The following is a 288358-nucleotide window of genomic DNA, read 5'->3' as shown; positions in this document are numbered from 1 at the left end:
GATGGATTATAGATCCATTTTTAGGAGACATTCAGATACTGTGAAAATAAGATCCTCTTTGGGTTAGGATAGGAAACTTGACCTAGGAAGCCTAGAAGGGGAATCACTGCCCGTGATAGTTGCAGTTCCCTGATCACTGTCGTCACCTTCCCACCAGCAGGAGAAAGGGTGTTGGGGGAGGGGAGAGAAGAAAGGGGGAGGGGCTGAGGTTAGCACCGACCCCCCCACATAGCTGGGCTTGACTTCAGCAGCTCACAGAGGAAAAAGAAGTACAGTTAGAAAGCCAGCATCACCCATGCTCTGCCGATGCCATTCTGTAGTGAGCCGAGTACACTGCACTTTTCTCCACCAAAACCATTTGACAGGACAATAAAGACTGAGAATTCAAAAGCAGAGGCTCTCAGGAGACTAAACATGCCACTGAGATGAGTCAAGGGTGGTCATTAGTAGCCACGGAGAGACACGAGGTGGGTTTGGAAAAGACTTAAGGGGGATGAGAAGGTCTCTTGCAAGGCAGGGACTGCCGCCGGGTGGGCAGAGGCCGCGGCTCCGGTCAGCGGGGAGGCTGTAATTCTGCAGACGGTGGGGCCTGACCTCCAGCCGGGAGGAGGAGCCACTCCTGGCGTGGGCACGTTTGTGCTGAGGGAGGCTTTTAAAGAAACTCTTTGGACAATGTTCATCTCAGGCCATTCGGAGGGAGATGGATGAGGGTCTGAAGTGAGGCAGACTAATGTGAAGAATCACTGTTTTCACTGCTGGGAAGGAGGGGGCAGAAGCTGTCACAGTCTTGCAAGCACAGCCTCTTCTCAGAAGTGAGCTCTCAGCCTTGACGTCTGCTCCCAAACGCCTTGTGCTGCGAAATGATGCTAGTAAGGCACCCACCCTCGCCACTCATCCCACCCCTGGGAGACATGGTGCTCCAGAATATCTTTTCACTTCCAGGTCCGCTGGGCACAGGGCCTTGCACCCTGGTCCCAACCCCTTTGATTAGAAAGAACCAGCTTACCTATCAGTGCTCAAGTCCCTCCCTCCACTGCTAAACCTCTTCGTACAGACTTTTGCCAGTAGAGCGGGTTGGTGCGTGACGTTTACTGGGTGGGTATCTATTTTTATTTTGGCATTTGCCTTTTGGACTTCATCCTTTAAATTTTTTTCTTGACATCATTTTGATGGTGCACCTCCCCCAAATAAAATAGGTCAAGCAAAGCAGACTTGGCGCCTTGTCCCTGGACCAAGGAAAATACAAAAAGAAAGAAAATACATTCATATTCAGTTCTGGATTTTGAGATTCCTAAGCCCAAGGTTTGAGCAATAGATTTGACAGAATCTTTAGCCCCATAGGCCTCTGCCCTCAGCCCATCACCAGCCAGGGAAAGGGGCCAACAGAGCTGCCTGCATGGGAGACAGGGAGAATCGATAGAAGAGAAAGCTGGCTGAAGAGTTGAAGCCCTTGTCCCTCTTGTTAGATGGAGACCAAAGGGTGTGAGATTGAGTGTGCACACCTATGCATGTTGAGGGCTGTAAGGTCTTGGCTCTTAACAGCAGCCTGTGGATTGCACAAGGCCGAGGCCAGTGGAAGACCAGATCTGCCTCAGCAGATACCAATGGGGACAGAGGCTGATGGTCAGAGCAAAGTGGGTGTCCATCACCAGAGATTCCACCATGAACAGAAGGCAGTGGGGGACGAAGAGCATCTTCCCCATGGACATGGGGAACACTCCCTCCTTCGCATCCCCCTGACCACAAGAGTGCAGACGTGGCTTGAGGGACTGATATGACCGGAAACCTTAAGAGAAAACTTCAAGTAGCTGAGCTTCCTTAACTGGCCTAAAATTCTGCCAAAATTGAAATGGAAGCTTGAGAAAAGAGCAGTTGAGTAGAAGGGAATGGTTACTGTTTTTACACATATGTGGCTTCTGAAGTATTATACCCAGTAGGCCAACTTGATTCCACCAACCATGAACTTAAAATTTACTTTAAGCTCAAGATTTCAGCTCACTGTTTGGAGAGAATCCAGTTGGATGCCTCATCCACTTCTACTTCCTTCTCAATCCTTCCCCACAGAGCTGATCGCAACAGGTGATGGCTTCTTCTGGATGCACTCATTTTCCCCGTGAACTCATCGAACGTGATTCAAACATGACTGTAAATATTCATGATACAGATAAAGACCCATCCAAAGGGGACTAACATTTATTAACACTCTCTGTGATGACATTGTCCTAAGAACATGATGGGTGCTGTCGCACTCCGTTCAGTCCCCACCAGTCTCCTGTGATGTGGCTGCTAATACTGTCCACTTACAGAGGAGAAAACAGTGTGTGGGTGGTCTACCCAAGGATGCATGACTTGCGCTGAACTGTCTGGCCAAATAAATTCGGAATATAAGGTTCACAGGGAACCTCAAAATCAGAAGGTAGAAAACGCTGGCTTTAAACAAATTTAATTCTTGACCACCAATTTGCCTCTGCTTCGGTTTCCTCCTCTGAATACACAGCCTTAAAAGTGCTTTGGCGAGGGTGGAGAGCTTATGATGGGTATGTGAGTAACCGACATTGAAGGGAGCAGGGACCACGACAATCAGTCCTGGACCACCGTTCTCTGTGGAACTGAGAAGAAAGTCCACGTGGCTTGTTCCCTGGCGTTGGCAGCATCCGTGGCAGTCCCAGGTGGCATTGAAGTCTGGAGCGCTGCACTGGCCCTGCCGGTGTGCCCAGCCTAGCTCACCTGAGCCCTTTGGAGTGTGGAGAGGCAGCATAGCACAGCAGCTAAACACATGGGCCCCGGAGTCAGGCAGCCCGGCCCATGTTCTGGGTTTGTCCTGGGCAAGTCAGTCAGCCTTTCTGAGCCTCATTTTCTTTATTTGCAAAGCAGAGATAACAGCTGTATCTACTTCAGGGCGTTGTGACAGTGAGCGAGCGAGTAACATGCAGAAGGTATTTAGGACAGAGGCTGGCACATGCTTAGTGCCCTGAAGACATCAGCTATTGTTATTAAGTGGTCTTAAGACCAGCCGACAGGATCCACCAGCCAGAAGCTGGGAAAGTTTCCCTAAGTAACGGAGTCAGCGTCTAACTCACAAACGAGTTTCTCTGTTATTCTATAATGTCTAGTCATGTAAGAAGGTCCCTTGAATAAAATGGGACCTCTAATGCCACCTCGTTTGACATCTGTAGAAATTGGGAATGGCAAAACATCTTCTGCTCTGACAATGCCTGTGAGGTTCATTCAACAGGTTTCAGAGAACTAAGGCCCTTTTTTAGGCAATCAATCTGACCTCCAGGATAATAGAGTCAAGCCCAGGAAGTGGTACCATCTACCTGCACAAGGAAAGGAGGCAGCCAAGGAGGTGGGGCTCCTACTACCTGCCAGACATGGATGCCCCACACCCCCTCCTGACACCGCTGTGTGAGGTATCATTGTCTTCATCTGTCTAACAAGGAAATGGAAACCCCAGAGGAGTTTAGTCACTCCCAAGGCCAGGGGGTGTGTGGAAGAATGTTCCAGGAGGAGGGGCCGCTTGTGCAAAGGCCCTGAGGTAAGGGTGTGCATGGCTTATTGGAGCCCAGTACACGCAGAGCCCAGTAGGTAGAGGAGAGAGCCAGAGTGTCCGTATCAGGCAGAGCTTTGTGGGCTCCAGCAATGTTTTAACTTTGACTCTGAATGAGATGGGGCTATCAGAAGGTTTGAACATAGCAGCAATTCAGCATGACTTGCTCGCCACTGTATCAGTGACATCTGGGATAAAGATACCAAGAAACTGGTCTTACTATGCTCTCGATCAAATCTTATAGAACAGTTGGCCTCAAAAACTACCAGCAAAAATATTACATAGAGTAAGAACACCAAAAATATACAGTGAAAAGAGTTATGTCCAAATTGTACTAGTAGTGCCATTTTTCTTTACAGCCCTGAACTGCTCCGATTTAAAAAGTACTTGTTTCATATACACAGATCCAAAGAGCTCAAAATTTGCACCAGATTTTCTATGCCCGTGGCATGTGAGCAGCTATAGGTGTTTTCACTATCTTTATTCCTGTCTATTTTTAAATCTTACTTTATGCAATTATCACAAAGGTTGTCTACATTATTGAAGTATATAGTTCTGTGTGTGTGTGTGTGTGTGTGTGTGTATACAGAAATCCTAAGGGTATAGCTCGATGAAATTTCTCAAAGGGAGCATCCTCTACAACCAGAACCAGATGGAGAAACACATCCCCAGAACTTGCCTTATAGTGTCTTCCGATTGCCAGTCTGCCCCCACCAAGGGTAACTTCTTTCTTGCCTTCCACCTCCATGGACCAGTCTGGCCTTATTTTTTAAGCTTCATCAAGCAGTCGATGAGGTATGTCCTCTCTCCTGTCTGGCTTCTGTGTGACGTCATGCTTGTGAAATTCATCTGGGTGGTGGGAGTGGCGGTTCGTTCTTGCTGTGTCCTTGTGTGGATGGACCATAATGGTCTCTCCATTCTGCTCTTAGTGGCTCTTTGAGGCCCTTCCAGATTCTTAACAGATGTTTCCTGGGAAACACAGTACACATTGTGAAGTGACATCATGAGGTATATAAGCTTCGGTTTTGAAGTAGGTTTAAGGGAACCACTCTGGCTGGCTGTGTGAAGAACAGACTCAAAGATGGCAAGGGGCAAGGGCGGACACAAAGAAACCAGTGGGAGGGTGTAAGGGATAGTCTGAGAGACGTGAGTGTGGCTTGGACCAGGGAAGCCATCTGGGTGGTGGAAAGTGGTTGGGGTCTGGATGTATTTTGAAGGTCCCTCGCTAGAGAGCTGTGGTCTTGCTGGTGGTCACTAGCCTGGCACTGCTTTGTCACTTCAGGAGAGCTGCTGTGTCGGGGGGGGGGGGGTACAGAAAAGCATTTCCTGGCATCGCCTTGCTGGCTCTCTGGGCTGTAATGCATGTGTAAGTCCCTCTCCTGAGCTGGTAGCCACAATAACTACTAACACCACCACCTGGGTGTGGGCCTAACGGGAAATCTCAGAAAGCTCTGGATGGCCAGTGGTCGAAGATAAAACGAGATTAGAGAGTAGCTTTTTAAATGGTTTTCTTCCAAGAGATCCCACTGCTCTCAGTGAGGTGACTGCCATAAAGTTTCAAAGATTTATTTAAAGGTTATTTGCTCATATCTGAAAGGAACTGACTTACAACTTTGTCCACATGTAGCTCGTTTTCCAAACAGTTTTTAAGCAACCCCCAAAATTCGCTGTTGTCTAACATGCCTGACCCTCTCTCTGTAAGGCTCCAGGAATTCCCTCCTTCACTTCCTCCTTCACACGGACTAACGTCTCACTTTGCCAGCTTGATGGCTGAGTTTCCAATTCCCTTTTCTCGTTCCTCACTGGCACGGATTCTTGTGAGGAACGCAGAGTGCCTGCGGGCATCCGGCGCGAAAACAGAGGGACCATCCCGCCAAGCTCCCCCACCTCCACCCTGCGTCCAGGCACTGGTTCCTTCTCTCCACCTCCGATGTTATGAGAAAGTGTCCCTCTCTCTGTGCAGAGTCTCATTTTCACATCACTTTCTTATGAATTTGAGAGCTTACACTTGATTTTGTTTTTCTACCCCCAATAACCTTCTGTCTTTTTTCTATGTTAACAGAACCCTTTCTAACTCATACAAAATTTTCCTTTCACATATTACAAGATCTCTTTTCCTTCCTAGAAAACAGGGTTACAAGCACCTGCTTAACTCAATCAATAAACAAAAGGATTATCAAGAATCCTTCAAATAAATAGCCTATACCTCTTGACTGCCAACGCCAGTGACATCTTTGAACTAAATCTAATAGAGAGAGGCTGGAGTGACTGATTCCTGTGTGTGTGTGTTTTTCTTTCTTGCGATAAGATGAAACTTGAGCCTGCAGACAACGCTGTCATTGATTTTTAGTCTTTTATCCTCCATGAAAGAAGCCCCCTTGTTCCAGCTTTAGCAAAAGAGCAAATAGCTTTTGCTTCTATTTCAAGTCCTGCACGCTCTCTCCCTCCCCCGTCCTTGGATTAGAGGACTGCGTGGTCCTCAGTGACGCAGGATATGTCAAGAGAGGCCTCTGAACCGCCTCCTCCACTGGGCCCCTTGTAACCTGTTGGAACCTGGAGTGGCTGCCATCGGTAAGAACGCTCGGGGCTTCTGCTGGGAGCAGGCTTAATGCAAAAGGCCCTTGAAGAGCAGTGAAGTGTGGCAGCTAATAGGATTTAAACACATATACAAGATGCGCCAAAAGATGGGGAAATGTTCAATTACTAAAGACCAATGGCATGAGCTTCCGACTAATGAGCTCACAGCACACCCAGTGGAACCATTGGAAGAGGAGCCCGGTGGGGTGGCGAGGGGAGGGTTAGCCTGCAAGTAGACTTTTTATGCCTGTCTGCATCTGATAAACCACCCCTTCTCTCCAGACCTGCCTAGGACTCTGGCTCCTCCCTGGGAATCCTTGCAAGGGAGAAGCTAATGTTTCCCCTTGACCCTCGAGAGCCTCCAAGTGGTGGGCCAAGCTGCCTGCCTTCTCTGTCCTCTCACACCAGGGTCCTCCATTATCGAGATGACTGCTGGCACCTGCTAAGAAGTCAGGACTGTACCCAGGGTTGTAGAGAGGAGAAAAACACGGCTTTAAGCTTTGTATGATTTAATGGGGGGGGGGGGGTTTGCAGTGGAGGAGTGGGGACCGCTGTCTGCAATGCAGAGAGAGCTAAATGCTGAGAGCAAACATCCGAGTGCCCCCCTCCCACCCACAGCTCGGAGTGAGTCACGCGAGACGTCAGTCATAGGAGGTCCACAACAGGTCTGCTGTTACACCCATTTTATAGACGTGAACACTGAGCTGTCGAATCTTAAGGAATTGCTCAAGGTTGCAGCCTCATCTACAGGAGTCCAGAGCCGGGCCAGAGCTCTCACCAGTGCAGACCCGGAGGGAGCAGGATGGGTTTTTGAGGGCACCCTGGCAGCTTTCCAGCTGACCTTCCCAGGCATCTGGGCGGAGAGCAGGTCTGGAGGAGAAGCAGGGTTTAATTTATCTGGGGAGGAGAACAGTCATTTCCAACAAAAATGCAACATGGCCCACAGACACAAGGCTGATCTGGGACTTGGCCGATCTGACGCCAGTCACCCATGGGGATCATGACTGGGGTTGGGGTGGGAGACAGGACAATAGATGAGGCCAGAACGAGGTGCCCATGGGTCCTGGTGGATGCGATTGTCCCAGCATGACTCTCATGGGCCTCTTTGCTCAGAAGTGTCCCAGTTTAGATGCTCAATTACATGGTCCCCTTGGGCCAGAAAAAGAGGCAAGGAGGGGCTTCTTGCTCAGGAATAAGACTTTTCACCCCACAAGTGCCAGCGTTTATAAGGCAGGCTCTGACAGCAGATGGAAGTTTTCGGAAATTTATCCTGGTAGCATGGGGGAGGGGTTGGAGAAGAATGAGGGAGGAGGTCATGGCCCAGGTCCAGGATGTGGGCCTGAGCCCAGGCAGTGGCTGTGACAATGACAGGAGGGGGGCAGACTCTTGACCAGAGGTGCCCAGGAGGTTAATTGCCGCGTCTCTGGAGCTTTTCACTGAAGCCTAGGGGATGGGGGAGGCTGGGGACGCCCTTCACACTTAGGAGGCACAGAGCAAATATTTGCTTTTCGAACTCTTGAACCAGAGTTTCCAGGGCGCTTCCTGCAGGCAGAAGGAAACGTGGGGCAGCCCATGGGAAAGGAGCAGGACTTGGAAGGTAGTTTTGGGAGTAACCAAAGGAGAGCCGGATTCTGAAATGGAAGGGATGCATGAAGCGGCCAGGGAGCAGGGGGCAGGGACAGAGGCCAGGGCCAGGCCCTGGGGAAAGCCATCAGAGAAGAGTGAGGGGGCAAGAGCAGCTCGGGGGCAAGAGCAGCTCGAGGGCAGGGAGACGGGGCGCAGTCTGCAGTGTAGGCGCCAGCTACTGTCTCCGGAGAGCAGAGGCAGGAGGTGGGAGTGGAAACCTGGAGACAGTGGGATGGAAACTTCCTTCAGGGTCTGAAAAGGATTGAGGCTGGTGAAGCCAGAGCCGGGGATCCAGAGCACGATCCCTGAGGATGGGGCGTCACCCCCCCCACACACCCTTCACCCCACTTCCCTGGCCTTTGCTCTGACTGTGTCTGATGCCCGGCCCACCCTCCACCTATCTCACTACTCATCTCACTCTAGACCCTCCTCTTCTCATATTTTCTCACCACACACAGAGAATCAATCAGCAAATCCTGTCTCTACCACCCCAGGTGCCCCAAATCCAAATCAGATGACCACTCCTCGAGCTCCCGCCATCACCTGCCTGTTCCAAGCCACCCTACCCGACCCCATCACCACCCCACCAGCCCTCTGCTCCCTTCTCCTCACCACATCCAGGGTGAGCCTTTTAAGATGTAGGTGGCATCATGTCCTCCTCTGGCTCAAAACCCTCTGACCCCCTCCAGCCAACTTAAAATCTAACGTGCTTGCTAGAATTGAAGGCTTCAGCTCTGATGCCATCCCCCCTCACTCTCCAGCCAAGTGTTCCCGAAATCCTCCCTGCAGCACCTGCCTCTGGCCTCTGCGCCGTGTCCCTTGGTCTGGAACAGTCTCCCCTGGAGATTCACATGCCCCACTTCCCCCATTCACTCGCTGTGCAAATGTCACTTCCCACGCCTTCCCTGACCACCAGTCTAAAAATGCATCCCCACTGCTCTCTTTCTGTCCCTTATCCTGCTCTATTTTTCTTCATAACAGTTATAACTTCCCGTTACATTTTTTTCCCATTTTACTGACATAATCTACATACAGTAAAAGTCACCAGTTCTAATGTATAGTTCTCTGAGTGTTGACAAAAACATACAGTCTTATAATCACCACCAAAATCAAGATATAGAACAGTTTTGTCACTCCCCAAATTCACTCATACCCCCTTGGAGTCAACCCCTCCACGTCTTGTCCTTAACAATCAGTTTTCTGTCCTTACAGTTTTGCCTTTTCTAGACTATCACACAAAAGTCAGATAGTATGTGGTGTTTTGGGTCTGTCTTCCTTCACTTAGCAGAATGCACTTGGGGTTCATGCATGATGTTGGATACGGTAGCTCATTCCTTTTTTATTACTGCGTAGTATTCCACCATGTGGATGACCCAGTTTGTTTATCCATTCCCTGTTGAGGATATTTGGGTTGGTTTTAGTTCTGAGTGAATGTGATGACAGCTGCTACTTGTGATCAAGTCCTTGTGAACACACGAGGTCTCATTTTTCTTGGGTAAATACCTAGCAGTAGGATTATGGGCTGTATGGTAAGTGCATGTGTAACTATAAGAATCTGGCAACCCTCTTCCAGAGTGGCCGTGCCATTTTACACTCCCACCAGCAACAGGTGACAGCTGCAGTTGCTCTTTGTCCTCGTCAGCACTTGGAGTTGTCAGTTTTGGGGTTTGTTTTTGCCTTTTGTTTTGCCATTTTAACCAGTGTACAGTGGTATCTCATCATGGTCCTGCCATTACATATTAATCTGTGAGAGACTAAATATACAAATGGACAGTGATCAGAAAACATATGACAACAGAACTCTGGCCCACCACCTCTGCAGCAGCCAGCCCAGAATGGCCCAGGTTGGTCAGTGAGTGCCAGCTCCCTCTAATTTCCCCACCCTCCTTCCAACTCAGGATCTACGTGAGAAAGCCAGTTACGCTCCCGAAACAAACACATAGGGGGCCCTGCAGCTGTTCACCCGACTCCAGCTTCCCTAGGCCGGCAGCCTCCGGTCAAGGCACACCTGGAGCCTTCCCCTTACGTCCACCCTGAAGGTGTCCCTCTTCCCTGCCTGCCTGTGACTCTCTGCCTAACATGGGTGACAAGGGCCAACCTGCTTTTGCAGGCTCCGTGTAAATAGCCCCTGTTTGGGGTGGTCTTTGTTTGATTCACTGCCTTCTCCTATCAGGAAAGAGTCTCTGTGCCCCTCTGTATCCTCACTGCCTGGAGCAGCACCTGGCATGCTAACAGATGCTCCAAAGATGCTTGTTGACGGACTTCCGGAAACTCCAGGCCTCCGTTTGCGCCCTTGGCACATTTCCCTTTAGTGGGGACAGAAACTGTAGCCCAGGAAGTTGCCTGAGCAGTGGGTCCTGGGGGTCTGGCAGGTCCTCTGGCCTCTGCTGGGGAGGATGGGGGGTGCCCAGCTCTGCTCCCTCTCTAAACTGACCCCGACCGTCTCCTGGTTGGCGGCTTCCCTGCCCCGTCTGAGCAGCCTCCCTCCACTTCCACAAAGAGAATCTCGAAGGATTTGGGCCAGTTCAGGAGGTGCAGAGAGAAGGCCTTCCAGTTCTTTCTAAGGATTTTTGTCTGCTGTGGAAGAATGGGGAGCCCGGGAAAGAAAACCTAGCAGAGGCTCTTTCGGAAGCAGCCAGGATCTTCTCTACTTTTGGAAACCGCCTTGTGGGAAGGGAGGCCTGTTAGACTAAACATCTTGCTGTCCCAAATTGCTCCAATTTTGGAAATGCTCCTCAGGCTACATCTCTCCCTGGGAAAAGGGATTTATAAACCCTTAGTCTGAAGCAGCTCTGCGTGCATCTCAGTTCAAGGGCTTTCCAAAGGCCCTTCTGGAAGTCAACTCTGTTGCAGTAGCAAGAAAGCAGATGCCCTGGATGTGGGTGGGTTGGGGCTCAGCCCTGGTGTCCTTGGGGTCCAGCCTCAGGAAGGCTGATCAGGGGACAGGATTAGTGCTACAGGGGGACCTCAGAGCCCTGGAGGTGCCCACATTAAATCAAGTAATAAAAACAACAGAATACAACTTCCAATGACTGCATCTCCACATGTGAGGGTTTTTTTGTTTTGTTTTGTTTTTGGTTTTTTTTTTTTTGTTTTTATTTATTTATTTGTCACTATGGTGTCAGATTTTATTTCTTAAAAATGTCTAATTGTTGCTTAGTCAGAAGTTGTTTGAAACACCTGGGTTTCAACTCAGATTAAGTATTTAAAATGACCTGCAAAGGCAGATTTGAAGACACTGCTTACCAGGGCTCTGATCCTGTTGTCATGTGATCTGTTTCACCTTCCATCTGTTGGACAATCAGCTGCCTGGTGCTATGGTTAAGAATGAGTCAGTAGGTGATGCAGGGAGAGAGGGGGACTCCATCCTCACCCTGAGCTTTGTCCCCATAAGATGCCTCAGCTCAAGGAGACCTGTCTGGGGCGCCTGTGGAAGGGACTGTGGGTTTGGGCTCTCGACTTCCTGGCAGTGGGTGAGGCAGCAAATCTTTACATGTCCCCCGTTGGTACCCACAGTGGGACTCACGGGGTTTGGGCTCCATAGCTCGGGCAGCCCTCGACAAACAGGAGCATTTATTACTACACACACCAACTGGGCGATTCAGACACACGAAGACAGGTTGAAGCTGGGAAAGGACTGGGGAGAACTGCGAGGTTTGAAGCAACTACACCTATTGCCTGAGACTCTTGGTTGTGTTTTGGGAGGGAGAGTTTTGTGTAAGATTTGTTGTGTTTCTATTCAGTTAGGTTGCAATTTAAGTAATAATTTTTCCCTGGCAACTCTGTGTGTAGGGCACACTGCTGGTTTATTTCCGGGGGAGAAACAAGGACTGTCAAGTTATTGACGATGAAGGAATGGATGGTTGAATTGATGGACATTGAATTGCTGGAGGGCACGGGTGTCAGGCCAGGGGACATCACCTTTTCCCTTTTTATCTGCCCAGCAAAGACTTCTTGTGAAACATCTTAACAGACCAGGAAACAGGCTCACTCAGGATTACTGAGCGGCAAAGATGGAGCTGAAAGGGCTCTTGGGAGCGTGAGTTCCTGGACTGGGGTAGAACCAGCAACTTCATTAGAGACCTTGGTGATGCTCATTCCCCGCTGCCTGCACGTCTAGGGAAGAAGCCCGCGCACAGCTGGGATGCTGCAAGCGGGAGGGGGAGGCTATGCAGATGAAGGGTTCCCACACCGCCTTTCCTTCCTTCTGAGTTTTCCCCCCTGGAGCATCCAAATAATATTCTGATCCCTGACACCCTCCATCTCCTGCATCGGTAATGACCGGCCTCCTGGGCCCGCCGCTGCATCTCTCCTGCATTTCCCTGACCCAGCACTTTTCCTCCGTGCGTTATTTTCCCCCAGATTTTCAAATTCCCTGTGGACGGTAATCAGACAGCAAGCCGCGCACACTTGGCAAGTTTTGAGGTTTAATAAAAAATCATGTTTATTCCTGGGAAGACTTTTTTACTTTCCCCATGAATTCTCCTAACAAATGCAATTTTTACTTGACTTGGACTTTTTCTTGAGTTTGGTTTCTTAAAGCTGACTCTGTTTCCAGGTCCGCTCTGCTCTCATGAGCCAGGAGCCTGCACTGTGGCTCCGGCCCCGACAGTCCCAGTGCTGGGGAAGACTTGTGTGAGCCCCCTTCTGCGTTTTTGCTCCTAGTGTGTCCAAAGTGATTTAGCATATCAATGGTAAAGGGGAAAAGAAAGAAGAAATGATCCCAGCCTTTGTGAGGATGGAAGAGGCACTCTAACATTATGAGCAATAAAACAATGGTACCTTGTGTCTGAGTCAACAGCTGTGGGGGCGGCACGGTGTCTGACGTGTCTCTGGACCCCAGTTCTGTCCTGGGGGCCACCTTGGCAGAGGCCACTCTATGATGCTATGATGTGGATGCGGGGAAGATGAAGTTCACCGAGGATGGGTGGCCCGTCAACCCAGCCCCTCCCCGTCCACATCACAGCAAGTAGTGGAACTTGGTTTCTTTCTTCGCTCCCTGTCTTATCTCCCAGCATTGGAGGGGACCTGAGTGTCAGTGAGGTAGTGGGAAAAAAGTGACAATTAAGAAGAAGTATCAAGGAGTAAATATCTTGGATTACCTCAGTTTGCACATCTGGACAATGGAAGAATTAGACTAGATCATTGTCTGGCAGAATACCTTAAAGAGCTTTTTAACCCCACGCCTGTCCGGTCCTGACCTCAGCTTTGAGTCTCCGAGGATGGGGCAGCCTGTGCATTTTAATGTGTGTTTCTTGGTTCAGACCAGCTGGTGAAAATGATGACCATCAGGATCCCTGCCCGTTCAGACCCTCGGTCAGCGCACCTCTCCTGCCCGAGAATGTAAACCCCCACAAGATTGTTTCTTTCTTTCCAGAGGCGGGCATTTTTCTCATCAACATACAGTAGGCACTCAGGGAACATCTGTGGACTGAAATAGATGAAATTACCTTCCCAAGTCTCATTTTCTTATTTCTGCTGCTTATGAAAACACAGTGGTGGAAAGGAACAAACAAACCTCTAAACTGTGTGGATTTGATCCATTTATAACACAAAGTTAATCTAGCCTAAGTTAATCACCCTGAAGCTATTAGCCACTCGGAATCTCTCTCCAATGGGACAAGAGGTCATGTATTTACAATGTGTGGGTTTTATGAATAATTGTATCCTCTTCCATGCTGAGCTTGTGTTTTCTTGATTCAAAAATCCATGACTTTTCCCCCGACCTGATCTGAGGCTACTGTTCACACTTGGAAACGTTTCAGCCCCTGCTTTAATACCACTGGCTTTTTTGACCTTTCATCTTAGCTTTTCTACTTATGCCCCTGGATGTGGTAGAAAAATCCAGAGTGTGTGTCCAGCAAATGATTCCAGGGGGGCCTGGCTCGTGCGCTCACTGACTGCATTTTCTAGTGCTTTCCTGTTTTAAATGCTCCTAAACAAGCAGCCAGCAGCACTGGTCATTAGGGGAGCCCTGGACGCTGAGCCGGTGCAGCAGCCCAATTACTGGGGCACGTCCAGCAAGCAGGATTTTCACGGTGGGTCAGGGCCGTCGGGGCTTCAAGTGGAATTGGTGCTCAGGCAGCTAAGAATTTGTTTTAGGCTTAATTGGCCCGAGGCTGGCACATGGGCCCAGCTTTGTCCCCTAAAGCGATGCACATGGCACTGCAGACGGAGAGGGGATGAGCTGCTTCAGCAAAGCCCTTTACAAGAGGTCATGAAGCCTCGGTGTGTGCCCCATCAAAGGCAGGTCCCCGCCGCCACCTGCCTACAGCTCACCTCTCCATGCTGGGTAGCGTGGCACGCTGTACACCGGAAACGACAAAAAGCACTTTTCTTTTTAATTCTCGGCTCCAACCAAATGCTTTCTCATGATGTTATTCTCCCAGAAATCAGCCTCCAGACTAAAGCATGTGTACACAAACCTTCCTTGCCAGTCAGCCCTCCCTTTACTACTTTTCGGAAAATAAGTGACTGTTTTCCCCAGCTGGCTGCCGGGTTAGAGGGTGTAAGAAGAGCTGGATGGGAAATCAGGTGAGAGGCTGCAGCCCTGGCTCTGCTCCAGGGTACCATGTGACCTTGGAGTTGACATTTCACCTCTCCCAGCCTCAGTTTACCCATAGGAAAGATGGAAATACTAACACCTACCCCGTCTGTCTTACTGGTAACTACAATAATCGTGTGAAACAACCCCGAGACAGCGAAATTATCCAATTGCATGGTGTCGCTAATTTCATTACTTGAACAGGTTCCTCCCCCTCTCCCTTAGGATCTGTGTGGCTTTTTTCCCCCTCTTTGGGATCTGCATGGACTATTTCTCATCCACCACAGAAAGTGTCTTCAGAGCTGGTGTCTTTGGCAGCAGAAGTGCAGCTCACCTTCCTCATCCGTCACCCTTTGTCACGCTTTCTAAAGAAGATCTCTGCAGTTCATGTGTCAATTTGTGGGGGCAACTATCCATCAAGGTGGAACCTGGGTCATTCATCCTTACACCTGGCAGCTGCCGCAGACACAAAGCAGACTCTGCCCTGAAGGGCTGAGAAGTGACAGGAACAGCTCCTCTGAGAGGGAGCCACAGCACCCTATGACTCGTGATGCGTGCATCTGGGGCAGAAATTTCAAAGAGAGGAGGTGTGCTTGAGATGACTGCCACCAAAACCCCCCAGTCCTGGGTCATGTCTCTCTTGCCCACATCTAATACTCAAGAAGGAAGGAATGGTCTCAGGAGATGCTGGTCCCCTTTCCAGATATCTTGATGTTGACTCTATGATTATTATTCAGTACACAGAGTGTATGGGAAGCCCAGGTGAAGCTTTTGTGACCGCTCACACTTTGAGGAGTTAGACATCATTTGTGCAGTGAATGTTCGAGCGTGCTCTCTGCTCCAGGAGTACAATGGTGAACAAGACAGATGGAGCCTTTGTTCCCAGGATCTGACAGTCCAGGGGGAGGACAGGATGACAGGGGACAGGCAGTCACTGCATAATGTGACACGAAGACCTACAGGGGCTCCAGGAGCATCTGGGGAGGCAACTAATCTGGGCATGGAGACTCAGGGAAGCTGCTTAAATGATAACCAGGTTGGGTGGGAGGGCTGTGGGGTAGAGGAGGGGTTGGGGCAGTGGGAGAACAGGTGTAAGGCCCAAGGTGGAGGGAAGGCAGCACTGGAGCAGTGGTCCTCAAACAGCATCACAAGCATCACCTGGGAACTTGTTAGAAATGCAAAGCCTTATGCCCCAGCCTGAGAGAATCAGAAACTCTGGGGGTGGGGTCCAGAGTCTGTTTTAGCAGGTTCTCAGGTGATCCTGTTGCACAGCCTAGTCTCAGGGTCACTGTGTTAGAGGAACTGTAGGTCCAGAGTTTAGCCCAGTTGAGCATCTTTCCTTCTGATAAAGATATTAACCCTGTCTTTGCCACTGGGGCGGGGTCACTCCCGAATCCTAGGCTCTCTTCCCTGCTCTGATGGACTGTGGTGTTTTGTCCACATCTTCGGGTTAAGGGAAGGGGGACTCAACCTTCTGACCTTCATGTTCCCCTCCCCCCAAAGAACTCCAGGGAGAAATAGACACATCCACCATTTCAGTCGGAGATTTCGTCAGCCGTCTCTCAATAACTGAAAGAAGAAGAAAAAACAGAAAATCAATAAGAATATAAAAGACTTGAACTATGCTATTACCCAACTTGACCTCGTGGACTTTTATGAAACATTCTACCCCCAAACAGGAAAATACACATTCTTTTCAAGTATGCACAGAACCTTTACCAAGGCAGACTATATTTTGGGTTACAAAATAAGTCTCAATAAATGCAAAAGGATTCAAGTCACACCAAATACTTCTCTGACCACAGTGGAAATAAATTAGAAATCAATTACAGAACAATATCTGGAAAAACCCCAAATATTTGAAAACTAAATAATACAATCCAAATATCATATGGCCAAAGAAGAAATCAAAAAGGAATTAAAAAATACTTTGAACTGAATGAAAAGGAAAACACAGTGTATCAAAATCTGTGGCATGCAGCAAAAGCGATATTTGAAGGGCATTTTTTCATGAAACACCTGTCTACAGGTGTTTAGACGAAAAGTCTAAAATGAGTGACCTTTGTTTCCACCTTAAGAAACTAGCAAAAGAAAAGCAAATGATACCAAAAATAAGCAAAAGAAATGAAATAAAGACCAAAGTGAAAATCAATGAGGTAGGAAACAAACAAAACAGAAAGACCAGAGTGAAGCCAAAATCTAGTTCTTTGAGAACATCAGTAAAATAAATAAGCCTCCAGCCACGTTAATCAGGAAAAGAGAAAGAGAGAAAAGACACCAATTACAAATATCAGGAATGAGAGAGGTAATTTTACCACAAATTCAGTAGAAATCACAAGAATAATACAGGTATACTATGAACAAACTTATGCCAATATATATAACATCTTTATGCCAATAGATGTAATACCTTAGATGGATGGACAAACTCCTTAAAAGACAAAACTACAAAAGCTTACTCAAGAAGAACTAACCCTATAGCTTTAAATAAATTGAATTTATTTAAATTTTAAATAAATTAGAACATTCCATAAAACAAAACCAAACTCCAGACCCAGATGGCTTCACTGGTAATTTATAACTGAACGTTTAAGGAATAAATGATATCAATTCTACACGAACTCTTCCAGATAATAGGATAGAATATTTCCCAGATCTTTCTCTGAGACCAGCATTACTCGGATACCAAAACTAGACAAACATTGCAAGGAAACTACAAACCAATATCCCTTATAATTTATAAAAATTCTTTAAAATATTTTAGCAAATAGAATTAAACAATATATCAAAAGAAAAACGCACCATAACAAGTCAGGCTTATACTAGGAATACAAGATTGGTTTAACATTCAAAAAAATCAATTGATTTATTTCACAGTAACAGACTGAAAAAGAAAAACTATATAATCCTCTCTTCTGATTTGTGCTTCTGACCACCAACCATCATTCAGAGGTTCCCATGTCCCCTTCGTCAGGTCTGATTAACATGTTAGAGTGCTCACGGACTCAGAGAAATATTATACTAACCCGATCAGCAGTTTATTATAAAAGGCTATAACTCAGGAATAGCCAGATGGAAGAGCTGCATAGGGCAAGGCAAGTTGGAGGGGCTTGGAGGTTCCATGCCCTCTCCGGGAGTATCACTCTTCCAGCACCTCCATGTGATCACCAACCTGGAAGCTCTCCAACCCTCTCTTTTTGGGTTTTTATAGAGGCCTCATTACCTAGGCATTGTTTAAATCATTGGCCATTTGTAACTGAACTCAATCTCCAGCCCCTCATCTCTCCCATCCAGAGATCTGGATGAGATGTGACGTTCCAACCCCTTAATCACATGGTTGGCTCCTCTGGCAATCAGACCCTTCCTTCGGTTAGACCTAGGGCTTTCCAAAAGTCACCTCATTAGTATAACAAAAGACACCTCTATGGCTCTCTTAGGAAATTCCAAGGGTTTTAGGAATTCTGTACCAGAAAAGGAGAGGAAGGTCCAACATGTATTTCATATTATCCATCACAATATCACAGTGATTGACATTGTATTAAACAGTGGCAGACTGATTATTTTGTAGCCAACACCTGAACAAGGCAAAGACGACTGTTCTCATCACATCTACTCAAAACTGGGAGATTCTAGCCAGTGCAATAATGCAAGAAAAAAATATAAAAGACATCCAGATGGGAAATAAAGAAATGAAACTCTCTTTACTCAGTCAACATAATTGTCTGTGTAAGAAATCTACCAAAACAAAACCAAATCAAAAACCTGTAAGAACTAGTAAGTTACTATAGCAAGGTTGGAGGAGGCAAAATCAATTATATTTTTAATTGCCAGAAACAAACAACTGAAAATTGAAACAAAAATATCATCAAAGAATATTGATCTAACCAAGAGATGCGCAAGACCTGTACACTGAAAATCCAGACCTTGCTAAGAGAAATTAAAGAAATCCTAGGTAAAAGGAGAGGTATATTTTGTTTAAAGATCAAAAGACTAGATATTGTTAAAATGTCAGTTCTTCCCAAGTTGAATGCAGATTCAATGCAATGTGATATACACATACCATAGACTATTATACAGCCTTAAAAAGAAAGGAAATTCTGACATGCTGCAACAGAGACGAGCCAGAGGACGTTATGTTAAGTGAAATAAGCCAGTCACACACACACAAAACAAATACCGTATGATTCCTAGTACCTAGAGTAGTCAAACTGAAAGTGGAATGGTTGGTTGCCAGGGGCTGGGAGGAAGGTGGGGGGGATGGGATGTTATATTTAATGGATGGAGCCATTCAGTTTTACAAGATGAAAAAGTTCTGGAGATGAATAGTGATAATGTTTGCACAGCAGTGTGAATGTACTTAACGCCACTGAGCTGTATACTTAAAATAGTTAAGATGGTGCATTTTATGTTATTTATATTTTATCACAGTGTTTTAAAAAAGACACAAAGAAAGTTTTGGAGGTCACAGGTATGTTCATTATCTTAAGTATGGTGATGGTTTCATGGGTGTATACAAATGTCAAAATATCATATTGTACACTTTAAACATATACGGTGTATTATATGTCAAGTATACCTCAACAAAAGTGTTTCGAAAATTTAATAAAAAGAATTGCACAAATAATGTAAAGATGTAGATTCTAATGAAGTCTGCATGTATTTTTTTTAAGTGTTTGAAAAGTGATCTTAAAGTTCACCTGGAGGAGTCAACACATGGGCACATCCATCCTACCTTGTTGTGCTTTGTGTATGTGTCATTCTTGTTCCCACGAAGAAGCCCCAGCACAACCTTCTATCAGGTGCAAATCATCCACTCATTCATCCTGTCTTTTGCTTACAGGGGAGATCCCACCACAGGCCAAGCACTTGTCAAGTCAGATGACGGCGCTCAGAGAAGAACACCGGGTTGGGGGGGTTCTGGCTCCCAGGCTGGAGGGAGACAATCAGAAAACCATCCTATAAGATGCTCGTGGGGAAACAGGGTGAGAACGCCTTCTGGGCCACGGAGGACTATTTGTGGTCATATGTCAGTTGAATCTTGGGAAATGTATCACTGTCAAAGGACAAGAGGTGAGGGAAGGACTTTTCAGAGACACAGACCAAAGTGTGCAGGTGGGGCTGCACGGGGCACTGGGCGAGAGGCCTTGTGTTGTCTTCCCAGGGCTGCTGTGACAAGCACCACAACTGTTAGCCCAGCAGGCTAGCGCCTCACAGATCTGGAGGCTAGAAGTCCCAAATCAAGGTGTCAGCAGGGTCATACTCCCTCTGAAGGCTCTAGGGGAGGACGCTTCCATGTCCGTTCTAGCTTCTGTGGTTGCCAGCAGTCCTTGGCCTTCCTTGGCAGCGCAGCTCTCAGTGTCGGTCCCCTCCTTCACATGGCTGTCATCCCTTGGTATGGGCCTTTGTCTCCACATGGCCTTTTTGTGAGAACGCCAGTTGTTGGATTAGGGCCCACTCGAATCCAGTGTGACTTCAGTCTTAATGAATTACTTCTACAGAGACTCTATTTCCGAATAAGGTCCAAGGCATCCGGCACATCTGGCCCAGGGGAGTCATAAGGAGGTAAACACTTTTTCTGAAGACTTTATTTTAACCTTCATCCCAAAGGTGGTTTTGCATGTGTTGGCCTCAAGTAATAACCATCCCCATTTCGAAAAGCCCTCTTCCCCTTCCCTTGCTCCTGCCCCCCAGAATCCACAAGCCAAGAGACTCCACTCAGTGCATTGTCTAGATGGAGAGCAGCTCCCATGACCCAGAGCAGCAGGGACTGATGACCATGCTCTGGAGCAGGACTGTGTATGTGTGCTCCCCATCACAGGTGTCATTCTTCTGCAGACAAGGAGAGAGCAAAAATTTACAACAAGGAAGTTAATGGCCAACAACAAGGTCCTACCGTAGAGCACAGGGAACTATATTCAATAGCTTGTAACAATCTATATATGAAAAAGAATATATATATGTATAACTGAATCACTACGCTGCACACCAGATTCTAACGCAGCATTGTAAGTCAAGTGTACCTCAAAAATGTTTTTTTTTAATTTAAAAAAAAGAAAGTGAATGGCCAAGGTCATGTTATTCCCACCACCCACCCCCACCACATACACACACACAGAGGCTGCCGGAGCTCAGCAAGCTCACAGATGGAGCCCACTTAAGGAAAATGGCACCTCTTAAAAGCCAGTATGGCATCCGCGTTAATTGCCAATGCAGGAGGAGTGGGCATTACACAGCAGAAAGGACCCGTGGCCTCTCGACTCTGAATGAAAGCCGCTTTGGGTCCATCCTGCTCCACTCAGCTGCAGACACATGCCGAAGAGGAAAGTGATCCCGGGGGCGGGCATTCAGCATCGGGTCCTCCGGCCTGATTCGCTCTGTCCATTGCTGCCTGACCCCGGTGGCCCAGTTGCAGTGCACAGCCTCGTTTGTCTGCTCACCCAGCTGTCTTGTTTCAGAAACAACTCCTGAGGGAGTTCACGGTGGGAAAATGAACTTGGTGCATGCACTTCTAATAGGTGTGGTGTCTGCTGCCTGCAGATACACAGACTGCATTGTGGCTAGCTGGGTTTTCTCCCAGTGAGACAGAGATTAATTACAGGAGGCAAGTGGAGACTCCCATTCATGACTTTGGGACCACGCAGTAGTAAAGACAGAGACAAATTAGGAGCGCCTGCATCCATGGTGCCTGTCCAAGGAGGACCCAACAGATGGGCTTCAAATGCATATACTTCAGAGGATTGCTTCTTCCTTCATGGCAGCAAAAGCTTTCTAAGGCGGGTATCCGGATGCAGAACAATACCGTCCGCCATCTGCATTTCAGAATCAATGCAGACATGCAGATGATGGCTTAGGGACTGAAAGAGAAGTTTGAGTAACTATCTCATGGAAGTCACTGTAAATCATTGCTCTTGAAGGCCGGCTCATCAGTCAATGCAGCAACTGTTACTGACAGGCAGCTTTCTTACATTTGGTACGAAAGTGTAGCCCAGAGACCCCACTCCCTTTGAATTCTCTTCAGCCCATTAAGCTACTCCCAGCGACTGGGAAATAGTGACCTTGAAAGGGGAAAATGATGAGGCAAATAAAAGATCTGCACTGAACTTGTCAAAGGTGGGGCAGTGGGACAATGTTGTGGCAGTGTCTTTCTGAGAGAAGTTTCCTCCCTGAGAGATGTGTGTGTGTTGGCAAAACGCAACTCCTTTCCAAGGCATCTGTCTCTAAACATGGTTGGGACTGTTAGGATTGCCTTGAGGTTCCTGTTCTCTCCGACTCCCACAGCAAGATGATGGTGGGGCCAAAGGGCTGAGCTCATCCCCTGCCTCCGCCCTGGTCGGGGGCTTAGCTCCTATGAGCCACAAGAGCCAAGTCCAGCTATCTGGCCCTTGGGAAGGCAGATCCAGCCATTCTCCAGGGAGGAAGGCTTCTACAGAAAGACTAGGTGGGGTGAGGTAGAGTGATGGGGGGTGAGTGGGAAAGTGGAAACCAGCTAGTCTTTGATACACGTTCTCCCCGTTAGATCTTAAATTCTCCATCCGGCTTGTTAGTCACTGTTTCCCCAGCACCAAGAGCAGAGGCTAGCCCACAGCAGGTTGTTGCATAAACATTCTTGCAATTCTCCCCAAAGTCTTTCCACAGAGGGTTGGTTCTTAAAACTTCGCACTCATTTCATGGAAATTCCTGCCAACCTATTGGATTGGAATCTGAAGGAGGGGTTGGGATGGGGCTAAAATCTGCATTTACACAAGATCCAAGCCCCACAGCATGGTCTGCATTGCACAGGATCTTGAAGGAGGGACTTTGCTTCTGGAATTTGAATGTAACAAGACACTAGGGAGCAAGGACCTTCACAGGGTCTTGCTAGCATAGCATCTTGTTCTTGGTTTTGATCTGTCTCATCCATAAGCCGGTCAGTCGTTATTTACTCATTAAAACAGACAGTTAGAAGGAAGGGAGGCATTAGGCTGTCTCTCTGTCTTGTACTGTGAATAAGCTTTTGTATATTCTATTTTTGACTGCAATTGAAATTAATTAAAGACAGGATGTCCTGTTCGATTATAGAAGCCCTCCGAATGCGAGCCCTTGCATGAAACATTGATTCCACACAGCGCTATGCTCAGGCCAGCTCACCTGGCCTATGGTGCACATCTCTCCCCAACTCCCTGTTCAGAGAAGTCATCTTGGAAGCTTGAAATTAAATCTGGAGGGAGCCCACTGACTCTGGGCTGGCCAGTCATAGCTAATCTGAAGATGCAAAATCTTACTTTTAAATTCCAGTGAGTGTGAAAGAAGGAATGAGGGCACACCATGACCAGAACAAGGGCTAAAAGCACAACCAGATGTGTCCCTACGGGATGCTACACTGGGAGAGCCAATGTAACCCTCTGTACTGTACTGCAGGGCCATCTGGGCACCCCTTCCTTGCACCTTCCTGCCTACAGTGGTCCTCTCCTCTGACCCCTCCCACACGTGTCTTCTTGTTTATCCTGCTGATCAGTAACACCAACCAACATGCATTTCCTGAACTCTCAGGAGCCTATCTTTGTGCCTGGCACCAGGGGGCCTGCATAGGTATTTGAGGCTCTGCCCCTAAAGAAATTAGGATGGAAGGGGGGCTGTGGAAATAGAGCTAGAACCCGTGAACAAATTCATGAACAGTGAAGTGGTGGGGACTTCAGAGCGCCTCTGGGCTCCTGCAGATAGCTGCGCCTCCCTCCTTACGCCGCAGCCCCATTGCATTCAAACAACAGATCATACCTGCTCACATCTGTCCCCTTTGCCCCGCTCCTGGGCTCCCCACAGGGCAGTGTTCTGTGGTCTTTATAGCCATGCTGTACGTGGCCGTTTCCAGCTGATACCTGGCACCCAACAAGCAACGATGGATGGAGAATGAGTGGATGGACTTGAACCCGAAGAATGAGTAGGATTCAAAGTCAGGGGGTTTGTTGAGATTCCAGGCAGTGGAGTAGCATAAACAAAACATCAGGAAAAGACTGAAATAAGGGCCCTGAAGCCCACCTGAGGGTGGAAGTGCCCACTGTGGGGTAAAAGAGACTGAGATTGAAGGGGAAAGTGAAATGCAGGTGAGATTGGACCTAGCTGAGTAGGTCAGAGATTTTCTAATTACACTCTTCCGAGGAGCCCCACGGCACTGCGGAGGAGCTCCTGGAGCTCTGTAAATAATTTAAATTTAATTTTCCAAATTGCATATTTTAAACAGTGATACAATTGCATCGGCACACACTAATTTGCTTTACGCTAAATTTTAACACCTTGTTGACCTCCAGTGGGTTGACTAATGCTACCTGATCAATTCTCTGCATAAAACTCTAGCCACAGCTGTTTAGTTGAAGACTATTCTGAGATTGCAGCATGTGCTATAAAGCTGCAAATTGTGTCAGTTTTACTGATGTGAATCAAGATTCTTTCCATTTTCTGCAACTTAAGTCACACACAGAAATAAATTACATACTGAGGCTGATACGAGATTACCGTTTTCTTCCATAAACCCAGATTTCAATTTTTTATGTTCCTCAAAACAGCTTCATTATTCTCATTGACTGACTTCATTGTATTCACAAATGTATTCATCATTTGGACTTATGAAATAAATTTGTATTAATCTTGCAGGATACCTACGCAGAAAAGCAGATCCTAACATTTAAAAAAATCTTATTAAGCAGAGGCTAAAAAAAACAGCCAAGAAAACCCAACATGCCTTTTAAAAAGCCAAAGCCAATCATCTTGTAAGAAGCGGTATTGTCAAAACTTTCCTTAGGGGTAAATGGTTTCTTTGCTTTGGGAAAAACACCCAACAGGGGCCTTTAATTATGGAAATGTAGAGATATTTGAGATTCAAGGCAGAGCTTTAAGATGCTAAAAGCTGCTGTGGGAGTGGGGAGGGAGGTTAGCTGGGGTTGAGGGACAGGAGCAAAGGTGATGGGTTGAATTCTGTCCCCCCAAAAGGACAGGTTGGATCCCTAACCTACAGTGATTCAGAATGTGACCTAATTTGGAGAGAGAGTCTTGGCAGAGGTAATCAAGTTAAGATGAGGTTATTAAGGCAGGCCCCAATCCAAGATGACTCGTGTCCTTATTAAAAAACGGAAATTACGGACACAGAGACAGACACCCACACAGGGAGAATGCCACCTGAAGACTGTTACATCATCACAAGCCAGGGAGCTACCAGAAGCCAGGGGAAATGCCTGGAACAGATTGTTCTCTAAGAGTCTTCAGGGGGACCATGGCCCTGCCACGCCTTGACCTCAGACTTCTAGGCTCCAGAACTGTGAGCGAATAAATTTCTATTGTTTAAGCCACTCGGCTTGTGGTGCTTGTCATGGTGGCCCTCGGAACCTGCACAGTAGCGTAGGGCCGCTCTTGGAGAGGGTGATGGAGTTGAGCCCCGGCGAATAAAAGGAGAGAGAGATTCAGAACCTGTGGGGACACTCTGAGGAACATAGCACAAGCCTGATATTTCGGTTCCCAATTCCATCATATACTGGGATTCAACACGAAGCTGTTTGAAAAAGGAAATCTGATATTAAAAAGAATTCCTATGGTAGACCACGGGGCAATTGTGAGCTTGGGGTGGCAAAACAAAAGGGGTACTTTAGGAAATCCAGTTGTTGATATTACCCAATGTCGTTTAACAGCTGCAGACCCCCCGGGGCACTGGGAGGCAGTCCAGGGAGCTCAGAGTCTCCCAACCCAGGCCAGGGTGAAGGTACCTCCCATCACTTGGGACCTGCCCTTGCTCAGAGCAAAAAACTGCCTAGAAATGCGATTGGACTCCGAGGAGGGAGCTCTCGGGAGCCAAGGGTTATCATCTGGGGTCAAGTCTGAACACTTTCTGAGTCCTGAGGCCACGGCACACTCACTGGCGAGGGGATGGAAGGTGGTGAGCAGGCAGGACCTCTGCTCCGGGCTACTGAGGCTTTTCTATGCCAGCTTCTCTCAAGCTGCTGATCTGGGCAAGGGGAAGCTTTGCTGCTCTGTCGTTGTCTCTTCTCTTTAATCTATAAATTGAGAGGGGAGGGGCAAGGATGGTGGAGCATCTGGTCTGAAGAGGTAGGTTGCTCAAATGGACTTCTGAAGACCCGCCCCCAAGCATCTGGGTCCCCCTGAGCCTCCACCGTGGTTCAGAGAGTCCCCCTTTAACAACTTCACCCACTCTCAGATATGACGTCACCTGCCTCCTTGTCAGTGCTACTGGCCGGGAAGATGGTCATTTGATACCCTATTGGCATCAATACACCTGCCATGCAGCCTGGACATTGTTGACAGGCACCAGACTTGGTCATTCTTACTCTTTTCAATAAAGCCTATTATATGTATAATTCATTGTGATTTCAGGTTTATACTTTGTAAAGCTTTACATTAAAATTCACAAACAAATACCCTTTATCATATCTGATGTCCCAAAATCTGGTTCAAAAAACATCTGGTCTGTGCTAGACTTGTGGCCGGAGCACTGGAAGTCAGACACAAAAGACGTGAGAGAAAGTTGGTCATAATACCTGCTTCATTGCCAAACAGGGTGTTTGTGAAGCTCAAACAAACCCTGTGCGATTTCCAAAGTGCCTTGCATATGAAAGGTTTGCTGTCTGGCAGGCAAGCAACAGGGTAAATGGTCTGCACACCCTTATAATGAGTTGAGTTTACCGTGGTTGCTTGGCTCGGTTTGAGCATTTGATTGTTTCGCGTCGCCTGGTCTTTGTAGTTAGTTGCTGGTGAGACACTATTGCTTGTTCAGAACTTGTATAAACTCAAGAGACTCGCAAAGAAGGAAAGTGATGCTTAAGCTGCCACATATGGACCAGGATGCGTGCCTACCTGGTGGCCGACCAGGGTTGCTCAGAGCAGCAGACCATGGAACGGGATTGGAGGGTCTTCCTGACCCCAAACATCTCACCCACAGACCTGTGCGAGAGCCAGAATTCCCATTAATGTGCTGAGCTTTGGGGTGAATTAATAGGTTGTTATGTTTGTAGAGAGTGTTCACCCCACTGAAGGCAATTACATTTTCTTGTATCTGGGGTAGCTGCTGAATTGGTCCTTCAACCTACACTGCCAAGGACACAACCGAGTGTGGGGCTGGATGAGTCTTGGTGAAAGGAGAGAAGATGGCAAGGGCCCCCCAACACAAACAAGGGCCCCCCAACACGAGCTGGGTTTCAATTAGATGCCAGTTGTTTCACGGGTAAAGAGAAAAGCCTTGAACTCTCTTTCCTTTAAGTCCCTTCCCCTCTCCAGCTTTATTTTTTCTTCTTTAATAGAATTTCCATGGTTCTTTAAATTACATTTTGTTTGTTTCTTGGGGGGAGGGTAATTAGGTTATTTATTTATTTATTTATTTATTTATTTATTTATTTATTTATTTATTTATTTATTTTTGATGGATGTACTGGGGATTGAACCCAGGACCCTGTGCATGCTAAGCACACACTCAACCACTGAGCTCTCCCTTCACCCCTCAATTTCCATCGTTCTTTAACGCTACCGTCAGCTAGTCTGAAAGTTTCTTGCAGGCATGGAGGGCAGACTTTCCCGGCGTGGATATACTTCCCCCGGTAAGACCCAGCTGGGGGTGAAGCACATTTGGGGAACTTTGTAAGTCCCTGCTGGTTGACTTGTTGCGGGGGGTGGGCTTTACCTTGTCTCAATGCAGCCAGGATCACAAAGGAAGAAGGTCCACACTCCCTCGGCCACACTTCCCTGGGCAGACGTGTTAATGACAGTCACGGTGATCAGCGTTTATTGAATGCTCTCGATGTATCTGGGCTTGTGCCGACTTACAACTCCCAGAGCCCCGCTGTCCTGCATGTCTGACTATTGAGCTCTAGAAATGTGGCCAGTCTGAGCTGAATGGGCTGTAGGCATACCAGATTTAAAGGACTTAGTGTGACAAAAAGGGTATAAAATATCTCATTAACAACATTAATACCATTTCATGTTGGTTGTGTATATTGATTGTGTTGAAAAGCTACTATTTCAGATCTGCTGGTTTCCATAAAATATAGTTAAAATTAATTCCACCTGTCTTCTTTCTACCTGTTTTAAAGTCGCTACCAGAACATTTTGAATCACATCCATGCCTTGCATCTCTGGCTCTCAGTATATTTCTGCTGGACAGCACTGCCTCAGAGCCACAATCACGGGCGCCATTATTCGTATGTTAGAGGTGAGGACAGTAGGACTCAGAGAGGTTAATAAATGACTCGAGGTCACATGGGCAGTAATTGAAGGGGCTGGGATTTGACCCCAGGTCTGTCTGGCTCTAAACACTCCATACGTGACCATTTCATTTTACTGTCTCCCAAATTTATAACTCACTTAAGTGTGTTTGGATTCTCAACAAGAGACTAAAGCCCACCCATGGGCTAACGGAATAGGGGGTGTTTATGTGTTTTGCACACCAGTGTCACCTATAATGAAAGTCTCATCACTCTTTGGACCAGCCTAACCTGGGAACCCTTGGCGTTCAAGTTCAACCACTGAGCCCCAGCCTGCACACTCTCCATCACCCTGGCCACCCCAGGAACATGGCTTGTTCAGTGTCATGTTTTAGGAGCAGGGCATATGGTCCTCACTCTCTGCGGGTTTGTTGATTGATGAAGGAGTGAGCAGAGTGAATTTTGCTCTGATATAATCTTGAGGTCAGACAGAGGTCAGAATGACAACTGTCTTGGGCACACAGAACGACAAAGCCAGGGACACACTCTGACTTGTGAATCTCATCCAGACCTTCCAACCTGTCACTCTGCTCTACCGGCCTTTAATAAAAGGCATTTCCTTCTCCCCGACAGTGAGAAGAGTAATATTATGTATCTGTGGTTTGGGATCTGACAGGAAATTAGTAATTTACCCAGGGAGGCTGGGCTGGGGGAGGGGAGGAAGAACCGGAGCAGCACCTGGAATTCATGAGCTTTTTCTAGATGTGTTTTCAAGAACACCTTTAGTTCAAGAAGAGGCAAAAACAAAGCAGCCATTAAAGACAGAGCTTTTCTTTCCCATCTCAAAAAGTATCCAAACTCAGTGGGGTTGTACCAGTGTCACAAAAGAAATTAGGTTTTTCCTTTTCCCTACAAGAACAAATGTTTGTAAGTGTGTCATTTGCTGGGTCTCACGGTAAGGAACATAAATAAACGGTTTTGCTTTGCTTTCCACCCAGAGCGAAAGCAAGTGAAAATTGTGAGCATGTGTGTTTTGGGGTTTGGGGCCTGGGGAATTAGCTTAAAAAAAGATTAAAAAAAAAAAAAAGAAAAAAATGTTCTGCCTTTCCCCTTTTGTCTGCCTGGCTAAAAACCCAATTAAAACTTTCCTGTCCATTTGTGAGGCTGCTGACAGCAGGTTCCATGTCACTGAACTTTGGCTGCTGTCCTGTTCCCAGAAAAACAATGTGAGATTTCTAAACTGGCCTCGGTGTTAATCAGGGCCACGGGGGATGAAGCTGTACAGATTGCTGCGAGCTCTGATCCAGTATGTTCATTCATTTATCTTGCTTTTCCCCAACATGTTTGCTGTCAGCTGTAGAGCTAAACACTGAGGCCTTCTGAGGGGGTTAACTTCTGCCGAAGCTGAGAAAATAGCTTTCGGAGCCCCTTATCACCAAATCAATCTATCTGGTAAACCCCTGAAACTAAAATAATATGTTTTCGCACATTCTCTTCTGGTGTCTGACGGCCCTGAGAAGTTATTTTTTTCAATTTAGTTTAATTTGTCTCTCTCTCTCTCTTTTTTTATTTTTGCAAATTGAGTTTTGATTTCCCCTGTTCATTATTCAAAACTCCTTTGGAGGCAAAGTTCGTAAGAGCCTCCTGTGCATTTTGCTGGGTTTTAACCCAATGCTGCCCTGCCCCTGGCCCCCCTCTGGTCCTGTGCGCTGACTGGGAAAGAGCGAAGCCAAGTGTACCTGGAAGCTGTCCCTGGGGGGCACTTCTGGGTATCTCCCTGGCCGTAGGAACCTGTCACCTGGCAGTCTGTGCCTTTGGACTCTCAAGGGAGGGAGGGTGACCTAAGTCAGAGCTATCCACTGAAAAATAACGTGAGCCACATATGAAATAATACATTTTTTAATAACTGCATGGAAAAAGTAAAAATGAACTAGGTGAAATTATTTTTATTAATATCTTTTATTTAACTCGATATTCTAAGTACTATTTCAACATGGAATAAATATAAATGAATTATTAATGAGCTATTTGACATTCTATTTTTAGTGCAAAATCCTAAATTTTAGGCTGGGAAAACCAGCGTAGCTGACACAGCACAGCTCCGTTCAGCCTGGCCACGTCTCCGGTGCTCAGCAGCCACCTGTGGCTGGCGGAACCACAACGGGAAGCTTGGGTTTCTTTAAGAGGCTCCGCTCTTAGTGTAAGGAGGATTGTGCCGAGTCTGCATGGGGAGTAGCCACAACGTCCCTGCACCGAATGACGAGAAGAAATGAATGGCTGATGGCGGATGGGGGCTGGAATTTCCAAGAAAATTTCCCAGAGGAGGCAGGACACAGATGTCATGATGTCAAGGACAGAAGAACCTATAAGCTGGGCTGAGAGCATCGGCATCTCCAGAGGAAGAGAAACTAAGACGGGATGTTTCCCTTCCTTCTTCTGAGTCAACTACCCCAGTGGCCCAGGGGTTCAGGGTCGGGGGGCAGCCTCTCCACTCAGGGTGATGCAGAGGACCTGGCCCACATGGCAACGGCCCTGAGAGGCACTCCCTGTGTGCAGCGCAGCAGGGAGGGACAAGCAGGGGCTCCCATGCCAGCCATCCTGGCTTTGCCTCTTAGCAGCTGTGGGCCTTGGGCAGACAGATTAACCTCTCTGAGTCTGTTTACTCATTTGGAAGATGAGAACAGCAGTAGCACCTGCCTCACAGGGCAAGCGACAGGACTCAGTGAAGTTCTTGGCGCAGGGCCTGGAACCCCTGCGTGGTAGTTCTTCGTGATTCAGAAAAGTGAAAAGGTCAAGTGTGGGTTTCTGTTACAAGCAGCGTCAGCAGGTACAGGGTGTGTCTGGTCACGGGTCATGGGTTTTCAAGACCTGAATGGTGGGAAAGAGAAGGAGGCCGGGTTAGGGGCGCCTCTGTGGCTCCCCGTTGGCTGTTTGCACGTCCTAACGTTCCACCTGGTACGGTAACCGGAGGCTCAGCTTTCTTTTTTCCTTTTAGACTGGGACATTCTGTACCCATACCACGTTTCTGATCACTTAAGTTCTGATCGGTGCCCTTTGTCATACTGCCCTCTTCAAAAATTGACAGCCAAGCTAGAGGAAATGTATTTCCTCTTTTCAGAAGGGGAAGAGGGTGGGGGATGATCATTATGGTTTAATCAGTGGATGTGTGTATGTGTGTGTGCATGTGTGTGTTTGTGTGTGTGTATGTGTGTGTGTATTGTCCACAATACCCATGTTCCCTCCGTATTGCTTTGAATTCATTTTCTGCTCATCTGTGTGGTCTAGGATCGCATTGCAAGCCTGATCTGGCCTCGGGTCTCCATCTGCAACATCACCAACTCGCAGCCCTGGGGACAGAGAAGGACTGGAGCAGGTCCCCTCTCCTCTGGGTCTTCCATGGCTTAGCCCCTGCCCTCAGGACTGTGGCCCAATGTCCCTGAGGCAGGTTTGGCAAAACCCCTCAAAGCCAGAGTCCTTTTCTCCAGAGCTGTAAGCCAAAAGGCCCTTACCACTCCATGGCCAGGTCCCTGTAACCTTCATTGTCATTGTCATTGCCACCATTTAATAAGCTTTTATTATGTGCCTAGCAGTTAAACGCATTTTCTCTAACCCTCAGAATGGTTGTACAAGGTGGGGACAGTTAAGCCGTTTACCCACGTCTCTGACACAGGACCAACTCACTATCCTCTGGGACCACTTGCTTCTAAGCCTTTGAGTTACACTTATCCTGAGAGAAATAAAGCTTTGTTAAGACACAGTTCTGTCGGGGAATTGACTGCACCCATGCTTTTATCTGCTCTGGGCGCTAAAATTTTGACTGCAAAGCCAGGCAGGGTCTGCTTGGTTCAGATACTTATCTGTAAAGGCACGTCGAAATGTTCTTTCACTGGGGGACTTTATAAACACAGCCAACATATTAGTTGAGAACCACTGAAAACACAGCGTGGAGGGAAAACAGTATACATCTTACCACAGTCAACTAGGATATTTATACAATTACTATTCTTAGGGTTTCTTCATCTTATTATTGATGATTATTGTTCTTGTTGGGATTTAGTAAGGTTCTGATTCATTTCTAGTTCTTTTTTTAACCAAAGAACTAATCAATCTTTCAATAAAAGTGGCTAAACGAGAGGAGAGAGTTCATGGCCCAAGACTGAGAGGGCTTTCCAGGCACTATCCAGCTGATCAGATCCTCTGTGTGTGCATCACCCTGTCCTTACATTTACCCACCTGGCACTCAGATTTTTCTTCATCACACTAGGTATCTTTCTGTCAGTCTGGGCTTTTGGATTTGCTCACATGTAAGCCCAGACTTATCAAGCCTGTTGCCCAAAAGACTGTGTTTTCCTCCAAACACCCACCAGAACGCCGCTGCCTGCTTTTCTCAGCACCCCGGGCACAGCCTCCCCTGCTTCTGGGCTGCTGCACAACTCGACCTGAGTGCTCTTGGGCTGCATTTTCCTTTCCATGCTGAGCGATGCCATGATTGGTGAGGTAGGTTAAACCACATTTGGGGTTTAAACTGAAAAGGAAATCTCCCATTGGGCAAAAACATGAAGACCGTACGTGACACTAGTCAAGATACTTCCTCCTAGATATAGACGCTCAGGGGAGTCTTCCCATCTTAACATTTCATGCTCATTTGCACATCGTAGTGGTCACTGTGGGTGGAAGAGTGAGCCTATGGCCTCACTTGTTGTCATCTGATCACTGTGCAGCTGTACCATAACCATACTCTGATTATGGATTATGGGTAAGGCCTTGGAAGAGCTGGAGGTGGTGGGAAGGGAGTGGTACAAATTGTTTTGGTCAAGAGTTCACAGTCTAGAAGGGGAGAAGGAGCCTGGGCAAACCCAGAGGACACCGTTTCTCCAAGAGCAGAGTTTCACTGAGCACCAGAGTAAGCACTGAGGTGAAGTCGTCTAGGAGGTGAGCCGGGGGAAAGCACTGTTGCCTGGACTAGTAGTAAAACTTTGGAGAAAGTAGGATGAGGACTGGACCTGGCGTGATGGGTTGGCTTTGATAAGTAGAGCAGAGCAGGGAAGGGCAGTCAGAAGAAAGGGATAAGGAAAGGGTGAAAACCTTCAGTGACATAACCCAGTCTAAAGAGACTGGTCTGGCTGGTAAAAAGGGTTCACAGTGGGGACAAGGAGGAGAAATAGTCGGGAGGAAAGACCAGTGACCATCAGATTATCTAGGCCTATGCTGTCCACTAAGATTGTCAGGAGTCACGTGTGGCTACTTATATTTAACTCTAAATTAATTAAAATAGAATAAATTAAAAATTAATTTCCTTACTTGCATTAGGTGACATTGCAAGTGCTCGGTAGTCACTTTTGTCAAGTGGCTACTGTATTGGACAGTAATTATAGAACATACATTTCCATGACTACAGAAAGTTGGAACAGAATCCTAGGGTACTGAATGCCATGCTAAAGAATATGGACTTTTTCATGAAGGCACCGGAACCATTTAGGGTATTTAAGCAGTTACGTGAGGGTAAAATAGCTTAATTTTTAAAATAATCTTGTGTTGAAGATTTTATTTAACTCAGTCATTAATGAGGGAAGCAGTAAGATGTAACAACTGGTTCAGTAATTTAATTTTTTTTAATTGAGGTGAAATTTACCATAACATAAAATTAACCATTTTAAAATTAGTCTCTTAATTTCTAGCTGTGGTTGGGAAAGAGTTTTTTCAATATGAATCTGATGGCCATATGAAGGATGTGCCCATAGGGCAAGAGATAGGAGAAAGTGAAGCCAGTTGGAGGTCTGGGCAGGGTACCAGGTCTGAGGAGCTGAGGCTTGTGCCAGGGATGCAGGAGTGGAGCGAGGTGGGGGAGAAGGAGGCAGCAATAGTATGGGCAGAGCTGGTCAGATTACTGACTGGGAAAACAGATGCGCATTAACAGTACAAAATTCCTGAGAAGTGGAGAAGTTACTGGCTTGGAGGAGCAGATCAATTCAGATCGGCTCTTACTCTGAACTGATGGAGAGCCCTCCAAGGAATGGCGTCTGCAAAGTATTGAAGGCGGAGTTGTAGAGGGAACAACAGTTGTGTGGGGGGAAGATGCCTTGATGTAGAGAAGGGCAGAAGGGCGAAGCCTGAGCATTGAGGAACATCCACAGAAAGGGACGTTCTACGGAAGAAGAGGAGCAGCTGGTTAAGTAGGAGTCAGGGAGGAGTGCTTGGTTCATTCAGCAAATATTCATTGAGTGCCCACTGTATGCACACCATCGTGCTGATGCTGAGAATATGACGATGACCACGATGCTCAAATAGCTCCCAGACTTGTGGGACATATGGTCCAGTGAGGGAAGAAGACAGAATTTCAGAAACAGGGAAGCGGTCATTAAGGAAAACTGCCAAGAAGTCACAGAGGAAAGGGAGCCCTGAGTGAAGCTTTCAGGTTCGGCAAGAAGCAGCTGTTGCCAGAGGCTTGGAGAGACAGCAATCGCAGGCGATCAAGAGAGCAGAAGCCAGATTGCAGAAGACTGAGGAGTGACTGGCAGGTGAGGAAGTGGAAACAGCAGCCGTCACCACCACTTCAGCTTATCAGTGAGAGGGAGACGAGAAAACCGATCCCTAGAGGGGATATCTGAGCAGAGAATTTTCCTGGGGCTTTTTTGCTGTGCTTTTCCAAGGGCAGATGAGAAGAAGCTGGTGAGGCGCAAGCTGGGGAAATCACCAGAGGGGGTGCTGAGAGTGGGAGTCAGTCTCCTCCGGAGCTGCGAAAGGCTGAATGTGATGTCACTCTAGTGTGCAGGTGACACTTTGTTGTTGTTGTTTTGAATTAACTCTTCTTGAATGAAAAAGCTATGCATGTTCATGGGGGGAAAAAGAAATAGAGAATGAAGCAGTGTCTCTCCCACCCCTCCCAGAGGTAACTGGGTATTATTACTTTACGTAGCTTTCTAGATACTGTATCCGTGTGCAACTACAGGCGTGTCCGGGTTTGTGTATATCATCCCAGCCCCACTCCCTTTGTAATGTATACAATAAGGAAGGGGCACACACTGTCTTCTTGCTTTTTCCCCTTTTACAAGTAAAGTTTGGAGATCATTTTCTATCAATACATAGAGAGAAAGCCATCTAATTATTTTTAGTAGCTACAATTTCTTAAACGTGCTATAGTTTTTGGTACCAGCTTCCAATTCACAGGCACTTAGGCTGTTTCTGCTGTTTTGCTATTACACACAACATTGCAGGGAAAATCTTATACTAATATATTTTTTTCCTTTTTTATTGGGATAAAATATATATAATATAAAATTGACCATTTTAACCATTTTTTCAATGTACAGTTCAGTGATATTAAGTACACTCATATTATTGTGCAAATATCATCACCATCCATCTCCAGAATTTTTTAATCTTGTAAAACCAAAATTCTATACCCAATCAAACAATAATTTCCTGTCCTCTGCCCTGGCCCTGCCACCCACACCCCGTGCCTCCTCCTATCCCCAGGCAACCACCATTCTACTTTCTGTCTCTACATATTTAACTGCTTTAGGTACCACATGTAAGTGGAATCATACAGTATTTGTACTTTTGTGACTGGCTTATTTCACTTAGCATAACATCCTCAAGTCTCATCCGCAAGTATAATATCCAGTAATATTCCATTATATGTATCTACCACATTTTGTTTATCCATTCATCTACCAATGAGCGGTTGTATTGTTTCCACCTTTTGGCTTGTGTGAGTAATGAACATGGATATACAAATATCTGAGTCCTTGTTTTTCATTCTTTTAGGTAAATACCCAGAAAGGGAATGGCTGGATCATACAGTAACTCTATGTTTAGTTTCTTGAAGAACTGCCATATTATTTTCCAGTGACTGTACCATTTTTCATTGTCATCAGCAATGAACAAGGGTTCTAATTTCTCCATATCCTTGCCAACACTTGTTATTTTCTATTTTTGTTTTGTTTTTGATTTTTCATAATGGCTAACCTAATGGGAATCAAGTGGTATCTTATTATAGTTGTGATTTGGATTTTCCTAATGTTTAGTGATGTGAAACATTTTTTCATGTGCTAATTGGCTACCTTATATCCTCTTTTGATAAGTATCTATCAAGTCCTTTGCCCATTTTTTAACTAGGTTATTTGTATACTAACATATACAACACATACACCATATTTTATAGATATTTATAAGATAAATTCATGTCTATAGAGTTGCCAGATTAAAAGGTAGATGCATGTGAATTTTTATACATATTGCCAAGTTGCTGTCCAAAGAGGTGGTGCGGATTGAATGTAGTGGTGGTATGTGTACATTCTCAAGAATTTAATATGAGTAGAATCCTATGGTAATACCCTTGATTTTCTGTCTTCTTTTGCTCAGTGTAACTATTTTGAGATTCATCTATGTTGTGTGTATCAATAGTTCATTCCAATGCATAGATATACCACACTTTGATGGACATTGTGTTTATTTCCAATTTGGGGCTATTACAAATAAAGCTGCTGCAAACATTAATTTACAGGTCTTTACATAAACACATGCTTCCCTTTCTCTTTACTGAACACCTAAGAGTGGAATGACTGAGTCATATGGTAGCTGTACAATTAAACTTTAAAGAAACTATCAAACTATTCTTCAAGGTGGTTGTGCTATTTTACATTCCCAAGAGCAGCATGTGAGAGTTCCAGTTGCTTCACATCCTGGCCAGTACTTGCTTTGGTCAGGCTTTGTAATTTTTAATCATTCCAATTAGCATATACTGGCATATCAATGTGGTTTTAATTTATGTTTCCTAATGACTAATAATGTTGAGCATCTTTCCATGAGCTTATTTGCCATCTGTGCATATTCTCTGATGAAGTAGCTTGCTTGTATTCTTCTTATTATTTTTTAAAATATTTTTCTTGAAGTATAGTCAGTTTACAATGTTTTGTCAATTTCTGGTGTACAGCAGAATACTTAAGTCACATAGAAACATAACTGTATTTATTTTCATATTCTTTTCAACCATAAGTTACTACAAGATATTGAATGTAGTTCCCTGTGCTATACAGTATGAATTTGTTGTTTATCTATTTTATATATATTAATTAGTATCTGCAAATCTCAAACTCCCAATTTATCCCTTCCCACCCTTTTCTCAGCCCTGGTAACCAAAAGTTTGTTTTCTATGTCTGTAAGTCTATTTCTGTTTTGTAAATAAGTTTGTCTATTTTTTTTTTTTTAGATTCCACATATAAGTGGTATCATATGATATTTTTCTTTCTGTTTCTGGCTTACTTCACTTAGAATGACATCCTCCAGGTCCATCCACATTGCTGCAAATGGCATTATTTTATTTTTTATGGCTGAGTAGTATTCCATTGTATAGATATACCACAACTTCTCTATCCAGTCATCTGTCAATGGACATTTAGGTTGTTTGCATGTCTTGGCTATTGTATTCTTACTGCTGAGTTGTCAGAGTTTTTCATATAATCTATCTACAAGTCCTTTTTAGGATATACATTTTGCAAATATTCTCTCCCATACTGTGGCATCCATTTTTGTATTCATAATAGTGCCTTTTAACTACAGTTTAGATTCCATAAAGCCCAAATTGTTGATTTCGTTTCTTTTGTAGTTTATACTTTTTATGCCCTATTTAAGATATCTCTGTAAAATCCAAGATTGCTTCAATATTTTCCCCATCTTTTCCTTTAAAAGTTTTATAATCTTAACATTCACATTTAACATTAACATTTACATTCAGGTTTATGATCCATTCTGAATTATGATTATATGAGGTAAAGTTTGAGGTACTTTTTCTTTTTTCAATCCAGTTATTCTTTTTAGCTTTATTTAGTTATTTATATTGCTTATCCAGTTATTGCAGTGTGATTTCTTTATAATATTATATGATTTTAATAGAATTGCTTTGGCACTTTGTCATAATCAAAAAAAGACCCAAGTAAGCCTTTTGCTGGGCTCCATTCTATTACATTGATCTACATGTCTGCCTTACTCCAATGCCATGCTGTCGAAATCACCGTAACTCTATAATGTCATGAAACTATTTAGTGCAAGCCCCCCAAATTTGTTCTTCTTGTTCAAATTTGTTTTGGCTTTTCTAGGTCCTTTGCATTTTCATACACGTTTTAGAAATAGCTTGTCAATTGTGGAAAAAAACCAAAAGTGCTGGGATTTTGATTGGGATTGTGTTGTGTTAAACCCATAGATCCATTTGATGAGAAATGACAGTTGCCTTTCCAAGCTTATTTCCTCAACTTCAAAAGTGGAAAAACAGTTGTGAAGCCAGGAAATGTGAGATGAAGAGCTGACCTAGCTTCTCATCTTCATTTCTGGAAGACATTTTTGCTGGCTGTAGAATTCTGGGTTGAGAGCCTAAAACCTCCCCTGCCCTCCAAAATAAAAACAAACCAAAAAACCCAAAAGCCTTAACCAATATCTCACCACTATTTTCTGCCTTGCCTTACTTTTTAAGATTTTTCTTTTTGTAACTTGTTTCAAACAACCTGATTATGATGTATCTTGATGTAGTTTATATATATATTTCTTGTACTTGAGTTTCCTTGAGGTGTTTTGATCTGGATGAATTTATAGTTTTCACCAAATTTGGGGAAAAAATGGCTATTATTTAAAAAATATTTTATTTGCCCCCTCTTCTCCACCCAGAGGACTTAATGTTGTCCCTCAGATCACTGTTTTTTGTTTTGTGTTCATTTTAGTCTTTTTTTTTCCCTCTCTGTGCTTCATTTTTGGTATTTTTTTTAATTGCTGTCTTGAAGTTCAATTTTCTTTTGTATTGTTTTATGTGCTGTTAATACTGTTGAGTGTATTTTCCACATCATTGTAATTTTCATCTCTAGAAGCTTGGTTTGAGTCTTTTTAAAATATCTTCCATGTCTCTCCTTGTCATGGAATATAGTTACCGATATTTTAAGAGACTTAACTACTAATTCTAGCATCTGTGTCCTTTTTTTGGTCTGTTTCTATTATTGATTTTTCTCTCCTTTATGGGTTGTTTCTTCCTAGTTTTTTCCATGCCTGGTGATTTTTGATTAGATGCTAAACATTGTGAATTTTACACTGTTTGGTGCCAGATGTGTTGTGATCCTTCCACAGCATTCTAGTGTTTACCCTCTGTGGCACCCATCATGGTGATAACTGCTTGTTTGATGGCCATGGCTAGCCCTGCTGCACAGCGAGGGATTCCAAGGGAGCAGAAATCAGGTACATCATGTCCCTGCTGATTCCCCAGCAGCTTATCATAGTGCCTCGTATATTGCAGATACTCAGCAAGTATTTGTCAAATGGACAAATTCATGAATGGATCAATGAATAGAAGAAAAAAGCAACAGGCAGATGCCCTTGTGTTTCAGTTTTCCATTGTGTGTAACAAATAACCCCTAAACTCAGGGACTTATAATGACAACCATTTTATTACATCTCAGAGTTCTGCAGGTTGAGTGGGTTCAACTGGAAGTTCTTCTGCTGGTCTTCCTTGAGTGTCTCAGGTGGTTGCAAGAAAAGGGGCTGGAGTCGTGTGGAGGCTCACTGGGATGCTGGGATGGCTGGGCGCCTCTCCCTCTCCATGTAGTCTCAGGACCTCTTTTTGTGTGTAGTCTCTCCATGTAGTCTCAGGACCTCTTTTTGTGTGTAGTCTCTTTGTGTGTGTAGCAGGGTAACCAAATTTTGTGTGTGGTGATTCAGTTTCCCACAAACATACATGTTCCAGTAGGAAGGACTCAGTCCCCTTAAAGGTTAGGTTCAGAAATGGTTCATTGCCACTTCCACAGCCTTCTGCTAGTTAAACAGCCACTGGACCAGCCCAGATGCAGGTGAGGAAATTGAATTTCACCTTTGGATGCAGGACTTTAAATGCACCTAGTCCGTGACAAGGTCCTAAGGTCACATGTCCTTTTCTTCCAAAGGACTTGTCTGACTTAGATTTAGCTACAACCTCAGTGGGGAGGCCAGGAGGGCTTCCTGGTCTCATGTCTTTCTCCTCTGGGACCCTTACCTGCTGGAGGAATGTCCTCAGAGATAGCTTCAGATCTAAATGTAGAATTCCAGGTCAACATACCAAACCGGTCCTGACAGTCTCCAGCATTCAAAATGGAGTGCACGTTTGCTGCAAACCCGGAGACAATGGCTAATTTTCACACTGTCACCTTCTTTTTTTTTTTTTTCTTCCCATGCCACTACTTTTAGAACTCCTAATATTTGGGACTAATTTTATTTTTTCTTTCTTTTTGGAACTCTCATTTGGCTTGTGAACTTGCCTTGGGTCTGAAATAGTTTTAATTTTTGTCAAAATTGACCTCTTCTTCTTGACTAGTGTTTGCTTCTTAAATTCTAGCATGATTTGGATAGTTGGTTAATTGGAAAAAAAAAAAAGTGGTAAGTATATGTCTTCTAGGATTGGAAGAGTCTTGGAAAGTCTTTCCTTAGTTCTTTGCCAAATCTTAATTCAGGGAAAAATAAAACCCCAATGAAAACCTCAGTAGGTTTTTTTTTTCTAACACTGTAATCACCCAGAGGGCAGGAAGAAAAGCCACAACGTTCTGTTTTTACCGCACCTCCTCCCACAGGCGTTTAAGAACTTGAGACATGCTTGTCAGAGCTGATGTTAAACAGAAACTTGACAGCCTCCAGGAGTTTTGATTCTTTGTTTTCATTTCCTCATTGGCCGCCCCTGAAGATCACAGTCCCCTCAGAGCCAGATGTTATGACGATCCTGACCCACTGCCTTTCTCTCTGAGGTCACCGGAAGTTCAACTGGGCAGACTAGAAAAATCACACATTTCCAAGTTTTAGATTCCACGGTTGTATTTCTCTACCTGGAACTTTGGAATTGATGTATCAGCAATGGAAAATGCATGTTTATTTTCCACCAGAAGAAGAGAGAAGAGCTACTTGCTCCCCTGCACTGATTTACACACCATCAGTCGAGCCCTCTTCCCTGGGGATTATCTGATGAATAAATTAGCCTTCTATAAATATATGTTGCAAGCACTTGTACCATTCAGAACCATTATTATGATGCATCAAAGCAAATCTATAAATGGGACTACTATATCAAGGAGGGAAGAATCAAGACATAAGAATTTAGCCATATTTTCGAGCAGATCCTTAACTTCAGTTTGGTACCCATGTTATTTGGACCTTACCAATGTCCTTGGAAAACACAGCAGCCCCATACCTGGCCACCTTCCCATTTTCTTGACCTTTTTGCTTGGGATACAACACATTGCGAATGATGTCTGATATTTTCTGCTAGATAATGCTTTGGGCTATTTTTTAAACCAAGCACTTAAGCTGATAAGAAGCATATTTTTCCCATCTGTATTTCCAACATATTGCCAGAGGTTCTGGGCTACAGATATGTTTTTGAGTAACTAGAATACTGAATCGAGGCAATGGATCATAAGTTTAAGGCAACAAGGCTCTCTCTTCACTATCCAATAAAAAAGGTCACTAGACAACGAGAAAGAAATGGAATGATGGGAGATAGAGAGTTTTAATAATGCCATCATCAGAAAGATCAGTCAAGCTTTTCTTCTTCTTCCTGGACCTGAGAAGATAAAGTCCTCATCAGAGCACAGGAAACATGCCTATTTTCCATCCCAAGGATGTGTCATTCTGGGGAATTGATCACAGCAGTTCCTGCTCTAATCTCCTGAAAATTCATCAGACTTGTCTCTCCTGGGTTTGGGGCTTGAATCATTGCCCTGAGGGGGTACAGGGAAGCACTCATTTATTGGCCTTTTTTTGTGCTTTTTAAAAGAAATAGGAGCCGCTTAATCTTTCTCAGGCAGGCTGAGCTTTCTTTCAGGTTTGAAAGCTTTACTTCTACTCTTGCCATTGGTGGAGGCAGGAGCAGAAGAGGGTGAAGTGCCCACTCCTTCAGTGGCTACTTAGGTGGAGGGGTGCTGTGGAAATTAGAGGCTGGAAAACCTTCTCACCTCACTTCGTCCAAACCCAAGCTGAAGCCTTTGCTCTGGTGTGTGGCCAGGTGGCTAGGCTTCCCGGGAGAGCAGGAGGGGCCAGTCGGTTAGGGACGGAAGGATAAAGCTGGGAGGTAACGTTCTGTCTCTCTACCTTTCTCTCTTTGAGGAACCATTATCACCCCGCCTCACAAGCTAGAAATTCTGAACCTTGGCCTTGTTTTCTCAGAAGAAGTTGACAAAAGGAAGAGTTGATTTGTATTTTCATTTTTAATAAATTCAGCAACGGTGCCAAGTGATGTTAATTGTGAATTACCTCTTATAGTGCAGCTGCTGCTGGTAGAGGGTTCTGCTGATCGAATAGACAAATCACTTTCTCCTATAAAAACTTCCTAGCTCTCCAGTGGCTCAGTTTCTCCTGTTGTTCAAGCATTGTTTTAGAGGCAGTCGGCCATAGTACAGTGTCTCGGGAAGGGAGCTCCTGTTTTGGGTTTAACTGGCATCTGTGACTCTGCTAAATTTTTTCGAACTTTTTTTTTTTCTCTCTCTCCTACTGCTTCTAAGCTTTATGTGATGTTTTATTTAATATGGCATGCAAGATATTGGTCTTCAGTCCAAATTGCAATTTCACATCAAAACTGATTCTCCTGACAACTGGATGTGGATGGTCCATTTCTGAAGTTTACATGCTGCCCTGATTCTTGGGGGGAGAATGGAAAAGTTCACCCAGCCTGAGACTTTGTCCCCAATAAAAAACAGATTTTTCTTCCCCTCAACCAATGTGATGTAATTTACTAGTCTCCTTCAAGTGCTCTGGTGCAATAAGGGATCATGTCAAAACACGGCAGCCATTTTCCAAGAGGCGGGTCCATCAGCACTTTCTACACTGGCGTGCATCTCTAACATTAACAGGAATCTGGGGTTACTGAAGCAATTATCTGTGAATTTTTGAGTTCCTCCCTTCACAAGGTCTGGGCACTGCCTGGCCTTCTGTCTCTTTGTGGAAAGTACAGCTTGATCACAAGCTTTTATAGACTGGTCTTGTTAATGACGGTTGGGCCAAAGCCACTGAAAGAAAAACTTGAAACTCATGTGCTGGGATATCTTTTTGGCTCTAGCGTCCTCGACAGTGTATTCAAATGGTTGCCAATGAAAAATAAGATGGCAATTTACGCAGTACATTAATAATTGTTCTTAAGCTTGAAATGAACAGAGACGCTCTGACTCTCTACGGGAACGCTATAGGGTTGCATTCAGCTCTCTCTGAAGGATGACCCCAATTAGCCTTCCTGTTTTATCTCCCACTGTTCCTGTTTGTTGGTTAATTTATTTGGTCTGGGCAACCGGTGCTCACTGAGTATCTTCTACGTGCCAGGCACTGTGCTTGTGCTACATAAACCTGGCCCCCTTTTCCCAACCTGTCAGAATCCTGCCATCCTTCAAGGTCAAGGAACATTTCCACTTCTTCTTATAGCTTCGCAGAGGCTCCCAGGCCACAGGGATCGCTCCTGTCTCCTTTGCATTCTCCCTTGGTTTACTTTGCACTATTCTTTCTTGTTCCCTTAAGTAATTCTTCCAGAAATATGTGTCCTGAGTCACCAAGGGTCATATTTCCTCCTTGAAGCCTGGGATTGCTTTTCAGTGTTTCTCCCTTAACCCCACAGCTCACAGGAGGTGTTCAGTGTGTGTTTGAGTGAGTGAGTGGTCATGGGTCCCACTGTCCTACCTCCTCTAACCCCAGCTCTCTTGTCCTTCCCTGATGTTCCTCCAAGCACACTGCTGCTCAGAGGCTTGGAGCTCACTGTTCCCGCTGCCTGGAGCACTTCAACTCCCTTGCGTGTGTGACTTCCTCTGTCACTTCCTTCAGGTCTTTGCTCAGTGTCTCCTCATTAGCGAGGACTTCCCTGACCACTTTGTATGAAATATAACCTGCCTCCACCCCAACTTGTCTTCATTCCTTTTTACCACTAACCACTGGCCATATTCTTTGCTCATTGTCGATCTGTTGCTCTCAATAGAATATAAGCTTCTTGGCTTCATAGAGTTTCTTTTTCTTTTATTTTCTTTCTTTTTTTTCTTTTTTTCACTGCTCTATCTGAGGTATCCAGAGCAGGGTCTGGTTCAAGGGAGGTGCTCGTATATTTATGAAGTTAATGAATGGAAAAGCATATTTTTCAAGGCCATTCTGCCCCTGGGGCGAGTCCCTCCTGAAGGATTCATACGGCACAGCCGCAGTTGTCAGCACCACCCTCAGGAGCCCAACTTCAGTTGGATTTGAACTAGCCAGGATTGACAGGCTGAGCGGTGGGGTTCACCACCCTGCCAGTGTCCCAGGTGTGGTCTACTTTTGTGCCTCCTGGTAAAGTAACCTCTCTCCTCCCGGATTTCCTTGGCAAAATGAGAATCTATACTGTTGTAAAGAAGAAGTGTGATATTGCGGCAAAGTTGCTAGCACGAGTGAGCACTTGGACAACGTCTGTTATTGCGGAAGCAGATAGGATGTCTCTGGTCAGCTCTCCTTAAATGTTAGCCACCAGAAAGGCAGTGTAGACAGTGAAGTTGGTGTGGGCTCCATGAATGTCTTTAATTCATGAGTTTTTGAGAATGCAGATGTCAGCACTGTTCCAGTCCTGAAACTCTGCTCTGAACGGGAGTGGGCTTTCAATGACAGACCTATAGGCTATAGTCAGCCGCTCTGATAAGACTCACCAGGGTCATAAACTTGGCTGTGCCCTTCCCTGAAGCCCATCCTTCTGGTTGCCCCACAAAGCCCAGCCTCCAAGTGAGGATGGCGGCTCTGGGTTTGCCATTGTTTGGTGCTGGTCTGACATGGAGATAATGGAAGAAAAGACAGAAGAAAATGGGAGAGAATTCTAATGTCCAACCTGGGTAAATCTTGAGCTGATGGTTTTGGGGAGTCCCTCCTAAGCTGTTTAAACTACACAGACTGACTTTTTTTTTAAGTGTTCCTTTTATGCCTTTGTTCAAGCCAGGGAGGAGCTAAGAGTGTCTAGTGTTTCATGTGATGGCTTTCTGTCTTGTCCAAATAGTAAGCACAAGTGTGTTTCCTGCAACCTCACTTAACAGGTTTATTATACCCTGAAAACACACCCAGGACCTTTGGTCCAGCAGCTTCCCCACGTGATGTCAGAGACTTGTCATTGACCAGCATCAGTGCCAAAGCAGAACTAACTCGTAGCCCACGGCCTGCCCATCTCAAATCGCGGGGTCTCTCTTCTCCCTGTGCATATTTTTCTTACTACCTAAGTTTAGTATTTGATTAATTCTCATACTCTAAATAAAAGAGGACCAGAGTTCTCTTTCTGTTACCTGTCATTAGGATGCCTAAGAGTAATTTTCCTTCGGTGATCCCAAATATTCTTCAAAGACTAATTTGACCTTGAGAAGAAGAGTCGTTTTCATAGGCAATTTGACAGTAGATTTGAAAAATCACCTCTGTGCGTCCTAACAGGCGCTCTCTTTGGGAAAAGCTGAGAAATGATGTGTGGACTCTCTTCAATCATGTTTTCTCAAAAGGCATATCTGATGCTGAAGTGATGGAGCCTCAGAGAGAAGATCAAGTTGAAAGAAAGACAGACAGACAGACAGACAGACAGGAAGAAAGAAAGGGAGATCTAAAGGTGTTTCATTTTCCTGATAAAGTTGAGACATGGTAGTCAGACTTTTTTTCTGCCATGCTCTCACCGGCATTATATTTCGCCACCAGAAATTTGAATAAAAAGAAAGAAAACAATTACCTATCAGTTTCTTGCAAGCATTACTCTTTATTGACAACACCGCCATGTTGTTCTTGAAAATGGTTGATCAGCCAAAGCCACACCCTTCAGGATGGGGGTGGACAATTGATTGAAGAGGTGACGCTTCAGCAGTCTCCTGGCTCAGGTGGTCTGGACTTGGACTTGAGAATTTCCACATTTCAGAGCACCTGACGAGGGGAGAGCACTGAGCGATAGGACGTTTGAGGCATTTATAACATCTGTGATGATTACCAGGGCAGGTCTGGACCTAGGTTCACACCCAGATTCTTCCACGTACAAGGGGTTAGTTCTCTGTGTCTCAGTTTCTGCATCTTTAAAATGGGAATAATGATCTTGCCCTCAGGAGGGATGGATGCCAGGACAAGATAATTCAGGTCAAGGACCTAGAGCAGGGCCTGCCCCAGTACAACTCAGATGTCGCTGCTGCAGGTCCCAGTGTTTCTCTGACAGATTGAGTCTCTGGATCCGGGAGGGCAGGATTCCTGGAAGCAGGGCTTGGGAAAGTTTTAAGGCATAGAATTCAAAGACTCAACACATTGTTTCAATTCTGCTTTTCCCACTTCTCTGCCAAAATCAAGGTCTGGATTGTAATTTTGAAGACCGTGTGTTGACAACCTTGGGAATGGAAATGGGTGTTTTTTTAAAGCCTGCTAGAGACGACTAACAGATCTGAATTCAGTTTGAGTGTTGGACACGTGCAATCTAAACAGCCTCCCGACATCCCAGGCCCCTCTCCCAGTGAAAGGAGGCTGGACTTCTGTCCCATCTGTCTGAGGAGAGACAAAGTCTTGCAGCAGTGGTTCCCAAACTTCAGTCATTTTCCCACCACGTTCGTGCCTCCTGCCCTATCTAAGTAATACCTGTCCTATAATTTACTTACTTTTATTTCTTACATTCAATTAAATATGCTGACTTTTGTTACTTTGCCTCATCCTGAGTAATCCTACCTCTGAAATTGCATTTGGGTGTGCTAATGGGATTTTTAATAATACACAGGAACGTCACTACATAGCGATCAAAATGAAATCCACAACCGTCTCACCTAAAATGCTTTTGTCCACCAGCTTTGATGCACAAAACACCCTTTGGGGGGATATGGCCCTTAAAGTCTGGTGGGAGAGTAAGTTTCTAAGGAAGGAGGGTTTATTTTAGGCAGAGCTGTGACCAAAGTCCCCTGGAAAACTGTGGCCCTGGGCCCTCAATGGTTTTGCTCTACTGTCGCCCAGAGCCAAGGACTCCAGAAGGACAGACTCGGAGGAGCCATTTTCCGCCGGTGATGAGGGAGTATGTCTCAGACAGCTGTCACTGAACAATTCATCTTCAGAATGAGATCTCAATTACTGAACATGTGTTCTCATGAGCAAGACCCTGGTCTCGGCATCCAGAGCTGCTATTAGACACAAATAATATATATTTTTTCCATTCATAATTATCTCCCCTTAATGCAGTCTCGATGATTATGATGTATGTTGTAACTGGGTGATTCCTCGCTGTTGGAATTGTTAACATATTGTGAAAATATGCACAAAATCATTCTTTCCGAGCTGACTTTTGCTGTTAAAATTAGAAAGACCAATATGAGTTTGAACAGCGTGAATAGGACGAGTAGGTGATCAATTCTGGTGCCTGGGAAAGCAAGTGCCTCTCTGGAGCCAGGATTTCTTACCTTTGCATCTTATATCTTCTTGTACTTATGGTAATAAAGACAATAAAGTAAAGTGAAAGGAGGTGGAGGCTGAGAGGGACTCATGGAATATTTTAGTATAAAATGATTTGATTTTAATATCTTTCTATTTGTATTAACAGATAGACAATAGCCATTAGAAATTTGACACAAATAAAATGCACTTCGTTTTTCAAGGAGTTTTGAAGTGAATTTTTAATTCTAGTATCTCCTGATAGGCTGCTCATCCAGAAGAGATAAAAAGTATTGAAAATTAGAAGAAAAATCCAGATAATACACATTTAAAAAAAATTTGTCTCTAAAATTAAACAGACATCTATTGGAACTGACAAAGACCCAGCCCGTTTATTCAGATCTGAAACTTGGCAATGGTGTTCCCAAAGAGACTAACAAATCTTTTGATTTTTAATAACAATTACGATTTTCGTTTTAACAATCACAACTGAAGGAGAAATACTTTCTCGCTCCTTTAGGAAAATAACCGCTTTCCCATTCTTTCTCCGTCCCCTTTGAGAATCTCATTGGCTTCCTACCCAGGATTGGTTTGCTTTCTGCCACTGTTCCATGGGCATTTTGTTCCATGAAACAGGTCAGTTACTCACAGAAGCTGAAGTTAATGTTATTTTCTGCTTTTCATCCCAGAAATATTCCATGACCTGTAAGTCCCAGAACTGAGGTCCAAAACACTCCCCAGCCCCACCTTGTCTTTTTCCCTTGACCTCACTAAGACCTTCCCTTACTCTGGGTCACAGCAATGCCATCCTCCCTGCAGGGGCTCCAGAGTTTGTAGGAGAGCACCTTGTCCAGGGGGTCTAATGGGTTTGACATCTAGAAACCAGAAGCCCTCTTTGTTTTGAAACACCAACCCTTTTCCTTGTTTTGAATCACAGGTAGAGATTTGTTACAGATCAGCAAAGAGCTGTCTTTCCCTCCTGCCTCAAAGGAGTATTTCAAAACGTGAGTATTTTCCTCATACTCAGCACTAATGAGAAGTGGAGGATCATAGGGAGAGAGGAAGTTGCTAGAAGCACATATGAGAAAAAATTAATGTCATCCCAAAGCAGACCACCTGGATAGAAGGCACATCTCCTGCACAAAATGAGGGATGAGAGAGACAATTCTAAATGAAAGGTTCAGTCTTCCATTTAGATCTGCATTAAGCACAGAGTGATTTTTTTTTTTTTTGCCATGTTCTGTTCCACTATGGACAGCTTGCAAAGATAACATGAGGTTTTGCTTAACACCAGAATGTCCATGGATATTTATTTCCACAGCGTCTGGGTTCAGGGTCTAGATCTCTCTGTGGGAAAGGAGCTACCAAAATCCCAGCTACAACATTCTCTTCGGATGACTTTTTAAATTGTACGTAAAAGTTTATTGTTTAAAATTGCACAGAGTGCTTTAAGGAAGCATGGTTCCAAAGTTAGGATAACCTGATAATAAACATTTGTAAAATAGCACGTAATGTTATAAGGAAACATACCTTTGAAGTTAAAATAGCCTGGTTATAAACATCTGTCTCTGTGTTTCGTCAGAAATCTCTGGAGTTTCAAATTTTAGGGAGTTAGAGAAGTGAAGGGCTGGAACGTTCTCAGGAGAGCCTTGGTCAGGTTGATGGGTAAGCCATCTTTGCTCAAGCACTCGCCTTGGTGGGGGACTGAGCAGAGGCTGCATATATGGTTTTACTTGCTGTCCTGACCATTCCAATGGATTAAATGTATTTCAAATAGATAAACTAGAAGATGGGGCTTTAAATATGCAGAACAACAGAGCAGGAAGTCCATATGGCAGGGAATAAAGATACACACACTTCTGAAAACTTAAAAGGCTGTCATCTGCTAAGCCTGCCCGTAATAGCCACTCTCAAAGATAATTGCCACCCATGTGTCCTTGATGAAAAGTGCACCATGCTGCCCAGGAAATTGGCTTAAACGGCAACAAGAAAGATGCAGATTAGCTCAGGCAGGACTTCCTGTCTGAGCAGCCCTGGACTATGAGAGTGAGGGTCTGGGAGTGGACTCTGAGACGGGCTTGTACATTCTCAGACTTCCGTCCCATCTCCTTTTCTTTGGACCGTGAACTTCTCCCTGAGCTGTAGACAGGTTGTAACTGCCTCCAGCACAATTGGACAAGTGGGAAAATGAATTTTTAAGGGACTTAGCTTGTGTCCTCATTTCCCATGGGTACAGCTGTGATGGATTCTGATGGAATCAAGCTACAGAGGAGAACCGAGACTGGCTTGTTGATCCTGGGCACTGCTCTGGGTGCCACATGGCCGTCCTCAGCAGCTTATCATCTGGCCAAGGAAGCAAGGAGGCCACGAGCACCCAGCAACCTTACCTGCCGGCAGAGCTACAGGGAAGTGAGGAAGGGGAAAGAGCGGGCAATGGAGACCATCCCAGAGATGGTTTCACCCACAGAGTAGGTCAACTTCAAAATGAGTAGGCAGGGGACCAAGGAGAGGCTCGGGCAGTGGGACAGTGGGTGAACAGCCAGAACTGAATTCATGAGTTCCCTATCCATGCCTGCAGGGCTGGGGGCTGGGGACAGAAAAAGTCAAAGAGGGATGCAGCCCAGGCGTGAGAGCGCACATCCTGAGCACGGTGGGACCTGCAGCTGGCACGCAGACCCCCAGGATTTACCAGGGACCTCAGTGATTTGCATTCTACTCCAAGTCAAAGCTTTGGAGTCCTAAGTGTTTTCTTGAACCTCCTGAAACTGTGAAAGTCAAGAACGTGCTGTCCACCGATGGGTCTGCAATTCTGTACCCAGTTAACACACCATTCAACCTATCGTGGGATCCCTTGCACCTATGGACGGACAGACCAAATGCTGGGGACTTCAGTTGATGCCTCAGAGCCCATGTCTATGGGGTCACTTCTGATTCTAGAGCATTTTCATCCTGGGAGCAGCTTATAGGCCAGAGAAGGGCAGCTGCGGCCAGGAAGGAGTGGCCAGCACTGGAACTGGCAGATCTGGAGAAGCACAGTGGTGTGTCCTCCTCTCATGAACCACATGGGCTTTTCTTGCTGCCTGTCCCTTGGTGCCTGCCCATGTCTTCAGTGGAGGGTGGTGCTGGGGACAGCCCTGGGATCTACCCCCCCTGGCCCCGCTTCCTTTCAGAGCCCCCCACACCCAGGCAGGGGATGCAGATAGAATCTGGGCAAGACTCCCACCAGCCAGGCACCAGGATTCAGGGTCCCACACACGCCTCGGTCTGCATGCTGAGCGCAGTACATCTGGGCCATCCCGGTGGTGCCCTTGAGCTGCCTACTTTGCACTCCTGCTTCAGAGACCAGAGTCTAAGAGAGAATTATAAACACTCTTTTTCTGTGGATTCTAGGTTATTTTGCTATTTGGGGTAATAATTCTCATTATGCTTTGTGGTCCTTTTTAATAAAAATGACATTCCCCTTATCTTTAAAGGGTGAAATCTCTGTCTAATGTTTGACCCACACTCTCCTTGGAGAGTTATAAAAATTAGATTATATAACCTCACATTTCCCACTAATGAACATGGTGATGCTTCTGCCCAATGAGAGGGAGACGAGAGATGGGGATTTATGCTTTAATAATCCCACTTAGATGTGTGTGTGCGGCTGTGGGCAGCCGGCCACCGATGGGCGCAGCAGGCACTGTGCCTTTCCTGGCCAGCAGGGCAATATTTTTAAGGCAGTAAATCTCTCTCAGGGTGAGGGCTTCTTATACTGTATCAGGGGACGGCTCTGGCAGTGGCTTAGTGTATGAAATCGCTCTGAAAATAAGACTATTCTTATCATCTAGGAAAATACTACTTAGAACTGTTGTTCTTTGGGTCTTAATGTGTAGATGCTTCACTGTGCCCTCACGGCTACCAGGCATGATGCTGGTTACATTTATGCCTTTTTTCCCTTTACTCTTCATGATTTTCCGATCAGGTAGGGATTGTGAATGTCCCTGCTTCACACTGTGACCTTTCTGAGGGCAGGGACCATGTCTTCATTTCATTATCCTCAGTGTCTGGGGCAGTTCATCATGTGTGGTTAGTCAATGTTGCTGAAGAATGAATGAGAACACTGTGATGGTTAATCTTATGTGTCCACTTGGCTAGGCCACACAGTACTGAGATATTTGAGATATTTAATAAAACATTATTCTAGATGTTTCTGCGAAGGTATTGTTCGGATGAGACTAACATTTATATTTAGACTTTGAATAAAGCAGATGATCCCCCACAATGTCGGTGGGCCCTGTCCAATCAGTTGAAGGTCTTAGTAGAAAAAGCCTGATCTTTCCAAACAAAAGAATTTCTGCCAGCAGATTGCCTTTGGACTAGAACTTCAATCCTTCCCTGGGCCTCTGGCCTGCTGGCCTATCCTGAAGATGTTGAATTTGCCAAGCCTCTGCAATCATGTGGGCCAATTCTTTAGAATAAATTGCTTAGATAGATAGATAGATAGATAGATAGATAGATAGATAGATAGATATCTGTCCAGATCTATTATCTCTCTATCTCTATCTCTGTCCTTGTCTCTACCTCTAGTTCTAAATCTCCTGTTGGTAATGTTTCTATGGAGAACATCAACTAATACAAGACCCAACTGATTTTCAAACATGAACCTCATGAGAAGTCCTTAGGGAGTTTTCAAAAGTACTGATTTCCTGAGTCCCCTAACCTGATATTCTGATTTAATTGGTCAGAGTGTAGACAGAAAATCAGTATTTTTGAAAAGCCCCCCAGGTAGCCATCAGGGAAATGGAAATCAAACCACAATGAGATACTTCACACCCACTAGGATGGCCATAATCAAAAAGATAGATAATAACCAGTGTTTTTGAAGATGTGGAAAAATTGAAACCTTTATCCATGGCTGGTGGGAAAGTAAAATGTGCAAGCACCTTGGAAAACAGCCCGAAACAATCTGAAAGTTTCAAAATGTAGAATTACCATATGACCCAGCAATTCCACTGCTAAGTTTAAACCCAAGGGAAATGAAAATATATATTCACATAAAAATTTGTACATGAGTTTTCATAGCAGCACATAGACAATAGCCAAATGTAGAAACAACACAAATGCCCATCAACCAATTGAGTGGATAAATGAAATGTGGTATATCCATACAGTGGACTATTATTTGGCAATAAAAAGTAATGAAGTATTGATATATGCTACCACACAAATGACCTTTGAAAACATTATGCTAAGTATAAGAAGCCAGACACAAAGGGCTCACGTTGCATAATTCCACTTACGTGAAATGCCCAGAAGAGGAAAATCTGTAGTGGCAGAAAGTAGATTAGTGGTTGCAGAGGGCTGGGAGGGGAGACTAGGGAAACATGGGGAGTGACTGTTAATGGATATGGGGGGTCTCTTTAGTGTGATGAAAACATTCTAAAATCAATTATGGTGTTGGTTGCATAACACTGTGAGTATAACAAAACCACTGAATTATACATTAAATGAGTCAATTGTATAGTGTGTGAGTTATGTCTCAACCTTCTTAAAAAAGTTCCCCAGGGGATTCTCCTGTGGCCTACATTTGAGAAACACCTGCTACTTGAAGTGCAGTCTACAGGGGTAGCCCTGGCCTCACCTGGAGTTTCTCAGGAGTACAGAACCTTAGGCCCCACCCTGAGCTCGCTGGATCAGTCTGCATTTTGACAGGTGCCAGTGGCTTCCTGTGCACACTCAAGTTTGAGCAACAGCTGCTGGAATAGACCTTCCCAAGCCTCAGGAGTCACCTGCTGCCATGGTCCACTTTGAGAGCCTCATGCTGGTGCTCCCTGGATACGCTGGGAAGCTTCTCAGAGAGACAAAGTCATCGGGCCAGCTTCCCTGGAGTATGCTTTGCAGGAAATGTGTGTCTTGTACTTGGGGAATTGCCATCTACAAAAAGTGACGACCATCCTGCCAGTTTTCAAGTCCTGGGCAGATGAAGCGTGAGAGAGCAGAAGGGGAAGGCAGAGAAGGAGACCCCCGGGGCCCACCTGCTCTCCCTTCTTCACGAGTGAGGGGCACTAATGCTCGGATTTAGAGGCCAGCCTTCCTTGGGGCTCTTGAGAGGGAGGAGTTCTTTGGAAATCAGCTGCTCTGTAAATCATGTATCCACTTGAGGGGGGTCCTTCAGGGGCAAGAACCACACCTGATGTGCCCCCTGACCCCGGCCCTCAGCGGATGCCCAGTGAGTATTCGAATGCTGAAAATGACAGCTGACCTTCCAGGGGGCCATTTTCTCTGTGCCAGGCCCTGGGCTGAGCATGTGCCCTCAGCCTTCCCGCTCACTCCTCACCTCAGCCCCAGAGGTGGAGGGAGAGCCATCTTCAGATCCATGTGTCAGATGAAGAAAACAGAAGCTCAGAGTAACTCCTCCAGTGCCACTCAGCTCATATCTGCCAGGGCCAGGATTCAAATCCAGCCTGACTCCAGTGGATGGGTGGCTCTCTGGTTCATTTGGCTGAGTTGGGTCCCTTGGGGTCTGGGAGTGGTATGGTGTTATGATGCAGCAAGGCCTCATAGGGCTGGCAGTCCACAGGGAATTCGGGGGAGCTGGGAGGCTGAGGCTGGTCCCCAGCGAAGGTTGGCTAATTCCACCCTCCATATGCCTAGCCCGCAGCAGCCACTGACTGGGGACAAATGAGAGACCTAAGTGGTCTTTCCACCTGCTCGCCAGGGCTATTCCTGTTCTCCACCTCTTCCTGTAACTCCTGACTGACCTGACCTGCCATCCACCTTAAATCATAAATACATTGCAACCTTAACTCCATTAGGATTCTTTCTTGGAATTCTTGTTGGAACACTGAACCCCTGATAAGAGAGGCCAGTGGCAACAGATGGCACTTCAAAGAGCACCTGCAAAGGGCAGACCTCTTTCCTGATCTTGCTGATTGTTAGTAGCACATTTCCATTTCACTAATTGCAGGAAAAGTGTCCCCGAGTGAGTGGTTGGCAGTGTCCCCGTCTCTCTGCAGCCTCCGCTTAGTAAAGACATTCCGCAGGCCCACTGCCCAGGGTTTCCTTCTGATCTGAGCCTGTGGCCAGGGGGCCAGGTCTGAGTTAGCCACATCTGCCACATCTGGGAAGCCCACCGAGCCCCCTCTGGGCACCTTATCCATATCGTCCACTGTTTCCTGTGCCAAGTTCCCTTATTTCCGGAGCATTACAGACCAGCACGAGAGCTGGTTTTGTGCATCTTGGAGAGGCTCTCAGGTCCTCCAAGTCCATCCAGTTGGAAGAAAATCACCCTCTGATGCTGGAGTTTTCCCTCCCCCTGCTCTTTCCTGCACCTTGGCAGTGCCGACAGCGCAGGGCCGGGTCCCCAGGGCCTCAGTCTGACTGACCTGCTTGCCTCCAGCCTGGCTGGTGCTTCCTTGCCACCGCTGTGCTTACACACTTCCCAGCCTGGGTCCCACTAACCACATCAAACAGCTGTTGCTGTGCTACAGTCCACTCCCACAGTTGTAAATGCAAACAACCACTTCGTCCAGATCTTCCTCGACTTACGATGGGGTCACCTCCATCGGATAAACCCTTCGTAAACTGAAATTATCATGTCAAAAATGCCTTTAATGCACTTAACCTACCAAACATCATGACTTAGCCTTCCTGACCTTAAATATGCTCAGAACATTTACATGAGCCCACAGTTGGGCAAAATTCTCTAACACAAAGCCTATTTTATAATGAAGTGTTGACTATGTGTAACTTATTAAATACTGTGCTGAAAGTGAAAAACACAGTGGTTGTCTGGGTCCGGAATGGTTTATAAGGGTGTTGGATGTTTACCCTCATGATTGTATGGCTGGCTGGGAGCTGTGGCTTCTGCCCAGCATCACGAGAGAGCATCATATGGAATATTACTAGCCCAGGAAAATTTTAAATTCAAAATTTGGTTTCTACTGATCCTGTATTGCTTTCACACCATGTAAAGTCGAAAAATCCCAAGTCAAACCATAGTAAGTCAGGAATCAGCTGTATATGAGTCCTAGTTCCAGTGGTTGATACTTTGGGCTGATCTGAACAGTATGGTTGTTCTGGTCTTGGGTGGACTCCTGCCTGCAGTGAGTGGGGCTCTCCAGCTGGTCACCTGCTGGTGGTTCATCTCTGAGGACTACTTGGTTCTGCTCTGACCCCACTGCCACCTCCCTCATACGCCCCCAGGCCAAGTGCTCAGGATCTCAGATGGAGGTTAAGCAGGCTTTTTCCTTAAGTCCCTGAAAATGGTGCAGATTCTGAAGACCCGGGTTTGCAGCCTGGGACTATATTTAGCCCACTACCACCAGCCTGCTCTGCTCTGGCTGCACTGGCCATTCGGTTTCTTGAGCAACCCGAAGCTTGGTTCTCAGCCTCAAGCTAGCTGGGATGCCTTTCTCCAGAGCTTCCTATCACTCAGAAATGCCACCCCCTCGGGAAGTCCTACAAGCCAGGGTAGTCCTCTAGTTTCTCTATCACTGCTCCTTATTTTAAGATTCTACATAGCACTTATCATAATCTTATTTCTCTCTCTCTTTTTTTTTTTGTTTATTCATGTATCTGTTTCATTGCATCCTTACCATTTCCCCCACTCTGCCATTGGAATGTCAGTATCAAGATGACAGGGACTTTTTCTGGTTCATTACTTATTCCTAGTGCCTAGAATTTGATTAGTATTGCAGGTACTTAATAAGTATCTTTTGGGTGGGTAGATGGATAGATGGATGGGTTGATGGATGGGTGGATGGGTGAATGATGGATAAATGATGAATGGATAGATAGCTGGCTGGATGGATGGATAGATGGAGAGAGAATCCAAAGTATTTGTTACAGGGCAGGGATAGGCTCTTCTCTTTGGAATCAGGACAAGGGGATGCACATTTTCTTACTTAAAAAAATCACTCTTATTGCAACACTGTGATCGGTTCTACTTCCAAATAACACACATTGTCCCTAGGAATTCATTTGACTCCAAGGTCCACGTGGCCTGTTGCACAAGAGTCATGTATAATCCTCTTAATTCTAAAATATGCAAAAAATAATAACCCCAGCTCCATTTGCTAGAATCACCATTGCTGCCTTCCTGGCCAGGCTTACGTTATCATGGGACTGCATATGGACAGAAAAAAGCATTTCTAGAACTATCACCTAAATTCCTCCAGGACAACAGGGAGAGGACGGAAGATTCAGTCCACCTAATCTCAGAATATGTGAAATGCAAGAAGGGGGATGGTCATTGTGTTACTAATATGGCTGCCTCCTGTGAAATAACTTTTTATAAAATGTAGTAGGACAATTGCTGGCGGGCAGCTCTCTCCATTACTGTTAACCAACCCTGCTTTACCGTCTACCACCTTATAATTCAGAGGATGAACTGGAAATACTTGTTTTATTCTCATTTTAATCTTTGCTGTAGCTATGTTAGCCAGAGCGTAAGAGGCGGTTAAGAGACAGAGAAGGACTTGACCACATGCCTTTACACATGGTGGTTCCCCGTTCCTGGTACAGAAACGTCTATTACTAAGCTTCTTCTGTCATAGCTTCTTCACCAGTGGCTTGCGGATGAGCTCAGACCAGTTCTCTCTGCTGTTTCCCAGAAAAACTGCATCCCCTCAGCTTGTGTCTGCTTTCACAAGAATTTCCAAGTAGCCTAAAGAACATCAACAAACATACCACAAAAATGTGCCAAGGTTCTGTTGACAAACAAAGCAAAAATCAGAAGTGGCTATTAGGATCTCATTCAAACTGAGAGCTCATCAAGTATTTTTCATTCTCTCAAAGAACCTGGTTGAAATTAACCCCCGTGGGAAGGCTGAGTTTGGCGGTCAGATCTGGTCATGAGAGAGCTTTCTGGGGCATAGTTAACTGACGTGACCCCGTTGTGAGGGCTGTATTAACCCAGATCCTGAAGGATACCTGGAAGGCTCATTCACTGCTTTTCAAACCAAAGTCCAGTTACCGCTTTAGAACCGGTGGGAGCTAAGTAATGCTGCCTTTCGTTGTGGAATTGGTCAAAAAGCTAAAACTGTATAAATGTCCGTAAGGTTTCCAGTTCCCGGAGCCCATCAAGAACTGTGGCTTCCGTCCTTTTTAACATCTTTACCAGCCTCACAGGCGATCCAGCTTATTGTTTCTCTCATTATTTTTTTTTAACAAAAGGCGAAATTGTTCTCCTTCTCTTTTTACTATGAAATATTTCATAGGTTCAGAAGAGGTTGTAAACATGTACGTAAAGTTTAAAAAATTATGAAAACCATCAGAGTGCCACCACCCAGGTCAAGAATCTTACCTGTGCCTTAGTGCGTCTGTTCACATCCCTGTCCCTCCCTACCCCAGGGGGAAGCACTATCTGGATGTTTGCGTTAACTATTCTCTTTGAACCTTTATATCAATGGCATCACTGGAATCCTGATACATATGTTACTCTGGGACTTGCTCCCTACAGTTAGAATGGTTTTTGATGTTCATCTGTGTTGATGCACGTAGCTGTAGTTCTTTCGTTTACATCACTGTGTAGTCTTCCATTGCTCGAATATACGACAACTTATTTATTTCACTGTTTAAGGGCATTTGGGTTATTCCCACCTTTTATAGCTTTGTTTTGCTAGCGTGAACAATGTTGCTATGACTATTCTTTTATCTGTCTCTAGACAGACATATGCAAGTCTGTCTCTAGGGCAGCCCTTTCCGACCAAAATATAACAGAGTCACAAATGGAATCCATGTTTGTAATTTTACATGGCCTGGTAGCTGCATTACAAAAGTAAAAAGATGAAATTAATTTTAATAATACACCTAATTTAACCCAGTATATCTAAAATATTATCATTTCAATAAATAGCTGATATAAAATTATTAATAATATTCTACATTATCTCTTCCCCATACTTTGTCTTTGAAATCTGGTGAGTAATTCCTAATTACAGCACATCTTAATTCAGGCTAAAGCCCATTCCAATGGCTCAGCTGCCATAGGAGTGGGTAGTGGCTTCTAAATCAGATAACACTCTCTTACGATACATGCATAAAAGTAGATCTAATTATTTGTTGTCTACAGGAGACACATTTTAGATTCAAAGATACGAAGATACTGAAAGTAAATGGAAAAGAGATATGCAAACAGCAGCTAAAAGGAGAGCCGGGTTGCTATACTAGTATCAGACAAAGTAGACTTCAAAATGAAAAGTGGTACTAGTGATAAGGAGGAACATTTTATAACGTAGGAAGTCCATCCATCAAGAAGATATAGTTTGACTTTGGAGGACAATGCCAACTGTTTTCCAAAGTCACCATATTCCCTCCACGGATATGTAAGTTTCCCATGGAGTACATCCTTGGGAAGGCTGAGTACTGCCCGACTCTCACATACTTGCCTGTCTGGTGGTTTGTAGTGGTATTTCCCTGGGGTTTTAATGTGACTTTCCCTGATCATTAATCAAGTAAATCATCCTCTCATATGTTTGTGGGCCATAGCTATGGAAGGTTTCTCCCATATTTTTCTGTTGGATTCCTTGTCTTTTTATTACATTTTTGTAGGAATCCTTCTTACATTCTGTGTACTATTTCTCTGTCAGTTAAGGAGGAGTCCTTCTCTTGCTGCTTTCAAGACTTTTTCTTTGTAATATTAGTCTTTCAGGATTTGGTCTATGATGTATCTGTCTGTGGATGTCTTTCCATTTATCATGCTTGAGGTAGTTATGTTTCTTGGATGTGTAGATTCATGTTTTTCATCCAATTTGGATTTTTTTTCAGCCATTCATTCCTTGAATACTTTTTCTGCTTCTTTCTCGCTCTTCTGATACTCCCATTATGTGTAAGTTAGTGAGCTAAATGGTACCCCACATTTCTCTGAGGTTCTACTCAGTTCTCTTCTTTCTTTCTTCTCTCTATTGTGAAGGTTGTCTAATCTCTATCACTCTATCTTTTTTATTATTATTATTGAAGTACAGTCAGTTACAATGTGTCAATTTCTGGTGCAGAGCACAATGTCCCAGTCATGCATATACATACACATATTCGTTTTCATACTCTTTTTCATTAAAGATTACTATAAGTTATTGAATATAGTTCCCTGTGCTATACAGAAAAAAACTTGTTTTTTCAAATCTATTTTTATATATAGTGGCTAACATTTGCAAATTTCAAACTCCTAAATTTATCCCTTCCCATCCCTTTTCCCCATAACCATAAAGATTGTTTGCTTTGTCTGCAAGTCTGTTTCTGTTTTGTAGATGAGTTCATAGTGTCCTTTATCTCTACAATGGAATACTACTCAGCCATAGAAAAGAATAAAATAATGCCATATGCAGCAACATGGATGGACCTGGAGATCGTCATTCTAAGTGAAGTAAGCCAGAAAGAGAAAGAAAAATACCATATGATATCACTCATATGTGGAATCTATCACTCTGTCTTGAAGTCTCCTAATTCTTTTTTCTTTCAGTTCAATTCTACTGTTGAGCCCTTCTAATGAATTTCTAATTTTGGTTATTGAATTTTCAACTCCAGAATTTGCATTTGGTTCTTCTTTATAAATTGCTATTTCTTTGTTGATATTCTCTATTTGATGCAACATGGTCATCCTTACTTCCTTAAGTGTGGTTTCCTTTAGTTTTGTGAACATATTTATAATGGTTCTTTTGAAACTTTTCCTCCGTTATATCTGACATCTGGTCACTTTCATGGGTAGTTTCTGTTGCTTAATCTTTTTTTACACTAGATATATGGACCATTCTTTCCTGTATCTTTGTATGTCTCATAAATTTTGTTAGAAAGTAGACATTTCCACTAACATATTATAGCCACTCTGGTTATCACCCCTCCCTTGGACTCGTTACTGTTATGTGCTTCTTTTTTTGTTTAGTGATTGGCTGGGTTATTTTAGTAACTCATTCATCCCTTACCTTCTCTCCCCAAAAGTGTGAAGCTGCCAGTGTTACTTGTCAGAGGGCACAGCTTTGAGTAAGCCCACAACCACCCAAGGACGACAGTTGGTTTTTTTTCTGACTGTCGGTCTCTCTCCATGACCATACTTAGCTTTTACATTCCACTCATTGTCATCTGATTGTTCTAGTTTTCCAACATTGCCCTGAGGGCGTAAATTGCCAAATTCAATCAAATCCAGTCTCCTATAAAGAGATACTTCCCAGAGTCCTTATTTTAGATTTGTTCCAACCCTAAGAGGGCTCCTCCCAGATGTCTCTTCCCCTGATTCTTTCCAGCAAACTAACTGGTCTACAGTTTAGCCTGTATGTCCAAGGAATCCACCAATCTCCTCCCACAGCTTCCACTGTCTTTGAGTATGCTCTTAGGCTTGAGCTTCTCAACACTCCTTTGCAAGTGAAGCCAGTCACTCTGGAAATAGATTAGGAGTTCTGTTTTGTGACCTGCGTCTCCACCCTCCCCCCCCAACTACCTCGGGAAAGTCTCTGAGCTACAGTTGTGGAGCTGCGTGTGGGGACAATGGTGTGATTCTCTCTGAATGAAAACCCTACTGTCAGGAGCTGAGCACTTGGTGGGGAGCCAGAGTGCAGTCAGCAGACTCAGAACATCTCAGATGCTGCTCCTGATGTGGAACCACCACCTTGTGCCTTGACCAAGGTAAAGATTTCATCCATTGAGAAGAGAAAGCCCCCACCTCTTAGTTGCACTAGTTAAATTGATTTCCAATTTAATTATATTATAGAAGGAACATGCTTTGTATGATAACAGTTATTTAGAGTTTTTGAGACTTGCCTTATGGCTAGAATGATCATACAATTCAGTGTACACACAGGGAAAATTTTGTCTGAAATAAATGCTAAACCAAATAGATGTTAAGACAAGAAGTATAAACTTGTACTGAACTAGAAACCAGAATGCGTGTTACCCTATTTATGGCTGAGTATGTGATGAAATTTTTAACTGTTTAATGTGCATTTGAAAAAAATAAGTTTTATGCATTTATCTGGTGCTGTCTTCTGCACATGTCCATTAGACCAGACTAATCATTTTCAAAAACACTTTATTCCTACTGAATTTTTGCCTGATTAATCTGTCTGTTGCTGAAAGAGGTGTCAAAATCATATTAGTCCAAGTGATTATAAATATGTCTGTTCATCTTTATGGTCTGTCAATGCTTGTATCACGTTTTGAAGATACAATGTCTACAAATTTAAAATCTGTGTAGGTTTCTTTATGTTTTACTTCTGTCATTTTTAAGATATTAATCTCTAGTAATGATTTTTTTTCTCAAAATCTTTTTTATCTGCCCCTAATGTGACTACATCAACCTTCTTCCAGTAGAAAGTTGGTTAGAATTTAACCCTCAAGACATTACTATTATTATTCATAGTATTATTATCATCATCATCATCATGTTGGACAATCAATGTTTCAGTTTAAAGACATTCTTCCCTCTATTCCTCCGTTAATCTCAGACCTTCCATGTATAAAAGTTTGAAGAATACAGACAGTATAATGAAACCTAATGTACTCTGGCTTTTTAAATATTTACTCTTTCTCTTTGGTGTATTAAAGTTTCATATGTGTGTATTTCTTTTTATGCGGATTTTGGTGGGGAGGTTCATTCTGATTTATTTCTTTTACCTCTTCAAATATTACTTTTGCTCCATCCCTTTCAACTCTAATTCTGGAGCTTGATGTAGACTCAGAATTCTCAACATTAGCACTATTGCCACAACTCTTCGTTGTCCAAGACCGTCCAAAATATTGTAGGCTGTTTACCTGCATCCGTGGCCTCCAGCTCTGAGATGCTGGGAACACATGCCCTCTGCCCTCTGCCAGTTGTTACAACTGAGAATGTCTCCTGGACGACAGAACTGCCCCCGGTTGAGAACCACTGACTAAAACGTATATTAAACCTTTCACTCTCTCTTTCCTATTTCTTAATATCTCGTTCATATATTCTAAATCTTTGTTATTTCTGGACTGTAATTTGGATAATTTCTTCACTACTTCTCTCTTCAGCTATATCTTCTTAGTCATTTTTTAATAGTTTATCTCTGCTGATATTCAATGTTATCTTTTATTTCTGTAAACAGCATTGTCTTATATTTTGTCTCTAACAACGTCAGTATGCAGAATCATTGTTACTGGTGTTTGTTTTTGCTAATTCTTACTTTTGTGCCCTCATTTCCTTGTGTGCGCAGCAAGTGAGTTGTTCACTTTCCTGGGAACTTTATATGCGGAAATTCTTCATCTGGGGAATGAAGGCGACTTTCTTTAGAGAGGATTTAACTTAGCTTCTGCTCGATGTCTGAAACCACCACTAATCTAGGCCCACTTACATTGGTGGTTTGAGGATTTTCGGATTCCAGGTCACGTGAGTTCTGGCCGCAGACCTGAGTGAGGACAACCTGGGGCTGTCAGTTCCCAGGGACTCTTTGTTCCGAAGTTCAAGGCAATGTTTCCAGTAACCCCACTATAGTAAGGAGGTAGCGGAGTTACTTCTAATTCAGCCTCACACTGAATACTCGGCCCATGGGATCCGAGTTTTATTAGTTAGGGTCTCCTGTTCGACTGCCTTCCTCCCAGGTGGACCCTGCACTTTGTCTTCGGTGCCCTGTGAAGCTGTGAACACCTAAGCTCAGTATCCCTAGCCCTGCAAATGCCCCCAGGGTGAATGAAGGCTGTTCAGTTTTCTGCTTACATCTTGGGTCCACGTCTTGGCTTTGTTTTTTGCCTTTGTGGTTCTTCTTTTCTTGCCAGCTCATCAGTGAACTTCAGAACGAGATTACAATTTTTTTGCCAGATTTTTAGCTATTTTCAGTGGGAAAATTGGTCAAGGGACCTAGTTTGTTATTTCACTGGCAATGAAGATCAAGTTCCCTTTTTTCCTTCCCCTATTTACAGACCAATTAGTTTACTGGGCATCTCGCTTGTAACTATACCGGTTTTACCCACGATGTCCAGCTAGCCTGAATTTCTTAAGTCAGTGTTTTACAGGAGATGCAGATGGAAAAAAAGTCATGAGCGCTACTAGATGGCTGTTTTCACAGACCTTTCCCTCCCTGTTGACTCTCTGGCTGCAACCAATTACAGGCCAACATGTGTGAACGTGACAGAGTTCTGTTATTGGAGCTTGCCCAGAACGTGCACTGGGATACCGCTGAGCAAATCACTGTCTCTGTCCAAATGGTTGCTGGACTGATCAGTTAATCATTTCCAGCTTCGAGGCAACAATTTCTGGCATCCACATCTTTTTGACTTGTTCCTCCGTGATTGGATGTGACTTTTTTATATGAGCTTGGAATGTGCCCACCTGCAATGAAGAACAGAAAAATATGCCAGGGAGTTAGTTTGCTGTGACTGCCTGGGAGTGGCGAGTAACGCTAATGAGCACCAGGATGATGACATGTGGGGTTTACTCTGTACCGTTTCCCCAAACTTGGGGTTTACCTGGATTAATCAGCCCAGATGATCTCATCTCATTAATACCATGAACAACTGGCCCTGATATTTAATTATTGCCAGGATCAAAACTGATTAAGAACTGCTGGATGGCTAAACAGCCGCCTCAGTGACTTACCCCATTCACTCATCTTGGCATCAATTTTGGCAACTAGCTGATGTAGGCGGGTGGGGCCATCAGCACTGCATCCTATAGATCTTTCAATGGTGTATTTTTATGAATGAAGTAAGTGTTTATTTTACCTATTGCAAAAACATTCTAAGATAAAATTATTACAGTTATGCTGTATGTCATGAAACTTTTAGGCACCGATCCCTATATGTCTGTAATAGATGCTCTGGGCTGTGCGCTATGGAAAATTTTGGCTCTGTCTGCAAGTACATCTTGCATTATCTCCAAGAGGAGGTGGAGTGGCTTCCTCCTCTACAGTTCAGAACGTCAATGTGCAGCCTGTCCATTCTGGACACCAGTGATTTCCAAACTCTGCGTGAAACAATCTCAAAAAATTTGGCAAGGATACTACAAATAACTGTTTTTGTCCTGAAGCACTCGAGAGTACGTTGCTGAATTGCAGATCACCGGATCACTGTTTCTGTTTCTGAGCTGGCTCTATCTGTCTTCAAGTCATTCATCAGTTTGGCCTCCTGCGTGGGTAAAGATTGAGGGAAGCTTAACCATGGAAAGACCAGATGACACCAGTCTTGCCAGGAATGAGGGAGATGACCGCATCTGTGAGGAACACAGGCAGCAGCTCCTGCCGGCTGGGGTTTGGCTCTCACACTATTCTCTGCAAACCTGGATCAGGCTCCAGATGGGCATCTGAAGGGCAGGGGTCCCGTGGCCCTGCCTGTGAGGTCTGAGACTTGTTAGTGAAGAACTCAACCAAAAATTCGGGTAAGACTCATGGCTTCACACTGATGTATGCGATGGTTAAGGGGAAAGAAACCTCTCCTAGGTGAGTGATCCAGTGCATTGAAGTACTTGGCGGTAACAGGAAACCCCTTGCCCATTTTCTGCGAGATTTTGTATCCCTTCCCAGGACTTCTGTTTTCCAGACACTCTCCACCTATTCTTGTGTTGTAACAGCCTGCCTCCCCTGCGGGAGGGGTGACCCCAAGCTGGGGTAGGCTCTGGGAAGAGCCTGAATGGCCCAGCCTTGTTGTTGTAAATTTGCATAACTGTCCAGTTTATATTGTGTAACTGACGCTGCTCTATCTTTTGGTATTAAATTCTTAAGATGGTTCGAGGCTTAGCCATGTCACCGTGGGTAAAGAGGAAAGAACCTGCGCTTTGGAATCTCACCTCCCAATGTGCTTGCTTAGCGGTGAGAGGCATTTATTAGCCTCAGCTGTAAAATGGGAGACATAATCACATCTTCCTTATGGGCTGCCCTGAGGAGTCAATGAGACGATACGTGAAGTGCTTCGCCTGACACACTGGTGGGTGCTGCGTGAGGGTGGCTGAGATGCTGATGTGGCACTTGAACTCAGCGAGCCTTTTCTATCAAGTGGGCGGGGCAACAGTACAGAGCTCCCACGGTGGTTACCGTCCCTGGCACTGAGGTCCTTCTCAGCCTCACTCTGAGCTGAACTGGTTGGCTACATCGCCTTCTAGAGGAATCACTGGCCACAGATGATTACAAAATAATTATCAAGTCTCCCACCTCCTAACTCCCAGCTCGTCTCCTGACCTCCAGAAGGACTTTCCCACCAACACTCTGCCGGCAGGTTAAACGCCCTGGCCCCAACATCCAACATAAGCTCACCCCTCACCTCTGCCTGGTCCCGTTCCTGGAAGCATCTCTGAACCCACACTTGCATCCTTTGCCCCTTTCCTTGTTTTCCCCAAGCCAGGGCCTTTCAAACACCTTGTTACATGGCAGTATCCCCACAGCTGATACACAAGTGAGAATGGGGAGTGTGGCGTGGAGGGAAGCAGGCTGAGAGCCCTACTTAGTCCCCTCCCACTCAGCTCTGACACTCATGCCAAAGCCTCCAGGCAGCGGTTTGAAAGCCACTGCCCTGGACAGCTGCAACTGCCTTCCAAAGGGCTCCCTGGCTCTGCCCCCATCCCCTGCTGCATGGCACTGTCACTGAAGAAATCGTCGTTACCCTCTGGCTGTGTTCTTCCCCTGCCTGAACTGTCTACTGTGAATAGAGCCCACTTCTGAGCTTGGCATTGCTGGCTGTGTGATGCTGGACCAGTTACCTAGTCTCTCTGTGTCTCAGTCTCCACACCTGTAAAATGGGGTTGTGGTGAGGTCAGATCCAATTATGCGCATAAAACACTCAGCTCTGTGCCTGGTACATTAAAAATAAGTGTTCAGGACATCTTAGATGATGATATATTTGCTATTTACATACATACCATGCCTTTCTTATTCAACTGTAAATTTAACCTAGAAAATGTATCATCTAGTGCTTAACCTGGGGCCTCACGTAAGAATTTGCTCAGTGAGAATTTCGGCTCCCTGTATAGTTTGGTGGAATTGTAGTTTAGGGCTTCTAAATCATTATTTCTCAAAGTGTGGGTCAGATACCACTCATGTCAGAAAAATCCTGAGTGTATGCAGATGCTTAGACCATATTTCAGACTTACTGGGGGCAGGGCCCAGGAATCTGCATTTCAACACAATCATCTAAGGATTCTTCTGTGTCCTGCAGAGAACCCCCGGTGTTGGGGTTGAATCCTTGCCCCTGATTCTATCCCAGGCTCACAGAACCTCTCTCAGCTTTGAGAGAGTAATTCTTTGGTCTCATCCCTATCAATCTATCTATATCAACATTTAATTTAATTTCAAAATCCTCCTTCTGCCCCATACTGTCATACTGTCATCAGCCCCACGCCAGAAATATTGACTTCAGCACACACACACACAATTCTTGCAAAGTTATTTCTCCTCTGGTTTAAGCCAAGATATTATTTTGGGGGGATTGTGTCTTTCTGAGTGGTTAGGTCCCACTGTTTCACGTTCACTAATAACAGCAAAAGGCTCTTCATTTTTCATTCATTTACCTTCATGGTAAAGGCTTATTTTGGTTCCACGGAGGTAACTAATTAATTACTTAACGTTCTTTTTGCATTTTTACCAACATTAGGCCAAATTTACGTCGCAGAACAAGCCATCCATACAGCTTGTGTCATAATTACTGTTTTGCAATTTCACACCAGCAAAAATTTATTAAAACTTCACGACTCATTAATAGTAAGTGATCATAATCGCTTAATAGAAAAGGAAACTCTGCTAATGATGGCGGCTTTGATGAACATATTTGACCTTAAGTCATGAAGTCAAGTGAAATTAATATCGCTGAGTGTTGAGCATAAGGGTTTTAACAGTGTGCATCATTCCAATCATCATAAAAGGCAAATAAACTGGTTTTGAGTTTGACTAGATTTGAAGGCCTTTCAACGCTTCACAACAAATTAAGGGAACATCAATGGACTTTCCTACGCGACGGCGATTAAGTGACAGGAAGTGAGTAGACGCAGAAGTGGCTCTTTTCTATCAAGTGCTGGTGCGATGTCCACCAAGTGGCTGGTAAACCTGGAGACACATCACGAGGGTAGAAACCTGTCTCAAGAGAATCTAACATAGGGTGGGAAGGGACTCAGCTGTCATTTGATGAGTTCACCCTCTCCTAGCAGGAGATATGGAGGGGGCGGTATATGAGGCATTGCAACCCAGAAGAATCTCAATCCCAACTGACAAGAAGCAGCTGTCTTTTTGGATGTCACAGACTCTGTTGTGTGTCTCAGATGCAGACCTGAGGGAATGGCCTCTCTAGAGTGAACGAGGCTCTCTCCTGCCTCGGTGAAGTCTGCATCCTCCAGGCCCAGGACAGAGGGAAGAAAGAAAAGTACCTACAATCCAAGAGGGCAGGGATTATATTTCTTTGTTTCCTAAAGACAGTGCCCACCACAGGGCAGGCCTCCGGTGAATGTGTTAAGGGCAGAAAGGAAGGCGCCCGGGGAAATAGTTCATACATCCTTTCAAGAACAAGCCCATGTGGGCTCAGATCCCCACTGCCTGCCTGGCCTGGGTCCCAGTGTTGCCTTCATGTTGGACTGTCATTTTGGTCTGTCATTGTCAATGGCAATCAAGTGCCACTGATGACGGTCAAATCATCAGTTTCTGTTGTCATTATCTTTATGGCAGGAGCCATTGCCTGTCTGGGAACCTGATGGAAACCCCCTGAGGTAGATTCTATTATTTACCCCACTTGACAACCAAGGAAGCCAAGGCTTAGAGAAGGCAAGAACTTTATTTCTAGAGTCTGTAACCTTCAGCACCCATCGGGGATACAAGAGGAGACTGTCCTCTCTTTTAGGGGGTGTTGAAAGCCTGGCTGAGGAGGGGAGGTTCATGTACACAAAACTAAGAGGCAATGCAAGGTCACATATGAGCACAGGAGGAGGAGGTGGCTGTGAGGACTGTGGAAGCCCCAAAGATGGAAGATTCCTTGTAAGTTGGGGTGGCTGGGAAGGCCTCCCGGGGAGCTGCAGGCTGGGTAGGAGGCAGCAGCAGGTGAAGCTGGGAGGTGGACAGGTAGACGGCAGTGAGCAGGTTGCTTATTTGGGCACAAGGGGAAAGCAGGAGAGAAAGTCAAGAGGTAGTTGGGGCCAGAGCCTGGTGACAGTGGAGCTTAGGAGAAACTGTCCAGGTTGCACCAGGCACAGCTGGAGGCTGAAGGGACAGGGGCTGGGGTGGAGGTAGCAGGAACGGGAAGGAAGGATGGACGCAGGAGAAGACACAGCCCTGCCGGCCAGTTGGGCAGGGAAACGGCAGGGAAGGAGAGGAAGAGTCACCGAGAGCACTGGGGTTGGAGGCCGGCCACTGGCGGGGTGTGCAGGACACCCCCTGCCCCCGCAACAAGAGCAGTTCTGATCTCTTCCTCTCCCCACTCTGGGACCCTGCGGCTCCCTCTGCCTCGGGGCCACCATTCACCCGGCTGCTTGAGCCCAACCTGGGAGCTACCCCTGTTCACCTTTCACCTCCAAGCACCGAGTCCCATCACTTCCACCTCCCAAATCCTGCCACTCATCTCACCCCCTGGAACCTGCCCCACCCTTTCTTGCTTGGTCCCTTGTACCAGCCCTGATAGACTTCTTGGCCCCTTTGCTGCTGTGTGCGTATGGGGAGCCCTCCTGCCTGCAGCACTGTGACCTCCCACAGGGGCACAGGGTCCCTGTCCCCTCTCCAGCCTCCCTTGTCTCTCTCCCCAGTCCCTCCGCAGCAGCCTCTCTGGGCTGATTTTTCTTTCTTCCACGCATCACGTTCATTCCCGTCTCCAGGGCTGACACCCTGTCTGGATCGCTCCTTCACCCCTTCCAGTGCCTTCTTAACATTGAGGCTTTGCACCTGTGGACATCTCCTCACAGAGAGGTCCTCTGATCATCCCGACGGAAGCCGCTTCCTCGGCCCTTTCATCACCGCACCCTATTTATTTCACAGGACTGACCACCTTGCATGTTTTCAGTGCTTTACACACTGCAAGCCCCCTGCCTGAATTAGCTCACATCATCCTCAGAATCAGCAAGTAGTGTAAGTGCCATAGTCATCCTTATTTTACAGACGAAGAGGCCACGGTCACACTTTATTTACCATCATACGTGCTCCTCCCATGACTTGTGAGCATCTCCAGGAGGGATGCTTGGCACAGGGGAGGCACTGGCATATGTTAGGAAAGCCAGCGGGTCAGGTGAGCTGAGGGACGAGGATCTCCTTTGTGGGCAGGCTGGTTCGAGGAGGGGGCTGGTTCTTCCCTGGAAGCGGGGGGGCATCAGAAGGCAGGCCTGGGTCAGCACTCCAGGTGGCAACTGAAGCCAGGCAGTGCACAGGCTCTCAAAGGAAGCAGGACCACAAGAAAAAGCAGAGGAGCAGAGGCCGAACCCTCCCAGGCAGGGGAGCTGCTTGGGAAGGTACACAGGCAGTGTTTGGAGTCAGAACTCATCAAATGTCACCATTTCACTCATTGCCTAAAGGACAGTTCTGTTTCACGGTCAAGAAATCTCAAATTAAGAAAAAAAAATCCAAACGCATACATTGGTTTTTCATATTACAAGAAAATTACTAACTTAAAATTTCAGGCTTCCTGGAAGAGCTAATCCCTCTGTGGCTTTGAAAAATGATGTGATTTGCAGGAAGCATCTTCTGGAGCCAGGTGGTTGCGGCTGCAGGATGACACCCAGGTTATAAGGCAGACCCTCAAGTTGAGCTGCCTGGGTTTGAAGGCTGGGGTCCCCCTCAACCTGTCTCCCTCTGCTGGGATCTTCCTACTTCTCAGTGACCTGATGAGACTTTGCCAAGTTACCTAACCCGAGTTCTCATTGGCAACACTGGGACAGTGGCACCCACCTCACGGGGCTGCTGTGAAGAAGAGTAATCACTCCTTGAATGCAGGGTGCAGGGAAAGCCGGGTCTTGCCTGTGAAGTGTGAAACAGCAAGGAGCCAGCTGGGACCAAACTAGAAACGGACTTGCTGGCGCTGCCCTCGTCACCCCTGCCCCCGCACCTTGGACTTGGTGTGCAGCTTTGAGGCCTTTTAGTGAGGTCGCCACCATCCCCAGCAAGGAAGCCACCATTCTCTGCCTCCTCTGTTTGTCAGTCAACCACGGCTGAGGCTTATGATCAAGTGAACGGCACAGAGCAGGATCGCCTAGCAGACTGGCGCTAAGTACCTGGAGTTGGCTGTCCCTAGATCGCAGAAGGGCTTACTCAAAGAACACATAATACTCTCTAAAAACTGCCTTAAAAAAAAAGTTTCTAGATGTGCTTGGCAAAAGCTGATAGTCAATTAAAATAAGTTTGCAATTCCCAAGCAGGTGGGAAGATCCCAGCAAAGGGAGACAGGAAGCTAAGGAGAAGGTCACACGGTGGCGGAGGGGGTAGGGGCTGGAGTGAGAGCTGCCGGGCTGCAGGGGCTCCTCTGCCACTCACCAGACAAGGGCCTTTCTAGGGCCTCTACTTCTGCATCCATAGAATGGGGACGATCAACCATCTCCCCACCCGCCAGCGGGAGAACTGAAGGAGAACGTAGGTGAAGGAGTTTGGCAAACTGTCAAGCACTTGCAAGTTAAGGAGACGCTATGTGACTACTCTAGGGATCCTCCAGGGGCAGAAGTGTTTTGAAAGAATTAAAACAAAGGGCTTTGTATCGGAGTGCGGTCGCTCTCCTGTTCTGATGCTGGTACCCACCGATGGACGGCGGGATGGGGTCAGGGATTCATTTTCAATTGCCTGGAAGGGAAGCAAACTTAAATGAGGAACACGCATCTCAGGAACCACCTTTTTCTTCTCACCTGTTGTCCATTTTCTTCTCGATTTGGGTAACATGTTCTGAAGATCCTGTCCTGGAGTTGGAATGAAATCCTTGCAAATCAAGGACTAAAACGCACTTTCTATCACCGGCCTTGGTCTGTCCAATTTGGAAGCAGATGCCCCAGTCTTGGAATAAGACGAAAGCAAAAGTCCTTGAGGTGAGGGCTGCTGAAGCCACATACTCTGTCCCCCCACCATTTTCCAGTTGTGGGGCAGAAGTGGGGAGAGGTCAACATTTAGGGCGAGATAGGTTTGAAGAATGAAATGATTTTCCTGAGCGGGCCACCCAGCCAGGTCTCTGCTTCCTGCCCTCACCACCTCCCCCATGGCAAGACCCCATTGTCTGGGGTCACTGTCATTGTACTGAAGACAGAGGAGGCTCCAGGAGTGATGGCTGGTGGGAGAGGGGTCTGAGGAGGGCAACTGGGCTCCCCTGGAAGTCAGAGCTGGCTCAAAAGTGCTTCCAAAGAGGCACAATAACAGGCCAGCCCTGTTTAGCTGGGCACAGACTGTGGGTAAATTAGATCTTTGGAACGATGAGGCAGGCTTTTGTCACTTGGTGTTAACTGTGTATGTTGCAACTACTTTAATTGGTTTCATGTCTAAAATGAGGGACCAAGATGGAAGTGTGACTCTCAGGGGAGCGGTCCTGGTACTCAGATGGTTCGTCATATTTCTTTTTTAATCTGCTGTGCTTTTCCTTAAGGCAAGGGAGGTAATGTAATTATCTTTTGAAGACAAACGCATGCTGCAATATGCCAGTTTGGGCTGCTCTCATAACATGGCCCCAAGTGTGGGTGGAAGGAAATGAAGTGGGGATGCGGGTGGGTCTGGGAGCGTTTCTGCTCAGAAGCCAGGAGACATTTCCCTGCAAGGGCAGAGGAGAGTTTAAATGGGCAAGGGCATTGAAAAACTGAATTCCAGTCCTGTTCTGCCTCCCTTGGCTGTGTGACTTTGCATCAGTCACTTGCCCTCTCTGAGCCTCAGTCACTTTAATGGCAAAATTAAATTAATACGACCTTGGAGCTGCTGTAAGGACTGAAGGAGATCATGTGCACAGAGTCCCTGCATCCTGGTGCTGGGGGACACATGGTGAGCACCCAAAGCTATCAGCTGTTGTTCCCAGGCCAGGAGCTTTCTGACGGCATTAACACAGGGTGGGGCTAACCCTTAACATTCCCACCACCAAAAGAACTGACCCAGCCTCCCCTTGGGGTGGGTGGGCCCTGAGTAGAGAAGACTCAGCCTGCGTGGCCAGCCACAGAGTGAGGAGTTATTTTAAAATCCTCCTATGCACACAGTGTGCACAGAGCCTGTGAGGTACCTCTTCCCCAAACTGTGGCAATTAATCTCTAAACAGGTCCTGCAGGGCAGACACGAACTGCCTCCCGGGCTCTGCGGGGCTTTGCTGGATGTGGTAGGGAACTCGAGTCCCGGGTGTGCTCGGAGCCACTGCTGCATCTGCTTCGGTCCTCCAAAGAGCAGGGGCTGAAATCTGAGCTGGGTTCCTGCCACCTGTACAGCTCAGCTTCCTTTACTTTTTGTTTTTTTAAAAAAAATCAGTAAAAATAACATACAGACGTGGTAAAAATGGTGTATCTAGGTAATATCCATCCATCCATCTGTTCATCATCTATGTATCCATCCATCCACCCATCATCTATATGTAACATCTGTCTTCTACATAGCATCTATCTGCATCATCTATGCTTTTTTAAATGCACACAAGTAAGACTGCATCTCTATTGTTCTCTACCTTGCCTTTTTCATTTAATATACCATAAACCACTTTCCATTTCGATGGATGTACATCTACTTTTTTAAATAGTTGGGCATAATATCCTCTCACCTAGATGCACCATGAGTTCCTGTTAATGGACATTCAAGTTGTTTCAAGTATTTTGCTATTGAAAACTACACTGCAACGAAAATCCTATTGCATGGACCTTGGCACACAGGGTAAATTCCTTGCAGTGGACCTGTTGGCTCAAAGGGGACGTGGATTTTAAATTATGATACATAGTGTCAAACAGTTTTCTAAAAAGAGATTTTTTTACGGACCCACTCAAAGGTTTCTCAGGCTGAATGCTCACTTGATCTTTGAAACATAGGGAATTCCTTGTCTACCAGCCTGGATGGGAGACGTCTTCACGAGGCTGAACCCCAGCAGCGCAGCCGGCACTGCCAGGCTAAGTGACTTTTATGGATACTCCTGCTCGTATCTTTCACATCACTGTGTTTCCGTTTATGCTTTATTTATATCACCCAACACAAGCAGTCTTGTATCTTGTTTCTGTCACAGTTTTTATTCACTTTCTTGGCATTTCTCTCAGGGTTTTATTAGTCATTTCTTGTTCCAGCTCCTAAAATTTCTATCACCTGCATCCCGGGGATTTGGTTGTATTCAGGACATGATTAGAATAGTAAGGGACCGCGGGAGGAAACTCGAGGTCCCCAGAGTGCTGCTCCCTCCCCTTTTCGGTTTGGTGATTCAGGGGATGTCACAGAGTCCTGCCCTTCCCTGCGGACCAGCTCACTGCCAGCTGCTGGCGTGGGGAACATTATTTCCCTGAAACCGAACGTGGAGATTTCTGCTTGGGCTGCCCTGAGCAATGCGGAGCCAGGTGAGATGCTGGGATCTGGGGTTTTGTTAGACCTTTAATGAAATACCAGGCCCAGCTCCACAGGCTCACAAACTTTGTATCCAAACTGGAGTCTTGGCAGAAAACTCAGTTATTTGAAGGCAGCCCAGAAAGCAAGGGAGTAAGAAAACCCAGTTGAACGAAAAATCGCAAAGAGCAAAAATGTGTCCTGCGGAATGTCAAGTGAAACACAGGCTTCTGTCCCACACAAACAGCACGATCTTCTTGAAGGTTAGTGGACTGCAATTGTCAGACTGAAACAAACAACAAGGGTCAAGTTGATCACCATTGTTTTGGGTTTGAATATTTGCCTTAAAAAAATCCTGCTGGTGATAAGGTGCCGGTGAGGATAACTTCCCCAGGGAAACAGGGGAGTCCTGTTTTGAGGAACCACGATCATTAAAAAGATAAAATCCAGCCTCATGTGATACAGTGTTCTTCTTTGCCAGGCACCAAGCTAGATGTTGGAAATAAGAAATAGGCCCACGCCGTCTTTCCTTTTTTATCAAAATGCTTACTTATTTTAAGTTTATACAAATAATTCAATACATATATGATGGTAACTAGACAATCCACCAACCTTATCCTCTCATTATAAAACTGCATGCTGAATACAGTTCCCTGTGCTATACTGCAGGTCCTTGCTGTTTGTCTATTTTATATATAGTAATATGTATCTGTTAATCACAAACACCTAATTTATCCCTCCCCTGCCCTTTCCCCTTTGGTAACCATAGTTTGTTATATTCAATTTCTTGTTATACCATATAATGGAAAGGAATCTGAAAAGAAAAAAATATATATGTAGGTATATGTGTAACTGAATTTCTCTGCTGTGCACTGGAAACTAACATTATAAATCAACCACAATTGAATAAAAAATAAAACTAAAAAAACCAAACTGGATGTTGAAGACATGAAATAAATATCAAACACAGCCCTAATTAGAACCTGGTTCCTTTTGGTACCACGTATGTGAGCTGTTAGTTTGGGTCTAAAACAGTGACTTCAACAAGGGGGACTAAACTGCCTCCCAGAGATTTGACGATGTCTTCGGAGGAGGAGAGAAGTTGCTACTGGAATCCAGTGGGTGGGGACCCGGGATGCTGTTCATCCTCCCACAGTGCTCAGGACCAGACGCCCCTCAATGTCTTGACACTGGGGATTTCTGTGTGTTTGTAGACTGAGAGATTATTTCCAATGAATTAAGAAAAACACACCAAAATAATCATTTGTTTGTTTTTTAAAAAAGAAAACGGTGTTTATTAGGATATTCTGGGGTGGGGGAGATAGCCAAAGAGACTACGTATGTACACTCTGTAATGCTTGAGCAATATGCTAACAGAAAACTCAAACGTCACAAAACCACTTCCAAAGTCCAAAGAGCAAAACGCGTACTTCTGCGCACGGACAGTCTTCCAGGGCTGACGGCGATCAAGCCCGTTGCAAAGCAGCTGTGTGAGGAAGCCGTGTGGGGACGACCCCGTGAGGGTGTCCAGGCTCCTCAGGAAAGCAGATACACCAGGCGATGAAATAAACGTGTGACCTTTTACACGTGGAAAACTCAGGAAAAACACAAAACAAAATGGACCCGAAGGAAAGTCACTCATCCACATCCTTTCCTATCGAGGCTTCAGTGGGGCTCACTCTACCCCTCACCCTGGCTCTGAAGAGGCTTGGGATCATACCCCCTCTCCCAGGAAAGAATTCTAAAACTAACCCCCCAAACCAGCATCCTTATCTCTTCCACTTGTATTGTTAACTTGCATGAAATAGAACGAACATAAACCGAGACGTACCCTCGGGTTAGGAGTAAAAAATGCAACGCCATCCAAAAGATACAACAAAACAATCCTACATCCTCTCTCTCCCATGGCTTCGCAGCGGGAGCTGGATTAAACAAGAGAAAATAATTTCAATATCAAGGGAAAATACGAGAGGATGAGAAAACTCTTTAAAGCAAACTCTGGTAAAAAGTGTTTCTCTACCTCCCTTGGGGGAGAGAAGGGAGAAAAAGAGAAAAGACAGATAATGAGGAGAACGGGAAGGCCCTGGATCTCAGGCTTCTGAAACCATTTCTTCAACCCTCTCAGGACAGTCAGCTCTTTCTGAATCCAGAAAAGCACGTCAGAAATGTCTGATTACTCTAAGACCACAGCCAAATAAGGCAGGGCGATCTGCGATCTGGTTCTACAGTTTCCATGCTCTTCCACCCCCCCCCCCCCATTTCAGAACTGCCTTCGGCTAAAGCTAAAAAATAAAAAACCAAATTCCAGATGAAGCACGCTTTGCATGCCAGGAAGATAACGCTGGATCAGACAGCCCTGCAGCCCGTGTGGCACAGAAAGAGGGTCAGTGCCACTGTGCCAGGGAAGACCCAGAGCACCCTGACCTGGACCCGCGCAGACGCCCTGTGGGCCCTGTGACAGGTGACAGACTTTCACCGACTTCTAACAGCCCTGCGTTTCCTATGCCCGGGGCCGCCACTGGGGGTTCCAGTTCCTCTTCCTACTTTACTTCAGTTGTAAGCTCTGTGCTACGTTTGGCAGACAGCTCTGGGGTCTTCTGCTCCCACCAGCCCCATGGCTGGTAGCGAGCGGATGGCTGAGACGGTCCACGGGCATGAGTACCTGGCCTTGCTCACAGCCCTCCGATGCTCAGAGGGGTGACCCCACTGGGTTCTCTGGAGGCCTTTCAGGCTGAAGGTGGGTAGCTTCATAATGGGTGGGCTGGCTGGGTTATCTGCATGTGGACTGGGACTTACCTCTCAGAGACTGAGTCTGAAAAACAGCATCACGGACTATTTATAAAGAGAATTTAGATTCTCCCAAGGATATCAAAGTGAAGGGTTCTGCCAATCTGGAAAAGATGGCTGCTCCTCTAAGCTGCCGTCAGCTGCTTCAGCTCCAAATGACACTTCACTCAGGTGCAGTAGATGTTCTGTAAATGTGCTGCATTGTTAAGCACCTGAGTTTGCTCCTCAGGATGTTGGCAGAGGCTGTACCCCTGGGGTTCGGGGTCAGGTAGAGTGGTCCATCCTTCTTGCCAGCATCCTGCACTTGAGGCAGATTAGACTATCAGCAGACTCACTGGCTAATCTCCCAGGATCCTGTACTTTCTGGTGAGTATGGTGAGCCTCATGGGACTGGCTGGTCATGCTTTGTTCTTCTAGGGACAAATGCTAGTTTTTCGTCTTTCAGCAGAGAACACAGCAGACAGATCAAAAGCTGCTTTGAGTCTACCGTTCTCTTTGACCCTTTCTTCCAGGTCACCTTCAATAACCTCAGGAGGATACCTTCGGCGTCATATGTAACTAACAGCTCAGTGCTGCAAGGCGATGCAAATGGACCAGTTCTTGCTACTATATTACAGAATGAAACCCTTCAATGCCCTGAAGTTTTTCATTCATCCAGCACTGTTTAAGTTCCCACTAGGGGTCGTGCTTTCTGCTAGGGAAGCTTCCAGGGTGAGTGGAAGAGATGTTAAAAAAAGAAAGAAGAAGGGGAGAGTACAGTTCAATGGTAGAGGGCATGCCTAGCGTGCATGAGGTCCTGGGTTCAATCCCCAGTACCGCCTCTAAAAAAATAAATAGATCTCATTACCTGCTCCCCACATAAAAAGAAAAAAAAAGTAAAAAAAAAAAAAAAAAAAAAGAAGGAAGGGCCCGATGGTCTCCGGCCAGTCTTGGGGTACTTCTGGGCAAAACGAAAACAGGGGATTGCTAAGAAAGCCCAGCCAGGGATGAAAAGAAGAAAAATCAGAGAAAACCTTCTATTGATGCTGGTACTGGGTTTGGCAGCTGCCCTTGAGCAAAAATAAACTCCCCATGGCAGTGGGACAGGAAGCTGATATTGGCACCTGCCAGAGGCAGACAGCCGAAGTCGCAGCTGCGCTGGTCAAATGAGCCTGGAGACCCTGGGGGGCTGGGGCCTCGGTGACTGTTAGCAGGCTATGGTTCTCTGCAGGCAGTTTATTGAAACAACCCCTCTGGGCTGGATCTCAGAACAATCAGAAGTGCAGGTGGTACATCCCATTGAGCAACCCGTGCTGTCTCCGGAAGGGAGGAGGAGCCCGTCGGAGAGCCCTGGAACAACAAAGGGATGCCTGGCGAAGATGCAGCAACGAGACAATCCCAGGGCTAAGAAGAGGGAGCTCAGGGGAGGGCTGGATGGATGAACTTTCTACTCCGGGATTAGCATCATCTTCAGATCGCCTGGCTCCTCAGAGAGACTTCTCTGTCTTCAAAAAGCCAGGGTTACGTGTCAAACAGGCATCCGATAGAATGAGAATTAATTTGAGTAGGACTAAATTTAGAATGATTGGGATGAAGGATTGATGGGAAGAGACTCTGTGAAATTCTTGGGCAATAAGTAACGAGGGTGGGAACTGGGGTTATCAATAATCAGTATGACAGAGAATGGAATCAGCCAATATCTTAAGATAATTATCCTTGGGAAATGACGTGTCCCACTGAATACATCCCAGGATGGAGGCAGCGGCAAAGCCCACAGATTTCAGGCCTCTGCAGTGTGAATGGATTTCCGAAGAACAATCCTCTTGATCAAAGTCAAGAGGTATCAGATCTACACATGAGATGCTTTTCTTAGTGATGAGAGAAAAACATAGCTTCTAAGGGTATCTAACCCAATTCCCAACTGTTCTGTTGTTTTAGAATTTCTTAAAAAAAAAATTCCTTCCTCTGTCATCCAGCTACTAGCTCTGGCTTGCTTCCTGCAAAGGCACCGATACTTCAAGGAACTCTGGCTGTTCTGTCGGGACAAGATTCCTATTTGGATCAGACCACATGATCCACTCCCCTCTAGCGTGCAGCCTCCTGTGGCACCTTGACTTTGTTTCCTCTCTCCAAACCCCTCAAGCTCCGTGCAGATGGGCCCTTTGGCCAAGACTGTGCTCGGGCCATTGGTAATTCACTCTTGCCCCTTGTCATTGCTTTCTGGCCTTTCTTGAGACAGTGGGTCTCACTCGGTTTCATTTGTTCTAGCAAAGAGCAGGAGCAACACAGATCACAGGGGTATGAATCCAAGAGGGCAAGAACAGCAGTGAAAGAGAATGACAAAATGTGCATTTATTTAAGCCGTCATTTTCTGGCCCACAGTTTATTGACTTGAATAAGTGGTGCATGTCTGACTCCATGAATGAAAACTTATTTTCCCCAAGACAGCTCCTCCGAGGCCACAATTTGGTAAATAATAACAGAAAAGCATTTTTGCTGTATTCTAAGAAAAGAACTTGCTAATTATATCGACTCCCGCTGCTCTTACATCTCTCTTCTCCCCGCACTTAGCACTGATTCACAAATGCTTCTGCTCTCCCACTCACGCAGCTCAGCAGATGGAGTGTTTGGGAGTGTCTGATCTAGAGGGCAAAGAGCAGGCGGGAAATGGGGCTGGAGGCGGCCCATCCTCGGAGCATGTGCAAGATAGGAGCGTTCTTCGTACGGACCAGATCAAAGGCCACAGCAGCCCTGGAACAGCCCTGGCCTACATCTGATGATCTGATGAGCTTGAAGACACAGCTTCTAAAAACATTTCTTAATACAGGATAAAGAATTGTTTAAAAAAAATTTTTAATGGAAACCACACTCTTAGTACACTTTGCATACAGTTGGCTGTCCTTTGTGAAAAATAACCTACGTAACTAAAGACTTACGCTTTTTCTACTAGAGGCTTGAGAAAAACCCAAATGTGGAAAAATAAATATTCAGATGGCGTTCTGAATTCCCTCTCTTTATTGTGCCCTTCTTCCTTCATGTGCTCTGTTAAAAAGACACTCAGACACCTCTCGGTCAAAGATAGTCAACATCAAGGTGGGCTGAATGTGCTTCTAATCAGTTTGGCAATCTTGCCATTTTTTTTTTTCCCTCTGAAATGAGTCGGGCATGGCTATTCTTGATCTGGGAGCCATGGACTCCATGGACATAAGTTCCTGTTTTTGTTTTGGCAAAACCAACTATAACCAAACCTCAGCAGGCAGCCGCGGTGTTTTGGTGTCACTCTCAATGCAGGGTCTGAAGGACAGGAAGCAGTGAACCATTTTTGCTTTTAGCACTGCAAGAGGAAGGCAAATAGGCAAAAGATTGAAGTCACCTGCCTGCTTCAGTACTGGGACGAATGACGGTGTTTCTGGGCCACCACGTCAAAGTGAGATCACCCCCGAATGGCAGAAACATTTGCTTAGCATAATTTTATAAGGATCTCCCTAATGAGCTGTCACTGAACTTCCCTCCCCCGTTTATTTAATCAGTAATTTATTTTCCAACTGACGATCTGGTCTAAGATGCTTCTATCCCTGAAGAAAAATGAGATCGTTGTTGGTGAACGATGAGGCTTTTCAAAATTTGATTTATGTGTTGCACATCCATGCGGTCTTCACCGAAGGCTACCCTTGTTAGCTCGGATAATTCCCATTTCCTCTTTGGTCATCTGAAACTAATTAGAGCTGCTGTTTATTGCAGAAGTAATCAATAGCTTTCTACAGTAGATTACATAGAATCAGACCTATATGCAATTAGTCCAATGTAGATAACACAGAGATACCTTAATTAAAACCAAATATACTCTGTACGAGATATGCTCTCAGGGATGATTGGAATTCCAAGTATTTCGACACATTCAGTGTGTTTATTCAAAGTAAGAGTCTTTACGAAACCTTTTGCTCATCAAACCTGTTTGATGAATTTCCGTTGAAAACATTTTGAAGTGAAAAAACTCGGTACTTAGTATTATACATTTATGTTTATTAACATTTGGATATAAATGTACTTCAAACACCAATAGAGCTAAAAGACTATGCCTTCATCTTAAATTTAATAGATTTCCCACCCTAGCAATTGGATTAATTCTTACAAGGCAAACATCCATGGGCAAAGAGAATTGGGATGAGATGTGAACACTGGGTTTCCTCCTCCATCCCCTCTACTGATGTGGGAAGAAGCTAATGCTTTGAGCACTCTGTTAAGGTGGGAATCTCCTCGTCTCTGTTCAGTTTGAGAGAAACATGGCTACTACCAGGACTTGATCCTTGTAGACTTCGAATCTCACCATTTCAACCAGACCTCCATTTCAAAAGTGCCCTCCTGGGTCCATTCATTTAAGGAAGATGCGATGGAAGATGACGTGCAGTTAACAAGCTGGATGCCTTATATCCAAAGTCCTGCTCTATTCGGTGTATCTGTGCCAACCGACTCATCTCCACAGACCTAATGGTGACTCTCTTGATCCACAAACCTTCCTCCTTTTTTCGCAGAGTCAGTCACAGTCTATCATGGAGGACACAGAACACACTGCAAGCAGAGTCCCAGTGACCTTCAGACCAAACTGCTCTACACAGCAGCCAAGCCATCACGGCTGGGAGTCAAGACAATCCTTAGGAAGAGAACTATGTACCCTGGCATGGATCTGCTTCAGAAGGGATGGCAGGACGCCCTGTTCTCCCATCCCAGTCACAGCCGCCTTTGTCAGGTAACGTGAAAACCAAGATACTGGTTTGTGTCAACTGGCAAGGGTGCCATTAGACGGTGCAGAAATTTACAAGTGGCCACTGGCTTCCTCACGGGTATGCACACTTGCCTTTCAAGAAATGATAAAAGACAAGGCCTGGCTGCTCCGTTTCCTCCTGCCTGTCCACAGTAACGTGATGCAGAGCTTTCTGCTGAAGCATGAGGCTCCTCAGAGTCTGCTTTTGAAGAGCTGTATTCGTGAAGTTAATTTCAGAGTGAACACTTCTTACAAGAGGAAAACAAGCTCCATGTATTTTGTATTAAACCACCAGTAAAAAAATGAAGACAATATCATTACTTTCAAAATATAGAAAGCCAATAGTTGAAATCATTTAGTAGTAAAATTTTTTTTCTACATATAACCTCATACGTGTAAAGAATATTAGAGCGATGCTTCGGCTACATTTGACTCTTATTAGTTTAAGGGCTTCTCACTCAGTAAGGCTCAGGAGAATGTCTCAGTGATCAAGGTTCCGTGAAGTCTCGCGCCCACTCTCACTCTCTGTTTTGACTAGAAGACACACTACATTTGGATGTGACAGGTGTTTTTGGTTTTGGAGGAGAGTGCAGAACTGTTTACAGTACATAAACATTAGCGCGGAAAATGCTAGTACAGATAGAAAGGTGAACATTGGTACAAGCTTGTTTGCACAAAAGTCCATCAAGATTGGATGAGAATCTTCTCTTTGTGACCAAAAAAGGCTTGGCATCCATGTACCGACGGCTGCAGTCGTGTCATCAGAAATCAAAGTTACTACATGAGCTATGGAAGATTCTTTAGAAACTCCTTCTCTAGCTAGCAAAGTCCAGAGTTCAGTTGTTAAAACCCTCATCCTCATCATCCTCTTGAAAAACATGGTCCCAGCTAGCTTTACAACCAAATTAACAAACTGCCCCTTTATAATACAGCATGCCCCAAAGCCTTTTGAGTCTGGAATGTTGCTCTGCATCGGGGATCCCATATAAGCCCTAAGGATCACAAGAAGCTTTCTTAAAAAAAAAAAAAAAAAAAAAAGAGAGAGAGAGACAGAAAGAAAAAGAAAGAAACAAGTTCCAGTTGGATGAAACTGTTTTAGCAATGTCTCAACTGAGCTCCTAAAACTGGAATTTCAGATATACAAGAGGACAGGAAACAGATAACTTGGTGTTTGTCTTTTTTACATGTCCGTATTGTTTTTTTTTAAATGCAGCTACAACGTTTCTGCCAAAGATAAAGATAATAGGGTGGACAGGGCAGTTACCACCAGGGCCAGCAGTGGGCTCAGACCGCAGCGTGGAGGAGCAGCCATTGATTTTGTGGTTATGTGGCTGGAAGCACCAGCGAGACCATCCTTTTCGTAATCACGCTGTAAGAAAGAATGTTTTCATTAGCACCCCTTGCATGTGTCTGTTCCATCATGGCATAATTTTAACCACACTCTTTCTCCTACCCCCACCCCCAACTAGCTAGATCACTCACCAAAGCTGACCCAAGATTTTACCCTGAGACTTCAACCTGCTGGCTTGTAGTTTTTACAAGAAGGAATCATGAATCTGGGTGACACAACCTGGATACTTTAGATGAACTGTGTGGCCAATGCTGCTTCTTGTTTCTCTATTAGGGAGAATTAAAACCCACTTGGGGGAAGAGATTTGAGCCCAGGTGTCCCCAGCATTCTTCACTCCCGCACCCAAGGTCACCCAGCAGCTGTGCCAATGGAACCAGTCTCCTTCCGGGAACAACTGCCTGAGAAGGAACGCTCGCCATGTCTCTGCATCATAAAGGGGGAGCAGGAAGAATCATCTCAGAAAACGCCTGGGCTTGTACGCTTTCATGGCATGTAGAGTTGGGTCACGAATCGCACTGGAGGCTGGCAGGGCAGGCAGTGGCCTTTCCCTCCAACGGCTGGCTCAACTCTAGACTTTACAGATGAAGGCCCTCGCCCTGCTCGTCAGTCACAGGGTCCCACCCAGAACCCAGGCTCCTGGACTCCCAGTCAGCACAGTGGTCCCTCTCCCAGATCAATTCCTTCATCCCCATCCCCAGCACCCACTCAATTCCTTAAGGCCACATCCTGCCACAGTGAGCTAGGGCTGTGACACAATCATCCACCCTCTCACTCGTAAATCGGGAAGGGTGGCTCGGCCAGCTTTGGCTACTTTCGGTTGCTGTGGAGGTCAGGGGAGCAGTAGATGGAGGACATCGCGTAAGCAGCAAGCGTTGTTCCGTACCTTCTCTGTGCCGGATGAATCTACTGACTGTGATGGCAGAGATTCTCGTGGCACTGGGACAATTGTATCTGTGCTGGTCCAGTTCTGAGATGAGGATCCCAGGACCCAAACTTGGTTCTCACTTTGTGCACTAAAGATCTGAAGACTACACCTTGCTCAAAGGTCACAGGGATATCGAGAGTGACTCAGATTTTTTCTGGACCTGAAATCTTGCTGTCTTTGAGCCCCTCACATCATATCCTGTCCCTGGGGCCCAAAGGCTATTTTGGGGCCCAAAGGCTCTGTTTGTATAAATGCACCAAGACTCAAAAAGAAACAACTTACATCAGAAAGACAGAGGTGTGTACTGCCCGACATATTGGATTTCAGCTTCTGTGCCTGGGAAGAGACAAACACACACACAAAATCACTCATACATAATATGGAAGAGTAATTACTGATGATCTATTAATCAACTGTCTAGGGCAGTGCCATTGACAGAAATATTTGAGCTACTACTATGTACATAAATTCAGATTTTTCTAGTAAATCACACAAATAAAGAGATAACAGGTGAAAAAAAATTTTAATAACCTATTTTCTTTAATGCCATATATTGCCATTCCAACATGGAATCAATATAAAAAGTGAGTAATGAGATAATCTACGTTCCTTTATTTTCATACGAAGTCCTCGAAATTGGGGTGTTTGATGGAGTACATCTCAATCTGGACCTGCCCCATTTCAAAGCCACTGCTCTGGCTGGTAGGGGCAGCCCAAGATCAGGTTATAAAGGACAAAGTTTTGGAGTCATTTACATTTTGAACTCATTCATAGTTCCGAACGTTAATGCTTCTTAGGTAGTGCCTTCTAGGTAAAAATGTTACCATTAAAAAAAAAAATCTTCATTTATTAGTAATACAGAGGCAGGGCATCCTGAACTTGTGTGTTTGTTTATTTGTTTATTAGTTGTTCCAATCCACCAGCACGCACCAGACTATTTTCCAATGCTGAGCACAGGGTGATAGGACAAAAAGCATGCGGTGCCTGGGCTCACGGGGCTGCCCTCTAGTGGGTAAACCACCCAGGGATTGGGGGCTAAGGCACAGGGCTGGTCCCCTCTAGGAATCATGAAGGGCATGACAGCTCCCAGGTCCACCAATCTTCAAATTGCTTCCAGGGCGGTTACAAGTTCCTGAGCTATGAGGCCTCTAAGTCCCCTGTTTCCTCACAACTGGAGCACGTCTCCTCTGGGCTTCGACCTGAGAGTTGAGTTGGAGGAAAGATTCCATTGCTCAAATAATGACAACAAAGACTGCTAACCCAATACAGCTTTCTTGTTCTGTAAAGAAAAGCAAATGAGAGTACAGAGACTTCAAGTGACTTATCCGAGGTCGCACGGTGATTTACTTGGAGGGTCAGGATTTAGACAGGTCTCTAAAACTCCTTTCCCGCTGTCCAGGGTTTCTCCAGGCAATCCTGGCAATCCTGGCATCCCTGGCTCTTCATGCTCTACCCGCCCCCAAAGTCCACACGAAGAATCCCCCCCGTAACCTCCACCCCCTGAAAAGAGGAGCCCTTCAGCAGCAAAAGACAGAGAGCTCGTTTACCAACAAGACAACCCTGGCTAAACATCACACTTGAATCTGTAAGTATTTGGGCCGCCAGCTCTGTGGGAAGGCGCTGGCAGCCTGCCTGCTGCAGGAAGACTTCTGCAACTTGCTGAAGACATGCTAGGCTGAAATGACAGCATGTTCACCCAAGGAGTAATTTATTGACCATAATGCTACTTCGGAGGCATCATAATCTTTACCTGTATTTGCATATGCCAGCTGTGAATATGAAATAGAAACCTTTAAACAGGCATCAAGAAAAAGACACTGTGAAGCATCCCCAGGCTGTTCAAAGGTCACTAAATGTTATGTGTAAGAAGATCAGAGGGCAAATCAGAAGAGGCATTGAGCCTTACTCAGAAGCCTACTTATAATCTATATTAATAGCAACTCTGGCCCACTGCACTGTCACCTGCAGAGAAGAATATGTAGAACTTTACCCGTTTTATTTCTGTTCAAGATTGGAATTGTGCCCAGACACCAAAATGGCCCTAAAACATCACATTCTGTCTTTTCTAGGCCACGATCTACAAAAGACATAAACCCTCGCTAAGGGTCTTTGCATAACTAAGAAGTTCGCTGACATGTGCAGAGAAGGCAGCCTGGCTACTAGCATAGGACACATTATGCCTTCAAGTTGTTCCTGTGTTGTGGTCACAACTAAGCTGCACCTTCGTGTCCCAGACTACAGGGATCTGAGGGCCGAGTGGGCCTCCTGCCTCCTTTGTTCTATGTGACTAGCGCCAACCGGCAGGGTTTTACCATCCTGTGCACCATCGGAGGGGCTCACTAGCTACACGTCTCAGTCATTTTGGGAACCCGTTGAAGTACTAATAAAATGTCCATCTGTTCCATGGTTAGAAAGGGGCTTCCACCAATGCGCTAGAAAAGATCTCTACCTTAACTGACTTTCTTAAGTGGGCTCTGCCTCTGTGTAGGTAGAGTTCTGGTCCTCACTGGTCACGGAGAGTTCAACTCTGCACAGGATTATAGTCGTACAACAGGGAAGACGTGTCCGGGTCAGAATTCCCAGGCTCTCGCCTTTGCTCTGAGAATGGCTGGGATGACTGCTCAATCACACAGGAAATGCCACTGAGACCAGCGCCGAGTCTGTGACGGCTCCGGGCTCTTCTTCCCCCGAAGCAGGCATCTTGCTGGCCTCTCCCTAAAGCAAATGGTCAGCCTCTGGCCTTATGTCCCTGGAGCCCCACGGGCTCCCCTAAAGCTGGGGGCAGCAGCTCCAAGCACATCTGGCCTTGAGGACCATTCTGGATGAACTGCTGAGTGAGGGCGACCATGTGCCGCCGGGGCCTCTGCAAATGCTCTGAGAAAACGCCTTGTCTCCTGTCAAACAGCTGCCCAACCCACAGAAGCACTCGGCACTCCAGAGGCTTAGCAGTGCATGCACCCAGGCCCTGAGATTCTCTGCTCACGTGGTGTATTAACTTTCCACCGAGCCTCCCACTGAGAGGTCTGGGGGGCTGGGGAAGCCCCTGGACTGCAGAGACGGAGGGGAGCGGCCCCGAGTTCCACCTGAACCTCGCACGAACCACAGTAAGGTCTGTGAGTGTGATCAAAAGCAACGAGCAGATGTTAGCAGTTGTTGGAAGGGCAGGCAGCACGTGGGTAAAAGAACTGAAGGGCTGCACATAGATAGGAGATCTTTTAAAATCCCACACCAACCCCGGGGTGCATATTACGAGATGAGGGCCAGGAGGTCTGCTGTTTGGACTGAAAGGCACCAGCTGGTTGTCTGGTGCCTCTAAAGTTGGTAAGCTGCAGACAGAGGGGCAGAGCCTGGGAATCCAGGCCTGCGTGGGTCTAGCTGGTAGCATGTCTGTAAGTCCTGTATGCAGTGTGAACACCTCCAGTGACCACTGAGGGTCAGAAATCTAGCTATGCCAATCCAGAGCCCACTTTTAGAAGCCTGAGAGACCTGCTGGTTCTACATTTTAAAGGCTTTTATCCTGAGCGTTTGTGAAAACACCGTCAAGCTATCACTGTCTTGCTAGTCAGGTATGATAAATGCAAGCATATAAAATTACAGGGCGTCCCCCACTTCATCTCCTGCAAAGAGCATTTACATATTTTAAGCATTGTCTCAGTTGATGAAAATTGGGATGGTCCCAGGAAAATTAAAAACAAACAAACAAACAAACAAACAACTTCTGGGATCTTGCAAGGTATAAGTTAGAAACTGGAAAAGCACCTTGTATCACTGAGCCCCAAACCAGTAAAACCAAGCGTGTAATCATGGAACAAGTCCTGTTGGCAAGCCCTCCAGCCCTGCTCATTCACAGAATAGGCAGGGGCCCAACACAGGGTGTGGCCAGCCCAGACCTACCTAGACACCAATCCTTACAGCTTGCAGCTTTAAATATGATATCCCATAAAAAAGGGAGGGATAAAGAAGAAGAGAAGAAAATGGATTTCACTTTTTCTAAAAGTCCACTTTCACCGTTGTTGCAACATGCCGGAAAATAAACTATTTAATCTCTTCTATGAAAGAGGATTTCATAACAGCTAATTCATAGTTATGTGGTTATAGGGGAAGCTACCCAACTCAGAGTCAAGAAACACCACCAGGAAAACCCAGTCCCACGAGGTTTTCATCCTGAGAAGGTGAAGAGGATACTGGAGAAGCCCGTCCCCAAACCAGTAGCTTTGTTACCATTCTGGAAAACCAGGGAACCTGCTCTTTAGACCCTTCAAAAGCCTTGTCCCCCAGCAGTATTATAAAACTGTCACTGGCAGTAATTCCCAGGTCCAGGCTCGTCACGTAGTAGAATTTCCACGGCACTGTAATTGCGAGGCCAGACCTCGCCAGTCCCTGGCACTAGAGGGTTAATAAATGCATTAGATGCTGTTAACCTCTGTTACCTGGAGTCGGACTGATGACTCTCCTGCTTCCTAGCCCTGTGATTGGCATTTGGAAAGCCTGCCTGGTGCCCGAGGCTCTCCTGTACAGGACGCCCAGGCACACACATAGTCATAGCTCTCGGTCAACCCCACTCATCCGGCACCGCATGCACACATGAGCTCTGCCCACAGTGGGCTCTCCCCGAGCCTCAGGTCAGGTCAGGCTTTGGAGCTGCATGCTTGTTGTTTATGGGACTGATGACTTAATAGTGCTCCCACCCGGAGCCTGGCCTTTGCCGCCCCAGGACTCCATTTCTGTAGAGAAGCCAGTGTTTCATCTCGGGTTTCTAGGCAGCTGTCAGCCAGCAGGGCATGGAACATTTCTCTACTCTCCTCCATGTAAAAGAAAAGCCAGTTTCTGCTCTACCTCCAGAAAATAAAACCAGAGGAAGTTGCTCTATCCAATAGCAACAGATTGTCCAGGCTGCAGCCAAATGGTCATAATTAATGATGCTTCTGGTTCTTTTCTCCCTTGCTTTACTGATGAGAGAGATTTGCTATATTAAGAACCTGTTTGCTTAATGACAGAATACAAGCAATAAACAGAGAAATACACAGACTGTAAAATGCAATCAACTTTGCTCTCCAGCACTCAGTAAGTACCAAGCTGCATCCATCACACTTGTCAATACCAGTTTATTAGCATACGAGTCTCTTCTGTAGCACAAATTGGACCTTTGCTAGGGAACACCGTCGCATGAGTTGTTTCTGAAATAGTCCAGAACTCAAAGCCATTTCTCAATTTAAATCTCCGCATCTTACCTTTTCTTGTAAGAAAACATAAGATGGGTGTGTACCTAATTTGAAGGCTAACTGAGCAAAGTAATCATTTATTACGTTTTCATTTTTCACATTGCATTGTCATAAAATAGATTCACCTGACTACAGACTTTTCTGGGTAGAATTTACTATATAACAATTCTATTGTGCACTTGATACATATTTGCCCAAATTAATTTCTACACACACAAATAAAAAGACAGAAAAAAAGAAGGTGCCTGCTTAGTGAATCCAAGCTAAGTAATGGTGGTGTGTCCAGTGCGCTGTAGTCTTACACTCTTCAGCTTTTTGGATTTTTCCTGGTGGATCTAGGAGAGCCAGGGGAGGTTTTATTTCTGGTCTGGTCACAAGCATTTAGTCAGTCTTTCTAAAATCCCTGTCACTGTCTATTTTGAAATTCACCTTCCTGGTGTTTTTTGCTTTTCCTACGAACTTGTTAACAACCTCTTGCAACCACCGGTCTGAATAATGTGTAGTCAAGTCGGCAGCAGAAAACAAGTGGCCACATAAATAAGGTCTCTGCTCTGAGCCACTGGGCCTGGCCGTTCGTCTTTCAGAGCCGTGCTCAGCAGGACGCGCACTTCTTCCACGCTGATTTCTGCCAGCCCCATGGGTCCAGGCACAGGCTGGGGAGGGGCCGAGGGGCTATGAGGAGAGCAAGAGTGAGACTGGGGGAGTTGGAGATAATTCACAGGCAGGTTTTCTGCCACGTCTCTTCTACTTGCTTCCTCCAAGACAGTGTGTCTGCATGTTGCCTGAATGTCAGCCAAAAGGTTTTCATTACATTAAGCTCTATGAAGGCCTCATAAAGACATTTCACTCAGCACAGGTTTAGGAAGGCCCACCGGGTGCCAAGTTTAGTTAGTCTGGCAGCCTTCTGGCAGGCTGAGCCTGGTCACGAGAAGGGGATGGGGAAAGGTTTGGAGGCCTGAAATCATGCCTCTTTACCCAAGGAAGAGTAGGCTCAGATCCTAGTTGGCTGTTTTGACGAGGCCTCTAACAGCTGGAGTTCAGTGAACTGAAATGAGGTCAGATTGTGTGTGTGTGTGCATGTGTGTGTGCGTGCGGTGCTGGTGGTGGTGAGATTGGATGATTTCACTTAACGTAACGTCTTCCAGATTCATTCATGTTGTTGCATATTACATGGGTTCTTTCTTTTTTAAGGCTGAATAATATTCCATTGGATGCACTGTATCAAACATTTTAATTTAAAATTTGAGTATCACTCTCTGACTGATTTTCAGATACATGACCAAGGTCACTTTCTTTACAAAAGTTTTTTAAAGAAACAGTTTGCTGATTGGAATTCCCTGACTTACATGTTCTGCATGACCTATGCCTACGATTCACAATCTACAATTTCCAGTTTTCATTTCTTTAAAACAGGAGTGACAATTGCTTGATACCCACTGGCGAATCTCAGTGCAGAATCTTTCTACATTTTTACAATTTTTCTCAGTCTTTTACAGTTATCTTGCCCACACCTAATCCAAAGTTCTTTTTTTATAAGGAATTTCCCTTTTCTAATGTATATTTAACTTAGTTTTCATTGAAACAAATGGGCTTTCTTTTATGTTCCTATTTCAGTCGTTCATGTAATATTTAATTCAATTATGTAAGCAAAATACCAAATACAGCAGCACCCAAAGATTGAAGACAAACGCACCTGAATCTTTTAAGCCTGTGTCTCCACTGGAGAGAGCAAGGGGCCAGGCGAGCAGGAGAGAGCCTGCTGGTTTGGGGCATTCAGCCTGCCTTGGGCATCTGATGTTTACAGGGGAATGGCGGAGAGGCTGACTTCTTGGTGAGTTGGCTAAATGACAGTCAAGAGACCGCCTACTATGATTTAGAACTTGCTCCTGGTCCCGGCTTGATTGATATGGTATGATAAAAAGAACACAAGTCCTGGCTTTTCAACTGTGATTATAATGACCCCCACCCTACTCCCCACCTCACAGAGTTGTGAGAAGCAAACGTCATACTCGGGGAGGAAGCCCTTTTAAAATCCGAGTTGCTGTTGATGAGCTCTTAGCCTCTCTGTGGTCCCGATGCTGGGTGTTCTTGGATTCAAGCAAGGGTGGGAAAGATGCAAAAACTTAATAAGCAAGCTTGGCTTGTGAACGTGATATTGAATAGAACTGGCTGGTGATCTTCTGTGTTTCCTTGGATTTAAAAATGAATACAATGAAAGAGATACAGGCCTGTAAGCTACATCAACAGTTCTCCACTAGCTCAGCAGTCCCCCGGGCTTGCCTGTCCGTCTCCCACACACCGTAAAAGGATGTCCGCAGCTCTGCTCCTGTAACTCAACACTAATGGCAGGCTGGCAGGGAGCTCTGTGTGCAAACACTGTCTACGGCAGGGGGCTCAACCCGGCACTCAGGCTGGCCTTTCTTCTTTCCCTAACTTCACAAGATCATCTTACACTATTTTGCTTTTCCCCAAGTTGGGGCAAATACTGGTTGCCAGCTCCATCGGAGAACTGTGTGTTTTTGTTCATGGTTAACTTGCCTGGTGAGAAAAATATTCAGACATGAAGCAATTACGAGCTGCATTTGAGAAAATTATGCCCAATTACCAATAAGATTATGGCAAACAATGTGTGAAAGATGTTTTGGTTTGGGGTTGGGGAAGTGTTTGGTAGAGCAAACACTCAGTGATCCTGCTGTAAAGGTAGCCAGGGGGACGGCCCCAAGAGGGAACATTTGTTTTCGCAAAATGTGCATTTGGAAATGCAAGTGTGCAGAGAGCAGCGGTCTCCGACGAGAAGTGCATGAGGCCGATCTCATCAGACACGCGTCCTCATCACCATCAGATAATATTTATTAAGCCTCTCATTCTCCTGTGCATTTATGTGCAGCTGAGTGCAGCCCAGTAATGGCTCGGTGACTTATGGTGGTAACTAAGGTTTGATGTAAAACGCCAGGTCTGGAGACAGCACAGACCCGGGCCTTTTGTTCATTCCCTGCTTGAGAAGATGGAGCACTCATGGTGCTGCAAAAAACGAGGGGGAAGCGAAAAATTTGAAAACTTCTAAAAACACCGTGCTTTTAGTAGACAGAGGAAAATATTCTGGGAAATAGAGGAAAACCAAGGTAGACCAACAGTGACAGTGACTGGGATGTGACTGTTACTAACAGCCTCCATTGATAACAACTCCGTCCACGTTTTACTCAATACTCCCATGGACTCAAATGATTTTCTGAGGGGGGCACTCCTCTCGTGTGCAGATCAGGAGACAGGTTCAGAGAGGCTGAGACTTGCCCAAGTCTCCACAGCTCAGAGTGGCTGTGCTGAGATTTGAATCCCTTTGACTTCGGTCTCTTCTAAAACCCATGCATACCGCCTCTGCGCCAGACACGGGACACGTTATCTTCCATGGTCCTCAGATCAACCCTTAGAAGTAGCTCCCGTTACTCTGCTGGCACCTGAGGGAGGTTCTGCGCGGGGCAGTAGTAAGCCCGGGGTCACACAGCCCACGCAGACAGGGCCCACAGGGACAGAGCCCCCCGAGGCAGCCTGCAGTCAACCCAGGGGCTGCTGAGGGGTCAGAGGTCAAGCCGGGCCAGGCAGTCTTTGCCTCCCTCCCACCCTGAGAGGCGGGCACCCCTCATGTCACACCTGAAGTCCCCGCAGTCAAGGGGCAGGCACTCTGGGGAAAACACCTGTGTATCTTCTCACTACCCAATGTCCTCGGCTTCCTCTCTAGATGGTCTGGTCCATGATGTGACTCCTCTGGGACTCAAATATGAGGGGCAGAGGGGAGGGGAGCCCTTGCTGGAACCTCACCCCCAAGAGAACCAGAGCCATTTTCCGCCCACAAGTGAGTTTAAGTGCGAGGCCGAGACTATTATTCAGGGAGGCGTGGCTGGTTAGAGTCCTAAGGATAGAGGTCAGGAGGGGATACGAGAAATTGGATTTATTTATAGTATGTGATCTAAGTGTGCTCAGAGGTATTCTCATAGGTTACCCAGAACAACAGAGCATATTTATAGCCAAGATGGTGCAGACGTCCTGTTCCTTTTTATTAAGCATGTTTATTACCCAGCAATTGGGTTAAGCAATTGTCCAACTGCTGAATTACTATCCCTCTGGTGGGCCAGCTCACTGCCCTCTGGACCACAGGAGCAGGTGGCCTAATGGCTTTTCCTGGGAGGCACTGAGGGGGCCTAGTCTTCCCATTCCCGTCGTTAAGTGATTATTCTCAGTTTGGGAGAAAAGTGGCAAAAAAAAAAAATGTTTAGGAGGAGACGTCATAAATGGGTGATCATAAAGAACTGCTTCCACTTCAGCCACTTCCGCAGGGCACACATCCAGTGTGAGGCCCAGGTTCATGCCCCACGTGAATCTGGGGGTAAAAGCCAACAAATGGCCCCTCCGTACAGGCTCCTTCTGTCCCGTGGTCAGCACAGAACAAGCAGGGGAGAAAGGAATGATAGAACAGCCACTGTGCTGGAGGCCCAGTTATTATGTTGGAAGAATTTTAATTTGTCTAATTATCACAGCCCTCCTAGGTGGTAGTGCTCATTACTCCCAAATTACAGATGATGAATCCAAGGATTAAGGAGATTAAACTGCTCTCCATTGTAGTCCAAAGGAGGGCTTGATTTTTTTGTAGCGAGAAATCTGGCCCTTCAATATTTTCTACTCTTAAGCACCACAGTCCCTTTTTCTTAAAAAAGCAACTTTGAGAAATAACCACGCCACTGCTGGCCCATTGTCTGCATGATCCCTTGTCAAGCACCGGCACAGTCAATGTTTGAGTTACATTATCTGAAGGTGAGCTTGGTTTTGGAGTAAAATAAATGATGGTGTTGCCTCGATTCTCCATAGGATCTCAGAGTCACTAAGTGTTCCCCACCATTGCGTTATAAGGCAGAGGGTGCCATCCTCTGGGGCAGGGACCACATGAGGACAACAGCTGAAGCCTGGAGCCAATGCTTGTCCCTGGGCAGCAGGAATGCCTTCCCGCTGTGGCTCTGCTGCTGAGATGACCATGACCTGGCAAAAGACACCCAAACGCCGCTGGGATGGAAAGTCAGTAGCATTTGGAAAGCTGTACCCAAGCAACACCAGATTTCCACTAGAAATTCTCTGGAGCTGACAAAGAAGGGTGAGGCAACTAGAGCGCTGATGGGAGACAGGAAAGCAGGGAAGCTCGTATCATTTCAGGGTCATGCAAGAGAGGGGTTGCACCACCTGCAGGTGATTTCTCCCCTGCATCCTTCTCAGGCAGGCAGTTCTGAGTCAGCCTTCCCTCCCATGCCATCCATGTAACACACACAGCTGTTGAAAACAAAGAGAAGAAACGGGTTGTGAGCCCCAAGTCCCTGGACTGCACCTCCAAGGGGATGGAGTCCAGCGACATGGGAATTCCACTGACTGCCATTCCTCTGTATCAGAAACAGGGCTCTGAGCCACAGCTGGTCCACCTGAGCAGCACACTGCGCCCAAGCATCCTAGGACAGCATTCCCGGGGTATGCGCGACGTGCTCCATGGTAAGTAACCGTGTTTGTGTACCTGGCCCAGGGCCTCCTCTTTCACTACCTGTAGCTGTCTGACAACGTACCCAGGAAAATCCCAGAAATACAACACGAGCTTTAATTCCAAGGACAACGTGACATAAAGCCTCCCCGATGCAATATGCTAACGCTGTTATTATGCATAATGATAGTATACAATTATAGGATAATGTAGGGCTCCCCATTTACCACTTAATTCACAGAATGGCGAAGTGAGGGTTATCTGGAGGCATGGATAACAGACTTTATTAGAGTTAAGAGCTGGGGTTGAAGCAGTGAGATCAAAGGGCCATCTGGAAAAAAAAAAAACAAAACCTTCTCAAGAGAAAACCAATTCACTCCCTGTTCCTGAGGAAGCTCTTCTGGCCTAGCTGGTGTTCACCTGGTGGTGGCACTAGGTGCTTCTAACCAGAGAAGATTAGGGATAAAAGAGGAAAAAAAGAAGAGAAATTATAACTCGGAGATACTCTGTGTGCTTAATTTGCAAGGCTTTGTGGTTGAGAAAAAGAGATGCCGCGATCTGCCTTTGCTGAAAAGGTGACATCTGGGTTCATTAAAGGTGTACAATAGATTTTGATAAAGGCTATTTTTCTAAGTCATTAAATCGGCTTTCAGGAACTTTACATGCTCCTTCATTTGAACAATTATTAAATGATAAAATGGAATTGCACACTTGCTAAAACCGTAATCTGAAATTTTACGGCCAGCTATAAAATGCTGTATTATTAAACTAGACTGAAGATGCTCAAGCCCATTACAACTTTTTAAATGAATTATAAAACCCTTTACTGCTGATAAAATAATCTTAAATTACAGCATTGTGTATTCTAACAATATGTTGAACCAAAGTTTGCTACAATGCAAATATGCCAGTCACAAAGAAATCATTATTTGAATTACGTTTGCAGAAGCCAGAAATCTGATAGCATCTGATTCAGCAAGGCAGACAACACCTGATGTTTGCAGGCTGGGCGGGACAGCTGTCCCCTGAGAGCAGTGCCTTTCCCCACATTCCTTAGACCACAGAACCAGCCAACAGTCAGAGCTTCTCATGTTCCAAGGCAGTACAAGCAACACTCAGCAGGGCCCTGGGGATGGAGCAAATGCTGATGGTAACAGCAACCTTTTCCCTTTAAGGTCACCCCATCGGTGAGATTTTTTTTAACGTCAAATGTATTGTTGCTGAGTACCTGCCACTGACCTGCACGCTCTGGGCTGAATTGTGTCCCTCAAAAATTCAGATGTTGAAGTCCTAAACCTTTAGCACTTCAGGATGTCCCTAGGGGTCACATACGTGACTATGGAGGGGGACAAGGTCTTTAAAGAGGTGCTTAAGTTAACACGAGGTCATTAGGGCAGGCCCTCATCCAGTCTGCCTGGTGTCCTTATACGAAGAGGAAGTTTGGACACACAGAGAGACACCAGGGTGTGCACACACAGGGGAAAGGCCACGTGAGGACACAGTGAGAAGGTGGCCGTCCGCAAGCCAAGAAGAGAGGCCTCAGGAGAAGCCAAACCTGCTGACACCTTGACCTTGGACTTCCAGCCTCCAAAACTGAAGTACACTTCTCTTGTTTAAGCCATCCCGTCTGTGGTGCGCTGTGATGGCAGCCCCAGCAAACTAGCACAGCCTATGACACTGCACTCTGTGACACAGGGCGACACGCACACGTACCTACTAGGAGGCGTGGCCTCCAAGACGAAATCCCTATTTTTTGGGCACCAGTAGGGTTTGAATACCCAGCTGAAAATGCATTCTGGCACACTGGACCATGTGGCAGCCTTAACAGAGCAACACCCAATCGTGAGCCCTGAATTCAAGCACTCTCCTGGATGGAGGGCTTTGAAAACACTCTATAAGCACTTATTTCAAAAAGTGTTTTTACAACAGTCTATTTCCTCCCAGGGCTAACGTGGGTGGATTCTGGGATGCAGCTTCCCTCTGAGCTCATCTGCTGGCACCTAAAGCCGGGAAGATTAAGTCCTAGGAGGCCACTGGCAACCTCTCCACGCTGCAAGTAGCCGGGCCCACCACACAGGGCCCCGGGCCACTTGGCAGTCTGGTCCGGAGCTCTGCCGGGAGGCCGCCAGGGGAGCCCAGAAGCAGCCTGGGTGGGGGGCCCTGCAGCTTCCCACTGCTGCTAGGGGAAGACCCCCCCAGCTCATTTCTCCTGGAGTGGGGACATAAACTCTCTCTAAGCAGGAGAGCATTATGCAAGGGAAATGCTAGATGTAGCCAAGATCTGGAATTTTTTTCTATGAGACAAAAACAACAGTGGGTGCTCAGAAACATTGTGTAACACAGTGATGATGGAAACCTCACAAAAACCGTAAACCAAGTAGCACAAATAACATGCGGCACCGAGACCGTTTTCTTAAACAAAAGGCCGAGGAAATGGCAACCAGAAGTCAGAGTCGTTGACATCCTGCACATGTGCTGAGGGCTTGGTGTTGACCCGCCTGGCACTGGCCTCACGGTCCAGTTGATCCCAGCCCCTCCTAAAACTCCCCCATCCTCAAAGTCCATGTGTGAGAAACCCAACCGTGGTTAGGTAGAAGCACTTCCGTCCACTCTGATTGTCTGGCAAGAGCCTCCTCCGACACGTCACCTGCAGGGCACTCATTCCAGGCACTGGGCAGGTGAGCCCATCACTCAGAGAAGGGTGAGGCCGTGAGGCCCTGCGGTCTCCTGCAGGTCCCCTGGTGATGGGAACCAGGTCGAGAGCCACAGTCAACATCACCAATGATTCTCTCCCCAGGCCTCATTCTGAGAGGGGTGTTTCCTTGGGAAAACTTGTTCAAACGTCCCAGACTAAGCATTCGGTGGTCACCAGAGCCCCTTTTCATTGCTCTTGCTGGCACGACTTGAGCAAGATTTGGTCCAATGCAGCAGTCTGCTCCTCCATCTCCTAAGCTCCTTACCACGTAAGCAGAAGGAGACCTGAAAAGACTCTCTGAAGCGCCCCCATTCCCACGTTAGGAGAAAGGAAAGGGGGTTTTGAGGCACCCCCGTTTCCTGGGCAGTGGTGCTCAACCAGGGGCGGTTCTGTCCCGTGGGTACATGTGGCTATGTGTGGGGACATCTTTGGTTGTTATAACTGGGGGCAGGGGCCAGTGGCATCTAGAGGACAGGGGCCAGGGTGCTGCTCAACATCCCACTGAGGCACGGGGCAGCCCCCAAAGCAGACTCACCGGGCCAAAAGGCCAACAGGGCCGAGATGGAGCAAGCCTGACCTGGGGAACGGTTCAGTTCATAGCATAGCAAGAGGTCACTAAACAACTTTTACTGAAGTTTCCAAAATTGTGCACAGTGTGCAGCCCAGCTTCAGCAAAGAATGCCAGGGAAGCAAGTGACTTCCCCTGGAGAAGCATCCACTGAACTCTTTTTAAAAACCATCACTCTGACAAGACCTCATCTTTCCTCACCTGCTCTACAGGTGCACAGCCCCAGAGGCCGCCCACAGAGCAATGCACAGCTCAGCCTGGCCCCTTGCTGCACTTCTCTGTCACTGAAGATGGGACAAAGGGGCCAGGGATACCCAAGTGCCAAAAGCCCCTTGAAGCTCACAGCTAGACGAAAACTTCCTTTGCGTCACCTCTGAGCTGGGCACTGCCCTGAGAATGCCTGATGTGCAGGACCACATTTGATCCTCATCACACCCAATGAGGCCTTCCTACTGTCATCCTCATTTCACAGATGAGAAGACTGAGGCAGAGAGGATCAGTAACTTGCCCCAGGTTTCATGGCACTGGTAAGTGGGGAAGTAAGGCCATGCTCAAAATTTCAACTCCAGCTTCCTTATGAAAAGTTTCACAGTTATGTCCCTAGAATTAAAATTAAAGTTCTGCTAACTTTTGTTCCTGGTTCCTGGGAGATAACTTCTAAAGCCCTGGAAGTTCATGAATGACAGGAGTGCCTTGGTCATGATTTTGGCTAAGATTATGGTTATGGTTATCGTTAGACCAATCATGGGTCAAGGGGTTGGGGCTTTGAGCCACGTGAGGTCAACCTTCTGACCTCCAGGGAGCAGAGACAAAGGGAAGATTGCATTCAGTCGCATGCCCAGTGGCTGAATCAACCATGCCTCTGTAATGAAACCTCAGTAGCAACTCGGGTCACGGAGGCTTGGTGGAGCCTCCTGGTGGATGAACACTGATGTGCTGGGAAGGTGGCACCCCTGATTCCACAGGAATTCCACAAGTAGAGGGCAAGGAAGCTCTCCATTGGAGACCCTCCCAGACCTCAGCCTAAGTATTACCTCCTTTGGCTCATCCTGATTCATATCCTTTACAATAAACCTGTAAATACAGTGCTTTTCTGAGATCTGAGCCATTCTAGTGAATTGAAACTGAGGGGGTCATGGGAACACCTGACTTTGTATCCAGTGGGTCAGAAGAGCAGGTGGCCTGGGGAGTCCGGAGGTACGGCTGGCATCTGAAGGGGGACAGTCTCGTTGGGGACAGTGCCCTCCACCTGCAGCGTCTGTGCTCACTCAAGGGGCTGGCGTCAGAACGGAGCTTTTCTGCAGGACACCAGTTGGTGTCAGAATAGGCGTCATTACCTTCCTTTATGCTGGTTTATGAACCAGTCTGGCACCTCCATCTGCCAGATGCTCAACCAGAATTTCGGGACTGGTTGACTCTCTATTGAATGAATAACATTCACTACCAGAAACAAAAAGGTAAGTGGTCTGATTTAGGTATTACAGTGCAGCCAGTTAAAATGCACAGAGGGGAACAAGCCGTTGTCCGATTTCTCCTCTCCTGATCAAGCCTCTGTGTCTCAGGTCTATTGTCCGAAAAATGGGAATAATATAGCTCTGACTTCATGAGGTTACTGTCAGAATTAAATTAGTTTATACATGTATATATACACACATACATACATGTGTGTGTGTCTATATATACATATATAATGTGCTTAGGACAATACTTGATCCATGGGAACTACTACATGCATATTTATTAAAACAAAACCATAAAAAGCAGAGGTGATGCAAGTTACCAAAGCAAATCGTTCTGGGATCCATCATATGATTAAGATTGCTTGTAATGTTTCCCAAAGTGAGGTTGGGGACCAGTGGTGTATAGGACACTATTTAGGTGGCACACAAACTTTTTTTTATTGTTTCAATTTTAAAATGTATACAGTGATTTCAATAGAGAGAGAACTATTGCATTCATTCACACGTTTCACAAATGTTAGGAACAGCATATCCAGATACTGAGTTTAAAGATAAATACTAAGCTAATAAGAGCACTGATGGAATGCAGATCTGGGAAAGACTGCAAACTCCTGGTCTCTGAGGCTAAGAGGCAGAGCTGGTTCTCAAACACCATCTTTTCTGCAAATAAGAGTGTTTCCTGTTTACAGTGTGTCACCTCTTCCCAGTGTCAGCACTAGTTAAAGAGACGCGGCAATGGCCTCCGGCAGACGGTCCTACTCCGGCACCCGGCTGGACCGAGATCTGACAACTGTCATGGCTCCAAGTTCACAGCCCCAAGAATCTGATTGTTAGGATGACCTCTGAAGGGACGCCTGGTGCAGAGATGGAGCCTGAAACAGCTCCATCTCTGGTCCCTTCTTCACTGACTTTTGATTTCCCTTCCTCCTTGGCCAGGTGTCTGCAGAATACCCCACCCTTTTCCCCTCCTTCCTTGGGACTTTCTACAGTAACCATATCTTAGAACCAGCAGAATGTCATTCGGTTCAAACCCTTCCTACAAATTAAGGAAGCAAAACCTAAAGAGCTCCGTCTTTTTCCCTCCATGTTCCACCAACCCCTGGGAACAGCTTTCCTGTAAGTCCCAGCGTCCAGAGTTAAAGCTCTAACACGTGCCATCAATCATAAGAACAGTGGTGGCCGCTTCCAAGTGCGGAGGGTTGGCCAGTGGTGCTGGGCCCTCTGCACGCTGGCACTGGTTCCTTAATCTTCACAGCAAACATGAGGTGGGTGATGGTTTACAGGAAAACTTCAGAGATGGTAAGAAACATGCCCCAGGACACAAAGCAGTAGGAAGTGAGCTGGGATCCTCACTCAAGTCCTGCGGACTCCAAAGCTCATGCTCTTCCCAGCACAGCCGCTCCTAGGCTGTCAACCACAGGTCGAAAAGAAAGCACTAAAGAGGTGCCACCGGGGGGCTCCACCCGCTGGCAGGGGTGGCTTTAGTACGGGGGTGAGAAATAAACACCTGTCTCCCTCTCCTTCCAGCCTCCTGCCCTCCCACCAGTCAGCCTGTGCAAAATCTCACCACCCTGGCCCTGCTCTCAAGAGCCTCTTCTCCAGTGGAAGATTAACGGGACGCCAAAGCACCCCATTGCTCTGCTAGCATAAATTGCAAGAAAAACATTTAGAATATTGATTAAGTGCTTCATGCTAGAAGATTTAAATTTACCTCCTGTATTTCCAGGATTAGCTGACATAATGGGGTCAGTCTGCTGGCACAAATGATTTACGGAACACCCATTGGCAGCTTTCCTTTTAAAACTCAACACTTAAAATTTTCACTTGGTCACAGCCAGTGGAGTCCTGAGTATGTAGCAGTTCGGATAATCGCCTTCCTGCCACATTGAGGCTTTGGCGCTTGGGTCCTGGGAAGAGCTTCACAACAATTTCCGGTCTGGTCTGGTCCCATCCAGTACAGATGGACTTTATTTAGGGCTGATGAGATACTGGGGCAGTGGAGGGGAAGGGTAGGCTGTTCTTACAGGATGGAAGGTCTTGTTTCAGATAAAGATTTTTGCAATACTCTAATATTCAATGTTCTAGTGCAATATTCAAATATTCTAATATGTCAGAGTTGAACAGATTACAAGCAGGTGTCAAAGATACTCAAATCACACCTGCCCTCTGCCCCTCCCTGCAACCTGTAAACACTGTGCTACAACATGCCAGTGCCCAGCCTGTTGCTATAAGCGTCAAAACTCTGCTCGGCCAGGAGAACGAACTGTATTGAGGCTTTCCTGAAAGACCAGGGAGGTGCAGAGCTAGACTGAAATCCAGTGAATCTAGGTTCTCTGCTCCAAGAAAGATGCCCACGTCAAGGCCTTTGCCCCCATGGCCCATAGAGGGCCGGCACTGTCCCAGCTGTGGGACCTTCAGGGCTGGCACAGTCTGACTGCCAAGGAAGGCGACCCACTTGTTGAGGGGGGAAGGGGACAGCTAGCCTTTGCACTGCTGGCTTCAGCAGTACGCATTCTTGCAAAAGCTATTCATTTGGACCCTGCTCATATCTCTTTTATGATGGAGAAAGCTGTTTTGTTAAATTCCCTTCTAGAATGTTGTCTTAAAAGTCCCGTTAGGACGAGGGGAGGAGACTTAAACTTGAGAGCTACAATTGCTGTACCTCCATCTCTCGCTCATGGCCATATTTTATTTGGTTCACGAAAAAACTGATCATGGATGCGGCTAGCCCTGTTTCCCAGAGCCTCCCCAGAATGGCCCACAACTGCCCTGCTTCCATCCTGCCAGCCCCGGCTCTGCGTGCGTGCCCGGGATCTATCCTCCCAATCACGCATCACATCCCTTTCCTGGGAAAGGGGCAGAAGCAGTGAGATTTCCTCAGGGGTCCTCAGGCCTAATCCCAACTGTATTCCCCAGTTTCAATACCTCTGTTTGACCATGGAAATCAAGGGCTTATAAAGGCCACTTTAAGAGGTCTTCTCTTTAAGCCACCTGAGTTAATAAGGCCAAATGGAGATTTTTCCAACACCTACACCTCCCAAAGATATTTCCTTTAAACAAGTTCAGTCCATTTGGTTTAAATATCCTGAGCTTTTTCCAGCTATCAGACCACTCAAGTGCACAGAAGATGAAATAATTGGTAGAATTTTGAATGTTTCTTTGTTTTTCATGTGACCGCTTTGTATGAGTCAAAGGGACATGCCGACAACAGCACAGCCCTTGTCACACTTGTTACTAATATGCCCGCCAATTAATCCTGACATGGGAGCTTGGCTGGTTACCCAAAACTGGCTTTTTTATCACCTCAGGGGGTTAGCTCTTGGATGTTTCTATGACATTTTATACTAATCAATCAACTTTCCTCTTTTTAAAGCTGAGCCTTTCACAAGAACTGCAAATGAGTCCTATACGCCCCACACTCAAGGCCACCCATTTCCCCAAACAGAACTGTGTTTGGTTTGTTGATAATTACACTTTGAAGCCGACTTTTGAAAATGTTTATTCTTATGTCTTCCCTTCCAAGGGGGAAATCTATCTCAAATGTTAAGACAGAAACCCAAGTCCCTGAGAGTTTTCTCATATTATTGTATATTTAAAAATATTACAAGAGGGTGCTTCTCGAGGGAAGTGAACTTTAGAGCTGCCAAAGATAGTTGACTTTCTCCAAATCTGTTACCAATGGATCCCAAGCTGGTTTAAGTCAGTGCTATTCTGAGTAATGACACATGCGGCTGGGACAAACGCCATTCTAAGATATTTCTAGGACCCCCCCTGGCAAATGGTAATTTATCTGAAGACAGCCAGGCTGGCGAAGGAAGGACAGATGGGAAGAATTCGTCTCCTGGGAGCCCCACGCTGAAGCAGGAGTCCTAAATCAACGCCAGGGACCACGTTCTCACGGGCTGAGGCCGTCTCATCACTCACACATCTCCCCCTAATCCTCTGGTTCACAATGATTCTTTCAGCCATTCTTAATATAGGTCATCACGCTGCAAAAAGTTTTACTGGCGAACTTTCCGTCTTTCCCCTGTGCCCCGTCTCACGGAATTTCCGCAGGAAGAGCCCCAGCCTGAAGCACGAGCTTTCTGCTTTCCCCATCATTCCATCGCTACCTTCAGGAAATTCTGGGACATACAACTCTCTTAAAATCTCCTCCCTTTCTCTTTTTCTCTTTCCCCCTCAGCTTTATTGAGGTATGACTGACAAATAAAAATTGTATTTTTCTGAGGCGTACAATGTGATGTTTTGATACACGTATACGTTGTGACAGGTTTACCTCAATCAAGCTAATTAACACGTTCGTCACCTCACATAGGACCGTGTTTGGGGGGACGGGGGTCAGAACAACTCAGCTGTACTCTCTTGGCAATACTGTAGTGTGTACTTGAAATTTGCCAACTGTAGTCACCGTGCTGTGTATCAGAGCTCCAGGTCTCATTCATCCGGCATATCTGAAATTGTGTACCCTGTGACTAGTATCTCCCCATTTCCCTACCCCCCAGCCCCTGGTGACCACCATTTTTGTCTCTGCTTTAAAGACTTCAACTTTTTTAGATTCCACATATAAATGAGATCATGAATCTGGAGGACATTATGCTAAGCGAAATAAGCCAGACACAGAAAGACAAATACTGCATGACCTCCTTTTCTATTTTTTCCCTCTTCCTCTTTGTCTATGCCTAATTCAAAGAGCCCAGGTTGTCCAAGGTCATGAAGCAAGGCAAAGAGCACACTGGCCTCCGAGTCAGAAACCCTAGCCCCTCCAGAGAACTACTGTGTGATCTCAGGTACGTCACTGGCCTGCCTCTGCCTCAGCTGCCTCATATGTAAGAGAGAGGGGTGTCTAGCATACTCGACTCATGGTCTGCTGGGAGGACTAAAGGGCACAATGCACGGGAAAGATGTTTTGCAAAACAAAACACACTCTACACCTGTTAGTGCTGACTCCCACCGAAGTCCCTTCTGTAACACCTCACCCCAAGCAAGACACAGCACCACCATCCCTCTCTTGCGAAGGGACCAAGTGGCCAATTGACTTGGGATTAAGATACCTATCGCACGTGATGTTCTGGAACATTCGCTCTGTCCCAGGCACTAAGCATTACTCCACTTAATCCTCTCGATCTAGCAGCTAGGTGGCCCTTGCATTTTATAGAGGAGGAGGCAGTCTTGGAGAGGCCATGATGCTGGTGAGGACAAGAGCCAGGCTCTGCACACAGGCTTGGCTGCAGGACCCATGCCTTCACCTGCACCGCACAGGTACAAAAACGGGCTCAAATGGGTAGCTGGCTTAGGAAGTGAGGTGAAGTTTTATGGAATCCTTAAGGGCTCCCTGGAAGTAAAATGCTGCTGCTCCAAGATACGTGGACTCTGCGCGTCACAGGGAAGAGAGGTGTGGCCACCCCCTCTTTCCCTGGTGCTCCCACACCTCCATTTCTCCCTCTGCTGAGAAGTTAAATGGCAGCGCTGAGATAAGTATCATGCTTTAATTTTACTTTGCCCCTCCATTTATGAGGCAGAGTTCTTGTCCCTAACACAGGGGAAGAAAAGGCTGTTTCTTGGGAATAGACCTCATGTGCCCCTTGATGATGCCAGGGCAACGCTGCAGTGGTACAGAGTGCCCCTTACAGGGAGGGGTGTCTGGGCAGCTCTTGTTGGAGGCAAATATTGTGTGGCTGAGCCAAGCTCTGCACCCCAGGATGCAGAAGTCAGGTGATCTGGTGGGGCAGGGGCAGCGAGGTGGGGAGAACACCTCCTCATGGCTGACAGGCTCCCCTCCCGTTGGGGAAACGCATCTCACGGAGTTTCCGTGAAGATTGTTCTTCTGAGATGGCATCTATTAACTTAATCTGACCTTCCAAAAATGTTGACAAGCTGCATCATGCCCACAATTTGTAAGTTCACTGCGGACAGATTTTGGTTTTTTTGAATGCCCATCTCCATGAAGTTTCCAAAACACAGAAGGAACTTAATAAATAGGCTGAACACTGCCTCTGCTGCCATGCTTTGTGCATCTCAGACAAGTGCAGACAAAAGCCTGGTTTTGCTGCAGCTGGAGCTCGCCTTTTCTTGCGGTCAGGAACCACCTCTGACCCACTGTCATCACCTCATCATAACAGGGTCCTACCCTCATCTGGCCACCTGTCTCTACTGATGCTGGAGTCTGAGTGGACCTGACAAGAACAGGTATGTCTGGACACAGGAGAAAGCAGCACCCAGAGATGAAGAGACTGCTCTGTCTCCCTCCAGATCTACTCTGTGCAGGTCACTTCTCCCTGAACCTCGGGGCTCTGCTGCAGGATGGGGCAGTTAGCTGCCAAAGTATTCCCCACGCCTCCTCCCAGTTCTGCATTTTCTACACGGGGCTTTGGAGATGGGAAGTGCTCAGGAAATGCTCTGGAAGCATGAGGAACATCTGGTTGACCTTAGGCTGGTGGCTTCCCTACCTGTATTCTCCTTAGTGTTGTGTGTGTGAGTGCGTCTGCAGGTGTTGGTGGAGACCCAGGAGGAAGAGGAGAGGGACCAAAGCCCAGCTGAATGGCAGGAAGGATATTCTAAGATGAAGAGGGGAAGCTGCAGGTGAGAAGACAGCAAGCAAATCAGAAGTGGAAAAATTGTCCCAATACTTTCTAGGGAACAGACTGGGTTGTGAGTCAAGGAGGTATTTAGCAAAGAAGGCTTCCGACAAGCGTTCTGGTGAGGCTGAACCTTGGCGGGGCCAGGGGTGGGGGAAGAGAGGATGTATTCCAGTGACAAATGTGTAGTGACAGCATGGTGCATGGCACATGTCCCCTCCCCTAATACGGCTGGAGGCGGAAGTCACCACATGGTCACCACTGCCCCCTAAATACAGGAAGAACCATGAAAAAAACACAGGACTCACAATTCCCGGGACTGGCTCTGTGACTCACTAGCTCCGTCAAGAGAGTTACCTGGATGAGCCCCCACGTCCGCCAGTGAGACAACAAGGCTAACAGCACCGCAGCAACAATACAGTAGCAGCGCCCCTCCCGCAGCCGTCAGGAGGGTGCCCGCCAAGGAGATAAAGTGTGTGCAAATGCTTGGTGAACAGAGGAATACGTTCCCAAATAGCTGAATACTCATTAACGACGAAAAAAATATCAAGAAAAAGGCAGAATAAACACTCTGCTTTGACTCAAGTCAGGAAACCACCATTAGAGTGTCACTGCAGATCCGGATGAACCCCAGAGAAGTCGCTGGGCCTTGCTCACTGGTCTCTATTCACACGAGGGGTTTTCAGCCCAGCTCCTCTCCCACAGAGGAGCTTCCTGAAGAACGATCCTGGATGGGACTCTACGTTTGCATTAACGCTGCGCAAGTAACACTGTCTCTGGTTTATCTTTAGACAGAGCCGAATACTCCACACTGAGTCTAAGGGGCAGTGATGGTGACAGAGCAAGAGCTCCTTCGTTTCCCACAAGCTGCTGTTTTGTAGAGAACACCGAGTCAGCGTAAGAAATAAATAAAGAGCCAATTTGACCCCACCACCCCACAAACAGAAAGCTAAAGGATTTCTCTGCTCAGCCCCCTCATTTTACAGGTGAAGACACCGAGGCCGAAGCCCTGCCCCTTGTAAACGGTAGAGTCGGTTCCCGAGCTCATCTTCCTCTCCACCCTACGGCACATCACCACCTCCATCTCGCATGTTTAAAATGCACTTTTAAGATTCAAACCTGAGCAGCATTCTATCATTCACCATCCATCTCTAAATGCATTTCAGAAAATGAATCTGTGCCGCCCGCCCGCCCCCCCCCCCCGCCAAGAAGTGAGTGCCCACAGGGACTTCGGCCCCTGCTCTTCTTACCTGTAAATTTGCACAAGGCGGTAAAACATGAGTGGGGATTTCATTCTCAGACCCCGCTGGCCCCAGGGGCTTGTTCTTGACCCGGAAGGCTGTGGTGGTGGTGGCAGTGGTGGTCTGAGCTGGGAGGGCTGGCTGCCATACCGTCACATCCGAGCCATTGCCAAAGGCTTGAATTGCATTTTCTGCAGTAAAACAGGAGGAAATCCAATTTCAAAGTCAAGCAGCAAATGTAACAGACAGGATACATGAAGCCAAAGAGGCACACTAGAAACTCTGATGAGTGCACTGGACTTCTCTGAACAGAACCCATCCATCCATCCTCCCTACATGTGCTGAGAGCCAGCCATGGGTCAGATGCTCAAAAATCAATTCACTCATTAAACACTGAGCTGGACACTCAGCTATGCTCTAAGTGCAACAAATATTTATTGTGTCCCTATTCGTGTACCAGGTGCTGAGCAAGATCCTTGCCCTGAAACACTCATCAGTCGATCCTTTTGAAACCCAGCCTCAGACCTGTTATTTGGGATCATAATCACTGTTCCATCTTCCAGGAAAATGCTTGGGCTTTGTCAAAATCCTATACTAAAAGCAAACTAATTAGTGGGTTTTTTTTTAAGCACCACATCTCTAATTACGAGACGGGGGTGACTCAGGGGCATGATACTCATTTGGCAGGCAGTAGAATAAAAAGCAAAACAATATGATTCACTACCACGAGCACCTACTATGAACCCAGCATTGCTCAAAGTACCAATGCAATCAGTTTCTTTAAAAGAAAGAAAAAAAAATCTATCCCAAACCTCATCAATAATAAATAGTGAAAATTTAAGTAAGATTATTTTTTCTCTTTCTGCTTCCAGTCTTCCAAACAAAATCTGCATAATTAGGACGGAGTAGCCCTGCTTAAATTAAAAGTTTAAAATGTAAAACTTTAAAAGCTTATTACAATTTCATGGGATTAGATTGTTTTTATGGCAAGAATAAATTGGTTGTGTGTTGTTCCCTTCCCCCAAATGAATAAAAAACAGTTTTTAATCAGGTCCTCAGGGATTTGGCCTGGATTTAGGATTTTTTTTTATTTCATATTCATTGTATAGGAAATCAAACTCCTCCATTTGGGACCTGAATGTGCAAATTGTTAACGTATGACTCTTAGCTGGCATTTTTTGATACACAAGACAGAATAATTTAAGCCTAATCTTCCTCTTAGAAGTGACATTTTGTTCTAAAATTGTTATCCTTCAAGTTCAGCAAATTGGAAGCTTGTTTTCTAAAACTTTACATTTTCCAGGCTGTAAGAAACAGCTTCAAATTAGTATCAGTGCTTCTTAGGCTCCCAGCCATGTTACATGGCTTAACGGGCAGGTGGAAGGTAAAGAAAGAGGTATTTGCGGGACTAGTTTCCTTAAGTGCCCCAGGACAACAAGAGCAAAACAACAAAACCCTCCTTTTCCTTGTGAAGAATGGCAGATTCAGGAGACTGCTGCCATGTGTTGACACTACCTGTGATTTCCAGCCTGTCTGCCTTGCTACTTGGGGAGACTTTGCGCATTTGCTCATTCATTCATTCAAAAGTCCGGGGAACATCCACTAAGCCTCAGGCACTGCTCTGTGCTGGGGATGGATCATCAGTGGACCGCAAAGAAACAATAACAGACAAAAGTCCCTGCCCTCATGGAAGCCACATTCTGGTTGAGGAGGCAAATAAGTAAAATATGTAACACATTAGGTAGTGAGAAATGCTTGCAGACAAACTAAGCAGGGGTGGGGTTCAGGGAACACTGCGGGTGGGAACAAAGAAATACAGCTTAAATGAAGTTGGCCAAGGGGCACAGGGTGACATCTGAAGAAAGACCTGAGTGACGGTAACTGGCATCTCCTCTCCATCTCCAGATCATTCTCCGCTCTTCCCCTCACCTCTGCCATGCATTCTGGCTTAAAAGTAACTGTTTCCCTCCCAATTACCAGAAGGAAACCATAGGTTGGAGTCGTGCTCATGTTAGGGGAATCGGAGAGCTTTGGTTAACCTGAAAGGAGCAGAACTGGGTTATTGCATTTGGGTTGGAATCGACGAATTCCAGTTCCTTCTTCTCAGGGGCCTGTTGCAAGAGACTGAATTTACAGCCCTGTGTCTTTGGTAGGCTGGCTCCTTCTAATCAAAGTATAAATGGAATGACTAAGAAAAATTCTGGCTGGCTTTGGTCCCTGTCGAAGACCAAGTGCACTTATTTTTATTGAAAAGTCATTAGCAATAAGATACCATTATCCCCCGTCATCAAAATATTATTAAGCATGGACAACTTTCATTTCCCTTAGAGGCAGTGGTTTCCCAGCCCAAGTGAGTATAATCTTTCCTCACACTGACCTCTATTGTCATTGCTTTATCTTCATTAAAACTTGTATTCTGCCAGAAGAGTGTGCAGAATGTGAAAAAGAGGAGATGATATAGATATATATATATAACATATATATATATAAAATACATATATATAGATATATTTTAGTAAGGACCAAACAAGAGGCTTAAGGTATAGTTCCCTGGTGTGCCCAGTGTCTTTGCAAATGTACTTCAGGCTAGTTTTATGGGTTTAAAATTTCTCTTACGTGTCCAAAAGCTTGTTTTAGTTTTAAGATGATCAAAGCATTTGGTTACAGCTTTCCTACTCAAGTACCTACTGAACAAATCTCTTAGGTTTGTCTTCTCAACAAAAGGAACAATTGAAAAAGTTTTAGAAATAACACTTAAAAACTCTTCCATGTGCACGTGGTGAACAGTTAGCTAATTCTTTAAAAATTGGTCAGCGCATCATGGAGAAATTGTCACCTGAGGACACAGTGCTTAGGAGGGTGGCTACGACGTCCTAGAATCCTGGTCCACCCCTCCCACTGGAAAGTCATACCTGGTCCCTGACGCCCAGGTGTATGTTCTTGTCCAGTAGGCCCTTCAGTATCAGGCATGAAACAAAAGCCCCTCGGGACTCAGGGGGCTGTAGAAGGAACTACAGCTTTGGATTCTGTCTCTGGCACGGGTGCTCTATGTGAAATGGAGACGATAATAATTTTCTAGGACTCTTGTGCAGGTTACATTCAATGAATGTATACACTCCCTCCAGAGTGAGTTTACACTCCCTATGGAGTGTTTGCACACACAGAAGGTGCCCCATAAATTAACGGTGGCTGCCACAAAATGTGAGTGAGGTATCCAAGCATCTCAGCTGGTTCAACACCTGGAAAGTGCACGTCCTGGATAAAAGGGAGACCCAGCACAGAGCTTTCGGAGTTCATCTGATCGTGCCCATCATTCACCCCCGTACATTTCTCTCTATCCTTCTCCCTTTGGGAAACATGTTTCTAAATTGCCTAAAGGACTCTACAGTAATAACCAATACTGTTTCCAAGCAGAGTCCCCCACCTCCAACCCCATCTCCAGAGATAATCTGCATCCTCGAAGCTCCGGGCTGCATTGCCAGCCAATCCCAACTCAAGAACTGTTGCTTCTCCTCAGAGCCAAGCCCGAACATCCAGGGGACTATTGACGTTTAACATTCTCGTTTTTCTCAGGGAGCCCTCGGAGGCCTACCCCCATCTAATCTGTCTGAGCTTCTCCCACTGTCTATTCCGCCCAGGTTTTAAGAGCCTTTGGAACTGACTCGGCGCTGGTTGCCAAGATCAAAATTTCATCTGTGGGTAGAAGTGTTCTTTCCCACATAATGTGCTCTCAGTGGTTTCACTCTCTCCCTCTCTCGGGCTCTAGACGCACTGTCTTGGCAGCACCCAGTTCATGGCTTGCTCTGTCCCTGCTGAGTGATGCAGCAGGGCCAAAAGGAGCCGGATTCACCATCCGCCATCAGGGAAAGAGAGACAGAGAGACGGAGGAGGCAGATGCAAGAAACGTGAAGGTACAGCTTGAAGTTAGAGGGGAAGACATGTTTGTATATTTGTTGCCTATTTTTTCCAAACTCACTGAGACATGTGTTGTCCTTGAAGAAATTCAGGAATTTCAAACACTCCTCCAGGTCGTTTCCACTGTTGCTGCAGTCACACCATGGGGCCACGCTGAGGCTACTGGAGTCTATGTAGTTGGGGGTCATGACTGTACCTACAAGAGTAAAAACAAGGCAGGCATTTTAATCTTGTGTGATGATATAAACTTTTCTACAGCCTAGAAAGAAACAAATGTTCTTCTGACAGCGGATGCACCGTGGCTAATTACAAACATTGTGTTTGCTGAGTGGGAAATTATGTTAAGCAATGCATTTTCTTGGCAATTTCTCTTGAGCACATAAAATAATTTACACATTTACTTAAAAAATTCGAACAGAACTCCTTGGGCTGCACTTAGGGTATTTTTCTCTGCACAAATGGTATGCATGTCGTGGAGGAGGAGAGAATTAACTTGGAATGCATGAGTTGCCAAATCCCTTGCATTTTCTTGAAAATGTCATTAATCTTTATAAATAGATAGAGCTGGTTTTACATATCTTAAAAATCCTTTCAGGACTTTGAAATCCACTTCCCTCGGAAGCAAATGGCTCCTTCAGAGGAACACAGGGAAGCTGAGAAGCTCTCCTTATAGGTTACGCAGCATCCTGAATGTATATGAAGAGGCCTCTGCTCACCAGACTCTCAACTGATTTACATAAAGTCTTCCACGTTGTGACGAAATCGGAAACAAACAGTGGAAATTCTCTAAGCCCATGGCTCCTAGAGTATTGTCTCAGTGGTCCTCAAAAGTCCTCAGAGAAATGCTGGGTGGTCTCTCTTGCCTACATCTTCCTGTATTCATTGTTTTCCTGATGCGTTCTGTCCTGGCACAGATAAACAATGCATGTATACTTAATAGGACCCAAATGTCTTCTCCTGGGCGGTTCACACCAGGCAATGCCTTTTCATGCCAAGAAGCCTTCTGTTTTTATATATTTTATGGAAGTAAGAAGTAATAGGCAGTCCAGTGAGCCACGGGATATATTTGGTTCAGAAACAGAAAAAAAAATTATTTTTAAGCTCTTCTGGGTCAAGGGTATATCTTCTTTGCCCTACATCCCTTGCTGACTTGAACTACATCGTGTCCCATTATACCTTGAGATGAAAACATTAACCCACAGCAGAAAGCAGCTTTTAACTTTGGGCGAGAAGGGAGCGGGCACCCCTCAAACACTGAGTGAGACGGTTAGAGTATGTGCACCAAGCACCCATGGTATGCCTGGCGCCATAATGGATCCCTGCCATTTGGAAGAAGTAGGAACAAGCTTGGTTCTGAGAGAAGCTAGAACCCAATGACCAGTGTAGAGGGAAAGATCTGGACCCAAGAGAGAAATAAACTTTGGTCCATTGAATGCACTGTCTCGACCAGCTGGTCCCTTAAATGATGAGGATTTCATCCTCCTCAGGTATGTAACAGTTTGCCAAGCCAGGAGTGCCTGGGAGCTCTGTGCCTTCGCCCCTCGTAGAGGATTTAATGAGCATGTGCGCCTGGAAGGTACGGACTTAAGGTGTTAGCAGTGATTACATCCGGGAGTGGGGCAGAAGATCCTTAACATTGTCTCCTCTGGGTTTCTCTGTATTTTTTTTTTTAATTCTTTACAATGAGCACACCTTAATTACTTCCATTATTTCTTAATCTGAAATTCCACAGTTGATAAGTAATCCTTACTAGAGACTACTTAAGAAGAGGAGAGAGTGAATGCAAATTTAGAGTCCTGACTGCAGGAAGATGAGCTCATGGGACACACCGTAAGAACAGTGAAAGGTACTACCTGGTGAAAGGTACTACCCAAGGGAGCACTAGAATCCTTGCAGACAGCGTTGGGAGGAGTGTGCAGGCACCTGCAGTGTCCCTGCATTAAGTATCCTTGGTTTTTCCCAGTGGTTCTTGCTGAAGATGCTCCAGTGACAAAGAATTTGGTCCGTGCTGTCGCTCTTGGTGGGACGTTATTCCTGCTTGGTGACTTATGTGATGCTGGCAGGAGCTCACACCCTGGCTGAGCCATCACGCTTCTGCCAACCATGATTTCGCTCATCCTTCCACAGCCTTCACTCTGTGTTCCTTCTCTAACATCAGTCATGAGAGAGCCCTGCCACCAAGGCTCCTGCAGTGCCCGGAACCGGCAGTTCCTCCTTCCCTCCTGCCTGGCCCGTTTATCCCTTGGCATGAATCTGCCTCACTCTGTCCCTCTTCCAACTCACTGGTGCCTCGTTTAACTGCATGGTTCTCCTGAATGCCATGAACTTGCTTCTTCTATGGTCTCAGGTCTTGGAAGACAGAAAATATTCCTTCCAGTCTGTTCTCAGGGGGAAAAAATTTACCCAGACCCCTTCGTACCCACCAGGAGCTGAATTATCAAAAATAATGGCAAACAGGAATCCCATTTCTGGGAAACAGCCCTTTTGATTTCCCCAGATTGAATGACTTCCAAGTTCCCTTTCTCCAAAGTTCCCTAATTCAATTAACTTGGTTTGACTCACTCTCCTCTTCCCCCACGCTTTTCCCCCTACTTCTGTGCCATGTGGTCGGTTCTCTAACTGAGGTGCTTCCCAAGTCTCCACACTTGCTGCTTTCTTGCTCCTTAATAATCCCTGCTTCCTGCCTCTGTGCATCCATTAGCTTTTTTTTTTTTTCCTTTTTTTACCAGCAAGTCCTAAAGGGCCCAACATCAAAACACCAGCACAGAGGGCTACTAGGAGCTTTTTACATCCACAGAGAGCAGCGGGCTACAATGGAAGGAGTCTGACTTTTCTCCCTTCCGCATTCTCTCCCCAGTCTTACCAATAAGCCCCGAGTAGGCGAGGAGGCAGTCGGCGTAGTTCTCCTTCAGACAGCTGCTGACAGACCTTGACTCTGGTTGGCAGTTGGTGAAAAAATCTGCCAGGCGGGATCTGCAACAGGAAAAAAGGGCGTGGGGGATGTGCTTTAAAATATCCTAAGCTTGTGGACAGACACTTTTTTTTTCCTTTATTCTTTTGTTGATAGGCTTTTTTCCACACAGACAAAATACAGAAAACGTGAACTCAAAGTGTTAGCATCCTCTCTTACACAACCCCCCCCCAAACCGTCCCTGCACCCACCTGTGTCTGCTTCTTCACAGAGAAGTCTTCAGGGCCTATAACTGGAGAAATCAAGATGCTTTGAAGTTTCCATTCAATATTTATTTCTGACTAGACTTATTTGCATCTTTAGGAAATATGGTTCTGCACGCACTCACCGGAGATCCACACTGGGAAAATATTTACTTTATACAGAAACATGTCCCTGGCATCAAAATAAGATCCTACAGCCCATCTGCTCCCGTAATTCCTAGTGGCTTTAAAAATATGTGTATCTGTCTTATAAGTCATGTCTCATCCACCACCCCGGCTTGGGCAGTGTGTGTGTGGGGGCAGTAATTTATTCCAGCCCAGTGATACTGAGGAGCTCGCCTTCCCAGAACCGAAGGGAAGGAATGGCAGGAGGACAGGGTGATGCTGGTTCTGGGTGCGGTTTCTTTGTCTGACTGGGTGTAGCGGGTCCCCTGGTCAACAAGCAGCATCTGCCTGCGATTCTGGAAGCCTCCAGGGGCCAATGCAGTCCACCCAGAAGCCCTGGATGGTGGTGGAGTTGCAGAGACCCGGAAGTGGAGATGGGCCACAGACAACGCTGGTCTGGGGAGGAAAAGGGCTCTTTGTGGCCAACTGGCTATTTTTTTTTAATCTGAAGAGGATATTGTTGGAGAAATCCTGAATGAGCGCTGGGCCACCTCTGAGGTCATCATCCAACAGAGCAGACAACAGTTCTGTTTCTGTGTGAGGAACACAACGGACTTCAAGAGCACTGAGATAATCTGGCAATCGTGGGAGACAACGAATGGTTGTCTCAGCTTTCTCCTTTTTTGCTTACTCGGGTTGGCAGCCAACATACCCAGGCTTGTTTTCACTTCTTTCCACCCAGGAAACTGTATTTACCGAGCATACTTAGTGATACAAACAAGCTTGCGTTGGTGGGACAGAGCAAGGGAGGACGGACGTGTGCAGATCACAGAGGTGTATGAAGGGCCTGCAGGAAGCACATTCTGTGTCCCTTTCCTGCAACTTTAACTGGAAGGGGATTAAAAGGCCTGATGAAATTATCTAAGTTCACAGCGCACTGCAAAGGCTGCATAGTGTTCTTGCAGGATGGGGCGCTCTTGGAACCCTTGTGAACAAGGCGTGTCTGCACCTGCCTGTCTGTGCCGATCTGCACACTCCGTATGTCGAGTGCCTGGTTCCATCACTGTGACTCCCGGGGGCAGGTGCTGGAGCTCGGCTTTATTTTCTTTGCACAGCACCTGACACTCCTCAGACAGTCCCTTTACAACGCTTCCCAAGCAGGGACATGTGCTGAAGCTAAGTGGCTCGGCCAAATCCTCTAAATGAGGCTTGTGGGTGCGCCTGGATCTCTCCCACGGTCCAGCCTCGCTGCTGTTTTCTGACTCTAATTGAACACACTGAAGGGCATAAAACCTGGTCATTTTCTGTAGCCTGGTTAAAGGACTTATTTTTCAGAGGAAATCCCCAAAGGTGACCCAGGCTTACTCAACTGGCACCAACGGCATCCAGCTTGGATTGAGTGTTAATTTCAGAAGAATTTTCCTGGTCATGAAAGTTAATGATCTAGTGGCACCGGGCTTCTAACTCTGCAAAAGCCAACTGTGGTGCAGGCAGCTGGGGCTCCAGGTCTGCACGCAACCTGATCAGCTCTCTGACCCGGCAGCCCCGCGCTCCCGGCCGTCCCCTAGAGATGGACGAAAGGTCGTGCTATCTCCGAGTCTCCTGTTACTCGCAGTCTCTCGAGCAGACTATTAACTGAACAGCACCGTGATGCGGATTACTATCCTCCAGCACGAGGCTAATGCCACCAGACTCATTTTGCTTAACAACCTCAGAATTGACTCACAATTGGACTCTGGAATGGAAGCCTAATTGAGTCAGTCTGCTGCAGAGAACATAACCCTGATTGGGAGGATAAAACTAGATATACTGCTCTGAGCATCATCCCGGACAGGCTGGTTTTTTGAGACAAGACTGTCAGCACAGATTCCACTCCTAAGACAGAATCAGCCAGCGGATGGAAACAGTTTCAAAATGACCGTGAGCACATGCATCACGACGACACTAACATTTCCCGGGTTCCTTCACCTTTGACCCACCTCCACCAGACATTTATACTTGGAGATAGGATAGCCACTTTATAGGATTCACATTTCCCAGACAGAAAAACCGAAGCAAGAAGAAGTTTATGCAGCAGCGTGCGGGAGCCAGCTCGTTATGGGTGGCTGGGGACATTTTCAGGAATTTCGCGAGTCGGTTAACATCACAGTGGTAGCTTGAAAGCGGCCTTGGTGGGAGTTTTTACACAATGATAATCGGCAAGCACTACAAATCAGGGCCTTGTGCTGTTCTTGGAGAGCTGGTTGTTAAATATTTACTGGCACAACACTCTTTAAAAACCAGCATGATGTAGTCAGTCCCAATGTGTCTTCTCTTGGCACTTCCTGGACAGCCTTCCCCTCCCATCCCCAACCACCTTTGTCTCAAATGAAATGTGAAATAATGTAGTAAATTAACCCCCAGTCCTCAGTATCTTCCAAAGAAAGAAAACAGACCTCCCCAAAGATCCTCCCATCCCAACAACAGTCCTCTGTCCTCTGAAGTCTCTTAAAGCAATGTGTGCAAATGATTACGTGAATTGACAAAGGAGCTGACTTCTTGTCCGTTCCATTGACTGATGATGAATCAGTTCCCTGTCCCTGAACTCAAATAACCTGCCCCCTAGAAGCCCAGAGAAACAAAAGCTTACAGTGCAACAGTGGCTAGTTTTTGATAAAAGGTAAAAAAGGCTGCTAATAAAAATGACACCTAACGTGGATGAAGTATTTAGTATATGCTAAGTATGTCTTCATGTACTTTACATTTTTTTCTGACGACTCTCATAAGGTAGGGACCATTATTTTATTATCCAAATTTTACAGAGGAGGAAACCACAGCTTAGCAAATTTAGACCAGAGTGAAATAGTGAGTAGGAGAGCCAGGATTTAAAACCACACATTCTGATTCTAAACTTAAGCTTTTAAGAACAGAAGCTGATTTCAGAGCAGGTGTAATACTGAGACTGAGACTTGAAGGAAGGGTAGGATCCTGCAGGTAAATGTGGAAGAGGGTACTCCAGGCAGAAGAGGGTACTCCAGGCACACCCACAAGCATATGATAAAGTAACCACGTTCATAATAATCTCAGGGTAACAATCACGGGGTGTTTGTACCTGCCAAGCATGGATCTAAGTGTCTGACACGGATTCACATATTTAATTCTCACAACAACCTTGGTAGGTGATACTAGCATCCCCATTCCACAGATGAAGACACTGAGGCAAACAGAGGTTAAGTAATTCCTCCCAGGCTGTAGAGCACTGTGGTGAAGCTGGTACAGGACCACATTCGGCGGGACTCCAAAGCCTGAGAACATCCTCAACCACCACACCTAACACACACATCATCCATAAAATTGTTAGTCGTTCACTTGAGATGGCCGGGCCAAAGGATGCAAATGGTGAGTGACAGGAGATCGTGCTGGCAAGATCACGAAGGACCTCGAATGACCTAAGGGTTTGGATTTTACTGTAAAAGCAGTGGGAGCCACTGAAGGATTTTTGACAGAGAAGTAACGCGATCAGATCTGCAGAGCAGGAAGACTCTTGGGTCTCCCAGTTGTTAAGCAAAGATTTGCTTCGGACCTGTTCTGTGCCCTCCCTGTTCTAGCCACGATGAGAAGAGCCAGAAACGGGCCAAAGGCAGGAGGGACAGTTATGCGGGAGGCTGCAGCCAGCGGAGGTACAGAAGAGAAGAGGGCCAGAAAGGGAGGAGGGGAGGAGGATGGCTGAGCGGAGGGAAGGCTGGGATGGAAGTCAAGATTGCAGAAAGGAGGGGGCAGAATCTGGCGTGAGCAGCTCAGTAGACAGTGGTGCCACGCAGCATGGCGGGGACACAGAAGAGGACAGAGCTGCAAGGAAGAGAGTGAGGTGGGTTGTGGCTGTGCTGAGTTCACGGTGCCAGGGGAGCCAAGTGTCTAGCGGGTTGTGTGCACCCCAGATCTTCATCTGTCCGGTGGCCAACCAGAGTGTGAGCGCCTGCAGTCCTGCCGGCCCCCGCATCCCAGGACCGCCCCCCCCGCACATGCCCTCCTTCCCACCCTGGGTTAAGAATCACGCTGTAACCTGTGTCAATGGCTTCCTTCCCCAGCCCAGGCTGCAGTGATCCAAACAAGAAGGCTTACATGTCCTGTGTGGGATTAGCAAAGAAATTCCACAATTGGATTTCTTCTGGAGACCAGAAATCTCCATGACGACAGCAGTGATGAACCTGATTGTTTTCTCTCAGAGAAAATGAAAAGAAAATGAATAGGCACTAATGTAGAAACGTATCTCCCTCAGAAAGAGAAATTTCCCGCCCTTAAAGAGGAGGAAAATGCCGGCAAATGCCAAGCTGGCCTCAGGAAATCTGCTGAAGAGAAAACAGTGGTTTGTGCAGAAGATCTCGTATGAAAGGAAGCATGCTGCTAACTGGAAATAGAAAAATGATTATAATGATAAAATCTAGGAGAGTCTTCTCAAACAGCAGATGGTCTTTTGACAGTGGAGGAAAAATCATCTACCTACTTGTGTTGTTAACATTTTGAGGAAAATCGTGTTACGATGAACAGGTAGAAAACATACTAGTAATGATGCCCAGTTCAACTCATCCTGGGTTATCCTAATCCTCTAAATGTTTTTTTTTTTCCAGGGCAAATTCCACACTTGGACACAAGCTGTGTGGTTGGTGGAATGGAGCCCTGGACTAAAAACTGTGAGATCCTGAACGAGATCCAGGCTCTAACACTAACTACGCAGAGTTCCTGAATATGTTGCTTTACTCAGCTCTTGGACTTCCCTTCCATGTCAGAAATACTATTGGACACTGGAAGCTACTTGGGGAAAAAAAAACAAAACAGAACACTTCTTTCTGAAGCATGATTATTATTTTCACCCTTGATTCTATTCTACCATTACAGATAATTTTAGTGTCAAGGCATTTGGTTTCCTTTGAGTATAGAGATCAGATTTTTCTAGTGGATCCCCTCATCTCACACACAAGAAAGCTGAGGGCCAGAAAGGTGAAGGTCCTGTTCACTGTCACATTGTAAGTGGAGGAAGATGGCCTTCCCTGGAAGAAGGGTCACCAACTGCCTGTTAACAGCTCCAGAAGGGGAAAGGGAGGAGGGTGTTGGGCTTTAATTTCCCTGGGATTTTGTTCAAGTCTTCAGGTGTCTAATTGCTCTGTCCCTCCTGCCATCTGACCAGCTTGTTCTTCAAAATCTTCTCGCTAAGGGTTCCCTGATGGCACAGCCTCAGCGAGCACTTTACATGCAATGCAGGAATGCAGTAGGGGTCAGAGCAGGCAGACGGAACACTGCTTAGGAGGGTGGTGAGTCTGGCAATGAAGGAGGCTCCCCTTTACTAAGGGCTTTCGAGATGATACCGGTGCTCAGCCGGGACTGCAAGACTTGCCAACCCACCTGAAACCCAAAACCTTGAAACAGTCTCCATTTATTAATCTGCTCGTGTAAGAAATCACCGGTGTTCTTGACCTGAACCCAATGTGAACATTAACGTTTTAAAATCTTGGTTTTCAATTCAAGCCATTTAGTTTCTGAAAGCTCTCTCAGCGGGTCAGTTAGAGGAGCCAAAATATGACGGCCTGGGAGTGACACACACCTGCTTCTAATCCCAGCCTACTTTCCATGGTCAAATACCTCAGCAAGGTATTTAACTTCTCCAACCCTCAGTTTCTTCACCTGGAAAATGGGGCCAATGATATCTGGCATTGCTTTAAATGGCTGCTGTGAGACCAAGTGACAATTACATAAAGCACCTGGCTCAGAACCTAGAACACATATTGCCCAATACATTTTTACTTTCCATCCCTTCATCTTTTCTCCTCAGTTTCTGGTCCATTCTAATGTTAAGCTCTTACAACAAAAACACAGCAACTCAACACAGAGAAACATACAGCTTTATCTTCTGCTGGTCCCTATGTTACACACAGGCAGACCTCAGAGATATTGTGGGTTCAGTTCCAGACCACTGCAGTAAAGCAAATATTGCAATAATGCAAGTCACCCGTATTTTTTGGTTTCCCAGTGTATATGAAAATTATGCTTACACGATACTACAGTCCATTAAGTGAGCAATACTATTGTCTAAGAAGTATACATACCTTAATTAAAAATACTTTACTGCTAAAAATGCCAAAACAATTACAATCATAACATCGAAGATCACTAATCAGTGACATGAAGGGAGCAAATGCTGTTGGAGAAATGGTGCCGACAGACTTGCTTGACACAGAGTTGTCTCAGACCTTCAATCTGTACAAAATGCATTCTCTGCAAAGTGCAATAAAATGAGGTGTGCCTGTACTCGGTACACGCTAATCTACAGAACCGAAGGCAGTACGTCTGCCCAAAACAAATCTGATGGGTCCGAAGCCAGGAATCCAGAGGTGTTGCTTAAAACCTCTCAGTCATTTGAGCTCATAGATAAAGGCATTTTTTTTAAAAAGCTACTTTTCCCAGGGGCTTAGGGGGGAAAGACTTTTTTTTTTTTCCAGTGACTAAATATCAGTAAGTTTGTTAATACTGCTAATCTCTTACGCAGAATAAAATCAATTAGGAAAAACATGCTGCCCATATCAGCCCTGGGATGGTGAAGCAACAGCACCGGATGGTAATTTTCTGGAACAGTGACACAAAACAGATTTTTCCTCTCTCTGTTTTTAGTAAATTACCTTAGCCCTTCTTCTCTGGCAGTCTACTGGAGAGCACATCTGGGAAGCATCCTTCAGCCAATCAGAGCCTGCGTGCAACAGATTCTGTAGGGGGTGTCTCCTCGCCTTGCTGTTCCCTACTTTGGACTGTACACTGTGTGGCTTCCTGACGCAAGGACCCAGTGTTTGCCGGGGACAGGCTGTGAAGCTGCGGGGCTCAGGCTGCCCTTCAGAAAGCCCTGGTCCTCCCCTGCCTGGGAACAAACATGACCCCTCTGGAGCAAAGGCCAGGTGCAGATGCCCAAAGCTCCACGGAGTTCCTCAACCCCCTGCTGTGGGCTCCCACACCTGCTGGGATGACGAAAGCCTTGCCCAGAAGATGCGCTTCTCAGCAACTTCGCCTGGCCTTGGCCACATGCAGGGAAAGGAGCGACGAGGCCCAAGAAGCCTCCCAGACTTGCCTGATGCTTCTGTTCCCTGGGACAGGAAGGCCCCCATGACCAGGTGGAAGTCAATGCCTGTTCCTCCGAAATCCCTGCTTGGCCTCATCCTGAATCTTTAGGAGGTTACAGCCCTTTTACCCAAATGCACCCCCACCCCCACCCACCCTGGGGAGGCCCTTATTACGGTTGTTCATCTGGCTCCTGGGCAGCCCCTGGCCTAGCTTGTGGGTCACAGGAGGCTGTGGTCGCTGGCCTCCGAGCCTGACCCACAGGAAGGAGTGCAGGGAACACAGGTGGAGCCACACATCGCTGTGGTCCATGTGTCCTGCCTGGGGTGGATCTGTCTCTAAGGGGCTTGGTGAAAGCAGCTGCAGGGCAGAGATGCAGTGCTTCCTCAGCCTTTCTGATCACATCCGACTGCAGCAGCTCCCCGAGGGAAGTCCGGGGCAGCATCAGACCAGTCTCGGATCCCTCACCCAGCCACCTCGTGTGAACACTGACAGCCATCAAGCAACATCTGCAGAGAGGCCGACAGGGCTCGGCAGCTAATCTCTAGGTGGCAAATTTGAAAAGCAAGTTATGGTACTTGGCAAGGGGATCCATGCCAACCTGGAAGACGCTCTCTGCAGCCCCTGGTCAGATGCCCCAGAGCTGCCCTTCAGCTGGGGCTCCTCTCTCCACCCCGGCTCAGCAGATTCCCCCAGTGCACACACTGATGGTCATGGTCTAGGCAGCCTGTAAGTCATCACAAACAACCCTGTGCCGCGTTGCCAAGTCGGATAAAGTTGTTTTGTGTTATCCAGTGCTACAGCACGTCCACTGGGCGCAGAAAATCTAGCTTTGGTGGTACTTGCTTCTGCAGGAAGAAATGGAGGGAGAAAAAGTGGGAATTCTTCTGGATGATGAAATTATCCTAACGCTCTCAGAGATCCCAAGGCTGTCTGTGACAAAGATGCTAAAACTCTTTTAAGAGTAAATCTTATCCAGTAAGTCTTTTATGCATTTCTTCAGGGAAACTTCGGTAACCACTTTGTGACTTTTGGCCACTAGGAGAAATAGAAATCTAGCTGCTCAACCAATCTTTCACCGGCAAATCCCCACCTTAACACTCCAGACAAACAAGCTGTGAATTTACTTCACGTAGAATTCTGCAGGCACCTCCATCTTCAGGAGTGAATCACAGAAGTTGTCTTCACAGTTCTTCCTGGGACCTAAGACACTCAAAGTCAACCGTTCAGGAACCCTGGACAGCAAAGGTCACCCACCATGGTTTCATTAATTTATGCCCACTCTTGCTTCGGAAGGAATTTCAAGATGCATTCAAATGCAGCTTTGATGCAACAGAATCAATGTAAAACTTAGCAAGGTTATTTGGGGCCATAGAAAGATAAGACCAAGACTGAGACAGTGGTGCAGTTAGTACAAAACGCACACATACCCCTGGCTAGGTGACAGCTACACATCCGGCTCCGTGCTTCTGAGAAACCACTGGGAGGAGAGGGAAATAACGAGTTTCACAATTCATGATATACTGAAAATTAAAAACGAGATAAATGCTCAGAAGAAAAACTATTACAGGAGGCAGAATAATGGGCCATAAAGATATCTACGCTCCAGACCCCGGAACCCGAGAATCTGTTACCTGTCACAGTAAAAAGACCTCTGCAGATGTGATCAAGGTTGTGCACCCTGAGGTGGGGAAGAGCATCCTGGATTACCCAGGTGGGGCCAATGTAATCACAAGAGTCCTTAAAAGAAGGGGGAGGCGGATGAGGGGGTCAGAGTGATGGAAGTGTGAGAAAGACTGGACCGGCCTCTGCGGATCTGGAGGATGGAGGGAGGGGGGCCGTGAGCCGAGGAAGGAGCGCCGAATGCAAGAAAGTCTACTCGCCCCTAGAGCCTCCAGAAGAAACTCAGCCCTGCAGACGCCTTCACGTCAGCTCGGTGAGACCCGGGTAGTACCTCTGGCCTCCAGAGCTGGAAGAGAATAGATCTGTGTGGTCTAAAGCCACCCCATCCGTAGTAATTTGTTATGGCAACAACAGAAAACTAAAACACTCTGAAAAAGCAGTACTCAGTAAAGGTTTTGCGTACAGAATTTGAAAACGGGCCAGGATGTAAATTTCAATTCAACCACTTACTAACCATGACATTTTGGGCAAATACCTTAACTTCTCTGAAGCTTAAATTAAGTAAATTACTCTGGCTGGCTGAATGACAGAAAGTCCTTCCAAGCGTTACGGGAGGGTTACGGGTAGCTGGCACCTGTCATCTGCTGCAACTGCTCTGGGTTCCTCTGGGAGGACAGAACTCATCAATGCTGCTGCTTCCCGTTCTGCCACGACCTTGAGACCTCGATGAAGCCCTAGGGTAGAGATGACCACACTGACAGTTCCCCTAGAATCTACCTGCTAATAACTTGGCATATGAAATGCTTTGTCCTGAGGTCACTAATCCACCTGTTCAACGTCTGTATGTGTTCGATAAACTCACGATTAACATCAGGCTTACTCCTACCATTAGGACCAAAGAGAGATTTCTCCTGTGAGCCCTCTACACCTTCCAGCAGAGAAATGGGTTTCATAGGCCAGTGGAATCCCACCCACGGAAACAGGTCAAGACAATTCTACAGGTCGCTACATATGGCCCTACATGGTATCTTTTGCTGGCCTGGCTGGCATCAGGCCTGTGTTAATTTAAGGAGATGCTGTCAGTACCCTCAGAAAGAAATGCAGCACCACGATGTTTATGGACAGAGAAACTGAACTCTAATTACTTTAGGGAAACACAGGTAAATTCTAGAAATTATCCCAAATGCTGCCTGGCTTCCTTCAGTCAAACCTTGCTTCTTTAAGGATTCCCAGGAGATGAAACGTTAAAATTACACAGGCTCTCTTGACTTTACTAATTTGCAAAACTTCCCCCTCTGCCTCCACCCACAAAAGGACAGCCCTAAATACCTCTGCGGTACCTGAGCTCCAAGCTCTGCTCAGCCGAACGTTAATTCACCTTCTTCACATTAAAAGAGCCTGGTTTCTGCACCCTGGGAGGGGGTGGGAAGGCACATGGATGTCTGAATGGTAACAGCCTGGACTTGCACAAACAGACTCTAAGCAGAAACATGTGAAAAGAAGATCCCCTATTAATCTTTAATAGGGTTGCAGACTTCCTAAGGAAAATTATGTTCAATAGTAAATATCCACTTGGTCATTTTTCTTCCAGGCAAGTTGTTTTAAGGTCAACAGAGACTTTGAGCTCAGCAAACAACTAGTCCCTAATATCTTCCTTCCTAGATGGGGCATTGCTCGGGAGACAGGGAGCTGTGGTGTTACACGTCAAAAGAATAAATCACTTATTCCACTGCCATCAGATGGTAATTCCCCCCTTTTTCAGAAAATCCATAACGTTTCTTCATAATCCACTCTCACGTTTAACAGCCTCCTGTCAACAGCAGCCTTCTCACTCCCCACCACCGCACCACCCTCCACCAGCCCGTTTCTACATTTTACCTAAAGCTCTCAGCTGAATTTAAAACTACAGTCCTCCCTTTTATTTCCTGCTGGGTAGAGCAACTTATTTCCATGGTTCACATAAGCCATTTTCTAATAAACTCTCCCCTCGACCATTCCACCTGACCAGTTGATCTCAAAGGCTTATTTTGACCCACTCATAGTGATCTCAAGGGTCTCCTCTGAGCCTTTCCCCCAACTCCCTGCACTGGCTCTGAGCCCCAGGGAGGGTGTCGGCTTCAGCCTTTCTGCCCACACCTCCTCTCCATCACTATTTTTGTTCACATCTTCACTTTGGTGACAGACAGCCTCCGCCATGAGAAGGTGACCACCCAGGATTATGCCCGGCATAAAGCAGACGTTCAGTAAATATTTGTTGAACGAGTGAGTGAATGAATGAATGAATGAATGAATGAATCCGAGTGCCGTACACGGAGGCTCCAATCACCTGTAGACCAATACTCATCATGGACAGCTTGGTGTCACAGTTTCAGCACAGATGAGGAAAAACCGCAGCCCAGGTCTAACTGCTCCAGAGCCCGCACTCACGACTACGCTCATTTAGAGCCAGTCACTGTGCCCAGTGCGTCATGGGCCCGTGTCATTTGACACCCAAGGACCTGAGCAGCCAGGCTGGGCTACTTTACAGTGGAGGAGCCGGGGGTCTAGAACGATCAACATCCCGCCAAAGTCACGGAGCTGGTTAAGAGTTAGAGCCAGATTTTGAGAAGAAGACTCTCCAGCTCACGCTCTCCCCCACAGCAATGAAAGAAGAATGAACGTTCCATCTTTTAATTTTAGTTCTTGGACTTTTGCTGCCATTTTGAAATCAACTGTGTGCACAAGAAGCCGAAATGTGATTTAGGGGGATATAAGTGGTCTTTACTAGACCCAATAAAGTGTAATGACAGAATTAGTGGGCATTCTTTTTGTTTACTAGTGCTCGCAGTTTAAAAACATAAAAAAATAATATCTGTTGTCACTGTTCGGGAAGGCTCAGATGCAATCCTATGACACAGCTGTGTGGAGAAGTCACTGTGGCCCAGGCCTCCCCTTGCTGAGCGTCCCACTCCCCAGGCTGTGGACACGGTCACCCCCAGTCAAGAAGTGAGGGGTGCAAAAAGCGGGGCTCCCCAGAGCCACAGAAAGAAGCCAGCAGCCCCGCACCTGCCCACCCTTTCCTGGTTGCAGGGACCACCCCTGAGGCTGGAGACAGGGGGCACCAGGCAGGGCTGGCCTGGATGGGACCATCTCCTTGGGCGCCTCTTCCAGAGAAGCAGACACACACGTGGGCCCTTCCCGGAGCTGGTGGGAGCCAGGCAGAGCAGGAGAAGGCATGAGCCCAGAGTTGGAGCACGGGTTCCAGTCCCAAGGGCCCTGCTGCCATTTCATGTCTGCACATTCCCACGTACATACAAATCACCGGCACTAACAGGGCACTTACAGGGCTGCAGGGAGGATTAAAGCCCAGAACCCAGTGCCTGGCACAGAGCTCAGTGCGCACTGAAGGGCCAGATATGCGTGTTGCCATGACTACTCTCAAGGTGCCATCTCTCCAATCACAGCCCTGTGAAGCAGGGGTCTCGCCTCCTTCACATGAATGGACGGGCAGAGAGCAATCAAGTGGGCTCTCCAGGACCCCAGCCAAGGAGGGCCACAACTTCAGCTGGTTTCTGGAGGCGCCTGAGGCCGGCACCCCCTGCCCCCCGTGGACAAGGAATGCTAAGCCTGGCTCCCTCGAGAGGGCATTCTCCCATGTGAGTTGGAATAGAGTCCCGTGGACAGGCAGAGTTTGGTGGCACCTCTTGTAAACCCAGAAAACACCCCTTCTGGCTTTCTCTGAGCCTGGGGGTGCTGGGGAGCAGCCTAGAAAGAGCCAGGGCCTGAGACTTCTGGAGCGAACTCGTAAAGGTGCCCCAGCATCCAGGTGCCCAGGAAAACGATCATCCAGCACCTAGCACAGGGCCCAGCACAGACACACTGGGCTCACCAACCTTCCAATGGTCATGGTCACTAAGCACCCACAATGCAAGATGCTGCGTGTGAGGTGGTGGCCGCGGTGGGACAGGGACAAAGATGGAGATATGGCCTCGCTGGGACACTACATCTGACCTCCCACCAGCTGCACCCACCACCTCCCCTCTCCATGGCCGACAGTAAGCGAGGGGTGAGACAGCTGCATACTTGTTTGTACAGGTCAAGGTTCAGGGTGATCTTGGCTCAGGGAATCCTAGCACTTTGGAATTTTGAATATCCGTGTGTGTTTGAGTAACCTGTGTCCTAGCTCTGCCAGAGGCACTGCCGAGCACCTGGCACTCCAGTCCTGCCGAAGCGGTGAATGCACCAACCACCCGCCAGAATGCTCTTTGGGAACCTCAGTAATTTTAAGAATATAATGGAGTTCTGAAACCAAAAACTTTGAAAACCATTGTTTTAATGAGAAGTGAAATATATTTGGTAAGGGGCACGTAAGTCCTCTCTTGACAGGATTCAAAAGTCTCTTTTTTAAAATTTTTGCTTTAAAATGAATAAATAAAGGGTAAAAATAAAATCCCCTCAGGGAGAGGGTGTAGCTCAGTGGTAGAGCCGGTGCTTTAGCATATACAAGGTCCTGGGTTCAATCTCCAGTGCCTCCATTAAAAAAAAAGCAATAATAATAAATAAATCTAATTACCCCCTTTCCCCTTGCAAAAACAAAAACAAAAACACAAAATCCCCTCCAGTATCTAATTCCACACACCCTAAATGACCCAGGAAGATTACGTGGGTGGTTTTCAAGAGATGCACACACGTGGCACCAGGGGCCAGCAACACAGTGGACCTGGGCTCTGCAGCCTCGCGGACCCTCTGGATTTTCATGCCAGTGGCACCACCTGGGCGACCGCAGAAGTTGCTCCAGATCACACTTCCTCATCTGTGAACCGGGGAGAGTGATGGAAGCCCCCACTCCCAGGGTTGCTGTGAAGCGCTCAGCACAGTGCCTGGCGCACTGCAAATGTCAAATAAATGTCACCCTCTTCGTCATCATCTTCATCACTGTCATCCACACATTGCTGCAGTAATGTCCCTGGCTCTGCAGATTCTGGGCTCCTGAGTCCTGTACAACCCTGCCCCCGCTTGTGGCTTGCTTCCTAACGGGCTGATCGGATGATTCATGGCCCAGAACCAACCCAGACGAGAGGAAGGTTCAGATTCAGTGGCACCAAGTCAGTGACTGCCCTTTGCTGGATCTCTCACATCACTGACTCAGACACAAGCACCTCTCAGAACCCTTTATGCACGGTTACTCTGGGTCACTGAAGCAGCACGTGCCCCAGGAGGCTGCCAGGGATCCCCCCACTGACTATTCAGTTTAAACAATAGTGAATCTAGGACTCCAGGCCCAACGAACTCGTGGCCAGCTCCTTTCACATCTTACTGGGTTTCTTTGTATGTCAATAATCGTCTATTCTAGACAGAAATGGTCTTGAGATGACACATGCTCCAAACACCTCTGGACTTTGTCTACCCGTCTCTGCCTCCCACTTTTCCCGAATGGTACCAAACCCAAAAGACGGTGGTATCTAAAGCTTAGCAACAGCGTTCCATGTAACAGTGTTGGAATTTCCACATGGCACTTAATGCTGTTGGTGCACAAAAGCGTAAAGCAGTACAATTCTACCCACTCCACCCACAAATCCTACTTTAAAGGCCTCTGTCTGCTATTGGGGGATGGGAAACGTTACACTTGGAGTCTTAAGCTTTCTTCGTCCTCTATGATCCAAGCTTGTGGAAAACGTGAGGGGAAAAGAGGGACATATGTACTGAGTGTTTGCTTTGCTGGGTGGCAGGTTCTGTGCTGATGCCTCTGCATAGATAACATTTAATCCTCACGCTGTCCTGCGAAAATGGAGTCACAGACACAAAACTGAGGCCATGAGCTGCCCACATCTTAGGACTAGAAGCACCAGGACGCGAGCCCAGGGCCGCCTCACTCATAAACACGTTCTGACAGCTACAGGGAAAGAAAAAAAGGTCCCCACTCCAGCTTGGTGTCGTACTTTTCACATTGATGGTTCTTTTAAATTCTTGTTTTTCTTGGATGCAAAATTTTCTGCATAATTAATTGCTTTTGGAAATCACGGAGCAATTTCCCATTCACTGAGTTGGAAATGCCTCGCAGAAATGTGAATGCCAACGTGACTGCGGGATGTCTAGCTTGGGGGGATGCCTGAGTGGGGGTCCGGCACCACCCTGGGTAGAGTAGGACTCCACGCCTGGCTGCGAGATCCCGGGTGCTGATCAAACACGACAGCCACCCAGTGAGGTGGGCAGATTTCCCGGCACAAAAATGAGACTGCTGTGGGTCACAGGCCACAGGAACCGTGGTGACCAAAAGACGTCTTGTGTCCTGTGGACGCCAGGACAGGGAGGTAACAGCCTTAGCTTAAGGAGCCAGTATGCCGGCCAATATGAGATACCCTTGGACCCCAAAGGCTGTTGGTCTGGATGAGAGGGCAGCCCTCTATGAACACTGGGGTCTCTTTTTCCCCAACGTTTGCTCAGTGGATAATACACATTTGGAAAAAGAATGATATGAAATGGAGGCAGCCCCGTCCCTTGAAGGAACAAAAAGAGCTGGTAAAATCTAGAGTTAGGGTTTAGGACGAAACTTGAGCAGGGAGCTAGTTTTCCCTGCCTGGGAACTTCAGGGGTCCCAGTACATGAAATGGTCACTGGGCACACCAGAAGGGTCCTTTCTGAAGAGGAACAAGCTACACAAAGCAGCAGAGGGAACCCACTGGGGTCTTAGACAAAGTGGTCTGAAATCTAAGGCGCCAGAAACTCCCTTCAAGCCCCCCACCCACCCCCGTGTTGGCAGCTCCGGGAACGACCCCAGGTCTCTTACCCATCGCGTGCTTTACCAGCACTGCCCTCAAGATGCAATCCACAAAGTGGAGGTTTTCCTATGACGAGAAAATGGCCAGAGGGCTGAGAGAAGGTAGGATGGCAAACACCTGAATGACCCCAATCTGGTGACATAACCATGGATTGTTTAGAGCTGGTTGTCACTCTGTGACAGCAAAGAATTCGTCTCCCATGAGATACACAGCCAGGTCCCTGAAATCTGCTGCCTTGGGGTAGGTGAGGGTCGAGGACTCTGAACCCCAGTGAGAGTTCAGCAGGGAGTTACGGAGTCCAACCAACCAGGTGAGGGGGAGCTGCGGGGTCAAGGGGCACATAACTTACACATCTAGGACCCTCGGGTCAAATAAACTGCGCTCAGTAAATGTGTCCGAGTAAATGACTGAGTTAATGATATGAAGAAGAAAACCAGTGTCGTCTGGAGGGATTTTTTTTTCCTATTTGTAGAAAAGCCTCTTGCGATCAGTAGGCTGTCACAGAGAAACCACTCTGTAATAAGCAATGAGTGCTTAAAAGGAAATCAGATAAAATAAGAACTTAATGAGCATGTATTACCTGAGTAGCTTTTTAAAAATGTTTTAAATGATGCTAAGAGGCTATCTATGATGGACATTATGTCCTAATGCTCTGTGAAAACTGTCTTTTAAAACTGATGCTGTCTTGGCTACTGAGCCATAAAGAGCGTCTAGATCCAGAGGCTGGCGGGGATGATGATTCTGTCTGTCTGGAACTAAAGGCAGTGGGACTGAACAGTGTAAGAACATTATATTCTTGTCATGAAAGACAATCATTTGCAAAGAATGACAGAGCCGGGTGTTGGGAGTTAGCAAGACAGGGCTGATTCCCAGCTCCTCCACGTGGGAGCCGCGCCACCCTTGGGCTCCTCACTCCACTGGCTGTCCCCGTGCAGGGCGGCTGGGTTGGGATCATGAAGCCTGGTGTGGCTCATCATTAAAACCCAGTAAATGGGTTGTTGCTCCCACACCTTCTGCCACTGCTGGTCTCCCCCATTCTGCTCGCCCTTCCAGCCCAGCTCAGATGGCAGCTTCTCCAGGAAGCCTTGCTGACCCACCAGCCCGAGCTGGCTGTTCTGTGCCTCTGTCCTCCCACAGTGCCTTCTATCTTTCTGACCACAGAACAGGCTGTAATGATTTTACGGGCTCCCACCTTCCTTTCTTCACTGCAGGTGAGAAGTCAGGTCTTTATACAATAAAAGCAGGCTACCTGGGTGAATGGATGGATGGATGGATGGATGAGTAGATGGATGAATGAGTGAGTGGATAAATGGATGGATGGATGGATGGAAGGATGGATGGACATATTTTCTATGCACTAAATCATCATCACTCTGAGTTCTCTGCCTTCTGGCCCTCTGAGGGACTGATACCAATGGCCACCCACTTCTTCCTAAGGTTCTGATCTCCCTCAACTTTGCTGAGGTCTTCTCTTGGTTCTCCAACTCTACAACTTCTTACCTTTCTAAGGCTAGTACCTAGGTAGTGTTCCCAAGGTTCAGTCTTTGGCCTTTTTCTCTTCTCACCCACTTCCCCTGGGGAATAAATCCTACCACACACCCTCAACAACTTCTATGTTGATGATTCTAAAATCTACCCCTATATTCCAGCCCCTTCTCTGAGATTCATTCAGACTTTAAATTTGTCAATTTATTTTTATTTAGCCATTCAGCAAATATTTAGTAAGTACAGAATATTGTCCAGGAACAGTTTTAGGCACTTGGTATGTATCACAGATAGAGAACCTGACTGTGGAACTTACATGCCAGTGAAGAGAAGAGGGAAACAGTAATCAAAACAAGTAAGTAAATTATATGGAACATTAGAAGGTGATAAGTGCCTTAGAGAAAAAAAGAGAACAGGACAAGAAGATTATGCAGGGACTTGCAGTATTAAATAAGGTGACCCATGTGAACCTCATTCAAATCAGAGTTAAGGACACTGGGAGGTGAGGGAGTTTGTCTAGAGCATCTGGGGGAAGAGTGGCCAGGCAGAGAGAACACCTGGAGCGGAGGGTAGAGGCGGGACATGCCGGGTGCATTCCAGGACCCTCAAGGGGACCAGAGGGGCTGAAGCAGAGGGAGCAGAGGCAGGGTGGCCAGAGAAGAGTCCAGACAGGTAAGGGGCAGCTCACGTCAGCCTTTGGGAATACTTGAAGGACCGTGCCTTCACCTCCAAGTGCCTGGCTGTACAAGCCTTCTGCGTCCACGTGGACATCCTTGTGCACCGCGGACCTGGTCTTGTCTTTCTGAACCCAGTAACCTCCGCTGCCTTTGGCTGTAGAGCCTATTGACCGTGACTTCCACTGGGTCAAAGGATATGTGCCCTCCGGCCTCAGCAGCTGGTCTAGGGATGGGTACGTGACCCAAGCATGGCTACTCAAAGTCCTTAACTGGGATTTTTCTAACAGGTTTCAGTAGGGGAAGTGTCTCTATCTCTGTGCACATGAGGTGACAGGATAACAGAACTCACAGAGAAATGGCACAAGAGAAGGAGGAAGACGAGCAGAGGGGAGCAGAGCAGTGAGTGGGTGGCGCTGGTGACACAGAGCCTCCATCTTGGCCACATTCAACGACTCTCCCTCCCCAGTCCTATGATTAATACAGCCCCCTTCTTCGGCCCTAGTGAGCTCAAGCTAGTTTTCTATCACGAATCAAGCGTCCCCAACCTCTTGCCTTTACATCACACTGATTTTTCTCCCTCTACCTTTAGGACAGACCCCAGAGCCCCACCTCCCGCTCCCTCCACTGCATCCTTCCAAAACTGAGCACCTTTCTTCCTTTCTTCCTTCTGCTTGACTTTCCCTGCTTCTCACCCACTGAGGCTCAAGCTGAATACGGCTCCTGAGACCCTCCACTATGTCACCTCCTCCCCAAAGAAAGTTGGGGCTCTCTCTTTGGGCTTCCTGAGCAGATTCAATTCTGTTCCTTTTCCTTCCACTTTCATACTCAGAGACAGTAAAAGACAGTTCTGGTGCCAAGACTCCATCTGTCCACGTGGATCTAATAATTAGCAGAATGTGCAGATGCAGAGAAAAGGAGTCTCTGGTTCTGTCTCAGGGCCGAGAGCAGCAAAAGTGGCTCAGCTGGGGACGTGGGCAAGTGAGGGGTGGGGCGAGGAGGACGCAGAGCCCTGAGCTTGGGCAGGGCAGGGAGGGGTGGGATGGGGAGAGCGAGAACACCCGAGGAAATCTGGACAGGCATTTTTTAGCTACAGGCTCCAGCAGGAACAGACAAATGGCTTCACACCCGCCTCTGCCAACAGAGAGATAAGGAAAGAGATAGCAGGAGACAAGACAGAGCAAGTTGCAGTGGGGTCCCGCCTGACTTGCAGCTCAGGTTAACCCCCGTGAGCCCGGGACTCGGCGAGCTCAGCCCCTGCTTAGCGGGTGCTGAACGGACGCACAGGCTGGGGTGAAGGTCTGGAAGATCCAACAGGAAGCACACCCCCCACCCCCACCATCCAGCAGATGCTGGAGGACGCCCCGCCTCTTCTCTCCAGGTCTCAATGTATCACTGCAGGCACACAGGAGCCCCCCGCAGGAGTCCAGGGGGCCTCCAGCCCAGAGATGGGGTGGCAGACAGCTCGTGCAGGTGGGGCGAGTTAAAAAACAAGCCATTCGGCACTCTGAATGCATTGCTAAAGACACCCATGTAATCATTTGAAATGAAAACTGCTCAAATGAACTGGAAAATGTTCTACTTGTATTTTCTCATATTCCTGAACCTTTCTTTCCATGGTTCAAAAGTTTGCATTGTCTAATTGCTGATTTCCATTTGTGAATGAATCAGCGTAAAATAAAATTAAGTGCCAAATTAATCTACCCATCTAGTTCCCGGCATTAATTATCCTCTGAGCCATTTTCTCCTGCGTTTGCCACACGTCACGACAAGCCTGGATACGGTGATGTAGAATCTAGTTTTCAACTCGGGAATGTAGCCCAAACAGTAGAGGATGTCCTTGATCTTTAAGAGCCATGGTTTACTAGGCAAAAGGGGTCTGATTCCAGGCAAAGGAAATGCATTCCTCACCTTTTAAAGGTGCAGTATCACTGTCAGACCAAGTAAGTGACTGGAGTAGAAATTTGCTGCATGGTCTTGTGACATGTTTCCCCAGTTGTCTCAGTTAACAAATTAAGCAGCAACATATTTCCTCTAAGTATAACAGGGTCAGCCCCAGTGTGGGAAATGTGGTGCTGGCTGGGGCAGAATTCTGCAAATTACATACGCTGTTCCCTTCTTGGTTCTGCTAAAAAACAAAACAAAAAAAAAACCAGGTCTCCAGGATACAATTACAGGATCCTTAGTCCCAGGGGAAGGTAGAACCACATACTTGGTGACCTGCTCAAAGCCACCACTCTTGGAAATTTTGGAGATACAGAGCCTGGGCACCCAGGGAGGGCAGGAAAACAAGAAAGCCTTGAAGACAGAAGGCACAGAGGCCCTGATCCCTTCCCTTTTGAGGTTCAGAATTATCAGAATCTTTCCAAAAGGTATGAGCTACCCTTAGCCAAGCACTGTTTCAGCCTTAAAAAAGCAATATTGCAACAACATGGATAAAACTGAAGGGCATTACGTTAAGTGAAACAAACAAGTCACAGAAAGACAAATACCACGTGACTCCACTTACATGAGGTATCTAAAACCATCAAACTCACGGAAGCAAAGAACAGAACTGTATCTGCCAGGAACGAGGAGGAGGGGGGAGGCAGGTAGCTGCTGATCAGTGGGTATAAGATTTCAGTTGCGTAAGGTGAACAAGTTCTAGAATACTGTGCCTATAGATGACACCACACTGGGCATTTAAAAACCCATTAAGAGAGTAAATTTCATGTTAAGTGTTCTTACCACAATAAAACTTTAAGGAAAGAAAGAAAATGCAAATGTAACTCAATTCCAGCTAAGATGCACTGCCAGGAAAGGGAGAGTCTGGGATACTGTGTGTCCAAGGTGTCAGGGGGGCTCTGGCGGGAACCCCTTAGGACCTGCCCCCAGGGCAAAAATGTCACACTTCGGGAAACAGTGGCAGTATACTGAGTATAACCTAAGAGTAGTTACTCTGTGCCCAAGGATGCAGCACGTCTGCTGCAGGTGCAGAGTGACCAACAACGGCACAGCCATCCAACCACCAAGCATCCTCTGGGCTGTTCGCAGCAGCGACCCCTCGTGGCAGCAGCTAAAGCCACAAGTCAGGTGGGCTGGTCAGTAGCTTCAGGCTCCCTCTCTGCTTAGCCTTGGAAGCAAAACAGGTTTTGGATGGCATGCTCTGGAGGAAGATGCCGCCCTCTTCGTAATGAAGAATAGCTGAGGCCTCTGAGTGACTAATTAGAAAAATAAAAGGGCTATGGACATACCCGTAGCGCCCTAAACCAGGGCCCAAGTCCTGAGCATAGTTTGGATGTCAGAGTCTGGGACAAAGGAGGAGTGAGACAAGAGTTTCAATTCTGTGTATACAACCACTTGCATCGAGAATAAAGGAACATGCTTCCGTTAGGACCAAACCCAGTCCTGACATCCTTCCAGGCACTAAGGAAAGCAACCAGAGGAAATCTGGCAGGGGAGACACTGTGCTTCAGGGGAAAGACTGGAGGCTTTTAAATTCCATCACACCCTTCTAATAATACCTCCACGTTTGCTTTCCTGCAGACAAGCTTGGAGGCCTAAGCAGTCAAGCTCTTGCCTCTCCCCAGTCACCCCAAGAGGAGAGAAACCTGTCAGCTTTCCTAAAAGGGAAAAGGAAAAAAGAAAACAAAGTCAAAGGAAAAGCTGAAGTTGCGTGTCCTCTGAAGGCACAGGGCGGGGGAGGCAGGTTTTGCGCGGAGGCACTGCTGGACCCTGAGGAAGGGAACCTGTGTGCTTCGAGTTGGAAAACATTAAGTGCAGGGAAGTTTTAATGAGCTTTAGCAGCTCTTTGATAGTCGCTGATGTTGAGGTGGCAATGGAGCATTTGAAATGTAAGCTTTCGAAGAATAAGCTTTTCAGGAAGCGGTGTTCCCTCTTGCCATCCCTTCGCTTTGGGGATATTCAAATCGGGCCTTCAGTCATCCCATGGAGGGTACCTGCCTTCCTCTGGAGGGGCCAGAGCAACGTGAATATGAAACCTCGCAGAAGGCCCCAGCTCCTGCTGGTTATCAGCTGCTGCTCCGGGCAGTAGTAACCGCAAGGGCTTCACCGAGATGGATCGAGAAGGGATGCAGTAAAAGGCATAAAATTAAAGACAAGATTAATAAAACCTGATGAAAGAAAACACCACGAGCCTACCTAGCAGCTTAAGTGACATTTACCACATCCGACAGGGAGGGGGTAATCGTGAGTCATACGTCCAAGCTCTGGAAAGAAATGACGGGCTAAGTAACTTAACGGCAGACAACGCCAGGGGAAGTCACTGATTCACCTTCCCAGAGAAGATTCAAGACAGGATATAAAACCCATCAATCACACCGAGGCCAATTTCACTTGGGAGGGCCCCTGGACAGTCTAGGATCTGGATTCCCAAACAGCCTCCAAGATCTGCCCAGTGCCAGCGATGGGCGGCACCACACAGGCTGCCTCCTTCCAGCTGCACCTTCCAGTCCAGCCTGACTTCACCCCAAGTCATGGTGGCTGTTGTCACCACAGTCCAACTGTATTGTGACCAGGCACAGTCAATCATTAGGTGAGGACTGTCCTGCCGTCCCTTGTTTGTTTCTGCCCCATCAGCCGAGGCGACTCATGCTGCTGGGGCTGTCTCAAACGCAAATGGTTCCTGGAACCTGCCTGACAGGTGAGTCTGAACCCCAAACAGCACCCATCCCATTATCTGCAGGTTCCTCCAGACTCTTCCCCAAGAACACCCCAAGTTCCCCAACTCCCAGCTGTTTCTCACCACAGCTTAGCGGGGAAGCTATCTGATTTGACTGTTTCACACTAATCCTCCAAGGATTCTCTCTTTTTCGACAGCAGGCCAGGTAATGCAAATGAACCATGCAGGACAGGCTCTCAGCCGGTTCAGGAGAGGTCAGGGCCTCCTGTGGACCTTACACGCAAGACAGACCTCATGAGAAGAGGAGGAAAGGCTTCATCACCACACTCTCTCCTGCATCCCAACCATCACTCAGTGGACAGAGAGCTCACCCCCATACAGCAGCTTCCCGTCTCCAGACCACCTGCCCTGGACCCATCAATGAACAGGATAACTCCCTCCTGCAGAGACAGTGAGGGGCTGTAGCTGTCTGGCTGTAAGCCAAGGAAGACCCCAGAAAACCAGTCCTGCTCTTAGCAGAGGAATTCCTTCTGCTCAAAGGCTAAAGGAGCACAGGAACTCGGGTTTCAGATGCGGGAGTCTTCAGAGGAGGGGTCTTCAGAAATTCTGTTCCCTCACATCCTCACCCTGAGCGAAGCTCCCTTGGTCCTGCCTGCCTCTCACCCCGTTCATCTCCAGCAGGGGGTTCTTAGAGCCCCTGGCTGATTGGCTTCCCCACCTTATGGCTGCGAGGAGGCCCTGCTTCTTCCTCAGGACCCTCCCAGCACAGCCATCCCTGACCCTAGCCCGGGGGTAAGAGGGTCTCAGTGAAAGAAGGGTGCGAAACTGAGGAAGGGTCTTTGGAGAAGTTGCAGTACCAGAGCACCTGACTCCTCCCGGGACAAGCCTGATCATCTGAGCTCTTCCTCATAGAGCTTCCACCTTGAAAAAATGGGGGTGGGGGTAATTTCTCCCAGAAAGTCTTCAGCATGAGGGGGTTCTGCAGGTAATGAGGAGTTTGGTTTTTCTTGGGTGACTATTAGACCTAGTCTAAGGAAAGACTGGGACTCCATTCTACCAGATTAAAACTTAAGCTAACCAGAAACTCAGCTCACCAGAATCCTTAATACATCAGACTTTTTATTCCCTTGCCCTCCGGTCTTTAGAAATGGAAAACGTAGAAGAAAACAAGCACAAAGTTGCGCCCTCACCTACCCGTCCGCCTGTGAACATTCATCAAGTGCACAGGATTCTGTCAGAGGCAGCATGTGAATCCCCCTGGCTCCCCCCGGGGGGCAAAGTCCAGGTGTTGTCCCATGTGATGCCCGTCTGAGTCTCCAGCCCGGAGCCGGCCTGTGCTCCGAATGCAGCACCAGCATTGCCTCAGGCTGCAAAGACTCAAGTCTCTGCTTATGAAAAATCTGCTCGCTTCGATCGGCAATGAATTCAACCCAAAGTTCTGGAAGGACACCCATCAAACTGTTAACAGTGACGGTCGGCAGCAAGTGGGAACAGCGTGAAGAGGAAATTTCCCTTTCCCGCTACCTAATTCTATGTTGCTCTTTTGTCTTTAAAAAAAGAAAAACACACAGAATATATTCATGGAGTCCTTTAAACATTAAAAATAAATGAATACATGGCCAAAACAAGGAAAAGGAAGTGACTGTTTTCAACAATACGGCCCAGACTCAGCAAGGTTTCTGATGGGGGCTGAGATCCGAGGGCACAGCTAAGCAGGAAGGCGTCCACCCTCAGCCACGAATAGTAACGAATAGCCCAGAACAGAGCCAGGCGTTCGGGAAGTTCTCCTCTTCAGGGATGGAAACAGCTCCATCCCTCTCGCTGCTCCCTTCCAGTTTTCTGACCTCGATGTCAAGAGCTTCCATGTCTCCAGCACCCCCAGCCCACCCACTTACCCTCTTTGACCCCTGGGAGGTCCCTGGTCCAGCAGAGGGGGCACATGCCGCCAAGCTCACGTGGCCTCGGGTGGCCCCCAGTGCTTACTGAGCGCCGTCCTAGTCACCTCACTCCGGCACCTCTCAAAGCTTTCCCCGGGTTAAAGATGGGGACCTTCCTCAGCGCAAGAGCCTGACCAGCAACTGAAGACCCTTGTGCCAGAGGCAGAGGTCAGTTTCTGGCCGATCCATCCCAGAGGCGGCCCTCCCACCTCTCCCTGGCAGAAGCTCAGAAAACAGGAGCCGGGCCACAGAAAGAGCCGCCAAGGTTCTCCCTGCCACTCATTCATCACTGAGCCACTGGCGGGCTTACCTGCAGATGTAATTGGTCTTGCAGGAGTCCTGCAAATTCAAGCAGTTGGGCTTCTCCCGCTCCTCGTAGGAGCACACAGGCACGATGGTCTGCCGCCTGCGCTCGGTGCAGGCAATGTCCCTGCAGGAGCAGAAGAGCATCCCGTAGCTGTGTTTGGCCGGCACCTTGTCGAAGAACTGCCGGAGGGCCTTGTGGCACTTGCGCCGGTTGCAGACCTCGTTGGACATGCTGGTGGTACACGGGGTGATGTAGGCGGACCTGTACTTCTTGCAGGTGTCATCCAGGTTGCAGGCCTTGGCGGCGTCCAGGCAGCTGTTCCCTTTCGAGATGTGCTCCACTGTGAAAGGAGAGAAATGCAGGCGTGGTCACAGGGCTGGACGCTGGTGCTGCTCACCTGTCCTGTTTTCACCGAGATCTGCCCGTTCACCTGGCAGTGCTGGCAGCTCTGATCAACTCTGCGTTTGGAAGCTAATAACTTAATGAGTTCATGACAATGAGGAGGTGCTAGGAACGCAAAGGCTGGGAGCCCGGGGCAACACACAAGCTCCTAGCATCGTCTCAGATGTATAATTACGAGGCATTGAGTGAGGCCAAAGGAGCTCAGACACCTGCCCGACTAAGGTTTAAACAAGACGACAGGAGAACAAGTTTCCAGCTCCTAGTTGGTAAACTGAAATTAGGATAAAAGAAAAAAGCAACAAATTATATACTTGTTTATTATATAAAATATAAAATGATACGCTGAATGTAAGTATAATTGCCATGCAATCCTCCAGGAATATAATTATGTAATAAATGCACATAGTACATGCTAATTACTATATGATTACAGAGTAATTGCACGGTTATTTGAACCCAGAAGACAAAATATTATGCCAGCTTTCTAAACAGGAAGAAGCAATACAATGAAGCTGTATTTAAGTTCGAGCTCAGAGGCCATTGGAAGAAAACCAGAATAAATTACATAAAAATCTGCAAACCTCAATTACACTGAATTTACCACATAGAAAATGTGGGATCTACGAGTACTGAGGTTGCAGATTAGAAAAAGTCAGCTAGTATTTTGGATAGAATTTCAATCAGCTTATAAACCATAGGCCTTAGGAATCTCACAAAACATACTCTGCCTTGTGTCTAAGCCCTCTGTGCTCATGAGGTCAGAGAAGCCAGGGCTGTCCACTGCCAGGCTGCCTGCTGTGGAACCCAGAGAGAGAGCATGGAGGACGCAGGGCCCTCTGGTAGGCTGGGTGGGCTGGCAGGGCCAAGACCAATAGGCAAAGTTAAAAGATGAAGGGGCAAGGGAAATCAAGCTCATTTTCCATGATATAGGTGTTTCTATGGAGAGGGGAAATGATGGAAAAACCGCCCAGGACCAAGTTATAAGATGGTCCATGGAAAACTGATAATTAGGTGTAGCAATGACCCTCCGGAGACAGAAAAGAGGTAGCAGACAAGCATCACACAATTGTGGGATTCAATCCCCAGCAAGTTCCTGCTCAGGCCTCAGCCTCTTCTTGGTTCTGAAACCTTCTTTCATTCTCTTTACACCCCCAGTTGATGGGGACCATTAAGGCATTTGAGAATTCACAAGAGAGGAGAAGGAGTCCAGCTGGGTGGGGTGTGACTGAAAGACAGGGCAGTGCATTTAGCATACGTCTAAAGGGCATGTGGAATATTACTCGGCCTTAAAAAAGGAAAGAAATTTGCCATAGTCAACAACATGGATGAGCCTTGAGGACATTATGCTGAGTGAAATTGTCCCAGGAGGACAAATACCATATGATTCCATGCATACGAGGTATCTAAAACACTCAAATTCAGAGAAACAGAGAGTAGAATCATAGTTACCAGAGGCTGGGGCAAGGGGGAAATGGGGAGTTGTTATTCATGGGGTACAAAGTTTCAGTTATGTTAAGATGAACAAGTTCTAGAGATCTGCTGTACAGCACACCTACAGTTACCAATACTGAATCTGTTAAGAAGGTAGATGTCATGTTACATGTTCTTACTGAAATAAAATACAATTTTATATAAGTAAACAACACACACAAAAGTCAACATTTCAGTGAATGAAAAACCCTCCCTGGTCTACTGACAGTGTGCCTTGCTTTAAGAACACCCAATACGCAAAAATCTGAAATCACAAAATTATACCCTGGCACCACGAGCAGTATTGTACAATGTCCCAGGTTCGTGTTTCTGCCTACGACAGCTGAGTCCAACAATGTGATGTGGAAGGCACTGAACAAGACATTCAGCCCTCCTTAGGTGAGCAGTGCAGGAAGCTGGCAGGTGCACGTACATCCTGCAGGTTTAACAAGCCCGCCTGGTGCTTTCTCCATCATGACCTTCCCAAAGCGGTTTCTCTCTGGCTCCTCTGTGTTCACATGCAGGCACTTCAGGACTCAAGGAGTGAAATATTCACCATGTGCCCTGACAGGATCACCAGGGGGCCTCCACCAGGCCTTGGTGACACTTCTAGCCTCTTCCTCTTCTAAGACTTCTCATGTGCTGTTGGGCCCACTGGTTATATTCTTAGGAGAGATTTATATTCTTGAAGGTCTACAGCTTGCTAGGAGATTTCTAAATTATGCATTTTGTGCAGGATAATAATCTCAAATTAATTAATATGACCAAATTCTGGATCATCTGGATTAAGCCCTTAAGGCTGGAAGATGGTACACAATTTCACTGCCTGCATTTATTATTTGCATTGGTGTTCATGGTACTTTATGATCTCTGGTTAAAAAGAAAAGACTACAGGCACAGAGGTGGACTTAATACTTGACTGTTGTAGCCAATGATAGAAGAAAATATGGTTCATGGAAGTTCAGATAGAGAAAAATGGCAGCAGAATGAAGTCATCACATGGCACCCAGTAATGCAGGCCTGCCAGACTCAAAAGAACTCATGCTGAAACAGAGAACCACAACCCGACTGTAGGCACCAATTCAGCGTCAGCCAAACAGTGTCATCCCTTATATTAAATTTATGTTATCAACTTGCATTTCATTGTCCCTAAAGCTGTGTTCATACTTAATTTGTGTGTGCTGCTTTTATAGTTGGATACAAGCAAAGAATAAGAGGTGATAATTTTATGCTTATAAACTTCAAATAAAATTATAATAAAAATAATAAAACTCAATCCATAGGTCCAGAAAATTTATCTCTCTCTGAAAGTTATCCATATAATACACAAGTTTTTTAAAAAACTGGCCTGGAAAAAAGCCCTTTGACACGGGACTTGACAATGATTTTTTTAATACGACACAAGCAATAACAACAAAAATAAACAAGCAGGATTACATCAAACCAAAAAGCTTCTACTCAGCAAAGGAAACCATAAACAGAATGAAAAGGCAATGTATGGAATGGGAGAAAGCGTTTGTGAGTCATGTTTTGATAAGGGGTTAATTTCCAAAATAAATAAAGAACTCATACAACTCACTAGCAAAAGCAGTAATAATAATGATAATGATAATGATAATAATAATAATAATAATAACAATTTCATTAAAAAATAGACAGAGGACCTGAGTAGACGTTTCTCCAAAGAAGGTATACAGAAAAGATGCTCAATGTCACCAATCCGTAGGGAAATGCAAACCAAAACCACAATGAGATATCATCTCAGGCCTGTTTGAACAGGTATCATCAAAAGACAAGCTAACAAATGCTGGTGAGATTGCGGAGAAAATGAGAACCTTTGTGCACTGTTGGTGGGATTGTAAATTGGTACAGTCACTACAGGAAACAATGTGGAGATTCCTCAAAAAATTAAAAATAGAACTCTCATGTAATCCAGCACTTCCACCTCTGGGTATACATCTGAAGGGAACAAAATCACTTTGTTGGAGAAATACCTGCACGCACGTGTTCACTGAAGCGTTATTTACAATAGCCAAGACAAGGAACCACCTAAGTGTACAACAAGGAATAATCAGATAAACATGCGGCATATATTCTCAGTGGAATACTACCCAGCCATAAAAAGGAAGGAAATACTGTCATTAGCAACAACATGGGTGGACTTTGAGGGCCTTATGCTAAGTAAAGTAAGTTAGAAAGACAAAGACAAATACTGTATGATCTTACTTATATGTGAAACCCCAAAACAGCAAAAACAAAAAACAAACTCATACAAAAAAAAAAAAAAAAAAAAAAAAAAAAGGCTAGGATTTGTGGTTACCAGAGGGAAAGGGTAAGGGTATTGGATGACAGAAGTCAAAAGGTGCAAACTTCCAGTACTAAGGATGTACTGTACAACATGGTAACTGTGGCAGACACTGGTTTGTTTACTGTGTATTTGGAAAGTTGCTAAAAGAGTAAATCCTAAAAGTTCTTATCATAAGGGAAAAAAACACATTTTTTCTTCCTTTTTGTATATTTATATGAGGTGATGGATGTAAACTTACTGCGGTAATCATTTTGTAATATATATAAGTCACATCATCATGCTGCATACCTTAAACTTATCCAGTGTGGTATGTCAATTATATCTCAAGAAAGCTGAAAGAAAAAAATTGGCCTAGTGTATGCCTGCTCTGTTAAATAATGTTAACTTTCTCTTTAAAGTTGTTAAAACTACAGAAGCTACTAAGTAATTTTTTCCTTCTTAGTATTATCAAAAGAGAAAAGCTATATTTCAAAGGAAAAGTTTTGTATGAAATGGTAAGAGAGTGGACCAATTGCTCATAGTTCACTCCATTCAGTAATTGGTATGACTCAGCATCACTTTCAGTCGATAAATATCAGTGAAATAACACTTCCAGAGCACCACCTCCTCCCCATGATTTCAGGGCCTGTGACAAATTCCAGAATGCACAACCTGGCCCATTCAGAGAGGCAAAAACCTACTAACTGATTTCTAGCTCACAGGTAAATGTGTGACCTTCTTGTTGCTTCTAATTCTCATTCACACAAAACATTCTCATGACCCTTCCCAACTTGCTATATGAAGTTAGCATTACCCAAACAGCAGAACCTGACAAAGAAAAAAGAAGATAATCACAGACTCATATTCCTTACAAATATAGATTCCAAAAGTTTAGTAAACAGTATTTACCAATATGTTAAAAGGATAATGTACCATGACCAACTAAGGTTTATCCCAAAATGCAACATGAGTTTAATATTAAACAATCAATGTAATTCACCTTATTAGCAGGCAAGAAGAGGACCATATGACTATTTTAATAGACAAAGAAAAAGTATTCAACAAGTTTCAACGCTCATTCCATAATTTAAAAAAATGCTCAGCAATCTAAGAATAGTAGAGAATCTTCTTAATCTGATAAAAAGTACTTATGAAAAATCTATAGTTAAAATCATATTTAATAGTGAACATTTAATATTGATTGTTTCCTGCCTAAAATCAGGAACAAAGACAGGATGCCCATTCTGATCACCTATATAGTCAATGCTGCGCTGGAGGCCACAGCCATTGCAATAAAGCAATGAAAAGAAATAAAAGGAAGTGGAAAGGAAGACATCTCTACTTGTAGATGACTTGGAAAATCCTAAAGAATCTACAAAATATAGAACTAAGAAGTGAATTTATCAAAAGTCAAAGGATATACAGTTAATATATAATATCAACTGCATTTTTATAAGCTATCAGCAAAAATACTAGAAAACAAAATTAAAAGCTTAATTCCATTTATAATAGCACAAAAAAAAGGGGGCACTTTAACAAAATGAATGAATTTAACAAAAGACATGAAGGATCGCTATACAGAAAATTAGAAAACATTGCTGAGAAAATTAAAGAAGACCTAAATAAACAAGAATATGTCTCATGTTCATGGATCAGAGGACTCAATAATGTTATCATGTCAATTATTTCCAAATCACAATAATATGTTTTGCAATTAGCAAGCAGATCCTAAAATTGATATGGAAATGCAAAGGACGCAGCATAGCCAAAGAAAATGAAAATGAACAACAAAATTGAAGGACTTTAAAATGACTTCAAGATTTACCAAAAAGATACAGGTATCAGGACAGTGTGTTACAGCATAAGCATAGACAAATCAAATAATGAAACAGAAGACAAAACTCAGATTAAATATACACACATGTCTACAGTCATTTGATTTTTTTTTTAAAAAGTCACCAAAGACATATCAACAGAGAAAGAAATCTTTTCAACAAAGGGTCCTAGAATAATTGAAAATCAATGTAAAAACAACAACAAAATCTCCTCAATCCCTACTTCACATCACGAATAAAAATTAATACAGGATGCAGCACAGACTTAAACATAAAAGCTAAAATCACAAAGCTTTCAGAAAATATAAGGTAATTTTGGAAGCAGGCAAAGATTTCTTACGGAAGACCACAAGAAGTGACAGACAACACATTAAAAAACAATCGGTAAGTTAGAGTTCATCAAAACTGAAAACTCATCCAAAGATAATTTCTTAAGTAATGAAGAAAACAAACAGACAAATCACAGACTAGAATATTTGCAAAACAATTTATCTGACAAAGGACAAGTATCTAAAATATATTTAGAATGCCTAAAACTCAATAATTAAAAAACAACCCAATTGAAAGTGGGTCAAATATTTAAACAGACACTTTGGAAAAGAAGATACGTGAATGGCCAATAAGTACATGAAAAGTGTTCAACATCTTTAATTATCAGGGAAATACAAATTTAAACCACAATGAGATACACTATACACTGGTGGTTAGAATTAAAGTCTGACAACCCCAGAGCTCACAGAGATGTGGAGATCCTGGATTCATATATTTCCGTGGTGATGTAAAATGGTCCATCCACTTGTCTTTTAACAAAACTACACATATACCTACCCTATGACCCAGCATTTCCACGTCTAGGTTGTTTATCCAAGAGCAATGAGAACATATGTCCATAAAAAGACTTGGACAAGAGTAATGACAGCACTGTATCGATAATAACCAAAAACTGGAAACAGCTCGTGTATTCATCAATAGGAAAACAGCAAGCACACTGTGGTCCAACCACACAATGGAATACTGGTTCAGATATAAGAACAGATGGATGATTTATACACACAATAGCATGAATGAATCTCAAAAACACTGTGCTGAGTGAAAAAAGAAGATTTACACAAAAAACTATACACTGAATAATTCTATACTATATATGTGAAGTTTTAGAATAGGCAAAAGTAATTCATGATTAAGAAAAAAAATCAGGAGACTGGTTGCTTCCAGGAGATGGAGGTGGAAATTGGCTGGGAAGAAGCAAGCACGAACTTTCTGGAGTGATGGTAATGTTCTCTTTCCTAGTAGAAGTTTGGGTCCAAACTCAGAGAATGGTATGCTTAAGGTTTGTACATGTATAAATTTTACCTCAAAGAGGAAAAAAACTAAGCAAATATTAAAAACTGGTTAATGGTATGTGTGCAGAAGCATTAGGAGAAGGATATTGATACCTGCATTTAAAAAACTTTGATGGACAGAAGGATGGATAGATGGATACTCACAGAGCAACTACATTCAGATTTAATGATAGACTCAAGATGACTGCTTAATGTAAATTTGTTTCCACTTTTCTGTATGTTTGAAAATGTTCAAATGAAATATGGGAAAAAATAGATTCATGCATACCCTATTTTTTTGTGTGTGCAGGGGGAGGTAATTAGGCTTAATTTTAGAGGAGGTACTGGGCATCGAACCCAGGACCTTCTTCATGCTAGGCATGTACTATACCACTTGAGCTATCCCTCCCCCCATTAAAAGGTTTCTTGTTTGTTTGCTTGTTTTTAAGTTTTAGTGGAGGTACTGGGAATTGAACCCAGGACCTCACATATGCTAAGCACATGCTCTACCACTGAGCTGTACCCACCCTCCTCATTCTTTTAAAAAGTCTCATATGCAGAATATGGAAAACAACATTTAACCTCCCTTTCACCTCCCTTGTTAGTGTCCTCACAAATTCACCTCCAACTCTCAGGTATCTTGCTGCAATGAAATTCAAAATAAATGCTCCTGAAATCACAGGACATATAAATTTGAGTTTTCACTTGGTAAGAAGATTGATCCCCCATATCTATTAAATGTAACCCCCACCGCCTCCCAGCGCACAAAACTGCTACCTCAGTGACTGGAGGGCAGAGGGAGGAGTGGGCAGAGTGATTCAATTTAGGCCACTTGAGTCACACCCAACTCTCCATCAACTCGCACACGGCCCGGAGGAGCGGGCGCACGCCTGTTCCACGGTCTGGGCACACACGCCTTCGCACCCGTGTGGGAAGGCTTCTGAACAGCTTTACCGTAATTCCGAGTGCCATCCTCTCCACAGCTCATTTTAGAGCTCGGCATTAAAATGTTGCTTCCCCCGCTCCCCTCCACCTCTAATCTCTCCCTCCATCTGCTGTTGTTCATTCTTCAACTCAGTAGCATGTTTGGGATGCTGTCTGAATGGGAAGCATTCTCAGAATGAAGGCTGTTTACTAGAAATCCTTTTTTTCTGGGGGAGGGCGTGTGCGTGTGAGCTGTGCAGCCTAATGAACGCCTCTCCGGCACCCGCCCATCAGTGTTATGGAGAACACCATTCCCCCAGCTTTCCCTTTCAAAGCTACACATAACCAGGCTGTTACTTTGCAGGTTACATATTGCTTTCCCTGGCATCATTCTGAGCCCCTCTGGCTGTGATCAGACCCGATGTGACTTGCTTCCTGTGTTCCTGGCATGGGAGTATAACCTTCATCACAACTAGAGGGCCATCTCCTAAGCCATGGAATAAAAAAGGTCAGATGCTGCTGAAGGAGCAATGAATTAGGAATCAGGGGGTTTAAATGTGGTCTGGTTATCTGAGTGTCTTTGTACAAGCCAGCTTTCCCCCAGTGGGCCTCAGTTTCCCACTTTGTGAGATGATGTATTTAAGGTCCCTTCAAACATCAAGTTTCTTTGGTTTGAGGATTATAATACAAATTGCCTTTTCTGATTATAACATCAAATATTTAGGATAAAACTTGATCAGGGACAGAATGTAAAAAAAATGAACAAACGAACAACAAAAAAACCAACCCAGCACTGGATGGTGCTGACCTCTCAGCTGTTTGCTGATCCAAAGAGCACAGGGACCAACGATTTCAACCCTGACCTACAGGCTGAGCAAATGTAAAAGGTCCTTCCAACACAGGGAGATGTAGAGGTGTCCAGGATGAATTATGCACTGGGAGAAGCTTTCACATTCTAAATCCCTCTGGAGCGAGGAACTGCCTTTATCCCCAGTACAATCCTCACACTGTCCCAAATCAAAGAGGGTCTCGCTGTGGCTGGCAGCCCCTCATTATTTACACTTAGAAAATGCCACCATTATTGGCAAATGCCAGGGCCAGCTAACCAGTCAAAATGATTCGGGATGCAAGTATCTAGAAATCCATTTCTATAGATTATGATGTGGACTAAAACAGAGTAAATATATTAAAGTTTGCATGGCCTGCATGAAGATGTGATTTATCAAGCAGGAAGCTCACAAGACACAATGAGAGAACGCTGTTTACAGATGCTTGCCAATTTCCGGGTATCTTTCTGCCTTTCTTTTTAGGGCTGCAGAGTTGAATTCACAACCAGTTTCCTCTTTTCTTTCTGACTTGGTTAGTTACCATGCTACCATAACTACTGTTCTTCTAATAGGCTCCCTCTAACATGTTACCCCAGCAAATGAAAAATGGATAAAAAGTTCCAAGATCTTCACGGGTAGAGAAGGCTCTTCTGGAAGCTCACATTTACAGTCTGGTCTTCTGCTACCCAGGTGGATCAGATGACAAATCTGACCATACATGTGTGACCCTTGTAATCGATCCTTCAGGAGCTTGACCTTTTCCAGCTGGGCTGCTAAAAATTACATTTAAAAGGCACATGTTGGCGCTTTGGAGCCCATTTTGTCATTCACACACCGTTTCAGACATATCATATTACACCATGATGACGAATTTCCTCCTTATTCTGTTTTTCTGTACCTCCCTCAACTACATTTAAGCCTCAAGCCATACCCAAGTTTTCTCTGGGGTTCACAGTGACTGAATTATTCTGATCAGCTGTGAATTTGGAAATAATTCTTCTGTCTGGTGAAGACAGTGCCCAGTGTTAACCACAAGTCATGGGCTCACCCCTGAGAACCTCCTTTTCCATAAACCACACACTGTGGTTCACCCGCCCCCCCATCCATACCTTAAAAATGAGATGCCTCCTGTAAGCGGTGTGCAAGTCACATGCTTGCTGCTGCAAAATGATTAATAGTGCTGTCTCAGCAAATGGGATCATTACATTTTTAATTAACCTTTCCAACCTCCCTCACCTTTTCCTTTTGTTATACATTGGATCTCTGAAGTTTTCTACTTGTTTATGTTCAACTAGGTTTGAAACAAAGGCCTGAAAAAGGATAGCAGGTAACGCGGGAGTCCGTGTCCAGGTAAGATGCCTGGTGAGGTATGGCGCCTCATTGTACAAGGGACACAGGGACAGGCGCTCAGAACTTGATGGCTGGGTTCCCACCTAATTTTTGTTTTGGCAGCTTAGCGTTATTTAATGGCCTTGGCTACCAGGAAACTGGCTTTTTAAAATCTCTTTCAACCTAATTATAATTACTGTGTATAAATCATACAATGATCAATTATAAAAATCTCAGGTTCATAAATATTTAACTTACCATTTAAATCCACACCGCAGGAGTGCACGAAATTTCCGAGCCCATCTCTTTGCAAACAACTGCTTTATTACAGTTCCAGAGCCAATTGTTGAGAACTGAACCAAGTTTGTCTTGTAGCACACTCAGGCACATATTTGAGCATAATGCCTTTCCGTGTATTAAGATGGCACAATTCAGCTATTTCTAAAATATGCATGCCTCTCATTAAAAAGATATTTTGCAAAGTCTTCTTTCGCCACCTTTTAATTCCTTAAGTATGGAGAGGAACAATGATGATATTAGACATAAAAACACTCATTAAAATATATTTTATCTAATTTAAGATTGATCCTGAGATAATTGAGGTCAGATTTGTTTGGAAAATATATTGTGACATGTGCAAATGTGGATGCAAAGAGGAAATGATCTTCTCGGAGGACTCAAGCAAAACAGCGAAATATTTTTCAGCAAAATCATAAAGCCATAATTGGATTTCAATTTAGTAACAGTCAACCTAAGACAGGCCATTTTTAATAATCTAATTATGTGCTCGGGGCCTACCCCAAACTCAACCACTGCTTCAGAACTATTCATTGTACTCACTGCTGTTGCATCTTCAACCATGAAATTTGCTATTACATGTAGGACTGACTCTCATTTATGAGCATTTTTCCTCCAATCTCAGGTAATCTTTATAAGATCCCCAAATGCCTACTCCCTTAATTTGCCAAAACTGAAATCTTTTAATGAATGGCTTTGCCTGGACTGAACCAGATGATCCTAGCTATCTCAGATCTGAGGTCCACCTACAGACCAAAGGCACAATGAGACAGATCTACAAACACCTTCCCTGTGTTTATGAAGGTACAAAGAGCAGCTCTTGCTTTTGTCTGATTTTCATTAATTAAAGGTATTTAATTACTAACATCTCATTAGCAATAAAATTAATGAGTATCTCAACTATAGGAAAAGATCTGCATGATAATGTAAACCTAATTCATTTTATGGGGTACAAACTGCAGCTCCACTAATATTTAGCCTGTGCAAGCTCCACTGATATTTAGCTGTTTCAACAGTAACACGTCTTCAAAACTGGTGCTGCTTCTCCCCAGGGAAAACAACATATGTGGGCCAACCAAGTAATCAAGGACCCAAGTACCCCCTTACCTTTCCCCCAACATATTGCCAAGGAGAGAGCTAACTGGAAGGGAAATATGGAGTGGTTTATTTTTAATAATTTTCTAAGTTACCATAAAATAAAAAAGGAGCCTTAACATAATGTGCCCCAACTTTTAAACTAGCATACCCAAATTTAGAAATTTCTAAGTGTGTGCCATACACAGTCATTGCTCTGAGAATCAGGACACTTATCCCCAGGAGGCTGCCAACACTCCAGACATTTCATGAAACTTTTCCCTAGAAGCCTGAAGCATGTTCCTTGGAATTATCTGAGCAGCAGAAAACCTCTGCATCAGGGATGGATTTTTTTTTTTAAAAGCCAAATGTCATTTAGCACTAAGTGTGGTCATGAAACAGGCAATGACGTTGGCAATGTTTATGGCTAGGAAATAAGTGATGAATATATATAAGGTTTTTTTTTTTCATATGAGTGATTTATAAATTGGCCCTAAAAATAACCAGTGAGGTGGTTTTCCTGAAAAGGTTTTCAGCCAATGACAGCAGTCAAATAAGTGTTTTGTTTCTCAACGACAGTGCTTTGAAAGACAATATGCATTTGGATGTATGTGTTCTTGGTAGACTTATTATCCACCGTCACACTGTAAATGTGCTGCGTTTCTCCAATGAGCCAGAGCAGAAGGATGCTACCGGAAGGCAGGCTAGAGGCCCAAATGTCACTTCCACTATACAATCTACAAAAATTGTTCTGCCCCCTGGTATGCGTAGGGAGAAGAAAAAGTATGCATTCTAAAGCCAAAGAATCAGCTGAAACAATGAAAAATGAAGAGGTTGAAGATCCTATTAAGTAGCCTGGATGATGCTGAGATAATAATGAATCATTGATGATGTTGGCAGTTGTCAGGGCCCTTGCAGTGCAGGATTTCAGCAAAGATAAGCTAAATATCAAGTCTTTATTTTTAGTTAAAGAGCGTAAAATTCAATGCCTTTCTTCCCACGAGCCTATTTACATACCTGCTGCGTTACCTATCTGCCTTCACCTGCTTCCCAATTAATCCCCCATTAAGCCGCTCCACCTGCAGCGGCTTTTACCTTCACCACAGCCCAGCAACCATCACTCATCTGCCACAGCTCAATTGTTTCTTTTGGGAAGATAAACAAAAGCTGCATGAATAATAATGGCAGGGCTTTTTATTTACAGGGTGTGCAGATAGTAGCCAGAAGTTGAGGCCGGTTTCAGGGAGACAAAGCCACTAGCTGGGCAGAATGTCTAGAATGAGCACAGTGACACCCCAGAAGATGACAGGGAGATGGAATGTCCATCTTCATTAGTCAGATTCATGAATCTGGAGTTTATGTATATATGGATGTATGTATGTATATTTAAAATGATGTTTTGCTTCAATCAAGAAGGTGTTTCAAATCAAGTTAAGAAAATTTTGTTTGGTTATGGGTTCTGACCTATTTTCATGAAGATTAGTACATTATTTCTCTTTTATGCAAATAGGTTTTAAGTGTTTGAAAAGCTGGTTCCTTCAAGCAGTGACCAACCCAAGCCCCTGGAGAACAAACTTTAAATACATAAGGAAAAGAACCCAAAATATACAGATTCCTGGGTCCTGTCCTACCCTCTGAGAATCTGTAGTTTTACAAAGTTCCCCGGTACTACTGATGATCAGATTTGGAATTCCCTGATCTTGAGTCAGTTAAACCATTCCTTTTTACTATCCACCCCCATCCCCACTTATTTTCCTAGTAAATCCAGGCTTTCTGGTTGGTTCCTGTCACATTTTCGGGAGTGCAGTCCCTAAGAGGTCCCTTCCAGTGCGCGGCTCATTCAGGCCTCATTCTATGAAGAGCTTGTTGAAAGAAAGACTTTCTTTGCCCGTGTTCCCGGTGTAGCTTCACAATTAAGCCTTGACTAGATATACCAGGTGGTCCTAGCCCAGATATTCTACAGTGGGCTAAGAGAAAGCCGCTCCCCCACAAATCCCCCACGGCCCCCCACGAGCTGCAGAGGAAGCAGAGGGCAGAACGGACCGTGTGCGTCCATCTCCACGCATGGCTCAGCGAACCTCTGCATTTCCCTTTAATGATGCGTTGGCAAGAGCTCCTGCTCATTTCATTTCTAGCTTTAAACTGGTTCCAAATGCACTCACACATTTACCTTCCAGATCCCCAGTATCTTGTTAGATCCCCGTTTGAAGGACTGCACCAGTTAGCTCAAGGATTAAATTTAAACCCTGGAATTTTTACATTAAAATTCCTTTGTCAGGACCTCCGTTGTGTCTCTGCAACTTAATCTGCGGCTCTGTCTCCCGCAGGAATTGCAGAGTAAATACAGTTACATCCACGTGGTGTTCAATGGGCACCAAGCCACATCTCCCGGGAGGTGTCCTCCCACCTGGCTCCTGTCCATGGGATGCTGCGAATCTGCTGAGGCAGTGGGTAACCCAGCACTCTCCGGCTGCTTCTGGAACATATCTTTCCTCAGTTTCTCACAAGCATGTCAGCTATAGAAGGGCTGTGTCCCTGTAGCATACATAAATTAAGAACTCTAGGCTGAATAAGAACAATGCCAGCTCCCAGAGCCTGATTATTTCCACTTAGCTATTGGCTTAGTAAAAACAGGTGTAGTTTAGGCAAAATGCATGTGTTCTACTCCCAAACTCCTTCAAGCTTCAAAGTGTGCCTTCTCTGATGGACAGAGATCCGGACTTGCACAGTAGCTAGTTTTTGTGAGCCACCTGAACTGTTACATTTAATTCCGGGCAAGGCTGAAGCTGGATGTGAATGTTGGGGTTAAGATGATTCCACCCGCTTTATGCGTGGAGAGATCTAGAATGACATTCAGCACACACACGTGCTAGGGTGCAGGCCAGCTTCTAATGCTGCTCTCAGCACCCCTGGACATGCCAGAGGTGCCAGGTCACCCTTTTGCAAGGGCATTCAGGGATGAGAGAAGTGAGGCAGGCCAGTCTCCAAATGGCCAGCCACGCTGCCCCTCAGTGAGAAGGGATGGAAGGATGAGAGGCAACTGAGGATTTCTGCCCTAGTGGAGAAAGGCCTGGGTCCCCAAATACGCCTGCGCTCAGGGAAGAGTCTATGTCTTGCAGAAAATACTGTTTTAAGACATAGGAAGAACCACTCAAAGCCAGGCCTTATATCTCTGTGATTTAGCCTCCTTACCATGATATTGCCAAACATGGGTATTAGCCTTTGACCCTTTGGCCTTAAAAATGAATAATGGCAGCAACATGGATGGAGTTGGAGATGATCATACTAAGTGAAGTAGGTCAGAAAGAGTAAGACAAACGTCATATTGATATTACTTATACGTGAAATCTAAAAAATAATACAAATGAACTTATTTCAAAACAGAAACAGATTCACAAACGTAGACAACAAAATTTCAGTTACCAAAGAGGAAAGGAGTCGGGGGGGTGATAAATTAGGAGTTTGGGATTAACATCTACACACCACCGTAAATAAAATAGATAAACAACAAGGACCCACTGTACAGCACAGGGAACTCTATTCAATATCTTGTAATAAACTATAATGAAAAAGAATCTGAAAAAAATATATGCACATGTATGTGTAACTGAATCACTTTGCTGTACACCTGAAACTAACACAATATTGTAAATCAACTGTAGTTCAATAAAAATAAATTTAAAAAATGAATGAGTTGCTCCGAAGAATCTCCCTTGATGTGTCCAGAGCTGCCAAGAAAGATTGGACAGTCTCTTCCCTGTGGTATTAGCTAATGAAATGACCCGAGACAGTTCACAAAGTTCCTAAGGTAGAAAATATGGTAGAACTATGGTTCCTCAGGTAGAAAAGCGTGAAGGTGGAAATGGGAACTACTTTGACCCACGCTTTTCTACCTGAGGAAGCTGGCATTCCTAGGACCATCCTGCTCCCTCGAAGACGTTCTTGAAAAAACAAAAAACAAAACAAAGTAAAATAGGAGCCTAGTTGGCTGTTGTTGGGAAATAAGGTTTACCCAGTTTCCATTTATTTATTTATTGTGTGGGACAGACGATGGTCAATGCTAGATTTAAGAGCTATTAGCTGTAACTGTAACTAATCTAGATCCATCCCCTAGAGGCTTCGACAAGCCCTGCCAGGATTTCACATAAGAAGTTCTGTTCAGTATTATAAGTGAGACCATATTTAGTGATGTTTGAGAGTTATAGTGATGGTTTATGCAGTTCATAGATTTGACTTAGGAAGTCGTTTGTATAAAGAATGCAAAAATGAAATGCAGCTTTCATAAAGATAGGTCAAATAGCATACTAACGGAGAACCGAAGTTTTGGAAGTCTACCCTATACCCAGAAATTGGGAATTAATTTCTACTTTGGTGTCTGCATATTAGAAAGTTTAAAGAAAGGAGTTGTCTAAATCTATTTCTTGATACCAATAAGAGGTCCTCTTAGTGTGGTGAAGACTCCTTTCAAGTACCAGTAACTCAGGAGTGCTTCTGCCCTGGAGAGGGAATACAAAGGAAATTCTGAGTGTGATGACAAAGTTTACACCATCTTCTAAGGAAAGGGGTCACAATCATCTGCTAAAACTAAACACCACAGAGCGGGGAAAGGTACCCACAGGAGATGAGTGTGTCAGTAAATACATAAAGTGCAGAAGTCCCACATATTTGACATTTGAAGAACAAAGCTATCCATCAGTGTCCTGGCACAGATCGATCAAGCAGAATGCTACTGCTGAAAACCTAATAGTATGATGGTAATAATGTAGCCATAAAACCTCTGGTCTATAATTGACTGCTTCCACTTGAAGCTAACATGTCTAAAGCAGTGACTAATGTCCACCTAAAGATTCCACTTGCTTGCACTGAATGACAATCAGTTACACCTGATACTAGTCTCGGTGGATGGCTTGTGCTGGATAATGGCCCAGGGACAGACGCCAAGGGGTGGGGGGAGAGCTTATCCCCAAACAAGAGACGCTAAGTATGTGATGCTTAAATATGGATCTCAGATCTAAATGCCGCCTCCTTTAGATCTGACGAGGCTGCCACTTTCTGACAAAGTCGTTAGAAATGCACGCGGCTGTAGAGTCTAGTACCACTATAGCAAGTTCCTTGGGGCATCCAGGTCTTAGTCATCACATTTTGTTTAGAGAGCATATTAATATAAATCACATTCCTGGACCATAAGAGCTTATGTGCCATCTCTCTCCTTGCAGTAAGTAACTAGATGCGCAGAACCCAACAGCGGGGGGCCAGGGGAAGGGGGAAACAGCATTCCCATGTCTTGGCCTTCTCTCCTCTTTTTTTTTTTTAAGCTCCTAGACCATCTGTGATTCTGGATGCCAGTCTGGTAAATAGTTTGGTAAAGTGAGTCTTCTTGGACAAGAGATGTGGCTGGGCTGTTGGCAGTGAGAACCAAAGTTTGAAAGGCAAGCTTATTGCTAGAGATCACAAAATAAAAAGTTATTTATTACCTCTCAGCACAAGTTCAGAGGCTTCCATCGGTACGAATGGATGCTGAAGGGGCAGAGACCATGCAGTGTGGTGATTACTCATGGTGGGCTTTCGCCAGCACCAGATTGGTGCCCGGCCACACAGCAGGACCAGAAAGGGCTGTGTTATGTGCATCTTACTGTTTTGTTTCAATTTTCATCTCCAGTGCAGTTTTACCTGCATCACGACCACTCTGGTAATGCTCAATTTCACAGTATGAGAATCTCTCCCTTCCCTATGAGAGCACCCACCAGGGAGAGAAGCCTGCCTCTTCCAGATCACAGTCCTGACTGGTAGCCCTTATATATGCTGGAGTCACGTAAAATAAAGTACCCCTCAGGTTTCACTAAGGCAAAAGTCCCCAAGACCCTCCCATGTCCCCACCTGAATTTGCAAGTTCAGCTTTTCGGTTAGCCAGTAACTATTTGTGACCCAAAGCAGCAACTTTTATGCACACTGTAAAGTTCATTGTAACTAGAAATTTTAATTAATATGTCTGGTGGCTTCTAATGGACTCTGAGCATACGTCAGATTGCTTCGTGCCCTTTGATATATACTTAAAGGTAATTGGGTAGTCCTACTGATGTATTTTTAAAGAGCAAACTATTGATTAATAATGTCTCAGTATTAATATAACCACTTTGTGTGGATCAAGAAACATCAATGGTAGAAACCTCGTATTTATCTACAAATTAACAACTCTATATAGATCTGTTACTTGAAGCTAAATGGCGCGCATCCACTCATTACGCTCCAACAGGGACCAGACTCCTCGTAATAAAGATGAAAGCTGAAGCTGGCCTTATTTTCCCACTGCCTGAAATGAATGCTTTTCACCACTTCATGCCCCGGTGCCGCTGAAGAATAGCTGCACTGAAGCACAGGTCCACTGCCCGCTCTGACAGGCCGATATTTTTAGTGCCTGACTTGATGAAAACATTTCATACTTTGGGAGCTTTAATTGCTGCCACTGCCTAGCAGAATGAAATAAAAAATGATTGTACCACTCGGAATGGAGGTGGGGATGATCCCAGCTTTATCCCTGCTTAAAACCAGTTGTACGGTTCATATACTCCGAGTGTCTGTTCATTCAAACTGAATTACTGCAAAGAGAAAAAGGCTGGAGTATTCTGGAGACTGGTGATGAACCAGTTCCTGAGGCTGGGTTTCAGGGACACGGGGCAAAGCACTTCTCAAACAAACAGGAACTGTCAGCTCTCTTTTATTTATTTTTTTAATACCAAGAAGTCCTAATGACTCTACTAAAAAGGTTAGTTTGGATAAAATTCTCTGGTTGTCTTCAGCGTAGCGTGATGGGTCCACTACCCCTCAGGCAGTCCGTGTAAACAACTGTCGGAGGGGCTGACAACCTACAAATGGCAGTGATGGCAGTTTCCAGGCTGGGACCCCAAGCCAGTTTTCTGAAAGGGTCACTTTGCTCTGAGCTGACGACAAAACAGCCATACGTTGCAACTGCCACCTGAATGTTACTTAGATTTATGGGGAGAGAAAAAGATCGCAGCTGGCAGGGCTCCTTGTCCTAGTTTAATCCTCTCTCTCTCCCCTACAAGGACCATGGCCAATTTAACTGGAACTCTCCAACAAGCTGGAAGAGCTGCAAATGGGGAAATTAACACATGGGAACTAAGAAACACGCACGAGCAGGTCCCATGACAAGTCACCAGCGGTCTCAGAAGAAGACTGGAATGTGATGTTCCGATCCCAGGCCAATGTTCTCACCACTCTAACGTGTTCTGACCTGCAAGTGCCATGGCTTTACTAAAAGACGTGAGCTGGCCTAAATGGCATCGCTCCATCTGATAGCACACTCGAATAAGGGCTCTGAAGGACTGAGCCAGGGACCCCTTAAATTTTGTTGAGCATTAAGACTCTCCTGGAGAACTTGGATGCCACTCCCACAGAGCCTGATTCAGTAGATCTGGGGTGGGGTCCAGGAATCTGCATTTTAACGCACTTCCCATGTGATTTTGCTAGACCACATTTTGAGAAACACTGCTCTGCTAAAAAAAAATGGCTTCCTAGAAAGTTAAGTCCATTAATGAGATCAATTACCTGCGTCCCAAAGTATAAGATAAGCCAATAATACTCTAAGCTATAAAAAGTAGCCTTTAATAATTCTATCACATAATTCATTCATTATCTTTCACATTCATTCATTCATAGTGTTAATACTAAGACTTACAGTGTTTACTATGAGGCTAAGCCGTATAAATTTTGCCCCTATTACTCTGAGACAAACCTTTCCATTCACATTCAAGTCAATTTAGTGAATAGTAACTAAACAAATTGCACGGTATAATTGCAGTGCTGGTTACCTGTGAGGAACACAAAATAATACCAGTTAAGCAAAACATAGTCCCTTCTTGTTAAAAATCTCAAGTAACAACTACACCCAAGGAATAAAATAGAGCTAGATAAATGTGAGAATTTGGCAGAAACTATCACTTGGCAAAGGATGGACTACTTAAAAACAGCCCTATGACAACTGGGTAGTCCCTAGGCAAAAAATAAAATTAGATTTCTAAGGCATCCATCTACAAAAATAAATTCTAAATGAATGAAACAATTTAATACAAAAAAACGAAACTTTAAAACTTTTAGAAGAAAACATAGGAGATTATCTTTACGACTTTAAGACTGTAATGTTTAAAGAAGACACACAGCCCCTCAAACCATAAAGGAAACATTAATATATTGACTGCATTAAAATTGAAAACTTAGCACAAGAACAACAACAAAATTACAAAAACACAGAACAAAGAGAAGCCACGACCAGGAAAAGACACTTAAACTCACAAAATGACAAAAGAATTGATATCCAGAAATCACTTAGAACTCCTCTGAATCAATATGAAAGAGAGAAACATGATGCGATTATCAATAAAAGACTGTCAAGCATAGAAACATATTGCATTAAGATACAATTCTGAGAATGGAAAAGAACAGAATTTCAAGTTCAAAGCAAGTGGTGTAAACTTTGTAACTATTAAGGAATATCTTAGTATAGTATTTAAATGGGTGCTAGTTGAGAGTCAAATCATTCGACTACCTTCATTCCACTGAATTCTTCGAAGAGTGACCTGTAGTTTTACCTTTAAATATTTATGTTACAATATTATGCAAGTTAAATCGTTTCCAACTGCATAAGCTTACACTGAAATAATGCAGATGCCAATTAAAAAATGTCTGAAGAGGTACACAGCTTTCAAAATTCTTCTAGAGAATACCTGGGTCCAAGAGTTTGAAGAACACAGCTATAGAGAATCTCTCACACATGTGAAGTGTAAGATTTTCGTTGTACATGGTTTACTTCTAATTAGTCATTATTATAACCCAAGTGGCTATTGACAGAAGATAGGACAAATAAGTCATGGTATATTCACATCATGAAACGCTACAGAGGGCAGTGAAAATGAATAAACAAGAGCTCTATGTGTCAAAGTAGACAAAGCTCCAAACAATGTTTGAAAATGAGGCAAATTATAGACGTATAGGTACAGAATTAAACACATTTATTCAAAAGCCTAGAAAACAAGTATACACATACACACACATATGTATACATATATATGTAGCGAAGGCAAAACAAACAAACAAACAAACAAACAAAACATGCAAGAGAGTGATACACACCAAATCAAGAGGGAAACAGAATCCAGTATCTGGGCGGGCCCTGGGTTGGGGAGCCACAGCATATACAACAGGAGGCTCTCTTTAAAACATGAACACAGAGTTTTGAATGAAGCATGCAATGTGGTTATCACTGTACATGCTACATTATCAAGCAGACTCCTGATAGGAGAGCGCTTCCAATTTGAAGAGGGGTTGATAAGAGTAGAATAATTTGCTTATAATTTGGCATGTTTAATGATGTGACATTTCCCCCACACATCAGTATCTGGCTCTATACATTTCAAACTTTGTTTCTCCTCTGCTATCCACAGACATCAGGTGTGGGCACCACGGGACACACGATATTACTCCTGACCTCTCGTCCCGTGCCTTCATGTCGTGTTGCTGGTGAGCAGGGACAGTGGGCTGTGGGGGTATTCCTGGAAGCTGTGCCATCCTTCCTCTACTGGGATGTCTAGCTCTAACTTAACCATGCATTGAAGCAACTGGGACCCACGTAAATAGGTCCCACTAAACCCAAACTAAATACATCCCCACGTCAGCTTCCCCTTAGCTAGATATCTGTGAACTGTCCAATCCTGCTGGACACTGGAGGAAACGTGATGGGTCAGGTGGAAAGAGGTGGTGATCTTCACCAATTGCAGCTAAAACCTCATACTTTTGTGAATTTTGAAAACTTTTACAAAAACATCTCATCATGTAAACGCTCTCTCCTAGGGACTGTGGAAAGAAGGGACCAGTATCTTAAGTTTCATTAGCTTCACAGTAAATCCATCCCTGGGGACCTGGGGACGATAACTGGATCTGCAGTGATTTATTTATGTGTGTGTGTGTGTGAGAGAGAGAGAGAGAGATCAGATGCAAATATGACAAAATGTTAAGATTTGATAAAACTGAGTTGGTGGGTACTTGCCTGTACATTTATATTGCTGTTTCCATTTGTCTATTCAAAGCGGTCCGTTAAGAGACAGAGACAGGGAACACACTGTGTGCCTGCATCCTGATGTCTCCTGGGGAACGGTGGTGGAGAGTTGTGCAGAAATGGTTGTGAGAGAACTGTTCGGCCCTGGCGGCAGAGACAGCCTGACAGATCTTGTGACAGCTGTCAGTCACCAAAGGTCAAGCTCATATGCACTGTCGTCTGGAGACGGTGGTTCACACCACACCTTTGCCTCTAAAAATGCACACAGTGACACATCCTTTTTTTGCAGAAGAGAGAACCAGCTCGTGCCCCGGCTCCTGACTCCCCATAGAAAGGCTACCTGTTTTCATCAAGACAAAAGAAATCACTAGCGCTAAGCATGACTCTGTCACCACATGTCACTTCACATCGGCTGGCACATGTCAAAGAATGACACAAGAAGCTGCCACCTGCCATCCTCTCACAGAGCACATCAAACCTCTTTTTGTAAGACACTTCAACAGCAACCAAGAGAAAATTTCCTTTATGAACCACGATCTCGGCGAAACGAGAGCGGGCTGAAATCTCATTTCCTGGAACTGGAGACCACAGAGGAGGGAGCAACTCTGCCAAAGGTCTCAAGTTAAAAATAGACCCTCCACTCTTCCACCGACGAACGTTCCTCCCCCCGACGAACGTTCCTCCCCCCGATATCCGCTTCCTGGGGACCACCACGGAGGTGTCAAAAAGCCACACGGAGCCTTTTTTGGAATATAGTTGTAACAATTTCTTCATAAAGCGACGGGTATTATAGGCTGCGACTGTTGGAATTCTTTCCACTGTGCTTTCACCAAGGGTGGTAACAATGAAAACTATTTGGCGGGGAGTTGGTGGGGAAGGCAGGGAGGATGTTTTGAGAATTTTGCCTTTTGTCTTCCGGCTTAAGCTTGGAACATTTTATTATAATAATTACCCAGAATTATGAAGCGTTAGGGCTAAATGTGAACTCAGAGATAATCTAGACTAATATCCTAACTTAAAGATGAGAGAAAGCCACACAGCTAAGCTAACGGCAGAGGCGGGAGAAGCACTCGGGTCTTCCCAGAGCGGGGAACGCGAGTGCTTTTGGGCTCAGCCCCTCAAACCAGACCTCTATAGTCACGCGACTTTGGACAAGTTATTTAACCTCTAATTCTTCCATTTTTTTCATCTATTAAATGGGGATACGGTACCATGATAGGAGCCTCATAGAGTGTTGTGAGGATTAAAATGAGGTCATACGTGCCTTGCACATACCAAGAGCCAACGTCGTCGGCTGGTTTACTTCTATCATCAACCAGCTCACCGACTTCGTCCACACTGCCATGACTCCACGGTGGCGGGTGTTTTTCCAGAAAGTGCTTTCCCGGGGGGTACATACCGACAGACGGGCTAACAAACAGAAAATGAGCATGGCCGTACGATGACTTTTGTAAAATAACTGGCTTTGATCTTAAGGAAAAAAATTATTAAACACGAGGATTCAGGACATGGAGAAAAGAGAGGAAGAGGACTGGGAACACTAGAAATGAGACAAATGAGAGAAATGCATCTGTGTATTCTAATGGGGTCAATTTTTAACTTGACTCAAATTAAATCTCAAAGGGTGTTTTTTTAAAGGAAAGAAGCTGTTCTAATACCAAGGGTCTAAGAATGGCCGCACACATCTGGACAAGGGACTGGCTGGGCATGGTTGCCACAAAAGCTCCCTACTAGCCCAGGGGGATCACCAGCAAATTACGTGGATTAACTAGCTCCAACATTACACGCATCTTTAAAATACGATTCCAGGATGTTCCTATAAGACCAAGCCATTGTCATACTGAAGAAGTTACAGGAAATTAATAAGGATCTTGACATGCTTGAGAATACTTGGGGTAAAACAACGAAATCATTACTCTTTATCTCCTTGAATCCAAAGAAAGCCAGAAATAGCAGCACAATAAAAAATCATAACAGTTGATTAGGAAACCTGGCCTGCGGAAAATCAGGCTCTTGTCGCACTTAACACATTAAAAATCCAAATACATTAGAGAAACTGGGATTGCCTAACCCACCCCCAACACAGTTTTAACACAAAGGATCACATTAATAAGATACAATTTAGATTTGCATTTTTTAATAAGCTCGGGATCAAAGGGAACGCATAGCTGAAGGGGTATTAAGCTGTGTGCACACAAACTGCTTACTGCCCATTGGAGGAAGAAAAACACGTTTTCCCCCTGCAGGGAGGCACCTATAATTTGAGAAGAAGAAAATGTATTCTTTTTTGGGGGGTACATAATTACTGCTTAACACTTTCCAAGCATTTCATATCAGTCCAGGTAGAGTCACCTCTGATCCACTCAGTGGACTCAGTGCATCCTGATGCTCCACCTTCAAATGTGTTTCCTGAGGCAGAAGGAACTGGTCTAGGACTTTTCCTACCATGCACATTTCTCATTATGTAAAGGTAAGAATCAGTCCCTTAATTCTTCAGGGTGGGTCAGGTATGAGTGTGGTTCACTATTTGTCAAACCCACTCTTCATTATCACTAAATATAAAGCCACTGCCATTTTAAAGCTTGACATCAGGGTCCCAGGGGTCAAGAGAGAATCACAAAGAAATCCTTCTTCTTAATATATTCCAAGCACTCCAGAGATGACCTCAGTGGGGACAGGTGCAGGTACCGCCTTCTAAAGATTACTGGTTCTGTTAGTTAATATTTACTGAGGGTTTACCGAGTATCTAGCTTGGTTCCAACTAAGCACTTGCATTATCTTACCATGCTCTCCCCATTTTAAAGTTGAGGAAATGGAGGCCCAGGAAGCCTAAGTGGTGGAGCTGGGATTTGAATTCAGGCAGATGCCTGACCTCTGGGTCCGCCGCTTTCCTGAAGACACACTGCCCCTCCTCTCTCGTCCACTTGCCCTGCCCTCCCCAGGCCACCACGTTCCAAGCCATCTCAGAAGGAATTTTCAGAGTCCGGAGGGCTCCTCCTCCTTCCATCCTGGTGAACAAGATTCTCTCACCTCCTGAGCTGTCCCACTGCTTTTCATTAAAGAAAAACCCTGGCCATGCTGCCATTCCCTCCAGGAAGCTTCCCAGATCGGGGCTGGCCAGCCTTTCTTGCTGATGGTCCTGCCTGACAGGTGATCTCCTAGGTGAGGGACAGGGAAAGGCCTCTGTGGGGTTCCAGAGTAGGGCCCCTCTGGGTGCCTGCATAGCCCACATCTCTGTAAGAACGGTTCTCACCTTCAAAGAGCAACGCACCTGCATGTCCCCCACCTCAACCACATCTACTTAAACCAGAGGTCACCACCCGGATCAAAGAGTGTCCCCCAGAAATCTGGGGCTGGTGCTCTCTGCTGACTGCTTAAACCAAGAATGGATACCAAGGCAAGGCCCCTTACCAGCCCCAAACGTGCTTTCAGCACCTAGGTCTCCACAAGACACACCTGGGTTCTTCTCCTCGTCTGTGAGTTGAATTGAGTTGGTTTCTGTCATCTCCAACCAAGACACCAGTGTCTAAGGAACATTAAAAAGGGGAGCCTTGGTAGTTTATGCTACTGAACTGATGATATGCAGAAGCCCCTCCCCAGGCAGGGATGCTACCAGCACCCACACCTGCTACAGGGCCCAACAGACAGGGGCACCCATTATGTCACAACCACTGACTCTCCAGGAGGGGAGGCAGCCCATGATCATTTATAGGAGGTTGGAGGAGCAACATTTGTCACTAGATAAAATGGGATTTAAGGAGAGTCTTGAATGGAAACAATGGATCTGCTGGGGAGGTGAGAGGCTGCAAGCTCCTATGGCAAGATGGAAGGCCTCTCTGGAATTTGCGAATGACCCTGAAGGGAGTGGAAAGCAGGCCTGGTAGTCAGTGAGGGTAGGATGCAGGAGAATATATACATGATGAAGACCTGGCAGGCTGGTGGTCTTAAAATCCAGGGTGTGGAGAAGCTATTAACAAAGGGTCATTCACTTATTTGATTATTGAACATCTACTGTGTTCCAGAAATGAACCAGTGCAGGAGAGAAGTAAGAAAAACAAATAGATAAACAAGACGTGCATTATGGAGGATCTAATATCATAGTAAGATGGAGAGTCAGTCCTACCACCCAACTTTAGGAAGAGAAGTCAAGGAAGGGCTCTCCCAGCAGGTGAGGGTGGAGCCAAGCCCTGGGTCAGGGAGAAGCTTGGTGATTTGGAAACACCACGAGGAGACTGTTGTGTCTGGAGCACAATGTGGGAGGGAGAAGTGGCAGGAAACGAGATGGAAAAGCTAGCAAGGGCCAGGTATGCACAGATTCATAAGCATGGGGAAAACGTTTGGATATTACTTTAAGTGCAATGGGAGATCCCTGAAGGGTTCTCAGCAGGGAAGTGACAGGACCCAGTTTTTGCCTGCTGGGTAGACAACGGAAGGGCATGGCGGTGTAAGGCAGGCCAGAGAAAAGTCAGGAATACCCGTCGGGAGGCTACGGCAATAATTCGTTACCCCATGCTGTGTAATAACACAGTATCATCTTCATGACCATCATTTAAAAATGTCCACCAAAAGGCACCTCTCTAGCAGCATATTCACCCCCTCAGTAGCAGTCAGGTACACTCCAATTTAAATATTTTAAGGCAGTGTCTTTTATGCATTTATCTGTGTTGATGATGTTACAAAATCACACACATTTGCTACCATGATCATAAGGCAAGTGGCACTGTGGACTTCTTAACATAATTTAAATTTATTTTAGTATTTGCTGTACTAGATTAGCTAAGCTGATGACATCTGACTATTTAGTAAGTAATTACTGCTGAAGTTAGGAAGGGAGTGGAAGGGAAGACAAGTCCTTTTATTGAGCACTGAAGTGTGTGTCAACACTGGACTGAGGACTTTACAAACCTAGCTTTATTTAATGGACAGCACAATCGATCAACCAGCCAGTCAGCCATCCAGCCATCCAGCCATCCAGCCATCCAGCCATCCAGCCATAACTACTCTAAGTAGGCCTCTTTATTTTCCCAATTTTACAGATCAAGAAACAGACTCAGGACAGTTACGTTATTTGTTTTACCACAAAGCCAGTAATCTATGGAGTTCCTGAGCCAGGAGAGATGGTTTAGAGATTGGACATGAGGATTCTAGAAGGATGCAAAGACAGGGTGAGCAATTCTGAACAAGAATGAAGCCTTTGTCAGAGCCCCCAGGGCTACCATTTCACCATGCCCCTTCCCTTTATACATCTTTCTGGAAGACCTAGAGGAGGAGCAGGTTACTACAGAGTAGGCCTAGGACACTTGTGAAATGTGAGTCATCTCTGATGGCTACCTGGTCAGGGTCAGGCCCTTCATGGAGCAACAGGACTCTGTCCAATCCATTCAATCTAAACAATGCTAGAGTTCCTGCCAGGCTGGGTGTTAATCTGCTGCTTGGAAATCAGACATCCATCACCTTAAGGCATCACTTTGGCTAGCTTCCCATTATTTGAGAGCTCTTTAAAAAGGCAGTGACTCTACTAACTGTGAAAGTAAATAATAAAGCTTCTAGAAAATAGGTAAATATATTAATGACCCAAGACAGGCAAAGATTTCTTAAACAAAACACAAAGAGCACTTACCATAGAGAAAACTGGTAAGCTGGACTACATTAAATAAACAAGATTGTGTTCATCAAATGATACCATTTCAAAAATGAAACACAATCTACAATGTAAGAGGAGATATTTGCAATATATTTATCTAACAAGGAATTGTATTGAGATTTTATAGGCACTCTGCAAGTCAATCACAAAGAGACAGATGACCTCGTAGGAAAATGGGCAAAGCACTCAAACATGCATTCACAAAAAAAGAAAATTTGAGTGCCCCCCCCCAAAAAATATGGAAAGGTGCTTACCATCATTAGTCATCAGGAGAAGTGCAAAATAAAACCATAATGAGATACCAGTATGCACCCACCAAGATGACTAAAATGGAAAGACAAAATTTTAAAAAATACATGCATGAGAAAATGGAGCTTCTAGAACACTCAGGATCTGCTGGTATGAGTGTCAACTGATACAACCACTTTTGAATAAATAACTTGGTAGTATTAAGCTGAGTATAAGCATTCTCTTATCACCCAGCAATTTTACTCAGCAGAAAAGTACATACATGCTCACCAAAAGAAACATACAAGAATTCTCATTGCAGCATTATTTGTAGCCCCAAACTGGATATAACCAAATGTCTAACTACTATAGAACAGGTAAACTGTGATGTCGTCACAGGATGGAATACTACACAGCAGTGAAAATGAACAGCCTGTCACTCCATGCAATAACATGGATGAATCTCATAAACATAATAAAATTGAGCAAAAGAAACCAGCCTCAAAAAGTACATATTACATCATTCCCACTTAGGAACCATGCAAATGGGCAAACCTAATCCATGCTGACAGGAAGCAGAATGGGGTGGCTACCTTTGGGGAGATAGTGACCAGGAGGGGTGAAGAGGGGGCGCCCAGATCCTACAATGCCCTATTTCTCCACTGGGTGGTGCTTATATGGCTGTGTTCAGTTTGTAAAGTTGCATCTAGCTGTAGTTATGGTTTGTTCACTATTCTGCTCACTTCAATAAAAAGGTAACTTTAAAAATACTGACTCCTAACACCTTTAACACAAGCACTTACTGAGCACCTACAATGTACTAAGTCCTGGCCTGAGGCAGAAGGGAGAGAGGACCCGCCCATGCATAAGACCAGGTCCCCACCCAAGTGGCCCTCCAGCTTTGAAGTCCCTAAGCCCCTCCCCCTTGTTTGCTGCTGACGAATCAGTAGAGATTATTAAATCAACGGAGACAATTAAATAGGCACTAATCAGGGGGGACGCTACTTAAAGTACCTCTGCCTTCAGAAAAGGGAATTACCCTGAGTAACACAATTAACGGTCCAGGACCTCATCTGTTTTCTAGAGTGGGGATTTATATACCAGATGGAGTAAAGCTGAAAACTCTTGCCATTTTCAGCCCCCTCTTAAAGTAATACCATTGTTAACAGCTTCTCAGAACTCTCATATGTCAAGAACTTGATGTTATTTAATCCTCACAGTAATCCTATGAGATACATCTTATTCCCATATTTAAAATACAGAAATAGATTTAAAGTACATGAAGTAATTTGCCCCAGGTCACAAAGCTAGTGACTAGCAGAGCAAAATGAATTCAATGCAGGTTCCTGTACTTCCACACCCTTTTAAGAATTGGTGGTGATACACTCTCCCTCTAAATCCTTCACCCTCTAGTGCAGGGAGGGAAGAGGTAAACAACAGAGGCCACCTGTCACCTTCCTGTCACTCATGGGGTGCAGACAGGCAGCCCCAAGAAGAGAGATTTGCTCCTAGTCATCTGCAAACATCTAGAGAAGGACCTGATGAAAACAAAGACCTTTCTCCCAGAGCCCGGAAGCTGATAAAACATTGATGGAATACAAAATTATAAAATATGATTTTATATTTCACCCCCAAATTCACTGATTTGCTGGGCAATTTTTATCAACAGTCAGTTTGAAGGAAATCCGGTTAACAAAGGCAAGCTTTGAAAGCAATGTGCTGGGGAAAGTGCGGGAAGGCACAATTATTCCTCTAGCACCTCATGAAAAATTGAAGGCTTGGCTGTCAGGGCGTAAACAGCCCTGCGTCTGCACCACCAAATCATCAGGCTACACGCATGCTGGAGCCACAGGCAAAGCCAGGGCCATAGAGCTTTATAGACTTGGTGAAAAATAGATGGTTGTAAAGACCCACTCTGGCTTACGAATCTGTCCAGTTGGAAAGGAAGAAGCCCTCTGTCGGAATACTCGCTCTCCGGCAACCCGCTGAAAGAAAATGCTAGAAAACAAAGAAGGCTACCATCCCACTCAAGCCTGGGTGGCCCAGGCAATCAATTTCACGTGAAGCAGGTACCGAATGAGACTATTTCCATCCACAACTGTTTAGCTACCCAAGGAGGCCAACGGAGGGCCCTACATCAAACCACGCCAGACAAAGCACGTCACTCAAAACGGGGATGGAACCACAGCTTTCTGAACTATTCCTGGGTCGAGAATCTGGATGGCAGCTTGGCAAGGACAACAAAAGAATATTCCTTTTAATGAGAATAATCTATCACCACTACATCAATCTGATTAATGTAATGGGACCATTTCAAAAGGAGGAAATTACAGATCATTAGGAGTAATTTCAAATTAAGTTACAGGTTTAAATGATTTTCTTCAGTTTTCTGAAGAATTTACTGAGAATTTTATTTTGCATGTTTCATTCAGGACACAAATAATATTTACACAATTATGCAAACCTTTCATATGCAAAGAACTGTGCGGAGCACTGAATGTTGAAATGCAACTAAGATTGTTTCAAAAATCTGTCTTGCCCCCCAACATCTCCCATGCCGTGTTTTTCTGGTTCAATTGATCAGACATTCCATCCCAACCTATTCTTTATTTATTTTATTCAGTGATCAGACACCTCAGTTCCGGGTTGTTACAAAACAGTTTGATAATCTGATTCCAGTTAAGTGGCTAAGAACTACAATAAGAACAAAAAATATAAATCATGTTAACCATCTGTTTTTGGCTGACAAAGGCGGCAAATGGAAAGGTTACGTTGATACTCTGCATTTAATCTGTGCTATTGTGGAAGGAAAACCCAATTAGAGATGATATTTCATTGCAGGCTTCACCCTGTTTCCCTTTTGTTCTTTAATTCGAGTTGTACCCATTGTGTTACCAAACCAGGGGACAGTTCATTATCTCCTCCTCCAAAGTGTTGCCTCGGGTTGCCCCCATTTATAAATTTCATGTTGCCAATGCCAGCTAATTATAGCCAGCTACTCTCAACTGCCGGGTACCTCCTTCGCAGAGTTGAGCAGAACTGTCTTCGAACCACTAGGTAACAATGGACTCGGTTACAACCCGCACTGCTCTCCCAGGTAGAAGGAATAAGGTGGGAAACTCAGTGAAAAAGATGCTTTCAAACGTTACAAATTTAAAAGAAAGATTAATCCAAACATTTCCCCCAGGCATTAGCAATCTGGGCGCCATTTGTGGGTGGACAGGGAGATGTGAAGGTAGAACACTCAGAAGTCGTTTATTGAGGAAATCCTGCTGGTTGACCTGAAGGCAAATTGCTCTCCACGTGGATTCCAAAGTAGGGTTTTAGTGACTTCTTCTGAGTGTCCAGTACTCAGAAGCTGCAAGATCTGGGTGTCAAATGTCCAGGAGAGGCAGAGATGCTGTTTCTTGTATCTTTCTGAACTAGCTGCCTGGTGATTAAAGGCAACAGGAGGCGTCATCTGAGCCACTACTCTCCCTAGCATGTAGAGTTCTGCTCAGCTGAGCCTCCATTCTTCTGAATACGCTGTCCCTATGCCTTGAGAACCTACCTGTCCTCCTGCTGGTTTCCTACTAGTCCCCGAAGAACAAGCCTTCCCCACTGATTCTCACCATCCTGCCTTCACCTACGATGAGGCTCCTCTTCCTCCCAGCCCTGCCCCGCCCTGGCAGAGCCAATGACCCTTGTCTCGGCACCTGTTCGTGTGTCTGTCTGTCCTGCTAAACTGGGAGTTCTTTGCTACAGAACTACCTTGATGAGCTTTGTACTCCCAGCACTGTTTACAATAGCGATTCTTGATGAAGGACTGACTGGACAGCGGGACTGCCACACAGCCCAGCTTCTTGTCTTGAATCTTGGGGTGGTGATGAGGGCCATCGCTGATGTGCTCTGACGTTCCCCTGGCTTTGCATGAACACACAATCTGAACAGACCATGGGGCTGGAAGGGGGGGTCATTACTCCTGCTTAGCAGGCTGCCCAGAGAGCAGTGTAGTGAGAGTTACCCCGTGACTGAGGATTTCCCTGTGCCGGGGATCAAGAGCCTTCAGAGATTCCAGGACCAGACTGCTGAACGGTAAGCTCTGTGAGGGCTGGGACCAACTACAGGCATGGTGCCAGGCTCGGAAGATATTTGTTGAATGAGTGATTCAGGCAAACACCTTGGATGGTGGGCAAAGCAGGTGGTTTTAGCTCCATTTTATTCACGAGGAAACTCTGCATGCCTAAAGAGATCACTCTATGCAAGCTGGAGCTGAACTTCAGGCTTTCAATGCAAAACAATAGTGGGGCTTAAGGTCACCGGACAGGAGTGACCTTAAGGGGTGAAGCCAGCAGTGCCAAGAGGACAGAGTTGGCATGAGGATGTCTAGCCAATGCTCAGCAGGATGCTGGGGGCCACCAAAAACAAGGAAGGGGAGAGAAACCTGCTCCCCCTGCCCCCAGGAGCACTGAGAGCAGCAGGGGTTTCCTGCAGAAAACGGGAACCCCGAGTCTAGGGGGCTACCCTGGTGCAAAGGCAGTGGGCGCCTTGGGGCTCAGCCCCATGAACGGTGCACATGGTCCTTCCAAACAGGCACACACACTGGACCCCTTGGTGCCAACACACACAGGAGCTGCCCATCCTCCGCAGCAAATCGTCGCCCTTGAAGGAAACGGTGCATTGTCACACCCTGAGATACGGAGGTGAGATACAGCTCCGTTAAAGACAAATGCCGACGTGCATCCCGACTGTCTTCAAGCACAGCATAGCGCTAAGGGGAGCCAGAAGCAGTAAGTGGAGGCCAAACGGGTGGAGGGAAAACAAACCAGCCTCGAGCATGACCTCAAAGTCACTAAAATGGGGCCTCGGGGTCCCTTCTGCAGAGGGCAGAGTACAGGAGCCCACTCTGCCTGGGTCCTTCCAGCCCCGGGGATCTTTCAACCCAGCGCTTCCCAAAGGTGCTCCCAGAACTGGAGGAGGGCCCCGTGAAGGTTTCCTCAGTCAAACAAGCTTGGGCCGTCCTGGTTTAAAGGAGCCCATTTCTCTGTTTTCCCTTCCTCCACTTGTTCCCCCCACCCCGCCTCCTGCGCCCCATCCATCTCCCCTGAGCACGATTCATCACTGCAGAACCTCCCAGAGCCTCTCTAGGCCACCACGTGGAGGGCCCCCAAGCAGGCGACACCGAGGACTCTGATGTGTTTCCCACTTTACCTCACAGGATGGGTCCCGAACAGGGGAAGCAGAGCTTCTGGGTCACGGGAAACTTCCCCGCAGGAAAGGGCTCCTTTTGGGGAACAAAGCTTCCGCGTTGCCTGGGCCCCGGGTCCGGCCGTGGGCGTGGCGGGCTGGCCAGGAGCCAGGACTCTGAACTCTCACTCCACGCTGCTCTGCTTCTGTCTGGTTCACACTCTCACGGACAAGCGAGGTGAGAGACAGCAGCTGTGAGGGATGCTGGGCACAGAGACTCTCTGCGACCGCCAGGTGCCCCTGCAGCACTCTGGGCCGCAGGTGACCACACACACAGCGCCAGAGGGAGAGCACGTCCTCCCCGCCTCTCTCTGCCCCCAGCGGAGCTGCTCTTAGATTCAGAAAACAGGAAGTGCAGAGCACCCATAATTCTGCAATTTGCAAATCACCTAAGTTAGGAACTGACCCCACCTCCCAGAGAGAACTGAACCGTAAAGATTCCAATGCACAGAATTGCTTTTCTTCTCTATTGTAAAGTAACAGTCTCTTTTTACAGACTCATGTGAATTGTTTTTTTTTCACCAACCAGGATTATCAGGGACATCTTCCCTGGTCAACATATGGAACTTCCTCCTCCATGCGATCAATTTCATCCTATACCTTTGTAAGAACTGCCACTTACGTCCCCACTCCCTGTTGTTGAACATAAAAGGCTTTTTTTGCTTTTTTACTTTGGCTTTTATTATTTGTTGTTACAAATAATGCTGCAGAAAGTATTCTGGAATTTGTCTTTATACCGCATGTCTGTACACTGAATTCCCAGAGACGGGATGGCGGAATTGAAGGAAAGGATATTTTTAATTTTAAAAGACATTGTCAAATTACTTTCCAAAACTGTTGTAACCACTTTACATTCCTGCCAACACTCCAGCAGGGTGCTTAGCACTTTCCCATAATAGTTATTTGGGTATATGTCTTATTTTCGCAACCAGTCAGAAAATGCCTGGAAGGCAGCAAACATCACTTATCCATCTCTGTGTAGCACATGCTTGGTGTTTCATCTCACTCACAGTAGATGCTTCAAGGAATGTTTGCTGGGTGAATGTCAGTAGGAAATCATTAGACATCATTCAAGTGCCTGGGATGAAACCATAATCCACAACCAATAAACTAAGATCCAGTGTTATACAACATGACAAAGGCACACAATTATCCGTAAGAATAACCAGTCCTAAATGGGCTGGAGATCAATGACCAATTAATGGGCAATATAAGTTTCACAAAAGGATGTATTGCCTTTAACAAATCATGCCTTTAGACAACCCCCAAGTGGCAGGGACCACCAGGCACACAGCCACGAATAGATCTGAATCTCCACTCACATGCCATGTTCAATTCTACACGTCATCGTGGATTCCTGAACTACTTAGAAAGGAGGACACCTGTCAATAACAACAATGAATTATTAATTCCATGGTTATAGGATCTTAATTTACTGCTCACCTCCTCATAGGAAACCCTTGCAAGAGTAGAAACCAGGACATACCCAGGACTGTGTGTCTCCCTCTCAGCAGGTAACCAGAGACAGGATGGTTTTCAGCCCAGAGGATGGGAGGCAGAAATCAGAACAGGCTGATGCCAACCGGGAGGTGAGAGCTGAGCCCTGGTGCCCTGTGCTTCATCTGCAAGATTGACCAGACTTGGGGGACGGGAAGAGAGGGAGATGCAGCCTTCAGCACAATCTGGGAGAATTTCAACTAGGAAACACACTATCCGTGGTCTCCTGAAACTCCTAAGTTTTCTTCAGTGAGGTCACTGGAAGATCAGTGCTCTAACCTGCTGCTTCTGCCCTGACTTACAGCATCTGATGTGCTGCTTTTCCTGCTGGTTATGAATCCACGACCCTCACCTTCCAACTCCCAAACGTGCAGATTCTCCTTTATGATGAATCGCACTACGTTTAACAAGAACAAATTTGGAAACAGTGGTGTTTCAGTAATGGAGCCTGGAAACTTCCTCTTTCAAGAAGGAAGTTGATTACAACTAAGCATGGAAAAGGACACCCTTCATACAATTCTACTACTATTGTGCACAAAAACTGTAGGCTAATCTGGAAATTGTAGGCTAATCTGCAAATCACTTGGTCTTGTTTAACCAAAGAGCAGCGTTTCGGGCCATTTAAAACATCTAGAATTACTTTAGGTCACAACCTCACATAATGACACTGGGCTGAGAAGGGGCTAGTTTTCCAGGTGTTTCCTGCTTATCTTTTTTTTTTTTTCCCTCAAGCTTATGGTTTCTGAGCAGGATTATCTCTTCTGACTTTGTTTTCTGGGCTCATCCCAAGGGCTGACCACATCATGTTTTCTCGGCTTTCCCAGAATCCCAAAGTGCCAAGACTGGGTTAACCAGCAGCAGTTGGACCTGGAGTCTGTGTAGCCAGGCCTGGTCTGGGCCCGTATCATGGATCTGAGCAGGAGGAGGTCAAGTCGGAGAAGGCCAGGGACCCGAGGTCTAGGCAGAGAGAGGCAGAGATCCTGGGAGGGGAGCATGAACTCTAGTCTCAGACCTCAGCACCTTTATTCCTCCACCGGCTTGAGCATCACATTAATCACAGTCAGGAGGTGGCTGGGGGCTGAGGCGGCCCTGATGGCCTCCCAGCAGTGCTGGCTTCCTGGGCAGGGCTTCTCAAGCTTGGCTGGCTCTGGGTCTCCTCTTGTCAAGCTCATGCAGTCAGGCCTCACAGTCCATCCCAAAGAAGTTCCTCTACAGAATGTGCACGCACACATATGCACACACACACACACATGAGTACGTCATGTCATGGGAAAAGCTCACAGGAGAGCAAAAACCCCATGTTGAAAACTTGCAGCCATCAAAATAGATTTTTAAAAACACAATTATTCCATTGTTCAAAGGACTCTGGATTGTGATGATTGTACAACTCCGTGAATACACTAAAAAGCACTCTAGAGGGTGAAGTCTACAAGATGCGAATTATATCCCAATTGGTTTAAAAAAAAAAAAAAAAAGACATTGACTTAGAAAAAAAGACGTTGAGCGTGCATGCCTTGGGTGGATGGACAATGTGACCAGACTGACAAAGACGGACTTGGGATCTGGAGCTCCTGTCTTACAAAAGGCAAGACATACCTGCCTGTGGACTGGGATGGGAAGACAGCCACCTCCTCGTCACAATGGTCACAAGGTTGCTGACCGTTCTAATGTCATGTGTTGCTGCAGGCAGGCGACCCCTGGTCCACAGTGTGGGAAAGGCCAAGTGCCTCCCTCTTAATCTCCCCGGGCCTGGCTGAGGAAATCAATGTAATGGCCCATAAGAGGAACCCACCCATAAAGAAGGTCACTAAACACCTCTGGTTATTTGCTGCCTCTTTAGGAAAGAGAATAACGTAAAAACCCATGTGCAGGGCACAGCCTCATGCTCCATTAACACACATGATTTGGGGAGGAAAAGGACTCATGGGCACTCAAGCTAACATTTTCCTCCTTCTGTTCATCCCAAATGCCCTAGTTTGGGTCCAGCATTGGCTAAGTGCCTACCTGCTGGAGAAACACCAGAGGCCAAAACACAGCCTGACACCACAGACCAGCCTGCTTATTCTCAACTCACTGAAGATGCTGGAGAACAACTTTTCCACAGAGCAAGGCTTCCAGCATCACTGTGGTGCCTTCAAGGCCCATTTCATCTTGAGTTGTCAGTTGCTAAGTGCGAACGCCCGGCAGCATCTTGAAATTCATGTGAATTCATGAATAAATACAATTTGCTCCTTGGAAACAGGCCTTGGCCTTTCCCACGAGGCCTCCCTCCCTCCTGGGCTGTGTGGCCTCCACCACAGTATCAGATGGCCTGAGGCGGGTCCACAGAACACAAAGCACATGGCACCCACTTGGCTCTTCACCTTCCCTTCTCAGCCTGGGATGCACGTGGTGAATATGGGACATACGGAGGGAAGGGGACCTATGAGCCATCATCTCACACTCTCCTCAAATGCTGGCCACAGATTTCCTGCACGTGGCCCATCTCGCGCCGGGGCTGTAACGCAAGTGAACCCTCAACAGCAGTCTGTTTCTCTAGCACCAGGGAGATGGCGGGTGTCAAATGCCACCAGATCTTGTGCGATGTCAGCAGTCAACATCTGCAGGTGCTCCACAGATGCTTCCACTGAAACCCTTGATGCTTCTTATCTGCTGACACCATTCCTACCTCTGAAGAGGTCTGCGTGACGCTGGCTCCCCCGAGATGGGTGGACAAAGGACGGTGAGCTCTCCTGGTCACAGGGGCTCTGTATGCCACAAGCAGAACGCCGGCTAACCCAGGCCGACAAGCCCAAGGATCAGACTCCCCCTGCGTGGCCTGTGGTACCCCAGCTCCTTATTCCTGGATGTCTGAGTGCGCTGTGTCCATTAACAGCAAGACAGAACCCGGGGCTGGGTACCACTCGCTGGGCTTCAGAATCAACAGTGCCTCTCGAATTCTGCATTTCCCTTTAAATAAAAATCCAACGCTCACCCCCAAAATCTCAGATTGTTTTGTTTTTCAGTAGTTTTTGTGGAACCAATTAGTCTCTTTTGTGCTCTCTGTCCTGCTTTGGTTTGGGCTAGAGTGAGCAGCATTTAAAATGAAGGCATTGTTTATTCACAAATCAAATAAGCTCCCGACAGCTGCCCCAGTGGCTTCCTCATTCAGTTAAATTAATGCCCAAGGCCTCGGGATGAATGGTCTTCTGGGGAGAATGTGGGCATTTATTTTCGGATTCCCATTTGGTGTTGGGTCTTTTAATGCCAAATCCTATTTAATGTACTCGTGTTATGTTAAACTGTGTGCAAATTTATTCTATGGACTACTTGACAAAATTCATACTATTAAAGTCAAATACGATTTGCACTTGAAAAATAAGATCTTTACTTCACTTTCAAACAGCAGCAACCCAGTGTGTAAACCCGACCAGACCTGTCATTCTTCCAAAAATCAGCCCTCGTTTTCTTCCCAAGGACCACTGTCAGAAAGGTCATTTAAAAGTACTGCAGGCATTTTTGTTCCTCACTCATAAAGCCATTTATACAAATTTTTGGTAAGATTTCTTATTAAAAACTACTGTTCTTTTTAAGTATGTTACCAGAACTATTTTCCAATATTGAGTTTTCTCATTCTACCTTGCAAGGGACAGGCAGTTCTTAATAATGAGTTATTGAATTTTCTCACTGTCCTTCAGACTGTGTTCTCTGGGAACACCATACTTCTAAGAGCTGTTTTAGTGCTAAGATCTCTGAGCCTGGGGTGAGTTTTGAATAAACCGGGCTAAGTTTCTTCGGTGGTTCTATCTTGAGTACCTTGGCTCGCCTTCAACACATCCTAGTCCTCAAAAATATCTCTGGAATGCTCAAAAGAGCAGGCATATAAAGGCTCTGCGTGGCAATATTTTGTTTCTATCACTCAAGTATGCTCCTCCTGTCGTGAATGAGAAATTACCTTAAATAGTCCCGAAATGGTTGGTCCATTTCTATACTTACAACACTGGGGAAATCCCAAGCGAGAACCTCTTAGTCACAGTTCCAGGCTGTAACTCACATGAAACTGTTCTTCCTGCTCTCTCACGTGGTAATTCAGATCAACTACCCAGCCACAGCCATCAACAGCATTTTCTTTGGCTCCTGAAATCACTTCTAACCAGGGTAAATCCAGGGGATTATTGTTACTGTCCCAGCCCAGGAAAGAATTCTGGAAGTCACTGCACACCTGCAAGTTTCCAGTTACTGCCTTGGTCTCTTATCTGTCTGTCTGTCTGACCTCTCTCCATCTCACCTCTATCTCTGTCTCTCTCTTACACACCCCTCCCTCCACACACACGTATATACACAGTACAGAGACAGAGACAGGACCTCATGGAGATTTAAACCCACTACACTAATGCTCCTGGATCTAGACTTACTTTAGGGGACCACTCTACTTACCTCTTGCCTCTTTGAGAAGTATCTCTCTCTCTACAAAGTCCTCTTCTGTAAATAAGCACATTCAGATCTCCTTCTAAAGACACCTTCCTTCAGCAGCTCAAATCGCCATCCTACTGCTGACCATCCCAGACCCCGCCCTGGAGTCAGGAAGAGTCGGGGTGACACGTCAGTCTCCTTTTCTTACCCTCCAGTTCCACTCATTCCTTAAGTTCTGCTTTCAGCCAAAACCTGCCATGGACCTTCCTCTCTTGAAGGATCCCAACAATCTCCCTAATCTCACATCCAACAGTGTTTCCTCAGACATATTTTTTCTTTACCTATAAATAGCAGGTGGCTGTCAACTGTCCCCTTCTTCATGAACTTTCCCTCCCTGACACCAGACTCTCAAGTTCTCCCTAATTTGCCATCTGCTCTGCAAGCCTTTCCAGTATCAATTCTTTTTTTTTTAAAAATCTAATTTTATATATAGTGGCTAACATTTGCAAATCTCAAACTCCCGAATTTATCCCTTCCCACCCCCTTTCCCCACCCCATAACAATACTTGGGCTAAAAAACTCCTTCGAACTTGAACTTGCCCTCCCTGCCATCACCAACTGTTTGACTCCAGCTCATCATCACAGGTCCAGCTCCACGAGGCCTTGGCTTTGCTCCCCTCGATCTTTCTCTCCCCTGAAACCCCGTAACACTTTGTCTGACACATCCCTCTCACTCTCTACCTCAAGGTCATCTCCATTCACGTTGTCCCTTCCTGGCCGGATCCTAAACTTGTTGCTGGTGCAGACTGTCTCAATCCTCTTAAAATCTCTGTGCATTTGGCCCGATGCCTGGTATATAACCCCTGCTGAATGCTGAAGTTCATTTTCAAAATGAGTTGTAACCAAAGTCATTTTTTTTCCTTCCCAATTTCTTTGCTAGACGCTCATCTGGCATCACCGGAAAACCAAAGCAGCTCAGTCTTTACCATGCAGAACAACCCAGAGAACCTGAGATTAAGATGGAGATTTCCAGGCTCCACCCTCAGATCAGCTGAAGCAATGGGTCTAGGGTGGATCCCAAGAATCCGCATTTTTAGCAAGCATTGCATGTGACAAGGCCATACTTTGAGGAAGCCTGCCTTATTTTATCCAGAACCCTGACATCACCACTCCTACAAAATACCCATGAGAGTTAACCTTTGGGTCAGGTGTAAAATTCAATCCTGATTCATGAAATTCTTAATTCTGATCAAGAGTAAATGGTCAAATTTGGGAGTTCGAAATTTGAAATGTTAACCACTATACATAAAAATGGATTAAAAAACCAAATTTATTCTGTATAGCACAGGGAATCATATTCAATATCTTCTAATAACCTTTAATGAAAAAGAATATGAAAACAAATATATGTGTGTGTGTGTGTGTGTGTGTGTGAGTATATGTATATATATATATGCATGTCTGGGACATTATGCTGTACACCAGAAATTGACACACTGTAACTGATCATACTTCAATTTAATAAATAAGTAAGTAAGTAAGTAAGTAAATACATAAATAAATAAATTTTTTTGAAGAGTCAATGGTCAAAAACCTTAAAAGTCAGACAGGCAGATGTGATTGTCAATCAACAATTATTTATGGAGAGCCTAATAGGTGCAAGGAATTGTTCTAGGTATTTGAAATACAGCAGTGAATTCAAGACAATGCAAAAAATCCCTGCCCCTCCTGAGGCCTGACTTCTGAAGGAGCCTGGGTGCCAATGCACCTCCCACCAGGTTACCACGTCTCAAGAGAGGACTGAGGACAAGGCAGGGAAAAGCTGGCTCCTGAAGTTTCCAGCAGGGTCAAACCACAACTGTGTTTCATAGCCTGTGTAACCAGCTGCCACAGCGGGGCGGGGGGGCCCTGGCTCAGTGTCCTTCTGGGTCAGCTACTTCCTTCCCCAGATGTCTGCCTGCTGTCATATCACCCTTGGTCTTGGTCTGCCCCACCTGCTCAGCAGGCCTCTGAGGAAGGGCATGGGTGCTGGTCTCTGGAAGTAAGTGTCAGTCCCCTTTCGGGTCCACTATGGCCAGTGGTGGGACAGGGCAAGCCTGAGGGGACTGGGCAATGGAGTCTCCCAAGGTCCCCCGAGAGCCTCTCTTCCACTGTCTGTCAGGCAGAGGCTGGTGCTGAATCTTTCATGTGTACTGGCTGCTGCTAGAGCTGTTTTATTCATCATTACTTTTATTTGATCCAACTGTTTCTTGAAACCATCCACATCCAGCATGCAGATTACACACGAAGCAGATTTTCTTTCAAAAATAAAACCCTCAATGACTCTGCTGTGTAAACAATCTCTTAGTACTTCTCAACACTTCAGTAGCTTCCCTCTGGAAACAAAATCCTAAGTGGTATGTAGAGGCGGGGTCCAGATGGGGCAGTCAAGTGCGCCTTGCCCCGGTTCACGCTGCAGGCTGTGGGCTGGGCCCCTTCCCTGGCCTCTCCTTTCTTTACTCACCTCGCAGCCATTCCTTGCACTGGGTGCCCTCCCCAGCAAGGACTCCTGCCTCCAAACTCAGGACACAGGACTAACTCAGGGCCACTGTCAAACTTACCCAGCGCCCCTACTGTCATTAAAATTCTCCCTGACTTGACCGTCACAGTTCATCCTTTGCCTTTCAAAGGCTTGCCTGGATCCTAAACTTTAAAAAGGGAGATAAAAAGCTCTTCCCCCAAAGCTATCCTCATCACCCACTAACCAAAGGCCTCCAATGAGTTCACTTTAAGGTTGGAATCAGGAGGAAAATCACCAAGGTTATCCCCAGTGTGACACGGAGCCTGTCTTGGTAGCGCCCCCACCAAGCAGAGAGGATGCATTGAGGAGAATCCTTAACTATGTTTAGGCACCTACTAGGTGGGTGGCATCGCAAAGGAAGGGGGAGGTCAACTGTATCCTCTCTTAAGTGTCTCACTCTTTCCTTTCAGGTTCTCCACTGAGATAACTCACATTAAATGCTGGAATATGACCTGGACATCCCAGCCACCCAACCCAGATGGCGCTCCACTCCCCCTGCTAAACTCCCGTCTTTGGGGCCAAATCAAAGGAAACTTATACCCTGTCTGTAACTGGCTGCAGTAGCAGAAGTCTCTTTCACTCTCTCCTCCCCCACCCTGCCCTTAGACATTGAAAATGCAGGTTCCTGACCTGTGACTTTGGAGTGCTCATACATATCTGATGGCAACTTATTCATGTTCACCAAGGCTTTGGCAATTTTGAGTTAAAGACTCAAGGAGGCTCAGAATTCTATTCTCCAATAGGCCCCTGCTTTTTCCAACCTGATCTTAATGAATTAAATGAAACTAACTACACTGTTTATGTAAATTTAAACCTATCAGTTGATTAAACTGGGCTCAGATAAGCAAGCAAAGCCCCAAGAGTTTAGACGAGAAGGCACCAGACAAAGAGCTGCTCCTGAAAGCTTATCTGCTCTCCGGGGACCTTGATTTCCATGGCTGCTGTTAGCCTGATGTCTCAAAGTCCTGGAAGAATTCACTTTCAATGTTAAATATTCACAGGACACTTCCTTTTGCTAACACACCCTGGCCAGGGCTCCAAAGCCATCCTCACAACATTTGTTGGCTAATCTTTCTATGTTTAGTTGTAAAAGCTGTCAATTAGGAAAACCTCTCTCTCAGACGGTCAGGAACTGCCTCCTATGCTCATGTACACAGACGCACAATGAATCACAGGCTTCGCTAATCCTTTAAGAGTGTTAGCAGTCCCGCGGGACTGTTCGAATGAAGGCAAACCCTGCCCTGTATTATGCTATTTCCTACTAATCCTAGGAAAATGAATGTTAATTTATCATGAAAAAGGGTTAATTATGCATTTATTTCCGACGTAGGTCCATGAGATCAGGCTCAGAAATAATACTGAGAATCATTCTCCTTTAAATGAGGATACCATTTTAAGCATTTTTATCAAACAGATGCTAAACTCAGAGCAAGGCTGCAGAAGGAAAAGAGTGGCTAGGTAATGACAAGACCCAACTATAATTTTAATTAACCTTCTGATCGTGCTTAAATATATTTTGTCTTGTAAAAATCTGTAATAACATCTATTTCAATCTCCTCTGCTATTAGTTATTAAGTTGAAAATGGATGCCTAGACTGATTTGGCAAAGATATTCAAGAAATTTTTCTTTATTCTCTCTGGTTTATTAAAGTAATAATTTGTCGCAGGAAAAAAAAAAAGTTCTCTGATTAAGTAATTTAGTGTAATTAAATCACCAGATTTATGAGGCTTCCTGAAGCAGCACACACACAGCTGGAATGATGGTGACTGTTGGCAGACGCTGAACCACAAGCACATCTTGGCAGTGGCTCCCTTTGAACTTCCCGGCTGCTCAGACCCAGCGTTCATCGGTTTCACGCCCTCTCCCACGGCCTCTGAGGTTCCCAAGGCCTCTGCCTATTGACTCCCTGCTGTTCCCAGTTCAAGGAGAGTCCTGAGTAAGAGCGCTTCTGCAGGCAGAGGGATGCTGTGCCAAGGAAATCACAACCAGATTAGCCCACAGGCAACCGCTCCACACCCCAGTTCGGTAGCTTCTCCTCCCTCCCTTCTCCTGTATGGACTCGGATCCCCAGCAGCTCCACTCGGAACGCCTTCCTTTCCCTGGGACGATCCTCCAAGACTTTAACCTCAACTAACCTCACCCCTGAGAACCCCTCAGAAGACGGGACCAGGTTAAATGTTTCTGAGCCAGATTCTGTCATGTTTACAAAGCCTTGGGAGTTTTGCTGGAAAAAAGAGCAGAAAGAATCTGGGCTGACTCACACATCTTAATAGAATGTGCAGTCCCTAATCCCTCTGCAGGGCCGTTTGCTCCCGATGACTGATACACTAGGAGTTAGGGGGTAAGATGTGGGGGCTTATGCACCTCCACCCACCCACCCACCCAACAAATGTTTACTGGGAGCTTGTGCTGTGTTTCCCAATGAGGAGGTACCGGGAGAAATGAGGGCCCAGTAATCCTACTCTCAAATGGCAAGCCCAGAGTCCTGGAAGAAAGGTAGACAGGGACACCAAAAATCACCGTACAGCGCGGTAAGGCTGTCAGTGGGAAACAGGAGGAAGCCTAGACTGAGTTGAAAGAGAAGATGCAAAGGTTTTCAAGAGAAAGTGGCACTTGAGTCCCTTCTTGAAGGAGAACAGGTTCGGAGAGGGCATGCCGGGCAGAAAGGGGAACAGGTGCGGAAGCAGGAGGCCACATAGGGACTGGCACTTTGGGGACATTCAAGTAGTTCCAGCTGCCTGGAGGGAAGACTGCATGAGGAGAAGGCTAGAGAGTTGGCAGGAGTCCAAAAAAAAAACAGCGCTGTGTGTCCCAGGCTGAGGGGTTGGGACCTTATGCCAACAGGGCTGGGCTGTTGCCACCTGAGATTTTCAGCTCCCACCCCCTTGCTGGCCGGACAGACCCACTTGCTCAGTCTGTGCTGGAGGAAGATGTCTCTAGCAGCTGTGAGAAGACAGGCTTAAGAAAAGGCACACTCAGAAGCCAAGAGCCCCTTGGTTAGCTGTTGCCGACACCCAGAGGTGTGAGGACAAAAAAACAGGAAAACATCTCTCGTGGGCTGTGAGCAGCACTTTTCAGGGGTCTACTTTGTAGGAGACAATATCAATTTTGATACAGAAATTCATTCACTCATTCTATACATGTATATATATATATATGTTTTCATGGACTATATTCTGTGTCTGGTATTGAATACAGAGCTCTTTTTAAAGTTGCAAATTGTTACATGCTTAGTTTTTTATATGGATACACTTTTAAAAGCACTTCCATATAGGTGACTGGATCTCAGTCTCACTCCTGCAGCCCTGGGTACCGAGCACACCTCAGTCCCTGGGGTGGGCGCTGTGGGGCTGGTGCTTTTCCTGGTTGCTGAGCCACGCTGTCTTTGATTCCTTTACAGGAGAGGCTGGATTATAGTTCTGAGGTTGCGTCTGATGGAGGCACGACGGGTGTTATGTTTCCCATCTTACAGATAAAGAAACTGAGGCTCAGAGTGTCCCATGTCACAGTAGCCCAGTGATGGAGCTAAGACAAGATGCCCCCTTCAATTCCTTCTCGGTGCAGTGATTTTTCCTGTATTGTACTGCCTCCAGTATAAGCCACATTTTATATTTTAACCCATATATGCTGAAGCATGTACCTAATGCTTTCACAGTATTGCCTTTCGAATAATTCTACTCATTCCCACTGAAAGCCCCAAGATAAAATACTACCCTCAAGGGATTCAGAAAGTTTCCCTTACTCTAAACAGAGGCACAGAATCTGATATTTTAAAAATCATACCGCCCTGAACTAGAAAAAGCTTTCTGTAATGTGTCTGTTTAGTTTGGGCTGAACAGGGTTTTTTGCAGGTGAAAAAAGTCCACCAGTGGCCGGATCTGCCAACCTCGATCTTTTCGAATTAAGCTTCTTTAAAAAATCGCTTTGCTTTTTCTTTGCAAACCTCCAAAAAGTGATTGTGTCCTTGTGCGCTAAAATATGATTCCAGTATATTTCTGATCCATATAAATTTACCACGTAGCCAAGGAGCCCTTTTCAGACTCAGATGTATCTGTATTTCAGGAAAGAGTGCTAAGTGAATTCTAACGAACAAAATGAGCTAATTTTGTGAATCTTTCAACTAGTCTTTTCTCTGCATTCTTCTCCTTAATAACCTATAAATTTTAGTCATGAGAATCATTCTTCAGTGTCTGGGGCAGTAAAACTCTTGCTAAAAATCAATAGTCTGCCTACTCTTAAGACTTCAACGTGTTGTTAGGCATTAGAGGCCTTTCTTTATAAAACTCCGTAACAACCTGAAGCAGATTTGATTCCAGAAATCAGAATTCTCACAGTAATAGACTTTCATTTAAGAAGGCTCTCACAACTGAGAACAGACTACCAAATGGGTTAGATTTTTCAATTTTATTCCTTAGTCCATAAGTGCTAATTTCTCAGTGGAACAGTCAGATAATATACTACTACAGATTACTGAAACCTCTAGTCACAGTTCTGAATTATTAATTTAAAAGGTTATGCACCATTGCTAATATAAATTATCTTTTAAAACTATATGGGTAACATTTTAATAAGCTTTAAAACATGATTTTTCTCTCTCGATGTTGAAAGCAAAATATAATATATAAATGGCTATGAGAGAGCTGTGGATTTATTGTATTTTTTCTTTCCAAAAGATTTGCAAGACCATTTCCCTTAACTGATGAGAAAGCATAACCGTGGGTCCTGCCTGCAAGTGTGCTGTCCAAATCAATTTAAGGTGGCAGGTGCCCCACGCTCCCTCTATCCCTAGGACTCTAAATGAAATCTCTTTCTTCCACAACCTGTTAGGAAACCTGCACACGGCATTCAAGCTTCACCTGAGCATATCACGGCAAAGAGGCAGGATACAGTCAGGCCCCAAGGGAAGCAAATAAAATACCAACACTGCGGCAGCCTGCAGAAATGTCAGCTTTCCTCCAGGTTAATAGCATTTGTTCTGTGCCGAGTGCAGAATGTGCACCGGGTTTTATCCTCAACATGGAGCCGTATCCTTGAGAAAGAGGATGACTTGGAGGAAATATGGGACTTCTTAGCTGTCTAACTATGTGCCAGCTCCAAAAGATAGGCTTGACATTTATCAGAAAGCCCGAGCACGCGGGAGCCCAGCAGGCTGCCTCCCGCCAAGGACAGAGAAGGAAAAAAATGCAATGCTAGATTACCATGCATAGATCATTAAAGGGCGAGATTGATGCTGGTTGATTTTATGCTCATTATAATCCTTGCCCGGGAAACTCATCCTAGAATTTCCTTGCTTAGCTTTACTTTGTGAGCTAAATTAGGAGCTTCAGAAAAATCAGTCCAGGTAACTGGCTCAGACCTCTACTATCCTCGGGGTCCCTACATTTTATTTCTACATTGCCCTACCACAGGGAACTGCGTTCCCCACATCCCTCACCGTGGGACTGCTCCATTTTACCATAGTCACAAAAGGTAAACATCGATATGGAAACAAAGAATTCAGTTGTATTGCTTCTCACATTCAGCAGGAAATGGAAGTCTTCTTGATTTGTCTCTTTTTATTAGGTTCATTATCTTATTTTCCAAAGGGACTTGCCTGTTTCAACTTTGTATGCAGGGGCCTAAACGTAAAGTCAAAAAGCAGGTGCGCCTGTGAGATGAGGTTCCCAGCTGGTTACCAAACGCCCTTCCTCTAGCTTTTTCCTAAGTGGATGCTTACAAAAATAGGGGCTACTGATGTGTGGTGCAGGCAGACTGTTTCCACCACAAATAACCCAGCAAGTGTGCTATTTTTTTGAAAGACGACAAACAAAATCTTTAACTTACAAGCAGAAAGAATATCAACCAGTCAACCACTTGCCTATTTTTTTTTTACAGCCCAAGAATTTTAAAGTACATTTTCTACAAATGTCAATCTGTAAGTACTTACTAAGAGCCTATTAAGTGCCAGTGCTCCTGGTTAGCTCTGCAGCAGGAAACAAAAAAAGTACGTGACAAGTACTTTGGCGTCACGGAGACAAGACAGAGGGGCCCGCATGGGTAATGGTTTAGGATTCTAAATGAATTCATTCATTCTTTTCTTCTATCTTTCCCTGTTTTCCTACTTTCCTTCCTTCCTTCCTTTCATTTGTCTCCTCTCCCTGCACCAATAATGTCAAGCCTACCGTGGACCTGACACGGGAGATACAGAGATAAGATTCAGTGTCAGCCCTCAGGAAGTGAGCTACTGACACTCCAGCAGACAAGCAGGAGACCGCCAGACAGTGCGGCAGGTGATGTGCGGAGCTGTGGTCCAGGTACACAGCTTCACAGAGGAGAGACTTTGGAGCTGAGGTGTGAAGGGTGAGCTGTCATTCCCGAGGGAGACAGGGTAGATAGAGACCAAGAGACAGCGTGATCACAAGCACAGAGGCTGCACCATATCTGGTTCGTCTGGGAAAAGGCAAAAAGTTAAGTGTGTCTAGAACACAGAGGATGCTGGAGAAGATGAGGTGGAAAGGAAGGTGGAGGCCTGGCTGAGAAGAAGATCAAAGGCCCTGAAAAGAGACACAGGCTTCCTCCTCCGGCAGCGAGGAGTCATCCAGGTTCCCTGAACTAGACAATCACAGGAGCATCTCTGTGTGCGACGATGGTGACCCGAATGACAGCATGGATGACAGAGAGGGCTCGGCACATCAAGAGGCCTGTGCAATGGTCCAGGCAAAATAATGAGGGTCTAGGCTGAGAGAGGAGACACAGGAGTGGAAACGAGGGGAAGGATGTGAGATGGACCCAGAAGGTGGAATCCCAGATCCGGGTGAGCATCCCCATGCTGAGTTGGGGAGGGCAGGAGCAGGAGGGACACAGGCTGACTCCAGGCTCCGGGCTGGGGACGTGCTGTGTCTGTGATGGGAAACACAGGAAGAGGGCGCGCCTGGGCTTGGGGCAATGATGAGGCAGAGGAAGCTGGGGGAGAAGCATCCAAAATGAGGACCTGGAGCTTGGGAGGGGGGCTTGGGCCAGGGCTGGCAGGGGTCCAAATACAGGTGGGTAATTGAAATCAGGGGGGCAGATGGGAGTACACAGAAGGGGAAAATAGCAGGCACCAAGCATCCACTCCCGTTCTCCACAGGAACAAGAGGTACCACCAAGGAGATGGTAATTCAGCTGGGAAAACAAATCACATGAACAATAAAACCGCTTCCTAAATACCTGAATGGTATCACCATAAATATTAAACACTTCTACCCACCCCTTCTATTTCTTCCTCCTGACAAATAAATATACACGCCTGCACATCTCGGAGTGCCGAGGACAAAGCCAAATGTCCCAACTCCTGATCTGCCATGAAACAGTGTCCAGCAAAGAGCCCAGGATCCCGGCAGCCAGAGGCAGAAGGCCCCAGAGACCCCAGGCTGGGCCCATTCTGCCATATCCACCGACAACGGGGCCCAACAGCTGCTGCCACAGTTGTCTTTGCAATATCCGTACTTTGGTACCTCTTCATAACTATGCACATTAGACTCATAAAATGCACACTTTCAAAAGCAGGGACAGTTCTGCTTGCAGTGTACCTGAGCTTTAATTGCATACAGATTTTGCCTGGGCTTGGCTTCTTCCCAGCTGGTAAATTGTGAAGTTTTCAAATAAAGCTGAATTATAAACACAGGGATCTTCGCTGTGCCAGGGGCCCCTCCCTGGAGCAAGCCAGCCCAAGAGGTGTGTGTCGGCAGGGAGGGCTTTCTCTCCTGCCAAACTCATACAGAATGTATTGTCTTACTGTCTTGTACCATTAATTAACTACTTCTTGATTTATTATTATTTAATTGTCATTTAGCCAGATGTCAGGCTTCTTGAGAACAGGCTGAGTTACACTGTTTTGTGCATTACCAAGAAGGTATGTACTCGATGACTCCACCCTTTCAGGAATCTAATTCAGCAGTTTAGGAAAGCCTTAGTCCAAGGTTTCAAGATTGGGTGCAGAAGACAGAGTCCTATCTGATGAGTAATTGCACTAAGTTCTAAAAGAAGTAGAAACAGTAGGCAGTGGACGCTCAGAAGAGAGCAAGGATTAATTCCCACCTCTGATCTGACCAGGGTTTCCCATGGTACTCTTTGCTAAGCTAGTAAATATACTCAAACCAAGGGAGCCCTGAGTGAGACCAAAGAAATATTGCCCTAAAGGAAGGGAGATGTGCAAACAGAAAAGCATCCCTTATCCTTGCACAGACTGAGGGCTTTCTCTCCCGAGTTCTTCTAGGGTTCTTCCCCAGTGGAGTCATCTCCTCGATGAATCTCAGATCCATCCTTCAAAGCCCCTGTGTGCACTGGGACCCTCTGTACGTAGGTGTCTGCAGCATCCAGAGTTCTCCTCAGCCAAGGTCCAGCACGCATCTGCTGCCTCCCTTAACCATGCTGATATGAATGGTTCAGTGTTAGTTAGATCCAGAGGGAGTTACACAGAAGCACAAGGTTGGCTGGCCCCCAAGAAACTTAGAGTCCAGCTGGGAAGACCAAACGTAACACCAGCTAACCAACGAGGCCCTCAGTACCAAATGGCTATAGGATTTAACATATTAAGCCTACCAGAGGTGAGGGACTGATCTAAGCACTTTATTATTTAACTTTTATTAGTTACACGCGGTAACTAATAAAAACCCTGTAAGGGAGCTACTTTCATCACCATCATATCAATGAGGAAACCGTGACATGGAGAGCAAGTGACGAGCTGCTGGTCACGTGACTGGTAAGTGGTAGAGCCAGGACCTGAACCCACGCTCTTCACCATCACAACACACTGCCTTTCACTCATGCAGACACCAGATCTGGGCACCGGAGACAGAAGACTCAGCGGCCCTTTGGGGCCAGTGGTCTGAGATCATGGTCTGAGATGGAGAGGTGTGGCATGGGCCTGGAATACTGGGTGGCATTTAGATAGAAAGAGGGGGCTGGAACAGGCCCCTCCAGGCAGAAGAGGGGTCAGTTAGGGAGCTGGGAATGTGCACTGAGCGGGCCACGAGTAAACAAGCTTGGCTGGGGTGCTGGGAACACTTCCTTCAGTGGGAAAGAAGGTTGGACCATGTGCTCCCCACAGAGCAAAGGCTGCCTCTGAATGGCAGCTGGAGGTGACTTATCCCAGTCCTGAGGGCTCTGACGAGCCATGAGGGTTTGGAAGTGAGCAGACACTGTATAGAGACGCATGTTCTGTGGCTACAGAATGACAGAGTGCAGATTCTAGGGTTCCGGGGTTGTCAGCCCAGAGAAGCTGGCCCTGTGCACTGTCCCCTAGAGATGAAACACAGGTCACCCACCAAGCTGGCCTTGCAAAGGAGACATTCTGTCTCCTCCACTGGGACTCCTGTAACCCTGACAATCTGCCGTATGTCAAATGAATTAGGTTCCCTAATAATCATTATCCCCATCCACGCCAGTCAGCAAATATTTCTTCCTGAACAAATACCTAATTAATTCAGACAACACCTTTTTAACTCAAGGGTTTTAAAGCGCCTGGCTGAGGTGAACATTCAGGAAAAATAATGGTATTTCCAAAGGAAAATTCATACATAGTTCAACTTACAATATTGTAATAAGACTCTGCAGCATAAATTCCAGCACAGTGGACAGAAAACCTATTTGTGGAGCGTGTGAGAACATAAATAAAAGCCAAATACTTATACTGTCCTCACAAATATGAAATTTTCTTTTGTGAATCTACGCTCGCTGACACATATCCCAAGAAAGTTGGGTCCCACGATAAATATTTCGGCTTGAAGGTCTTCATCAATATCAACTCTCTCTCTCATTATTCAGTCACTAAATAGAAAGGGTGGTAATAATCAAGCAACAAATAACAGAATCATATAATTAAGGTTATGCATCAACTTTCAAGATTCAGTCACTACAAATTCTGTCACCAACTTCTTAACTTTTTCTCCCAACAAAACTAATTCCAAGCAGACCTCGTTTGATTGCATTTTGCTTTACGATGTTTGGCAGACACTGCTTTTTTTTTTTCCCACAAATTTGAACTTCTGTGTCAGCCCTGCATTGAACCAATCTATCAGTGCCGTTTTCCCAACAGCATTTGCTCACTTTGAGTCTCTGTGTCACATGTTGGTAATTCTCCCAATATGTCAAACTTTTTCATTATTATTATATTTGTCATGGTGCTCTGTGATCAGCGATCTTTGATGTGACCACTAAGACTCACTGAAGGCTCAGACGATGGCTAGGTGATGGCTTTTTAGCAATTAAGTATTTTTAATTAAAGCATGTACGTTTTTTAGATGTAATGCTATTGCTTACTGAATAGACTACAGTGCAGTGTGAACATAACTTGCATATGCACCAGGAAACCAGAAAATCATGTGACGCACTACTGCGGTATTTGCCTTACTGCAGTGGTCTGGGACTGAGCCTGCGGTCTCTCCGAGGCACGCCTGCCTCTCATGCTTACTTCCTAGCTTCTATACCCAACAACAGACAGTCATTGGTCTCTTTTACCTGTTTTTCAGCTCCTTCTATCTTCTTTTAAAGTTTCTATCTAAGTGCTCTGTTTTGGTTTTGAATTCTGGAATTGGAGCGTCTTTTCTGGCTCCAATTAAAATCTCCATCCCTTCTGGGCTTCTATACCCCCACCTCACTCCTAAATCATATTCTTTCGAGACCCTTCTGTAAACTGCGTCTGCAGTCTCTTTCAAGAAAGCATCCCTTTGCGGAGATCTTTGTGCCATTTCTGAAGAGTGTATATAAGCTTTTTGTGGGTCCACAGTTTTAACAAGGAAAGGCCGTGGGTTCAGAAGCCCAGTCTTTCCCCTCCTAAATCATCCCATGCAACTACTGTCACCCATAAATAACATGCTTCCTGGTGGAGAGCCGATCTTGATGAAGCTCTTGAGGTGGGTGATAATAATGAGCTGAAGTGGGCCGACTGGACTCCAGTTGTGAGCACCTAGGGGCAGAGGCACTTAGTTTTATGCCCACAGGAATGATAACGCACTGGGGACGCTACCTTTGCTCTAGCGTGTGGAAGGCACCTGTTGAGCAGCAAAGAGCAGGCGTCATGGATAGAAACAGTCTGAAAGCACAGCCGTTGTGAGAGTAAGAGAACAGCGTGGGAGAGACCGAAGGCCCAGGCGGACTTGAGAAAGATTCTCCCATCAGGACGGCCCAGGCCAGACACTTTTCTAAGCTCATGTCACCAAGCGGCTTGAGAAAACTGAGGCCACTGGCCCCGCAGTGGAAAGGGCAGAGGGCCGGGAGTCAGGAGCAAGGCCCAGCTCTGCTGTACACCTTCATATATGTCCTTGTGTCAGACATCTCAGCTTAGTGATCTGTAAAATGGCCACAGCAGCACAAGGTTTTCTTTTCTTTTCCACGAATTTATTAAAAAGCTTCTGCAGCAGAAGCTATGAACTAGCTAAACCTCCAAAAACATGGGCTGATCTTTAAACGTTTTGTGTGGAAATAATAAGAAACCAAGGAAGCTCTGTAGTGCAGTATCATTTGTATCAATAAAAAATGGGCACATAAAAGTATCTTGTTCAAGGATATATATATACTCTAGAACACACATTCAAGAACACAGACTAAACACACAAGTGAGGGTCAGAGGTGGGGAGGAGGGCAGAGATGGGAAATGGAGGGGGAAAAACCTATAAACCAAAGAAAGGGGCTGTCCCACTGACAATGCAATGACAACAATCTTTCCTAAATCAGGGAGGGTGACTGACTTGATGATGATGATGATGATGATGATGATGATGATGATGATGATAATAATAATAATAATAATAATACAATAACTTTCTTGCTGGCTCTGTATTTTATTTAGGAACCATAGAAAGAAAATACGTCTTCAGTGTGTAGTTAAAAAGCAAACGTGTCTTAAGCAGCAGAGTTTGGACTGAACACTGCTCTGACTGTAACTGCCCCCCTGCCCCCAACCCCTTGGCTTCAAAGCATAATTAAACAGGCACTTTGGAAACTTGCTGAGTGAGCAGATCTGGAGAGCTCTTGATTCTGGGCCAGGAGCAGCCACTGCACTACATTCAGGAACCCCTCACATGCTAAGGCCAGTTCCAAAACAGATCAAGTTGCCCCCCATCTTCTGAACCCGAGATGACCCAGAAGCAGTTCAGTGACTCGGGAGCCAACAAACCACCGTGTGCCTCACGTCTCACTCCTGGGAGCACTAGGAACCCTGCTCATCCCATTCCCAAGTCCCACAAAAGGAAAGAAATGCAAGGGACCCGCCACCATCCCTTTGCCAGTTCTGAGAGCTGCCTGGGCCCAAGCCTGGAGGAGAGCAGGAAGCGAGCCAAGCCCAGGCCTGGAGGTTGTAGTCACTCAGGTAATGATCTCTACCTCCAAGTCTCACCAAGAGCTGAGCCCTCCAGGGAGACGCTTCACAAGCATCTCCAGATCCTAGGTCCCCATGCTTCCAGTGTCAAGTAGCCCAGTGGTTTGTGATGAGCCACTACTGGGCAAACGATCTTTAGGAATCAAGGTCACTCAAGGGCCTTCCCGAATGTCTGGCTGGACACATCCTGCCCTCTTCATTTTTCTTTACTTCCTGACTTTTCCCAAGTCTTGAGTATTGAAGGGAAAAATGCATCCTTTTGCTCTGAGAGAACAAGCATGGCATTGGTTGATCAATTTCCTTTTCTTTCACCATTTCAAACCCATCTCATCAGTGCATTGCAGAAAGATAAGGAAGAAAGCTTTGCTCACTGGGACTGGGGTTCAATGTTATTGATCCCCTTAGGTCAGATAAAGCCTGGTGGGCAAGAACAGCACCTCATACTGGGAGGCTACCCACCATTCAGGGACCACCCAGTCGGTTCAACCTAATTCTCATAGCTTATACTCACTGAATGCAGAGTGTGCCATGTGGCAATGCCTGCTAAGGACTTTAGATGCATTCTGTTATGTAACTGTCTCAACAGCCCATGAGCTGCCCTTCATATCCATTCCGTGGAGGCTCTCAGGCCCGGAGAGGTTAACATGCTCGAGATCAAGAGGGTGGGTGTGAAAACTGGTGGGTGTAAGGTCATGCTGTTTCACCCTACTTTCAGCACCAAGTGGGCTGAGCCCAGTGGATGGAGGACAAGGTGCTCATATGCCATCAACTGGTAAGGGCATGAGGGGCAGGTAAAGAAAAGCACCACCGGGCTCTTCTTTTCCCCACCCCCCGGGAAAGGACCAGGGCTCCTGCAGGCTGGGATGAGGTATCCAGCCTTCGATCCTCCTTCTTCTTTCACCCTGTCCTCCTCTCTTCCTCTTGCTAATTCACCTACTCTTTCCCTACGTTCCCTGAGTCTCTTACTCAGATATGGCAACAGAAGCTGATGCTGCCTGGCATGGCATTTTGGTGCCAGGATCCTTCTCTTGTTTGGTGACCCACCAGGGCCACTGATCTGGGCATTCCTGCCCACGTATCAGCCCAGTTTCTGCCCAAGCTCTCTGAAGGCTGGGAGAACGTTTGCTTCATCTCGGCATCCCCAGGGACATGCTCCAATTTCACTATCAGGACCTGGGACAGATCTCTAGATCACCAGATGAATGTTTTCTGCATCACACCATGACCTCCCCCTGGGAAATTTACCAGAGTGAAGGTCACTGCCTGGGCCAGGGCTTGGGAGCGTTCCAGGGTGCTGGCTACTCAAAGTGCTTCATGAGGCTGCATGGAGCATTTTCACAAGATGCGATGCGCACCGTACCTGGAAGCCTTCTAAGACAGTCACTTGCCTTTGCCTAAGCCCAACTGTCCACGAAACACACACTGTCAACAGAGTCTTTGGTTCTCCCTATGCAGTAAAGACAGGCCCAGAAGGGCAGCTTCCCTGACCTTCTATTAACCAGTTCATGGACTCTCCAGGGCTACAAAAGCTGCCCACCAAAAGCCCCAGATGGCTAGGGGAGCACCTGAAAATTGTGGGCTGCCAAGACCTCCTGGCTGGCCATTAGAGGAGAGGGCCACACAGCCTGGAGGAGGATGGATGGCAGTCTTCTCTCCTGGCTCACATGCCAGCATCCATCAGCTTCACCAGCTTTCAGAAGTGCCTTCACTCACCACGCTGACAGTGAATGACAGTATTTCCCCAGAGGAGCACTGTGTTCCTTTACCAGGCCTGGCAGGGGCCTGCAGCCCCTGGGTTCAGCCCCAAACCAATCCCCCAATAGGCTGGGGGTGGCTTCCGCCATCAGAGAAGGCTGCCTCTCTCCCCAGGCCCTGATCTCCAAGAGGCGGTGGCACTGCAGCTGGGCTCCCTGGCTGGCTGCCCCAGGACTAATTGAAATGTCTCCTCAGAGGTCACAGCAGAGACCTGAGGCCCCTCGGTGCATCCTGCTTGCCCTGGTGTGAGGCTGGATTGAGTTCTCAAAGCAGGAGGCTCGGGGAAAACTGCCCACATCAGTCATCCTGGAGTCTTGGCTGTTTAACCAGAGCCCTGGCCTTTGAACTGGGAGCTTCTTGGCCCTGGAGCCAGGACCAATGCAGAGAGCTTCCCTGGTGGGACCCCTTTCACAAGAAGCCCACACGTCCCCAAGAGGTCTTCATCTGAATCTGCACTGGCTTCTTCTACTTCTCTGTCCTGAGTCCCCTGCTCCCTTCCTAGTTTCTTCAGGGAGCGCTTCAGGAAGAAATCATTTGCACACGTATCTTAACCCCAGAGCCTGCTGACCACTAGCAGGATAGTAAATGCTAAACGCCATCGTTACTGTTGTTATTTTAACTAGTACTGTGCCTTTTACAGTGTCCCACAGGACTGGATTCCCCAAGTCTCCTGTTCCTCCATATCTAGGCATGGACTGTGTACCTCCAGGAAAGTGGCAGTTTTGATCCTTTTTAATTTATTTTACTGTGTGCTTTTTTTTGGAGTCGGGGGGTTGATGGAGGAAGTACCATAGGGGAGCCTTAGAACCATGGATCAGCCAGCAGCAGCTCTCCCCGTGTTTTGACCAGGCACTCAGCACAGGACCCTGAAATGGCACCTCAGGGATGAAAACGCCTGGTGCTAACCGGAGTGGCAGCAGGCACCACAGTCCCAGTGACAGTCCCCAGGAAGGAGAGAGACTGCTGAGGATTCAGATGCATTTAAGACAGTCCTGGACCACCTTGTCATTTTCCAAATAGGTTTGCATTTCACCAATGATGAAGTGTGACTCCCCCACAACCCCCCGAGGAACTAAGTGACAAGAGAAAAAAGCCACATTACTTCACGCAGAGGTGGTGGCAGCTCCTAATTACTGTTGCACCACTGAGCAAGGTCTTGCCAACAGCCAAATGAGCAGAGCACTTACAAAATGAGGGCGTGTGGCACGACTGATTGGTTTACACACATGTCTGTGACATTACACAATTCTGAAAGGCCAACGTCTCTTATCTAGAGAAGTCAAAGGGGAAAGGCTCTTTAAAAAAAAAAAATCCACATTTAAATGCCATATTGTTTCCCATCCAATTATCTCTGTACTCTGTATACAGACAGGGGAAATGCTGAATGTTCATTTTAAGTGCCATCTATCACCTGCTTAATTAATTGCGAGAAAACTTCTATTTGCATTTCAGGTGGACGAAACATAAAAGGAATGAGATTTTTTTTTCCCCCAGCAAAGGCAAGTCCAGTATTTATAAGGAATACAACCTTCCCCCAAAGAAACAGAACAATTTTAACTGCAGCTCATGTCTCCAGCCCCCGCGAGCTCTAAGCAAACTTCAAGTTCTTCTTCAGTTTGCCAGCCTGGCTCAAGCTAACGTCCCTTCAAGCTATTACCCAGAAAAATGGAAGATGACCTATTCACACAGGGCCGTGTCTCAGTCCTTTTCTCAAGAACCAGTAATGTTCCTGGGAACTTTTAAGTTAGAACTCAGTGAAGGGGTAACTTGAGGTTTTTCACAGTTGTGTTCAGATAACTGCTACTTAAACAATCAAAGCATTGCATTTCAATGGAAGGGGGGGAGGTTTAAAAGCAGTGAGGTATTTTAAAAGAATGAGGGCAATAGTTTCATTAGTTAATAAAAGCACCAAGTATTCTAGAAAAAGACCTAACTCTTCCTGAATGCAAATACTCTGTGTATATTTAGTATTCACACATTATTTTTTTTAATTCCAAAATGCCCATGTGGAGTCATGAGGCCAGAACTCTGTCGCAGTCCTTGCTTGGCCAGCATTTCTAGAGAACTCTTGGGGTCCCCTGATGTCACTTGCCTACAGTTTTCTCCTTCATACAACGAATAAGTTGGACCAGGTGCTCAGGGAGGCCTCTCTGAGACTTCAGCCTTCTTCAAGGAGTTATAGTTTGATTCCTCAGGCCTGAAAGCTGCCATCTTATTTTTAATACTAATAAAGTCTAATTAACATAATAATCTAGGGGTTAGTGGCTTGGATAATCTAATGAAGGCACTCATCCATGACGCATTTTATCGTTTTATTTATTATTGGGCACTAGAAGGCAGGGACTGACTTTTCTGGAGCAGTTTTAGCTTATAACTGTGTTAGTTAGGTTGATATGAAAATGTGTTTGTCTTCTCTGAGCCCACAACCATGGAGGGACTAGAAGAAAGCCCTCTGCAACATTGTCAGGCTATGAGAGGGGGCAGTTCGAAATTTAAGCATCTGACATGGAAACTTTATGTGAAGGTTGTGCAGGCTCTAATAAGAATGGCAGCATGAAGTTAGCACTTATATCTGAGGCACTCAAAACACAGCCACACGTGTGACCTCATGAGGGTTCTCGGCCAAAGCCAGACCCTCCACCACACCCCAAGTGTTTACTGAGTACTTACTATGTGATACGTAAGCACTGGGTTACGCTCCGGATAGAAATCTAGAGGGTAGATGCCCCAGTGCTCTCAGATCTTATAATCTGGTGGACCAGCCAGTCAATAAGGAGGAAACCATAAACCTATATATACAATTACACGCAGATAGGAAAGAGAAATGAAACCAACAAGCACAAAATACAGGAACCAAGGAGGAGGGGAAGGGGAATCTCTCAAGATAGGGTGGTTGGGTGGGGTCCTTTTGAGGCAACACCATTTAAACCAAGACCCACACGGTAAGGGGTCTGGCCACATGCAGAGATGCCCACAGAAGCTGAGTTTCAGAAGAACAAATGCCAGCATCCCTGACACACAGGCTCCTAGCTATGACAAACCAGTCTCCAGAGAGGCAGGCAACAGGGAAATAAGCCAGACACAAAAGGACAAATATTGTAATGATTCCACATATGTGAGCTACCCAGAACTGTCACATTCACAGAGACAGAAAGCAGAATGGTGGGAGGGGGAAATCAGGAGTTACTGTTGAAGGGATACAGAGTTTCAGTTTGGGAAAATTAAAAAGTTCTGGAGATGGGCAGTGGTGATGGTTGTACAACAATGTAAACGTACTTGACGCCCCTGAATTGTACACCCAAAAATCACTAAAACGGTAAATCTTGCATATATTACCACAACTGAAAGGGAAAAACAAGTGGGCAAGAAACTGAGTATTTTTAATGCACTTAAGCAGGCTCCCTAGGCTAGTTAATGAATCCACCTCCAAGCAGAGACTTGGTTCTGCCTCTCCACTGACCTGAAGGTAGAATAAAGATCCTTTCCCAACAAAGGGCAACTGTTTGAGGGGGCAGGTCTCATCAGGAGGCAGCTGGCACACAACACTTCTGTTCCTCCAAATCATAGCCCAAGAAACACTTCCTTCAAGGAGCTTCCTTGACTAACACATTTATCCTGTTTACCAAAGGTGTAACATCCCCTCAGCCCCAGCACACTCTGCTCCATTCACTGACATGTTCGTCCTCCTGTCTGTCATGGAAAGCTTCCACCCTCTGTCCTTCTTCCACACACCCCCACCCCCACCCCAGCTATACCCCCAGCACCTTTTACACTTGGGGGCAACATTGACGTTTGCAAATAGATACATAACTACCCTAAGTTGTATTCTCTTCAAGTGTCAACTGTAGCAGAATTATTACATACACAGGTTCTGAAATTCATTCAAGTAGTCATTCATTGATACTTCTTGAATGGAACATCTCTCATGCCAGAGAAATAAGGAAAGTAGGTTGAAAACCATTGACTTTCACAATTTTATTCAACGCTTTGAGTTTGATTTTCTATTACAGTGTACATTTCCAATTTTATCCAGTACAATGCCTTTTTCTAAGCCAAAGACAGAATTTCCTATGAACCACGCATATATAATAGTTATCTATTTCTCCATTTATAGCACTCATCATTTTAGAAGGTCAAGGCAAATGCATTAGGCCAGAGCTTTTTTTAAGAACTCTTTTCCCGATGAAGGTGAAGAGGGGCATAGCTCTCTAGCAGAAGACAAATGCCCCCCAGGGAGGCATTTCCAACCCGATGAGAGCCCCAGGCAAGGCAGAGAGGGAACCAGAGCACTGGGAGGGCTCACTGTGGCAACTGGGATGCAGTGGGGGGAAGCACTCAGGAGTCAGGCACAGAGCCCACAGAGCATGTGAACACAGCAGCCCACTCCCATCCAGCAAGACAAGAATCATTCATTCTCTGTGAAGTGCCCGGTGCCCGCCATGACACAGGGCGGGTGTACCCAAAACGGGGTGGGTGTTCCAAATCACAGTTTTAGAACTGAATCATCACCAGACTGCTCCTCTCTCAACCTGGACAGGACAGACGAGACGAGTACCCTTCTTGCTGCAGTTCAAGAAGAGTGCTGGGCTCCCAGGAAATTAGGTGCACTGGAGCCAGTGCGCTGCAGACAAATGGGAGGGAGCCGTTTCCTCCCACCAGGGGCCATGGTCCTGCAGAGACCTGAAAAATGCTGCTCAACCCCACCCTCTGCCCACCTCCTAAGGGGGGACACTGCAGGATGTGTGTTTCACTCAGTCCTTCCGCAGAAGTCTCAAAAATCCTTCCTGAAGAAACAGTATCAGGACCTAGCAATTCCCAAAAGCCACGTACAAGAGGTTCTGGACGTGCAAGAAAGGAAAGGAGCCGGGAGAGGGGGAAGAAAAGAAAAAGGAAGCCGGATCTGACTTTGCCTAAGGAAAAAAAACAGCCCACAAAGCCTTTCCCTTCCTTCCCTTTGTGCCACCGGTGTACGTCATCTATTTGGTGACAAAGCCCTGAATGTTAATTGAATGCATTAAAGGCATAATAATACAATCCAGGGAATTGTTTTGCTGTATTTTAAAACTTCCAGTATGCCTGGCTACCTACAGCTGAACGAGAACAGGTATAAGATCTCCCGAAATAAAAACAAGGGAGCTCGGGGAGGCGGGGAGCAGGCACCCACGTGAGAGTTCGCCAGGGTCCCATGGAGAAAAGGGCAACTGCCTGGTGCAAGGCAGCCTGGTATCAATGCAGTAATTTCTGGATAGCTGCCAGTGCTAAGGTTAAAAAACAATATTACAAGGCTTCTAGGATGACAGCCTACCGGGAGACATTTGTTGAAAATTGCTTTGCCTATCATTTAGTCAGCAAAAAAACCCCACAGTACTAGTTATGCTAGAACTCTGTTGAGTGTGCATCTATAAATGATTCAAATTGTAAGCACATAAAGCCCCCATACAGGTAGATGTAATCACCATAAAAGCCTGGAGCCTCAGCTCTGTTCTTTCACATTGATAGGCCATATAAATTTTCACCATATGTTGCCAAATAAGAAGCATAATTATAAAGAAAGTATATTCTGAGTTTCAAGTTCAACTTTCAAAAATGAAATCGGAATGACTTTTTTGGGGCACCAGGGGATTAACTTTTCAGCAGCCCCCTCCTGGAAAACTTGACAGTCTAAACTGCACAGCAACTTGCAGCCTGACTTAATTTTCACTCTACTTTTTCACCCCACGAGAAGGGACAACTCACACGTGGCCAGGGGAAAATTACAAGGTTTTTCTAGACCATCTCCTTGAATTTCCAAATGCAGTTGGTCCTCTGCATCCACATGTGTTCACATCGCAGATTCAACCAACTGCGGATCAAAAGTATTCAGAAAAAGAAAAAAGAAAGAAAGAAAGAAAGAAAAATTCCAGAAAAGTTCCAAAAAGGGAAACATGGCATTTAAAACTATTTACATTGTATTAGGTGTTATAAGTAAACTAGAGATCATGTAAAGTATATGGAAGGATGTGTGTAGGTTACATGCAAATACTACATACACCTCTTTTATTTATTACTTTCTGGGGGTGGGAAGAGGTAGTTAGGTTTTTATTTATTTCTTTTTAATGGAGGTACTGGGGATTGAACACAGGACCTTGTGCTTGCTGGGCACACACTCTACCACTGAGCTATACCTCCCCCACCAATGCCTTTTTATAAAACAGACTTGAGCATCCCTGAATTTTAGTGTCCAAGACGGAGGGGAGTGAGTCCTAAAACCAATCCTCTGCCTACAGCAAGGGAGGACTGTACCTCAAAACATTTTAAAGTGAGCTAAAGCCTTTAAAAGAAAAATAAAGGCCTGGTATTTCAATGATCAGGACAATGTGAACAAATCTAAGTTAGTTTGCAGTTAACAGGAGGTTAGGAGTTGTCTGGTTAACAGCGCAGAGTCCAGATGAATCTTTTCTTTTGTTCCTTACTATGAGTTAAGGAGTAATTTTATTTCTTAGTAATTTGGGGCTTTTTGTCTGCACTTACATAAAATAATCTTGTTTTGAATGGGCATGCCCCTCCCACCTCCATTCCTCATCCCTATGGACTGGGAAGATCTGTCTTAATGCAAACAAATCAATCCTCATTACCACTAGAGACTGGGAGTTGGGGTTTGCAGGTTGGGTGTCTTGAGGCCTCTCATCTACAAAAGGAGCTGGGGTAGGCCTCTGCTGGTACCCGGGTCCAGGGCCCCCAGATGTTAGGGGCAGGTCTGCTCAGGAACTACCATTCAATTACCAGTACCATCATCAGCCCCTGAAATCTCCTCTAAGATGGTTCTCCCTGAGAGCCCCCACTTCCAGGGCATCCCCAAGTCAGACCAACACTATGGTGAAGGCAATTCAAGTGAACTGTCCAAGGCAAATGCAGAGCTGGCTTTGTCTGGATGCTGCATCCACAAAGAGTCAAACTGTGCACTCTGAGAACCAGAAGAAGCTGCCTAGTACAACTTTATCCCGGGCGGAATCCTCTCTCTCAAAGCTGATAAGCCCTTGCCCACCACCTTCCGCCTGAGCACATCCTCTTAGAAGCACGGCTTATAGAAACACAGAACACTCCAGCTGAGTGTGGCTGGGCCCTCCACAGTGCTAAAGATCTGAACTGGCCAGCCCAGCAACCAGCTGTGGGCACCAAGAACAGTCAAGGAACAAGAGATGCTTCCTTTCATTCTCAGCCAAGCCTGGAGAAACAGAGGCAGTCCCAAGGGAGTGTTAGAAAGTGCATTTTCTACTTTATGTTTTCTGTTAAGTGGTCAAGTGAAGGCAGAAACAGCTGCCACCTAGGAATCAAATCCCTACACCCTTTTCACAACTCCACCCCCTCCATCTCTCCCCAGCGCCCCTCCACACACACAGCCAAGCCCCTGACAAAGAGCAGTTCTTTGATCAAGCTGGGAAACCGTATTTGTCAGGCTGATTTTCAGAAGTTATTAAGTGGCCCGGAAAAATGGAAGCCAAGGAGCCTCAAGATTACGAAATAAAAATAGATCTTTTTTTTATCATCAAGGCATTTTAAGAGCAATTATTGTTGCTGCAGTCATAACAGCCACTTGTGCAAACAGCAGGTTTGGAAAGTACAAAAGAGTCCCGCCACCTCCACACCCACCCAGGGGCTGTTAAAGTTTGGGGAGGGGAAGGAAACAGAAAGGATTTTTAACACTTGGGGGTTTTTTGAGTTGATTCTTAAAAATCTATTAACATATTCTTTACCATTCAAAGGAAATTAAAACCAAATACACTTTGGGAAGATGAGGTGGGAAAAAAACCTGTAAGTTGGGGATAAAAGAGAAAAGGTTTCACTAAGTCCCAAATTCATGGAAATGTCACCAATCCCTCACCACCAATCACATCTGTTTTGTATTTTCTGATGTAGCCAGCAGAGAAGGACCGGTCTCCTAAGAGACACAAATTCTGCTTTTGTTGGGAAAATTCTGTGCTCTGCCACCCGAGAAGACAGGCAGAGGGGTGCAGACAGTCTCTAAGCCAAGCCCAGTGGGGGTACCCCTGCATTTGGACCTGCTTCCTGCTAGCCTTCCCTCCTCTCTCCATTCACCCATGCCAGTCCTGTCCCAAAGCCAACCAGAGTCACCAATCTATAAAAAGGAAGCTCATTATAACCCCTTAAATGAGAAGCCTTAGGATGGCAAATGAGTTACCGATAATTTGCTGTCTCTCAACCTGCCGTATATGCAGAAGAAAGTAGTTTCTAAATATTCCCATGAATTTGTTTCACTATTTACAAATTGGGTCTGTTAGATAAGTCAGTGTTGCCAAAGTCGACTGATAAATGAGAAGAGGAATATCTAAAAATAACCACATGAATTCTTTCCCACCGGAAAGTCAAGAAAACAAAGCCATCTCCAATGAATCATTCCTGATCCAGCTCACCTTTCTGGGTCAACTTTAAACTACTCCTCACTCCAGATGAACCCGGTAGACACCCCCGGCTTTCTAATTTACCCTGAAGAAATCGAAAGGGAGTTTGAAAGGTTAATTAAAATTTCTGGTCTAGCTCTTGTCGATATCTAACTAAGTACACAATATTTTGCTGGATCAAGGACCAATTTTCTGAATAATTAAGGATTCTGGTTGACATGGAATTACCCTATATCCATGGATTACCAATGCTCAACAACTAGAACAGAAACAAAACCACTGAGAAACTTTTTTTTTTTTTTAAATGATCAACCGTTAGCCTACTGTTTCACACATAGCAGAGCGTCAGGAATTGCTACATGAGTGAATGAAGAAGACACTTCAACACTTAGGAGCCCCTCTGACACCCTGGTAAGTTCATTTTATCTCTCTATCAATATGTTCATCTTAATTCCCTAAACAGACTGAGAACCATTTCTGAAACTTTTGATTCATTACGTCTGCTGACCAAATACATGCTGGGGAGACAAAAGAGAGCAAGGGTCAGCAAACTCTGTAGAGGGTCAGAAAATAAATGTTTCAGCCTGCAGACCATATCGTCTTTGTGGAAACCATTCAACTGCCACTAGGGTACAGAAGCAGTTGTAAACAACATTTAAATGAAGGGGGTGTGGCTGTGTTCCAATATAACATCGTTCACAAAAATAGGCAGCCAGCCAGCCAGCAGGCCACAGGTTGTTAACCCTTGCATTAAAATAATATTTTCGTTTCCTTCATGGCCAAGTTCAGAAAACACTTCCCCCATTAAGCCTTCTTTAGTGCCTTCCAAGAGAACTCTTCCTTTACTTCAAATTGACCTGATTTCGTTTACTTCTTTTGGTTACACTTTCATAGCTAAGTTTAGAAAAGACATTCCCCACGGAAGAGTCTTCTTTAGTGCCTTCAAGGAGAACTTTTTCTATACTTTAAATTGACCTACTGATTTTGTTCTGTCTTTTTTGTTATACTTTCATGGTCAGACTGAGACTGAGCATGCCAAGCAGACGGCTAATTTTGTGCCCTTCAAACTGAAAGCCTTTAAACAGCTGCTCAGCCGTCTTACAGAAGGCAGGCGAAGTGCTCTGTTAGGGAAGGGTGACAGGGACCATCAATGGGGCACTCCGATTCCCCTACCCAGTTTCTAGCAATTCAGCTCAGACTTGCAAACATCATTCAGTGAAACCTAAACCTCACCAAGGAAGAAGGTCCTTTTAGGGTCTACTTCTTATCCCAAACTACTTATCAAATGATTTTTTCCGCACACCTCTGTGTTCTTTTTGAGATGACTCCGTACAGGCTTTTTTCTAAGTCATACTGATGATCTTTTAGCATCCCCCCTTTCCACCACCATAGATGGATGCTCTAATAAGCAAAAGCCTGCAAAGTCCCTTCTCCCGTGCAATATAACATATTTGCAAATTTCAAGGATCTGGATGCACACATCTTCAGTGGGCCATTATTCTGCTATCCTACTGTCTTTAAAGTCTAAGAGAATGAGGGAAGTAAAGACAAAGAGGCAATCATGCTGCCGGCTGAGCCACTCCCCCCTGGGAATCCCCACCAGACACAAAGAAGGGCAAGGTTCAGCATGGTTAGCTCAGAAACGTTTTGAGAAAGACTCCAAAATCTCCCCCCAAATTCTGACTGACTTTTCAGAAACTTACATATCACTATCTCAGACAGGAAGCAAGTTCACAGAAATTACATGATCTGAAGCTGTTCCAAACACCGTGGCAGTCTCAGGGTGGCTGACACTTAGTCCAGCGTGAGATTAACGACACAGGCCATCCTCAGCTCACATGCCACTGGGGTGCCGTGACTGAGGAGAAGCTTAAAATCTAGTCAAGAGGGAAAGATCCAAATGGTGGTGGGCGGTGAGGAGACACAAGGTAAACAGTTTAGAGGACAAAAGCAGAAGTGGCTGGACATCATCTTTACATAGAATAATGGACTATGCAGGATATGTCGCCAATATGATGTCTGATCCCCTCATTTTATAGATGAGAAAATTCAAGCACCAAAACCAACTTCCCTGATATCACACAGTAGTCAGGTATGGTGCCCAAAAAAGTCCCCAAAGTTCCCTGAATGCCAGTCTACTAGGACATGAATTTTCTACTTTGTATTTATACGTTTTCTAGATTTTAGAGCAACCACACTTTAGTGGCTATAAGAAAACCTAAGACAAGAATTTAATAGACCATTGATCTACTCAAACATGTACGCCACAACCATACAGCCAGGGGCCTCCTTAAACAGAACAGAATGCTGATACGTACCTTCAGAGTGGCCACACGTGTAATCATTTTTCTAAATTCTACGGAAAGTTATTTTTCAGAATAAGGCTCACTGTAAGACTGTGAGTCCTCCATCCATCCATCCACTCAAACATCCATTAAATAATGACTGTGTATCAGGCTTGGAGATAAAATGATGACTAAGATGGGCCCCACCAACAAGAAGCTTGTAGTCTAGTGGGGGGAATAGGAAAACCATTCCGTTAACTCTAATGCTACATCCTATTTCAGATCCCAACCCTACACCTGCTGGTTTGCTGACTTTATTTAGGAAAATGAACTTTGAATGACCTTGAACGTATTTCCAAAATCCAGATTCATCCTCATATAACCAACACATGCGCTAGGAAAGGATATTAGAAAACCTAGGCTATATACTATTTTTTTCCTAAGTAAGAACCAAGTTTTATTTATTTACCCAAAAAAGAGGAAAAGTTGGAGTAAGGGGAAAGGCAAGCTTTACATGAAAGGCCTACAGTGTAATTCCCTTTGGTAAAAAGTATAATAAATGTCTTATACATCTGTTCAGAGGTCTTCAGTCTGGAGCCACAGAGTCCTATGGTACACAGAAGCTGGAGTTGTTTCACTGGTGTATCAAAAGCATATTTCTTTTAATAAAAAGTGGAAGTATGTACATGTAATTAAAAAAAAACCCAAGTTAAAATCATGTGTGTATGAGAAAGAGAGAGAGACAGAGGCAGAGAGAGAAGCTGGTGGATGGCTCTAGAGTAAACTAGTAAAGAAGCAGGTCCAAGCAGGTCCCCAGGAGTGAAAAAGAATGACTGCTGAGAGCTTGTTGAGGTTAAGAACCAGAGGAGAGAGCTAAGGACAGGCATCAAAGTCTTCGTCAGGAATTAAGTCCACAAGATGGTCAATCCCAACGCAAACAGCAAGTCTCAGATAAAATCTAATGGGTAGTATAGATGTGTTCAAGTGAACAGGAACAAGAAAAGTCAAGCCCAGTTTTCTTTTTCCCTTTTGCAGGGAGAGGAGAAGAGGGACCGTCAGAGTTACAAATCCTCCTTCCAGTCTGTCTGTACACACATACCCATCTGGTCAAGTCCTGAACAGCATCCAGTTCCCTCATCGAAGGTCAGGCCCCAGGAGACCTGGTCTTGGCTCTGCTGGATGTGCAAGCAAGCTGCGTGTCTCTGCACCTGCAAGCTTGTACCCAAAACCTCTTGGGAAAAGTTCCAGCTCTGGCTTTGTAAGATATGAAACTATATTATTCGGGGGTTAGGAGGGGAATGCATTTCAAAATAAATTGTAAAGATACTATGGAGAATTTTGTTTTTAATTTCAATCAAGCTATCATGATGCAGTAGAACAAACCTGAACTTGAGGACCAGAAGGCCTGAGTTTGAATCTTGACTCTTCCAAATGTGTGATTTTGGGGCAAGTTAATAAACCTCTCTGGCTGTCGGTTTCATCAACCAGAGATCAGGACAACAATGCTTACCTCACAGGGTTCATTTCAATTTGACAAATACCTATAGAGCGAGCACTCATGCTGTGTCTGGCCCTGTCCTAGGACACTGGGTCATAGGGGTGCATAACGCAGCAAGGCCCTCGCACTCAAGCAGTTTATATTCCAGCTGCAGAGACAGGCACACAACAAGAAAACAAAAAAGTGAACAAAGCCTTTCAGACAGCGTTGAGTGCTGTATTCCTTTCTTAGGACGGCTGCCCCAAACTACCACAAATTTAGTAGCTTAAAATCACAAAAAGGTATTTTCTTGCAGTTCTGGGGGACCAGAAGGTTAAAATTAAGGCATCAGTTGGGCCGTGTTCCCTCTGAAGGTTCTAGGAAAGACTCCTTCTCTGTCTCTCCCAGGTTGCGGTGGCTCCAGGTGTTCTTGGCTTGTGGCTGCGTTAACTCTGATGACCTTCCCCTTCTCTCTGGGGCCACTCCTTGTCTTAAAGGGATGACCAGTCATTGATTTGTAGGGCTCACCCTAAATCCAGGATGATTTTTCATCTCAAGATCCTCCCCTAACACTATTTCCTAATGGGGGTCACAGTCTGAGCTTCCAGGTGGACGTGAATTTCGGGAGCACACTAGTCAACCCCATGACCCATCCTGTGCTGTAAAGAGAAAAATGAGGAAATGGGGGAAAAGTGTCTGGAAGTAAATCTTTAAGGAAGATGGCCAGGGAAGGGGTCTCTGAGGAGGTGATTGCCTTAAAAAAAGCAGCCCACTACCAGAGGAACATCCTGGGGCCTCAAGGCACGAATGAGCTCTGACATCGGGTCCAAGAATCCAAATGCAGGCCTGAGGAGGTGACTGAGCGGACGTGAGAACTGAACGTGGTAAAAGATCTCACCAACTAGGATGCATCACCTCCTTCCCCCAAAAGGCTCAAAGGGCTGAACGTGCAATCCGCCCACCAGAGAGAGTGGGTGGTCCAAGTTCAGGAAGCCCCAAACCACAGCAGACCTCTGTTCCCAGAGCACGTTAATTTATAGGCTTCTCTCCCGCCTCCCCCGCGCGATGCAGGTGGTTTCCTGATGCAGGATATTAACTTCAGCTGCTGGAGGTCCCCAACCTCCAGGCTGGCCTGAAAGGTTTCGGCAGGTTAGGATAAGCCTCAGATAAGGAGCTGAACTTTTGCGGGCTTATGAGAACCGCACCTCCGATCCTTCAGAGATTCGCTCATCTCGAGCCTTAATCCACCTCAAATAAATCCCATGCCTGCAGACGTGGTTTCCCACCATGGCTGGTTCACGAGGAAAAAGAACAGCTTTGTTCTGCAAAAGCCCCCTCTGTTTATACTGTGCCCATGGATTTAATTTCTGAGATTTACATTTTAATTTTTTAAGATATTCAGGAGATAAATGGATAGAGGAGGCCTATGGTTGAGGCAGGGCCCTTTCCTCAAAAACCTCCTTGCCTTGTTTTCTTCTCTCCTGAGCCCTTTTTCTTTCTCTTGCCAAATTTAATTCGATTTTCTTGTCCACTCTGCTCAGGATTACCTTCCTTATCATCCAGCCCTTTACTCTCTTTTCTGCCCTCGTCCTCCCATAATCCCCTTCCCTTATTTTAGATCGCCCAGATTGGCTGGTCACCTGTCATAGTTGAATAATGCCCCCCCCACCAAAAAAAAAATTTCATGTCTACCTGAACCTGAGCATGTGACCTTGCTTGGAAATAAGGTCTTTGCAGATGTCATTAAGACGAGGCCATAATGGATTAGGGGGGACCCTAAGTCCAAGGACTGGTGTCCTTATAAGATGAAGAGAAGACACACAGAGACACAGAGAGAAAAAGGCCATGCGATGATGAAGTGGAGTAGCTACAAGCCGAGGAACACCAAGGATTGCTGGGAGCTTCCAGAAGCAGGAAGAGGCAAGGAAGGATCTTCCCCTCCTGCATTCAGAGGGAGCCTGGCCCTGCCCACACCTCGATTTCAGACCCCAGGCTTCCAAAACTGTGACAGAATAAATTTCTGTTGTTTTAAGCCACCTGAGTTTTTGGTAATTCGTTACAGCAGCCCTGAGAAACTAGCAGAGCATTCAGCCTTCGCTCCATCCCTCCTCGCCTGGTCCTCCACCTCACCTAGAGCCCCACAGCCAGACCCCAGGACCTGCCCCCTCCTCTGGGGGTGGTCCAATCTTCTGACTGATCTCTGCTTTCCTGACTGCTGAGGCCATGTGACCTCTCTTTATATAAAGAATCCAACTGGGGCTTCTTTGTTTTCTCCATATTTTGTTATGAAGTCTTCAAATATACAGCAAAGTTGAAATAATTTACAATGAACACCCGTTAGCTACCACCTACATCAACCATTAATCTGGTCCCTCCAAAATGACTTTCTGATACGGCCGTTAAGAACTCAGACTAAGTCCCATCGCCTGGCTCTGAACTCAGATGCCGTCTTTTACTAGCTGGGACATCTTCTTCAAAGTAAAACTACAGAAGCTTTCTGAATCTGTTTCGGCATCTGAAGGATGGGGATAAAAATGGAAATAAATGAGTATGTGAAGCCCATAGGGTAATTCTGGGGAAGAAGGGAGTTAAAGTATGAGCCTGGCACGTTCTAAGTAAGCAAGCAGAGGCCACATTTATCCTCTGCCGCCCAACACAGAGCACACTTTTATCATGTGCACAGTGCATGCTATTTCTCTGCTCAAAAAGCCACAATGGTTTTCTTGTACTTCCTAGAACAAGTCTAAATTTTTCTGCCTGGATTTTAAAATAACCAAGAAAACCACTGTCCAAGCTATCTAAAATATCAAACTGGTTGTTTTTTTCAGGGGGGTGTTTTTTTGTTTTTTTAACCAACTAGAATTCCATCAACTCAGGGGCATAACATTTATTGTAAAGATCAGGAGCACTGATTGCTCATCCTTAAATAGCAAAAGAAGTAATAAAATGAATAATACAAAATGGGATAACTCCATAATTGATAGTACTCACTTGGTAGACAAAATCTTTTCAGTCACACGGAGATGGCAAGGGGGTGGGCGGGCACAAGAAAGCAAAGAGGGTTTTGGCCATAGACAGGTTGTGAAGACTCCATAGCTGGTCTTATCCAATCCCAACTTAGAACCTGGCAGGTCCACTGCCCTCTTAACATCCCATAAACACGGCACCATGCTTGTCTTTGTCTCCACCTCCATGTAGACCGTCCGCCTTCCAACTCACCCACCCACAAGCCTGCCCTTGTCCTGCCCACTCAGACCTTCTGCTTCCTTCAAAACCATCTCCAGCACCACTCTTTCGGCAGTGCTGCCCTTTCCCGGGGACCCCTGTCCAGCATGACTTCCTCCAGCAGCAGGAGAGGACGGGACCCCACAGGCTGACTGGCCTTGGGTTCCAGCAAAGTCATCAGCTCTTGGAAGGTAGGACTGGTGTCTGGTAACTACCCAACGTTCCTGCTCATTCTTGTCAGACCAAACAGGTGAATATTTGCTGGTTGATTCTAGGCCCAAACACTGTTCCCCTCCAAAAAACAAACAAACAAAAAAAAACCAAGTAGTCATGGAGGAACAGGATGGAAAAAGCTCTGGGGATTCAAGGACAGGAAATGATTCGGCTTGGCTGTCAGCATGACCAACTGTTAGACTGCCAGCATCCTGCCTCAACCTTATTAAGGAACCTAGACTGTCAAACACAAAAGAAGTGTGTGCACGTGCTCAAACACAGACACACACATGCACACACACCAGCCACGCACCGAAATGCCAATTCCTCTGAGCCGTGTTGTTTTGTTCCACTGTCCTTCGTCAAACATCTATTGAGCACCTACTATGTGCTAAGCACTGCATCTGGGGCTAGGGATTCAAATTAAAGGACACAATTCCCTCCGTCCAGGAGCTGCAGTGGGAAGACCTTCTCAAACAGATCATTACAACAATAGGTGACAGGAAGCTCCAGAGAAGAAGACAGAACCCACAGCTGATGGGCTGGAGTGAGTCAGGATAATCCAGCAGAGAGGACTCAGTTGAGTTTTAAAGAGTAAGCAGGAGCAGGGGCATATCTAGGAGGGAGACCTGGGGAGCAGGAGCTGAAATGTCAACGGTTTCCAAGTGAAGCGTCATTGCGACAGCTGTAAATATCGTCATAGAGAGACAGTAGAGGACCACGTGAAAACAGAGTCTGCTTCTCACACACACACACAGGAGGCATCAGCCTTGGGCTGGGGGCCTGCAGCACCCACACCTGGACTGGCCGCCAGGAGGGCAGAACCTGGGACTCTCCTGAGGCCAGGTGCAGAATAGGACAAGGGGTGCTGAAAAGAGGAGAAAGCATTCCAAATAAAGCCATCAATTGACCCAAAGGCAGAGAGCATTCTGATCAATCAGGATGAATGGGATGCAACGGGAAAGGGGTGCCAAAAATTAAGGTGGGCAAAGCTCCAGGAGGCCTGGCCTAGTGTCTCCTAGAAGACAGTGGTGTGGCAGTGAGTGTCTGCATCGAGCCATCACTGTGGGAATACGTCACTGAACCTACTTTCAAGTATAAAAAACACATTTCTATTAACTCACAAAATGCTTCCCAAAAGATTGCTTCAGCTAAGAACAAAAAATCTGCCTGACTTGACTACAATTGTTTGTAGTGTTCTGTGGCTTCCAGCAAGCCACACTCCAAAAACTACGAGAGTGGAGCTCCCTGACATCACAGGGCTCAAGAGCGCCTGACTGCTGGGCTGGAGGGGACCAAGGGCACCAGACGCAGCAGAGGGCACTGGCAGATGGGCACCACCTGCCTCTACAGGTGCCCCCATCAGCAGGCTGATGGACACAGCCATCACAGGCAGGCCTCCAAGTCAGAACATCCCCTCTGCCTGGAGGGGACAGTGTACCAGCCTGCGCATCTGGGAAGGGGCATCAGACAGAGGAAGCTGGGGGACAGTGGCAGGTGGATGCCTGCCCAAACAGACAAACACGCTCCACCTCACATGCTCCCTCCTGCCAAAGCAGGGACCACTCACAGCTTCTTAATCTGTCCCCAGGACAAACTCAGTGACTTAAAGGAGGGGTCTATCTTGGACCCCAAAGAGCAGCAATCAATCTTAGGAAAGTGCAGGGAGCTTTATGCACTCAACAGCTGGGATATTATAAGTAGACCAGTTGTTTTGTCCCTGGCCTGCCCGGGCTGATGGAAGAAAGTACAAATGCCTTTGTTCAGAAACAAGGCACTACGCAATCAGCCTCTGCTCTGGATAAGGCAAACCCACTCAGAAGCTTTTGGAGCTAGAATTGGCTGAAAAGTCACACGAGCAAGCCTGGGTCTGGTGTGGAGGCAGAGGGGCACTGTGATGGACTGAAGGTTTTTGTCCTCCCAAAACACGCACGTTAAAACCCTAACCCTCAACGTGATGGTATTAGGAGGTGGAGGCCTTGGGGAGGTGCCAGATCATGGGGGGTAGAGCCCTCATGTGGGATTAGTGCCCTTATAAAAGGGACCCCAGAGAGCTCCTTGCCTCTTTCTGCCTCACGAGGACAAGGAGAAAAGAGCATGCTATGGATCAGGAAACCAGCCCTCAGCAGACCCGGAACCTGCCATCACCTTCTCGCACACTTCCAGGCTCCAGAACTGTGAGAAGTAAACGTTTGTTGTCTGACACCCAATCCGACCCCCCAGGTTTATGGTATTTTGTTATAGCAGCCATAGCTGACTTAGATAGGTACCTAAACTCACCCCTCTGCACCTGGGCGGTCCTGTTGGGCCTAGTGAAGGGTCAAGGATCTTTGTGTTTTACCAGGAGTAGAAGAAAGAGCTTCTATGGGAGTCGAGATAGAATAATGCAGGACCTGAAGTCAGACTACCTGTGTTCAAAATCCTGGCTCAGGCAGCTCACCTTGGGAGCACAGATGTACAGATGAACAAGGGGAGGAGTCTAGAATGATGCATAAGGTAACCGGTAAAAGTTAGAGACATCAGTAAGAACCCACGTTTAACTTAATAGAGACACAACTGGTTACCTACAGAAACAGACGCACATGCACACGGGTTGGGGTACACACAGGTATTTTTCTTTGCTCTGTCAGATGAGAAGGCCTAAAAGAAATAACACCCAATGACAACCACCACCCCTAGCACCCAGATCTTGGTTTCTAACACCATTCTCCAGTAAAAGGAACCAAGACTCCTGAGGGAAAGGGCTGGATCTAGATGGGAAATAGACAAGATGAGCCTCGAGCATCTTTCAGTATCAGAGAGTATTGCAGAAGGGCTCAAAAAACAATTGACAAGGACGTATCAAAGGGAAGCAAGGAGCCCACTGGAAGAACGCCTAATGGACAAAGCAAGAAAATAAATAAAATTTGTATTGCATTATAGCCCAAAGCACAGAATAAATATCCATGAGTCCACACTGATGTAAATAAATGACTGAATAAGTTAGTAAATGAAGGACAAGAGCCAAATCTCCCTTGCAGGAGGATAATTTATGGAGATGCTCTTCCCTCAATGTAGTGGAGCATAACTCCCCACTCCTTAAGAGCAGGCTGTGCTTAGATTTCCTTCCAAAGAGTACAGCATGGAACGGAGGGGGAAAAGTGACTTTGCACTGGAGGAACTTGACAGACACTCCCGCAGCCAAGTGTCAAAGACCAACATCGATAGTCAGAGATCATGTTGATAGGAAATGCCTTCGATTTGATGTCGTGCAAATGGCCCTCTACCTTTGGGATCCTCCCCAAAACCCATCACACCTCAATCTAATCACGAGAAAAACATCACTCGAATTCCAAGAGAGGGGCATCTGCAACACAGACTCAAAATACCAGTGCTGCTCAGAGCTGTCAAGGTCATCAGAAACAAGGTAAGTCTGTGAAACTGTCCCAGCCAAGAGGAGCCTAAGGAGACATGACAACTAAATGCAACGTGGTGTCCTGGATGGGGTCCCAGAACAGAAAAAGGACATGAGGTAAAAACTAGGGGAGTCTGAATAAGCTACAGACCTTAGTTAATAATAATGGATCAATATTGGGTCATTAGTTGTAACGAATGAATCACACTAATGTAAGATGTTAATAAGAGGGGAAATGGGATGTGGGGTATATGGGAACTCTCTGTACTATCTTCACAATGCTTCTGAAAATCTAAAACTGTTTTGTAGAGTAATCAGGGGGGAAAAAAAAGATCCTGGCTCTACCACTCACTGGTTATATAACCATCACTAGATGGATTCTGTTCTGTGCCTCAATTTTGTCCTCTATAAAGTGAGATTACTGGTTGTAATACCCACTTCACAAACTTTGGGGGCAGATTCGATGAGAAAATGTGTGTAAAGCTCCTGTCCCAATGCCTGGAATACAGGAGGTACACAAATGCTGGTGGGACCATTATCATCATCATCATCCCAATAAGATAAAATTTTAAAAAGAAAAACTTATTAGCAACTATCTCGACAATAAAAGTTTCCCCCTTTATTGATCTGGCAATTTTTAAACTCAAGTTACTGGGTGGAAAGGCTCTGAACCCTCACCCCGAACTCACGCCCCAGGATAGGAGAGTGAGCACACAGTGAATCTGCTCCAACGAAAAGCGCACCGGAGGCCACCTGGCAGGGAACAGGCCGCCCAGCACAGCCCACGCAGAATGTGGCAAAGCATCTCAGAGAATATGATTATATAAATATCATCTAAATGCCTATCATCTTCCTATCTCTCTCTCACACACACACACACACACACACAAAGTGAATCCGTATGAAATTAAATGGTAATGTTGTTCAGTTTGCGCTGGAAAGATGGATGAATTTCCTACATGACTCGGAATATTCTACTGATTCTGGACAGAATGAGGGGTGATATACAAATACAGTAAATATTAGCATATAGGAAGTGTGAATGTTTCATAAAAACATTCATGCATTTTTTAGTCATTTACTAGTTAACGTCACATGACAACTTGGAGTTTTTACCTGGAAGTGGGAACAATAGATTTAATTTATTCACCCCAATCCCACACTCATAAAGAAAACAATATTTCATAATGTATAACATTACCAGAGGGACCATAATTCATGCATAAAGGGTCAGAGCTTTATAATAGATGGGTTTTCTAAAGTGGTTGGGAAAACCTAAGATCCAGCCCCAGCAGTCTGACCAATACATTTGAAATATGCAAAGAGCTTAAGTCAAGCACATTATAAATGACAGCGGTCCCTGTCACCACAAGTCCACCTCAACAATTAACGGGCTTGGCTGGGCTGCCAGAAAGCAAACTGTGATTTATTGTTCTCTTCAGATTCGTAAAAGCAATGCCATCCAGGGTGAATTCCAGTATGAATCCACATGGGAGAGAACTGATGTTTCCAGATGCCCACGTGAGTAGGTTACACGTCTGAAACCACATTTCTTTTCACCTTAATTCTCAGCCTAATGGGAACCTCTGCTTTCACCCAAGTTCTCTCGATAATAGTCAAAATCTGCACCCTATTAACTCAAATCCACCTAAAACTTCTCTAATAAAGCATCAGCAGGAAGCCAAGTTGGGTCAGGGATCTCCCCAACCCTCTCATTTTACAGATGGGAAAACTGAGGCTACAGGGCAAAACAATTGGCCCAAGCTCTCAACAAAGGCAGCAACCCTGCTGGGAGCAAAAACTGAGGGTCTTCTAAGCATACATAAATGCTTCTGCTTAAAGCCCACTATGGACTTCCTTCCTCTGTTCCTAGACCCTACTCCCGCCTGTCTCCTTGCTCATTTCACACAACTCCCTCCTTTACTCCCACTTCCTTCTGATCCTGGAACACTGGGGTGTTCCTGCCCAGCAGCCCCTCCCTTGCAAGTTCCGCTGCTGTCCCCCCAGATTCTGCAATAGCTGGTCTTTCTTGTCATGCTCTGGCCACCCCACCTAAAGTGGCCCTCCAAGCCCCCAGTGCACCGTCCATGCTGTTTTCTTCCCTGCTTGTATCCTCTTGGAATTTGCCTTGTTTATTAATTTGCACACTTGGCACCAAATGGTCTCCAATCTAAACCACGAGTTCCAGGAGAACGGGGGCCTTTGCCATCTTGGTCACGCCTTTATTCTTGAGACCTAGACAGTGCCAGGCACGTGGTGACCAGTTACAAAATAAACAAGTGCACTATGTTTGAAAGGTATCAAAAATTACTTGAGCTGAAAGAAAAATCTAATAGCAAGATCCCACCTCAGGGTGAAAACTAAGGAGGAGGAAAGGCTATGTCTCCTCGGGCACAGAGTCTATAAGGGACCTCAGTTCACTGAGCAGAGAATTAACTCAATGGTGAAATCTTTATAACTGTGCCCAGTGACAGCTTTCAAACACCCAGCTGAGTGGTAATGCTCTCACTTCCAAGCCACTCTCTTGGTTTCTTTTCGATTTCAGAATCAAGGTTGAGCTTGTGGATAAGCATTTAAGGGTGCTTCAACAATTTCAAATGAGCTGTGTGTGTCTGTATGTGCATGTGTGCGTGTGTGCGTATGTGTGTGGTCCTGACTTCATTATTAAACGACTGGTCTAAAACTCGAGATTCGAGACACGTGTGCACGTACAGCATTTTCAATCGCATGTGATGTTGTGAAGAGCAATTCTGTGGCACTTCGGAATTCCTGAGAGCCATCCAATGGCTCGGGAGCTCTACAGATAGCAGAGAATGTGGGTCAATTAAGGCTCCCTGAAAACGTGGCCCCGTCCATACAGGAGGTCCAGGCGTGGACCCACCGGTCCTTGACAGTCTCATGCCCTGTAGTCTAACCACAGCAAGTGGCATTTACACACGAAAGAACCGAGATGAGCTCTAAAATGGCACAGGGTAGAAATCCGCTCCCACATGCCCACACCGCGGATACAGCAGAGAAAGGCTGAGCAGGAGCTGCTGCGCTGTATCTGCCGTAACAAGATTGATCTGTAGTGAAATAAAAGATAATGCAATCCAGAGGAAATAACTTTGGTTTCCTCTGAGAATGTCTGATGTTGGCAACTTGCAAGCCTGCTTCCCTCTTCTGCCTCCACAGTGCACAGCAGCCCAAACACACAGGGACTCCTCTGGGCAAAGGGGCCTCGCTCGCTCACTCACAGCCAGAAGGACATATTTGCAAAGCAGCATCCCACCAGCTGCCCGGGACTCCTGGGGCAAGCCAAAGCAAAGCAAGCAGGGCCCGGATGTCCACGGTGTGGTCGTGCCAGAGCCGCTCAGAGTTGTCCTGTGTGGATGGGCTTCAGAAACTACCCCGTGGCTTCTGTTCATCTGAAGCCATGTGGTTTTCTACCGTTTACCCATGGCCCCACCAGTGTTTCACGTTAATGGCACAATTCTGGAACAGAGTTTTAACCCCAGAAGATGTTGAGCAGTCAGTGTTTTAGATTCTGTCTGTAAGACACAGAACCTTTTCTCTTGGTCTGATGTTATTGTCACTGGCATGTTTCTTACTGTCACATTTTACTGAGTGGGAATTTCACAGGCAGAATGGCCAGAAGCAAAGGTAAGGAGGGGGAACCAGCTGGCGAGTTCTGGGCCATCATTTCAGAGAGTGCCTCTCTGTGTGAAATGGTCCTGTAAGGCCAAAGCAAGTTCCCAAAAGCAAGTTCAGCTCTCCCCACCCGAGATCCTAGTAACATCTTAGGAGGGAGCTGCCGCCCACCGTGTCGCAGGGCAACGGGTGGCCAGCAGCTTCCATCCCTGGAAGATGCTAGTAAGTCTCCATAGCCTGTGATTTGCAGATGATTATAACTCCTGCTCTGCATATCACTGTTACTGACAGGCAAATCCCATCAATCAAATGGCATGACTGATTAAAAAGGAGGCAAATTTGACACAAATAGCCTGATAAGCCATTTTTTACACGGACTCCAACAACTGCACGTGCTCATGGTTGTGGGTAGAAAAGCCAGATCTGATACAAACCTTTCCTCTCCCCATCCTCCAGCGGCCTCGCTACACGTGCTCCAGCAAGACTTTCCAAACTCGAGCATTTTATGTCTCACAAGGAAAAATGTAATTCAGTGTTGGGGGCCGGGGAGGGGACACAGGCGTTCAAGATCATAGACAAAAAAATTCTCCTCTCAAAGAGTCCCACTGAACCCCCAATTTGTCAAGGAAGAAGATGAACTGTAGCCGGGGGCCCTGACGGCATTCAGGCAACAGCCAAGGTACCTTCTCAATTTTGCTCATTTCTTAGTCTCTAGCCAAATGGAACTTATTACTTATGGCTTGCTGGGATTTATGAATTATTTATAAAAGTAAGTCTAGGTCTCCAGACTCTTAAAAGATAACACAACAGTCCCCTCATTGTTACCCACAACCGTGCTTCTAGTAGAGACAGCAGACAGACCTTCTCCATAACACGCTGCCTGTTTGGGGGGAAATAATCGTCAGGAAAGTATCGAGCCTGTAAGATTATTTGGCAGCTATATATGGGATGCCTGGATGTATTTTTAAACCAGTCTCTTTTATTCTAAGCCAGCCTGGAATTCAAGAAAGGTGTGGCAGATGTGTGCCACAGACATATTTCCCAACTTGAATATAAACTGTCAGGTCCTGCCAGTTTGACCTGGTAGCCTCAGACTGTGATCAGAAAGGGAAAGAGGTATTTCCCCCCTTAATGGGTATCCAGCAGGTTCAACAAGGCTACGCCCATGAGTCTCCCAGAGCACATGGCTGTGGATCCCCAGTGGGGACTGAACCACCCACCGGAAGACACAGTCTCGGGAAGGCGCTCCCTTGCCAGCTCCCCGGGACACGTGAGCTCCTGCTGGCTAAACACACAAGACACTGCACCCTGGATGGGCTCTCTGCAGTCACAGGCCCAACTGGAGGGGTGGTGAGGCACCACTGGGTTGAGGGGCACGAAGCGACCAGCCAGATGTGGTCACGCCCATATCTCCAGGACAGTGACACTTTTGCCTGGCAGAGAACTCCCCGGGTGGAGGTGGCTTGTGAAGCCCTGACCAAGCAGCACCTGGCCTTGATGCAGGAGCCCTGAGGGGCTGGGGGCCTCCACTCCCCTCCAGAGACACCTACTCCTCACCGGCCTCACCAGCCCCACAGCAGCCCTGCCCTCAGACAGGCTCCCAGCCATAAACCTCTCCTCAGTACCCCTGCCCCAACTGTCTGGTCCGCACCCCACCCCCAAGCAGGGTCTAGAGGAAGCAGAGAGGCTGGACATCAGAAGCCCAGGAAGGCAGACGGCACCTCAGGCCACCGCAGGCCCTCATCCTCATGGAACCTCCTAAAGCCCCCGGGACACATGCGCTGAGCCTGCAAGCCCCGTAACTCTCTGCACACAGATGATACCCTTTCCCCAAAGAGCACAGCCAGCGGAAAAGTAGGCAGGAGGCAGTGAGCTTACCTTGCTGGAAAACATCTGCCAGGAGGGAGGAAAAACAGGGGAGAAGAAGGGGAGAGAGAGAGGAGAAAAAATATTAATCATCATGTTGAAAACGACAGTGGTGATCATCAGAGCTCACATATGCTGACTTTGCTAAGCACTCTCGGTACAATATTTCCTCTACTCAAAGGCAGTGGTTAAAGAGCTTGAGCTCTGGAAGGGAATTGCCTGGGTTTATATCCTGGCTCGATGCTTACTAACTCAGTGGCTTACAGTCCCCTAAACCACAAACAGGCAAAAGCATTGGAAAGATAAAGCAAATTACATCCTGTGTTTTAAAGGCTTAGATCGGTGCCACAGTAAACATGTAAGACTTGGCGGTTACCATTAATGTTTATATTATTATTATTTTCACAGCAACCCTATAAAGTGGGCTGTATTATTATTTCCACTTTACAGATGGTTTGGAAACTGAACCTCTGGAAGGTTGAGTGACTCATCCAAGGCCACAGAGGAATAAGCAATGGGCTTAGGATTGAACCCAAGTCTCCGATTCCAAAAAGCATCTCCCTACCCACGACTAAGCTGCCTGACCAGTTTATCGATAACAACACAGCAACAATAGCACATAACAGGGTAAACAGAGGAAGGGCCTATGAGTGCACTGAAGAGGAAGGGCCTATAAGTGTGCTGAAGTTCCGTATTTCAATCATAATGAGCACAACATTGGTATGAATTCTCCACGTTATAACTCACAACTAGTAACACCATATCTCCATATTCAGTCCTAAGTCAGAATCTCTTAAAAGGTGACAAAAATGTTAATTACTCTTTTTCAACAAATATTTGAGAGGCGACTGTATGCCAAGCACTAGGTCTGGCACCAGGGAACACGCATCTCAGCAAAAAGCGTAAATGAACAAGCAGTTACTGACACCCGCCAAGGACAACCACTGGCGTGACTTCTAACACTTTACATTCGTTTTGCCCGTTGTTGAACTTCATATAAATGGACTGACACAGTACGAATTTTTTCTGTCTGCCTTCTTTGCTCCGCAGTGATCGTGGGAGTCACCACGCTGTAGCACGCAGTAGATCGTGCATTCTCACTGCTGGATAGTACTTCATTGCGTGATTATACCGTAATTTATTTCTCCATCCCAATGTGGATGGAGATTTGGAGTGTTTTCAGCGTCGGGCAATTAGGAGTTGTGGCACTGCATCCGTATCTTCTGGAGAACACACGTGCCAGGTACTTGTGACATCCAGCCCATGTATTCAGGTTCACCCTGCTTCTACTGCCTCCCAGTCGCCCCAAAAGTATTTTTGTCTGCTCGTTCTTTCTCATTCAGCCACTTAAATGTGGAAGACAGCACTGGCAGGAAACAGACAGCACCACCCAAATGTGAGCTAGTTCTTGCCCTGCCCGTGGGGTTGTAAACAGGTATGAAACTTCCAGAAGATAGTTTGACAGTATGTATGGAAGTGTTAAATATACATGCCTAGACGTACGATGCCACTGCTAGGAATTTCATCTAATGAAATACCTAAAGGTGTTTCTATGATGGTCATAGAAATATTTATCTTCAGGTTATGGAATCTGGGGCTATTTTTTAAATCGTATGTAAGTATTTCTGTATGATTTTAATTGTTAACAATGAAAAAGCCTTACATTTATAATCTGGATTTAAAACTGATCAACTGTATCTTAAAAACTAAGAACCAGATCAATATCTAAATTTGCTGTCAGTTGTCAACTAAAACAACAGATCCTCTGAAGTTACAATGGCCCACAAATGGTACGGATGAAACATGCACCTGGGGTTAAACAGACTGCAAGGAGAGAATACCTGTGAGAGTAGTTTTCATTCCACGGGGGCACGTGTGACCCCCACGAGGACTGTCATTCACATGCAATACACATGCTCCCCAGGGCATACCCAAGCCAGCGGCTTTGGTACCAATGAGACAGACTGCAGGCTCACAGCTCTCAGGGAGTTGTCTAAATCACCACCCTTTCCTTTCCTGAAAGCCAACCGGGATGTAAATGTGTGATAGCGCCATCCCAGGACAACTTTAATTCTGCTCTAATTTATACATGCTGCACATTATTCTCTCACCTCAGTGATTCATCACTGGCCCAAGTTCTGACACCATAGTGTGCAGAATGCCACTCAGCTCCTATACCCTGACACTGTCCAGAGACTGAGAGAAGGACCGTGTGCAGCTCCCTAAATATACTGCAGTCACGTGCATTTGCTGCCTGCAAAGCACAGTCTGAACCACTCACCCTCTGACCAGCCTGCACACCTGGAGGAGCCCTCCTCCTCCGCCTTCAAATGTCACAGCCACAGTGAAGTTTCTCACAGCCTATCCCTACAGAGAGGGAAGTCACCCCTTCCGCCTCTGTGCTCCTAGAGTAACGTTGCAATTATAGCTCATGTTATAATTAGTTATTTATGTAGCCCATGAGCCCCTGAGAACAAGAGCTATGTGTCTTAATTGCCTTTGTGGGTCCTAACTTCCTGGCATGGTGGGATCCCACACAGGAGGGAAGGACAGAGGGCAGGTCTGTCTTAGCACTCATCTGCTCAAACCCCCTTATTATACAGATGGGGAGACTGAGTCCCAAGGAAGTAAGAGATTTTTCCCAAAGTCACACATGGCGCCCTTTAAAGGCTAAGCCAGGACTACACGAGATTCATTTAACCTCAGTGAAGCACAAAAGCTCATCCCTATTATTAGCCAAGTACAAATTAGAGATTTATCATTCTCCTCTAATGAATACAGACAAAAATTTCCAACATTGAAAACATCAGTGAAATAAGATTAGTCTTTCAAATACGGATCCAGTCTCGACATCCATCCAGAATCCTCAACCTCTCCATGGCTTTTGACAGGGAGTACTTCCTTCAAAATTCAGTACTGATTTGAATCACTGAAAAGCATTACTGGTCAGGGAGAGAGGAAATTCAGGCAGGGTTCAGGAATAAGAGACCTTATTCCTTCCAATTCCACTGTACATTTCATGGGTTAGCAGACAAGTCTGTATGGAGTACTATTAGTTTCCTCTATTACAGAAAACTGTCCTGATTTTCATAGAAGCTATTTCAGATTTTTAAAACCCTCTTTTCAGCTTCATTTACATTTTGCACCTTTTCATTCAAATGTAAATTTTAATAAACACTAGTATAAATATTGCAACAATTTTGCACGAGTTATCTTGTAATTTACACTCTAAATTTATGTCTTTTGTAGTCTATGGCATAAATCATTCTGTTCTTAGCATTATTTAGCTCTTTGCTCTGAATAATTACTGCTTGGGTACCTTCTTTAAAATTCCACTTTTCCAGACTGAAGCAGCCATCCAGGCTCAGGCTCGAATGATTCATGGACAGAAGAATGGAAATTAAGTGAGGAGTGGATTCTTTGCTGTCTGGCAACATTTCACCCAGCCTCTCCCCACCAAGACCTCAGAAGACATAAATGTAAAGATAAGAAATACCCTTATCTCCTATTCTGGAGTTTCTGTCCACTACCATCAGCTCTCAATCTGTAGGGACTAGTCAACTTATAAAAATCAAATGGCCTCAAATTTGAATGCAATCATCTCCTTCCAGTCTAACCAACCACTAAAAATTGTTTGGGAGTCAATCACTTACATTATCTGAGCCTGAGTTTCTTCCTCGCGGACCTGGAGATATTTTAATACACACGCCATGGTGCTGGGAAGGTTAAGTCAGATGATTTACACAAACATTTCCCCATTCCCCGCTCCTGCTGCTGTGGAGAATGACTCTGAGAGTGAGTCTTGGCGCCATCTTCTCTGCTCTCCCAGGAACTGGAAATCCACACAAGTACAGAGTTGGGAGTTGCCAGCGCTCACCCTGGCCACAGTCAGGTTGAGCCCCAGGGACACCAGGGACACTTGTGCAGAGGAAATGAACTCCTTCAGACAAAGCTCTGCTCATATTCACTTCCCAAGGGAGAGAAACCTCAACCCCAATCATCCATGTGAACAAAGAAAGCCTGTTCTCAGGCCCCACCCCCGCCCCCTGGAGCCATTCTGGTCCTCTAGATAGATGAAAGGGCATTATAAACTGGTGATTCAGAAGTGGGAAGAAGAAAACGAGAAAGACTCAGACTTGCCTTTCTTAGCCTCGACGTCCAATTTCTTCTGTTACGAATGAGCATCAACGATGCTTGCCCACCTCCCCCATAGCAACTGAGAGATTCACTACCCCAGAGATCTTTAATGCACTGAGTCCTCCAGAGACAAGGACCATAAAAAGACTAGATTATTTATTATTATTAATAAGTTATGGCAATTAGGTAGGGTGATTCTTAAACATTGCTGATTAAAAACTTTCTTGAGTGCTACTCATCCACATGGCTAGTGTTTACCTCTATTAAAAATGATTTAACTCCACTCGGGGTGAACCCTTCTCTTGAGCCTGGGTTAATAATTAGCGGCGCACAGAGTCATGCGGGTTAAGTGAGTTGGCTCTCCTTTATTTATCTATTGCTTTGTTTTATGAGGAGAACTGGCTGGCAGTCTGACTGCCCATTCAGTCTGCTAGGAGTAATTCACTATTTCAATCCACAGCCCAAAACTATGGTTAGAGAAACCCGCAGTATTATTACAATATCACATTTAGCCCACACCCCACAGCATTAGAGACAAGCCAAACAGTGAAAGCGTGCATGGCTTCCATGAGACTGGGGGAGTCTTCACACAATGTAATCATACCACTCTCTCAATTTTGCTTTCTTTTCTAGGTTAAATTATATATGAGGGGAGTTTAGTTTCTTGAAAATGCATGCACTTAACTCCCATTTAAGAAGTCTCACCTGGGGAGATAGCTGTCTTGCGAGTCCTCCTGTGGTTTGAGCTACAGAAAGAAAATTCTCTTTCAAGTACAAGGGCTGTTACAGGAACGCGCTGGAAATGTCACTAGGACCTAACTAACCAGTGACAAAAGAAGGGATGTATGAAGCAGCTGGACTGAATGCTGCCTCTTTGAATGGGATCAAGTTCACCATTAACCAAGGGCAATTTCAAGATCAGCTGACCGGCCCACTCACCAAATCTCAAAAACGGGCAAGCTCTAGGCATAGATATCAAGAGTTTCTAGACTTTAAGCCTGTGGCCTTCCACAAATCTCCGTGTGTGAAGTGAATTCTTTCTTTCCTAGGTTGAAAAGTGGGATTCGCCAAAGCCTCCCCAGCTCTCCATGGTAGTTTTGCTTCAAATTGAGGAAACCTAGGTCCAAAATGGCAGGCGGCCTTCCCAAGGAGGGTAGGGCTAACTCCTTCTCTCCCAAGTACAAGCGTGTCACCACACGATCGTGGCCAGTGGAGCCCATGACCTAGGATCAGGTCCCAGGCCCCCGCCAGGTGGAAACCCGGGGTGAAACATCTTGTAGCCTGTGTTCTCATCTAGAACACAGGGGTGGTAGAGCTAAGCCTTCTCCCTACCATGGGGCTATCAGGAGGGTCGAGTGAGATAATTTAATCAGCATGCAGCACATGGACGTCAGAGTCACATGATACGAGGTTCAACGTCTTGCCAGTTCACCATCTGAGCCATCTCAAGCAACTACTTAACCTCTTCAGATCTCAATGTCTACATTTATAAAATGAGGATCAGAAAACTTCTTTCCAAATTCATGAGGATGACTCAGATCATACTATGCAGAGCACTTCTAACTCGGTAGCTGGTTTATGGTACGTGCTCAATAGGTGAACGTTAATGTTATAATAATAAGCAACAGATCAGGAGAGCAAAGAGCTCAGGTCCTGAAGTCAGAGCAGATCCCACGTCTCACTGTGTGATCTTAGGTAAATTACTTAACTTCCCCAAGCCTTGCTTTTCCCGTCAGCAAAGTGCCAATAATAAAAATGGCAAATTTTTGTGCTACCGCATAAATTGCTAGAGATTAAATGAGGTAAAGCACATGAGTGCACCATAACGAATATTCAGAAAGACTTCTATAAATTGTAGTATTATTCATCAACAAACACTTATCGATTGCCTACTATTTGAAAATTTGTGACTTGGATTTAAAACATCATAAGAGGACAATCCATGCCAATTAAATGATCGTTTTCGTTCCTTCTGGTCATCGTATACCTACATGTCATTAAGAAACTCTAAAACAATTCTCAAATATTATCTGATGAATGAATTATTTTTAACTTTTAAGACAGAGGTCTGATGACATCTTATCACCAAAGATCTAAAGGGTTGTGATCAGAACCCAGAAGTTCCAGAAACCCAGAGCCCTGCCTTCATTTTCAGCATCACTCACCCCTCTGGCATTGCCTGTCTTCTCGGGACAGGTCACTGTTTCTCAAGGCCACCATGTAAGGGGCTCACCCATCCCTACCCTGGGGTGTGATCACTGGAGGCCTAGGGTTCAGAAGAGTTTAGGACCACCAGGGGGCAGCTGAACTGAGAACTACTCTGCCCCGTAGAGTGGGGTTCTATGAAGAGTTTGCCTGAGGAAAGGGTTCCACTGCTCCATTAAATAAATTCGTGAAAGTTTGAACACAACAGACCACTTAAGTGGAACCCCTTCCTTCCTGTCTGGGTGCAGGTCTGTGCTCTCTTGGAGTCCAGCCAGAGTGAGGGCTCCTCCAGACTTGGCCTCAACGGCACCACACGGGGGCTGTGATTAGTTTTCTGTGTCTCCAAAGCCAGACAGCTCAGACAGCTCAGGCAGCCGCGAGGCCACACAGCTAATAATCTCCACGCCCCGCCTGCTTCCCTCGGGCACACTGGGCAGCTCCAACTGCACAGGCCTGGGGAGCCTTGGTCATTAAGGACTAACAGGAAGGCCTCCAGCCCTCCATGCCAAATACTAACCTGCCCTTCAGCGTGGGTCTGCCTGTAGCTCGCTCTCCTTTTCCTCCTCTGTCCTATTTTGGATGTGGGCCAGGGAAAGTTCTACTCGTTTCCTTGCTTCTGGCCTCTCTCACCTCTTAACACGTGAGAAATGAAGACCAGTACTTCACCTGTCACTGCTGGACCTCTGAAGGCACGTGGCACTCAGTAAGTATCTTTTATTTGTGAGTAGGAAAAAAAATGTTTTTAAGTCCCGAAGTATCGTCCTGATCCATTTTCAAGGGGATGTGCTACCGACATCAATCTTAGGCCGGGTGCTTGTGACCCATCGGCCTACACTGACTAGGGAAGGCAGTGCGAGGGATGTGAACCAGTAAGTCCCTAGCACTTTTATGACATTCTATCCAGAGTATATCTCATTCCTAGCACAGAAGGATAAAGCTCTTAACTACTGAAAGAACATAAAAACATAGATTTAGGAATAATACTTTTTATGATTGCATTCTGTATACTGTGAAAGTTATGTTCAAATCTGCTAGTACTTTATGGGGCTGATAAAGTAGAACAGTATGGCTTCCCAGCTAACAGTGTATTTTATATCCATTTAAAATGTTTTCTCTTAAATTGAATTACTTTTTGAGTAATTATAATAAGCCTAATCTGGGCTTAATGAATTCATGTACAAATACTTTAGACTGCATTATTAAAACCTCTGTGATACGAAACTATATTAGGCTCAATCCCTCTAGCAACCAGAGTTTTTCTTTGGAAAGAACAGCATACATGACTTTTCTCTGAATTCTTTTAAATCAGCTAACTGAGAAATCATAAGAAGCCACATTAATAGCTCAAACAAAAGAAGAGGTTAACAAACAATATTGTTCTAATTTCGCTACACTTATATGAGTATTAATTAGGAGTCACAGAAAATATTTCTATTAAGCGTCCACAGATACAAAGGGCTGAAGAATTGGTTCATCTCCAGAAGTCAGTTACAGCTATCATTAGCAACGCCATAAAACCACTAGGTAAAAACACTGAAAGTGAGCCTGTGGATATCTAGTCTTATCTTCTAGAGTCTCCAAACTCAATAGTTTAAATATCTGGATTCTAGTTCCCACGGTAGGCAAAGCCACTCATCTTCTCTGGGATTCAGTTCCTCCATCTGCAAAGTGATTTGTACCGGATGGTCTCTCATGTCCCTTACAGTTCTTAAACATGATGGTTTTAGGTTTAAAATTACAGACATTGTATCAAATGGGCTTTATTGCATAGAGCTTACTTGTCATTCTATTCACACCAAGTTACATTCACAGAAGAAAATTTCATTCCCTACCATGCACATCCATCCACAAACAGATCCATAATATGGCTGGTGATTTCAAATTTATCCCAAGATATTATCTCGGTGGTAAAGTATTTTTCACATTACGGGTAAATTATAAACCATCTGAAACTTTTAAGGTGATAGTTCCTTGAATCAATTTCTACCCACCTCCCCCAACCCACATACACCTCCCAAGAGATGCTCTTCCATCTCCATTTTAAAGTCAACTGATTAGTGTTACCACGTATGTGTTCCTCACGCAGGTCTGTGAGATCCAGGTGCTAATCAGATTGGTAACCCAGTCTCCTAAATTCAAACTGGATACTTAGAAATGTCCAGCAGGATAAATCTCTCTCTTTGCCAGGTGATCATTACCAGGATGGACGACTTTAAAGTAAACATAAGACAATGGCCGTCATCACTATTCTGATGGCTTGGCACAAATTACTGCCAGGAGAGCTCCCAGGAGCCGGAGACCATTAAAGTCTGGGTTCGGAGAAGCTGCCCCCAACACCAAGCACTGTTGATGAGAATGATTTGGGTATAAATATGTTTCAGAAAATTGGCTGAAATCTTCAAGGAGGAGGTTTGGCCATGTGATTAGCTCTGACCTGATCTCAGTTTTAGGAGGTACAGGTTCTGTCCTGGCCCTTTTATAAATCCCCTGAATAAGTGGGACAAATCATTTAAGCTCTCTAGGTTCCAAAGAAGGTTTGACTAGAAAATCTTTGCCATCCTTTCCAGCTCTAAAGTTCTCTGGTGAACATGACCAGGATCTTTCATTAGGACCCCCTGCTCTATGCTCCCACATTACCTGCACAGTCTCCTCTAGGCACAGATACACACTTAAAATTTTCTTTCCAACTAAGCTGAAAGCATCGTAATGTCAGGGATGTCTTTTCCACTGTAGTCCTAAAGTCCAGGGTAGAATATTACAGCACAGCAGGCACATTTTAATATTAATAATAACTAATACGTTTTCAGAGCCTCCCTGCATACCAGGCACTGTATTAAGTGCATTATATACACAGCCTTAATCCTCTCAATCACCCTATGAGGTAGTTATCATTATCTTAGAGAAGGAAGCAGAGGCTCAAAGAGGTTAACTGAAGTTGCCAAAGGTCACAGGGAAGCTAGTGATCTGGGATTCAACCCAAGCAGTCTGGCTTCAGAGCCCAAAACAAACCCTTAGCCAGTAAGCTCTACTGTTTCTCAACGAATGGACAATCAGTAGATGCGTGGAAGGATGAACAAGCAAAAATACCCCATTCTGTCCAAAACCCTCCAAGAGCGTTAACTTGAGCCACTGCCCACAATATTTTTCATCATAACCCTTCTATGTCTACAACTCCTACCACACTTTCTCTGTACTGTTATTATCTGTGAATTTGGGGTCCAACTGCAGAAACTACCTAGCTATGCCTTTACTTTTTAAAAACTTTACCAATTCTCTTTTTATCAAAAAAAAAAAATGCAACTATTTCAGTAGATTTATGGCAACAGCTAAGGCAAAGTAAGGCATGGGGAAAGGATGGAGAGGTGGATGAAAAGATGAGGATTTCAAGAAGAGGGTAAGGAAAGGGAGAACAATACAGAACAAGGACACGTGGAGGAGCTACAAAGATCTGTGCAGCTGCCCCGATCCGGCTGTCATCCCACTAGGACTCATGAAAAGGAGGGTGTGGGAGGTGGTGGGAAGAAAGGAAGCAGGGTAAGAGGCAATGCACACGCGGGCTCTGGAGTCAGAGCACTTGGATTTTGATCCTGGCTCTCCAACTGGCATAGTCAGATGCTCTCTAAGGCTCCATCTGATACGGTGGGAGTGGCAGAGGCTGTTGTGAGGATTAAAGGGTATCAAGCCCTAAAGACCCGACACAGTCCTGACACACAGAAGGCGCTTAACGGAAGTGGGTAATTTGGACAGAGACTTGGGAGAGATTAAGTTTCAGGATATCATTAAGACCAACAAAATTCTTTGGCACCCTGGCCACTATGCTTGTTGTGATGAATAAAATGTTCTCGCATGGATTCTAAAACCGAAAAATCAGACTCTAGTAAAATATCAGAGTCTACCTCAATCCCCGCCCCCCAGCCTCCAGCTCAGAATAATGCAGCTGAGGGGAAACGAGATGAGAAAACACCTTGAGCAATGGAGCTTTCATTCTCTCCTAGTCATATGTGTCCTCTTGGAAGCAGGATCAATGTTTACCACACGAACAAACAGTAAACCCTAGAAGTATTACCCCACACTCTCTGTCACGTAAGTGCTAGCACTTGTCAGAGGTAGCTGGGAGCAAGTAATTAAAGGGGAACTACAGATACATCATGAATCTGTCAGAGCACAGGTCCTCCTTCTGGAGGGCAGTACATTTTTTAAAGTCACCCACTCATAGGCTCAGTAGCTAATGTGGCTCCTCCCTCTCCATCGTCCCACATCACGGCTGTAGGGGGCAGGACCTCCCACTAGGCTGAGCTCTTCTGTAACGGAGCCAGGCGGTTCAGACGGGCAGAGAAAGGACACCCCTGTAGCTGTAAATGTCCATCCTTGTGAAGAAGAGTCAGCAAGTAGTAAATGTGGTTACCACAGATCATACCCCGCTGAGCACCCTTTCAAAAAGAGAAGGGGACCTTCATTTAAGGGAATTTTAAACCTGTATGACATTACTCACTGGCTCAACATAGTCGTGAAATGTAAATGTCATTTTCATAAAGGATTTGTGTAGCTGGCTTGCCCTGAAAAAAGGGATTCTGGCATCTATGGAGCTTGAGAAATTATATATTATATAAATATAAAACATCATAGTTATTTTTCTCCAAGTCCAGAAAGCTGGGGTCTGTTCTAGCTCTGTCCCTAAATGGTTATGGCTTGTGGCTAAGCTTCTCTTGGGGTACCTCAGTTTCCTCATCTGTAATTGAGAATAAAGTCTGCCTTAACTACTTCTTCAAGGAAAAAAATAAAGAGAGTGGATGTGATCACACTCAAAAAATAAGTGTAAAATTCTTGATACTTTTTTAGAGTCCACTGGAGCTGATACACTATAATGAGTAATTAATGGACCCAAAAGAAGCTAAAATCCAGAACTTACAGTCAAAGAGCCTTTAATGATGAGGAGAGTCAGACATGCTCAAGGAAAAAGTGCTACATTCTACACGGAGAAGAAACCAGCAGTGAGGAAAAGAGACATTTCAAGGATGGGGCTCTGAGCAGTCTTCACGGACCAGGTAGACTCCAAGCCGGACCCTGAAGGGCAGTCCTAAACAAGCCACCATTCATGGGGCCCTCACATGAAAGGGCTTTACTTACATATCTCACATAATGCTCCCCCAAACTCAACGAAATTAGTGTCATTCTCATCCCTATCTTACCAGTAAGGTTAATTCTCGTCCCTATCTTACCAGTAAGGTTAATTTGCCAAAGATCCCACAGGCAACCTGACTGTAGGGCACCTCCTCGTCACATCTCCCCTTAGAACCCAAAGGGTGGAAATGAGAGGAAAGGGAGAAGCAAGACAAGTGAGTCAGGAAAAATAAAACCAGCTCATGGGAAATCAAAGGAGACATAAACAGATGGAGATGCATGCTGTATTCACAGACTGGAAGACTCAATATTATTAACATACATGTTCTCCCCAAACTGATCTATAGATTCAACACAATCCCAACGGTATTTCTACCAGACTTTTTGTAGGAAATGATAGGCCAATTCTCAAATTTATAAGAAATGTAAGAATGTGGAATAGTCAAAGTAATCTTGAAAAAGAAGAGTGAAGTCAGAGGACTGACACTATTTGACTTCAAGACATATAATAAAGTTACAGTAATCAAGATAGAGTGTTACTGGTATTGGGACAGATAAGCACATCCATGGAGCAGAATACAAAGTCCAGAAACAGATCTGCAGTTTTACAATCATTTGATTTTTGAGAAAGGATCCAAAGCAATCCAATGGGGAAAAGCAAGTCTCTTCAATAAATGGTCCTGGAACATCCATACAGAGAAAAACAAGCTTAGACTCCTATGTCACAGCACACACAAAAATTAATTCAAAATAGGTCATAGACCTATAGATAAATGCTAAAACTATAATGTTTCTAGAAAAAAAAATAACAAAATAGGAGGACTTAGGAGTAGGTAAAGTTTTCTTAGTACTGAAAGCAATAGCAATACTAGAAAAAAATAAGTTAAACTTCATCAAAATTAAAAACTCCACTCAATAAAGAACACCATTAAGAAAATGAATCAATAAGACATTTTGGGGAGAAAATATTCACAAAATCTGTATCTAACAAAGGCCTGATATCCATAATATGTAAAGAACTCCTTCAAATCACTAACAGGAAGACAAACAACCCAACTTTCTAAATGGGCAAAATATCTGAACAGATACTTCACAAAGCAAGATACACAAATGACCAATAAGCACATGAACAGTTCCCAACATCACTTGTCATAAGGAAACTGCAAATTAAAGCCACAATAATATATATCTATACACTCACCAGAATGGCTAACATTCAAAAGACTCAAGACATCAAATGCTGGTGAGGATAAATAGCCACTAAACCCCTCATTCACTGTTAGGAGAAGTATAAAATGGCACTGCTTTGGGAAAAGGTCTAGCAATTTCTTATAAAACTAAAAATATACCTACACCATGATCCTGTAATTCTGCTTCTAGGTCTTCATTCAAGAGAAATGAAATCATATATCCACAAAAATGACTTGCACATGAATGTTCACAGCAGTTAGAAATAACCCAGGTGTCCATTAACAGAAGAATGGATAAACAAACATAAGTACAGCGTGTTCATCCAATAGAACACTACCCAACGATATAAAAGAACAGAAAGAGGAATAATACACAGTATACAATAATAATAATGAGTGAATATCATTACTATTGGGCCGAGTGGAAGAGTCCTTATGCAAAAGAATACATACTGTGTAGCTTCATTAATATGAAATTCTAGAACAGGCAAATTAATCTACGGTGAAAAAAGAAAACAGCAACACTCCCCAAACTGATCCACAGATTCAACACAGTCTCAGTGAAAATTTCAACTTTCTTTTCAGATATCAGCAAGCTGATCCTAAAATGCATATGGAATCTTAATCTTCAAAGCTTACTACAAAGCTACAGTAATCCAGACAGTGTGGTACGGGTATACAGGCTGGACATATGGATCAACGGAACAGAATTAAGAGTCAGGAAAAAGAACCCTCATATTTATGATCAATTGAATTTTGACCAGACAATTTAATGGGGGAAAATAATCTTCTCCCCGAATAGTGCTGGAGCATCTCAATACCTACATGCAAAAGAACTAAACTGGAACCTTATATCATAACATATTCAAAAATTAACTCAAAATGGATCAGAGAGATAAAACTGTAAAACTCTTAAAAGGTAACATGGGTATAAACTTTTGTGACTTTGGATTCGGCAGCAGTTTCTCAACATGACATCAAAAGCACAAGCAGTGAAAGAAAACATAGATAAAGTGAACATCTTCAAAATTAAAAACTTTTGTGCCTCAGAGGGCACCACCAAGGAAGTGAAAAGACAGCCAGCAGAATTACAGAAAACAGTTGCAAATCATGTATTGATAAAGCACTTGTATCCTGACTGTATAAAGAAGAATGACGACTCAGAAATAAGGACAAATCACCCAATTTAAAAACGGGCAAAGAATCCAAATTAATATTTCTCCAAAGAAGATACATAGATGGCCCCATAAGCACATTGAAAGATGCTCAACATCATTAGGCACCAGGGAAATGCAAATCAAAACCACAGTGAGATTACCACCTCACACCACTGGGAAGGGATAAATTGGGAGTTCGAGATTTGCAAATATTAACTACTACATATAAAATAGATTAAAAAAAATTTCTTCTATATAGCACAGGGAACTATATTCAATATCTTTTAGTAACATATAATGAAAAAGAATATGGAAACAAATATATGTATGTATATGTCTGACTGAAACATTACGCTGTACATCAGAAATTGACACATTGTAACTGACTACACTTCAATTAAAAAAAAAGAAGATAATACAACTGTTGGCGAAGATCTGGAGAAGCTGGAAGACTGCCAGGGGGGATGTAACATGGTGTAGCCACTTTGGAAAACAGTCTGGGAGGTCCTCCAACGGTTAAACAGAGTTTTACAATATGATCCAGCCATTCCATTCCTAAGAAAACATATGTCCCACACAAAAACCTGTACACAAATGTTCAAAGCGGCGTTACTCATGATGGACAAAAGAGTGGAAACAATTCAAATGGCCATCAGCTGGTAAACATAAATAAAATGTAGTCTATTCTTACAATGGGATATAATTCAGCAATAAGAAGAAATGAAGTTACAATAGGGATAAATCTTGAAAACATTACACTAAGTGAAAGAAGTCAGTCACAAGGGACCACACAGTGTGTAGCTTCATTCATATGAAATGTCCAGAATAGGCAGATTTAGAGACAGGAAATAAATAGTTGCCTAGGGCTAGAATGAATGAGGGGATTGGGAGTGATGACAGCTAAGGGGTGCCGGGTTTCTTCTTGAATAATGACAATGTTCTAAAATCGACTGTCCGATAGACGCACAACTCTCTGAATGTATAAAAACCCCTGAACTTTACACTTAAAGTGAGTGTATTGTATGGCATGTGAGGTATTTAAAAAAAAAAAAAAAAGAGTCCTGGGTTGTGACTACATTTCTAATGACTGGCAGTGTCAACCTCTGCTTCCCTGGAGGACAGTGGGGCAAGCCAGCCTCATACCTGCATCCTGCCCTTCATCCTACGAACACATCTAAAGAACCACATTCGGGTACTGGGTACCACGCTGGGCACTTAGAAAGCTGTGCACAGAAGAAAGACAGCAGCCCCTCTTCTCAGGGCTCGCCACCTGGTGCTTCAGGCTACACCTAGCCACACGTGGCTACCGAGCACTTGAACTTGGGGAGTCTGAACTGAGAGTATAAAATAGACCCTGAATTTCAAAGGCTTGGTCAGCGAGAAAAGTAAAATGGCTCATTAACTATTGTTTACGTTGAATCACACACTGAAATGATATTTTGGATAAACTGGGTGAGATTAAACTGTTAAAATGAATTTCGCCTGTGCTTTTTTAAGTTTTTGAATGCGGTACTAGGAAATTTTAAATTACATCTGTAGTACACACCCTCTTTCTACCGGGTAGTGCTGGTTTTGGTTTTTAAAGATAGATAGTCATTGAAACTTTCCTGACCCCCGGTGTTCTGGCGGATTATCTTATGCAGACTTCTAAATGGTAATTAATGCTGAAGTCCACTCAGCAGTTATAAAATGCCCGCTGCTCTGCAATTACGCAGGCACAAAAGGTTCCTTGTTTGCTGACCTCTGCCAATTGGCCCCCTGGACTAGGGATGAAGATGCTCGGCTGAGCCTTTTAAATATTGGCGTGCCCGAGTCTTGACAAAGCATAAATGTTTCCCAAATAAGGCAGGCCCAGAAAACTTCATCTGAACTCTTTACGACTCACGATCAAAAGAGCTGCCTTTTGAAAATGATTAAAGATCAGACTGAGATGACAGACCGCTATTCACGGAAAGAAAAATGTCTTCTGAAAGGAGTTTCATCTAAAAGGGGCTTTGCGTGTCATCTGTGAGGGTTTCCCCCCTCACCCCTCACTTGTGAACCCTGAATTGTTTAGAGAGCTTTTTGCTCCTCCTTCTTCGAATTCCTCTTTGATCCACATGCCCAGGGTGATAAGAACTGGGCCTGTGAGGCAGAGGCGAGCTTGGAAGTCCTGGCTCTGCTGAAACTTTATAAGAAATCCAGAGGTATGTCTATGCCCCAAGAGAAGACACAGAAATGGGCCTCCGACGTGGCAGGCTCTGATGATAAAGATGTCATCACAGAGTAGCAGAGCCCAGACCCCAGACAATGCATCTCATTGCTTCTTCTTCACCCAATCAATGCCTGAAGAACTGTGGCACCAGGCCCTTTCATTTCCTGCTCCCTGGAGTCAAGAGAACAGGTTTGGAGGTGAAGTAACATCCAGAGTTACTGTCCTGATAAGTGGCACAGCCATGATTCCAACCTGGGACTGCCTGATTCCAAAGCTCATGCCTTTCATAAGCGCTGAACTCTACTGTCATCCTTTCATCCCACAAACACTACTCCTTGCTGCGTGCTATGGGAATAGAAAGTTAGAGTGACTTTTTTAAAAAGACATATGAACTAGAATCCTGCCTCCTCAGTTGAGAAGCTCTTAAATTCCTGCCCCTCCTTCTGTTCAGAATCTCCAGTAAACTGAAATGGAAGATGGCTTCACTGGCTTTATCGCCCCTGTTCTGTGCACTGCGGAAGCAGAGACAGACTGTCTCAAGGCCCTTAATCTCTTCTGGGCGTGCGATGGGTAGAGGTGGGGAACACAGTGCTTATTCCCGTGTCCTGTGAACTTAGACCCGTTTCTTCCACACACTCACAAGTGGGAGAGCACCCTGGGTACCATGTTCGTTCTAGCCTCCAGGGCAGGCCATGCCCCGTGCCCAGCACTGGGCACATACACAGATAAATACAACACACTCTCTGCCCTCTAGGATGTTCCTTAGCAAGTGCCTATCAAGTTATTTTAAAGGGCCTGTGTTGGGGGCAAAGTGTGTTGTAAAGAACAAAGCTCATTTCTGGAGCTGGTCTGTGGCTTGAGACGTCTCCAATTACAGCAGTTATTACAAAATGTACCTGACTTTGAGTTTCAAAAGAACTGGCTGTAATATGGCTACTTCTAGATGGCCTATTTCAGGGCCTGGGTAATCAAAGCCCTCATTAACCAGTCTCCTCCCACCACTCCCATTATCTCCCAGGCCTGGTAGTCAGTAAGCAGTTGGCTGCCTTCAAAAATCCTGGGTGGTGTGATTTGGAAAGTTAAGGGAATTATGATGGAAATGTCATTGCAGGCCACTGGAAGTCTGGAGTCCTTTGTTTAAAGGCACTTCAGTTATCTCCAGCTAGGGACCCCTAGGAAGCCAGGATGGCTCCAAAGGATGGCAAGGGGCACAAATCCCTTCCCCGTCTCTGAGCATGCTGAGCACAATAACCACCCCCCAAAGACACACACGTTCTAATCCCTGGAATGTGTGCTATCTTGTCTTCCACAGCAAAAGGGACTTTGCAGATGTGATTAAAGTAAGGGTCTTGAGATGAGGAGATTATCCAGGATTACCTGGGTGGGTACAATGTAACCACATGAATCCCTAAAAAAGCAAAGAACCTTTCCCTAGAGAGATGTTCAGACAGAAGAAGGGTCAGAGAGATGCCATGATGCTGAATTTGAAGATGGAGGAAGGGAGCCATGAGCCAAGAAATGCAGGTGGCCTGTAGAAGTTGGAAAAGGCAAGTCTCCAGAAAGAACACAGCCTGTTAACACCTTGACTTCATTCCAGGAAGACCCATACTAGACTTCTGACCTACAGAACTGTAAGATAACAACTTGTGTTAGTTAAGCCACTGAGTTTGGAGTCATTTGTCAGAGCAGCAATAGAAAACTAACGCACTGGTTATACACAATCAAACAGTGGGATGGTCAGGCAGTGAGGACAACGGACCAGGGCAGTGACTGCACAGTAAAAACAACCAGCTTAAAAAAAACGTCAATTCTGTCCAAAAGAAAGCTCCAGCATTTCCGTGGAATGACCCAGCACAACTCGCATCCAAGACGAGACTGAAAGTACAAACTGCATCAAAGCACCGGGTCACAGAGAAGGAGCCAACACTTGGGGCTGATCCTGGATGCTCCTGTTGGCCCTACAGAATCCTCAGTCCTTGTTCATCTGGGGCCAGCTCAGCACCAACAACAGTGTCAGACAGACCTCTTCTCATGGGGAAGGAGATTAGGGAAAGCAAGGCCAATATTCCCAGAGTCTTGTTCCTAAGACTTTGACCCTCCCGGACCCTCCTTAGGTGCTACATGATGTGTTCAATGCAGAATAGATATGTGGAGTGACTAATGAAGATGAGGAGGTTGCTCCTCTCCCAGCTTAAACCACAGACCTATGGTGCTTCTATACAGAAAATCAGCTGTAAGACTGCCCTTCCCCCTAACCCATACATGTGTGAAGGAAATACGTTAGTGCCGGGGCACTGCTGGGGCGGGGCTTCATGACGGAGGGCTATGAGGTCAGAGGGACTGGTGGGCACCCTTCTCTCTCTTCCTTTTTTTCCTTGAGGAGGAGGTGATAGTTCATCTTAAGCAGTTCTCACCAATAGAATTACTTGTGTTGGAGGGGAGACTGTTCCAGAGTGTCAGGTATCCCTACCTGGCACCCCTTGGGAGGCTGCCCTTCCCCTAGACTTCCCCAGGAAATCCCTAGCTGTGTCTTTGACTCAGGATTCCCAAGGAGCTTCTTTGAGCTGTTTTGTACTTTACCAAATTACCCATCCAAGGAAGTAGTCACTCACCCATTTGACAAGTTTTTGGAGGTCTCAGTCAGTGTTTAATCTCATCCACCAAAGAGCATCACTGAATAGCAAACAAGGTAACTGAGAACTTGCAAAGCTGTCTAAAGTATGGTTCCTAACCAAAAGGATTCCTCATCTCATCGTGATGATTCTTACCACCATTTCCTGAGTGCCTACTCTATTCCAAGCACTTCATATGTGTTTTTTATTTAATCCCTATAGCATCCCTGAAAGATGAGTATATCATCCCATTTTAGAGATGAGGAAACTGATTGATACCTTGTTCAGGGTCACAGTGATTTTAAATGGGGGAGCTCAATTCAAAATCATGTCTCTCTCACGCCAAGGTCCAAGTTCTCACTACATTGTGTGGCCTCCTCTTGGAAACTATTTGCTCCCCAGGAATTTCTGGAAAAGTGCTACACTGAATACACACACACACACACACACACACACACACACACACACACATACCAAGGCTGCTATATGCTAATTTTCAGCTGAAATCCAGCTTCTCAAGCTAGTTCAGGGAAGGGTTCTTGCTGATATAAAGAAGACTGCTTTCAACTCTAGAAATATTTATTGAGCAGCTACTAGTCAGAGGCCATGTAGAGAAGCAGGCCAGAGCGCTTTCCCCCTACTAAAGAAACCAGGCAGACACACATACACGTGCACACATACACACAATTATAAGACAGAAAATAAGAACTTCATCAAAGCTGTCAGCTGGAAAAGTGTTAAAGAAATGAACAACAGCCACGGAAGTTTACTCAGTAAGCTTCAGGGAGGAGGTAGACTCCAAGCAGAAGCCGAAGGAAAACATGGGGATGTAGAAACACAGAGCATCTCTGGATGAATGGAGCGTCCTAGCATTCCTGGAGGGGCGGGGAGAGAATGGAGAGGAAGCTGGGAAGGTAGGACAGGGATCAAGTCCAGCCTGGGAAAGACGTTGAACATGATGTTAAGGAAAGTTTGAACTTTATTTTCTATTTTTAAAATATTATTGTATATATTTTAAATTCATGTCATAGGGAGCCATGAAGGCTTATGGGCAGGGAAGGGAAGTGTTTACAGCTGTGCTTTAAGAGAATTCCTGAAAGAGGTACAGGGATTGGCAACAGCAGATGGGCCCCTGAACAGTCCTCATGGCTGTTCTGAGGGTCCATGAGATCTGAGAGAGAGACTAGATTTCCAGTCCCAGCTTTTTCACAAGCCCGCTCAGTCCTTATGCTTCAAAGGATGAGGCTGAACGAAATAATTGCTAAAACCACATCTACGTCTAAAATGTTATGATTCAAAGTTGTCAATTTGTACACACCATAGCAAATGTGCCTTTGCATCATAAAAAAAGCATGGAGATAACTAGGCCTAAGATCTCCTGGAGCTCATAGTGGAGTGAAATGATACAATTTATATAAAGTATTTTTTCAGTGTACATATGTTAAGTAAATCCAGGTGGAAGCTTCTTGTTCTGAATGCTACTTTGATTAAACCAGGCTTTCCTTTCCCAGCCTTAAAAAGTCATATTCCCCTTTTCCCTTTCCAGATCTAAACCTTCGTCTTAACAAAAAACAGCTGCCAACTTTTTTCCCAACTCACCTGCTTAGTGAAGAAAAATAATCAGTTGGAATAAACCCATAAATTTGAATTCTAACTACAATATAAAAGCTAATGCTCTGTGGCAGGCATTACTTCTCATTTCCACAACACCTAAATCAAGACCTGGGCACACAAGCTTATTTAAAACTAATTCCACCACGTTATGAATCAACTGCACCTCCTTCTGCAAAGAGGACCATTTCAGAAGGATTTCCTAAAAATGTGGCTGTGTCTACAGTGGGTGAGCAGACGTTATTACTGAGATCAAATCGGGTCCCCAGGATGGAGAGGACGGCCAAGAAGAGAGGGAGCTAACACAGCCCTCCCTCTTTCTTCCTCAAAGGCTCACTTTGTCTTCTTGACAACAAATACCTGATAATTCAGACCAGCAGGAATTGCAGGTAAGAGGGCTGCCCCTTTATGTCAAACTATCCAAACCTGCTGTTGGACTCTGGAAGCTGTTAAAATAAACAGGTTAAAAATTCAACATTTCCCATACTATTCAGAAGTAACGTGAGCAAAAACACCAGCAAGTTCACCCTCCGGGGGAATATACGTTACAGAGTGTAATTTGGCCACCCTCCAGGATCTTGTCTTAAATAACTGTTGGGTGATTCAAAGAGATGAGTATTTTACTGCCCTGATTTCTCTTCAAATATACACCATTTGAATGAATCCATTTACTGTAAATATCAAGGCATTGTGTTTAAAATTTCATAGCTTAAAAAAAAAGTTCTCTGCAATTTTACCTCAAACCTTTTAAGATATTTAAAGGATTCCTAATTTAAAAAAAAAAAAACTAATCCTGGTGTTTAATGATGATAAAGGACTTGTCTATTTTTGTAACAAATCACCAGAACAAAAAGCTATTATGGAGTAATTAAACACCACATTCGGCATAGATATGGAGAAAGGGAGAATTGCAAATTACTTTTTACAGCTTGTTCTGAAGTTTTCTGAAGTGGAACACATTTTAATCATTACACTCCTCAAAGGTGTCAAAAAAGTCATCGGGAGGCTTACGGGACAACCTCCAATGCTGGGGCCCAAAGCCTCAGATGTTGCCAGGACCTCCCACCAAGGGTTGTCACCGGCTGGGACGGATGGGACAAGAGAGGAATCCCCATCTTGATCTTGATAAGGCAACTCAGAGGCAGCTGCCGGAAAGCCCACTGCTCGTGTGCTTTCCTGCTCAGGGAGGCCACAGAGATCTCTGACCTTTAATTAATTACAGTTTGCTTGTTCAGGTCAAAGGATGAGTTATTTTAAGTTCAGACCTATACCAGAATTCTAAGGAGCCCTCTTTCGTTCTTTCTTGTTATTATTTAAAAGGTATAGTTATTTTCAATGGAGTTAGATTTCTGAGCACACCTGGCGATGTGTAGGCATATTGAAATATAAGGCTTCCCGGCCTTAGGGAGTTCCTAGGATTAATCCCCAGAATCTCAGAGCAATCCAGTTAATGACTTCCCTGCACAGACACCCTGGGCAGACGCCACTGCAGCCTGGCTTGGCCCAGCCCCAATGCTGGGTCCCCTTGGTTTAAGCCACTATGGGTCACTCTCCTCTCTGGTGACACACTCCCTGCCCTGCCATATTAGACCAGGAGCTCCATGGAGACAGACTCCCTGCTCCCTGATCCACCTGACCCCTCTCATCACCTCACCCAGAGCCCTGGCCCATCAGGCGCTCCTAATCTACCAGCATCTTCCTCCTTCAAGGACACCTGTCCTGCCCAACTGGCTTTCTCTTTGAAAACTGAATGATCTAAATACTTTGCCTGGTTTCTCTTAATAAACACGTTTGATTTTTCATCCCCCCCACCCACCAACACAAATTACGTGAAAAGGCCCATCTTAACTAAAAGGGAAGGAAAAGTTTCCTTAGAGCTCACTGAACATGGCTTGGGGAAGAGTCTGTTACTCACTATAACCAATGTCGGGAACGGGCAGCCGCGGATCAATTCATTTTTGGATAGGGCTCCTTTCTTTCTTCCTCAGCCCCTGGGTTCAACGGGCATTTTTTAAATCTCCTTACTCTTTGGGAGAAGGTGGAACTGTACTGATATTTACAACCCTGATGAATGCGGGCTTTTCGTGCTAACCCAGAACAGAACTCTGATTACTCCCCACTGTCACTGATTTTGGTTACCTTTTCAGGAAAATGCCTACACGGAGTTGCCTTTCTTCCCCATCTACTGAAACCTTTAAAATGCTGGGAAGCACATCCAGCTATGGGAATCCATTCAGTTCTCACTGGGCTAGGTCAAACCATCTACTTTTAACTGGACAGCATCTTGGGATCTAGTGAAAAAAGGGACAAACATAAAGAAGAAACCAGCTCCAGCTGGCATGGGGAAATAGCAGCTAGAATCCTAAAATTCAGCCAGCCTTTCTCACCTGGGATGGATGTTTTTGAATTCTCAGAGTAGAGCTTAAACTTAATGCTACACAGCAAAAGAGACTTCACTCAATAGAGGTCCATTCATTTGGGTCCAATTTAGCTCATTCCTCATAGATATGGACCTGTAAACCTAGGCATGCCCTCCATTAGATCACGCATTTGACCCTTTCATGTCCCTCCTAGTATATACAAACATTCTGTAATGTAAATTACACGACAGACATCCAAAAACCCATATTACTAAGAGCCCCTGCGCGGAGCCCCCTGGTCATACAAGGACACACAACACCAACCCGGAATAACACTAGGAAAATCTCAGTCTTTAAGCACCAGACCCACTGAGTCCAGATCATCTTACCTCTCTCAAAGAGCAGACAACCAAACCAAAACAAACCCTTGGAGCTAGTCTGGTAAGGCCAGTCAAAGGCAAGAGATGTAGCTGAAATGATCACTGTAGCTCGTCTGAAAGCGTGTAGTTAGCCAGAGCATCCCCAGGCTGTCAATTCATGTTTCCTTTTCTGATCTGCAAGTTTCTTCTCATAAGTAACCAGTCTCAGGGTGCATATACTCTCCCTAACAATGAGTAGGATGGTGCTGACAACATCTGACTAGCTGTCCACACATTTTGCTGGTCCTTCAGTCACTGCACCTCTGAGCACTGAGATACTACCCCCGCCCCCACCACGACCCACCTCCAGCACCTGGAACCCCAAACCAGACCAAGGAAGCTGATCTAGCCAGTGGCTGCCCCACACTGAGTGAAAGGGGGGAGTCTGCCAGAATCAGCTCGAGCAACTTTCCCTCCCCAAAGCTGACAAATGTCCATTTGTCACAGACTGAATGTCCAGAACCCTCCAACAAAATTCATCATGCTGATGCCCTACCTCCCACTGTGATGGTACTTGGTGGTGGGGCCCTGGGGGGTGGTAGTTTGGTTGAGGTGAGGGCCCTCATGCTGGGACTAGCACTCTTAGAAGAAGAGACACCAGAGACAGCGTGCCTCCTCGCTCACTCTCTCGGAGCATCTACCAAGAGGTCATGTGAGCACACAGTGAGAAGGCAACTTCCTATAAGCCAGGAGGAGCGGACTCAATGAAACGTACACCCTGTTGGCACCTTGATGTTGGACTTCCCAGCCTGCAGAATAGTGAGAAACGCGTTTCTGTTGGTTAAGGCACCCAGTCTATGGTTTCTGTTATGACAGCCCAAACTGACCAAGACATCACCTCTGTGAGCTTTGTCACTGCCCTTCAGAACAAGGACAGAAGAGGAGTCCGGTGCAGGGAGCAATGAAGGTCACCTCTGTTCTGACCCAAATCTGTCTACCTTTGCTTTGGCATTTGTTACAAGCACATAACCAGCAGGCTATGAACGTGGGCGCCCCCTAGTGCCTGCTGAGGATAACCACCCCCACCCAAGGTCGGCAGGGCTGGGAGACTGTGCAAAACAATGGGGCGCCACTCCCTCCAGAGCCTCACCCAAACAACTCCCGAAGGACTCTGAAGGCAAGGCCTTTGCCAGGAACCGCAGAGCTGGGAACAACAATTCCCTTTCAGCAAAGAAAGGAGCCTGGAGTGGAAAGCTTCCCCTCTGTTCCCAAAAAGAAGGTTGCCAGTACCTTGTCAGATACAAAAGGAGAAAAGTACGTACTGTTTCATATTTATAAAAATTACCATGGTAGGAAGGACAAATCAGTATGAAAAAAACGAGACTAAATTAATATGGTTCCTGCCTTCCAGGAGGCAGGTGATCTGAGGAAAAGCAGACCCAGAAGGGGGGAAAAATGATGAAAAGCAGGCAACTAATGAAAACTGCTGAATAAATCCCCAGTATTTATCCAAATTAAACATACACTATTGGGTATCCCATATGAGGGAAGAACCAGCTGTTAGAATTAAACGATGCATTTATTTAATCAAGAAAGGAGTTGAAGGAGGAAAATGAAGGTAGTTTTGTCACCCCCTCTATGAGGCTCCCTGTCTTGCCCCAAAAAACTGAGGTACAACCTTATCTGTGCTTCCAGAATATTGTATGCCTTCCCCCACCACCACATTGGTAATAGCCTGTGAGTATTTCTTCTGGACTAAAGTTTACCTTTTCTATGTAACTTTGTTTCAACACAACCACCACCACAAGGTTAGGAAAAACATAACTTGAGGGCTTATTCTGAGCCAGGCTTTGGGATAAAAACGTTAAATGCGCTATCTCATTTATTCCTCACAACAAACTTACAAAGCTGTCCTATTATTATTTTAAAAGAGATAATACATTTATATGGTCCAGAAATACAAAAACACAAAAAATGTATACAATGACGTCTCCCTCCCACTTCTCTGCCTTATATGCCAAGTTCTCATACCTCCTTCACACGTAACTATTATTATTAGTGCATTACTTATCCTGGCAGAGTTTACGTATACACAAACCACAATGTTTCATATAAAAGTAGCATATTATACAAACAGCTCTGTACTTTGAAATTTTTACTTGTCTTGGAGATTTAATGTAGAAAACTATCTCATACTTTTCTAACAGCTGTATAGTCCACTCTGTGGTTGAACCATAAAATATTTAACCGCACTTCTATGGATGCTTGTTTTTATATTTTACAGATGAGAAGAACTGAGGCTCAGAGAAGTTAGGAGACTTGTCGAAAGTCACACAGTTGGTTTATGTGGCAGACAAAGGTATCAAGTTGGTGAGAATCAAGCCTAAACTCTTACCCTGCTGTATTTACTACCTGGCATAACACCTGGTATGTAGCAGATACTCAGTGAATATTTAATGAATAGATTAATGAACCAACAAACCAATAGCAGAAAAAAAAAAAAAAGCAAGCAGAGCAATTCCACTCTCTCTTTCCACCATCTTTCACTGCTCTCACTGTTCTGCTTTTTCACTCTCTGGATATCTGCACCCACTCCTGTATACAGTGTCAGAGGAGTAGAACAAAGACTTTGAGCCATCCTGGGCTCCTGCAAAAACCTGGGTCCTGCCTGATCCCTGCACATTATTTAATCCTACTCAAAAGCTCTGGATAAAGACATCCTAGAATGGATGCAGCACCACCGCGGCTGGTCAAAACCCCAAAGGTCTGTTCAAGAAGGTCACAAGGGGGTGGAGAAAAGGGAGTTCCTGGAGGCAAACAACACCTGTGCCTGGATCCCCGGGCGTCACACTGACACATCTGAGTGTCACTGCAGATTAGACAGCCAACTTCCAGACCTCACTCTAGGGCTTCGCAGCTGGTTTTCCTCTGCAAAGCTGACATCCCCCAAACCTTCAACTCCTTCCAAATGTGCCAGAAAGCTGACACATGTAGCCTCGTTTTTACACTGTGTTTTACATTTGGCTCAGCCGTCCAATAAATTTAACACCGGAATTATATACAACATGAAGTGCATTCAAACACAGCTGATTTCTTCACAGGCTCTTTTGTGAGCAGCTGCTGGGAAGGTGCCGCATCTGACAACAGGAAAGCTGTGTCTTTCAACATCACAGAGTCTGGGGAATGTGGGCCTGAAAGGTAACCTCCCTGTGACCTCACAAGGTATCGGAATGGTTTCATTCGTCTGACTTGTGTAAGAAGAACCCTGCACACTTTACCATCTGCACTCAGCCCCCTGGCCCCTCAAAAGATGTGGAATGCCTGCCTTCAGACAGACCAGGCTTAAAACGACTCAGAATGTGACATACACCATTCTGTGTCCATGTTCTTTGTATATACTCTGTATACATGTGAAATTTCTGGAAAGTGAGCAACTGCCTTGAAAACTACACAGCCATCTTTCCTCTGACACTTTGCTGTTGTCTTTGATAATAAGAGATATTTATTTAACAAGGGCTCAGAATTACAGCTTAATTGGTTGTAATCTGCTCAGTGAAGAAATAATGTCCTCTACAGTTATTCTAATACAATCCATTTAATCTAAAATCCATGCATCATTACGGATTTTTCTGAGACAGAATATTTCAATCTCTTCTTCTACATTTAATTTCAAACTATTGATATGCAAAACAAATGGCCATTCCTTTTAAAGGCTGCAATACCAAAAAAAAAAAAAAAAGAAGAAGAAGAAGAAGAAAAGAAAATCTATTATTTTTTGCTCATCTTTAAGGCCATCTTGCACGCTGTAGGATTAGCATGTGTAATTCCCCGAAAGTGAGACACTTTTAAAGCTTATGTGTTTGTGTTTTTCATTTTTCTCAACTGGGCTCACTCTGAAACAGGTAGAATAGAAATCTCAAAGCAGGAATATCACGAGCCACGTCCAGCTATGTTAGAAGCAAATAGGAAAATGTATGTTACCAAGATGTCCATAGAGAAAGAGCGACATCAGCTAGCCAATCAGTCAACAAACATGTTCATCTTCATTTGTGGGCTTCCATTAAAAATGTTTTTATTTATGGTTCTTCCTAACACATTATGTTAATAAACTGTGTTCACACAAAGCCGATGTCTAAACCCTGGTATGTTTCCCACGCCCTGTATCTCTCAGGTTTTAGTCGAAATGCAGATCACGGTAGAACAATTTCTTGACATTTTTGTTTTATAATTATTATTATCAAAGCACAATTCTAGCGGGTCTTTGCCGGATATATATCAGAGGTGAAAATCTTTTTAAAGTAAATCATTATAAAATCCCTTTCCTTTATACCACGCTGGGAGTGCAGTGTCTAAAGGTCTTTGGGGAAAATAAATAATGGAAATTTTGTTATTGATCTCATGCAGAGGCCGTGAATCTAATGAGTTATTGTTATTTTACCCACAGCAAATATTATGTGGTCCAAAATAATAACATTCAATTAAAGAAAGAAAGCCAGATAGGATGTAAGATTAAAGACTTAACTTAACAATGAACTCTTTTGAGTACTTCCTAAATGCTAATTTAGTCTGTCATACATTTAGAATGAAATTCTTTTTAAAAAGTAGTTTCCCATGCCACCGTAATAATTAAAATGGTTATTTATCTTATGATAGACAAGGATCATCTTCAACAAAAGAAGGTTACTGGTCTTCATTAAAAGATAACTTATACTTGGTTTATTTTTTTAAAATCTAACAACAAAATCTTATACAGTAGTCATGTCTCCTAGGATTTATCAAAACTTCTGAAGAGCTAAATCTGAGCAAAACCATAAATGCAATTTTGAAAGTGTGGCACAATGGAGCCCTATTAGCAAGGCTCCTCATTATATGAGTTGAGGGTCATCAGACTGAAAGGTCACAGTGTGTCCCTTAGAGCTTCACTGGATACAGGAAACCAGAGCACTTCATAGAGGGAAAGGGGGCATCTACAGCAGGTGTTCGTCCAATTTCTCTACGGTGTATTATCAAAAATGGGAAACCACTGCATTTTAAAATTCTGTGTCTGGTCCATAAAGCCACCAAGAAAATCCAAGTGACTTGAGTTTTAAGAAGCAGCTGCCGTAATCCTAAATCTTCAGGACAAAGGTCCTACTGTTTGGCCACAGGCTGACCTAACACACTTGCTTTTTACTCCCATCCTTGGGACCTGACTGGTCCACTGCTCTGTTCTTGTCAGAGGGGAACCCCCCCCCCAATCCTGGGCTCACTTACTCCACTTTATCCTGGCATCACCCTTCCTGTGCTCAGATAATGCCCCACCCATCTCCCCATGCAGCGAAAATTAAGACTGAAACCTTGGCACCCGTGACTACTTTCTTTCCCATAATGAGCAACTAAACCACATTTACAAAGAGGCATTTTTGAGAGATGGATTTCTCTTCAAGGGATTGAGTCCTACCATCTCTTAAAAATCAAAGAACCTTAAGAGTGGATGACTCACTTAGAATTTTTGCACTTCATGGCCACCTAAACAATACTTGGGTGGGGCAAAAAGAGGGTGCTCTGATAGGTAGGAAATAACTAGAAAGGAGATATCTATTTACCACTCATCACAGAGTATCACAGGTAACTCTCAACTGCTTTTTAAACTCATTAGCCTTGAGCTGCTTGCGAAAGAAGAAAGATTAAATCTTATGCCTCTCTGCAACCTGGCATCCCACACAAATATCTTTGGACTGAAAGGAATAAATCAATAAATACCAGCTAACTGACAGTGTTCACTCTATGTCAGGGATGACACTAAGCTTTTACTCTTCAAGACAATTTCATAAGGTAGATACAGTTAAGATCATCCTATTTTGCAGATGATGAAACTGAGGCTCACTAGGTTGATTATCCAGCTAAGACTTCTGGAGTTGGGATCTGATACCAAACTGTCTGCCCCAGACCTTACGCTCTCAGTCACTACAATAAAAAGTACTTAAGAGTTTTTTTAAAAAATAAATATCTCCCAATCCTCAAAAACAAGCCATTACTTAAGATGCATCTATTTTCACAAAATGGATAATTTATTATTTCATAATACATTGGATGTCTAAAACATGTGTGTTTTTGAAAAACAAAACTCTCAGACATCGAAGTGACAGAGTGTCTTTTGCCAGAAGAACTTAAAGAACTTTTAAAACCCACATCATGGGGATAGAATGAATTCACACATTTCCAAGAACCTGTCACCAAGAGGTTCAAGATGCCCATTCTTCGGTCCAATATCCTGTTGTGACCATTTCAAATTGCCTGGAAGAGACTGGGAAAACAGAGAGGCCTTGGAGAACCAAATCTGTCAAAACAAATCTCAGCCACACAATTTCTCAGTTCTTGTCCCATTTTCACTCCAATGCAAAAATGCAGAGTCTCAGGAGGTCTCTGAAGCCTCCCAGCTGAGACTTTCGGTATTGTCCGCCTTTCTCCATATTAGCATCCTCAGCTGATCCAAGCAGCAGCTCAATGGGTATTAATCTGTATTGCCACACGATGCAGATGAGTTTGGGAATGGAATAAAAAATGCACTGGCTGAGGTTCCACTTTGGCAGTAAACAGAGGCTCATCAGAGCAGGTACCATCTGGAAATGACAGATGGTCAAATTGGGTATTTTTCTAAACACGGGAGGACTTGCCATGCTACTTACTTGTGATTGTTAGATACAGGTGAAGACTGAAGCTTTTTTAATGTGCAGGATTTGATAGCACTGACTACACTACGGTCTGTCTTCCCTAGGGGCTAGCTAGAAATACCACTGGATTCACAAAGACGTTTCTTCAACATTAGGGTTAGGAAAGTCAACTTGCCACCCAGCCATTTTCCTGGGAAGGCAGAGAGTACTCATCCAAGTATCTGAAAAGTAGGCTCAAGTACACAATCCACAAGCAAGAGTTCTGATCTTGGGAAATAGTGCTTTCCAAAATGGAATTGAAAAAAAAAAGAAAAAAGAAAAGTCAATCATACAACAGCTGTGTTTACACATACAAAGTGAAGTGGAAAAACTGAGGCAATTACCCAGATGATTTCAATCAAAACATCCCCTCAACTGAAATATCCAGAAAATTGAACATATAATATGGAGGATTCTTATTTTTTAGCATGAATTATCCAGATAATTGCTTCATCTTTTCACCATTCTTATTTAGACCTAGCCTAAAACCCATCCTGTGCATTGGCAACTGAAAATACAATTATTTGCAGATGCACATACTGAGGGCCACAAGTGTCTATGGTTACAGTTATGTGCAGATGTATCTCAGCGTAGACCAGACCAAAGTCAAGTCCGAAGTTTTGGAAACCCGTTCTGAAAACCTGACATACAACAGAGACCATTCCTTTTAAACTCCAGCCCCTATAAAAAGTCACTTTAGCAGATAACTACAATTTATCCCCCCAAACTAATCCATATACAATAAAACAAACCCTTAAAACTGCCCTACTTTGACTCTTTCATTATTTGAGGAGAGAAAGTACCCATGAAAACAAATGTTTTAGTAACAAAGAATTCCTTCAAAAATTATCTTAAATCAACTGGAAAAACTAACCTTCCTTCGAAATATCATGTCTTTTACTTTGATTTTCAAACTATCTACTTTATCACCCCCCACCAAAAAATGTCTGTAATTCCTTATGTGACATATAAAATCCTGTATACCCCTAATCTAACTTATTTTAGCATATATCTCCAATTACAGAATACATTCAAATATTTGTATCACAAAGGAGAAGCAGAGAATGCCACTAACTCAAATTCAGCCCCAAACTATAAATTCATTTTAATTAAAGATATTTGATAAGCACACATGCTGAAAGAAATGAAGAGGGGAAGGTGCCAGAAGAAGACTTATCTTTTGCAGAGAAATTAAAAACTGCAGGAAGAATTCAATAAGCCAGGGAGGCCTCTTGAAACCTTCCATTTCAGTCCTTTCATTTAAGCACCCTGGTTAAAATTTGGTGCTTCTCATTTCTGGTCAATATGATAACCTGAACTGATGCAGATATACAAACTCCCCCCACCTCAGCAAAAAAAATATAAAATATGAAATATAATATAACAACAAAACTCATGAAAACAAGAAAAAACTGGAGAACTGGGAACATGCCTAAAAGGCAGTAATTTTCAACTTGGGCTACACATTTAGAATCATCTGGAAGCTTTAAAAAAAAATCTCTGGGGGTGCGGTGCAGGTTTCAGGATTCTAGAGTTCCCGGGTGACTCCAATGTGCAGCCGATCTTGGGAACACTGTTACAGGGAAACAAAGGAGCAACCACCGTGGTCACAGGCCCTTGACTAGGAAACTCTAAATGACCTCCCTGCATGAAACCAGAGGCCCAGAAGGTCCAGAACTTGAAAACAGGCCCAGAGTAACTCTGTTCACTGGCCTGGGGACAAAACACAAAAAGAAGCTTGAATCTTGTAAGAGTGTGTAGTCCCAAGGATAGTCTTCACATGAGGTATGGATTCCAAACGAAGGAATTCACTTCAAGGCCCATAATTCATGAACTCCATAAGGCCCAGCCAAGCAATTATAAGTTACCTCAAGACCCTATGGCCTTGAATTTGGTTTCTGAAGCAAGAAGGGGGCAATTTTTGAAGGGGTTATTAGTTATTAAAAACCTTGTTTTCACGGATACCTTCTCTCCTCTAATAATGAAAGAAGCAAAGAAGGGCAGTTATGGACATGTTTTATTTAATATGGATTCATTTTGGGGGGACAAATTGTCATTCTCTGCTTAAATGACTTTTTATAGTCTGTGGAGTTTAAAAGAAATGACCTCTAGTTTTAGTCAACTTTTCAAAACAGGCTTCCAAAACTTCAGACTTGACACTGTCTATACTGAGTTACACTGCCTTCGAGACCTTATGCAGGACTCTTAGGAAAAGCCATTGTCACTAGAGATTAACTTAGTTGAAATATTAAAACACATAATGAAATAAATAAGGACAACAAATGTGAGACTGGGAGAACAGATCACTGTGAAAGGAGGCTTTAAAAATATGTGTTCAGTGAGACAGAGAAAGAAATGGAACCACAAGAACAACACAGCTCAACAAAAGGAATAAGAAGATTTTTTTACATAGAAATTCTAAAATGGAAATATAGAGCTGTTGAAATTAAAAACTCAATAGATGAGTTCAATGAAACACAGAAGAGAGAATTAATGACTAGGAAGACGGGCATGAAGACCTCAGAGGAATAAAGAAATGAACATACGGATACAAGGTTCTGAGAAGTGGAGAAAAGAGTAGAGGTCTGCCTTGAGAAGAGAGAACTCTTAGAAGAGATTGTCACTGAATTTTCCAGAACTAAACAAAGACACAGGTATTCAGATAAAAAATAATAATAATACCTAATACCAAACAGGAGAAATTAAAAACAAATTCTACTTAAATATCAATGAAATCAGTGAATAAAAAACAACAGGGATATCTTAAACTATTAGACTAAGTAGACAGAAAGAAAAATTTGAAATGAAAAGATAGTTCAAAGGAACAATCATTAGACTGACAACAGACTTTGCATCAGCAACAACGGATGCCAACTGGCAGTGGAATAATGGTGTACAAGTGCTGAAAGAAAATAATTGCCAAACAAGAATCCTATACTTAGGTAAATTATTCAAGAATGCAGACTAAATGAAGACATTTTGAAATGTAAAAAGATGCAATGAAACACATATCTGATTTAAAAAAAAAAACTGCATCCAAAATATACAGAGAACTCTTAAAACTCAACAATAAGAAAACAAACAATCCAATTTTAAAAGTAAGTAAAAGATGTGAACATACTTCTCACCAAAGAAGATACACAGATGGCAAATAAGCATATGAAAAGATGTTCAAAGTCATATGCTGTTAGGGAATTACAAGCTAAAATAAAACAACCAAGAGAAACCACTCTACACCCATTAAAATGGCTAAAATCCAAAAACCTGACGATATCAAATGCTGATGAGAGCACAGAGCAACAGGAACTCTCATGCATTGCTGGTGGGAACACAAAATGGTACAGCTGCTTTGACAGACAGTTTGGCAGTTTTCACAATGCTAAACATACCTAAAATACAGTCTAGCAATTGCACGCCTAGGTATTCACCCAAATGAGTTGAAAACTTATATCCACACAAAAAAACTCTGAACACAAATGTTTATAGTAGCTTTATTCATAATCTCCAAAAACTGAAAGCAACCAAAGCTGGAAGGAAGACATCCTTTGATAGGTGAATGGATAAACAAACTGTGGTTCATCCAGATAACAGACTATTATTCAGTGATTAAAAGAAATGAAATATCAAGTCACAAAAAGATACGGGGGAAACTTAACTGCAATTTTTAAGTGAAAGAAGCCAGTCTGAAAAGCTGTCTGATTCCAACCAATGACAATCTGGAAAAGGCAAAACCACGGAGGCAGTAAAAGAGCAGTGGTTGCCGAAGGCTCAGGGGAAGAGCAGAGATAAACAGATACAGCACAAGGGATTTGTAGAGTGATGAAGCTATTCTGTATGATACAGTGATGGCGGATACAGCACATTATACATTTGTCAGAACCCCATAGCACTATATAAGAGAAAAAGGGAATGGTACATTTGTTAATAATAATGTGTCGATATTGGCTCATTAATTGTAACAAATGCACCACAATGAAGCAAGATTTTAATAATTGGAGAAACTGTGAGGGTAGGAGGGCATATGGGAACGCTCTGTATTCTCTGCTCAATTTTTCTGTAGATCTAAAACTGTTCTAAAAACAATACTGTCTATGAACTTTTTAAAAAAGGACAGTAATTACTATGCATAGACACTTGATGAAATAACTATTAAAAGATAAGCATCAGCAAAAATGACACCCAGAGGGGTTAGCAAAGAAACCAGTTAAATGTCAGTAAACTGAAAGATGGACTGACTACTTGAAAACAACAAAACTGGTTTGGGAGGATTTAAAAACAGGGGAACATATACACCCTTTTGTATGGTGTGTGAATTATATCTCAATAAAACTGTTACCTCCCCTCCGCAAAAAATGTGCATGGTCCATAGCCTAGTAGTCCTATTTCCCAGCATAAATTCCTCCATGTACACAGAGAGCAGCCAGAGTAAGAACATTACTGCGGCTTTATTAGTAATCTCAGAAACAAAGAAATAACCGAAATGCCCATCCAGAGTGGAATCTTGTTCATGGCAACATATGTGGTAAAGCACAAAAGATGCACTAGATGAACAACAGCTCTGTGAACACTGAATTCCAAATAAGACATCTGCTCAAGAGACTAAAAGTCACTTCAAAGTTTAGGTCCAAAATGGAGCTCTAAATCCTCAGTTCCCAAAGCAAACACAGCACTCATCCTGGTCTGCCCCACCTTAGAAAAGGCACTGTCATTCACCCAGCTACATGACAGTGCCCAAACTGCCCAGAAGTACCCCCCGCCTTCTCTTTCTCTCTCACCCCCTCTACCCAATCCATCAGTAAGTCCTGTGCATGCCTTGAATCTAACTGCTTAGTATCACAAGCCCAGAGTGAGCCCCCATAGGTTCCAGAGTTGATGCTCCAGAACCTTCTACCCAGGTTTTCTGCTTCTCTTCCTGCCCTGCAAGAGGCAAGATATACAGTCAAGAGAGATCTTTGTAAAACGTAAGTAAGATCATGACACGACCCTGTCCTAAACCCTCCAGTCCCACCAGGATGGCCTCATCACACTTGGAACCCACCTTTTTCATGACCCAGAAGGTCTTCCAACCACATGACCAGCCCTTGCTGGCCCTCCCACCCTCACTCACTCCACTGCACTCCCACTTGTCACCATGCTCCCCGGACCCCCAGCCCCACACCACTGAGCCTGCGGGATGGCTGGTTCCTCAACCTCAAAGACTCCACCACGTTCCACTGCAACTTCTGCTCAAAAGTCTCACCAGAGGAGGCTTCCTCAGTCTAAAAGTGTGTCTGTGACTCTCACCCCCCACCCTCCTCTCTGTCCTCATTCTTTATTCCCTTATCATCTCTCTTCCCCTGGATGGAATGCAGGCTCTTTGAGGGCAAGGCCTCTTTCTAGCTTGTTCCCCACTGGATCCTCAACATGCAGAAAAGCACTGGCCCAGAGAAGGCACTCAGAATGGCAGAGTAAATCAATCATTCAGTGATGCTTTTGCAGACTTCAAATTTACCTATAATAATTCCTTTTTTAAAAGATACAAGGCAAACTGGGGACGCAACTGTGTGTTCCACAAGCTGAATGAGACAGAACTCTGGTCGTGCACTCCTTCTAGAATGTGGCCGCTTGCCTGGGGGGCGGAGACGCGGGGAGAGCAGAGGAGCCACCACAGAGCTGGAGACCAGGAGGGCCTCTGGGCTTTCCCTGACTGCGAGGCTGGGGGGCAAGTCACCTACGATCTCTAGCCCTGAGCTCCACCTACAACATGTCAGGCTTGTTCCAATCTGGGGTGGGGGCGGGGGGGGAGCAGCTACTCCTTCCCCTTGACCTTAAAGGGCATGGAGGGAACGGGCTTCCCATGGGGGCAGGAGGTGGCCGACCATGAGATGACCTCCAATCCCCAGCAAGTAAGCAGCCCCCACAATTCAAATCTCATCTTCCACAGTTCAACCACAAGCCCCCTCGGGCTCCAGCCGGTCCCAGAGTTCTAGAACTCATCATTTCAATCCGTCTTGAATCCATATTTCTTCCCACAGCTGAAGGATAATCAAAGCACCCCAAAACCACTTGGTTTTGACCCGTGCAGTTCACAAACGCCAGCTGTCATCTCATGCAAGCCCACCAATGAGTCTATGAAGTATGTAGAACAGGTAAGAATATGACCCCGGTTCACAGCTGAGGAAATTGAGGCTGGGAGGGTAGGGGGGCGCCTAAGAGAACGGGGTTCTCTTTGAAAAGCAAGCAAATGAAATCCCTAGTCAGCCAGGCCTCTTTTTCCCAGATGGGTGTAGTTGGTCCTTCTCAAATGTGACAATGACGACAATGGGCTGAGAAAGCCGTGCAGGCCCACGGTCCCCGCCACGGTGCATTCCAACATTTAGGCTCCCAGGCTGGGTCTGCAGGCCTGCTCCGCCCCTGCTGAGCCTAACCAGCCAGGGATGGCTTCTCCAGTCTCATCTCACACTGGCCTTCTTCCTGGCCTGCTCTTACAGAGTCCCACCTGTCTCTCCTTGAGAGCACTTTCTATACTTGGAACTTTCTATGTATGTGTCTGAATCTCGCTCCCCAATAGACTGTAAACTCCACGAGGGCAGGGCCAGTCTGAGTGTGTTCACCATTCTGTCGCCACACACCTAGCCAGAGACGGTGTGTGTGGGGCTGGGAGGCCTGGAAATGTGAGGGCCTTTTGTGACCATGCTGGAAGATGTTCCTCTGTTGACCCTGGAGGTGATCTCATCCCTCAATAGGAACCATGTTCTTGGTGACAGTGTTTGCCATAAACCTGCGCACGTCTGGCTATCTTACATCCTCTAAAAGCTAACAAATTCTCTTTATCATCCAAGCCTGTTAGAGGCGAGTTTTCCGCCACTTACAAGAGGAAGAGTCCTAACAAATGTGCCTCTCTAACAAGACAGTAAGCTCCCTAACGGCCCAGTTTTGTTCCCTTCTGCCCTGTTCCACCTACACGTTGGGCATCAAAAGTACTTAATCATTTGTTGTTACCAACGTGGCTCAGGTCGCTGCATATTCCTTCATTCATTTATTCATTTGACAAATATTTGCTAAGTGCCTACTACGTGGCTTCCCAGGATTGGGGACAGAGAAGAGAACAAACAGGTAAGATCCTTGCTCTTATGTCACTTAACATTCTAGTGAGAGATCCTTGACAAAGCATCGAAGAACCAGAAGGTTCCCAAGGGAATCACTGAGTTGCAGCACAGCAATTTCCAACCAAGACAGCACACCTGGGGTGGGGGTGGGGAGAGCTATCAGGATGTCATACACCTCCCCTAGGGGACACTGTTGGCACAAAATGTTCCATAATGCCAGCTTAGAACCACTGGTGTGGCCCATACACTGCTCTGCCAGAGAGGAACAGAGGGGTCTGGCAAAGGGAAGTAACTCATTTAATGGGACATTCAGACTCAAACCCAAGTGTCCGATATATGCAATGAAGTTCTCAAGTCCCCAGCGCCAATCCTCCAGGAGTTTAAAATTTCAGTCAGTAGAATTCCTTTACCCCTTTTTGTACCCAGAAGGGTACAAAACTGCGCCATCAAGGAAGCTGGTGGGGAGGGAAATCTGCCAAAGCCAGCATCCCACACTTGGCACATGGAGACTCACGAGGAGGGCGGGTGAGGTGGTACCAGGTCTACCGTCAGGGCTTGCAGAGCAAAGAAGCAGAGTCACTGGGATGGGGTGGGGGGTGGGGGCACAGGGACGAAGGTGGACTGAGGAGGGAGGGTCCAGGAATGGGCAGGCCAGGGGGCCCTGCTCCGCTGTCATTCCGTGTTACAAAAGGCAGCTCAGAAGAAATAGAAAACAACGGTAAGCCTTTAAATAAAAAAAACAATTACCAAAAATAAAACCCCAAGTGTAAATTTTTCTATTTTGGGGTTTCTAAACAACATTTAACTTAGTGAGGGTTTTACATCTAGGGTAAATATTTGCCGGGTATTTCTGGCCCATGTCAGGGTGCTTATCTAAAAAGCTGTTTAGTCCTGCTCTTGATAGGAAAATTCTACATTCAACCCAGCATACTCACCCCACACGTGAGCCCGCAGGCACTCTCCTCCCGTCAGTCTCCAAGGTGCACAGTGTGCACCCAGGACACCAGCAGCCAGCCAGATTTGCATAAGAGCACTTTCTGGAAAGTCTATCTGTGTACGCTGCACTTTCCCTTAATGAAGGGCGAGGGCGTGGAGGAACAAGTCCATGACTGACCCTTCCCTTAGGGTGCTACTGCGTCAGCTCTGCCAGGCTGCAGGAATGTTCCGGGAAATTAAGGAGCTGTGAGGCGGGACTGCAGATTACAAGGGAGGTACACAGTTGGTGCATACTACGTGGTGTGGCAGCTCCATTTTACAGGCTGTCACTCGCCAGGCATCTCAAGGTACCAACTACAAATGCACTAAGAGGTCTGCAGAAAGCAGCCACCAAGTCTGAGAGAAGGCTGGAGGGATGAGCACAGGGCCACCCCGCCTTCCCTCAGTGCAGTGAAGTGTGTTGAGGCTGATGAGTGAGTTCTGGCTTTTTTCATAAGAACTTCTAGCATTTTAACTTAAAAACACAATGTCGCACAACTCAAACCCAATTCTCACAATGACCCCGCGGAGTACATAGTATCCACATTTGGCAAATCAAGAAACCAAGGCTTAAAGTAGTTACATAACTCACTGAAGTTATGAAGTCGGGATGCAAACCCAGGTCTGACTCCAAATCCACATTCTTTCCACCTCAGCACTGCTCTCCCCAATATATTAAAAACGCCTCCCTAGGGGTCTAAAAGGCCTCCTCCTCGCCCAGGTTTAAGAGAAAAGGCGAGTTCAATATGGAGCATGTTTGAGTTACGGCCAGGATACCTTGACGGAGCTACCCGGCAGGCAGCTGGATGGATGGATGCTGAAAAAGGGCGCCTCAAACTGAGAGTTCAGAGACTCCAGGGGAAACACTGGCCAGAGCCGGGGACTCCAGAGGTGCGCCACCAGCACACGGGCAGAAACAGAGACCCTGAGAGCAGCCACGTGCTTGGAGGGCTGTGCGGTCAGTCCAGCCAAGGCCGGTACTCAACAAACTAAACCAGGAGCAAGGGCAGGGAAGCGTGGGGAGGGGGGATGTTTTGGCCAAATCCAGGGCATTCTTCCTAGGCCTCCCTCAAATTAGAAAGACATCACTGTTTCTATTCAAATATAAAACAGTGCTTGGACCACAGATAACTGAGAATCTTACCTTGCATTCGGTTGCTTTTGTTCTTGCCCTAAGAATCAAAAAGGCAGCAAGCAGAAGAACATGCAGGGACTTAGGCCTTTGGAGCTGGAGAAACTGGCTTGAATTCAAGATCCTTCAAAAACTAGCTGTGTGGCCTTTAGGCACATCACTCCACTTCTCTGAGTTTGGGTTTCCTCTTATAAAAAATATGAATAATGCCTACACCCACCTCCAGGCCAACACTCAGGGCTTTCGTGAGGATTAAATGAAATAACCTACGAAGGCATCTAGTACCCTACTTCTGGGCATCCAGCAGGCATCTCACGAGTAATTTCTTCACAATTGCTCTCTGGGAATCACAGCCAGCGTTGACTCTGACCTTAAGAGCTGGGACTTGAGTTTCTGAGGGCAATCACAGCTAACCCTTCAAGCCTGAAGAGGCTTTCCATGGAAATCTATCCTTTCTGAGAATGACTGTTTCCCTAAGGGGGAATCTTGCCACAGAAAAAGGTATTTTGAAAAGCCAAGTCCTTGGGAAAGGTACATATAACCAACCAGCCAGCATTCAGGAAGCAGTTGCCACCAAACCCAAAAGGAAGTCATTTCTAGGCAATGTCCTTCTCAGAGAGGATTCTAGAGGGATCGCAAACCCAGACAAAGGGGACCTAGATGAATGGGTAGTGCTCAAGAATTCTGACCCTCACCTGACCCCATGCACACGACAGTAGCAGTAAGTTCACTTTCTCTGCACAGTGACATAGCCCCCAACAGCTGTGGAATGTCAAAAACAAGACTGCTTGGGTCTGAAGTTCCCCTCCTCCACTGTGAAATGAAAGAAAACACATTTCTGAGTCTCCACTTCTTTATGTTTTGCTTATGAGGAACAAATGTCGACAAGATATAGGATACGCTGCTCTGTTTGCCACCAAAATGCAACACAACGTAATTTTATATGAAGCTACACCCGCTTAATTGTGATGCATTAAGTATTATGTTCATTGTTTCTGAAAGTGGGTAGAAATGAATAATTTATTTCAGACAGAGGAAACTCCTGAATATGAAATGCCTCATCTTTTAAAATTACAATTTGGAAGACAAAAATGAGAAAATACCCATAGCCAGTGAACCTTATACTGCTAATAGAAAACAATGCTCCCACTGTTTCTACTTTGTTTGCAAACATTACATTTTTTTAAACATTCTTGAGAATAATCAGGAAAAAAGACACGAGATTTTTACCGCACTTGCAGCCACAGAACACAGAGCTAGCATATCATTAGGTAATGTTAATTTTCTGTGCTGGGTGAACACCCTTTCCTGTCCTACCACCGTGCCTTGGCTCACCTAGAGTCCACTCCCCACATCCCCGCATCCCAGGCTCAGCCTCTCCTTCCAGAGCTTTCTTTCCTGCATCTTAGTCCCCTTTGTCTCTCCTCCATCCGGCTCCCTCCATGGCCCTCCCTGTGCTCTGAACTCTCTTTCTGGTTCCATCATCACCCAGCAACTAGCACAGTGCCAGGCACAGAGTAGGTTCTCAGAGAATGTGACTACTGTTACTTTTAGAAAAGATAATCAATTTTTGGAATGAATTAAATTGGTGATCATCATTTCCAGGATGGCTATTAGTGCCTTTTTTTCTTTTTTTTTTTTTTCAGGGCGGAAGAAATCTACATCCACTCAAATAATCTACTATTCCGGTTTCACGCTAATAAATTGGGAGACGTGGGAGAAGGGAGTTAGGGCATATCTGAAAGGAAGAGACCAGCAGTCCCTCACCAACCATTTCCCAGGCACCTTCCAATGCTCTTTCTAAGTGTTACCGCCAATAACCTTATGAATTGGATGCTATTATTATCCCTATTTACAGACAAGGGACCCAAAAAGGTGGTGTGAGAAACCACGAGCCCAGGGTCCCACAGCTAGAAAGGGCTGGAATGTGGAACTCAAATCTGGGTGTATTTAACCCCAAGACTTTGCTCTTTACCACCGCTATTCTGCATTTTGTAATTTCCTAGGATCATCAGGACCTCTTCCCCTGCCCCTCCCCAGCCCCACCCTATCTCTGGAATGAATACAGATGGTCTGCCTGGTGGCTCCTGAGGACACTGCTGCCCAGCTCTGGGTGTGTTCTTACAGGAGATCAGCAACGGCCAGAAAGGGCAGCACCCCGTCTCCCTTCTCCCACCCCAATGATATCATTACAACAACGTCATAAACACACCTTGGCCTCAAGAAAGGACAGAGAGATTTACTTCTCAGGAACCACTCTGAGCGGCGGTAATTACTGGCTGCAGTTCCAGCAGCCCTCCCTCCTCATCCTTCTCTCACCGGGCTTGCCCTGGGGTTAGCGGGCATCTCTTTCAATTACAGCAACTCCCTGTATTTAGAATGTTTGAGTTTTTATTCAGAAAATCTCTTGCAAAATGTTCTGAAGCAAGTTGAGAATGTGGTGCAGACAGCTGCCAAGTGAGACACAGGACTAGGGAGCTGGAAGGATAAAAGAGGATATAGAAAATGAACGCAGAAACAGGCCCATACATTGAGTCTTCCCCACACGCGCCACCTGTCAGGGTTCCAAAGGTGCACAGACAGGTTGCTCAGGGCCATCCCTCCCTGCCAGGAGGACGGCCCTGGCCTGGGGATCCACATGCTCATGCCTGAGCCACTGTCCCTGCAGGAAAAGCAGAAGCCCACCCTGACTCCAGGACAGAAGGCAGCACTGGGGTGGGGTGGGGCTCTCCGGAAGGCAAGGGGGAAGTCATTCCTCTTGGGAGTCCAAGACTGCCCTCCAGGGGAGGCCTTCTTTCACCAGCCAGGTCACTCAACGTCTAAGGGGCCCCAATGAACAATTTTCAGTGACACCCTTCCTCCTGCCACAAGCCAAAATGCCTCGGAGCATAAAGACTTTTCATGACCTGGCCCAGACCACCCTGCTCCCTGCACTCACTCCTGCTGGCGTCACCTGCTCTCCACGTGCCCAGCTCCCTTCCCAGGACCAGCCTGGGAGGCCCAGGCCTCACTGGCTCCTGCTCCTCTGCCCACCTCAGGCACCTAAATGGGGAGAGCTGGGTGCACTTGGTGCCCTGAGCATCTTTTCCCCTCTAAGGAGAATTCTGGGAGAGAGAAGCTTGAACTTGACCTACACATGCTCTGCATCCATCGGGAGCACGGTGCTCTTGGCTTCACTTTTCACTCCCCCAGAACGTACCTTCTGAGACGAGGAGTTGTTAACCCACAGCAGACCTACATTGTTCTCCAGTCTGGAAGCACCCAGAGCCCTGGGTATGCTTTTATGACACAAAACTATGTTAAGTTGAACCATATGAAATGTCTGCTATTCTACCACTGTTGACCTGCAAAAATGGCAATTTCATAGGATTCAACCTAAAAGACCCGACAGTGCTGAGGTACATTAGCCATCATCCTTCCCTGGTTCTGCTGAGATGAAGGCCAAGCCCCTGTGCATGGCAAACCTGCCTCTCTGCCCAGTTCTTCTCCCACCACTGCTCATGACCCATGTCCAGCACCCTGGCCACTTCGTATGCCTTTGCCCATCCTGTTGCCTCTGCCTAGAATGCCCTCCCCGACCATATCTACTTACCAAACTCCTATCCACTCCTCAAAACCCAGCTCAAAGTCCTCTTCAGCAAGCCTTCTCTGACTTACAATTCCATCTAGTCAGTTATTCCCTTCTTGGGCGATATCTGGGCTTTGTACGGAATTCTACTCATTCGCCTACCACTTCACAACATAATCTGTTTGTTTTATACCTAACCCTAAAACAAAAAAATGGTATTATATATTATATCTGTTTATATTGTCCACACACACACACATCTATAACTCAGTACAAAATGTCTAAGAGTTCTTCATGCAGCTTGTGCTCTTGACTTTCAGAGATTACCTCGCTTGTTATATGTATGTAAACAAATGCTACAGCCTGGGTTCTGGGGCCAGACTTCCTGGATGAGAATGTGACTCTACCCATTCTTAGGCATGGGTTCTGGGGTCAGATTTCCTGGATGAGAATGTGACTCTACCCATTCTTAGACTCTACCCAAACTTGCCCTCAGACAAGTTTCCTACTTGGGCCTCAGTTTCCTTATCCATCATGTGGCACTCAGAGTACCTTCTCTTACACAAGGTTGACACAAGTTATTGCATATAAAACACCTAGCCCATCGCCTCTCACAGCTGTTGTAATTATTATTATTATTTCTGTTAAAGTCTCAGGGGGAGAGTGACCCTTTTCAAATGGGAGTATGCATGTTTAGAACTTCAGCCTGGTCACTTTTTCTCCCCTTCAAATGCCACTTGTTATTCCTAAGCCTACAAAAATATAATCCTTCCATCAAGGACTCTCCAGAATTCTCTGATCTCCTGGGATCATTTTCATCAAGAATTTATTTGAAATTCATAGTAACAGGGATAAATGAAACATTTCATAAACATGGGCTTTAAGAAACCTGCTGGCCTATTCCTACAAAGAATGCAACCAACACTTATTTTCATATATTATTAACTGTACCCAAAACGATAACGTACAAAGGCGACAGAAATAACGGTCGGCACAGTGATTCTGAGACCATTCAGAGATTTGAGCGTGGTGGTACCAGCATGATGGAAGACAAATGAATAGCATATTAGGTCACCTTAAAGGGGCACTACACTATGTATTCTTTTCTTTACCACTGTGTAATGCTGATTATATGACAACATGACAAAAAAAAATGGCCCTAGGCATTCGGCTCTACTTTAGGAAACCTTCCATCTCACACTGAAATGAAAAAAGATACAATCCAGAAATTGCTTCTTTGGTTAGTATTTCTGCAGTTCCGCAGGAATGGTTTTAATAGCGTGCGTGTTCTGGATTTCGGCTGTCAATTAAGAACCCATCAGAATGCAGGGCTAAATATTAAAATAATAGATATTGGTTTATATTTCAACTTTAAAGGCCCTTTGTCAAATAATAGTGTCTTAAGGTGGAAGTCAGAGGAAGAGAAACTGGGAATTAAGGAGGGAGAGTAGGAACTAGACAGCTCCTCCTTAATAAAGGATCCGGTCTGTGCTTAAAATTTCATCACGTAGCAGCAGCACAGGCTTTGGAGATGCAGATGCAGGAATAGGATGCAAAACTTAACTCTCCCACTTACTGGCTGTGTGGCACTCAGAAGGTTACCCACCCTCTCTGATCTCAGGTTTCCTCCTCAGAAATCAGAGATCATTACACCTATCTTTAGGCAAGGTTGAGCACCAAAAGGAAATACTGGCCTTGAACCGACAGCACAGCGCAGGGTACTCAGCAGGGGTTCCCCAGGGAACTCCTCCCTCCACACTTGCCTCCTCCTTAAAGAGAGCACAGGTTTGGAGATAACACATCTCTAGGACTATGGGGCCGAGTCCCAGAGGGAACTGTGGTTTGATCAAAAATAGGCCATTTGACCAAATGATTAAAAGTCTGTCATATGCTAATGCTCGGACGGGGCGGACCGTGGGCAATTTAGTAGGAGTAAATTGCAATTGATTTTCGAAGAAATTGCTTGTTCTCTTGCCTTTCCTCAGCTGTGTCACGCTCTCTCACACACAGCTGCCTTTGTCACAGCCAGAACCAACTGAAACACGTGTCCAGGAAAATCTTTTTTAGGCAAGATGCTTAATAATATAGACATCCACACTCACACACACTATATATATACATGCAGTGAACAGGCAGATATACAAATACATCTTCATCTCTGTGTGTATATAGATGTTCTAGCAGGCTCAAATTTTGAAACAATTCTGCACCATGACTGTACCCTTCTGTGTGTTCTACAAATCCCTCTGTGGTTTGGAGAGTTATCCTGAGTCATTTTCATTTTTACAACAGCCTACTATTTGAAGAAAGATCATAGAAGAGCACACCCCTAAAGCCTCCTCTCCCGTGCACCCCCAGCCCTAGCTGTGCAAATCCCTGGGTACGAAAAGAAAATGGTTAAAAGATCACAGAAGATAAAAAATCATAAGAATAAAGGTTAACAATGGCTGCATTCACCCCTAATTTCTGATATGGTGATAGACCCTCTTAGAACATTAATTAGAATGGGAAGAGAGATGAAAGCAATGCCCAGGGGACATAATAAATTAGCCCCTTATGCAAATTACCCATTCGTTCTCATCACTGACCCAGCAAGTGGAGTCTCTAAATTACGGGAAGTGGTTCGTTTCTTTAACAAAAAATTCCAGACAAAAGGTTAATTTTTTTTTTTTTAATCTGAAGGCTGGGAGGGCTTAAAGCAACAAATAATTTCTCAGTTTCCCTCGCAGACAATTCTGAAGGGGGCCAAAAGATATGAAAATTAACATTCTGGACACTGGCTCCTGTTGCCAAACAGGGATCTATTCAATTAACCCTTGTTCCAAAACAATTCTAAAACGATGGACAGCTAGCAACCCCCTTAACTAATGTCAAAGGCTGCGGTTCTCACCCTAACCGTGAGAAACAAGTCTAGCATCCTAAAAGGGTGCACAGCCGGGGAGCAGGTGAAGGACAAATTAAAGGAGGTGGGGAAATGCCAGGATACAGAGAGTTTCAAACATCAATTTAAAAACAAACACACACCAAATTCTACTTGTCGTCACTGTCTTGGACAATTTATGTTCTATCATCCCAGAAATTTATGGAACTCAGTTTTCTTATCAGTAAAATAAGGGGACTGAAATAGAATGACCTCCAAAAGTCCTCCTATATATCCACAATCCAGGGCTTTTATTTATCCCTTTGCTTCAACACAGTATTTCCGGTAATTTGATTTGTTTAAATATACCCTTATGACGTGCACTTTGTCTTCTGAACTCACTCCTGACTGCCTTTTCTCTTTCCTACTCTCATTTTCCCCTTTTCCTTATTGTCTCCACTTACTCCTTATTTTATCTTCTTCCATGTATTCAAACGAAATGCTTTAAATACATTCTGGTTCAAGGTAAGGTACATTTTAAATAAATCACACTTTTATAAATGTTATTAACATGAAAAATATATGTGGCAAGATGACAAGTTTCTCTGGTATGAAGAAAAGTCTAGAAAGAAAAACAGCAACTCCTAGGATAATATATAGGATGCAATATGCCGGCCCTCAGAGAAGGAAGGAAAATATGTTACAGATCATCCTAGTCCACTGCCCTCATTTTACAGTGATGTCTCTCAGGAAGGGTGGACACTTGAGTAAGATCACGGGTTGGTTAGAATTAAAGCTGGAAGCAGAACACCCGTCTGCTGACTCCTGGACCAGTGCTCTTTGGCCAAACAACCCCAATAACTCTTCCTGTGAATTTGGCACTGTATTCCAGAGAATAAAAAAAAAAAAAAAAAAGGACATCCTTTGGAAAGAATAAGCTTCGGCAGCAGAAAAATTAAGAGATGGCAGAAAGAAATACTTCAGAGGAGAAGAAGAAGGAATGAGGACAGACATATTGGCTATAAATTATTTTGCAGCTTGTAACAATCTTCAGTTCATGCAATTACCTGTCACTCACCGATGCTTTATCTCCCCTCTTCTGGTAGCAGGACCTACAGTAACTCTATGCAAAATATTTGACTGTCTCTACTTTCACAGCCTGCACTGAAAGATTCCAGCCTTTGCCATAAGTATCCAGACACTGGAATGACCTGACACTTAACTCATGAAACTTCTTGAGGTTGACAGTTCATCTCAATAATAAAATTTGCCTTTAGGAAGTGGTCAGTGACACAAGAAGACACAGATTCCTCAGGTCATCAGGCAGGGAATAAGAAGGCATGTGTAGAATACAACTCCATTTTTGTAAAAAAGAAAGAAAGAAAGAAAGAAATATATATGTTACATGCACACACACACACATATGTATATATTCATTTATGTGTAAAAAAATCCGTAAAGGTTCATATCAGATGTTTACAGTGGTTATGTTTGGAAGCTAAGACTGCAGGTGATTTAAATTTGCTTTGCTCTTTTACCTGTTTGCAATTTCTTATTGTTGTACAATAAAAATGTATGGCTGAGGGGCTAGGGAGGCAGAGAATAAAAGCCAAAAGTAGTGGTCTGTGAAAGTGAAATGTAAGTGTACTTAGCAGAGCCTGTGGGGACGGAAGCATCTCCCAGGTTGAAGGCCTGCCCTTCTCAGGGAGCAGTAATTCTTCCTGCTATGAGGGGCGTTGGAAGGAAGATTTATGGGGAGAGGTTAGAAGAATGGGAATCAGTCAAGCTGAGAAGGGAAGGCTGATCACAAGAATCCTTAAGCACAGGAAGCACTCCCACCCCGGGTGAGAGCCAGCTGCAGCAAACTCACCTCCGACCAAAGAGCATAAGGAAGGACAGGGCCCCAGAGGAACAGGAGGATTCAGAGCAGAAATAAGGAAGACCTTCCCCAAAAGGAAGTTAAGACACAAACGGGGCTATTAAGAGATAGGACTTTCCTCCAGGGCCCTTTGGATATTGGATAGATTTCTTATTTCTTGTCCAAGCTAGTTTATGAGCAGCATTCCTGAAGGCTTGGGGTTGTTATTCCTTTTCAAGACATAGAAGCATTGTTCCATGATCGGGGAATACGTTCTGCTAAAAAAGAGTCCTGGAGTCAGGAGTGAGGCAACAGCTAACATGGCCTTGGCACAGCGTTAAAAATGACAAGCTTTATTAAGGACCAACTGCAGTTCAGGGACCATGCAAGGCATTGTACATATAGCATCTTTAATTCACAAGAACCTGTAAGGGAGACATTACCATCATCATATCTTATATCCAAGGAGTGTCTGAGGTACAGTGAGCTGAAATGACCTGCCCAAGACAAAGTAAGTGGCAGAGCGAGGATGCACCCGGGTGAGTGGAACTCCAGAGCACACGTTCTTTCTCCAGCACCAGCACGTACAAAGATGAAGAGGTACGAAGCTGCCCAGAGCACCGGTGGGACAGCAGCTGGTCAACCTGGATTGTTTGGAGACAGGGTGGCTGGGACGAGACAGAAGGTCCATTAACAGAAGACTCATTCCTGTAGGTCACCAAGGTGCTAAGATCTGGCAATGGGTGGCCACGTTGGATTGGGAGAAACGAGACATGGGGTAGGGGAGGGGTGGTAAAAAAAAGGCCAGTGCAAAGTTCAAGTGAAGGATAAGAAAGGTAGATTAAGAGAATAGAGAGAGGGGAGCAATTCAGAAGACAGCGGGTAACTTCAGCAGGGCTCGGCGATGGGTCCGGCTAAAGGAGTGGGGAGGGTAGATGAGATGGTGGAGATGCTTCCAGAGCTTATGACTTAGACAGATAATGCCATTATGTAAGACAGGAGACTCAGGAAGAGAAGGATATAAGGGGCAAAGGGGTGTGATGATGAGATCCATTCTGGATGTGCTGAGTTTGAAGTAACTTGAGATACATCCAGATGGAGTCACTGGGCTTCAGCTGGAAATGCTGGTTTAGAGCTCAGGAGATGGTGGAGTAGGAGGTGAGCTCTGAGTCACTGACGTATATGGTAGCTGAGGTCCCAGAGATGGATGAGGTTTGTCCAGAGGGTACGCAGAACAGAAAGAGGCCAACACTGACCTCCCCTAAGGCAGTGCCAGGTTCCAGGAAAGGTTCTGGAGGCTGCCCTCAAGCAGTGTGGCCCTGGCCAAACTGCATCCCCTCTCTGAGCTTCAATTCTGTAAAAGCAGAGGATAAGCCTAGATCTCTAGGGCTCCTCTCTGATATCCAACCACCCATCGGTAATGAGACGCCTGCTCAGAACCAGGAAGGACATTCGGTGATGAGTGAACACCCGGCATAACATGTGAATCCCTGACTTTCCACGGGGAAAGACAGACATATAAATAAGTTCCCCCATTAGGCTGTGATTAACAGCTATCACAAAGGCAAGAGCAAAATGCAGCAGGAGATTCCTGAGTGGGAGCGCAGCCCTCAGAGGTGAAACCCCATCTGGTCTTGAAGAACCAACAGAAACTTCCCAAACAGAGGCAAAGCCAAGTGCAAAAGCACACAAAGTACCTGGGAATGGGTTCCTCAGTGAGCCTGACTGGAGAGGTGACAGGGCTTAGAGAGGGAGGGAGGGGCCAAGCAGGCCTACCAAGGAGTTTACTATATGCCAGAATAGAGAATAAAGAACTGACGGGGTTCTCAAACATGCCCACAACATGGTTAGAGCGCTGAGTGGAAAGCAGAGAACCGCCATATTCCCCTAGCAGCTGGTATTTCCAAGCCCTTCTCTCTTGTCGTGGTTTGACAAGACAGCAGATGACCTTATAAGGCTCTTCAACGTGTAAAAATGTTGAAGTTTTTTGTGATAGCAACGTAAATATGATGGTATAGGAAAACAGAAATGCTAAACAGGGCTAATTACTTACAGCATCATTCAAAAAAAGGGGAAACCAGACTCAAAAGAGAGTTTAGGGACGTCGCATTTGGGGGCAAACCATTTCCAATGACTTGGGGACCAATCTCAAGACCCTAAGGCGTCCCTGGAAGATGTAAGCTGCTCCTGGACTTGGCAGGGAAATGGTGGCAGAGCCAAAGAGCTAGAACTTTGTCTTTCACCAAATCAGACTTAAGACGTTCAAATCCCAACATCACTCCGCCCCAACGATCTCTCTCCACTTGTTTGCAGTACCATCGGCTGGTTACATTCAAGGAAAGGCTGGCATTTCCTGACTCTTCTCTACAAAATCCAGCCTTCCAATTCAGCTCCCACCTTGGAGCCTCTTTTTCTCTTGCTGCCGTAGACCCTCCCTCTGATCCTCCATTGTCAGGCTTCTCTTGGCACTCAGTGCACTTTCAAAAATTTCTTCCTGCTTTGTTGTCTCCCTCCAGACAGTCCAAAAACATTGCCAGCAGGTTCATCTTCCTTTCAAGTCGCTATTTATTTCTTGCTGCTTCTTGAACTTTTGTGAAGACGAAAAGGAGGTGACAGAGCAGAGTCATGGCTTAGAGGGGAGCAGATGTGAAGCACCGCCTGGCAGCTCCATCCTCCGGGCCTCCCAGCGTCCACACAGCCCTGCCCTCTGGGCTCCCGAGACACTTTTCTGTGTTCTCCCCCCTCCTCCGACATCCTCTTGCCCTGGCTCACTTTTTCCTCTACGTACTCTCGCTCGCTGCCTGCCTGAGTCTTCGCGTCGAGACCCTTCAAAACCACACAGCACCCACCCACAGGGAGAGTGCTTCTAGAGCCCTTAAAACTGCCGTAGAGGCCAAGGCTTCAGCTATCACGTTTTCAGAAGAGCAGTCCCTTCAGCCTCCCACCGCAATTCTCACTTGACTCGGCTGCAGCTCAGCCTTCAGAACAGAGATGACAGTTTTTAGATTCCACCTTATTTGTATTCCCTCCCTTGTTCTCGCCACTGATAATACCTCAATATGGCCTTTTAACTGGCGATTAAGTAAACAATGGCAAAGATAGCCATGGGTTTGAAGAGTCCAAAGAAAATGGAAACGCAGGAACGTCAAATATGTCTTGTTCGGTGAGAGGATTCAGCTCACACTTAACTGTATGTGGATAAACATTCTTTTCACATTGGGCAGCGAAGTCCAAATATGGAAACTCGGATTGCTACCCTATCTGGAAAAAGCAGAGGCCCTGCTGTCCTGGTTTCCTCAGAGAGATTCTCAAGACAGAAGAGATGTTCTAGCAACTCAGATTCAAACCATGACAAGCAACATTCATCACCCCGATCCTCTGTCCTTCTCCATCCTACAAATGCCAAACTGGATAATATGCATTATTCAATGACTTAAAACCTCTCAAGGCTCCATTTGGCTTTCCTATACCCACTTAAGGAACACAGTCACTGTCAGAGGTCAAAGCTCATTAGTGCTGGAACCTAAATCCAATGCCCTTGAGATATAAAATGTAGCTCCGGACAAGACCTCCCTGGCTCTGAGTAATTCATTATGACTTCTGGGTCCTCGGCAGGCCACATCTCACAAACTGAGAATCATATTTGCTATGAAAAGAAACCTGGCTGAGAAAGGGATCCAAAAAAATGAATGAGTGGAACCTGGTCCACATAGAAGAGTTTCTGACACTCATCAAAGAAATTCAGACAAGCCAGTGGTATCCAAGAATGACCAAGCTACTTTAAGTGGAGAATGAATGCAGAGATTGAAAACAGTGAGTGTAAGAGCACAGTGAGGGATTCCAGAGGTGTCCTCAATCTTTTCTCAGAATCATAGACTGTTAGGACTGGAGATTATTTACTCCAATGGCCTCATTATACCAAGAAAAGAGACACCCAGAGAGGGAAAATGAGTGTACTGAAGCCCCATAGCTCACAACAATTCTGAAATTAAAACCCAAAAGAACCTTCCTCCTTACCCACTTCCTCACTCTCCCTGTTCCTGAGGAAGTTCACATCTTTCCAGGCATCAGTACAAAGACTGAGGAGTAATGCTCCCATCGCCCCCCAGGGCCATTGGCAAGAGGCACCACCCCTCAAAGTGTTAGGAAGGCCAGGTTCACTTCTGGTACCCCATCCTAGTTCTGCCTGACCTGCTCCTATGAGAGCCCAGCTGGTCATATACACTTGTCTGTAAGTGCCTGCTCCACTGCCCGAGCCACTGTCTTGGCTGGGCCAAAGAGGCAGAGAGCATTAGTAGGATTTGGGATGGAAGTTATCAGCATTATTCAGGATAATGTGTGGGTACCTCTGATACTAATCTCGTCCCTTTATATTTTATCCTGAAACAGACAACACACACACACACACACACACACACACACACTTTTCCTCCGAACCTAAAGAATACTATAGAGGAGTGCTTCTCAAGCTTCCTGTGCATATATAAAGCACTCAGCCCAGGGATGTTCTTAAAATGCAAATTCTGGTTCAGAAGAACCGGGAATGATCCTGAGATTCCACACTCCTAACAAAGCCCCGGGTGATGTCCACGCTGTTGGTCTGAGGATCACACTCTGAGTAGCGAGGGCAGATGTTACAAAATCTTGCAAACAAATTTAAATTCTGGTTCCACCAATTAGGAGCTTTGTGACTTCGGGCTGATTTCCTAACTTCACGGTGCCTCAATTATCTCATCTCTAAAATGGAAATAACAATATCTAAGATGCACTTGATGAAGATTACATAAGTTAATGATGCAAAGCTCTTAAACAGTACCTGGTGTATCATAAGGGCTTAATAAATGCCAGGTCCTGGCTGCCTCTAAGATTCATGAGAGCAGGGATGACATCTGTCTGGCTCACTGCCAAAATCCCAGTGGCTAGAATTTAGTAGGTGCTCAATAGATGTTTGTGAATGAATGAATGTATGTATGTATAATACACTCACACATAATTGTAATATTTACACGCTCCCTTGGTTCTATGATTGCTGCAGGAAAACAAAATATTTAAAACACTAGAACACTCGACCAGTACCAAACCATCATCTCATAGAATCCAATTCAACATGAACCACCCTGTTTAATCACTAGGAAACATATGATTTGTGATGGCTATATATGCTGTAGAAAATGTCTTAACTGTAAACAAATAAAGACATCAGTCTGGAATCTGTATGTCATTAAGAGAAATCACTGCCTTACTCATTATTTATGGGGCTGTCTGAATGCAGATGTTACGAAAAACTTAATTCTAAAACTAAGTTCACTTCCAAACCAAATGTAGATTTATAAAGAGAGACAAAACAAACCATGAGAAGCAATATCACTTTTTAAAGGGCAGTAATACATTCTCTTGTACATGCACACACTTGCACAGGAAAAATCAGAAACAAACAAAAAAAATTGTTAACAAATGGTGGAGCTTAATCCTTTAAATCAAAGGCAGACAAGTGAGTCTGTTCAAAATTCTTCAACAATCTAAGATTATCTCCAGACATCTCGTAAAGTAAGTGGCATCATTTAGACAGATCCCATTTCCAGGGAGGCACTGTGTACAGTGTGTAGCAAGAAGGGAATACGATTGCCACCTACAGTCAGAAGTGGCACTCCCTTTGCAAGAGCTGGCCAATCATATTTTAATGTGGAAAAAAAATTCAACCAAGTCATCTCTCTCCAACCTCTTTCAAACCACCACACCACATTACTTCACTTAGAATTACTTTCAAGTCATACAGTCATCTCTAGGCATTCTGCCTCTTCATTATCATCATCCTATTTCTAATTTCCCAGAAACACTGCACTGTTCAACTCTCTACTTATACACTATTTGAGAGCCGAGGAGAATGCAAGTCAACAGATTTCAAGCAGGCGAAGGCATCAGAGTGGAAGTGTAAATCTGCTTACCTGGTATGAATGGGACCACCCGGAATATATCAGACAATCTGCTGTTAACTGGTTCATAAGGGGAATCTTCAAGCAGATCATTTCCTAAAAACAACAGAAAGATGAGGCTCAGATCTGGAAAACAGACATATTTCAGGCAGTTTTTGTTACTGAATCTGGATTCTAATTATGTTATGATTGTGTAACAAAACGATGCTTTGAAACTTTCAAAGATTTCAAATGCATCTATTTGGCTCTGGTTATTTCTTTTCATTCTCTCTGCCTCTGTTGTCCTTGCTCTCCCCAGAGTGCCATGAAAACACTGCAGAGCAACCCTGCCTGATCTTGCCAGAAAACTCTCCCACTCTTTGCAAAGGAATGAAATCAGAGAGGAAGGAACCAGTGACATCACAAGCCTAGCTTGCCTCTGGGAACCAATGGAAGAAAGGTGACCCAAAAGAGGCCCTCATTTTTTTGCTTCCAAAACATGACATGCCGTCACAAAGCAGGTACCCTGGCTATTGAATAGTCAGTATCTGAAATCGGTTTTCATTAATTCTGGAGGAAGTGGCAGCTGAGAGGTCAAATCTGTACATTTCAAATTTTCAGAGTAAGTCTCAGTGGAGAATGAATGCACTGAATGTTTGTGTTAGATTTATAAACACGAGCCAGCTCTGGCATTCAAGGACTAAAAAATTACCATTATAATGGATGGCTGTGAGAAGTAGACCTTCCCCTCCCTTAGCCACTTCTGTGTTAACCAAGGTTGAACCACACCAGCTAGTTCAAGACTCATCTAATCTAACAATTTATTTCCCACATCTGCCTTTGATCAGGTTTGAGGAGGGGTAAAGGCAGACTAGATTCCAATGGAACTTTTATTCTTAATTCTCTATCTTATGTCGGTATAGATAGAAGGGAAGAAGAGAGGGGGTAAACTCTAGGCAAGATGCAGTGCAAGTCTTTGGCTTATTCTGTGAAGCCAGCTCTCCTTGGAGGAAAGTTGCAGGTCCTTTGGTGTGGCCTTTAATGGATTCCTTCTCTGATGTTCTGACCAAGTTTCAAAGAGGTCAGCGACGGCCCCGGGATGTCCCTCCACCCCCTCACGGGTTTTCCAACAACCAGGCCCCAACAATGCTGCTAGGGAGGCGGCAAACACCAGCTGCCGACGTCCCTGGGGGCTAATGAAAGGTCCTCATTCTGCAGCTGGGGAGAAGTGAGTGGAAGATGAGGTCAGCCAGACCCGGGGCCTAGGGGCCCTCCTGCCTTCGGGGGGCTGGGGGAGGGAGAGGAGGGCGGTCGGCGCGTACCCTGCAGGCTCTGGTACATGCTCCAGTAGATGCGCAGGCAGTTCTTCTCCTTCTTCATACCCCGCTTGCAGCGGCAGTTGTAGAGCGACTTCTGTTTGAGGGCCTCCATGGCGCTGCGGCACTCGTCCTTGGCCTCCAGGCCCGAGGTCAGGCTGAAGTTGGTCTCCTTGCCCGCCACGCACTGCCTCAGCGTGCGGTACTTGGTGCTGCAGCTCTGCTCCTTCAGGCACTGGTCGCTGGCTTTCACACAGTCCAAGCGGTCCCCGCCGCTCACCTCGGCCGACAGGAGCACGTCTGTGGGGGAGGGGAGGGAGCGTGAGCGGCCCTGGGCACCGGCCCGAGGCGCCAGCCACCCCCCCACCCCGCCCCCGGGGGAGGGCGCGGACAGGACCAGGCTTCCGGGGCGCCCCGGGAGTCCATTTTCCCGCCTGGGGATCCCCTGCCGCTGGCCTCCCCCGACCCCAACTCCCCAGGCCCCCCAGGCTTTGCGGGCTTTTCGAGGTTTGCCCGCGAGCCAGCGCTGCCCACGACGCGTGCCGGCCCCGCCGCCCCGGGACAGACCAGCCTGAGAGGCTGCTCAGCCTCCAGGGCCGCCCTTCCGCCGCCCCAGGCTCCAGCCACTCGCTCCGCTCCGCCCGACTGAAGCCCGGGGGCTTTCTGAAGAGAGGAGCGGCGGCCGGCTGGGCGCTGGGCGCCCGGCGCCGAGAAGGCTAGCCCTGGTCCCCCGCCCACCCGGCGGGGAGCACCGAGACGCTATTTGGGGAAAAGTTTTCGCTTCCAAGTTTGCTCTCCTGGCCCGGTGCTCGCCCACACCCCACCTGCCCGCCGCGACTCCGCGAGCTCCCCGGGACTCGCAAAGGGCGTCGGGCTTGGGGCAGGAGGTTCAGATCCCTTAATTTCCCATAGGCTAGGTCATTTTAAAACGTAGGAAATAAAAACCAAGGGAAAAAAAAAACAAGTGCCACGCCGCCCGCTCCCCGCATCCTGGGGTGCTGAGGATTCAGGATCTCCTTCCCCAAAACGAAACTTCGCCGTCCCCCACCCACCGCACCCGCGCCGCAATCTTGGAGGAATTGGGGGGCTGCCGCTAGTACTCCGCAGGAAGGCTCAGAAGATAAGAAAGCTAGCGGCGGCCTCGACTTACCCAGAAGCGGCAGTGCGAAGTACAGGGTCGCCAGGAACATGGTGCCGGCGCGCAGCTGGTCCCCGCCCCCCCGAAAATCCCGAGCTGCCGCTGGGTCTCGCCGAGGGAGTTCAGCATGCAGCGATCCGCGGACGGCCGCGCTGCTCTGGGCGCCCAAAGTTCAGCTCCATCCAGTGCGAGAGGAAACTCCCTGGTCCGTCCTCCGCCAGGGACTCAGCTGCCGGCGACTCAGCTTCGGGCGGGCGGCTGGAGCGAGGGCGGGAGGCGGTTCCGCTTTTAGCGGTTCAGGTCCTACCCAACCTGGAAGGGAGAGCGCGCTGTGAAATGAGAGCGGAGAGCGCTGGAGCCTCCCTCCGCGCCTCTGCCCTCCCGTGCTGAGGCCTTGGGGGACTTTTTAGCGCCGGGTGAGGGCCCACCCCTACCCGGGTCGGGGCGCGGGAAGGGGGCGCGAGAGGTGCATGTGCTTGTATTCCGGGGAGCCGCCCGCACGGGCAGGGTGGAGGCTGCAGAGGTCCGACGCAAGCTCCCAAAGTCCAAGGGGGTATCCCTCGGGTCCAACCCAAGAGGCTAAACGCAAGCAAATAAATAAATAACGTTACTTTCCGAGAGCTGCGAGCGGAGCCAGCCGCTGCCTGGAGTCGAAGCCCTCCGCGGCGGCAGCTTTCTCACCAGCCCTGGCGCGTAAAGAGCCCCTTCTCCCGGGAAGTTCGCCGCCCCCTTCTCGCCCCAGCTAGCTCGCTCAGTCGGCCCTCCCCACCCTAACCACCAATCACTGCCCCCCATGGCCGTATCCCCTCCTCCCCGGCTCGCCTCCATTCAGAGGCAGCCAGGCGAGGGGGAACAGAGGTCCCGGCTGGTGCCGAAACCCGGCTCGTGCGCCCCTACCCGCCACGCAGTCCTCCGCTTGCTCCCTGGAGTCCGCGCGGCGCAGGCACTAGCCCAGCGTTCTGGAGTCGGGCGCATCAACGCCGCCACCCCGGCGGAGCGCACCGGTCCGTAGTCCCGGAGCGCCAGGGCAGGTGCAGCCGCGCGCGGCGCGCGCCCCCGTTCGCCAAAGTTGAGGGGCACCAAAAAGAGGGGTCTAGGGGAGTGGGGGAGTGGCGGCCGGCTCCCCAATAAACAGAATGAAAAAACTCTCTCCAAATGCCACCAACCTGGACTCAACCAACCGTGTCCAGCTGCAGTGAGGAGCCAGTTTGTTTATTTATTTATTTATTTTGAGAGTGTCCCCGCCCCCTCCTTCCCTTTCCGGGCTCACTTCTCTGCACTAGGAAGAAAGATGCCGTAATCGTCGAGAGCTCAGAGGACCGAGTTGGGCCAGGACGATTTCCGAGCAGAGCCTCGGCTCGGATGCCCGTTAGGGATGTTAGCGGTTATTGGGAGCTGCGCAGAGGACAGCGGATTCCAAGATCAGATTTCTTTGCCAGAAGACCCTCTGCTTGCTCTTGCTCCTGCTCCCGCCGCCCCGCAGCACACTGCCAGCCCCCTCCGATACTCGCCCGAGGGGACACCGCAGATGCATACACTAACCCGCGGTGGGACCGGAGGCTGGATTCCACAGGCGCGCACAGGACACAGCGCTATGCAGCTGGCCACCGGCGCTGCTTCTCTCTCTCTCTCTCTCTCTCTCTCTCTCTCTCTCTCTCTCTCTCTCTCTCTCTCTCTCTCTCTCTCTCTCTCTCTCTCTCTCTCTCTCTCTCACACACCAATCACACACACACACACAGGCACAATGCACAAGAGATCTTTCTTCCTTCCTAGTGCAATCAAACCAAACCCTTCTGAACACAAAGTTTTTCCCCACGTCACTGGCGGCTGTGACTCAAGACTTGGCGCGTTAAAAAACACACTCAGACCCAGGCCCTCGGAGCTGGCGATTGCGGGATGTGCCCACCCAATCATCCCACGCCAACGCGCTTCACAGGCATACTCACACACGCACACGCAGTCTCTAACTCTGTCCTCGAGCTTGAACAGGGAGACAAAAGCGGACCCCCCGCCCACTGCATTTAAACCGCGTCAGACTTGGCTTTGGGAAATTTATAAGCTGACCTCCATCTTGGCTGTTTCAAGAGTAAATTTTAAAATAATAATAAATGTAAACGCTTAAAACATGTATAGCCCTTCACCTCAATCCCTGAGACCACTCGTTCTCAGCCGAGCTGCTGACCGCTCTACCCTGCCTTGAATACACGCTCCCTCCTCACACGCCGGGGCGGAGGGCGCCAGGGACACCGAGTCTACACTGGCTACAGAAAGGGGCCTGGGAAACAGCCCGCAGTGGCAATGGCGGTCCAGACGCTCACGGCTTGCATTTGAGATCTTTGCTGATATCCAAGTTCGTCTCTTCGGGAAACCGAGTTTGAGTTAAGTCTGGGTGAGCCCAGCTATCAAATCTGCAACCCATCAGACTAGACAATGGGCGGCAGAGGAGAGAAAAGAAACGCTCATTTCGATCGTGGAAGGGGGGAGGGTGTTAATTGAAAAGGGCACGGAGTTTGGTTTAAGTTTGAGGCAGGGGTGTAAGGGCGGGGAGAAAAGGAGAAAGAAAGGGGAGGGCTGGGTAGCTCTCCATTCAGCTACACAGCAGCCAGGCGCGCCCCTGGCTGCGGCTGCCGCCGCTCCATTGCGTGCGGAGCTTTGTTCCGAGCGTGTCTGCGCGTCCGTGCGCGCCCCAAACCCCGGAGACACCGCACGGATCTGCGCTCCTGCGCAAGTGTCCCTCAGGGGGAGGTACGAGGAGATTAACGCCCTCATCAAGCACTCCCCCCAACACATGCCCACGCACGCACGCGCGCGCTCGCACACACACACGCAGTCACACCACGCACGGATTTCTTGTTCTGTATATCAGTTTACACTTGGTTGCTGAATAAACAAAGCAAACATATGCCACATTCTCGCGACAGATGGTTCAAACCAAGGGCTACTTCAGTTCCCTTTCTCCAACAGTGATAACAGTCTAAGTGACAGGATGGACTAAGCGTAAGTGTAATTAAGTCTTTCAATGAGTTTCTTCACTTTCAAGAAGTTTATTGTATTTTCACATACAAACTAGAGAAATCCCTGGAAGGTGGTCTTAGTGAGAAATGCGGAAATGTGAATTAAGAGTTTATCTGACCTGTGTTTCTTCATGGACACCCGAAGCATAAAACCCTTCTTCATTCTATTTTATAAGCTGGGGTGAATGTCTCCTTTTGGAAAATCAGTCATTGAAATTACAGTTTTCAATGGATGGACTAGGGCCTATCATTGCTGACCACGTGGGGTGGTTGCAGGACAATGAGACTTCAGTTAAGGACACCATCCACATCTTTTGTAACTGTTCTTTGTTTAGATATGATTTATGTTATCCTAATATTCCACAAGCAGCTTTTAAATCAAATCTTAATAGGATGCAGGAAGGGTAGAATAAAAGTTCTCCAAATGTAAAATAGGGGACTTTTTAAAAAATATTTATAGCTTCAAGAATATTTCTGAACCATTCGTTCACATTGATCTTCATTAAGTTCTTACTGATGATGAAAACAGTTAAAAAAAAATGCCACAAGATACTATAACTATTGTCCAATACAATAGACACTAGCCATATGGCTATTTCAATGAAGAATAAATAAAATAAAAATGCTGTTCCTCAGTAGCACTAGCTACATTTCAAGTGCTCAGTAGCCCTCAGTGGCTAGTGGCTACCATATTGGGCTGCACAAATATAGAACATTTCCATTGTCACAGAAAATTCTATTGAATAGCACTACTCTATAGCGTTGGTGTGAAATCAGTTAATGTGGTGTATATAGAAAGTTCATAGAGTAACAGAACAGAGCAGGCATAAAGTGAATGCTTTATAAGCAGCAGCAGTAGTAGTTGTGGTGGTTGTGATGATGATGGTGATGTTAATCTTTTGAGGAAGCTGGAGAATCCATGAAGACACAGCCCACTGCTGTGTCTCAGGAGATCAGTGGGCAAAAGAAGCTAAGGAAAGAGGAATGAATGATCTCCTGACGATAGCTGTGTACGGAAAGATGTGGCCCTTACTCTATTCTAAAATTTCTTGTAGTAGGAGCTAATTTTTTAAGTGTCTGTTTTACAACTATATCCGCTACCTTCTAAAAGTGAGAGAAATACATGGCTGGAAAGCCCTCGGAATATAGAGGATAGAAACGCAGTGTGAATTACTGTATTAGTATTATCTCTGTTTCCTTGGAGCTTATCTGTTCCCATGTGTACAGGTCTGATCTCAGGATGAAAGGTGACATTGAAGTATCAAATATTATTAATAATTATAAAGATTCATGCCATCCTCTGTGACATGTTTTCTCAGTGGGAAATTGGTTTTAACGCTACAAAATTAAGTTCTATCTACCCAGAAGCACGTGAAGTGAGCAATTTTCTTGCATTTCTTGATGTAAGTGTATTTTTGCAAGTTAACAGATGACTCATGGCGAGTATGACAGTTTTATTCTATGCAGTATTTTGTCTCCTACTCTCATTGCCTTGGCCCTATAGAGTGCAATATAAAATACATTCCTTTTGTCAAATTATACTGCTCAAAAAAATCACTCAAGTTTTTTTTTTTTAACTCAAGTTAGTCCATCAAAGTTTTTGACGTTAGACAGTTTAACAGGCTTACCTCTGTAGCAGCTGTACAAAACCACTCACTGTTACCTAAACGTGCCATGCTTTTGGTTTTTTCTTTTTGCTGCTACATCTTTGCCCACACTGTTCCATCTGCTTCATATGCACTTCGTCCTGATATGTGAAGATCTATCTCAGCTTCAATAGGCTAAGGATAGCAAGGACTCTGGGTAGGAAGAATAGTTCTCTTCAGTGTGCATTCTCGTGGACCTGTTGGAATCTTTATTACAGCTGTTGTGACAGTACATTGGAGTTGGTTGCTCTACCTGTATCTTCAACTGGAATGTGAGTTCCTTGAAGGCAGGAAGATGTTCTATTCATTCTATTTTTGCATCCCCAGCATTTAGACTGATAACTGACACACACTCACCTCCAGTCAATGTATATAGATTGCATGAATAATGAGTGATACTGTTTCTCATTTTCCTCTGACACAATAATTCTACTGAAAGGTTTACATAAAATCCCTTTACTATAAGAACAATACTGAATATAAGTACCTCATGCAATTACTGGTATTGCTATTCCAATAATAGTATCAAAAATATATATTATTCCTTTGGGGATTTGACATTTACTTTTTTTTTTAAAACAAAACCCATTATTGTAATAGAATGCTCTTTTTCTGGTTCACTTTAATAGTAACATATGACATATTTCATTTCTGGGAAAAGATAGCTTGCCTTAGGTCATATTCTAAGGCATAAAGCCAGAGGCAGAGTAACATTTCCACCTGAAGTTCTCTAATCATCTAGAAATATGTCTCTCTTTCTGGGAGAGAAGGATTTAGAAGGGCCAGATTAGAGTTACCCTGGAGCCTTCATCCTCGAAGACAAATTTTGAAAAGCTAAGTTGACCCAAAAGTTTGTTAAAAATTGTTTTATAAACACACAAGGCCTTGTGCAGTCTTTTAGGAAAATGAGAAAATAGTAATCATCCAAACCCGGAAGGTTGGTGTAAGGGTCTATATGCCAGTGCAGATCTCACCTTCTAATACTGTGCTTCAACATTTGCCCTTTGGCGATACAGGAAGAGCCAGTCACTCTCAGATTTCTGAGCCCTTTTCCAGGCTGACTATATCAAGATGTGTCTTTTGAACATTATTTGCAATTGGAAGCTTCTCATTGGCTGTCAAGGTGCCTGACCCTTATGAACCTACCTCCTCCTCCTTAGTTCTCAAGTCATTTTCATTCCTTAGCAGTAATAAGCCAACGCAAGGAGTTTAATGCATTTGTGAAAGAATATTGCATTTCGTGAGAGTTGAAGTCATTTGTACTTTGGCCTTATGCCACAGAATGCATTCAAGGTGTGCAGCCCTGATGAAATAAAGGGCCTGTCATGCCTTATGGCTTGGATAGAGGGCAAAAGATACCCTATCATCTGCAGGGGACTTGCAAGGTTTTCTTCGCAATTGTCAAAGTTGCTGGATTAAAAGCCCTGTACATTTCATTCCTCTTTATCCAGTAAGGATGGGGAAAGGATGAGGAAACACCTCTTCTCTCCCCCACCCTCCTAATAAGCCCAAAACCCGTTCCAGAGGGACTGTTCCTTCATAAGGGCCAGAGGGAAGCTTAATCCCCAGCTTTGTCCAGTAATTAGCCTCTCTCTGTCTCTCTGGAGGCAGCAAACACAGATGCCCATCCGGATAAGCTTTGGGACGTGGAATGAAAACAAGACTGAAAACACTGACTCATTTCTTCAGAAGCCTTTTAGCAGCCTTTAAGACAGTAAAAACTTCTGAGTTCTATTGCTACTCATTAGGTCCCAAGTGGTGGGATGGGGCCTCTCCCAACAGGGGTGAAGCAGGAAAGTGGGGCAAAGGCGGCCAAAAACTCCAGAGTGAGTGGTTCAGAGGCCCTGCCCGCAACAGTGAAAAGCTCTGTGGCGAGGGATGGCCTTGTCCTGCCACTTACTCTGGCATCTTTCAATAAATGCCATGGAAATGCACTGTTTACTGAAACCAAAACCCCTGGAAGCACGGCAGTAGGAGCCCGCTAACACAATTAGCTCACAGTGGATGCTGATGCCCCCACCAGAACTAATTAAGCCAACATTGCTTGTAGCACAAAGGACTTGAGCCTGTTTTAAAGCATCTATTGTGACATCATTTAAAAGTCATTTCAAACTCATCCAAAACTGTCGCTCCGAAAACAAATGCAGTGTAAATGTTCTTCGAGTTGTTGGTTTTATTTTCCCCTGTCAAAAATCTGACAAAAGTCAGTTGAAACTGTCAAGGAAAAACACATTGCACGATATGAGGCTTTCCCCAGATTTGAAGCATATAGAAGGAATGACAAATCTGTTATACAGATTACTCTAGCACAAAAGTGAATTAGGATAGTCTAGGAGATACACCATCACAATGAATATGTGAGGTTGCCCTTGACACAGTTCATAAATCTGAGACCATGACAGAGAATTAAAATGAGATCAATTTGGGTTGATCTGAATTATCTGTTAAGCTTAAAATACAGAATCAATGGGATGGATATTTGTGTGAGTGCTTTATCTACGCACACAACCCATGTTAAGAGGCAAAAAGAATTTCTTCTTTCTCCATCCCTAGAGGATCTCTTGGTGGAAAGGCCCCTCTAGCCTTCAATATTTTGTCTCAAGTGTCAGTGCAGAGTCACCTTTACTCTCTAAGATTTCATTGATTGTTTGATTGATTCATGGTCTGATTACTTTGGTTGATTTATTTATTTTCTTGTATCTATCCAGTAGCTAGTACTGTGATGTACACTACAAAGGGTGAAGGTAAATGATCACCACTAAGGTCGGACCCAAATGCTCCCTTCCCAGTGATAGGAACTCCTAATTACTCCCTAGGATTCTTCTCTCATCCTTCTAAAGCAGTGCCTTTCATATAGAAGGCCAAGCTCCATTCATCAGTCACAAACCACATTTATAAAATATAAAAATGCAAAAAACTTTTAATTTCTATATGTATATCATGCCTGTATTGGATTGTCATGAAGGATGTGTTTATTATTGTGAATCATGGTTAAAAACCTTGAAAACCACTGTTTTATATTAATAAGACTCTGATTTTTATTTGGACATCTGGCTCCCTAGAATAACGACTATACTTCAGAGCCTCTGTTGCAGCCAGCTGTGGTCCTGTGGCCTGGATCTGATAAATAAGATGTAACAGAAATGATGGGAAGACTCTCTGAGGGATGTCCTCACTCTACACTTTTCCATTGTTCCCCCTCCTGCTGCTTGCTGGTGCTACGTTCATCCAGGAAGGTGAGAATAACAAGTAGAGATAGCAGAGCAACAAGATTAGAAGATCCCTCTCCCAGGAGATCACCCCATCTGCCCACCCTGGACCTTCTCCCTCCGTGCTCTTGTTGAGAGACAAATAAACCTGTCTTATTTAAGCCACTCTTCCATTGCGACTCTAACACAAGCAGCCAACCTTGTGGCACTAGCACATCCAATTTCCAATGAAAGAGAGAAAGAAAGAAAAATAAATTCAACAATTATTTATTGAGACTCTCTCAGGGACCAGCCCCTTGCTGGGTTGCTATGGGAAATACAGAAGAATGTTGGTGCGGAAGGAACGTGGGATCTCATTGACGAGCTGCATATCTGAAATAATCTAATAATAGGGTAAAGGCATGTAGGGTGAATTGTCAACATCCATGGAGATAAAAATAAGGCTCTACAGAGTCAGAGGAGATGGGTAGAGGTAGAAAACCAGTAGATCCATGGAACTGAAGAAAGAGGGAAAGAGAGGGGGTAATAGAGTAGAAGGAATGTTCCTGAGAGGTTTTCAACTACTCTGAAGGACTGCAATGAAATTAAAAACCTCCAGAATAGAAGTGGTATGTCCCTTTATTCCAGGTCTCCCCGCACCCACCACTCTATAGCATTCAACCAAGGCTGTCAGCAGGGATCCCTGCTGTGGCGAAGCAGGCCTTCTACAGCTTCATTCCTTATCTAGACACAGACTCACTCTCACTTGTGGAAAACCCTTGTTACCATCATGACAGACCAAAGGTTCCTTGGTTTATACCTCATGCAGAACAGGATGCTGTCCTCATGGGAAGTGATTCTGGATTTGGTGAGAACGGCTTCCTCGGGAGGTCACAACTGTTCCACTCAGCTATAACTCCACTTCAGGATGCACTGGTGTCTGACATATTCTACAAGATTTGGAGGAGGTTTCTAATATTTCTCTAGGTAATGCGAGCTGCTAGCAACATGGAATCTCTAAAATTCTGTTTTCTGCATACCGACTCAAAGCCATTTAACAAGCACTCTGGCCTCTAGACTTGGACGATTCATGACTTGGAGACACCTTGCTGGCAAGGCTGGGGCATGTGAAAAGGAAAAGTGTTATTTCAGCAGGCTCACCACAGAGGTATGTTTTAATTAAGTTAATTGTACCATCAGCAATGCAGACGATGACAGTAACTGCTCTCCATAATGGGGCTGGGTTATTGCCATCATTTATTAAACGTGCTGGTTTTCTTAAATGCAGTCACTTTCCCTTGTTTTTTAAGCACACACACGCATACACACATGAATTCACTTCCACATGAATTCACTTACATTATTTGATCCTTATACTTACTCTGTGGTGGAGAGAAGTTATTCTCTCCATTGAGCAGATGAGGAAACTGAAGCTCAGGGTTGTCTAGTCAGCTGCCAAAGTGTGACTTGCCCAAGGCCACCCAGCTTCTTAGTCAAGGAGCCAAGCTCTAAGTCCCATGTCCCTTACCAAGTGCCACAGTGTCTATCCAGGATTCATGATATTCCAAAGGGCAAAAGCCACATTTTTATATTCTACATCCCCTAGTGCATCGGATTGTAAGTGTTAAATACTAATTTATCTTTGAAAATGATTGGTGAATTGTCTAATTGTTCCATTCATGAAATACTTAAGGTAGTAACCTCGTAAGGATTGGTCAGGACCAAACACGATCTGGAAAAATAGAAATTTGGATAATTTGGAGAATTATCCCAGACCCCTTCTCTTATATGCCTCTCCAAAATATTGGGGAACAGTTGACTTAACCTGAGTCATCCCCACTGTTACTACTATGAAGACTAAGAAATGGTTAGGAACGTCAAGTCAGTGCAGCCTTTCAATGGACTAACTCAGGCTTCTGTTGATGCTTCCAATTCAGAGTGTCCATCAGAGGCTTCAGGACAGCTTCCTGTCCTACCAAAATGATTCTGGGCTTTGCTGACTTTAATTAGTGTTGCCTGTCAAAACACCGACAGCCTTGGGAGAGTTATCTTAGACGTGTTTTCAGTCAACTTCATTTTAGTGTGACCGCATTTGTGGTCACTTGATTGGAAGGAGAACAAATCCGAATTACACCGTGTTCTGGAGCAGGTGAGCATCGAGCTCCCCAGAGGAGACTCGCTTCTGGAAACTGTAGTCATCTTGGAGTTAGTTTGTAACAGCACCCAAATGCTTGACCGTAATGCTTCTAAAAAAGTAGGATCAATTCCCACTTTTACTTCATGTTCGAGTAAATTGTAGAAGTGGAGATAGAAAGGTAGCTGAGACTCACTGTGAGTCATCTTTTACAGGGTTCTTAGAGGAGTCATGTTAAATTGTTGCACAGAAGACATCTGAATTCATTGACAAGTGTATCAACTCAGCAGGTGTTGGAAAGAGTGCTCAGAGAAGCTCATCAGTGTCTGAATTCACTATTCCCTGTTAGTGTAAACGCTTATTAGCAAAACCCAACGAGTTGATGAAAACATACCTTTGGAACCATGCAGAAAAGAGTTAACACAGTAGGCCTGGAACTGCTACCCTGAGAAAGGCCTGCTTACAAGGTGACCCTTGGCTGGCATCTGGGAACTTGGATTTCAGGAAGGTTCCCAGCACTTCCTTATAGGAATGGTTGACTTTGTCTAAATGGCTTGTGATAACAATACAGTTTATCTTAAACACTCACTTTCCTTCTGGGAGTCTAGAATTTTGACTCATGCTGGGAAGAGTGCGACCATGTGACTGCCCCCCAAGAGAAACTCTGGTCACCAAGCCTTTAATGTTTCCCTGGTAGACAACATCTCACGTACTCATTGTCACAGCTCCTTACTAGGGGGATTAAGTCGGTCTTGTGCGGCTCCTTCAGGGAGAGGACGCTTTGAAGCTTGGGCCTGGTTTCCTCTGGACTTTGCCCCACGTGCCTTTTTCCTTTCTGATCTTGCTCGGTCTCCTTTCACTATAATGGATCATGGCCACAAGTACAACGAGGTGCTGAGTCTCATGCATCTTTTCAGAGAATCATTAGACCTGGGGATGGTTTGGAGGACCTCCAACACAGAAATTTTCTAAATGTAATTCACAAAATGAACAGACAGCAGTATAAGATTGTAAAGGATTAGGCTGGACCCATCAAGGAAGGAGTGGTTTCATGAGCATGAGACTTGGGCAGTCACACAGGGCCCCACGCTTACAAGGGCCCTGAGCTTGGCTTAATGCTGTGCTGTCACTATTTTGCAATTCTTAATAATGTATGAAGAAGGGAGCCTGCATTTGCGTTTTGCATTGGGCCCCACAACTTATAAAATTGGGCCTTGATCAAGATGATACTTAAGAGACAAAAAAAAAAAAAAGAGTATCTTGTCACCCCCAAATGCTTACCCTCTCACCGCTGGCAATTTTTCACTCAGCTTTCCACCAGGCCTCAAAGTCTACCAATCAGAGATGCACTTTGTGGAGAAGAATGACCAGGAGTGTTAAACTGTTAGTTATTCACATCTTAGGGAGAGCTTATTTATTCATTCACTCACTGCATATTTGCTTCCTTAACCCCTAGTTTCCCAAAGTGTGTTCTTCAGAATACTGATCCCCATGAAATGCACTAGGAGGAAAAAAGCTTCATTGTCAGGTAAGTTTGGGATGCTCCACCCCCTCTTAGAGTTTAGGGTACACATTAGCATATTAAAATCTCTGAATAGTCTTCCACAAAAATGAACTGCTGACCTTTGCGTTAGTTTCCTAAGGTTGCCATAACAAAGTGCCACAAATTGGATGGATTAAACAACCTGAATTTATTGTTTGACAGTTCTGGAGACTAGGAGTCCAAGATCAGGTTGTCAGCAGGTTAGCTCCTCCTGCAAAGGAGACTCTATTCCATGACTGTCTCCATCTTCCAAAGGTCCTAAGGCAGGCACTCTTCGGTATTCTTTGGTTTGTAGAGAAGTCACTCTCTGTCCTCTTGTTCTTCCCACGGGTGTTTGTCTCTGTGCGCAAACTTTCCCTTTTCATAAGGACACTAATCATATTGGATTAGGGCTCACCCTATTGACCATCTTAACTTGATTACCTCTGTAAAGACCCAACTTCCAAATAAGGTCACATTCTGAGGGACAGTGGGGTATGACTTCAACATAAATTTGGGGTGGGGGGGACACAATTCAATTCACAACAAATTTTATCATCATCTTCCAACATATTTCACTATTTGAGGTCCTAAGTCCTATCATCGTCCCATGGAGCCTGGGTTTCCCTGCATAGATTGAGAGGTGAGGAGTGGAGAGCCTGTGTGGCTGCATGGCTAGAGTGCAGTGCAGGCACCTGGGGGTGGAGGGGAGGAGAGAAGGAGGGAGGAGCTGGGAGGGTGTGGGGGAGGGGCAGGTGGCAGGAGGCCTGGCTGCTGAAGTGGTCAAGGGCCAGAAACTGCCCTGGATTCTGCATTCTGGGTAAAGCAGATGTATCAGAGGTTCATCTAGGACTTCTCTGGGATTTCAAACAAGGAAAGTGACATTATTAAACATGGCAGTGGAGACTGCAAAGGGACAAGAATAGAGGCAGGGACACTGAAGAGGTTAATACAGTCTGTGGGTAGTGATGATAAAGAAACCTAAACCAAGGCAGCAGCAGTGGTGAGAGAGATGGTTCCACTTAATAGGTAATAGAATAGAGGGGGGTGAATAGCTCAGTGGTTGAGTGTTTGCCTACCATGCACCAGGTCCTGGGCTCAACCCGCAGTACCTCTGTTAAAATTTTTTTTAAAATAAATAACTTAAAATATTTTTTAAAAGGTAGTAAAATACAAAAGGTACACTCACACATTTATATCTATCTATCTATCTATCTATCTATCTATATCTATATCTATATCTATATCTATATCTATATATACTTACAACTGGATTTTATATGTTTTATAAAAGGATTTCAGAGAAGGTGCTTTTGCCTTTTGAGTTTTTGCTTTGCCTGGCTGGTGGCACTCAGGTGAAAAGCTCACTGGGGGCTAGTCTGTGAGATGTGTCAGGATGGGAGGATTCTGTTGTGACCCCATCAGTGGCCATGACTGTGCCATGAATTCTGAGAGGCAGGGGGGAAATAGGGTCCTGTGCGGTCTGCCCTAGCCTCACCTTGCACCCCTCCCTCTCACTTCCCGAAGTTCCAACCCTATCGACCTTTGTGTTCCACCTCAGAGCTTTCCACCTTGCTGATCCCTTGGCCTGGCTCTTGACTTTGCCCCTCTCTTGTTTGGCTGAAGATCTTGACTTCTAAGACCCTTCCTCTGGGAAGACTTCTCTGCTGTCCCCCAGTATTCCTCTCGTCAGACTTCCAATCCCTTGTTCAAGATCTCTCTTTTCCTCCAGTAAGCTCCATGAGGGCAGAAACCAGTCCACCATGTTCTCGCTGTATCTCCAGCACCTAGCAAAGGTCTGGCTCAGGTAGGCATTCTAAATATAAGCTGGGTGAATGAATGATTTACTATACAAAAAAGATTTAAAACAATGTGATAAAGGAAATAATTAAAACAGTTGAGGGACTAGATGATGTGATGGTTTAGAAGTGAGTTTAGAACCCATCCTTTCCAAATGACTTTTAAATGTGACGCTAAAATCAAATCTTAGAGGGTTTCTATTAATTTAATCTTATCCAAAGAAAATTCCCCTTTCTTAGAAAAATAAAAGGTACCAAGATCTACTTTAAAAACTACATAGACATCAAATTATTTTCATAAAGAAAAAAAAAAAACCTCCTCTAGATGAATGCACGTGAGTAGAAACGGCCAGAAACATGTGGATTGCATTTCCTTTAAACTCTCTTGGGTTTGCAAATTGGAAAGAGAGGTTTGGAATAAAACGCATTTCCTATCTTCCTGAAGTCAGTATATTTGGGAAACAGTAATGTTTGAGATGTTCAGGAAACTGAAAATATGTGTGGCTACTACTTGTTTAAGTACTGTTATTTCAAGTAGTAACTAAAGTGGTTGATAAGAAAGAGGAAGTGGGCATTTAGCATCTGCAAAGAACCAATTCAAAAAAATTTTTTTCTTCTGTGTAGCTTTCATACAAGAGAAATCTCCTTCTGCCTCCCTCCTTGACCACAATCAATATCTTTAGGGGTTGAGGCAAGAGGAGGAAAGAGTTTATTCAGGCTATTGTATGCGACTGAGCTGTAGAAACAGGATGAAGATTTTGCTAAATCTGTCCATTAAGTGCCTCTAAGTGCTTTTAAAACATGTCCTAGAGCAGAATGGAGGGCACAAGAAAGGGAAACTGGGAATTAAGGCTAAATTATTACATTTAAGTGTCTCGATAGTGGAAATGTCAGAAAAAACAGCAGGAGTGACAAGCAGCTAAAACTTCAGATGCTCCATTTAAATCTCCTTTCGTTGAACATCCCTAAAAGCTGAAGAGTTGTTTTGGTCCTAAAATGGTCACGTTATATAATTTTTGTGGAGTGAGTTTATTTCTCCTGCTATCTATCAGTATCAATCTATATAGTTTTTCCCTGGATGTGCTAGATAAGAATTGAGTTAAAACGTACCAACCTAAACGCTTAGTATGATTACCAGACATTTTGATAATTTCCCACATCAATAGAATGTATTTTCTAATGTAGATTTTTAGAAGACAACTTTCAAAATCAAAAAACTCAATTGCATACAGAAAAAAAAGTTTAATGTAAAGGAGACAAAAGTTAAAAACGAGAAAAAAATTTTTGACCTAGAATATAGGTAATTTCACCTATGGATTAAATAATGTTTAGGTCGTATTAATCTACTGATATTTAAGGATGACTATTGAGAGTTATCCATTTTTAGGTTTGAAAACTGTTACGACGAATCCATTTGTGTCTGAAAGGTGGACTGCTAGAGCCCCCTAGCTGTTAGAAATAATTCTGTCCTCCTGGGTGTACACATATAACCTAACTGCAAAGGCAATAAATAGCTCACCAAGAAACCTGCTGGAAAACAATTAAAGAAAAGCATTTGGCGTGATCCTCCACTATTGTCTTACCACTTGGGTTGGTAGTAATGTCCACACTGCCGTAAGCGTCCATGGACATCCATCCTGGCCTGCCACACCCCTGAACTTCTTAACAGGTCAGTTATAAAGACA

The 288358-nt window shown here is 45.4% G+C and overlaps 1 protein-coding gene across 6 annotated transcripts; it reads right to left on the bottom strand.

Annotated features, from left to right (window-relative positions):
- Positions 1-79817: 79817 nt before the first annotated feature.
- On the bottom strand, positions 79818-275046 carry GFRA1 (GDNF family receptor alpha 1). 6 transcript variants are annotated; one of them, XM_032490828.1, is made up of 11 exons: positions 274913-275046; positions 273383-273682; positions 272239-272532; positions 270950-271033; positions 217898-217912; positions 137924-138260; positions 113020-113129; positions 110218-110352; positions 106251-106432; positions 83251-83304; positions 79818-82061 (listed from the first exon to the last, which is right to left on the bottom strand). In XM_032490828.1, exons 2-11 carry the CDS (start codon positions 273420-273422, stop codon positions 81906-81908), a joined length of 1407 nt encoding a protein of 468 aa, XP_032346719.1. In that variant the 5' UTR covers positions 273423-273682; positions 274913-275046; the 3' UTR covers positions 79818-81905. The 6 variants fall into 6 exon arrangements, with proteins under 6 accessions (XP_032346719.1, XP_032346720.1, XP_032346718.1 ...); XM_032490829.1 differs by lacking the exon at positions 274913-275046 and adding an exon at positions 274537-274557; XM_032490827.1 differs by lacking the exon at positions 274913-275046 and adding an exon at positions 274268-274511.
- Positions 275047-288358: the final 13312 nt, after the last annotated feature.

Source organism: Camelus ferus, chromosome 11, assembly GCF_009834535.1.
Source record: "Camelus ferus isolate YT-003-E chromosome 11, BCGSAC_Cfer_1.0, whole genome shotgun sequence".
Taxonomy (NCBI): domain Eukaryota; kingdom Metazoa; phylum Chordata; class Mammalia; order Artiodactyla; family Camelidae; genus Camelus; species Camelus ferus.
The sequence above is the reverse complement of the archived record's forward strand: the minus strand, read 5'-3'. Positions and strand labels throughout refer to the sequence as shown.

Excerpts from the sequence above, each read along its gene's own strand:
- GFRA1 (XM_032490828.1), bottom strand. The coding sequence starts at position 273,422 with ATGTTCCTGGCGACCCTGTACTTCGCACTGCCGCTTCTGG. Across the intron at positions 110,353-113,019 it reads CGCCTACTCGGGGCTTATTG|GTACAGTCATGACCCCCAAC; the intron begins GTAAGACTGGGG and ends TTACTCTTGTAG. Across the intron at positions 83,305-106,250 it reads CGCCTTGTGCAAATTTACAG|GCACAGAAGCTGAAATCCAA; the intron begins GTAAGAAGAGCA and ends GTCTCTTCCCAG.